The 248871-nt window shown below is 40.0% G+C and overlaps 10 protein-coding genes and 2 long non-coding RNA genes across 22 annotated transcripts in view; 6 read left to right on the top strand and 6 right to left on the bottom strand.

The window, feature by feature from the left end:
• Window positions 1–5775: 5775 nt before the first annotated feature.
• On the bottom strand, window positions 5776–28141 carry pgbd5 (piggyBac transposable element derived 5). The gene is given in 9 exon segments (XM_079686119.1): window positions 5776–9383; window positions 9385–9414; window positions 9416–9538; window positions 10214–10323; window positions 11658–11855; window positions 14526–14700; window positions 17646–17780; window positions 21834–22264; window positions 27278–28141. Coding segments are annotated over 9 exon segments (1650 nt in total). The 5' UTR covers window positions 27648–28141; the 3' UTR covers window positions 5776–9305.
• A 484-nt stretch (window positions 28142–28625) lies between these two features.
• Window positions 28626–38042, top strand: cog2 (component of oligomeric golgi complex 2). The gene is made up of 18 exons (XM_079686116.1): window positions 28626–28823; window positions 29268–29429; window positions 29909–29974; window positions 30061–30141; window positions 30339–30442; window positions 30825–30933; window positions 31089–31268; window positions 31378–31502; window positions 32163–32289; window positions 32397–32536; window positions 34255–34316; window positions 34400–34551; window positions 34651–34827; window positions 34964–35036; window positions 35491–35633; window positions 36259–36398; window positions 36626–36809; window positions 36969–38042. Exons 1-18 carry the CDS (start codon window positions 28767–28769, stop codon window positions 37059–37061), a joined length of 2175 nt encoding a protein of 724 aa, XP_079542242.1. The 5' UTR covers window positions 28626–28766; the 3' UTR covers window positions 37062–38042.
• A 338-nt stretch (window positions 38043–38380) lies between these two features.
• On the bottom strand, window positions 38381–42691 carry agt (angiotensinogen). Of its 2 annotated transcripts, none has more exons than XM_079686117.1 (7): window positions 42534–42691; window positions 40820–41256; window positions 40304–40670; window positions 40088–40212; window positions 39824–39969; window positions 38996–39152; window positions 38381–38909 (listed from the first exon to the last, which is right to left on the bottom strand). In XM_079686117.1, exons 2-7 carry the CDS (start codon window positions 41225–41227, stop codon window positions 38733–38735), a joined length of 1380 nt encoding a protein of 459 aa, XP_079542243.1. In that variant the 5' UTR covers window positions 41228–41256; window positions 42534–42691; the 3' UTR covers window positions 38381–38732. The 2 variants fall into 2 exon arrangements, with proteins under 2 accessions (XP_079542243.1, XP_079542244.1); XM_079686118.1 differs by having other exon boundaries at window positions 40820–41253; window positions 42534–42681.
• A 2260-nt stretch (window positions 42692–44951) lies between these two features.
• LOC307044651 (uncharacterized protein) lies at window positions 44952–64841 on the top strand. Its single transcript, XM_079689962.1, has 38 exons — window positions 44952–45061; window positions 45163–45216; window positions 45599–45691; window positions 46163–46198; window positions 46285–46383; window positions 47078–47119; window positions 47336–47434; window positions 47927–47971; window positions 48185–48283; window positions 48825–48869; window positions 48953–49051; window positions 49565–49597; window positions 49703–49801; window positions 50488–50526; window positions 50639–50737; window positions 50811–50846; window positions 50930–51074; window positions 51226–51434; window positions 52017–52192; window positions 52304–52534; window positions 52609–52769; window positions 53232–53476; window positions 58062–58178; window positions 58280–58333; window positions 58700–58792; window positions 59273–59311; window positions 59394–59492; window positions 60111–60152; window positions 60369–60467; window positions 60540–60575; window positions 60659–60803; window positions 60961–61172; window positions 61503–61647; window positions 62594–62802; window positions 63373–63548; window positions 63636–63866; window positions 63941–64101; window positions 64567–64841. Exons 1-38 carry the CDS (start codon window positions 45010–45012, stop codon window positions 64817–64819), a joined length of 4347 nt encoding a protein of 1448 aa, XP_079546088.1. The 5' UTR covers window positions 44952–45009; the 3' UTR covers window positions 64820–64841.
• Window positions 64842–65186: 345 nt separating this feature from the next.
• ikzf5 (IKAROS family zinc finger 5) lies at window positions 65187–69231 on the bottom strand. Its single transcript, XM_079689784.1, has 3 exons — window positions 68532–69231; window positions 67928–68101; window positions 65187–67849 (listed from the first exon to the last, which is right to left on the bottom strand). Exons 1-3 carry the CDS (start codon window positions 68662–68664, stop codon window positions 66891–66893), a joined length of 1266 nt encoding a protein of 421 aa, XP_079545910.1. The 5' UTR covers window positions 68665–69231; the 3' UTR covers window positions 65187–66890.
• A 23-nt stretch (window positions 69232–69254) lies between these two features.
• Window positions 69255–83576, top strand: LOC307044498. 2 transcript variants are annotated; one of them, XR_013809652.1, is made up of 3 exons: window positions 69255–69295; window positions 70461–70568; window positions 82539–83576. It is a non-coding gene; the product is annotated as an uncharacterized lncRNA (long non-coding RNA). The 2 variants fall into 2 exon arrangements; XR_013809653.1 differs by lacking the exon at window positions 69255–69295 and adding an exon at window positions 69313–69502.
• Window positions 83577–87183: 3607 nt separating this feature from the next.
• Window positions 87184–90339, top strand: hmx3a (H6 family homeobox 3a). Its single transcript, XM_079691143.1, has 2 exons — window positions 87184–87905; window positions 88832–90339. The coding sequence occupies exons 1-2, from the start codon at window positions 87617–87619 to the stop codon at window positions 89443–89445; spliced, it is 903 nt and encodes a 300-aa protein (XP_079547269.1). The 5' UTR covers window positions 87184–87616; the 3' UTR covers window positions 89446–90339.
• Window positions 90340–95937: 5598 nt separating this feature from the next.
• On the top strand, window positions 95938–98968 carry hmx2 (H6 family homeobox 2). Its single transcript, XM_079690824.1, has 2 exons — window positions 95938–96417; window positions 97098–98968. The coding sequence occupies exons 1-2, from the start codon at window positions 96150–96152 to the stop codon at window positions 97643–97645; spliced, it is 816 nt and encodes a 271-aa protein (XP_079546950.1). The 5' UTR covers window positions 95938–96149; the 3' UTR covers window positions 97646–98968.
• Window positions 98766–186269, bottom strand: LOC307045280. 3 transcript variants are annotated; one of them, XR_013809839.1, is made up of 5 exons: window positions 186133–186269; window positions 184166–184226; window positions 162477–162551; window positions 99304–99376; window positions 98766–98900 (listed from the first exon to the last, which is right to left on the bottom strand). It is a non-coding gene; the product is annotated as an uncharacterized lncRNA (long non-coding RNA). The 3 variants fall into 3 exon arrangements; XR_013809840.1 differs by having other exon boundaries at window positions 184166–184221; window positions 186133–186247; XR_013809841.1 differs by lacking the exon at window positions 186133–186269 and adding an exon at window positions 185040–185389.
• Window positions 186270–189206: 2937 nt separating this feature from the next.
• On the top strand, window positions 189207–192986 carry LOC307042657 (G-protein coupled receptor 26-like). The gene is made up of 3 exons (XM_079686643.1): window positions 189207–190313; window positions 191166–191279; window positions 192205–192986. Exons 1-3 carry the CDS (start codon window positions 189643–189645, stop codon window positions 192479–192481), a joined length of 1062 nt encoding a protein of 353 aa, XP_079542769.1. The 5' UTR covers window positions 189207–189642; the 3' UTR covers window positions 192482–192986.
• Window positions 192987–207224: 14238 nt separating this feature from the next.
• On the bottom strand, window positions 207225–221876 carry LOC307043683 (carbohydrate sulfotransferase 15-like). Of its 2 annotated transcripts, none has more exons than XM_079688366.1 (8): window positions 221635–221876; window positions 215350–215970; window positions 214170–214509; window positions 212397–212534; window positions 209948–210125; window positions 209637–209793; window positions 207772–207919; window positions 207225–207661 (listed from the first exon to the last, which is right to left on the bottom strand). In XM_079688366.1, the coding sequence occupies exons 2-8, from the start codon at window positions 215794–215796 to the stop codon at window positions 207471–207473; spliced, it is 1599 nt and encodes a 532-aa protein (XP_079544492.1). In that variant the 5' UTR covers window positions 215797–215970; window positions 221635–221876; the 3' UTR covers window positions 207225–207470. The 2 variants fall into 2 exon arrangements, with proteins under 2 accessions (XP_079544492.1, XP_079544493.1); XM_079688367.1 differs by having other exon boundaries at window positions 209969–210125; window positions 221635–221875.
• A 13324-nt stretch (window positions 221877–235200) lies between these two features.
• nkx1.2la (NK1 transcription factor related 2-like,a) overlaps window positions 235201–248871 on the bottom strand; it is a 15155-nt gene continuing 1484 nt past the window's right edge. The window contains exons 2-5 of one of the 6 annotated variants that reach the window (XM_079689765.1): window positions 248151–248321; window positions 246440–246590; window positions 237930–238048; window positions 235201–236644 (exon numbers count right to left, since the gene is read on the bottom strand). In XM_079689765.1, coding sequence (XP_079545891.1) covers window positions 236043–236644; window positions 237930–238048; window positions 246440–246552 — 834 coding nt within the window. In that variant the 5' untranslated portion in view covers window positions 246553–246590; window positions 248151–248321 and the 3' untranslated portion in view covers window positions 235201–236042. Of the gene's footprint in view, window positions 236645–237929; window positions 245460–245709; window positions 246084–246439; window positions 246591–248150; window positions 248322–248871 lie in introns of those variants that run through there. The other 5 variants (XM_079689764.1, XM_079689768.1, XM_079689766.1 and 2 more) reach the window with 5 other exon arrangements.

Raw genomic sequence — 248871 nt, 5'->3', positions numbered from 1 at the left:
ACAAATAGATTATACAATTTTATAAGCTCCCTAAGTTGTCTAACAATAGTTACAATTATGGGCACCTTTATCAGATGGAGCAATACACTACACGGCTCTACTGATGTTTGATATTGTGTAACTTCTCCACAGGTCTCTCTGTCTGGAAAGCATGATAAGATCTACCTTCGGGCACGGGAGAGAACAGCTGCCAGTCAGGCTTTCGTCTTTCTCCATCACTTGCTCATCCCACCCCCTCTATCATACACACACACACACACACACACACACACACACACACACACACACACACACACACACACACACACACACACACACACACACACACACACACACACACACACACACACACACACACACGCACTCACGCACACACACACACACACACACACACACACACACACACACACACACACACACACACACACACACACACACACACACATTCACACGACACCCACAGGGCCGGTTTTTGGCATAGGCGGTCTCCTAGGGCGGCAGCTCTGGGAGGGGAAAAACACTTTTGACCGTTGGTGCTCATCCTAATTTTTGGCCTAGATGTAACAACATTCATAATTAAAGGTGACCTATCATGCAAAATGCACTTTTGTACGTCTTTTATACATGAATATGTGTCCCCGGTGTTCCAGGGAACTCACCAAGGGTCAGAAAACACAACCCTCTCTATTTTCCTCCATACCCAAATCTCTTAAAAAGGGGCTGCAACGGATCTGATACAGACTGATCCAGATTTGAACACTTCTGTGACGTCACAGAGGTGGCGCTACGGCTATTGGACCAACTCCACCAATCAGGAGGAGACAGCCACGGACATTGCCGTTCGAAAGCGCTGGAGACGCTGTAGTACATATGCCAGGCCTGTAGATGGTGCTGTTCTCACAGAATCAGCCCATGCAAAGACAGTTTTAAATTGAGCGAAATGAGGAATGGCTAAAATGCATGATCTGTTTGGTATTTTGAAAAATAAAAAGTATAAATATGCCTTATATAGGTATGGTCCTACACTATAATTTTCTAATATAGCATGATAGGTCCACTTTACAGTAAGTAAATGTTACACCCTTTTCACCCCGGTTACACTTTTCATTTGCCTTGTAGGATGGGCGCTGTAAGTTATGAAAGTGGGGGATGTTGGCTTATCTGGCACCCGCAGCTCACAGCCAAAGTGCGAGTGAGCGAGCGAGGGAGAGAGAGAGAGAGAGTGCACCGGTACCGGCGCTGTTGTTATTAGCATCTGGGGCTAGGTACTCTAACGGATATAAGAATAAGATGTTTCTACAACAAGGGTGGAGGACAGGCTGAGAGGCTCAGTGAGGTAAAGGACTCTGAGTGTTTAGATAGTTAACTTTAGTCTAAGTTATCTCAGTGGGTGTCAAACGTTTTGATTGCAATTTATGTAAACAAATATAGGCACTCCTTTATAATTATTGGGATAAGCAGGTTTTAAATCATTTCAATGTATACTATAGGACAGTAAACCAAAAATATAGTTTCAAACTGGAGAGATAAAAAAATACATAAATAAATGTTAACTAGGTAAAATAAGATGTGAATGCACAACAAAAATAAAATAGGCCTAAGTTAGGCCTATATATTTTCTATTAGCTATGGTAGGTTATTGGTTATGATCACATACTTATTTGATTATTAAAATGTAAATCAATCTTTGTCATATGGGTGTTTTAGAGTTGTACCCTCTAGAGCAGTGTTTCTAAAAACGTTTTCATACCAAGGACCACTTAACCAATAAAAAAACATTCGCGGACCACCTAACTCCACAAATGTCAAAAGACACATCGTTTTTCTAGAACAGATTACAAATCGCCTGAAAATGGTACAAGCAAGTGGCAAAATGTTTGATGTAGGTGTTGCACTGGGCTATATCATGCAGTCGAAAGTGAAACTTAACCTCACTCCATTGCAGAGATATTCCCACGAGAGTGCGGAAAACTTAAATGTATTTATTTATTTCAAATAAGAAATGTTACCAATATACTCACGGACTACTACGGGACGCTCACGGACCACCAGTGGTCCGCGGACCACACTTTGAGAAGCACTGCCCTAGATCTAGTCTCTAGCAATTGTGTGCTCAAAGTGCACCAGATTGAAGCATTTTACTTTAATGCTTACTTCCCGGGGGGGCATACCCCCGGACCCCCCCCAGAGGATGTGATATCCACTCCCCAAATCAAACATGTTCATACAATACTGAATAGTAGATTTGAAGCCTTTTTGATGTATATAAGTTTCTGTTTTTGTAGTGTATTTGTCTTTTGTAGAGATTTTTCATTTATTCTTTATATATTCTATTGTGTATTCCTTGGATAATCTATTGATCTTTATCTTTTCTACTGTACAATTCTCTGGCTGGGGGGGTGGGGGTGCCAACTAAAATCTCGCCTAGGGAATAAAATTGTCAAGAACCGGTCCTGCACACACACACACACACACACACGCACGCACGCACGCACGCACGCACGCACGCACGCACGCACACACACACACACACACACACACACACACACAGTCAGAGGTAGAAATAATATTTTCACTGAAAGCTTCTTGCGGCTCTCCAGATGGGATAACATGCCACTATTTTTGCCAAACCGCCTCTTCCTGGAGGTTTCTGTTTAAATTACCCACAGTTTCAGGAGGTCAGACAGTCAGTCCGTTATGGAGAATGTAATCAATAAGGTGCAAAAATAATCCAGTTATACAGTCTCACTTTGCTGCCCCGACCAATTGTAATGCATTTACCCCCAGTGGATGATCAATGGGGTAAAGTGAGTAATGTGTCTGAGAGATTTGTGATTTGCTGCCCTCTGTTGCTTTTTCTTTTACATTACATCTACAGCTCAATGTATTGCTTTTTGGTTAACACTCAAACACTGCCATCTGTACAGAGTCTCCCTTCTTTGTGGTTACAGTAGAGCCATTGACAATTTTGTTTTTACTAATGGCTTCTACTACGTTGATGATTTCCCTAACATTATCTTTACTATCTTTATATTTAGCTGAATCTGCAGGAAGAGTAAAATAAGTAAACCTGTCACAGTGATCCCATGCAACATATTTCCTTAAAATTAGTAGGCCTATTAGTTTCCATTTTTGGTCAGATGTGATGTTTTTGTATTGTTACTTTGTGCTGTTAATGCATTGCGGAACTGCTGTTGAGCACAAATAATGCTAAACTTGACTTTCAAATTACAGTAATTTAATTTTACAACACCGTATTTTACCGTAATCTGTCTCACAAACCTGTTAATGAAGCTGCTTCAGTTATTACATTTCTTATAAGCATACAGTTTTTTTAACTTTACAGACACATTCAAATTTATTGTAGAAAAACAATAAGATTTACCTTTCTTACATGGTGACAGTCTGCCTTTATTTCATTTAATCTCATTGCAACACTCTTCCTTCCTAACATTTATTTTACATATCGCAGCATTTTCTAAGGAATTTAGTGAAATGTATATGATGATGGTTTTGTTTACGTCAGTTTTTAGATCAGACTCTCTATGTGTGCTGCATGAGATTCATCAATGGGATATTCCCATGCTGTGTCTTCATACAGTGCAAGTCTAACAAATGAAATGCTTTTTAAAAATCACAATCCCTGAGCACAACAAGGGAACCAAACCAGGAACATTTATTAGATGCTGTCTGTCAAATCTACAGAGCTTTAATAAGAGGTGGGTGGGACAGAATACAGTAAGTGTTGGCTGCTGAAACGCTATTAAATTTTACGCACAATGTTTATTTTATTCTTTAGCCACATATAGCTCATGTTGTAGTCGTGACAGCTTTTTCAAACCAAATGAAAGACACTCACAGGGGAGCAGAGAATGTACTCACACACATCACAACAACAAACACAGTGAGGGAGCTGTGCACAGCAGAGTCAGTCCTTTGTGGTTCAGTTTGTCCGTCAAACAAGGTGGGAAATGTAATTACCTAGCACCAAGTACTCCGTGTTGCAAGTCATCCTTGTGAGTTAACTGACAGGTTTAGTTTGGCGCTGGAGGCGAAATATCGTTACCATCAGAGGCTTGGAAAACATCAGACAGGCTTTTCACAATCTCTGCAGGTTAACCAACGAGCAGTTTTTATAGTATCGACGCCTCCAGCACATTTCAACAACAGACAGCACCAGTAAACCTTCATTATTTTTTTGGGGTAGTCATTTTGTATCTTATATATATGTACTTATATATATGTTACTTATATATATGTATATATGTACTTATGTCTTACACAGGGATAATTGTGTCCAATTAGGGACAATGTGAAACTTGTTGGTCAGAAAGGTGAGGGAATTTTGTTGCTGTCCCATATGTGTATCTTATTTTGAAGTCTCTTGAAAGTTTTATTATAGCCTATGTAAAGTAAACAAATCAACTGATAAAAGTTTGTTTTGCATATGCATAGTGTTTATCCAAATCAAGTCTTACATACACTCTCTAGCGGAGAATTGAAAGCAGAATTGAAGGCTATGGTGAAAGTTTGCTCTGGAGTAATATGCTTTTGCGCTTTAAGGGAGAACAGACATATGGCGAGTTTTAATAAACACACATTTACACTACAACCCTGTACATCTCATCACGTTTTTTGGTCCAACATACACCACTTATCTTACACAAATGATTCCACTCACGTTAACAATACATGCACATACAAACATACTTTGGGCGCTTCTCTGGAACTAGATAACACTTCAGCCCTCAGTGCTGAACATCCTGCAGCAAACGTTACAAACTACAATCATATGTACAGGTAAAGTTTGCTTTTGGTGCCTGGTAACATTAATATTTCTGAAATGTTATTGGAAAAACTGTAAGTTATATGACCCTGGTGTTAACCTTTGGTTGCTGAGCTCCAAACAACAACATATCTAATTCTACTATTAATCGTTCAATGGTTTGAAAGCACCTGATAAGGCTATAGTAGTACATTAATGTGTGTTGTTACTATTATTGGACAGCAGTTAGTTATGAAGCCCTGAGGTCAGCCATTAAAATTGTACAGTTAATTACTAATTACATATCTTTACACACTCTTATGACAACTGTCTCACTCACGGGATATAAGCACAGACAGACTGTACGGAGGATTCACACTTAAACACACAGAACCGCATACATCTTATACAACAATGCATTTCTTTACCACAGATCAACTGACAATGAGGGTGGTTTATTTCATGGCATCTTCTTGATTTAGGGATCGTCATTGGTCGGACAAAACAAATATTTATGTTATAGCAGTTGCTATGAGAGATCAGACACCTCTGCTATTTGTGAAAAGGTAGACAATGGAGAGAAAAGGTCCACACTGTTGTAGCAAGACATTTCAAAGTGACATTTAATTTAGCTTTTGTATTGTTGGTTATAATTAGTTTCAAGGCCATATTTGTCGATTTGATGTTCTGACTGTAGGGGGGCTCAACACCTATTCTATTAAATTGAACTCCGTGGTTAACGCAAAAAAAAATCATTTAGCTTTTTATCGAGAGGTACATTTATCCATTGCACAAAGACAAGGTATTTAAAAATGATGTATGTCTGTGAGATACATTCAAAGCTCATAACAAAGGATGCAGTGTTGACTCCAGTGGCACTGTTTATGTGGAAATGTGAAATATTACTTGAATGGAAACTTTACAGCTATAGTACAAGGGCATAGGGCTCCATAACACATGTTCAACTACTAAAACTCTACTGTGAAGGTGTTTCTTCTCTCTAGTTTCTATTTGTTACACCATGCAGGACAGGATTTAACCATGTTACATGTTTTAAAAATCAAATCTCTTCTTATCATTCAAATTAACATAATTTAATACAACACTGCAATGAGGGAACAATGAGCAGAAAAGGCACTACAGAAATATCTGATTCAAGACTGATCAATAGAGCCAGCTGCAGAGAATAATCACTTCAGAGTTCAACCTGAGGATTTAAAATGAAGCCATGTTTTTTTAATCTATTTCTGCTCAAACACAACCCTTTTTTGAGCTAAATTAGCTAAAGCATCATAGAGGAGGATCCTCTGCCTTTCTTTTATGATAGGGGATAAAAAGGGAGGCAACACAAAGCTGCTCAGCTCGGTCTGCAGTTGGGGTGATAACGATGTTTCCATCCTGGCAGAAAAACTTCAATACTACCCTCTCACACTGTTGCAAAGTAACCATGGCCTTGCAAAATCCCTGGTGCATGATCTCCTCTCATTTGTGGTCTGAGCCGAGCGATATAAGGACTAAAATCCTGGCATTCATAGGGTGTGTATGTGACACCTGCTTATGTCCAATTTCGATATACTTTTGACACACTCTGAAGGAAAAAAATCACCCTAGGATACTGTTGAAAGTTATATGTGCCTCACCATTTTGTGACGCAGTTCAGGTTTATTTGCTTTGAGGAGCTGCATTTTAATATTCTTGTGTTGTCTGCAGTTATGGCACCTATGCATCTCACTCGGAACACAAATAGCAACAAGGCCTCTCCAGGTTAGTCTCGATGGAGAAATTAGTTCCTCTGCTATTTATTTCATGGATTTTAGATCTTAGCGATTATTGATATTAAATAAGTCAAAACAATTCTTATATTTAATATCACTGAAGTTACTTTTGACAAATTCTTTGCGAAATATCACGTTTGTTATTGGGAATATGAAAAATACCATTAAAGAGTTGTTTTGCGGAAGAGAGCTATCTAATTCTACAAATATTCACCCAGGTATTAAGTTACTCTTTTAAACTGATTTAAGATTTTTTCGGCAGTGTGGAGTTTTCCTTTATTCACAAACAAAGGACATTTGCAGTCTCACAGGCAAGAGGTGTTTCTAAAATTGCAGTAACAACTGTTCTTCATTTCAATAATACGATCTCATCCATTTTTAAACATCTGTGTAATTTGTGGACGTTCACCTCATAAAACCACGGTTGACACAGGACAGGACGGGGGGGTGACAGTGTTAGTGTTAGGTGAACAGTGATAAGACACAAGAGCAACAATGACAACAACAATGCTTTGGATTAGTGAAAAAGTTAAAAAAATCACAATCTTGAGTCTCAGTGACAGAGTGATAATGGACAAACACTCAGTGCAATAATTTGTAAACAAAATATACACATACATACTTCACCTTGTACTCTAGATCTAAAGTGGAAACGTTTCTGTTTTGGTTATAGTCATTAATCTTCAGTCTTGCCTACTTTTTTTTTAATATACTCCATTTATCTATGTATATTTACAGAACTTATCAATCAATTATTTTTAGAGTGGTGGATACTACCACAGGGTTCAAAAGTAAAAGGATTATCTAGTAAACATGTTGCTATACAACTCTCCTCAAAGTGCACGACTGTGATTGGAAAGTGCATGAGCCTGCCACCATTATCTCACTGTTATATCTATTCACACATCGAACCATGCTCATTAAGCAAGCACACATCAAAACCCCTCAGCTAAAATCTTCACAGCGCGATGCCAGCACTGCAATAACATGTGTACTGCATGACACGTTGAATAAAGCACAGTGGACTGCGGATAACTCATTAAAGCTACAGACAGCAGTGTGGTATATGATCCGAAGACAGTAAGTGCAATTTAATCAGATAATAAACGCTCGCCTCTCCACTCACACTTCCATTGGCTGGACGTAAATCAGCAGGTGTAAATCTGTGACTAGGTAAGAAATGGGTTGCTTGAAGAAATAAATGTTTCCTTGCTTCTACTTCTGATGGAGACATAAGATAATTCCTCAAAAACATAAATAATAAACAAGATTTCGATTTTCTTGCAATTGTTATGATAAATAACATCGATCCAGTTCTAAATTCATGTGTTACTTTCTGGACTTCCTGATGAGATTAGGGCACACATAGTCTTCTATTGACATTAAGATTTGTTTTTTTTGGGACAGCCTGTAAACCACCAGCTATTTGGGTTTGGGTTTTTTCTTCCTGTAAACAAATCTTGCCAACCAATTTTTGTCCAAAGCTCTGCCCATTCGGCAAGATTGTACTTGTTGCTTAGCAACACTGGCTTATATAACATCAAATCAAGGCGATTTTGAGCTTGTTGTACCACGCAAAGCACAGTTAACTACTTGGGTAATTAAACAGACCAATTAGAGTTTGTCTGTCTTAGAAAGTGTTGATTCAGAAGTAGATTACAGGTGTGGCAGTTGGAACACGTTTCTTTTTACAAAAGAAGTTTGATATTTGTATTCGTGCTCTTCTCACTGGTTTGAAGTAGGTGGAGTAACGTATTTTAGAGCATCCATCAGGATTTATCAATATTACTTTATGTTGTCAGTCAAATCTGATAAGACCACAGGAACAACAGACTAGTTGAGAGTTTAAGTGCTAAACTCTTAATAAATAAAACCTAAGAATGTTTTTGTTCTTCCCAAACTGTAATCGTTGCCTTTGAGTCGAAGATATTGAACATCATACATATATATGCAACATTTCTTTAATTTCTTTAAAGTTCTTTAAAATATATCCAAATAAAATCTATTTTTAAAAACGTTTAGGCTTGTTTTAAGCAAGAGGGTATTTACACTGCTGTGTGTGGCTTTACGTCACCTGACAGTCTTCCTCTAGCGAGTACAGTATGCAGCAACACGACACATCTGGGTCACAATAGCCGTACATGTACATCCTCAGGCTCAACGTCGAGCACACAAATGGCAGTTCCACTTGCTAAATACATACACACACACACACACACACACACACACAACCAAAACAAAATCCAACCCACCTCCAGCAGAAATCATTTTCACACCAAACAAGAAAACATCACAATCCAGATTCTTTATGCATGCAGTGTGTGAACACACTATAGTCCTGGTTTACTAAGCTCATGTTTCACAATCACAGGTGTTTTTTTGCAGAGTTTACATTGAGATACATGAAGCCTTTTAGCCTGACAAGTTCATGTTTGAGCCTTCACTCTTTGATAAGAGTAAAAACTGGAAGCTGACATCATTTAAGGTTGAATTGCTCCTTCATTGTTCCCGTCTGCATCTCTGCTTGTGAAATAGCTCCTGGTGACACATCCTTAGTACATTTGTGTGGTTAAAGTTGCAGTTGAGTTATGTGTAATGTCCATGGCTCATTATTCTGTGTACAGTGCAGCTGTGTGTTAATGAATATTTACAGTACCACCGAAAACAACTAGTAGAAGAGAGACGTAGACTTGGCACTGCTTCAGTATTATCACATAAACACAGACTGCAGAGTCTGTACAACTGTTATGAAGTGTAAGTGTGTGTTAGTGTGTGTGTGTTTCTGTTGCTGCCGTCCTCCTCCTCACTGTGTGGTGAGAGCAGTCGTCTAAATCCAGCAGCTCCCCTGACCAGTCTCTCTCCGAACTGCGCTCTGGCTGTAGCGTTTAACCGTGTAGGCGTCGGACATCTTGTAGAGGATGTACGCGTTGTTGATGGCGATGCTGATGCTCAACCAGAACACCTGCTGCCAGGTCTTGTTAGGCTTATGAAAGATAAGTACCTGTGGGAGGAAAATATATATTTTTGCTGAACAAGTGTCAAGAAAACATGATAATGGCAAGTCAATCCTTATCAATAAAGACCTCAATATGCGGCTGATTACAAGCAGGGCAAAACCTTGTAGGATACAGAGTTTTTACTTTGTGTTTTGTGAAATTAAATAAATGTACTGTAACACTGGCAAAAGAGCTATTTAGGTAACTGAGTATTGTCAGTTCAAAGCTAAATCTATTGTGTTGCAATGACATTCCCGAAATACCGAAAATGACAATTTCTGATATCCTTCAATGCCAAAAATGCAAAGGAAAAATTGAGAAAAAGCAGCAAATCATCAAAAAAGTTGAACAGTATTTTTTTGCTTGAAACCTATCTTAATCGATGTATTGATTGTCAAAATCAAGTATGGTCAATCAACTAATTGAGCTCAAATTAAATAAATTGTTATGAGGTAACAACCAACACATTTTCATTCAAATACAGCATATTTCTCTACGTTGAGAGTCACCTTGGTCACCTTAAGCCAATGGTCAGAACAGAACAGGTAAGGATATACAACAGTATGTTGCTTTAAGGGAAGTACGTCCTGTTCCGTCTAACATAGGATTGATTTAGGCAAGAAAGCAGGTAAAATATTACACACATTAACATCATGAATCAACTTGCTACGCTGCACATACTTGCTGTACTTGTCGTCATATTTGCAGATGTAGCTGAGGTGCGCCGCAAAGGCCTCAACAGCCAGGGGACAAGTGATCTCCCCACTTTTCCTCTTAATGATGATACCTGCCACAAACAAACACAGCACAAAATGAGAAGTGAGACACAGACAGCAGATCCACTGAGCAGACTCGTTTTCTTAAGACTATGGGGCCAACTGAAGGGGAGAGGGAAAGGGTTCATTCATCCTCTGCTCCCTGCAGGGCTGCTTTGTTGACTCAGTAATGGGTCTTATTCACAGCAGGATACGCACAGGGGAAGCTAATAACATTAACAATGGCTCCGTTCCATTTGAGTCGCAGTAAGCCGTGACAGTGAGCCAGCGTGCACGATAATGGGGACATGTAAATGTAAATGTAGCCATTAATAATGTTAGTGGTTACACGTGTATAACTAATAACATTTCCTACATGATTGAATGCTCCACTGTTATTGGTGTTTGCTTCAGATTTTTTACCAAGGAAAACATATCAGCTGTTCTGGGGTCAGATTTTACGGTGCAAGTGTTGTACCCGAATAGTATAATGACCCACTATTATGGTGAGACTCTTCTCTAATTTACCTCCTTGACCATAACTGTCTGGCAAAATCCCTTCCAAAGGAGAATTGGGGCAAGAAATTCACGTTGGAGTTGCAGAATATACTTTATTCTCATATCTCATCACCTAGTTAAGATAGCCGTGAACTAAATCCAGACTTTAGTTTTAAACAACACGCTTGCTGAAGCATCTGTGTGTATCTGACTGAGCTTAGGATTCACGTTAAGACATAAATCATATGATGAAAATCTAACAGTCAATTTGTTTTACTCTTGCCATGGTTAACGTAGGATAATTTTTTTTAATTTGCAGTGGTAACTGTTATAATGTAATGTGTGTCATAAGAAGAAAACAATTTTATTTATAAGCCTTATTGATTGTATTGGAAACTCATTTAGTTCTCCTTTTTAGTACAGAGTCAACATCACTTGCACCCCCCCCCCCCCCCCCCCCCCCCACACACACACACACAGAGGGGGGGAAATCAATCATAGATAATAACAGTTTAATTGATCTGGGGCTTGCCTTCCATTGCAGCCTTTCAACTGAGTTTAAGACCGAACAAAACGCTTCCAACAAGGGTGGATTAGAAATGAGAGAATATCATGATCCTTCCGCCCCTGGAAATGGATTATCATGGATTAGAAGCTCTCATTGATTTTCCCTGAAATGAATACTTAAGCATTTGCCAATTTCACCTGATGGTAACATCCAGAGCTGACGGTAAGCTTATTTTCACTGAAAAACTTGTGCACTAATGCATATTGTATGTCTCCTGTCAGAACTAAAAGCCTTTAAATATTGATGATTCAATGAGACACATACACCTTTAGTTCAGTTGGGTGCAGGAGAGCAGTTTACCTTGTTTTGTTGGGGGATAAGCGTTGGTGAGGAACCTGAAGTGTCCCTTGTTGTACCAGCTGATCAGCGACATGCTGCCCTTCATCATGACTCGTGATTGGCCGCGCTGCGCTGGCGTGGAGCTGCACACCAACATGTTCTGTGGTAGACCTGTGCAGTCGCTCTTCCTGGTGCTCAGCAGGCCACAGCAGTAGATATCTGGAGAGGGATCAGCGCAAAGACATCTTAACATCTGCACGAAGGTACTTATTTAGTATGAATACAACACCAATTTAAGATTAAATGGTTAGTAAATTAACCCATGAGTCGGTAAACATCTAAATTATTTATTTGGATGATTAGTTCATCATTTGATATTATTTTCCTAAGGATTGCAAATAATTCCTGATTTCAACTTCTCAAATTGTTGTTTTCTTTTATAATTTTTCCATGATATAAAAATACATATTCTTTGAATTTTTGGTCGGGCAAAACAAGATATCTGAACATGTCAACTTGGACTTTCAGAAATTGAAATGGCCATTTTTTTTCTTAGACTAGTTTGTGATATTTGAAGACCAAATTGTCATCGACTAATTAAAAAAATAAGCAACAATTCGGTGGAAGAAATTCAAGTAATATAATTGTTAGTTGCCCTAGTAACATCAATGATAAAAAGTGTTCATCCTTAACTGAAACAATAGTCCATTAATCAATTGGGTAGATGAAGGAGAGATAATCAGCAGTTATTTGGATACTTCTTGGCAATTGCAGATTCTCAGATATGAGTATTTGTTGAGTTGAACCACAACTAGGAGAGCTTATCTCTCTCACAGCTGTACTCTCTTATTTTCATACGGCCTCTGTCCTTCCCTCGTCTTTTGTCTTTCCACCCATTCAATTTGTTCATTTCTTACATGGATGAGCAGTGGCAGAACAATCATGTGGCTCAGTGCTGCTGATTAGTTAATGATCTCAATTTGGAGTAAGATTTGTATCCGTACAGTACATGTTTGTATGTGTGCGTGTGCCCAGAGTAAGTGCTTTAGAGATGATTAACTCTGCTCATAAATCCAGGATGGAAAAAAGACAAAATGGCGGACAATGCCTTCAAAAGCTCATGACAGATTTTTGGCTGAATGTGAGAATATAAAGCACCATCACATTCTCATGGTAGCTAATTATGAAGACAAATATTGATTTTATCTTTTAACTTGTTTTTTCTTTTCTTGGCGTACTGCGGCTCTGCCCAACTGAGTTTAAAATGGCTCGTCTCTAATTGTTTAGCGAAGGAGCATTTGTGATAACGGGAATGTAAAAACTTGACCTGATGATATCGTCAAAAGAGTCACATCTGTTATGTTAATTATTTTTTCTCTTCCTCCCCTGTTCAGTCATTTTTATCCTTTTATGGCATGTTGACATTGTCCCGTATCTGCTATTATTACAATAAGGGTCACTGAAGAGTATCTAAATGTGACTCGCCCTAACCATAACAGGATTATAACGTCTTCATAAAATGTGCCTTTGGTATAATGAGCATGAAAATCAGAGCTCTGTGGAAACAATCTTCAAAGATACATTATCAGCATGAAATATCGCAATTTGCTCCATAACTATGTGTCCTGTATATTAAGTAACAGAAAGACAAAAAAGCCTGTTTGGATTCAGAAGTTCTTGTTGTCAGGTGTTATACAGTAAATGGTGTCTTATTAAAGTTTCTGCTTTTTATTGATTTATTTTGTAGCTATGAAAATGCAAAGTACTTCTAGCTTAATCTCCCTTGATCTATTGCACGTAAAAAGACAATTAACAGTCTACAGCAGCAGGATGGTTAATCGTGCAAAGAAAAAAAACATCCATCCCGGCAAGTCCCTAAATTTAAGATTCAGTCGTCAAGATGGATTATTCTTAAAAGAAGTACAAATGATCAATGAAATCAGAAGAGTGGCAAATTGCTTGGATTGTTTCTTAGGAATTACATGTAGACATAATGCCTGTTCTTTACAATGTCAAGCATCTTTCTTAAAAGATTTAGAAACGTTTAGGTCCCAAGCTCTAAAACAAAAGCATAACATGACAGACAAATACAATACGGTCTACTAGCGTATGTTTGCATTGCCATATGAGTCATGCTTGTGCTTTTACACACTCCCCATGTGATTAAGATGTTTCACTTGGGGCACAAGGACGGATGTAGACAAAAAGTGAATCATTCTGACTGCATTCTTTAGTGCTGTGAAGTCAAGTTTGAAAGGGAAATGCAACAGTCTGTCTTCTCTTAAAGGTGGGGTAGGTAAGTTTGAGAAACCGGCTCAAGATACACTTGTTGTTATATTCCATGGAATGCTCTTAACATCCCGATAGCAATGAATATCTGAAGTGCTTTGACAAAAAATCCATAAAAAAATGTCATCTGGGGAAGCCGTAGTAAAAAGCACGACCAATCATCTGAGGCGGCCCGGCTAAAGTAACTGGATGGCCTACCTGCCTGTCAGCCTTCCATCTGTGCACAAACTTATCTCGTGCCCTCATTGGTCATGTGGGCGTTCGTGTGTGTTGGAGGAGGGGCTCTGTAAGGAAGTGGCAGATTTTTTACGGCTGTGTATTTTCAAATTCTAGCGCACTCGAGCTGGTTTCTCCAAAATTACCTACCCCACCTTTAAATGGTTGACGCTTTTGTCACAACAACACGACTAAAGACAAACAAACAAAGTATTAAGGTAGTATCGGGAGATCGACTACACTCTGTGCACCAAAGCAGAAAAAGGTAGAGGTTGAGAGATGACAGAAGAGGAGAAGGAAGTTAGAAAAACAAAAGGTGTTTTATTTAAACAGTATTACAAAGACAGAGCAACAGATTTCTGATGTTATCATTTGTTTGTGTACCTTGTTTGCTGAATTCGGTGAAGAGTCCGAGGCTGGTGATGGACGGCCCTGTGAAGATGATGGTGTTCTTGCCAGAGATGTTCTGGCAGAGCTGCTTGGCCACCAGGCTGTGAAGCTGAGGCTTATTCTTCAAGGTGGCAAGACAGTCTGTGCCTTCCTTCAGATGCACTGAGATCTGCAGCGTGGGCAGAGAGAGACCACACGTCCATTAAACAGATATAGAACCAGCAATCTTTACCTCAGTTTTAAGCACCATTTTTATTTCCTCTTGATGAGAAAGATCTGCAGCTATAATTCTTCACTCTCTGCAAAGCTCCTGTTTGATTTTACAATGTGTGATGTAACAACAAATACAACATGTTCACATTTCTTTAAAAATCCAGCAAAAAAGACAAATATGCATTCTCTGGTTGCACCGGAGAAAACAGAAGATTTTGCTGGAAAAATATCTATTTGGACTCAAAACTGCATTGGGGATGGTTCATAATAATACAAAATGTATGGTAAATATGCAGTTTGAAATATGCCAGAATTTCTCCTTTAAGGCAGCAACCATGAATTGCATGCCTATTTGAGTCCGGAGTGATGCATGCAAATCCCCCTTCCTTTCTCCCAGCAATTTTCTGTTATCTCTCTATGTGTTATGCTCTCATAAAGGCAACAATAAATAAAATAATCACATTTTTGCCAGATGTTGGTGCAGAAGGAAAGCTCAGTTGCTCTTCCTTTATTGTGGGGTTTCTCTGGGGAATTTTATTTATAAATAATTTGATTAATGTATATATTCGGATCCTGTGGAGAACATGAATGTGTTAAAGCTAAACTAATATCTTCTGTATTCTGTCCAATACGGTTTCGATACTGAAAGCTAAGCCTTAACATGTGAAAGATTCCCAAACTATCTCCAAACTGTAAGAGGATGGCAGAACTATTTTAAGAGTGCCCACTGGAGCTGTGAATATGAATATTTCATGACAATATGGCCAGACGTTGTTGTGATATGTTGCTCTGGACCAAGGCAGACTGAACAGTACTTCTCAGCTCAACACACTGATGCCTTAAAAGACCTCCAAATAAACATTGGCTTCCAAAGAAAGTCAATGTCAAATACACAAACAAATGTCCATCCACAGTCCAGTGTCCTTCTTGAACTCATATTCCTGCAGTTGTTCACGACGAGTGGAACAGCATTAGCCTGATTAGCCAGCATCTACGTCGAGCCTTTAGCTATTACACTAAGTGCTCAGTGTGTGTGTGTGTGTGTGTCTTTATATGTGTGTGTGTTAGTGTTCCTGTGTGGTTCACTGGCTAATGGAATCTCATTGATTCACTCCATTAACTCGTTTTATTTCTTGGATTTTTTTCTCTCTCGACACAATTCATTTAAAGAGGGAAGATCTCAGTGCAGACACACATCAACGGACTGGTAAAGACTGAGTGACGGCCAAACCCACAGCCAGTGTGAATGTTAATGCTTATTTGTTCAAATGATGGGATCATGGGTTATGGGCTTCTGTGATGCTTATGCATGTTTTACACAGTGGATTTGGGATTACAAGAAATATTATAAATTGTTTTATTTTACTTGATATAAAGGAATGATAATACAAAATGTAAAAGGAAACATTTAAATTCTGCTCTTGTTTGGTCCTCTCTACACTAATGTGGTTCTGGACCACATCCAGACTAAAGAAGTACTTCTCCTGCAGCGTCGTCTGGTGCCTGGTTTTTCTATTTATAATCCTCTGCAGTGAAAAGCCTTTTTTTTTTTTACAATGATGTATTATTGTATTGCTGTTTTTCTGCCAGATTCCTCTAAAAGCCGAGTAAAGTTTGTCATTGTCATTCTCAAACCTGAACAAGGAAGGCTAAATTATTCTCCTGATCTTATACAAGTTTCATACAAATTAATGGATTACTGTTTACTGCTCACTGAAAGATTCAGAAATCTGTTCCCATTGCGACATTTCAAAGTCTTCATTCTGTGACACTTAATTAAAATGTGAATCTTTAATTCAAACCAGGCATCAATGACCTTGACACAAGATGAGAAATTCAAATGTTTTAAACACTTTTAGGGAGACAAATATCCTGTACCAAGAGATTAACACAGACATATAGGATTTCTTTTCTAAAAATCTTCAACTTGATAAGAGAACCGCATGATGTGACCAACTTAGACTGCCAAGGCCTCATCATAGATTCATATAAACTTGAAATGTATTTCAAATTGAAAAAGTCTTGCTTTTATAGCTAGAAACCACTGGAGGAAAAGGTGTTTTGTAAGTGAACATCCTCTTAGCGGTGCAAACTTATGTGTGTGGATGCTTGTATATTGAGAAAAGTCCCTTTAACAACCTGCATTTGCGGAAAAATGTGTGCTATCACATGCAGTCTGGCCGGGCATCGTGTTTCACAAGCTCAGGCTCCGTTAGCAGGTTGTCTCCATCATTTGTCACCAATTAGGAAATTGTTGTGTTTTCTTCCTCTGTAATGGCCAGGTCTGTCAGTCCTCCTGTGTCTCTGGCCTCAGTTAATGGCTGTGTTACATAAGCGAGCGGCGTAGGACTGGCAGGTTGCGGTAAAGACAAGGTTGTTAGTGAGCAGAGCAGCCCTGCCTGAGATGTAACACAGATGTAATCCTGAGCCAGAAGCTACCAAAATCTAAAACACCAAGAGAAAAATCTGACAACCAATACTTTTGCCCAGAAGGCATTTCTCACTTCTAGCAGAGTTTGATCATTTAAAAAAAAAATCAAACCTTGCCTTTCATGCTTGCAAATGTTCTCATTGAAATTCTGAAAAGTAATTTAATTCTTTCTAGTGAAGGCAAATAATTGGCTGAATGTAAAATGATGAAACAGAGACAACCTGGGAATAAGATTAGAATTTTGGTTACGATCAAAGATGTTTTCGAAAAAGCCTTTTTGACTTCAGATTTTTTCTTTCATTTCTGATACAAAATATTTCTACCATGAGTTTTGAAAGCACCACTGTAAAATACCCTCAAAGCAAACTCACAAACTTCTCCCACTTCGATCTTATTACACTCAAATCGGACTTTAAACTTTTCCGTTTTGTGAAGGATGAGTACACTGAATGAATAGTGTTTGCTGCTACCTGACAGATGAATCCGGTGGAGGTACACTGTCGAACCCAGAGGCTGAACTTCCTCTTCTTCCTCTTCCTCAGCTCTCTTTCCGTACAGGTGGTGATGAACACCGGATCCTCGTCTATCAACGGCTCATGAAGTACCTGGAAACACACAGAGGAAATGTTACATGTGTTTGTCCTGATCTTTATATAACCAAGTCAGAAGTAAAGTACACGATGTGTCTCTTGAAAAATAGCTGGCCTTGAGATGGATAAAACGTGTTTTGTGTGAGGCATAATAGCGAGGTTGTGCATGATGTAAGATAACAGCGAGTGTTAGAGAGAGAGAAGGCAGCCAATCAAAACGCTTCACAAGTCTTTTATGTGTTTGGGTGCAATACTGAGAGAAAAAACAATGTCCTTGGCAGCAAAACGCGGACAAAACTGAGCAGAACCGTCTGCAAGATCCCTTTAGAAGAATGGCTTTCATTTGTTTTTATTGCTTTATTCGTTGCTTTGTCTTTAACTTTGCATATTTAATCCGCTTCAGTGTTCTTTTCTGTTTGTCTGACTACATCTTTCTTTCCATTACTACTTAAGAACAACATAAAGTGAAGACAGTATTTTTAAGGTCTGCTCTTGAGTATTCTAGCTTCAAACAAATTGAAAAATAAATCTAAAGACATAGCTTCAGGGAAAAAGACTCTCAAAGAAGCAATGAGTGGTTGTTCTGTTGGCTAAACATGGTGCAAGTGGAATCAGATACAAATAAACATAAACACATACAAATACAACGGAGACATCAACATTTAACGATATACATGTTCATCTTCCACCTTTAAAACAAGCAGTAATTGTAATGAAGAGAACATCATTAAAAACTTTTTTCTAAATCACTTCCTTTATTTACTTCTCAAATAATAAAAAGATACTTCCCTTAGAAACTGCGAATGAAAATAATATTTGTCATTTGGTTTGTTGTTCCTGAAGTTACTGCAGATATTTTCTGTTGTAGTCATCAATACAATCGATAATGATGTCGGTAGAAGTACATTTTAAAAGTAGGGTGAACTGTGCTGTCTTCCTCTTGATGAATTATGTCCTTGGTCTGCTCAAGGTTCAAGGTTCTTTATTGTCAAGCTAACATAGCTACAGAGTAATTATGTCGTTGAAAATCTTAGGTCACAGGCTTCTCCAACAATGCAACACAATAATACAGATAAGCAGACAATATTAAAACAATATTAAAGTATATTATATTAAAAGTAATACAAAAAAGAAAAATAGTTTTAAAAAAAGTGAGAAAAAAGAAAGAAAAGTGGAATAGTGGAATAGTGCAATACGAGCTCACTGTCTCTTGACGAATTGGGATGGGTCAGACCAAATAATGAGGAGACATTTTTCAACGGGGATTAAAGTGTTAGACACTGGCACACATTCACAAATCCAAACACACCAAAACAGAACACTCCCACAAAACCAAACAATATCTTGGATGATTACACTTGCGCAGTAAACATAAATCCTGGCCAAATATTTCCCAAAGACACACACAAACAAATATTTGCATTTTAAATGTCTCTCGGCTCTCCCTTCCTCCAGTGTCTCCCTCCTCCCACACCGACAGAATTTGACTAAAGCTAAAGCGAGCAGTGACCAACAGCTGTCTCCTGCGCCAGGACAAAGAGCGACAACTCATTTCCAATTCAAATATGGAGTAATGGCTTTTTACAATGGAAAAATGAACGAGGCTATCTAGCCACTTGATGGATGACATCACCCAAACCATAATGGCCTATTAAGAATGATCTCATCCTGTTGCTACTGCACTAGCTTCTCTTGGTGCCCAGATATTCCTCTACACCGAATCCTAACCGATGAAAACAAGGTGGTTACATTTACACATTAATGCTGCTGGTAAATCATTTGCACAGGTTCACTGATCCTTATTGGACACAGAAAGGAGGGATATTGATCTATCCGATCACTAGCTGTCTAGCAGTGGATATCTACAACAAAGATTTTACACTTGCAAATCAATACAAAGCAGTGTCAACAGATTATCTCAGCAACTGCAAAACTGCCAGACTGATGCAGAAAAGCATCCTTTTTCCATCGATGTCAAAATAATCTGACATAACATGCTAATATTCAGCACCAATGTCGATCACTCATATTCACACACATACACACGCACACAATGTTGAATAATGCTTTGTGGCAGATAAATCCAGGTCACAATAACTCACATGTAGATAAATATCCTGCATAGTTCTTGTCATTTTTAAAGAATGGAGCTGAATTGATTTGTCGATGCAATTCTGAAGTTGATCAACAGAATTGTACAGCTAAAATGATAATAATCTAAATGGTCTTTGTTATTTAGTTAAAATGCACCCAAATCTATTGTTCCAGCTTCTAAATTGTAAATATTTGTTTGTTTTCTTCAATAAAATCAACCTAAATATTGGTTGGTTTTGGACAGTTGGTAATAGATGTGACAATTTTGGAAATTGTAGTGTCCATTTTACACTATTTTGTGAAGATGATTCATTAAGAACACAAACAGCGGATCAAACACAAATCATGACATTATCTTCTTCCATTCCTTCTGTGTCAGTCACTACATGAGCAGATTACTTTTCAATCGTCTGGGAAGCAAGAGTTTTATTCTGCCATTTTCACTATCTGGGCCCTCTTTCTGCCCCTGGCACAGGAACCCAACAGATAACACAAACTGGCCTAGATACACATGCACCCCCTAACTGCTTACGCACACGCTCTCTGACAAACAGTCTGCCCGGATTCCTTTCAATCGAGTTGTTTTTAGACCCAAATGGATAGAGAGCGTTAAAGTGAAACCCCTTAATTACTTCAAATTGAATATAAACTCATTATTGTTAACAAAAATATTCATTGTTCAATGAGATGTGGATGTGATACGAGGATGGTCTTTGCTGAGTGGCTAAGAGCCTGTATTTCCGAATGCATCACAGAACCGGCATCATCTTTCATAATGAAGATGATGTTATAGCACTTATCCAGCAGAAAGGGAATTAATCAACTCCTTCCCAGCAATTCATTACATTTGACCAGCAGGGGCAGGGGTGGCATAAGATCCAATTGGATGTACAAATAGCCGACCCGTGTGCCCTCCTCCTAACCAAATCCCGAAGATGTCAGGTGATTTGTATTTGTTATCTTCATGGAAGAATAACCCGAAAGAGAAAGCTCTCAACGCTGTGTCTTGACTTTTATGACAACCAACCACATGAGTCACTGCTAAGTCAAACTATAATTACTAATTTAGGAGGAAATAATATGCTATGCATGCCTTTCCTTCTGTGAACTGCCACAACACAATCTTTTAATTACACACATTTAAGCTTGTTTTCTTCAGGTTGAAGTTAACAAGGCTGATGATTGCTTGTGTCTCTCTTTGTGGAAAGGATATGGGTTTGATTGATGAGATAACACTTCAATCAGGTTGTTTGTTCGCCGCTCGTTTCAAAACTGTAGCGCTGCTTTTCATCCAGAGGAGAAAGAAAAGTAGGAACTGAAAAGAAATCCATCCCACCCAAAATAGAGTACGTAGCAAGGCTGGCGCTCCACTGGCCCAGTTGCATTAATGTGACTGATGCAAACAGTGCAACTGAAAACAGTGAGGCCTAAAGTTAAAAATGACTGCCTACACTTATACACAGGCTTTGTTCAGGGTTTCAAACTGCGCCTCTTTGCAGGAGCTACCTGGTTGCTCTACATGGGGAGCACATTTCCTTTTGCCTTTTTATTTCACAAGCAAATTAGGGAACTCCTAAGCTACTATATTACAATTCAGTGCATGCACATGTATATACATATACCTGAGGGGTACATCATGTGTTGCTAACAAGAAAACAGTGATCTCACAATGTGTGGCTAATATTTAGACTTAAAAATGTGTCTGAACATTTTGTCTGCTGAAGATGACCTCTGGATGTTTCCTCATATTTCTTTGAATACTTAATGAGAAATTAAAAAGGAAAGGTATAAAGCTTAATGTCAACTGTGCTGTTAAATCAGTTTGGTGTTCACTAATAAAATGTAAAAAAAGGTATGGAACAGAGAATCAGTACGAGGAAAGATATATGTAAATATATGCACAAAATAGCACCTAGCTGTCCAGCGTATATGCAATGCTTAGAGAGAAGCAGTCCTGAGGGAGAGAGCACGCACCTGTGTCTGTGAGGGTCTGAAGGTGCAGCTGAAGGACTGCTGCAGCGAGTCCAGGAAGGGCTGGATCTTGTACAGGCCCTGGTTGCTCCCCTGTGACGGCCGGAAAGCCACAATGTGGAAATACTTGAGGATCTTCTCAAAGCGCGCCTGGCTCATCTTCAGGGCGATGCTCTGGTTGCTGAAGAAGCCCGAGCTCCAGATGCTGAGCACAGACTCGCAGCGCTGCACACTGGTGGAGGTGACGAAGCCCAGGAAGGCCTTCATCTCCTGGGTTGTGACGGGACGCCAGCCCTCGTCTGAGCCGAAGCGCTCCTGGAACTTCTTGGCATACATGTTGGTCTGGGTGACCATGTTCTGGATGCAGTTATCTGGGACGAAGAGCTGGAAGAAGTCCAGGGCTGTGGCGCTGGACGTCATCTTCTGAGCAGGGCCTGTATCAGGACAGCAAGGGGGGGAAATGATGATATGAAAACAGACAGATTGATAGAGAGAGATTCCCATATGGGCTTACTCACAGACACAACTGTCACTTAATCCTAGTTTTCAACCTTTGGCACAATGCCTTAGAGACTGACTCAATAAAATGTTTATCTTTTGACACACAAAATTAGATTTTGTTGAGCTGTCACTATATATGCTGTGAGGGAAGCATACAAACTGTTTCTTGCCAATGTCACTTAATTAGAAAAGAATACGGAGGAAACATCCATTAATAAGGTAGACTTACATCGTATAAAAAGTCTTAAAATACAACTTTCACAAAGAATCGCTGTGCTTTCTGATGAATCAGCCACAGAAGTATTTGGTTTGAATGTCACGCGCCCAGGGCAGCAGTTAGATCATTTACACAACATGACAGCCGCCACACTGTGATCTGTGTCTCAGCGTGGCGTTTCTACGCTTGTCGAAGGTTTCAGTGTCTCGCTGCTTTATTGTTATGTCACACAGTGAGTCAAAATCATGCTCTGATCTGTTAGTCGGGTCAGGAGGGTGCCATGAATGAAAGAGATCTGAAGTCATACTGTCAGTAAAGCATCAGCTGACGATAAAGGTTTGTTTAAACAGCTTTTTTTTAAAAAGATGAATGCATCTAACATAGCAGACTTTCAAGTAATAAACAGGGAAACTGGTGATCTTAAATTAAGGGGTATATTGTAAGGTTGAGGTAATGAATATTTTGTGAAAGGTTAGCTTAAATTGATGGATAAACAAATAATGAATTAATTTATCTTATAGTTATAGAAACAGTTACTTGCCTAAAGTAATGGGTTAACAATTGAAATATTTGAAAGTAACTTTTCTAACAAGTACTTTCATATTCTAATTCACTAGTTTACTGAGGGAAGGTGGCGTTTACCTCCCATTTAAAAGCAATTTACCTGCTAGGTTTTTGCTCTGATTGTTTGTTAGATCCGTGAGAGGAAAGGATCTCATTATCCCTGAACAGCGTAGAACAAGTTTTCTCTATCCATCGTCTCTCCTTTCCTGAGCGATTACAACCACAATCACGATGCCTTCAGACTTCTAATGTTGAGTTAAAGATAATGTGTGCAGGGTTTACACCTTAATTGTTTAAACAACATGTGGAGGAGGACAAGAAGAGGAAACAAGCAAAGCACACCCAGAGCTGATGCTATGCTGAGGCAGAGACAGCAGGAGTGGTGGGCCACGTGGGTTGAAATCCTCTCATTTGCATTCCATTAGACTTGAAAGCTGTATGAAAAATCCAGCATGACTTCCCCTAAGCAAGCCACTCCTCCATCGAAAACATCAGACATTCAGATGTAAGGCCAACCGATGCACAGTGACTCACCTCAAAAATACAAACTGAGGAAGAACTCATTATTTTGTACGATAATGGACAGTTTTAATCTGTTCCTCTGTAGATCTACCAGCTGAGTTAACCTACATCATGCTGATTAAACGGAAATCAAACACTTACATATTCCTTCTTTCAGACTAATATTAGCTAATGTCTCTGCAGATAGAAAGGTTCGATATATCAATTTCCCACATTACACAACTCCTGCTACGTTGCACCTACAAACCCAAGTAATCCCTCATGATGATCAGCTGTTGTAGTATTTCTATTTGCTAAGGGACACACGTCTGCCTGGTAGAGCCTTTATAGCCATGGATTTGAGAATGAGAGATTAATGTGTTTAGTAGATAAACCCTTCCTGCAGACGAAACATGTTTTAAGCTAGCGAAAATTACAGAAAGACCACATGGATTTGAAAGCCATTTCTAATTATTTTCTCAGACGAATCCCAGCTATGGCCATACTGAAATGCAAGCAGATAAAAATAGTAATATTTTTATGTCAATAAAATGTATGTTATATTTGGATTGTAAAAATATCTGTATTCTGTTGCTGTGCATCAGAAAAAAGTGTAGTGTAGTAATGCAATGTGATCATTTCAGTTGTTCTGTCGTACAAACACTACTATGAGGATTTAAGAGTCAGCATTTGGGACGAAATAACTCAACAAAATCCTGAAATTAAATAGATGATTGTTTATTTTTTCAAAAGCCTTAAAAAGATGCCCAGATGGCTCTTGTTGTTCGCACTTATTATGATTTCTCCAGTAACATACTGTACGGTACAAAGCTGTTAGTTATATGTGAATTTGATATAGACAATGCAAACATGAACATCTGATTTTGATTTTGTTTCCCCTTTATTTTCTTTACCTTTTGTCATTTCTTTAATTTGTGCTTAACACAATACAATTCAAATGTAAGTCAACACATCCCTATGAAAATAAGTGATATTACCTCATTTAGTGTTTTCATTCCATCTATGGGTATTTATTATTATAAACATTTTTTTATTTATTATTTCATTTCAGCATGTTTTTTGACTCAATGTGTGTCTTATTTATTGGTTTTAATCTTTTTTGTTCTGTGAATATTTGGATGAATGTGTGTTGTAGTGTCAGAGCCTTCTTGTCAAACAGCAAGTAAATATACCTGACAAGACTTCTATTTTTATATATGCAACCTTCACTGTGTTTGTCTGTGTACATATTTTTTCAAAGTGACTCTGCCATGGTACAAGGCAACAGGCAAACAGGACACACAGACGGAAATATGCAGCCATGCAGAGAAACTGACATATGGAGAGTACCAGTCATCTATTAGACATGCCCAGCAAAGTGATTTAATAAATAGCTCTTTAATTCCCTCGAACATCAGGATAAATTATTATATCATCTGAGATGTGGAAGTATGCTTCATAATCCTTGGCTTGGGCCTTTGCTTCAAACTCTCAGGGGCAACAGTCTCTCGCTGAGATGAACAAAACACCTCACCTATAAACCTGACCTTGAGCGAACCACATTTGTATGCAAGCGAAAAATAACTCAGCCGGCTTATAGACATTGCTGCTGGTTAAAAACCAAGGAGGAGCTGCTTTACTGTAAACAAACCATATCCACTTCCAGTTCGTAAGAAGTTGACTGGATGCTTTCTGACGGTTGCTGATGATTTATGTACGGGGTGCACAGTGTTTAAGGAGGGGAGCTGTCACATTAGCACTGGGACTGTGTCAGCACTGTCTCAGCCAGACAGTGAGACAAAGACACAGACAGAGAAATGGACAGGGAAGCAGACAGGCAGGTGAGAAAAGGGTGGGCCGACAGCTAGACAGAGAAATCCAGACATGTGATAAACATGTCACTGAATCCACCTTAGGGGAAAACCTCATCTAGCTTAAGCAGCTTACCATCCCATGCCATTAAAATCAGAGAAGCATTTTTATGTTGATATGCCGATGCTCAAGATGCAATCTGTCGTTACTGCTACAGCCGATAAAATCAGAGCAAGCTCTTGGTAACTTGAGGTCTGAAGTGAGATTGCTCCGTTGCTGTCCTGCTTCTATCCAGGGAGGCAGCTCTTTATCATCTCCACCCTGATGCAGGATGGCGAGACCACACCCACACAGGCCTTGTGCAAACAGACACAAACTGTATCCTTAAAAAACAGACCAGGCTGTACAAAGCAGACGGACACACCTGCTGCTTCGCAAGCATAGGTCAACAAAGCAGGATAGAGCTGGATGAGTCAGTACAGATAATCCTAAAGCCTCGCCCAATTACCCTTTTTGGTGCCCAAACTCATCTAAATTTTGTTTGGATTATTTTGGTATTGAAATATAAACCACTCTATATCTGCCCTGTCTCGCAAAGCAGGATTACTGAAGTTAGATGGATAACCAGGCTGGCTGAAAACAGAGCTGTTCTGGGTTTTGTTTGGTGTCCTGTCCGGTAATCCTGCTATCCGGGACAGGCCAATAACACCACCTCAATTTGGGACACATAACAACAGTAAACACAATAGTTTACTACTTTTATCTGATGCCTTGATCATATATCAGGTCTTTTATTTTCAATGTTAAGCCTGAGCCTGCATATATTTTCCTTTTGCATTAAAACAGCTTGCAAAAACAAATGTTTGCATACAACCAATTTGCATGATTTTCTGTGGTTTCCTCACCATTTTAACTACAGTCAAATATGTGCTTCTATACATTTTACATGAATGCTGCAATGTGTGTTTCTATGAGCTAAAATGGAGCTTGGTCCATATCTGCTACAGCCATATGCTGATTCACCTCCAATGGTGCCACAGTGCAACATGTCACAGTGGATATTGGATGGCCGTGCCCTTTACACCCATTGCTAATGCTTCACATGAGGCAGAAGTGTAGGGCGCAAATCCAAGCAAAGCCTGACAGAAGGCACTGCACTCTACACCAACACCCCCCATTCTCTGATACATATTGTATAGTGTAAGTGATAGATAAATGGATAAAAACTGTTCTGAGAAAGAGACAGTCAGTTTGATACATGTTGGCTAGCATTGGGGTTTAAACAGAATGCTTATCACAAAGACAGAATGAGACACACAGACAAAGCAAAAAGTGTGCAACCAAACTTGGAGTGCCTTGTGACTAATGTTAATATAGTTATGAGTTCTGTTAACTAACTTGATGCCATAATTTGTGCATCTGCATACATAGGCCTTCATTACACTATTCATTATGCAATGTGTGTTCATACCGTATATGTGTACAACCAGGAGAGACATCATGCTGATTCTCTGAACTAAACAGCATGTCTCCCTGCCCAGAAACATGAACACGCCCTCACACAGGACAGCATGTGAACCTCAGCACCAAGGGGTGAGGTATCAAAGGCTAAGCGGTAGTTATTAACCTGATACATCAATTAACGATGCAGAGTCATGCTTCTCTTACTGTCACTCACTAGGATGCACGCACACACACACACACCGAAAATGAAACAAGCGTCCAGTTGTTCCAAAGCAATAGCCTTTTGTGTGCTGTTTTGGCACAATGGCCACAGAAATGTCCTGTCTCTCCATCACACACAATTAATCTGCACATTACCCTATTCGTGTTGTCATGCATCATGTCTCACCATATGTCTCTTTGAAAGGCGGCACCGTGACATCCTGCAGAGTCTCCGTCCAGCCTTCCTCCTCCGCCTGACTACGGGACAGGGCGCCCGGGGGACCGCCGCCCCCTCCGGACCCCCCACGGTGTCCACTGCCCTCCTTATCGCCCCGTTTCTGGTGGTGGTGGTGGTGGTGTTGCGGCTGCTGCTGGTCCTCCTCACCCACCTCGGCTATGTAGTTGTCGGAGTCGGAGTCCCCGGAGGTGCTGTAGAAGGGATTGTCGCTGCTGTCATCCCCGGACTCCCCGAACACATCGTCGGATATCTGCAGGCTCTCGTACCGGGAGCGGGCCGCTTCCAGGAGAGACAGCGCCTTCCGCCCGCACTCCGCCATCTCTCTCTGTATTGATGCTCCCCTTCTCTCTCTCTTCCTCCCTTTCTCTCACCCTCCCACTACAGCAGCGTGCAACTGTCACGATGTTGCAAGAGCTTTACCGTGACCGCTGCACCGTCCCCTAACCCCGGTATGAATATGGTCCTGCCTGCTCGCCGGGCTTGGATGAGGAGCCCGGTGTTCAGAAAGCGTGCGGATCCCGGGAGCGCTGTCCGCTTCAAGGGTACTGAAATATTTCCGCCTCCTTGCTCTGCCTACAGCGCTGCGCACTGGGCAAAATTATCGATAGTAGTGGCACAGCATCCGGGTTGAGAGGCCAGTGATTTCCCTACAAATACAGCAAATAGAGAGAGTAGCTGCCGCTGCATCACCTGACTCCTCAGCCCTGCCCTGTCGTCCAATAAGATGGATTTTCTCATAAGAAATTACAGGAGGATGGTGCTGATGGAGATAAGATGTGGAAAAATTATGATTATTAATGGTGAGCCAATAAAACATAAAATGCATGACAATATGTATGAAATAGCTAATATTTTTTCGTCATGTAATACTGGCCATACATATTAAAAAACATGTTTAGTAACCTAATGATTTATGAATTTATTTCTTATTTTGTCTTTCTGTATGTATTAATTTCATTAAAAAAATATTGTTCGTTAATTAAACGTTTTAACTGTTTAAACTACATGGCATAACCTCTGGTAGATTGCATGTAGCCTACTGGTCATGCGTTGACTTTGATTTAATGATGTCAAATACAGTAAAATCAGTCCAAATGATAGCGCGTCAACGTGTAGCCTGCTTTCTAAAAAATAGAAAGCAGATAGCAAAATGTAAGCCAGCATTGAACTCATTATCCATTTAATGGAGTAAGTAACTTGTATTGTATTTATTTAATATTTTGTTAACTTTTTTATGGTGAGAACAGGGTAATAAGCATGAACCTCGCCTCGCCTCAGTGTACCCCGTCTGGCCTCCAGAGGGCGCTATGGCGTCAGTGGTCCTCCACACTCTTCTTCGATGGTGCACTTGCCATGTTTGCGGAAGCTTGTTTCTAGCAGCTAGCTGGAGGCTTCTTACATTTACACTTTATGCTGTAGCTGTATTTTATAATCAAATATGAATCTACCAAAGGGACCAGATTCGCTGTGCTTCGATAAGGATGTTTTTATGAAGGTAAGAAAAAACGGGAAGTTTGTTAACACGCTATATAAAGCTTATGTTGTTAAACTAGCTATCATTAGCTAGTTGAATGTTCATACTGGATGCTGCTTATCTTCCTTAAACATGTATTATTTATTTATGAATACATAATACCTAATACTGTTTGTACATGTTTGGTACACATTCACGATCCTAGCTAATGTTGTTAATGTCGGACATGTCAAACGTTACCCTTACAGAACATGAGCTTTCACAGCAAATGACGTGTTTCGTGAATACAAATGTGTTCATTCAGTATCAGGTGCCTACATTTGTATTTTTGGTCCGTCATTCTGTAGCTAAAGTCGACTTTCTCTGCATTAGTAATGCTCGTTGTTCCATGCATGACTGGCTGCTTTTATATAAACCTTGTATTAACCTGTACACGACTGCTCTGTCTGGTGTTACTCCCTGCAGGATGACTTTGATGTGGACCAGTTTGTGGCGGAGTGTCGGAAGCAGGTCCAGATGGAGGAGATGAGGGAGGACCTGGAGCTCTATTACAAGCTGCTGAAAACAGCCATGGTGGAGCTCATCAATAAGGACTATGCCGACTTTGTTAACCTCTCTACCAACCTGGTCAGTAATTAATTTGGTTGTATATTTTGGACCTTGCAATCAGCAGCTTGTAGTCAACAGTAAACAAAAAAGGCAATTCAGTTTGGCGTCTATCAAGAAATATTAGCTATGTCCAAGTGACAAGCTTTATCTTAAATATAAACTGTCATGATTTTTGTTCAGATGTTTTTTTTCTGGAGCCTAACCTACACATTCAAAGAATGCATTTCTTAGTTGGCTTTTCTTGTAAATCTATATTTTAAGTGGTGTATTGTTTTAAACTGAAAATAAGTATGCTTAAATTATCTTAAAAGAATATCTCTTGATTGTTATCTTGTTTGTTTTCTTATCTATCAATATCAGTATCAGCCTGAAAATATGGGGTCTTATAATGGTGGTCAAAAAGGAAGCACACCATGCAGTTTTTTGTTTTTTAAGTAAATCTGATAACATGATAGTAGATAGACCCTAATCTTAGACCTCTGCTTCCCTTGACTCAGGTGGGGATGGACAAAGCCCTCAATCAGCTTTCTGTGCCGTTAGGACAGTTACGAGAGGAGGTTATGGTATGTTTTCGTGTGAAGTTAACTGAAACCTTTGATAAATCCCTGTCACAGTGTTCATGAATGTTTCTTCCTGATGTCTGTTTCAGAGTTTGCGGTCCTGTGTGAGTGAGGTGATCCAGGCTATAGACAACCAGCTAACCAAACAGGACGATCTGCAGAAAAAGAAGGTTTGGCTCTTCCTCTTCCTGTCTGACATCTTCATCTGATCATATTTAGAGTTCATCATGAAATATACTTTAGGATGATTTATCAAACTGTAAACCCAGTGTTGCCTCAACAAATTATTTTTAGTGCAAAATGGATTATAATCCTGTTTTTAAATAGTTTAAACATGTTCATAACCTGGCAATATCCCATCCATCAGGTGTGTGTATTGAGGCTGATTCAGGTGGTGCGCTCGGTGGAGAAAATTGAGAAGATCCTCAACTCGCAGAACTCCAAGGAATCTGGCTCCCTGGAAATAAGCAGGTAGGACACTCATCTATGTTCAAAACCACTGGTATCACTTAGATCAGTGATTCTCAAACTTTTTTCAATAATGTACCCCCTTTGAAAAAAAAATTCAGCCAAGTACCCCCTGATCAGCGCAAAAACTATTTGTTAGGGAAAGAAAGCCTATATAAGGAGGTATAGTATGGCGCTGCACCATCAGTGTCTGATTTATTAAAAAGACAACATTGTAACTGAGAAACACTCAGGGCAGGTTATTAAACACGTTATAAGAGTTTCAATTTATGCATCTCTATATCACCTAGCCATATGCCAGAGGTTCAAATAGCATTAGCTATTTGCTGCAGGAATGTCGCACTAAGCCATTGTGTCTTAACTTGTTCTCTTTGCCTCTGTTCAGTCCCTTGTTAGCAGGCCAGGTCCTGGAGAGGATTGCTACAGAATTCAACCAGCTACAGTTCCACGCTGTACAGAGCAAAGGCATGCCCCTACTGGACAAAGTCAGACCTGTAAGTGTTAACGTCAAACAGCTAAAAAAAAAAAAGGTGCATTCTTTCTGTTTAAGGCAGACGATATTTCCCAAACATTTGATCCTAGTTTTCACTTTTATACAGATGTTAGCTGGAATATACTGTGTTTGATTCTTGGCTGTGTCCTCTGTTAGCGTATCGCAGGGATCACCTCCATGCTGCAGCAGTCTCTGGAGGGCGTGCTGATCGAGGGTCTGCAAACATCCAACCTGGACATGGTGTGTCACTGCCTGAGGACGTACGCCACCATAGACAAAACTCGAGATGCTGAGGCCCTGGTGGGACAGGTGTTGGTCAAGCCATACATGGACCAGGTAAACATACAAGACATGTTTCAATATACTGTAGAGCCAAGGGAGTTTGTACTTTAAAATAACAGATATGTTTAACAGAATATCCTCTCCTCTCTTTTCCTTATTTTAGGTAATAGTGGAAGAGGTGGTGAAGTCCAGTCCGAATGGTCTCCAGTTGATGTACTCCAGACTGTTGGAGTTTGTTCCTCATCACTGCAGACTGCTCAGAGAGGTGACTGGAGGAGCCAGATCCAGGTATTGCTGTTATCATGGAGGCAAATGAATTCAAAGCATGAATAGATCAAGCAACTCTTTGTGGTTTATTCCATCTTCATCCATATGTGTGCAACATTAAGATAGCTTTTTTTTTTTTTACATGGCCATTTTTAATTAAAATGCCAACGGTTGTTTTATCCCCAAAATGTTGAGACCATATTCCTCTTTAAAATCAGAAAGCCTTTATTTGTCCCACAGTGGGGAAATGTACAAAGGGAGTAAGCAAAGGATCCAAAGGGCACCTGTCTGGGATCACCACAAAGACCCAGCGGCTTTATTGTCCTCAAAATGTTTGTTGTGCTTTGAAATCCTCTGCTCCTATTAGAAAAGCAAATCATCTGCTTTCATGTGTGGAACTGTTGCATTCAGTGTATTGGCTGCTCACATTTCTATTCGTAGCACCATAGCAGTCTTTACGATGCTTCAGTCAGTATTAGATATTACTTTAGAATAGATTACTTGGGCGTATTGGTTCATTTTTATTCTGTATTCTTATATATATATAATTACAATACGTAATTGACTTAATATGTTTAAACAAATACTAATCCTACATTCTGCACATAAAATGAAACCGTAGTGTAGAAAGTAGATGATATTTCATACTTTGTAATGTGCTGATGTTCCCTCTCTCCTCAGTGACAAATCTGTCGTGGTGCCAGGTTATGATTTCCTGGTGAACTCTGTGTGGCCTGAGATGATCAAAGGGATAGAGGAGAGATTGTCCTACCTCTTCAACCCTGGAAACCCCGAGATATTCTTTGAGGTACAGACACAGGGGCACGATTTGTGTGCACAAACATTCACTTCTGTGTGGCATGATTCAGAGTTGAGTAGCGTCACCTATGTGTGTTTTCTGTTTTTATTTTCTAGCGTTACAGTGAGAGTATGGAGTTTGTGCGGAGGTTTGAGCGTCAGTGCAGCTCCCAGGCCAGTGTGAAGAGACTGAGAGTCCACCACTCATACACCACCTTCCAGAACAAATGGAACTTGCCTGTCTACTTTCAACTAAGGTACATTATTAATATGATTTATACATACTGCAGCCTATAGGTCACACAGGGTACACTACAGCCAGTTATATCTCCTTTAAGAGCACATTTGTATGCTTCACCTAACATCATATTGGACTTCACATTTCTATCCTTTGAAATTGAAAGCTGTTCGGATTTTTTTTTTTTTTTACAAGTCTTTTTATTTCATTATAGTGTACAATAATCGATGCCATTTCACATATTGCAATATCACAGTACACTCACCGCACTCCCCCCTCCCTCCCTCCACCCGCACATGCCCACACTGACGAAACCAAAAACATTTATATAAAAAAAAAAAAATGCTTATCAATATAACTTAAACAACAAAGCCATGAAAATGAAAATAAACATTAAAAAAAAAAAAAAAAAAGCTTTACAAATACTAATTGTAGGGAATAGGTTGCTAATATCGAAAATAACGTTATGTCCTTTCTTGTAAAAGTTATAAAAGAAGAGCAATGTATTTCTTCTTTTTGGCTGCCCATATTCTTTTTTAGAAGTGCTAGTCAGATGTTCATGTGTGATATTAGATCAGGGGAGGCTGTGTCTGACCATTACATGTAACTATTTGTATCTGACAATCAATATCTACAGCATTTTGTTATGTAATAATAATAATACATTTGATTTCAAAGCGCTTTTCCAGGTGCTCAAAGACGCTTTACAGTGGTTTGATAAAACATGATCAAATTGAATAAAAAATAGAAATAGAAAATAAATAAATATTAAAACCAACACCGCATAATTCACAAATTAAAAGCCAGTCTGAAGAGGTGTGTTTTGGTCAGTGTTTTGAAAGTGGGGGGGGGTCGGTGCAGTCTCTGATGTGGTGTGGAAGGGAGTTCCAGAGGGTGGGGGCAGCGATGGAGAAGGCTCTGTCCCCCCAGGTTCGGAGCTTCGTTCGTGTGGGGATAGAGAGGAGGTTCGCTTCTGATGAACGAAGGGGGTGTAAAACTATTTCTTCAAGCTGGTTTGGTTTAGAAAGAAACTCATATATTATGTTTACCATTACTATATGACAAACACTGCTTATTGATTGTCAAAACTAAATAAAAAGATTTCTGATTTGAGAAAGAAACTCAAACATAATCACAACCTTAGCTTACATTCTTTTTACTAGCAGGCAGTGGATAATATGTGTGTTTTGATCTTAATGTAAACCCTTCGACTTAAACAAAAGTAGTCAGACGTTGGGAGGGCGGGTGTATTTTCTGCACAGCATGCTTTTTGAAGAACCCAAGAGACAAGCTGTAAAATTGCAGCCTACCAGCATTTTTTGTGGAAAAACACAAGTTGGCAGACGATAAAGAATGCCTATTGTGATAGAAATGTGAAAAAAGATCTTATGGGTTTGAGTTTCCTAAAGAATGATGATAAGAAGCAAAATGTAAACTCCAGATGTGTCGGCTTATTATAAAAACATTTCCCATAAACATGACACTGGACCTTGACTGAACGGCTATTGATTCGTATGAAAAAGTAGAGAAATGTCCACCGCCCCCGCACACTCACACTCTCACACACTCCCTGTAAAGATTAGGCCTCTTTCACAACACAAACCGGCACTGTTCAGCTTTTCCGGAAAGTCAATTTCTTCTAACAGTGTTGTTACAAGTCATGAACACTTGCACGTCAGAGCTGATAAATGAAATAAGCCGATAGCACATTGATTGTTTTGTCTCACGGCTTTCCAGGTACAAGGAAATTGCTGGAAGTCTGGAGAACGCCATCAGTGATGGACTTGAGGCCGCACCAGGTAGGAATAATTCTCTGTCATGAATGCTGGTGTGTAGCTGATACTCTCCCTGCAGTCACCTATCTGTGTGTGTTCATGCGCAGCCGGCAGTGCATTCCACCTGCAGGTGTCGGAGGTGTTGTGGTCGTGCCTGATGAGATGTTGGTCAGACAAAATCTACCTGTCACCTCTGGCACATCGCTTCTGGAAGCTCACGCTGCAGCTCTACGCACGATATGCCAAGTTTCTTGACGAGGTAAAAAACGAGGCGTAATTCCAAAAGAGCAATATGCAAATGAATAGACATGTTGCTGTCGCTTTCTCTTGTTGCTCATCTTGATCGGTGTGCGCCCAGGTGTTGACTAAGACTCCAACGCCTGAGTTACCTAAAGAGCCGACCAGGCCTCTGCCCAGCTCCGCCTCCTCCACCTCCAGCCGCACGTCGGGGGGGAGTGAGAGCGGGAGTCCTGCCTCTCTGTCCACCAAACAGCTGGTCTACATAGCAGCTGACATCCAGAAGCTGCAGGAACAGGTGCACAAACTAAATACATACATTACACATGTTCTCTACATCTTTCAAAATGTTTCTTCAGATAACTTGCGTAATCCTTTTTTTCTTAATTTACTTAATTGCTTCCACACTGACAGCTTGCCTGGTTTTCTCTCAGATACCAGAGTTGTCAGAGACGATCAGAAAACGGTTAGAAGCGATTGGATTCAAAAACTTTGCTGTGGTGGAAGGTAAGCTAAAAGTCCTTTTGGCTTTTTTAATAACGTTGCAGTGTTGGCTTGATCTTACAATGTTTTGTCAGTACATGAGAATGGAGGATTTCATGACACTAATATTTAAAGGAAGGCCTTAGTTTTTCAAAATTAAAATAAGATTTCAGTCCAACAGAGGTTTTCATAATCTTACAGAACACATCATACTAATTAAGCCTATAAGTAAAAAATAATTGATTTGAATATTTGCTTTTGCGTACATCAATTTATTGCATTTTATCTGCTGTTCTTATTTATTAAAAAAATGCTGGTGTTCACTGACATTTAAAAGTGTTTCCATTCAGTCCCCTTTAGGCTTTAGAGCATGACATCTCCAAACACAACATGTCAGTCACTCATTGAATCACTCCTTGGCTCTTGGCTTTAGCACCAGGGTAACTCGGACCATGTTTGCACTTCTCCTTTCTGTCAGACGCCTTAATGGATTCCAAGACTTGCCTGTCCAGTAGCATTCCCACTTTAAATATCAAGATGACCCAGCATCTGACTGAACGCAGTTGCCGCTTCCTGAAGAGTGCCTCTGAGGTCCCAAGACTGTACCGCAGGACTAATAAGGTCAGTGAAGCTGCAAACACGCACACCAACATGTTTCTCATTGATTTCCTCATGTAACATTCCCTCATGGAGAAACTTTTTGGATTGGGATCAACAGTTCAGCTTCGAAGGCTAATGGGCTTGGAACTGTGGCATATACTTATTTTATTTTTCTTTTGACCCTATAAAAAGGAACTTTTAATTTAATCCTAATTAATCAACATTCTCTGGGACAAAATCCTCACCATTTGGGAATCAGTAGCTCAGAGAGGAGAACACATTGAATAAGGTTTTATTTAGACTTTGAATTGCCTTGTGTTGAAAGGTGCTATATAAATAAACTTGCCTTGCCTTGCCACTGAACCTGATCTGAGTCCTTGAAGGATCTGTGAATGCTGAATCTTTATTCATATTTTCCATCAATGTCATCTGACAACTGCAAGGCTCTACAGTCACATTGTACAATCATTGTAGACTGAAACAAAAGTTTACAGAGAAAAATAGAAATCTCTAGCTGTTGAGATTGAAAGCGATGGATATGACACAAAACCCATCTTGATAACTGCAACATGAGAAAAATACTTTAAATTCAGCAGTCATTAAGTCAATACAAATTGTAATATTTACTACTTTACGTGGTGTCTAGGATGTGCCGGTGCGTGCATCCGCCTACATGGACAACGCCTTGCGGCCGTTAGTTCAGCTACTGACTGACTCAACAGGGCTGGTCCACCAATCTACAGCAAAAGAGTGGTTGCGAGTGGCACTGTCTGACTGCACACAGAGGTAAGACACACACCTGCAAACATAAATACACACCCAGATATGATTACATTACCAGCTTTGAAAGGGCCTGTGCCGATATTTTCTACAGAACGAGCTATTACATTTTATATAAATGAAGAATGATTTCCTTTCTTTCTTGAGAGTTGTTTTGCTTGCCTTTTTAATAAGACTTTCCAGCTGCAACCAACACATATACCCGCTTTCATTCCCCTACGTCTTGTGTTCAGGTACTATGAGACCATCTCTGAGGTTCTGAGCTCAGTGAGGAAGATGGAGGAGAGTCTGAAGCGCTTAAAGCAAGCCAGAAAGGGTGCAAGCATGACCTCCACAGCAGGAGCCAACGGTGGACCCACAGACGACAGCAAGATCCGACTACAACTGGCACTGGATGTGGAATACCTGGGGGAACAGGTAGGCTGCGGGCGGAGAGACATAATAATCATGATGCAAATAATTCACATTTATCTGGTAACAAACGTATACTTTAAACAAATGTTATTGAAGTTAGAAATTGCACCAAGTTCTGTTAAAAACTCATCTGAAATGTTTCTGATTGTTTTATCTTCTCAGATCGAGAAGATGGGTTTTCAGCCAAGCGACATCTCCATGTTCACCACTCTGATGGACCTGGTGAAAGAGGCCCGAGAGCTCGCTGAGCAGTAAAATGTTCACTCCATAATAACATGCTGCTGTTCCTCAACACTAATGAAGGAAAAACAATATTTGTCACATTCTAGACTAGAGTCAAAGTGTGGTTACAGTTTGTGATGAGAAGGCCACAAAGAACGTGTGACAAGAACGGACATTATGGGGATATTTGTGTACAAACAAATCTAAATGCAGACTTTAAAGCCACAGATCACAAACATTTATCATCAGGAATCTGCCGGATGTGCGCTAGTTGTTGTTGGAAACCTAAAAAAAACGTCATCATTGGTTCTGTCCTAGTCAATGTGAATAAAAGGGACTGCATTGTATATTAAATGTTTTTATAGAAAATGCCTGATCCTGGTGATATGCACTGCTCTTTGGAAAGTCATTGTACATGTTGGGTCAGAATATTGCAAAAGTCTTAAATCTAAGTTGTAAAGAGAGAATTTTAATCAATATTTATATCCTTTCTGCTACTTGGTGAAGGATGCATCTCAAATAAGGAAGTCTGTCAGTGTGTAATATTTAAATTTTTGTTAAAATCAAAGTTATATAATATAATTAACTTGGGAATAAAATTAGGAACTTCGGAGACGGTTTTGAATGTGCATGTTTTGATATAAAAGACGTTAGCTAGCTACTGGATTGCATTGCTTACATCTTTTTCCCTCAGCACTGCTAACATGCGCTACAGGTTGATGAAAATAAAATAAATCCAAGTTCAACTTTGATGTTGGGAATACAAAATGTGGGCCTTGAGTAACTGCTTTTAGTATTTGGGCCTCAAAGTTGCTTTCCTGTCACCATCCATTTTCTAATATCTACGAGTAGGAAGAAAAGTTTAAAAAAAATATATATTGCTTTTACAATGTCAACATTTATTACGTTGTATCTTCAAAAATGTGTGACAGATGTTCTCATTTGCAAATTGCTATATTGATTAAATACAGATGTGTTGACACTGCTCTTAATGTTTACATGTCACTCAGTCTACACTGTTTATTTGTTTTGCCAGTATGTGATGTTTGTTTTGTTATTAGTCTTGTTCTTTGGTAAGGTTTAAAGTTATATTAAGTAGGTATTAATGCATTCATTCCAGTAAATATAAGAGGCGGGACGAGAAATCATTACTAGATGTATCATCTGAGAAGCTAGATAAGTTGTTCAACTGTAGTTTTATTAGTCTGCTTATCATCCTAATTTTCACACGGTCAACAACTTTAGAGTAATCATTAACCGGAAAGTGAAATGACCTTTTGAGAAGCATTTCCCTGCAGTCCAGTTTAGTTGGCTCATAAGATTGGACAGTAATTTAAAGCATTAAACACAACTTCGGATACAAATGTTTTATTTCAGCAATCAAAAATCGTAACAAAACAAAAATAAACTCTTAGTTACAATACACAACGTATTAGTCGTTCGTCATGGAGAATTGTGGTTACTGCACCTACCTACGTGTACAGAACTCTGCTATAATACATTTTACTGAAAAAAACAAATTAGCATTTTAACAGGCTGCTTGAAAACAAGTTAAAGTAACAGCTTTTCATAAATACTGAGAGGACATCAGCTAGGTTGAGAGGAATAACACTGTTGAATTATATATTACACATTATTCATGTGTGTAAATGTGTTCAACCGGGACACAAAAGTATGATCTAAATGAGTTATTACTATTTAATTTCACAGAGTAGGGTTGACGATCTTGCCCATTAGGAGGACGGCTCTTGAATCTCCCTCTATGACGGAGAAGAAGAACGGCCGGTTGATGGATAGTTTCAGAGGGACGCCCACTTCCTGGATCTTATCCTGAAGTTCTGCTCCTTCCTCGGACATCTCAAACGTCACCTTGTTGACCGCCTGGAGGACACAGAGATGTGTTGATGATGCAAACACACACAGTGAGTGTTTCTTTTTTAATAATATGAGGAGATCATGTAGTTTACCTGATCTATAGTAAAGGGTTGGATGTTGCTGAGTCTGGTGAACTCCGCCTCGGAGCCCAACAGCTTGGCCTCGACTATCGGAGACATTTTGGTCAGCAGGTCACGGAGGTCATTCACAGAGGACATGGAGAACTTTGGGAGGGACAACTCCAACAGACTGTGGGGATAGAGATACTACGTTTTAAGATCTTTGAACTGAAATGGGAGTGTACGTTACTCTCTCGTCCCTTTAACAATCTTAACCTTTATTTGCTCTTCATTGAAAAAGTATTGATTAACTGATAGACGGTTACTTGCCATGTTTTTGTTGTTGTTTTTAACTTTTTAAGCCAATATAATTGCATATGCTCCATTACCCGGAACTATATTATTACAATCATGGAAAAAAAGGTTTTCGTTATCTTAAAAACTAGTAATTGATAATGATGGAAAAAATATATATGTTTGTAGCTCACTTAATTTATTAAATACATTTAATATTTTCTTTACAACTCTTAGTGATATTATGATATGTGTTCTCACTTTTATTTAATTTTTCTGTTCTAGACTTTTTCCACTTCTCTGATTCTGAAACTGCAATATTTAACTAATACACAATTATGATGCAATAAGTTGTAATTCCACAAAATCACAATCAAAATATGAAATGAGCTATTCAACACAAGTGAAATTGTGAAATGCTATATCCAAGTGCAAGTCTCATGACGTTGATGACATTAAAAAAGAATGTATAATGAAAATGAAACACCAGAGATGCTTCAGATTTCTGGTCAATCAGTTGGAATACATTTGGATTTAACGTTTTTTTTTTTATAGGACAACACTCACCCCTCCTGGAGGCTCTCCTGCCAATCGGGGATGACTGTGAGCAGCTTTGACTCAATGTCCTTCATGTTGGCTTCTTCATGAGGCAGGACCAACAACATGTGGGAGCGCTTGCTCAGAGACAGCTTCACAACCGTGCACCGCCGTACCTTCATGGTATCAAAGGACAATTATTACGGTTGAATACTCATCCAAGTCCTTTTTATATTTTAAATACAAAAATGAACCAACACAAAGCACGACAAAGTCCCTTGAATGAAGTTTTACCTTATCATTGAGGTAGTGGTACTGACCCGTGTGGGTCATCAGGGGAGTCATCACTGTGGTTGTTTCATCCACATAAAACTCCCGCAGGGAGGTCTTCTCTGGCTGAAAAGCTGTCCTCCAGTTGCCTGAACAGACACAACCAAAGAACACAATCAGGTACTGCAAGGTGGTGCAGGTTGGGGTAAGGGTTCGAAGATAAGAACAACAGATACATACCTTGGAAGTTGAAGGAAGAAACAAACAGCAGGTCACTGCTGGAGTTCAGATCTTTGAAGATGCCCTTCACCTTCCCATTTGACGTCTTCTCCAGGAAGCTGTTCACCAGATGCTCGGCCTCCTGTGGATTCGAGAAGTCCACGCCGCGGGTGAACGATGTGTCAGAGAAATCCTGTGTGCCTTGAATAAAGTCCTCTGACAGTTGAGCGTCCTGGCGAGAGAAGGTCCAGACCTGGGTGGTGATTTCATCTTTTGGCCCGTCGTCCACCAGAGAGTTAATGCCCTGCAGGGTCTTGAGGAGCTCGTGTCCGTCCACCAAGGACACACAATCCTCCCTGTCGGCTCCTCTGCGCAGGCTTAGTAGATCCTGGAAGGAAAGGAGTGAATTTAGAAAGACTTACTTCTCTGAGTGAAAGTACAACACCAGATCAGAAACATTTTAACGGAAAAAAGCAGGCTATGCATGCCTTGAACGTCTTTGGTCTATCTCTACAAAAACAAATCAAAATCAAAGACCTGGTATGGCATCGCTGTCTTCGTGGAGACCCCCAGGTAGAAGGTGATGAGGGAACCAAAGGTGTTGACCGGAGACAGGAGAATGTTGGTGCCTGGCTGCTGCCTGCTGAGAGCCTCGTACCACCTCAGGCCCAGAGTGTTCAGCAGCTGTGCCAGGACCGCCGTCTTCGTTGTGATGTTATGCCTCTGGGCGTCCACCTCCAACTGGTCCCTGTTGTCGGGTGTCATGACTTCGATATCAAGGGGGGCCACAGGAACCGTGTGCAGAGGCTTGGACGTCTTGGTCTGCAGGGTCTCGCAGCTGACATTAGCGGCAGCAAAGAGGGAGAAGGGGTGGACGTAGACACGGTTGGCTTGACTTCCTGAGAGGTAGCAGCAGAGCAAGAGGGCTGCGAGAGACGACCGCATTTTCCCTTTTGATGATACAATAGATTCTTCTGTGGGAGACAGATATTTTTAGTAAGCAATGAATTACCTTGAGTATATCTTTTGCCTCCTGAGTCTAAGTGCGCATTGAGTTCTACATCAATATTAGTTTGGCTTTCGTCTGAAATCTGGCTGGATCTGGTTTTTTGTCTCTGACAGGATTGGCTGGCAGGAACATTGGACATAGAGCGGCATGTCAATGATGGATTGATTTCTCTTTGTGTGTCCTCTCCTGCTGCCCAATGAATGAAAGCAGGCATTACCCTCGGCAACAGAGGTCGCATAGATAATGAAGACGCATCTACGTTGCTGTGGGCAAATTTGTGTGTGTTCACTGACTAAAATAAGATGGATGTTTCATTTGGATATTGTTTTCTTTCTTTAAATCCTGGTATCGCAGCGTTTCGATCTGGGACGCCAACTGAGCGTGGACTTTTAGTCATTTAATCCAAACTGTTACCATACACAAAACGGTGGGCAATATTATTTGGACATTTTAAATTATATTAACGGTACAAATAAACACATGAATGAATGAATGGATTCAGGTTAGAAAATACACTTTTACACATACATGAAGTACATTTTTAAAACATTTCTGACAAGTTCATTGAGTAACTTTGTTTAGGGAGTGCCTAACAAATGAGACTAAACCATGTTTTAAATACTACAGTCGGCCATCTAAGCTAAACTGACAACTTTCGCTCCTTTATTGTGAACATTTTATGTGTTAAGCTACAATGTAGGAGAGTAGCTTGGGTGAAAGCTGTTGTGCAAAAATAGGACTATATCCCGTGAGTTAAACGTGCAGAAATGTGGACTGATGGACTCTTGGAAGGGGTGAGCAAACACTAGATTTTCCTCTATTAGGAAATGTACAAGAGGACATGGCCTTAGTCTCTAATCAATATAACCATTGCACTCAAATGTTCTTATAAACAACCAGCACACCTGTGTACCCAGTGACTTAATGACAACATGTTTTTTGCCAAATTCAGAATCTTTGACTGCATTATTTCATGCGATCTGATTCATTATAACCTTCAAGTAGCAACTCTACAGAAATTAGTAGCATTTTTTTTTTTTTTATGAACTTAAGCAACTCATTGAATAAAACGTTTTGTCCAAGAGAGTTGGACAAAGAACACTATATTTGGGTTTTGTGGAACATAATTGGATTAGTCAAATCAGTTATAGAGTTCCAAACATTGCCCCTCACCTCTGAAGGGTTTGGATATTCACTGCACAATCAAAAGGAAAATGAGATCAAATCAAAGCGTGCTCTTACCGAGTGTGTCTGCTGCTGCTGAGTGAGGTGCTGAATGAGGTCCAGGCTGCTCGGCCCCCTCAATTTAACAGAGGCCAGCCTCGCTGCTCCCACTCTGGTTACTGATTAACCAAAGCAGCATTGAGTCAGGGGCTCTGCTGTCATGACTTCTACCCCGCTTTGTACTGAGGCACTGCTACTGCTATAGAGAGGTCTGACAGAGAGAGACAACACAATGTCCCTCTTCATGTTGACTTAAGGAAGATGATGCAAACTCATCCTGGAGGGGGAGAAAGCAGGGATAAACTTTCCAATAAAGACAGATAGGAAGCACGGGGACAGCCAGGCTTGTTTTTGTTTGAGATTGACTCAGCGACATGTCATCATATTGTTGGGTCATGTTTTTGTGAAGCGGGAAATGTCGTCTTCCAAATGTTGCTCATATACTCGGGGTCAAACACGTCTCAAACATGACTCACTTAAATATATACAGAACAGGCAAAAGTAGGACAGCTTTATTTCCTGTCGAATTATTTTATTCTGCTATCATTCTATGTAACTCATACTCCTTCTCTAATCCAGATAAAATCCATATGAATCTTCTTTCACATTATTTATTCCATGCCATTAGTGCAAATTGCAGAAATGCTTACTTAAACCACAATAGCTGATTGAATCATGACAAATGTTATGGCACCCCACATTTGTATACTTAATAACCATCTGTAACTGAGAGAACTCATCGGATTTGATGCGAATGTACAAATAAAAAAGTACTGTGTCTCGCGTGAAGCTGTTGTAAGTTCTAAAGATAATAAGCCCAACTAGTTCTAGTGAAAGCACCTCTCAGATTTTCTTTATAGGGAGATAAACATGTTTATTAAGCTGATTTCTAATACATTAGTTAATATTTAGCAAATGTTCAATATTACAAGGCCACATCCGTGACTCAAATTAGGAAAATCCTGCACACACAGCTGATTCAACAGGACAGGGTTCACTGTTTTTCTCACCAGAAAGAGAAACACTGGTTACGTTTAGTGTTTTACAGCCTGGTTTTATCCTTTTTAAACATTGTAAATTATTATAACGGGAAGTTAGGAGTCTATAAAGCAAAAATGACGACTTTCTTGTAAGCTGACAATTTGACAGATAAGTATTCAAGGTCACTCAACTAACTGTTCACAATGTCAAACTGATAAAGAACATTCATGCTTCTTCTTCTTCTGTCCTCGTTTCAACCAATGACACATCGCTATGTTGCACGTTCACCATACAGTGTGTTTTTGTGTAGCAACTCATTGATACACATATGAAATCCAATATTACCAAATAAATACATAAAGAAAATGTATGACAATGATCAGATTTTTTTTTTAGTTTTCTAGGTTTATACTTGAAGAATAAAATTGATGATCATAGATGAAAGCAAAGTATGAAATGGCTGTACATTTTAAAAGGTCATTTATAATATTTGATCTATACAACCACAAATATAATATATAACTAAATGAGATGTTTCATATGTATTTTAGATACGCCTTATAATTGGATAATATATACAATCCAACCCATAAGAGATGAATAAAATGTTGCATTAAAGAAATTCAACATGATTTTAAAATGTTGACTTTCAGCAAATAAAAGGTATTTTTACTTTGATCACCATCTTTGTTCAGCAAGTCAGCATGCGAACAATTGCCAATTCATTAACATTTGCTATTAATACGGCTAAGGCCTTCTGCTAAAATGATTTGCCAGTAAACACATGTAGATACAGTTAAATTACTTGTGTTACATGTGTGCATGTAAAGGACAGGACAAATATACATTTCTGTAAGGATTTAACATAATTGAAACAACATCAGTATTTTACCATCATTTTTATAAAAAATATTTAACATCTCCAGTTACAGTAAAAGCAATGCAACGGATGCAGCAGGATTTGAGTCAGTGAGAACTTATCAGATGTTAGCTACACATGTGGGAACATACTTGATATGTTATTATCTGCCCATCTGTAAGTTCCCAAAAGCCCTTGTGAAGTTGAAAGGTATTTTTACATTACATTGCATTTAGCTGACACTTTTATCCAAAGCGACTTACAATAAGTGCACTCGACCAAGAAGATACAAACTTGAAGAAAACAGAATCATATAAGTAGATCAGGCTTCATAGAACCAAAACATTTTAAGTGCTACTCAACTGGCTTTAGATAAGCCAGTGCATTGTTGGAATATAAGTGCTTTGTTAAAATATAAGTGCTTAGTTTTTCCAATGCAAACATCCTTAAACACATCCTGAAACCAAATGTGAACAATCTTTGTGTGTACACTTCATTATAGTTAACCAAGTGCTGTCTTTCCCATGAATGAGTAATAAATCAGTATCAATGTTGGTGGTTTGAGACATTTTATGGGTGCCACGTCAAGGAGTCAGCCTATATAAGCTGCAGTGTTCAGCATGTGAAGCAGGTTGGAAGGTAAAGGAATTCGCCATGTGGACTCTTGTGGTTCTTTGCAGCGTGATTGCCTCACTTGGAGTGCAAGGTATTGTGCACCATTTTCTTATTGTTGTTTGTGTCTCTTTGGTTTTGGATTAAGGGTTTATGGATGTTGTTAATCATTTCTTCGTGTGTTTTTCTCATCAGGTGCTGATCAGCTCCAAAACAGTGAGGAAAGGAATCTGGCAACAGGTTCTCCAGGTAAAAAAATCAAATCAATAATTTAAAACTGGTAAAAAGGTTACCACCAAAATAAGCAGCATAATCATGGTTCTGATTTATACCTAACAAATAACTGATTTATTATGTAGTTCTAAATAACTTGCAGGTACAAAAGTAACTGTTTACAAGGAGCATGCACTAATGAAGCAGCAAAGTGTTGCTTTCCAAATCATTTAAGAATTAACTAGGCTACAAACTGAAAGCATTTTTAATGTTTAGTTTTTGTCTGTAGGAGAACGACACAGATCACATGTTATGACCCTTATGGTTCCAAAATGTAAAAAATGAAACATAACATTATGTTGAGAGCCTAACTGTGTGTTTTCAGTGATGGTGATTGTTCTGTCTGCTCTTTCTGCAGATTCCTGCCTAAACAGCTGTGGTAACAATGTTGGAAACTGCTCTTGCTCTTCAAGCTGTGTAACCAATGGGGACTGCTGTCCAGACTATTATGGTAAGCCCCTTATTGGAACTTTTATTTATAACATAGGTTTATTTATTTTTTGAGTTTGAGCTTGAGTTAGGATCTAAATACCTTTTCTATCACTGGGTGAACCAGCAAAACAATCATTGATATATTTAATAAGAGAAAACAACAAATAGGGGTTTAGGTTCATAAGTATATATAAGTGTATGTGTTTACTCTATCGCACCATTGTCCTATCTCTACAAAACGTTTCATTTGTGATTTTTAATATATACACTTTATATTAATATATGTATGTGTGAACATATAGTAAACTGTTTATACTTACCTTGTATATATTTGTTGTCCTTGTTTTACCTGCAGAACAAAGACCTGTATTTCTTTGTTTGCACATTGATAGCAACAGAAATGAGGAGTCAAATTCCTTGTACACACATTGGCCAATAAAGCTGAATCTGATTCTGATACACCCACCAATCTAATATTTCTGCTTTACAGATTACTGCTCTTCTACAGCTGAACCAGCAGGTACAGGTATTGTTCATTTCACTCAGGTAACGTTTTATTTTTTTAAAAAAAGTCAAGTTATCACTCTTTAAAGTACATGTTGTCTCCCATAGCTTGGTCCTCATGTCGTTACAACTGCGGCTTGAATATGGGAAGCTGTTCCTGCGCAAGCTCTTGTCAATACTATGGCAACTGTTGCCATGACTACAACTGTAAGTGCCAAGTCTAACAAATCAACGGGTAAACGACCTTTAGCAGACGAGGAGAAATCACTCTGTCAAACCCACTGAAATGATGTGCAGAGAATGACACATTTCCCCTTTTGTTTAAGAGCTATAGGTGTATTCCAGAAATGTAAAGTACATTCAATCAAGTATTGACTTAAGTCGGCTACTTTTACTTCAATTGAGTATTGTTATAATATGCTGCTTTATACTTCTACTCCACTACGATTTGGGAGTTAATATTATACTTTTTTACTCCATCACATATATTTAGACAAAATCAGTTACTTTTCAGATTCAGATTATTAGCTAAAACAAACTTTAAATAAACTAATATATAAAAATGATATATAATTATGTTCATATATCCAACAGTAGAATAACTGAAAGTAGCTCCACTTTAACGGCTGTGATTAACACGTAAATGCATTAACACAAATAATCCAGTAATTTAATATATATGATTCGGGGCACTATTACACACAGTAAATACTTTTACTTTTGGTACTTTTGGATTTTGTACTTTTACTTAAGTAAGATTTTATTTTTCAGGACTTCAACTTCACTGTAGTATTTCTACTGTACGATATATGACTACTTCTTACAACACTGGTGTTTTCTAATGCATATGCAGTAAGACAAAGATTAAAGTTTGTTATTCTCTCTCTTTCTCTCTATCTAGATTACTGCCCTGCAAGCACTACCCAGGGCCCTTACGTGACACGTATGTACAACTCTTCAAGCTACTAAGAAAGAAAAAGAAAGAAAGACAGCCTTTTATTACAAAAGTTATTATCTCCAGCTACCAGTCCACACTCCAGACCCTACAGACTGAGCTACTGCCGCCTCTTTACTCACTTTTACCCATTTACCTTCAGCTACTTTATATGTAACATTTCCTTTATACTGTTCTGTTAACGTCACCCTGTCTCTCCTACAGCTCGGCCCTCGTGTTATAACAACTGTGGCAATTACATGGGAAGCTGCTCCTGCTCAAGCTCTTGTCAAAACTATGGAAACTGCTGCTACGACTATTACTGTAAGTGCCAAGACTCACAAATCAGAGCAGGATCTGCATCCCTCTCTCAGTGAGGGAGGTCTGTTTATATACAGACATGTTGGGATACAATGTTTTGTTGAGTTGTTTTTGAGTGTGTTTGGGATTTGATGGACCTGTAGCATCTAGCTCTTCTGCTGTAGATCCTACAGGTCCATCAAGTCTCGTATAAACAGAATCAAGTACCGTATTTATTTTGGAACTGCAGTGCACTTCAACACATATTTATTTATTCCCATGTTAATGAATTTATTAAGTGATAGACTCAATGATTGCAAAATCTCAATACCTGTGTTTTTTCCTGTATAGAAAATTGTATTTATTGTATGCGAGCGTATGCGTGCGTATGCCTACATATGCTTGCGTATGTATGTATATTTACATAAATGTATGTATGTGTAAATACATATTATTATTTTAAGAATGATTAGAAGTGTGAACGATTGTAATCACTTTGTTGTCTTTTTTGTGTAGCCACCTGCCTGCCAACTACAGTAGCACCTACACGGACCCCAACAGGTATAAAACGCTCTCAACAACCTACATTTGAAATAGTAAATATTTATTATCAATTACTGATACGTTGAAATACTCTCTACCCTGCTACAACACCCTCAGGTATGAAAACATTCCTGAAACCTATACAGTATGCGGGAAAAAACAAGCCTATAATTTATTCTGTTTACAGCAGATATTACTGATATGTTTTATCACTTCCCCTGTGTCTCTAAGCTCGGCCCTCCTGTCGTTACAACTGTGGCAATTACATGGGAAGCTGCTCCTGCTCAAGCTCTTGTCAATACTATGGAAACTGCTGCTACGACTATTACTGTAAGTGCCAAGACTCACAAATCAGAGCAGGATCTGCATCCCTCTCTCAGTGAGCGAGGTCTGTTCATATACAGACATGTTGGGATACAATGTTTTGTTGAGTTGTTTTTGAGTCTGTTTGTTTGGGATTGGATGGACCTGTAGCATCTAGCTCTTCTGCCCTCCGGTAGATCCTATCCTACAGGTCCATCAAGTCTCGTACAAACAGAATCAAATACCGTATTTACATGAGAGCCATAGGAGAACTGATTACTGTCTAAAAACTGTCTAGCACAACAAACCATACAGTTACAGACAATTTGAAACTGCAGTGCACTTCAACACATATTTATTTATTCCCATTTTAATGAATGTATTTATTAAGCGATAGACTCAATGATTTCTAAATTCCATTTTTTTCCCCTATATTGTAAATTGTATTTATTGTATGCGTGCATATGTATGCATGTTCTTATGTATGTGTGTGTAAATACATATTATTATTTTAAGAATGATTAGAGGTGTGAACGATTGTAATCACTTTACTGTCTTTTTTGTGTAGCCATCTGCCCACAAACTACAGTAGCACCTACACGGACCACAACAGGTATAAAACGCTCTCAACAACCTACATTTGAAATAGTAAATATTTATTATCAGTTACTGATACGTTGAAATACTCTCTATAAGGTCGGGAATCATGTCGTAACTACTGTGGCTACTACCTGACAACCTGCTCCTGCGCATCCTCTTGTCGAGGCCAAGGAAACTGTTGTTATGATTACAACTGTAAGTATAATTTACCACAAAGATGCTCGGGGAAGTCTCTGTACGCTACGATAACCATTTCTGCAGAAAAGCATGTTGCATCATCTTCTGTATTTACTGAATTATTATCATGAAAATGACTTTGAAGTGGTGTAATCATTTGTTTCCTCTCAATAGGATGTACTGTATTTCCCATTGGAACAGGATGTTACCTGTTGGAGATCTTTATGAACTCTCAACCAAAGAGATAATAGTTAAAGAAGAGCAAAGCGTAATAATTTATTGCAGATGTACCTACTGTCAACGATTATAGATTCACAGTTTTCCAGACATTTATGTTTCATGTGATTAATGTCTCCTCAGCTCCTGTTTTTTCTGTTTTGGCATGTCCCTTCTGTATATCTTCTTTAATGCCTAACTACGCTGAAAACAAAAAAAGCTGGTATGATGTGCTATCTCACCATGTTGGTGACCAAAAGCAATTAATTGTGATTTAAAAGATTGTATTAATTGTGTACTCTCTTTGTCATGTAGCACAATGCCTTGCACCTGGTACAACACCCTCAGGTATGAACATTTTTCAGAGTATGTGGGAAAAAACAAGCCTATCATTTATTCCGTTTACAGGAGAGATTACTGATATGTTTTAATACTCCCCTGTCTCTCCTACAGCTCAACCCTCCTGTCGTTACAACTGTGGCCGACACATGGGAAGCTGCTCCTGCTCAAGCTCTTGTCAATACAATGGAAACTGCTGTAATGACTACTATTGTAAGTGCCAAGATTCACAAAGCTACTGAATTGTCATCCCAAGTTTCCATATAAATCTTATATCTTATCACAAACTTGCATAATTTCCTTTTAATATGATGTGTTACCTGTAGTAACAGGATGTTGGGGTAGGACACAATGGGGGATCTTTCTGTACTCTAAGCAAAACAAGAAGCTGAAGGAAGATAAAAACTGTATAAATTGATTTGAAAGTACTAAAACACAATTTAAATGATTTGGTTTCTACAGCTATTCCACCACCCGACAAGCCTTTCTGATTGAGTATACTTGCACCTTTACCACTCTTTGAATATAACCCTGACTAAAACAATGACCCTGAAACTCAACAACAAAACAGAAGTATTAGTTATTGGTGTTCAAAGTCTCAAGAGCATGAACATGACCCTTTTAGCCTGTCCATACAGAAACCTGACAATAATCTCCACTTACAAAATATATCTTAACCAAGACGCTATCTATCACAGTGTGATGTTGAAATATAACCTACAGATCATATAAGTAGAATATCATTTTGTCATTTCCTCATGACTGGTTTGCTTAAAATCAGTTCTGGCTGACTGGATCAAAAACATATTTTATGTTCACACTTGCAGAATAAACAACAGGTGTATTATACTGTAAGGTTTAAAAGATTATAATGATGTTATCCTCTCTTTGTCATCTAGCATACTGCTACATGACTACAACTGTCACACCCACAACAGGTATGACTACTTCTCAACAACCTATGGAGTATGGGAATAAACAAGCACAACATTTATTCTGTTTACAGGAGACATATTTTGATATGTTTTATTACTCCCCTGTGTCTCTAAGGTCAGCCCTCCTGTCGTTACAACTGTGGCCGACACATGGGAAGCTGCTCCTGCTCAAGCTCTTGTCAATACAATGGAAACTGTTGTAATGACTACTACTGTAAGTATCATGTCCCACACAATTGGCACAGTTTCCACGCAAAAACTGAAACCCACGTTGTTTTTGTCAACAGCCTACTGCCAAGTCACAACTGACATGCCAGCTACAGGTAGGACCCTTAGTGTGCAACATGAGCCTCTTGTACTGCATAGTTTACTCCATTGACACTTATGTTATGTTCTTCACGGTCAGCATCGCCCTGTGGAGGCTCTCTGTACGGCTCTGGTTCCTTCTCCAGCCCCAACCATCCCAACAACTACCACGATAACGCCTACTGTGTGTGGCAGCTCAGTGCTGCACCCAACCAACTAATCTTCCTGTCCTTCGACTACCTGCAGTGAGTGAAGAAAACACTTCCTTTTGGAGAACATTTGTATATATTAGCAGCTTTTCTGTCTTAATTTAACTTGTGGGGAATTTGGCACTCAATGTGTTATCATCAACTCATTATGCAAGTCAATAATCTGTGGCTGTCATCTTAAAAACAGATTGGAGAACTGCTGCGGCTGTGACTATATTAACGTCTACGATGGGCCTTCTGTTAACTCAAGACTTCTGGGTAAAGTGTGCAACGGTGTACAACAGAGAACTTTCCACTCCACCTCCAACTACATGACGGTGCTCTTCCGGACTGATAGCTCTGTGGTTGGTCGAGGGTTCAATGCTGACTTCATTAGCTCTCTGCCGGCAAGCTCAGGTACTGTAATGGTCGTTTTTAAAAGAAAATGTATTATGACATTATATTTGGGTTAAATGTTTCCTGTAGATTGACAAAGATGGCAAGGTTTTGGCATGATATAGTATATAATATATACCAGGTTTACCATCTTCATTTAAAACAACACAAGGTGATACAACATACAAGTGAATCTGATGTTAAGGTCATTACCAGTATTTTATCAAATAAAAAGGAATGGGAAAAAATAAAATGTACACCTGAGGATGGCGCTATATGGAAAGTAAAGGACCAAAGTTATTATATTTAATCTTGATGGGGACATGAATACAAGCACCAACTTTCATTGCAATCCGTGCAGTATATATTAATGCATTTTATTTTAAACCACAAATGTGAACCTCAAGAAGAACGAGGGGATCACTGCAGTCAGAAGGTTCAACCTCTGGGGATCATGAACTTCTGCACAAAAGTTCATACTAATCCTGTTAATTGTATTACAGATATTTCAGCGGACAAACCAACCATGTGTAATCTTAAACCTTTATTCTAAAAGTAATTCAAACTGTCGTAAATATCCTGTGAAAACGATTCTTTTGTCAGGTCGAGTGGACTGTTCCTCAGACAACATGAACATTGTGATTGAGAGGAGTTACCTCAACTCTCTCGGCTACGACGGCCATAGTTTGTATCTGAATGACCAGTACTGCAGACCCCAGGTTTCCAGTTACCAGGTGGTCTTCAACTTCCCCATTAACACCTGTGGCAATGTTCGAAAGGTACACAACTTAGGCTAAGTTGCTTACTTAAAAATTAACAACATACAGTACTTCCTGACTCAGATAACTGTCATAATTAGAGGCTCTTTTCCAATATCTTCTGTTAACCAGTTTGAGAATGGCAGCATTGTGTACACCAACTCTCTCCGAGCCTACGCCTCCAACTCTAGCGAGATCACCCGCAAGTCTCACTTTAAGATGAACGTGGCCTGTCGGATGGAGCCGGATTCAGTGTCCCAGATCATGTACGTTGTCCGTCACAATGATAACAGCAGCATTACCGGAACAGGCAGATTCAATACCAGCATGGAGTTCTACACATCCTATAACTTCTACTATCAGGTGTGTTAAAAAAAATGCAATTCCTTCTGTAAATACCTAGATACAAATCTGACGTTTTGCTTTTACACTTTTAGGTGACGGGGGTTCCATACATAGTGACGCTCAACCAGTACATGTTTGTCCAAGTGGACCTGAGGAGGGGGGACAGATCCCTGGTCCTCTATCTGGACACCTGTGTGACCTCACCATCGCCCCATGATTTCCAGAACAGATCTCACTACCTGGTCCGCAACGGGTGAGATGACAATATGCTGTGTTTCAGTGAAGATTGAGTAAAACCTGCATTTTGTTCAAAGGACAGGCAGAGCTGTGTGATTTGTGACATTTGAAAATCAAGTGAAGTACATCAAACATCAGTAATGGAAAGTTACTGAACATATTTAGTAAATTATTGTTCTTTGACATACTTTTCTTATACATTTCTGACAGAAATATAGTAACATGTAACACTTGACATGTCAATTTTTTGCAGAATTAGTACATTTTTATAAACACAAGTACAATTCTGAATGTAGGACTTTTCTTGCAATGGAATATTTTTGAATTGTGTGACTGGTCTATTTTATATAGAAAGTAAATAAACATATTTTCTTTAACCAGTTAAGTGTTAAAATACAGAAATACTTACCGGACCTAGCTTTTTCTGATAACCGGACATAGTAATATTTTCCAGTAACACTGTCTGTTTCTGCTTTAGCTGTCCTGTGGACAACACCTACTACGCCTACGTCAGTGGCACCCATCCCTATGCCCGCTTCAGATTTCAGGCCTTCCAATTCCTGCGAGCCACAGAGTCGGTGTACATCCAGTGCAAGGTCCTGATATGCCTCGCCTCTGACAACAACTCCCGCTGCCGCCGTGGATGCTACAACCGTGCCGCCAGAGACGTGGGGTCAAAACACGACAGCCAAACTCTGGTCCTGGGTCCCATCCAACTCAAAGGTCTGTAATCATCTGTACTTGCTTTTGGTTGGGATGTCATAACCTGAAGAAAACTGTACAATAAAACACAAGTCACTTTCTCTTTGACAGAACCAGAGAAACAGGAGGAAGAGACTCCTAAGCAGGAGAAGGCTTAACTTGATTCTGCAGCTTCAATCATCTTCACTGTTCTTTCTGTTCATTATGACAATGAATCAGCACTTCTTTCCTTTCTTCATTAACTGATTAAAAGCATCATCAAAAGACAACCTGTGTTTGTATATTTCATCATGACATACTCTCAAGTGAACTTTAAATATTTTAAACCCATGATAAAAATATCACTGTTATTAATTTCCGTACTTGAACACAAATAAGATGAAGAAAAAGGATGACAGAAGACACAGTGCAGTAAGTTAGAAAACACTTTACTTATAAATGAGTAAGATTAATCCATCTCACAATGAAATGATTTGCCATCCCAGAGGGGGAGAGTGATCGCCAAAAGGCTCAACATCCACTGTTACCAATGAACCTACGACACAGAGAACATAAGGCAGTCATTACTGGATGCTCCCAGTACTGGTAAGCATGGCAACAAGGAGGTGGTCCTAGAAACAGTAACTATGTTCTTCACGCATGTTGCTAAGCAACAAACAACAGTACCCAAGACAAAGAATAATCTTGCTGATGTAGCAGTTTCACTGCAACATTTGCTTTTTTGGACACTAAACATCTACCAACCGACTCAGAATTCAATACTCAGTAAATATTCAGAAAAGCACTTTAAAGGATGCGTATGATAGATGGGGAATCTTTGTCTTATCACAAAGGCTAAAACTTGGCATCCCCTGTGCTACGTGGCAATTCTGAAAACGTGTTCACATGAGACACAAGACTTGGTGATTCTGTCCTAAACACTGGATATTAAAGTGACTTCATACAATATCAAAACATCAGAATGGGACAGGACGTGATTAAAAAGATATACAAAACCATTTAAACAAAAACAAGTGATGTGACCATGATGCTGGTCAAGGAAGGGCACTGTGTGATGGAACTCCCAACATCTACAAAATGTAGTTTGACAACTCAAACCACATACCACAGTTACAAACGTCGGCCATCATTTACTGTGAATGCCATACATATATTCCAAAGTTTCTTAGCAGCAATCTTGGAGCAGGATTTTGGCAAAAAAAAAATCATGGGTACCAAAAAAAAACTACAAAGGCCCAAACTTTTTTCTGAGGTTCCAGGCCCTTTACATTAAGTAGAAACAGGATATTGTAATAATATCTATTAAATGTAAAGAAGTAAGTCCTTTATATCTTGGACCAATTAAGGTGACTATGTCAGGCAAACCCTATTTTCCACTATTAGGAAATGTACCACAGGCCACGGCCTTGGTCTCTAATCAATATAACCATTACACTCAAATGTTCTTATAAACAACATTAATGACAACATGCCTTCATGTTTTCTGCCAAATTCAGAATTTTTGACCACATTATTTCATGCGATGTGATTCATTATAACCTTCAAGAAGCAACTCTATGGAAATGAGATGCACTTCTTTTTTGTTATGAACTTAAGCAACTCATTGAATAAAACGTTTTGTCCAAGAGAGTTGGACAAAGCCTTTTTAGAACATTATATTTTGGTTTTGTGGAACATAATTGGATTAGTCAAATCAGTTATAGATTTCCAAACATTGCCCTTCATCTCTGAAGGGTTTGGATATTCAAACAAATGAGATCAAATCAAAGCTTGCTCTTACCGAGTGTGTCTGCTGCTGCTGAGCGAGGTGCTGAATGAGGTCCAGGCGGCTTGGTTCCCTCAATTCAACACAGGCCAGCCTCGCTGCTCCCACTCTGGTTACTGTCTGATTAACCAAAGCAGCATTGAGTCAGGGGCCCTGCTGTCATGACTTCTACGAATCATGACACATTTTATAGGCATTTGTTATACTTAATAAGCATCTGCAACTGAGAGAACACATCGGATTTGATGCAAATGTACAAATAAAAAAGTACTGTGTCTATTTATCGTCTGAAGCTGTTGTAAGTTCTAAAGATAATAAGCCCAACAAGTTCTCGTAAAAGTGAAAGCACCTCTCAGAGGTTCTTTAGAGGCTGATAAACATGTTTATTAACCCTTGTGTTGTGTTCAAAAGCTGTTACCGTCCATGGTGTTCGCTGGAACATTTTGACCCATGATTTATCTCAGTCCAAAACACTCAAAAAGAATGACTATCATCCAATATTATTTTAACTACATCATAACTAACTTATAATGCATTCATAACCGTACAATCCTGTTGTAAATATATTTGATGGCCCCAAAAAACATTACACCACATATTTAAGTAAAACGTGTGATTCAATTCACTCATTATATTTCCTATGGTGAAGACAGTGGATAATTACGTTATCTTACGACTATAATAGACTAATATTAGAATACAATCTTCCCCAAAAAAGTTTTAAATTATTGTTACAGTGGATGAAGGGGGTGGGGGTGGGGTGTCTAAAGTTAAAGATGAATTTTGATTGGGCCACATTTGACCCCGAGTCACCCACAACAATTCTGCTGATGATACACCTTTTTTTTGTCAAGATTGTCAAAATACGTTTTTTTGTTTTTTTTCTTTTTATACATTGTAAATTATTATAACAGGAAGTTAGGAGTCTATAAAGCAAAAATCAACGACTTTCTTGTAAGCTGACAATTTGACAGAAAGGTATTCAAGGTCACTCAACTAACTGTTCACAATGTAAAACTGATAAAGAACATTCATGCTTCTTCTTCTTCTGTCCTCGTTTCAACCAATGACACATCGCTATGTTGCACGTTCACCATACAGTGTGTTTTTGTGTAGCAACTCATTGATACAAATATTAAGTCCAATATTACCAATTTACCAAATAAACACATTAAAAAAATTTTTTTTTAGGTTTATACTTGATGAATAAAATTGATGATCATGGATGAAAGCAAAGTATGAATTGGCAGTACATTTTAAAAGGTGATTTATAATATTTGATTTATACAACCACAAATATAATATATAACTAAATGAGATGTTTCATATTTTCATTTGTAATTTAGATATGCCTTATAATTGGATAATATATACAATCCAACCCATAAGAGATTAATACAATGTTGCATTAAACAAATGCAACATGATTTTAAAATGTTGACTTTCAGCAAATAAAAGGTATTTTTACTTTTTTCACCATGTTTGTTCAGCAAGTCAGCATGCTAACAATTGCCAATTCATTAACATTCATTAACATTTGCTATTAACCCTCCTGTTGTCATTGGGGTTAATTTGACCCCTTTCAATGTTTAACGTATCTAAAAAAATGGTTCACATATTTTTTTGCTTAATATTTCATGACTTTTCCTAATTTAGTGCGGACTAATGGGTAAACATAAAATGAACATGAAGATCTTTTATAAATGTCCTGTATGCACTTTGTACGAATCGGTGTTCCTTGGGGTCAATTTGAACACAGGCTGTTTTTAGTAGTTTAAAACATATTAAAATGTCAACATTTTAAACATATTTGTCTTGATTGTGTAGGATGATATTGAGGTGACTATTACAATCAAATGTATCGTTGTAAAACAAAACTACCCTCTGCTTTAGTTATTGGTCCTTTAACAACATCAAAAAGATCTGACTTTAACATTTTATTTCAATCAGTGAGATTTTATGGTGATTTATATATTTTTCTATAGTCACATAATAGGAATTCTGGATGTATAATTTTATTTTATTTAACCTTTATTTAACCAGATAAAAAAGCATTGAGGTAAAATCTCATTTTCAATGCTGACCTGGCCAAGAAGGCAGCAACGTTAAACATAACACATAACACAAACATATAAAGGGGTCTGTAGGGGGGAAGGTTGGGGTAATGTTTTTTATTTAAATGGTTATTTAGGTAGTCAACTAAGACACCTAAAGCACCAGAGACATACATTTTGGTTAAAATGTGGAATATGATCGTTGAGTTTTAAACTACTGGGGTCAAATTGACGCCAGAGGATAAAGGGTGTAAAGTAAATCTGAGGATAACAGGAGGGTTAGTACAGCTAAGGCCTTCTGCTGAAATGATTTGCCAGAAAACATATGTAGATAAAGTTCAATTACTTGTGTTACATGTGTGCATGTAAAGGACAGGACAAATATACATTTCTGTAAAGATTTAACATAATTGAAACAACATCAGTATTTTACTATCATTTTTATAAAAAAGTTTTAACATCTCCAGTTACAGTAAAAGCAATGCAACTGATGCAGCAGGAGTGGTATAGTTACAAGACTCAGTGACACATCTTCAGATGTTAGCTACACATGTAAGATCATACTTGATATTTTATTATCTGCCCATGTTTAAGTTCCCAAAGGCCCTTGTGAAGTTGAATGGTATTTTCTAATGCAAACATCCTTAAACACATCCTGAAACCAAATGTGAACAATCTTTTTGTGTACGCTTCATGATAGTTAACTAAGTGCTGTCTTTCCCATGAATGAGTAATAAATCAGTATCAATGTTGGTGGTTTGAGACATTTTAAGGGTGCCACGTCAAGGAGTCAGCCTATATAAGCTGCAGTGTTCAGCATGTGAAGCAGGTTGGAAGGTAAAGGAATTCGCCATGTGGACTCTTGTGGTTCTTTGCAGCGTGATTGCCTCACTTGGAGTGCAAGGTATTGTGCACCATTTTCTTATTGTTGTTTGTGTCTCTTTGGTTTTGGATTAAGGGTTTATGGATGTTGTTAATCATTCCTTTGTGTGTTTTTCTCATCAGGTGCTGATCAGCTCCAAAACAGTGAGGAAAGGAATCTGGCAACAGGTTCTCCAGGTAAAAAAATAATAATATTTTTTAAAACAGGTAAAAAGATTACCACCAAAATTAGCAGCATAACGTCAGATCATGGTTCTGATTTATTATGTAGTTCTAAATAACTTGCAGGTACAAAAGTAACTGTTTACAAGGAGGATGCACTAATGAAGCAGTAAAGTGTTGCTTTCCAAATCATTTAAGAATGAACTAGGCTACAAACTGAAAGCACTTTTAATGTTTAGTTTTTGTCTATAGGAGAACGACACAGATCACATGTTATGACCCTTATGGTTTCAAAATATAAAAAATGAAACATAACATTATGTTGAGAGCCTAACTGTGTGTTTTCAGTGATGGTGATTGTTCTGTCTGCTCTTTCTGCAGATTCCTGCCTAAACAGCTGTGGCAACCATGTTGGAAACTGCTCTTGCTCTTCAAGCTGTGGAACCAATGGGGACTGCTGTCCAGACTATTATGGTAAGCCCCTTATTGGAACTTTTATTTATAACATAGGTTTTTTATATTTTGTTATACATGTACTTTTTGCTTGAGTTAGGATCTAAATAACTTTTCTATCACTGGGTGAACCAGCAAAACAATCATTGATATATTTTATAAGAGAAAACAACAAATAGGGGTTTATGTTGATAAGTATGTGTAAGTGTATGTGTTTACTCCATCGCACCATTGTCCTATCTCTAAAAAACGTTTCATCTGTGATTTTTTATATCTACACTTTATATTAATATATTTATTTTTGTATATATATTCAACTGTTTATACTTACCTTGTTTACATTTGTTGTTCTTGTTTTACCTGCAAAACAAAGACCTGCATTTCTTTGTTTGCACATTGATAGCAACAGAAATGAGGAGTCAAATTCCTTGTACACACATTGGCCAATAAAGCTGAATCTGATTCTGATACACCCACCAATCTAATATTTCTGCTTTACAGATTACTGCTCTTCTACAGCTGAACCAGCAGCACGTACAGGTATTGTTCATTTCACTCAGGTAGTTTTATTTCAAAAAATGTTCAAGTTATCACTCTTTAAAGTACATGTTGTTTCCCATAGCTCGGTCCTCATGTCGTTACAACTGCGGCTGGGACATGGGAAGCTGTTCCTGCACAAGCTCTTGTCAATACTATGGCAACTGTTGCCATGACTACAACTGTAAGTGCCAAGTCTAACAAATCAACGGGTAAACGACCTTTAGCAGCTGAGGAGAAATCAATCAATCAATCAATCAATCATCAATCAATCAATCAATCAATCAATCAATCAGTCAAAACCAACTGAAATGATGTGCCGAGAATGACACTTTTCCCCTTTTGTTTAAGAGATATAGGTGTATTCCAGAAGTGTAAAGTACATTCAATGAAGTATTAACTTAAGTCTGTGTTGCTGGTACTTTCTTTTATTATCTTTTACTGTTTTTAAATGCCTTTGTCTGAATATCTTTCATTTTTGTAAAGCACCTTGAATTGCCTTGTGTTGAAAGGTGCTATACTGTATAAATAAACTTGCCTTGCCTTGCCTTGCCTTACTTTTCCTTCAATTGAGTATTTTTATGCACACAGTAAATACTTTTACTTTTGGTACTTTTGGATTTTTGGATTTTGTACTTTTACTTAAGTAAGATTTTATATGCAGGACTTTAACTTCCTTGTCGTATTTCTACTTTATTTAAGTACGATATGGGACTACAGTTTACAACACTGGTGTTTTCTAATGAATATGCAGTAAGACAAAGATTAAAGCTTGTTATTCTCTCTCTTTCTCTCTATCTAGATTACTGCCCTGCAAGCACTACCCAGGACCCTTACGTGACACGTATGTACAACTCTTCAAGCTACTAAGAAAGAAAAAGAAAGAAAGACAGCCTTTTATTACAAAAGTTATTATCTCCAGCTACCAGTCCACACTCCAGACCCTACAGACTGAGCTACTGCCGCCTCTTTACTCACTTTTACCCATTTACCTTCAGCTACTTTATATGTAACATTTCCTTTATACTGTTCTGTTAACGTCACCCTGTCTCTCCTACAGCTCAGCCCTCTTGTCGTTACAACTGCGGCTGGGAAATGGGAAGCTGCTCCTGCTCAAGCTCTTGTGAATGGAATTGGAACTGTTGCAATGACTACTACTGTAAGTATCATGTCCCACACATTGGCACAGTTTCCACACAAAAACTGAAACCCACGTTGTTTTTGTCAACAGCCTACTGCCAAGTCACAACTGACATGCCAGCTACAGGTAGGACCCTTAGTGTGCAACATGAGCCTCTTGTACTGCATAGTTTTCTCCAATGACACTTATGTTATGTTCTTCACGGTCAGCATCGCCCTGTGGAGGCTCTCTGTACGGCTCTGGTTCCTTCTCCAGCCCCAACCATCCCAACAACTACCACGATAACGCCTACTGTGTGTGGCAGCTCAGTGCTGCACCCGACCAACTAATCTTCCTTTCCTTCGACTACCTGCAGTGAGTGAAGAAAACACTCCCTTTTGGAGAACATTCGTATATATTAGCAGCCTTAATGTTTTAGGAATATTTTAACTTGTGGGAAATTTGGCACTCAATGTGTTATCATCAACTCATTATGCAAGTCAATAATTTGTGGCTGTCATCTTAAAAACAGATTGGAGAACTGCTGCAGCTGTGACTATATTAACGTCTACGATGGGCCGTCTGTTGACTCAAGACTTCTGGGTAAAGTGTGCAACGACAGTCTACAACAGAGTACTTTCTACTCCACCTCCAACTACATGACGGTGCTCTTCCAGACTGATGGCTCTGTGGTTGGCCGAGGGTTCAATGCTGACTTCATTAGCTCTCTGCCACCAAGCTCAGGTACTGTTATGGTAGTTTTTAAAATGTGTTTTATTATGACATTATATTTGGGTTAAATGTTTGCTGTAGATTGACAAAGATGGCAAGGTTTTGGCATGATTTAGTATATATACCAGGTTTACCATCTTCATTTAAAACAACACAAGGTGACACAACATACAAGTGAATCTGATGTTATAGGTATTATCAAACAAAAAAGAATGGGAAAAAATAAAATGGCAAGTCACAACTGACATGCCAGCTACAGGTAGGACCCTTAGTGTGCAACATGAGCCTCTTGTACTGTATAGTTTACCCCAATGACACTTATGTTATGTTCTTTACGGTCAGCATCGCCCTGTGGAGGCTCTCTGTACGGCTCTGGTTCCTTCTCCAGCCCCAACCATCCCAACAACTACCACGATAATGCCTACTGTGTGTGGCAGCTCAGTGCTGCACCCGACCAACTAATCTTCCTGTCTTTCGCCTACCTGCAGTGAGTGAAGAAAACACTCCCTTTTGGAGAAGATTCGTATATATTAGCAGCCTTAATGTTTTAGGAATATTTTAACTTGTGGGAAATTTGGCACTTAATGTGTTATCATCAACTCATTATGCAAGTCAATATCAATCAATCAATCAATCAATCAATCAATCAATCAATCAATCAATCAATGTTTATTTATATAGCCCAATATCACACATGTTACATTTGTCTCAGTGGACTTCACAGTTTGTACAGAATATCAGTATGACAATACGACACCCTCTTTCCTTAGACCCTCACATCGTACAAGGAAAGACTTCCAGAGAAAACCCACAGTTTAAAGGGGAACATGGGAGAAACCTCAGGGAGAGCAACAGAGGAGGGATCCCGCACCCAGGACGGACAGACGTGCAATAGATGCCGTGTGTAAATTGAAAAGATAATACATTTGCAACATAGGTAGTCCAAATGTTTGGAAATGCATGTGTGTATAATAATAAGATGAATCCACGAGGATATCCATCCAGGACTTATGATCCAAGACCACAGCAACAGGCACAGCCACGACTCAAGATCCAGGGCTCGCGATCCAGGACACAGGACCACAGCAAAAGGATCATCCATGACTCCGGATCCCGGCATATATAGACACCAAAAAGAAAGACATTTGGGGAAGCTGGGTTAATCGGAACATGAGAGTACACAGGTATAGACAGAGAGAAGGAAGAAATAAGGTGTCCCCCGACAAACTAAGCCTATATCAGCAAAACTAGGGGCTGAATCTAATCAGCCCTAACTATAAGCTTTATCAAAAAGGAAGGTCTTAAGCGCACTCTTAAAAACGGATAGGGTGTCTGCCGCCCGAACACAAACTGGAAGCTGATTCCACAAATGTGGAGCTTGATAAGAAAAGGCTCTGGCTCCCAATAATTTGTGGCTGTCATCTTAAAAACAGATTGGAGAACTGCTGCGGCTGTGACTATATTAACGTCTACGATGGGCCGTCTGTTGACTCAAGATTTCTGGGTAAAGTGTGCAACGGTGTACAACACAGTACTTTCTACTCCACCTCCAACTACATGACGGTGCTCTTCCAGACTGATAGCTCTGTGGTTGGTCGAGGGTTCAATGCTGACTTCATTAGCTCTCTGCCACCAAGCTCAGGTATTGTTGTGGTAGTTTTTTAAATTTGTTTTATTATGACATTATATTTGGGTTAAATGTTTCCTGTAGATTGACAAAGATGGCAAGGTTTTGGCATGATATAGTATATAATATATACCAGGTTTACCATCTTTATTTAAAACAACACAAGGTGATACAACATACAAGTGAATCTGAAGTTATAGGTATTATCAAACAAAAAAGAATGGGAAAAAATCAAATGTACACCTGAGGATGGTGTTATATGGAAAGTAAAGGAAGTTATTATATTTATTGATGAGGACATGAATACAAGCACCAACTTTCATTGCAATCCGTATGTTAATGCACTTTATTTTAAATAAAAAATGTTAACCTCATGCTGGCGCATCAGGAAGAATGAGGGGATCACTGCAGTCAGAAGGTTCAGCCTCTTGGGATCATGAACATCTGCACAAAAGTTCATACTAATTCTGTTAATTGTATTACAGATATTTCAGCGGACAAACCAACCATGTGTAATCTTAAACCTTTATTCTAAAAGTAATTCAAACTGTCGTAAATATCCTGTGAAAACGATTCTTTTGTCAGGTCGAGTGGACTGTTCCTCAGACAACATGAACATTGTGATCGAGAGGAGTTACCTCAACTCTCTCGGCTACGACGGCCATAGTTTGTATCTGAATGACCAGTACTGCAGACCCCAGGTTTCCAGTTACCAGGTGGTCTTCAACTTCCCCATTAACACCTGTGGCAACGTTCGAAAGGTACACAACTTAACAACATACAGTACTTTCTGACTCAAATAACTGTCATAATTAGAAGACTGTTTTCTAATATCTTCTGTTAACCAGTTTGAGAATGGCAGCATTGTGTACACCAACTCTCTCCGAGCCTACGCCTCCAGCTCTAGCGAGATCACCCGCCAGTCTCACTTTAAGATGAACGTTGGTTGCCGGATGGAGCCGGATTCAGTGTCCCAGATCATGTACGTTGTCCGTCACAATGATAACAGCAGCATTACCGGAACAGGCAGATTCAATACCAGCATGGAGTTCTACACATCCTATAACTTCTACTATCAGGTGTGTTAAAAACAATGAAATTCCTTCTGTAAATACCTAGATACAAATCTGACGTTTTGCTTTTACACTTTTAGGTGACGGAGGTTCCATACATGGTGACGCTCAACCAGTACATATATGTCCAAGTGGACCTGAGGAGGGGGGACAGCTCCCTGGTCCTCTATCTGGACACCTGTGTGACCTCACCATCGCCCCATGATCTCCAGAACAGATCTCACTACCTGGTCCGCAACGGGTGAGATGACAGTATGCTGTGTTTCAGTGAAGATTGAGTAAAACCTGCATTTTGTTCAAAGGACAGGCAGAGCTGTGTGATTTGTGACATTTGAAAATCAACTGAAGTAAATCAAACATCAGTAATGGAAAGTTACTGAACACAATTAGTAAATTATTTTTCTTTGATGTACTTTTCTTATACATTTCTGACAGAAATATTGTAACATGTAACACTTGATATGTCCATTTTTTGCATAATGAGTAGATTTTTTATACAAACAGTAAACATAAGTACAATTCTGAATGTAGGACTTTTTTTGCAATGGAATATTTTTGAATTGTGTGACTGGTCTATTTTATATAGAATCTAATATTCTCTTTAACCAGTTAAGTATTAAAATATAGAAATACTTACCGGACCTAGCTTTTCGTGATAAACGGACATAGTAATATTCTCCAGTAACACTGTCTGTTTCTCCTTTAGCTGTCCTGTGGACAACACCTACTATGCCTACGTCAGTGGCACCCATCCCTATGCCCGCTTCAGATTTCAGGCCTTCCAATTCCTGCGAGCCACTGAGTCGGTGTACATCCAGTGCAAGGTCCTGATATGCCTCGCCTCTGACAACAACTCCCGCTGCCGCCGTGGATGCTACAACCGTGCCGCCAGAGACGTGGGGTCAAAACACGACAGCCAAACTCTGGTCCTGGGTCCCATCCAACTCAAAGATCTGTAGTCATCTGTACTTGGTTTTGGTTGGGATGTCATAACCTGAAGAAAACTGTACAATAAAACAAAAGTCACTTTCTCTTTGACAGAACCAGAGAAACAGGAGGAAGAGACTCCTAAGCAGGAGAAGGCTTAACTTGATTCTGCAGCTTCAATCATCTTCACTGTTCTTTCTGTTCATTATGACAATGAATCAGCGCTTCTTTCCTTTCTTCATTAACTGATTAAAAGCATCATCAAAAGACAACCTGTGTTTGTATATTTCATCATGACATACTCTCAAGTGAACTTTAAATATCCTAAACCCATGATAAAAATATCACTGTTATTAATTTCCGTACTTGAGAAAAAGGATGACAGAAGACACAGTGCAGTAAGTTAGAAAACACTTTACTTATAAATTAGTAAGATTAATCCATCTCACAATGAAATGATTTGCCATCCCAGAGGGGGAGAGTGATCGCCAACAGGCTCAACATCCACTGTTACCTATGAACCTACGACACAGAGAACATAAGGCAGTCATTACAGGATGCTCCCAGTACTGGTAAGCATGGCAACAAGGAGGTGGTCCTAGAAACAGTAACTATGTTCTTCACGCATGTTGCTAAGCAACAAACAACAGTACCCAAGACAAAGAATAATCTTGCTGATGTAGCAGTTTCACTGCAACATTTGCTTTTTTCGACACTAAACATCTACCAACCGACTCAGAATACAATACTCAGTAAATATTCAGAAAAGCACTTTAAAGGATCCGTATGATAGATGGGGAATCTTTGTCTTATCACAAAGGCTAAAACTTGGCATCCCCTGTGCTACGTGGCAATTCTGAAAACGTGTTCACATGAGACACAAGACTTGGTGATTCTGTCCTAAACACTGGATATTAAAGTGACTTCATACAATATCAAAACATCAGAATGGGACAGGACGTGATTAAAAAGATATACAAAACCATTTAAACAAAAACAAGTGATGTGACCATGATGCTGGTCAAGGAAGGGCACTGTGTGAAGGAACTCCCGACGTCTACAACATGTAGTTTGACAAATCAGATCACAAACCACAGTTACAAACGTTGGCCATCATTTACTGTGAATGCCATAAATATATTCCAACGTTTTTTTAGCAGCAATCTTGGAGCAGGATTTTGGCAAAAACAAATCATGGCTACCAACAAATAATTACAAAGGCCCACACTTTTTTCTAAGGTTCCAGGCCCTTTACGTTAAGTAGAAACAGGATATGTAAAGAAGTAACAGTCCTCTATACAGTATCTTGGACCAATTAAGGTGACTATGTCAGGCACTGCAAAGAAATAGAAGTAATGCACTAAATAATGAAATAATTTCAACAAGGCTTTAGTAAAATCACTCAAGGCCAACAGGTTCACTGCTGTGTCAATAACATCCGATCAACCTTTAGAAATAGCTCCAGTAGGGTTGAGAATGTATTTGTATTTAGCTAAAAAGGGACATGCTGTTAAAAGTGGAAGCCAATTTCATGTGTGATATCTTTTCCTATACCAAAAAGATCACACCTGTATTCGGTCCGTGTTTTAGCCATTTTACTCTAAATCCCAAACCTGGAACATGTTGACCATTTTTCTAAGGTAATTCATCAGGCTTTTTTTGTCAGCTACCATAGTGTTGCATGGTATCGCATTGGAATTACATATGTGAAAGGTTAAGGTCACACGAGTTATGCATTTTAAAAATTCAAAAGGCAATTTCTTTTCACATGTATTAGGAATTTGGTTGTCTATTACATAACATATGGTGAATTGGTTCAGCTAAATAGAGAATCTTTTTTTCTGATTTACAACAGTGTGTAAATGTAAATCCCTCCTTTACTACAAATACATTCTCAACCAGTGGAAAACACTGATCATCCCCTCATAATACACTTGAATGGGCACCTACAGGTATACAAAATGAAACCCTCTGAATGTTGCCATTTTATAAGTACAACTTTCAAAGGCTAGGCTACATCAAGGCCAAGTCAAAGACCAATAAATAATATAACTATGGAATTAATAAAACAAGGCTGTCCAATAAAAGTTATTTTTTGTTCCATCACTTGTGCTGTCCGCGGGCAAAGTGGCAGGCGAAGTCATACTTGCTCTTGCTCTTGTGGCCGCAGATGTTGCACTGGAATGGTTTCTCGTAGCCGTGGCAGCCCATGTGGATAGTATAGAGGATGTTGTCGGGAAAGTAGATGTCACAGTGCTGGCAGTGATGCAGCATGTGGAGGTCCTGGAGTGGGACAGACAGGCCTGGGGCCGGCGTACTGGGTTGGCTGTTGGAGACACTGGGGGTACTTGTGCGCCCACTGTGCTCGCTGCAGGGTCCCCTCCCAGGGCTGCAGGTGATGTGGGGGGGGCCCCTGGGCTCTGGGGTGATTGGGGACGAGCAGGAGGCGTGGGCCATGCTGGCTGAGACAGCTAAAGGAGCTGTGGCAGGGTGGGGCTGCTGGATGAGGAAAGGCTTCTCATCAACGATAGACTCTGCTCCTGGAGACATGGGGGGTTGATTCTGGGCCTGGGACTCTGAAGGGAGACTCGCCAACTGGCCTGCCAGGGTGGACAGCTGATTCAGAGGGTTTTCCATAACCATGTCTTGGTGATGGTGATTTGTGGAGTGCCCATCGTCGATTGTGCGACCCTGATTATCATACGACTCTTGGCGTAAGTGGGGCAGCTCATGGGAGAAGTCGTTCACATTGTCAGCTTTGTGCACCACCATAGAAGGGGGGCTGAAGTTGATGAGGAGCCGGCGGCCATAGCCCAGTGAGCTGGCTTTCTTCTGTAAAACACTCAGCATCTTCTTGTGGGAGAGTGAGCGCGCACCTTTCATTGGCAGCAGTTTGTGGCGTCGACGGCGATGGTGCGACAGGTTGCTACGGTCACTGCAGCGGAAAGAGCACAGCTCACACTTATAAGGCTTCTCGCCCGTGTGAGATCGCATGTGGGCCTCTAGGTGGCGCTCATAGGCCGAAGCAAATGGGCAGAGATGGCAGCGATGAGGTTTCTCTCCTGTTTGAAAGAGAGAAACAGACTTAATAACAAAACAATGTCAATGACATTCCCTGAAACTAAAGTATCATCACTTACCTGTGTGAATTCGGATGTGCTCAATGAGTCTCGCTGTGCCTCTGGTAGCATAGTTGCAGTAGCGGCACTTGAGCTTGCCATCATAGGTCCTCTCAAAACCATCCACTAAGATCCCTGAGCTGTCCTCCAGAGACATTTCCACTGAGGGGTGATCCAGTCCATTCTGACCGCAGTCTGCACAAGCACATAAACAGGATCTTTTATAAAAATGAAATGTCACCCCTTACAAAATCTAATTATATTCAACTATCTACTGAAAAAATATTTAGGATGGGATTCTTTTTTTTTTTATGAGCTCTATAACTGCTTTAGACTCAATCCTACAGCTGTCACTCCTGTTGGTTGTAAAATAACATATCGTATTATACTTTAGTAACATTTGTGCATTAATGCATTGAAACACCGATTTATCATAGACTTATTGAAGGAATATGTAGATGACCATGCCTGTTAACTAGATATTTGAAGTCAGATATCACATAATACGTATAGGTGCATCTGTCAGCTGCTGGTCTAGATACAACTGTATCAAATACCACCAAATCCAGACACAACTGCTGAATATTGCAAAAATGTTAACAATAAAAGACAGATATCTGGTTACCTGGTGGCAGCTCGTCCGCCTCCTTGACGCCGCTGACAGAGCCTGATATCATGTTGACATGCTGGGTCTGCTGGCTCAGATACTCCTGGAAATCCTTCACAAAGTCAAGCGTGTCTGGCTTTTCTTCGCCCATTGAAAGAAAGTGATGAAAATACCCAACACTACAAACACGTATTGACTTTAATTACTGAAGATCGTAAGTGAATTGGCATGAGGTCCGAAAAATGTAGCTAAGACGTTATTTGAAAAAGTCACAGTATCACAATAGCTGAATTTTAAAGACCACATGCAGGTAACTTGGTTAGATGAAGGCAGTTTTGTTTGTTTTGGTTTAGAAAGCCGTGTCGACTGTATCCAGACACACAGACATGATAATCCTGGAGATGTGTGATTGACAAGCAGGAAATCGGGGCGATCCAATGTGTGGTCGGTCGCTCCTACACACCGCTCCCCATCACCGTCATGTTGTTACCAAAGATACGCTATCAGACAGCTAACGTTAGCTTATCTTTGAGAGAAAAGCATCTTTGTCAACAACAGCGCCGCTATCAAGTCGACACGGTCATTATTAACACAGACTGTACGCGTTTCAGTAAATCCCAATGAGTGCCACTTGTTTTATGGGGTTTTTCACCCGAGGTGCTTGCTTCAATTCACGCGAAAAGACAACCTGTTAATCAAAACAATAAGGCAGGGTGAAAGTTCATTTAGTGTGCGTCGGTGAAATCATTCCCGCCAAAAACTCGATGTAACTGCGAAGAAAGGTTCCTATCAGTAACGATCTAACTTGGGTTGACATAAAACAGTTATACAGTTGAATATATTGTATGAAACCGACAACATATTATTATCCAATGCTTGTGAAGTGTACAATGAATCGACAACGAACTTACCTGCCGGTTTTCTGTGTCAGGAGACCGAATAAATCAATGTTAGTAGCCGTCAAGGCCTAAAAACGGGTCACAGTATGGGTAAGATACAGTTAGTTATAATTAACATAGTATTTTTTAAAACATAGACTTCAAGTTTTGGAATTGTATCAAGGCCTCGAGTTAAAGTACGTTTAAACAATTGTAAGAAGCTGTGCTTTCCAAAAGTCTACAAACAAACATTTGTTTGTTAGCTAAAACTCATCGGTTACAAATTAGATACTTTTAGCACCGCTGAAAGATACACTGTGTAATTGCCTTTCTGTTAAATATTATGCAACTTTGTTACTGATTATTTTCAGAATTCATTCAACCAAGTCTGATGAATGCAAACATTTTGGTTGGTATCTGCTCTTTAAATGTAAGGGTTTATTTCTGAAGGAACTTTTTTTTGGACAGCATATTGGGAATTAGTGATTTATGGATTCATACTGTCATTGTTTGCATATACGAGCTCAGTGGTATTTTTTTCACAGACATATTGAATTGAAACACTGCTCTCTTACAAACTAATAAACTAATGAAGTTAACTTAGCATTTCTACACATCAGTGACATGACACATTTTCAGATGTGCAGTTTGCAATTATGCACTAGTGGTAAATGAGGCACAACAATTGCATTACTTTCAAAAGCTATTGACTCATTCATGTTTTATCACAATCAATAATTTACAAGTAAGCGCTTGGGGAAGATCGCATTGCCCCATTTGTGTCAAAGTTGTAGGAAAACCATTGAGTTGAAAATGATAAACGACCGAGCTCTGGTATCTATTTACTTCGTTACACCTGCTACTGTCAGAGCAATAGTATTCCATCACTAATGTAGACAAGGTCATTCTTTACTTTGTAACACGAGTCACATGTTTGCTGTTGAAAATTAATCTACCTAATAACTACACTTTATTCTATGTAGTAATATTGGCATCTGTATGAGCTGTTTGTGTGTCCATTTAGATAATTTCAACAATTTTAACTTACTTTTCTTACATTTTTTTACAGGTAAACTTGGTCCTGCATGAACACCTGCTGCGGCCTGGCTTCATGTTGATGTGTGTACACTTCAACATCTGGACACTAGATGGCGCACATGACTCAGTGGTGAAACAGGTACTTCCCATTCTGCCAGACACTGTTTTGAGGCTCCACATGATACAGGACACAAAGCTTAGACGTGTAGGCTTGTACTGTTAGTAGGGCTTTTTCTCTGACTTATCAAGATCACACAGAACGTGGCTATCACTGCACAGACATGGAGAGCTCAATGTACAGGAAGAGAGTCCCGTCTGTCAGCTGCCAGTCCCCGGGGACAGCATGTACAGGAGCGCTGGAAGACATGACAGTCGACCCCATCAGTTGAACCATGACCACAGTGAGCGGCCAATTACATCACCTTCTAACAGCCTGTCCAAACTAATGTTATTTTATTGCAATTTAATTATGCTCAGGTTTCCACCAGGGCCAGATCCTGTTGAATAATTTACACACAGCCACAATGATTTGTCGCATGGAAGAGACAAAGTGCACACTTCCCTGTGCTCTCTTATGTTTCAATAGTTTTGTTTTATGTTATATTATTAATCATTAATAAAATATTCTTATGTTGTATTTCCAACTAAGCATTACATGCAGTAAGAACTGATGAAGCTTTTATAATGAAGGGCAGATTTATTAAGACTTAATATACTTAAGGGGAATAATTGGTTAAATGTAATTCTGCATTAAAGACATGTCCACCGCACACTATATTAAGCTGTTCTTTTAAAGGGCAGTGAGTATTTATTAATGAGACCGAGAGCAGGTAATACTCTAATAGGGCTTACTGAGGCTGGCATTTACACCCAATAATGCGTTGGTCACACTGATGGAAACCTGCATATAAATGGCTTCAGCTGTGTTGAAACTGTAGCTGTAGTATATCAAACCCACTAATCCAACATTTCTGTCTATGTTGACACAATTGACACAATTACTCATATACTTAACATTTTGTAAAGGCCTGACTTGAACTCGAAACCTTCACAAGACTAATCTAAATAATATGAGCAAGTTTGAATATACACACAGGCTCATGGAGAATGGGCTCTGGGACTACACCTGTCTTTGAGAAGGTTGCAGTGTTATCCACTTGCTCTGATTCACATTTAAAAGGCCTGAATGAAAAGGTTCCCTTCTCCTCTTAACCGCTTGATTTACAGGCTGTTTGTGGTTTAACGCCACACAAGACAATTGATTTGCTCCTCCTTTCTTGAAAGAAATTGGAATTTCATTTAGAGAAGGTCTTAAGCAGTTTTTAAAGACTTGGTGTCATTTGTTGGGCCTGTGTAAAAGCTGCATTAGAGATTACCCTCCTGGAAAAGCTTTTTAATCCTAGACAAGTGCAGCCATAGTAACGGTAGACAGGAGCCTCTTGGAGGCAGAAAGGTGAAGGGGGACTTTGACAAGATTTATTCTTCTCCTACTGAGACTGTTTCTTTCTTGAGGTCTCCTGCTCCACGAGGAGCATTTGAAAAAGAACCAAGAGGTGGGGGATAGGATAAAGGAGGTATATATTAAGCTTTTCTTTCCTCTCACCACTTAATTTCCTTGCAGGCGCGCCTCGCGCCGTTGTAATGAATGTAATTGCCGCCTTTGATGAGAATGCTATTATCTGGATCACACTTTACATGGGCAAACAAGACTGCCCCTCCCTCTACCTCCACCTCCCATTTAACTCAGCAATGAGACCCCCCAATTATACAGGGAACAAGTGGCTTTTCATAAAGCCAGTGTGTCGCTCTTGATTGGTGAGGCTTGGAGCCGGCTACATGTGCACAAAGGATAGATTAGATTTGATATAGGCACACCAAAAACCCCATTTCCTTGATTAATTTCCTGCATGCCTCACAGAAAGGACCCACTCTCTCCCCGCTGAATTCTATCTCTCCTTTAAAGCAAATTTTCATCTTTTGATAGATTTGGCAACTCAATGGACAAACAGACCTTTTATTGACCTAAGTTTGACCACAGCTGTCTGGGCTTCAGGAGGGAATAGCAGTGAGAAAGAGACATGTTTCCCTTCAGTGTGGGAGGATGGGCTTATTTTTCTTATAAAAAGAGTCTTTGTGGTGCTGCTGCCCTCGCCCAGGATCAACTCACTTTTCATGCTGATCTTTTTGTGCTCTCATATCATTACCCTCAGCACACACACACAAACACAGGTTGTTCGCTCATTCTTTCTGCGTCTTTCACACACCCACACACGGACACACAGAGGCACGCTAAACACCCATTTGATAATAGTGGCGAGCAGATATGATGGGACTTTATGAGGCGATGCGCGATAAAGCTGCTGTCACCTTAGGAAGTGTAAGTGTTCTTCTGACTGCCTTATTACCGTATTAAAGCACCACTCGACGCATCCACACACACCTCAGCTTGGCTCTGACAACTCGTCATGATTCTGTCCAATATTCCACCAGGCTGAAATATCGAGAACAATCAAATAGACTGTCACAAGTGACAAATTATACTATTACTCCTCAAAGATTGTCATCCTTGAAATGTATTCATAGCCATTTCTTCTTTATCGGTGAGTGATTACTCCTCTAAGCAAGCAATTCCCCAATGATAAATTGGTAATCAATTCATTTGACTATTATGCTTTGGGAATGGCTCCACGGGATTGGCAGCATTGGTCACTCTTATTCACATGCATATATATATCCAAAACTAACACTCGTAGTGCTGCTGGGCTTGATGGATACTGGCTGCCTGACCACCTGACTCTTAAAGGTTTATTCCATCAGAAACAGGTTGCCATCCGGGCCCAGTCAAAGAATTGGCCAATATTTTTGACTGAAGTGCCATTTTAGCTGTATTTATTTGATAGGCCTGCTACCAAAACCACGGGCCACAAATAAAGAAGATGGTATGATAGCTTTTGACTGGCCAGCTCGCTGCCGACTCGAAATGAAGTGTCCAGTTGTGAGTTATCGTGGCCAAACGTCATTTGTACAGCCTGAAAAGTGGGGACATTTTTCTAGCTTGTCACTCTCTGGCTATAGCTCATTGTCCTGAATGATGCCTCTGAACGCACAGTTGCCCTAATACGAGCATTTCACTCTTACCGCAAGAGGGCCCATAATGGATTAGCCTGTCTATAGGAAGATAATATAGTGCGTCCACTGGCACATCTTCAACGGGTCACAGGAGTATCAACTCTCCGCATGTCTGCTCACATCTAGTACTGCTCGTGTTTTCAGCCGTATTTTCATGCTTCTGACTGAAACAAAACAAAGGTCCTTTTTTCTTTTTTGGGCTGCAATTTACGATTACTTGTATCGATAAATCTGCCAATTAGTTTGTAGATTAATTTATCAATTCATTGTTTTGTCAAAATAGCCAAAAAGAATACATTAAAGGATTTTAAAAATAACAAATGCAAAGACATTCATAGTTACATTCACATAAAACATCCATCAAATCCTGCATTTTTGGAATTTTTGATTAAATGTTTTTTTCACATTTTGTTTTCACCGGAAGTGACTTAAAATAAGATGTATGTAAAGAAAACTCCTGAATTAATGATAGGATACAGAACGACTACATCTTGTTGTCATGCCTTTTCATTTTATGTCAACAGTTTACAAATATTGTATTGGCAAATATTGAATTGTGAATTTTGTGTTATTTTAAATGGCAGAATTACTGACCTCCTAAAGGTAAAATACATTTTTCAACTCCTTCATGTTCATATTTTGAAAAGGTACTAAATAAACAAGTTTTTTACAAAGCTAAATTATGTTCAAAGGGATGTTTAAAAAAAATAAAATCCCTATAATATATTAATATCATGAACAAAACTGGTCTCGGTATTTCTTGGAGAGCTCACAGGTTAAGCAGCTCTAAGTTAGCTGTAGTTTTGATCTGTGGATGGAGTAAAGAGGGGCCTGAACCGGACAGTCTTGTTAATGTGAGGGAAGTTTTAGATTAATGAGACTTCTCTGCCTTTTTGAGGGTATTGATCAAACCCAATCTGGCCAGGAACGGTTTGCTCCCCTGCTGTAATATTAATAATGTATCAACATCATGAACAAAACTGGTCCCAGTATTCCTCAGGGAGCTCACAGCACTAACAACTCTAGCACACTCTAAATTAGCTGTTGAGTTTTGATCTCTGTATGGATCTGCTGGAGTGGCTGTTGAGTCTGGGCAAAGAGCGCTCTGAATTGGACAGTTCTGCTAATTTGAGGGAAGTTTTAGATTAGGCAACTGCCCTTTTTAAGGGTATTGATCCAACCCAATCTGGCTGGGAACGATTTCCCATGTTCCCCCTGCTGTGATATTAATGATTAGCAACAACATGAACACAACTGTTAGCTGTGTTCCTCGGGCCACCTACGGGAGGAAAAACTCAAAGATCCGAGATATGTGAGGCCAATTAAAATCTGCTGTTTCATTTTGATCTCTGTATGGATCTGCTGGAATGACTATTGAGTCTAAGAGACTGAAATGGATGGTGTTGCGAATGTGGGGGGAGTTTTAGATTAATGAGCTTTGAAAAGATTTCAATTATTTGAGTGTAAACATACTTAGGAATTACATTCATGACTAAAATATCAAAATACAGTTCAAGGCATTATATTTTTTGACAAAAGTTTCAAAATAAAACAAACAAAAAGCACCTCAGTAGACTCACAGTTAATAATGAAACCACAAAGACCATAAACCCTTGCTGCCCTGCTGTTCGGTTTGTCCTTTTGAAGTTAGTGACATCACCGGAGGCCGTAACTGCAGATCCTGTTGATGTGTTTGAGTTGTATATGCTGATTTCAATGCAAGGAAATACATAATATTTCAATTTGTAAGTGTGATTCGACCTAGGCAACAACATTATTAGATACCAGGGCATGGAGGGTCTCCAACCACAGTAAAGCCAGTTGGGGACTCCCTCTTGTTCTTGTATATGCACATTAACAATAGTATAGAAACAAACATAGAAATGAGTTTCAGCTTCAGCCCCAGAAACACAGCAGCCTCAGTTTGAAGCGGCTCCATCTCTCGCCCTCCTGCAGGCATCGTTAGCCAGACGATGATGGGAGCAACCAGGGCCATAATGGGAGGGTTGACTGACCCCTGACCCCCTATCGATCCGCTGGCTGTGTCCAGCTGGGCCTCCCCAAACCCAGTCAGCTGGAGAGGTGTTTAAAAGCTACCACCCTGGCTCCCATTCACTCCGCTACACACTCATTAATTACATCATTTACCTGTGACAGTGACAAACCTGCCCGGCCACGCTGTGGTTTATTAGGGTCACTGTATACAGCCCAGGCCAAACCCAGATCAAAAGAGTGTGTGTGTGCGTCTGTGTGCAATGGGGAGTGAAAGAGCCCATCTCTTACTGTATGGGATTATGAGTATAGATGCATGCTGCAAAGGGGAGTGTGACTGCTTTGTCCTGGCCTGTCGAGCTCCTTAGTGGGGGAGTTTATTTTGATTTATTTGATGTGTTGAAAGACAAAGATTGCCAATTTTCTTGTACAGACAACAATATGAGTATAGATTCCAGAAACACAGTGGAAGAAAAAATCACAAACAAAACCCCCCTGCAAAGTTTATCATTGTACACCTTGTAAAACACCTCTCAGGCAACGGCATTTGACATGTTTTTGGATGTAATATAAAATCTTGCGGATTTAAGAGCGCTTTCTTTTTTTATGTCTTCTCTGTTTTTACTTTCAACACCTATTTGCTGACTCAGTTCTTGGCCGGTCTTTGTTGTCTTTGCTGCTCAGGAGCAGCTGGATGTTTGTTGCCCGTTCATTCCTCAAGTTGTGTTGCTGCCTTTGCACGGCCTCTTTATTCTGCAGGTGTCTCCGTTCTACATCCACCTAAAAATCCCCCCCGTTCCTGTGCCTTCACCCCTCGATCGTTTCCCCTCTTTCTGCTTCCCCTCCCTTTTCTCTTTACTGTAACCCTCAACACAATAAAATACCTCTGGTTTCCTCTTGCCATACCTTTCCCACTACACACTGGTATTTCAATCTCGACTCAATCGAGAAGGCTGACCTGCAGATATAAAGAATTGGCTTTAAGGCTTTGGAAATGGAACTAAATCTGCTGCAGGTCACACTGGGGGAAAATAAGCGGCAAATGTAAGTAAGCATGAAATAGTTTTTCATAAATAATCCAAATGACAGCAGGCTTTCTAATGGTGCCAGGGGGCTGTAAAAGAATATGTTGCCAATTTCTCCCCTATTAAAGTGAAATAGAAAGCCAAATACATAACAGTGCTGACGGAAAAGTTGCATACCTGGGCCCGTTCGAGTGGAGATTGAGGACACATTTGGGTGTTAGAGGTAGTTGTAGTTGGAGGAAAGGTGGGGGAGTGATTGCTAGCCTTACAGTGGAGGTCTTTCCGCTGCAGGAAAAAGAATGCCCCTTCGTCACATCAGATCAATTGGTCAATAACTGCCCCTTTTTCCTGCGTGTGCTCAGGTAGGCAGCTCCCATCTGTCTCTGTGCAATGTTGATTTGATTTGCACTTATGTTTTTACAAATAATCAATGCTCCATTTTGACCAACAAACAGAACATGTCATCAGAGAGGGAAAGGAAACCAGAAACAATGAAAGAAGTAAGAAATATTAATAGGAATGCATTGACAGAAAATAAAATTCCAGAGCATCCCTGCATGATTTAGAAAAGTCTAAAAAAAGAGAAGAATCATTTAGGGTAGGGATCCAAATCCTTCTTGGTAACCATTGAAGGAAGTATTCATATTCTTTACTAATCCAACAATATACATTTTCTATTACAATGTACTATACCTATGTAGATATACAAGGATTATTGACAAAATGTTAATTCTCTATTTTAAGTAGAAAAGGTACTCCCTGTAAAGTAAATAAATGCTTTGATTTTCACACTAGGTGTGTGTGTGTGTGTGTGTGTGTGTGTGTGTGTGTGTGTGTGTGTGTGTGTGTGTGTGTGTGTGTGTGTGTGTGTGTGTGTGTGTGTGTGTGTGTGTGTGTGTGTGTGTGTGTGTGTGTGTGTGTGTGTGTGTGTGTGTGTGTGTGTGTGTGTGTGTGTGATTTGAAGTCCCCTTGAGTCAGAATCTGTTATTTATTGCTATTAAATGGTTAATTTTCCCTGGTGCCCTGAGGACCTTGGGGTGCGTTAAGATGTGTGGAATATAGCGTTGTCAGGGCTCAGTGTGAATGCTTGATGTATTAGGAGAGCAGAGCCATTAAGAAATGATGCTGGTGCCTCGTATGTTTTCTATTTTTACTTAAACTGAAAGAAAATGATGATATCCCTCAGATGAATGTTATTTAATTTTATGATTGGATAGCATTTGATTTAGCTTCCAGGTTCCATTTATGTTATATTCATGTTCTCTCCAGACAGGGCCCTTACTTATCAACCTGTTTTAAGCTTAAGTGAATAGCCTTCTCGCAAGCTGAAGAATAAAAGTTGTTTTGACTTGAATATACTTTTAAATGTAAGAGTGCTCTTAACAACGTTCAAGAAAGGATCTTAAATGGCTGCATTACAGGGACACATTTCATCATGTACCTCCTGAGACATATGTTCTGGACTGAGCGTAACACATTGGTGATTATGATGTTCAGAACAGGATAGTCTGACTGAATTATAGCGCTCCTTCTTTTTGAAAGGCTGTCTGAGTTTTCTTTATGTCATGTGTTGATTGCTAATGGATATATAAAGGGTTTCAGATTGTTACTGAACTGAAGGAAGAAAATAGTTATCTTTCACTAAACACTTTTTTTATCAAGAAGCACAATGGAAAAGATGTTAAAGTGGACCTATCATGCTATATTTGAATAATATAGTGTAGGACCATACCTATAAAAGGCATATTTATACTTTTTATTTTTCAAAATACCAAACAGATCATGCATTTTAGCCATTCCTCATTTCACTCAATTTAACACTGCCTTTGCATCATGGGCTGATTCTGTGAGAACAGCACCATCTACAGGTCTGGCATATGTACTACAGCGTCTCCAGCGCTTTCCAACGGCAATGTCCGTGGCTGTCTCCTCCTGATTGGTGGAGTTGGCCCAATAGCCGTGGCGCCACTTCTGTGACGTCATAGAAGTGTTCAAATCTGGATCAGTCTGTATCAGATCCGTTGCAGCCCCTTTTTAAGAGATTTGGGTATGGAGGAAAATAGAGAGGGTTGTGTTTTCTGACACTTGGTGAGTTCCCTGGAACACCGGGGACACATATTCATGTATAAAAGACGTACAAAAGTGCATTTTGCATGATAGGTCCCCTTTAATATAGTCTATTTCTGCTCTGGGCATAATCACACAACCACTTGAGATGTTCTGTTAAATGTGCCTCTAACGCTTAACAGGGTCAACTTGGAGGGAACAGACGTCTACCAAGGGCAAATGTTCCCTAAAGTGAGCAATAATGCTTGTATCCACTTCCTCTTCACAAAATGAATGACCTAGCACCAATTTTCCCCGAAAGTGTGCCAGTTTTTCTGTAATCCTGCTGATAAAATAGACAAACTAACAAAAGAAAGGAACCAAAACATAACCTTCATGGCCGAGATAATGAGTCTAGTTCTTCACACTCTGCGAATAACATGTGTGTGTCTTTGTATGTGTGTGTCGATGTCTCTGTGTGTGCCTCTCTTGTCACTCTGCTCAAGTTTCCTCTAATTAGGCGGTCCTGACAGCTGCTGTAAGAGGCATACTAATCAGCTGACAGTAATAGCACTCTTTACCACCCTGCGACACAAAAGAGGGAGAAACGAGAGCAAACAAACACCAATTACTGTCCGTCATGAGGAGGGGAGCAATCATGTTTGGGCACTCTTTGTGATCATTCGTTCCTTGTTACACTCGCAGACCAAACAAGAGGGTCAGCGGAGTTGCGTCCACGGGGAGGATCCAAGTATTAGTGTCAAATAGGAAACACACCATTTTTGTTCTGTGACTTGCAGTGTGAGACTCTGTTGAGTGAAATGGTCTTGTTCCTGTTCGGTTTTGGGGCGTTTCCTTGTTTGTTTGAACACTGTTAGTCCGATAGCTGCAGGGGTTCTGCTAAGCCAATGGAAAAACAGAAACAGCTTAAGTGCTATTAGTTTTGATTGGTAAGCAATGTGCCCCGAATTCATTAGCCGATCTATCAGTAATCAATGTTGTCCCATTTCTAACCCATGAGCTGAATCTCAATCCATTTCCTCGACTGTCGCAGACGGGACAAAACATTGACCTCAGACCTTCACATGCTGTAGCCTGACGATAAGATCTGGTTCCTTTTTTAATGTAGAGTTGTGTCACATTGTAGTGGAGCGCACACATCAGTCTCATCCGATACGGGCCGCTTCAGAGACTGTCTGCTGCCCGTGGATGCACCCCGTCTGGTTCCCACAAACTCTGATCGGCTCTTTGGGGTCTAAGGTAACACTTTCTCATCCCTTCAGGGTCACATCCTTGATACCAACAGCTCCTTTAATTATGCAGTGACGCAGAGAGATCAGCTGTCGATGTGGATGTAGACAAGATAATATCGTGACACCGAGTGTGCATTACACTAGTGTCCTGGGTCAAGGCTCTGGGTCTGTAGCCAAGCTCTAAAGAGGACAGTACAGTCGGTTAACCTTTTAAGAATGCTTGAAATTCTCTCTGTTTGGGTTGACATTTCACATTCTTTGATTTAAATGATGTATTTAATTTCAGATTAAAAATTCATAGTTTCCGACCTTTTACTTGTTTTGAAAACACCATTGTTCCGATGCACTTCAGTCTACGATTGAGTTCAAACAGTCTAAAAGTAAACCTGTGTAAGAACTGATTCGAACACTGCATTCACACACACAGGAACAAAGTAGTGAATAGTCTCTAGCCCTTCAGAAATATCATAGAAATATTACTCGGACGTTTTTTTGTTGATAATAACCCTTTCACAGTATGGGATAACGTCGTCTAATTCCTTTTTTTACCTTGCGGTCCATGTTGTACAAGTTGTATCTGCTTATGAAGCCTGTTTGCGTTCTGCCTGGACATTGCGAACATTTTCTTAGACTTTCTGAACTTTTCCTTGTTGTGGTGCTAAGCAACTTTTGAATCTCTGCAGCTCAGAGTAAATAGTAGCCTGTCCCTGTCCCAGCATTGAGTTATCACACCATAATTCAGTAAGGGTTTAACCAGGCTGTGCTGCCAACGGGGCTCTCAGCCACCAGTAAGGGGAGCTCCACTACTAAAACCTACTGATTTGTTCCCTGGACATCATGATTCAGTATAGTCAGTTTAGTTTGAAACATTTGGTGTTAAAGATGTATTTGTGCATATACCCAAAACTACTCATTCATTTATATCAGGGTACAGTACAATAAGATACAGAATGATCTGGCAAACGTATGTAAACAAATATTGCATACAAAAAAGATTGTACTTAGACAAATAATAGAACATTTAGGTAAACATGCTTTTATTGCCAGGGGTTAAATGAGAAGATTGATACCACAAATGTATCTGTACAGTAAATATGTAGCTTAAGCCAGTAGAAATAGCATAGCATAGCATAGCATAGCATAGCATAGCATAGCATAGCATAGCATAAAGCAGCCAACAGAAGTCCAGTGCATCCGAATACAATTTGAATATTTGTCTTTGCACAAAGTAAAGGTACAATATTAACTATTTAAATTCCACGTTTTGTTTGAGTTTTGGATAGAAGCATGCAGGCAATAAGCCCAAGCTTCCTGTATTTACGCTAAGCCTCCTTGCTGCTGGCACAATCCACATCTCTACCGTGAAAACTCTAGTGCTATATCGGCAATTATGAGAATAACTGTATTTACCAACATTTCAAACTATTCCTTTAATATTTGTTTGCGCTGATTAATTTTCACGAGTGAATTATGTGATTAATAAGTCATGAAACAAACAAGTTCCTCTTTTTCTTTCACTACGTATTTGGTTGAATGGGTTGCCCGGGTCACATTTAGATATTGTAAAGTGGCTCTGAATAGCTCCCTTGGTTTCACAGTTCCAAATGACCCGCGATAATCAGGTCATTAAAATGAGCCCATTCTCCACATCTGACACACTTCCACTCCCGCCTCATCTGAATAACAAATCAGCTGTGGAGTGCTTCCTCAAACAGAAAAGGGAAAAAAAATAAAAGAGGGAAAACTGACTTTCTCTTTATTTTCAGGTTAACCTTATCTCTATATTCAGGAGCAAAGATGGTAAAAAAAAAGCTAGAGGGGGGTAAAAGGTCCTGTCAAAAGTGCCAGTGCCTGTGTGAAAGTACCCGGTTTTCTTAATTCATCCCTTAGGACCGGATAAGTCTATCAATCTGTTAAATTGGAAAGCCATTAGGTGCTCTGGTTTATGTGTTTCAAGCTGTTAACTAGAGGCTGATTGATTGTTGTTCCTTTGATGGGATATGCTGATCTAATCTCACTGTGTGCACGTTTGCAATAAATTACACAATTCATTCCCCCCATTTAGAGGGGGGGTATCACACCTCGAGGCATGCCTACGCTCTGCAGGCAAAGAGCAGGGAACCTATTTTATGGTGCCATTTAGCCAGCAAGCTTTCAGCAATCCCAGCCTTCTTTCCAACCCCCCTCCCTTGCCCTCTACCCCTCCAAAAAATCGAAGCATAATCAAGGTGTATGTTTAGAAAATTTATTGTTATAATTTCCCCCATAATCTCTTCCATTTTCCGGGAGCCGTGCTGACATAGATCATCATCTAAAAAGAGAAAATGGATAGCAGTTTAAAATTTATCGGTCTTTGATTCTCAATTATACGTGTTTATGACTTCATCTGTCTTCAGTGACTTCAACCTTTTCCATTATGGTGGAATATTATTTGTACGGAATCCATTAAATTCACAAGGCAGGACTCTAATGGTGGGGCTGCAGCGATTTGCAGAGGGAAAAGTTTTGAAAGGTTGGCTTTAGGAAAAGCGTGGCTGTTATGACACAAGAAATTGCTTTATTGATGGTCTGCTCTGCTGCCTGTGCATTTGGCCATTTGTTACCCGGCCCATATCTATATCTCAGACTGACACTGATGAGAACTTTTTCTGTTGCCCTCTCCAGATTACCGACTTGTAATGAGACATACAGGCAGGCTGGGTAAAAGCTGAAGATCCACGGCAGAGTGTCTGAAGGTACAGATGCTGGATATTGAGGCTGGGTGCCTGGAGGGCTCGGACCATGCTGCTCATAATAGAGAAAAAAAAGGTACATCGCTCCTGTGACTGCTCCCATCCAAACCATACAGAGGTCATCATCTCTGCTGAGTAACAATAAAGGAAGAGAACGAGGGATACAATGTGGATACGATCAGGACAGGAGAGATATAAAGGAGAATGCATTTCTTATATGCCTATATCTAAAAGGCACATGCTCAGTTATGATGTTTCTCAAAGTGACCATGAGGGAAAATTACAGCAAGACTACCGTACATTTGCCAGAAGATCTGTCATTCCCCTCCTTAAATACATGCTGTTTCCTGTTTACACAGGAAGTAACAAGATTCCCTGTAGTCAAGTGTCCGCTGAAGTGTTCCAACCTGAATGACATTGAGCTCCTTCGACTGGCTGGTGCAAAGGGCCGACTAAAAGCTAATCAGGCTGTAATTCAAGATTCGCCCAGCCACTTACAATCAATACTCGCACAATCCCAATTAAAGCTTGCCGGGTCAATGGAGGGCCACCAATTCCTTTACAAGTTAAATGCAATACTTAAATCTAAAGCAATCTCAGTGTGGCCTTCAATGGTTTAATGGCTCGTGCCAACAGGAGTGTCCAGTTAAAAGTGCAAGAAGGATACAGCGTGGACAGGTTATAGTGATTAATACTTCCTAACCCCACAAATACGTGCACACTTTTTAAATATCATATTAAATGCAGGATCTTACTTGTAATGTAGCATTTTTACGAGTGGATGAAGTATCTGAATACTTTATTCAGTACTGCATTTGCTAGCTTTAGCTACTAGCTACTCAGAGGATTCAAAAGCACCAATTTGTGTAACTTGATGCATTCTTTTTGTATATACTTACATTTTGTTAAAATAAGTTATATTCAATTACTATGTGAGCTACTTTCATATCATGTACAAAAAATATATCAATAAAATGACTACTTTTACTGTTGAGTAGTTAAGTGCATTTTTCTTCAATAATACCTACTTACCTTTACTAATAATAATAGTAATAGGGTGTTATTTGAATACTTATAACAGATCTGAATACTACTCCTTAGACCTCACTGTCAACACCTCCACGCCACCCATTTCTCCCATTTCCCCTCCAGTTTTCTCCCTCCTGAGCTTTTGCCATTGCATCCATGTCTTCTATCACAATTTTGACCAACAGAAAGGAATTCTCACAAGATATCAAAACAAAAATCTATATTTAATATGGGAGCAATTACAAAGCGAAGTTGGCTGCACAGGGCCGTTGTCACCCGAGCGCGTGTTTTTCATCAAATAGGTCATTAGACAATGATGGATGTAAACCTATAAAGTATCTAAACTGGACCTTTTAACAAACCACGAGCAACACTATCATTTCTCTAATAGAACCTGCTGACCGTGTCATTCCCTCCTGCCATTTGTCATTTTTCCTTGTGAAATAATCAATATCTGGGCGCTTTGAAATAAATAATATAAAAGTCATAGTAACCTACCCGAGGAGCAACAAAAATAGACTTATGGAGCATTCAGAAGGCCGATGTGGCTTCTGGGCAAGGTCCACTGCATGTTTCTAATCAATGCATAATATTAGATTTTTGTATCACAGGGTTTTAGTTTGTACAGTTTATTTTCGGGGTTAGCATCAGCTGTGGTTTTTAACCCCTGTTATGGAGTGCTAAAGCATTGCGGTAAATTATTATTTGTCGCGTAAACCTTAACAATCTATTGGACTTCTCAAACACACAACCTAGGGATGAAGTAAATATTACAATAGTCACTTTTGTCCAAGTGTTAAAATGATAATGGAGAGGAGGGTAGCGATATCTGCATTTGATGCACTACTTTTGTCAAATAGACCTTCAGCTGGCTTCAGCTTCTCACTGTGTTTGAATTCCTACAGTTAATCCACCAGAGCCCACCGACGTTCTTTTGAAACATGGTTTCAATTATTAAGATTATTCACAGTAATCTTAATTTTGACGACAGGAGCAATATATTTTGTCTTTATTTAGAATTTATTTTATGCTGCTTTGCTGACATATTTAGCAATGTTTATATGAGTGTAGTAAAGGTCGTCAATGATTATAATACTGTGTGCATTGTGATGTACATACAAAACTCAAACAGGCTGCAAAACAGCCACCTTTTTTCTTTTTGCACCATGTGATAAATGTTTTAAATAATATTGTTAAATTGTAGATATCAGATCTCACATGAAGTAAACACCTTAAACACAATAATAATTCTGGGGTCAAATAATTGTGAAAAGTATCAGATATGTAAAAATTAGGAAGTCAACTAATCTTGACTTCCCAATATTAGTTCAGGAAGTCAAGCACCTCTAAATGAATAAGGATCCAATACAAACTGTCCGGAAGAATTAGCGGTAGTTTATTTTCTGTGTATAGTTGTGTTGTGGAGCGTAGAAGAATATAAATACTACAATAATGTGAGTGAAATTGTGATGTATTATGATTAAAATCTGGCACTGTTCATATTCGCAAATAAGTGTCAAACACATTTGGGTAGATTCTTTGCATGTTATTCTAACAGGATATCTGCTCCTATAAGACACACATGTTGCACCTCAGTCTGAGGGTGCCATAAAATACCTGTGATGATGCCGTGTTGTTTCCCCGGCGTCTTTACGCCGCCTCGATGAAGTGTCCTCTCCATTGCACTTGCCCGGTCGGGAATGAGGGCTCCAGCGTTGCCCAAGCTGCAGGAACCACACTTGGCCTCCGCTGACAGGACTCCAAGGAAAGACAGAGGTCAATACATTGGCGCCAACATTGGCTACAGGAGATGGCCGTTGGCTCACGAGGAGCTCATCCGCCCTTTGACAGGTTTTGTATTTATTCCTGCTGGGTGTCTCCATCACCCTCCACACAAGACCGAGGCCAGGTGGGGGAGCCGGTTTAGTCGCCGACGACCCGACCATGGAACAGCTAGCACTGGTTTACATGGTACCAGTGGAAGTCAAGGACTTAGCTGTGATGATGAGTGTGTAAGGAAAGGTGATAATTACATCACAGTAACAGGATATGTCCACTAATGCAGCTCGCTAAATGAATAACACACGTTAATTACATGTGGCTGCTAATGTAACCTTTACCTTGTCACTGACACCCTCTATTATGACTGCATATCATATGGCTAATTAACATCTTTGGGTAACAGGTGATGATGTTTCATAACTGAAATTAGTACATCTCCATTAGGTAACCAATGTGAAGGCTGTTGTATTGGACATGGCTGCTATATTTAAAAAATACCAGTTAATGTATTTTGGTCTCACAAAAGTATATATTTTTTTATCACTTTGGAGGCCAAGGCGTTTACTTGCATACACTTCCTGTAGACTTACTTAAAATCTAGTGGTTTCTTTAGTACGACCACTTTAGCTTCCAAATGGGATTCCCAAAAACGTAAAAGTATGATATTTGTGTCCCCACACCGTGATAAATACAGGCATGCTCCACGCACACTGTGAACACTTTAACCACACACGTGCAGTTCCCTCTTGAGACCCACAGAGGTCGCTGTCTCCCCGTCCTTCTTCCACAGAAGCTTCCAACCATAGGGCTGTTTTTTTTTTTACAAGTCAATTAATATCAATGAGTGAATATACATAGCACATTTACAAAGAGTGCAATCTGAGGGATGAATTAACCAAATCGATTAGGGAGGAATAAATGACTGTGCGACCCGCAGTCAGTGTGGAAGTGGCCCTTGTTGAAAATCAATGAATTAGAAATATGAATCTAATCGCCCATTGGTGACGCATGGAGTATAGCTGCAGCCTGAGTTCAGGCCTTTTTTCTCATTTTGTGTCTAGAAGTCTTAAGAAGAAAAGGATTTTGGGAGTGTTTGATGGTTAGAGTTTTGGTATGATGAGCCTACACTTATGTTTGATTTAATTTAGTCAAGTTAGGATAAATATGAAAGTCTGCAGAAGAAAGGGTGAGTTTTTTTTTACTAAAGAAATAGCACTGAAAACCAAGACTTTTGTTCTATTTTTGTTTAGTTAATACTTAATTGTATTATGAGTTTGCATGGTAGTGGGATTTTGTCTGAATGGACTCACTATTTTAAAACATTACATTTGGGCCTTGGCTAATCAATGCAAACGTTAACCCTATACAGACTATTATTTTTTTATTTTCTAAAACATAACATTTGGGCTCATTTTAAATATACTACTATCACAACTCATATCATGTGTTCATAAATAGCCAATTAAAATACAAATAATCAACCAGGCACCTGCTGCCTGAGTGAAAGTGGTTTTAAAAATGTATCGCTAACTATTTTTTAACTACTATTTTTACCCTGGAATTTGAGTAACTCCGCAGTCGGTCTTTAATGTTTAGTTGTTTGATGAGGCGTTTATCCCAAACCTTCCTTTTTGGCGCTAACAGCCCTGTGTTCATTTGCTGCCTAATTGGACTGTATGAGACCAATAACAGTCGAGCACACACAGCCTGCAGCCACAGCACAGGGGGAGGACGGTCTCTCTCTCTCTCTCTCTCTCTCTCTCCCTCCCTCTCTCTCTCTCTCTCTCCAACGTCTTTCCCTTAATCCCATTTGCCATTGTACATGCCCAATCGCCTATACTTTCCGCATTTAACTTGGATGACATTTTTATTTCATCATTAGCATCAGACGCCAGACTGACTGACACGGTGGACCCAGTTTGCGTTTTGACGAAAGAGCCCGGAGTGAGACATCTCCATGTTTCTACATGATTTTTTTTCGCTAAAACATTTGATTTAATTATTGTTCTAGCCTAGAAGGACGCGTGTTTTGACGCTCTCTCCAGTTGTGAAAACCGAGTCTCCTGCGTTAAATCGTTGAGAAGAATAAAACAGGGACTCCTCGCAGCCTGGATATCGACTGTCTGTAAGTCAGCCTTGCGTTTTTCTCTTTTGATTCCTGCTTCCGTGGTCCTCTGCGTTCAGACCACAAATACAGCGATGCCAGAGACAACGCAAGAGACGTGCGCTTCGGCCAAGGACTCTCCTTTCTTTATTAAGAACCTGCTGAACTGTGATAGCAAACCGTCCAAACCCAAGCCCGTACTGACTGCCTCTAAGGTGGCCTTGGAGGGAGGATTTTCCCTTTCCCAGGTCGGAGACTTCAACTTTCCCCGCTTCGACCTGTCGGCACAGAGGTTCAGTCTGCCGGCTCACTACCTGGAGCGCACCTCGGCGTGGTGGTACCCTTACGCACTCAGCCAATCTGCCCACCTACACAGAGCCGAAGGTAAATACAAAACTTTATTCCTCACATTTTTTCGACTCACTTGTGTGCAACTCATTTTCTCACTTTTAGCCATTCAATTATGTATTGATGTTAGAGTTTAGTCTCTTAGAATATGTAGGACAAACTTAATTACTTAAAAAAACAAAAACAATTCCAACAAGTTTTGTGACACATAAAATGTTGTCAGACTACAGTTATTTCACTTCCCTCTAAGAACTGTTCTCGATAAAGGGGAATTGGTTGGTTTTGTTGATGTGAAAATAATATGACGTGCATTGAATTACCTCACCAGTGGGTAAAGTGAGTTGACGCGCTGTCCTTTATGAAGGCCTATTTTGTTATGCCACGATGCGGGATAATAGATCAATAAAGTGAGACACTGTGCATAAAATGAAGCAGACATCGTCAAATCATCGGATGAGGGTGACGATGCGCAGCGTGCTTTTGATTTGTCTATTGGCGCTCACTGCGAACATCTTACCCCAGAGGCTTATTGGTCACTGACAGAGTTTTTACCTGCTTCTTTCTGTGATTTATTCACCAGGGAATTAAAACACCCTGATACTGGCACGATCATGCCTTCATGCAAAGAACACACATCATTTTACAAATAAAAGCTTGTTCAATTATGAGCGTGATTGTACTTTGATTTGTTCAAATAAAGCAGACCAGATAGAGATTTAAAATATTTCATTTTTATTACAAATTATATTTTAAATAATCATTTAAATGTATTTGAACACTGTGTTTTCAGTGACCTCTTGTAATACAAAATGGTTTACGTTTATGTGACAAGCAGAAATATATTTTCTGGCACCATTTATAACCACTTAGATGCAAAAACCACAAGCTGTCCAGTATCAATTATTTGAACAAATCCCACCAGGACCCATGTTAATGACCATGTCCCCGTCTCTTTATTTCAGTCTTAAACAAACTCGGAGCCAGAGACTGCTCTCCCACCTCGGGCACTGACAGAGACTCGCCGGACCTGGTTCTAAAATCCGAGCCGGATGTCAAAGACGACGACGATGAGAGTGAGCACAACAACAACAAAAGTGGCGACGAGATAATCCTGGAGGAGAGCGACACGGAGGAAGCCAAAAAAGACGAGCTGGAGGAGTGGAAGAAGAGGGACGACGACAAGAAGCCGTGCCGTAAGAAGAAGACGCGCACGGTGTTTTCCCGGAGCCAGGTGTTCCAGCTGGAGTCCACCTTCGACATGAAGCGGTACCTGAGCAGCTCGGAACGGGCCGGCCTGGCCGCGTCTCTGCACCTGACGGAGACCCAGGTGAAGATCTGGTTCCAGAACAGGAGGAACAAGTGGAAGAGGCAGCTGGCCGCTGAGCTGGAGGCCGCCAACCTGAGCCACGCGGCGGCGCAGAGGATAGTCCGTGTGCCCATCCTGTACCACGAGAACTCGGTCTCAGAGAGCGGGGCTGGCGTGCCCGTGAGCCAGCCGCTGCTCACCTTCCCACACCCCGGGGTCTACTACTCCCATCCCATGCTCACCTCCATGCCGCTGCTCAGACCGGTCTGAAAAGACAAGCGTTTTCAAAATCAACCGAAAAGTAAAAAAAAAAAAAAAACTAATATTTTTCTACTGACTGAATGAAGAAAATCACAAAGTCAAGAGACACTGTAAGGCCTATATGGACCTTTTTCTTGGCAAATACATTGTGTCATTTTCCAAAAGGGTACCGTTTACACGTGATTCGACAACTCAAATCCCATAATTAATATTATTATTATTATTATTATTAAATATCACCTCAGGAGTCCACCTGCTTACACTGCCTGCAGCCTGATGAGTGGTCTTTTTATTTTTTCACTATAGTTTTTGAACATGACTGTTTCGGGACAGGCCAACTCTAGAACTGTAACCATTTATTTTTGTTGTTTACAAAAAAAAATGGTGGCCAAGACGCGCCTGATTTGTTTTCAGCTGATACAATTATATTCTACTTTTACATTTTCAGAACTCATTACACGGTGATGTGCAATACACTGACGGTCTGCTGTGAATGAATGAATCCACAAAACATGTCTTATCATCTTTTGACTTTGGGTATTGATGAGGCTTTGTTGTAATTTCCTTTTTTTTGGGTTCCTTTTTAAATCGCTTGACGGGGACAATCAAGACACTGTCAACTGTAAAATACCCATGTAGCTTTATGTTTAGTGATTCTCACTCTTGTTCCCTTTACATGGACCAACTTTCAAGCACAAGTGTGAGCTCCAAATGTCTTTTAATCTACTTTGTGTTTTTGAACAGGAGTGGAAAAATATCGAATACACTGATGTAAAAAATATGTAAATGTATATATTTAATGAGGCCCGAGGAGAGGAGCTGCCACTTCTCCTTTGTACAGTAAAAACGTTTTGATATTGTATTGCTGAACCATGTTGTGAAATAAATGGAGAATATTCCTTACATTTTAGGTTATATTGTATGACTTCTGTGGATCACCAGCTATGTCCAGAGGAGAATGGAGTCACTCTATAATCATATTTGAAATAGTTTTGTCACCAGAGAATTCAACATTTTCTCACGAAATTATGTCCTGAGACAATTCGTTTTTATAAAAAAAGAAAATTCAATTAATTTACGTCATTATAATATACACATTGAAACCCACACTTGTTTGAGCAGGCATAGGTTTCTATAATCATCTTGGTGTTATGCACTTTAAAACGTAATTTTACATTAAAAGTGTCTCGGTCAATTAGATGCGTAATTGCCACCATTCCTACGATTATGGGTGATGTAGTCAGAAGAGGACATTACACACTGAGCTGCTGTCTTTTTAAAAGAAAATTCTCTCCCTCTCTGATGGCCGTGTGTGTGTTGTCTCGGTTCAGTGTGAGGTGGAAGGTGAATGTTGTCAGGATATATGTCAACTATCTCCACCTTGTTATTCAAGTGTTTGATGCTTCCATTTAACTGTTATTTCATTCAAATTGTATTATTTTCAGTTTATTTCAAGCACTTTCTGAAATTCGTTTCATTTTGTGACGAATTCATGAAAACCGTCTCCTTACAGAAATCACTTGTGGTGGGCAAATTATTTCAGGATATAAAAAACATGTTTGATATAACAATCATACATTGCTCTAGTAGAGGAAAAAAGTTTGCAAGAAGGTGTGAAGTTTGAATTTAGAGATAGATGATTGAACTCGTAAAAGACGACCACAGGTGCCGCTGGACACGTGATCTGTTTGAGCGAACACATAGTGTTGTAAATAGCAACACAATAAATGAATGCAGTTTAAGGTTAAAAAAGCTTTAACAATAATACATTTACATAATTATGTTCGTTTTCATGCAAACTGGCTCTAACATTTTTTTAAATAAGTAACCTCTGAGCGAATAGGAAGACTTTAATTGCTTCCAACTCGTCCCACGATATTGCATAATTTGAGAAAATCAATGGAACTTAATAAATGTGCACTCAAATTGGCTGCCTTCCTAAAGTGATGGTACATTTAAAAGAAGGAACAGTTTCAGAATCACATCCATACATTATTATAGACAGGATCAAGTTAGACATGCCAATACTCAACCAGATCCTGGAAATGTTTTGTTTTGTATAAGTAACTTTATTTATTGTTATTGCATTAAGTATTTATGTTATTTTACTTTTGACCGAAGTTCATTTTTGATGAAAGAGCAGGTGAACTCACTGCTCATGCCTTCTTTAACCTGGGCACAGTAAATGTTAATGATCAATAATAATCAATAATAAAAAATAACCAAGATGGAAAGTAGTATTTTAATTAAAGTGTTAACATTTCTTTACGCGTTTGAATCCAAGTAAAAAAAAACACACCCAGACTTTGATAGTGGGACAGAGTCCAGGTGGACACTTTGACATCTGCAGAGAAACTGAATATTTTAATCAAATTCCAACACTCAACGACACAGATTAATTCCCCTGTAGTGTGCTGGTAGGGAAACTATTGACAGCTTCGTTTGAGGACACTTATTAAAATGAATTTCCCTGCATAAATACATCTAATAACAAGCTGCACTTGGTTGGCCCAAACATAAAAACATTTAAGAAAAAAGTTGAAATTCAAAATATAACAGTTTATGATGCACATCATTTTACATTAACTTTTCCTCAAAGGTCATTTTCGGTTTTCATTTGCAGGCTAACAGTTATTGAAAATGAATCAGTCTGCTATAAACTCTATATGATGACCTCATCAAGAGACAAAGGGTTCATTCAAATATCGTCATATTACCCAAGTATTGACGTGTACCTACCACGCACACTCAACACGGCCCCATTACCGCAAATTAATAGATTGCTATGGCATTATTCCTCTGGCACATATCGATCCGTAAACGTCTGCATCATATTGCGTCAAGTAAGAGCAACGTTCACGTGCTGCAGCGTATATGACCTTGATTTGCGCGCATAAATTGAAAAAATTACCACTCGATAATATCCATTTGTGCGACATCTGCATGCAAAGCAGTGAGGGGAGCGGGGCCAAAATCAGATAAAGTACATTTGTGGGAACGGGGGCAAACGCACGTGACCGGGTACTGCGTTTCAGTGTGTTACATTAAAATGGAGAGCTGAATGGGTAATTTTAAGCTCTATCGTGGGTTTTAGTGCCAGTTTGGAAACACACAAGTGGCCCGACCACCTTGCGTAACGCTAGCCTCTGTAGCCACTGGCATCCTCTCACATGTGTTGGACTAGGACACAGTGGTGTGGGGGGCAGTTATGTTATGAGAGGGGCACATTTAATGCAAGACAAAAGAGACAGTTTTGGAGATTTTAACAGTTTTAGTTTTGTATAAAGTCATACCATAAAAACAAAAAATACCATCATGGGTGGGTTTTTCTTTTCTTTTGACATAATTTGTTTCAGTAGTGATTTTTTTAAATTAAATTACATTATGAGAAAACAAAATGCATTCTAGCTAGCGAGGCTAGCACAATGCTAACATACAATTGTATTATCATTATAAACTCGTCTTTTGGAGGGGGGCACACAGAGGGGTCAAAGCTCATTGTTACAGGGACATGGCCAGAGTTGCCCCCCAAACCCCCATTAGAACCACCCATGCTATTAAAGTTAGTCATAGAGGAATGTATAAAGCATCAATTTCGAGAAATAAAATTGGCTTTGTCATAGCAGAGGCCCAAGGTACCGTTCAAGAAGTTAGTTTGTCTGATGTCCTTGAAGGTTTTGGTAACGTTTCCTTCCAAGATTGAGATCGTGAATCAGTGATATTTCAATGGACGAAGTAAAACAGTAATATAATCCTCACATATCTTCTTTTTTTTTTACAAATCACCAAAAAGTAAATCTCATCCTCATCAATTGCTTCAGCAAAATGGGACAAAAGTGAACAGGTGCATATAAATATTCCCATGAAACCACCTCTTGTTCTTGTGCTTCAACAAATGCATCCTGTTACAGATACTAGCAGATTTGGACAATCAGAGGCCAAACACAAGTGATGTGACGCGTCAGAGTTGGTTTGTTGGAACAACTCTTTTGACACTTCTTGAAGAGGAAATCTTGTTTTAAACCCATCCCATTTGCTTTGCTGATTGAATGCGAGCATCAGATTTTGATCAAAGTTCTATTAAGTGAAACATAGGTTGCGGGGCACCGTCTGATTGGAACAGTTTAAATTTTAATTGTGTTTTTAATTTGACATATAGTTGCTGTGAAGAATGACACTGAAACGCCGAGGGGCGGTCGATTTTCTTAATTTCTCCCCGAGGAATTGATGAGTCTATCAGGGCAGTAGATTGGAAAGCCATTAAAACTCAATGGTTAGGTTGTTAATTGGAACTTGATGGATAGGAGCCCGTGGATAGGCTGTACTGATCCAATCTTCCTGACTTTGTGTTTTCCAATAAATTACCCAGTTCATTTCCACACTCAGATTACATAAATTGTACACCTCCAGGGCTCGGCTGTGCTTGCGTTTACAACTCTCTCTCTTTCCCCCTCTCTCTCTCTGCACACATACACACGTGTGCGCGCACGGACGCACACAAACGCCTCCTGAAAAAAGAGCAGGCCCAGCTTTCCTGAATGAAAATCGAAACGTAATCAACGTTTATACTTAGAAAATTTATTGATATCATTTTCTCTGGTAATTTCCTTATTCTAGAGTTGGACACGCCATATATCATAATACACACGTGTAAAGGGTCTTTGTTTAATATTTATCGAAGCTTGATTCCCGGATCAAAGCGCCTCATAACTTCATCTGTCTTTCTCAGACCTTTCTCTGCTGCTAAATATCTTGTTCTGTTATTGCGGTAGGGCGGCCATACACCACCTATCATTGTGATAGAGCACGAACTTAGGCCCGCTGCTCGCCGTTCGGGCCTCTCCAGACCCCGGTGTGAAGAGGACACACGAGTCAGATACGAACATTTCCATACTAACACTGATCTGGCCTGCACGACTGGCCTTAAACGCCAACTCTGACACAAAAACAGCGTGTAATTCATTCTGTGCAGCACAATAGCAGCCTGTTATGTCCACTATCTCTGTGATGAACTAATCTCACTTTGCAAAAGTCGTCTGAAAGTGATGAAGGCGGCACCACTCACAAAGGTCTTTGTTTGAAAAGAGCGGCATATAAAATAAACCCATTTAACTGTCATTGCAGATTTCACGCCTTATGTGTAACCACCATAAATCCAGCATCCGCCCTGACTGCCCTCATATATTTGCCCCCCTTCAGTAAAGCCTCCCCTGCGAAAGCGTTTTGTTAAGATCGTTTAGCAGCTGCTGGCCCCTCTGCCATGTCGACGATATTTACGCGTGGATCCAGATGCTTCCGTCTGGCTGCTATGAAGCAGAATCTGATGTCAACATCCTCCTCAGCGTACTTCTTCTCCCTCTTCCAGCCTGGCTTTAACACCGAATGTCGGTTGTGTGGCTACCGGGAAGGCCGCTGACATGATGATTAAAGCTGACCATTTGTAATGTGTCTGGGGCTCCCTTACAAAGCAGTAAAAGAGGGATAATGTGCCCGAACCGCCAGCTCAAGCCCCGCAGCTGTCCCACAGCCAGACACAACCAGAGACACACACACACACACACACACACACACACACACACACACACACACACACACACACACACACACACACACACACACACACACACACACACACACACACACACACACACACACGGGTGGAGGTGGGAGGAGATGGGATGCGCGCCCCCCTCCGCTCACATACGCGTGCGCGCACTCAGCCCCCACCACCTCCAATCAATTAGTCAATCAATTAGCCGGCCTCCACTCCACGCGCGGTCATCACGAGGCAGATTAGCTCAGTAATGATCAAATTAATTCTTAATCGCTGATAATGGACGCCGAATGAGTTTATTATTTTCAGGAAAAATTAGTTGGGCCTCTGTATTAGTTCCAAGGCTGTACGTAGGTGTTTACCGTCAGCCAGGACAATTTAGCATGCATAGGATGATCAAAAGCTCCTGCATGAGGTCATCCTCAGTTGACTGAAGCGTTTCCTGGTTGTACAGGTTGATTGAAGGATTGTAGATGCATCGTCTTTTTTATTGATCAGATAAAAAACGACAGAAATACATTGCACAAAGTACATTGTTCTGCTTCTATAAGGGCATATGACTATGATTGAAATAAATATTTTTTGAAACCCCCCCCCCTGAAACTTACATTTATAATTATATTTTCATAAATCTCAACATCAATATACCAGATCCCACGACAATTCAGTCCAACATTTAGAAACCTTTTAAATTCATAAACGCATGCAGGTTTTATTTAGCCTTACTTAAAACAATATTATCCATTGTGTATGTTTTTTTAATATGCACAATGCAGAAATGAGCACTCTGACTCTCTCGCTCTCCTCATCCCGTCTCAAGACCTTGACAGGAGTTTGAAATTTCCGGGCTTATGTTGAAGGCTGCCATTGGCCCAGGAGGAGCTTACCTACATGCAAATGAAGCAACGAAACCTTGCTGCCTCTGGTCCAGAGCGTGAGGAGGAGGACCAGGAATACACTCACGTTCCCCGAGCTCTAGAAAAAACACCTTCAACTCCTTCAATGTTAAAACTCCACAATTAAACCTGCTAGAGGGGGGGGGAAACAGAAGACAAAAACCGCTTTCGTAATTTCTACGCACCAATCGTGTAGATACCGATAACGGAATACAAGGGGCAGACAGATTCAGGCAATACCTCAATACTGTTATGAAGCGAGAATGAGTGTCGCAGAAGACAGCGGGAGCAAGTGCTCGTCGGGCCCGATTTCCAGCTTTACCATCCAGTCTATTTTAGGGACGCCGTCCGATGCTCCGCGCTCCGGGAACAAGGAGCTCTCCAAGGGGCCGCTGCCTCCGCCGCGGAGGCGCTCTCTGTCGGTGTCCTCCGAGGAGTGCAGCGGCGGGGAGGACTCCGCGGACTGCTTCTGCTCCGACACGGGTCACAGCGAGCCGTGCACCACGCACCGAGCCCACAACTTCTGTTTAGGTGAGTAATGTTTTACTATTTACAGTACACTTTTTAATTATTAACTTTAAAAGGGAACGACCTATTCAACATAATTTAAACGTCATGACACACATGCTGCATGCACTTATACAATACTTTACTTGTTAAAAGGGCATGACAATAGGCCTACATTAGCTTATCTTTTTTCTTTTTATAAACAAGCCTCCTGTTTCCAATTTTTTTTGCACTTCAGCTAGGCTACAATTTCATAAGCCCGTGTTTGTGACTGTCACACTCATGCAGCTCATCCTCTGCCACTTGTTTGTTGTGTGCACACAATCGTCGCAGCAGCGGAAGAGTGAAAGGTCGAATAATTATCCCTCTGTCTTTCCTCTCATTTCAAATTTAATTGAGGCTGCTAATTGATGAAACATGTTTCTAAAATGGCTGCACTACACGTCGTCAATTGAGCGTTAAATAGAGCGGGATTGTATTAATAGCTGACTGTATACACTGAGCGTCCTCATGCTGAATTGTTTATTTAAAAAGTCACCGGCTTTTAGCTGTCGATTTAGGAAGTCAGAGTTCACACTTGACGAACTCTCAAACTGAGTATGCTGGGGAAATAAGTGATTTTTGTTTTTTTTCAATCGTGTTTTTAAATAAATATGTATTTCTCGGTTATGATATCAACCACCACCTTCTCCTCGCGCTTATAGGTTCCGCTAAAGGACTTCTGTCTGGGAATGAGGGGCTCGCGCGCCGGCCGCACCTGCCCAAGCCTCTGCGGCAGGACTATAAGGAGGAGCAGGAGAGACCGTGCCACCAAATGTCCCCTCTGTCGGAGGAGAGACACACGGACGGGGCTGACAAGCAGGGCAACTCGACCAAGAAGAAGACGCGCACGGTGTTTTCCCGGAGTCAGGTGTACCAGCTGGAGTCCACCTTCGACATGAAGCGATACCTGAGCAGCTCGGAGAGGGCCTGCTTAGCCTCCAGCCTGCAGCTGACCGAGACTCAGGTCAAGACGTGGTTTCAGAACAGGAGGAACAAATGGAAACGGCAGCTATCAGCTGAACTGGAGGCGGCGAACATGGCCCACGCCTCGGCACAGACACTAGTGGGGATGCCGCTGGTTTTCAGAGATAACTCCTTACTGCGTGTTCCGGTTCCCCGGTCTATCGCCTTCCCGACGCCCCTTTATTACCCGGGGAGCGGCCTGGCAGGGTTACCTTTATATAACCTGTACAACAAGATTGAGTACTGAAAGACTCTTTGTCCACCACTGTAGTAAATTACAAACAAAACAACATTCTTATAAATGTCTCCACATAACCCCTGTATATTAATTGTATCACTTTATTTGTTAAGGAAATTCTTATTATGCAGCGTCTCACATGAAAGCAACCAAGCTTCTCTAAATGTATAAAATACACCATGTGTATAATTAATTACAATCTTTTTTGTACTTTTATTTCCTTCTTCTGCTTTAACTGATTACATAATGGAGTTTAACATTCATATCACATTCAAGAAAAAATAGACTCCACACCAAAATGCTTTTACACTGTTTTTATTCAGAATTGGTTCTTCACATATATTTACAAAGCATCAGTCTTTTTATTTCACTTGAAAGGAAAAATATAATTATTCCATTTGAGGAAAAATATCGTTGTTTCTATTGTAATTTAGACCTTCAATAATAATCTTCTCATTCAATAAATTTTTCTATTTCAGTGAAAATTGAGCTTGCTTGGTTTTATTTCTTGTAACGTTTTGTGTAATTTAATGTAACTATTGACAACGTTAGATGTTTAATACAACTAATGTATAATAGGTTTTTTTGTAATATAACTATGATCTCAGATATAATCAGAAATGAAAGTCAGTTTTTTTTTTCTTGTAGAGCTGCACTAATTTTCAACTAGAGGATGTTAACAGAGGCACTTCAAACTAAAAACACCTCTGCTTTAATCATGACTCAAGTGAGGAAAAAACTTGTAATACTCTGGTGTCAATATGACATTTCTGTTTATACGACCGTTTACATTGACTCACATATTTTACCTTATACTTGCTATTATTAAATCAAATATTACGTTGTAAGCTTCTTGACAGGTGCATTGTAATTGTATCTGTAAATACAGTGTGACATGTGATGCATTGTTTTCCTTTTTCAAGCCTCACACTGTACTTTCATATTTGTTTGATTCTTAAGTAAATAAGCCAACAAGCAGAATATATCAAGCGGTGTTGTGAACTGCAGATTACGATATAATGCAACAATTTTAAAGCCATACTTTCAGATTCATTTTGAATTTATAAATAAAGCTCGCCATTGCTTCACTGAGGCAGATAAAACTGAGCAAGATGCCTTGTAGAGTGACCACATTCAGAGGTAAATAAGAAGTAGATGCATTGCAGGGTCGAGAAGAGATGCACACCCTCACAGGCCAATCCTGCCTCTGGGCTGGATCTGCTCTCATTTGAAGTCTGCCTCCTGTGGCTCTCTAGCATCAGGCCTTGGAAGGGGAAACATAATAAAGAGGCATATTGTCAAAGTGCAAGACTTGTGCCGTCATTAATCGAAGCTGTTCTCTTGTTTCCATCTGTGAAATGAAATACTGTATCGGTTACACTTACCATACAAACTATGCCTTTTTATATCAGAAGCTAGTTTACATTTTCAAAGGTCCAGCTCACATTAAAGTGCAATTTACGGTTTCATAACAATTTAATATATGGAAATACTAAACACAAGCCTGGAGAGAATCGCTCACTCCCAAATGCCCATGTGGTTGATGGGGAGCGATAAAACCGTGTCATTTGCCAGCTTTTCTTGGGTGCCACATAATGTGCAGGGACCACCAACACTCAGCCAAACCCTGCTACCCATCCCACCGTGTGTGCTAATGGCTACATTACCTAGCAGAATCATGACTAGCCAGGCTCTGCTGCCCTGCAGATTATGCCTGACCCAATTTCTGCAACAGCCGCCCTGTGTTTCCGGGAAAATGGATAGCGTTAGACAACAGCAGTGATTTATGGGTAACTCCAGCACCAGCGAAGAGGTGAGGCGCAGGGGGATGAATTTGTGACAGATAAGAGAGGGAGAAAAAAAGAGAGATAGAGAGAGGGATGGGGGGCCGTAACGCTTATGAAAAGGAGCAATAGCTTTGGTTGAATGAAGCTGTTTATTAGTTTCCAAGTGGTCATTATGTCATCAGGTGTGACGGCAATGCGCTGCTCTTTTGGATGGATGTTTGCACCCCACTAACTTGTGGGAAATCTGCATGACCTGTCACCTGAGGGTTGTTTGATTTACAGGACAAGGAGAGAGAGAGATGTGTGGAGATGCGGCGACGAGCAAAGGGGAGAATAAGCGAAAGAGAGGAATCGGCGGAGGAGGGGGTTCGATGTAACTATGTATCACTGCAATGGCAGGTGTGAATTACACATTTTAATAGCAGGGCAATGAAAATGATTTGAAGTGGTTTAAACTGCAAAGAGACAGCGACTGGCATGGTGATGAAGATTTGTTGAGATGATGTGTTGTGCCTTAGGATTCATCAAACCTGCCTGCTAAGGTGAAAAGCAAGTGTAATTCACCCTGAGGTATAATTTATGATGGGAGTAATGGAAACTGTGGGCTACACAGTGTGGAGAGGCAGAGACAGAGAGCACAGGGCAAATTGATTCTCAGGATAGTTTTTAGAGCATATTTACAGGATCGTAATGAATTATACTAAAACCCCTGGATAACACTTCTTTTACACCTTCAGATAAAATGATGAAAACTAACTTAATAGAAACCCCATTAAATTTAAACCGGCTGCATAAACATTTATTTTTTCTATATTTATAAATCTCTTCTAATATTTGAAGATCTCTTTTTCTTCATCATTTATTTGGATGAGGGCTTTTCAACTGCCTAACATATTTACAGCTATTTGATTAAAGAGGGCATGTGTGGCTTCTTATTAGAGTGGAGGGTTATGAAGTATAACACCACGAGCAGATGCACAGCCTCGGGTCTGCCTCAAGACAAGAGTTTTAAAAGCGATCGCAATGCATTAAGCCAGACAACTCTCAAGACCTGTTTGCTCCCTAAATGAATTTGAGGGGAGCGTAACAAGGTTTTTGAGGCAGGCCCTGTCATCCGCTGGCTTTACCAGCTTCTGTATTTATGGGTTAATGGTTAAAAAGGAGAGCTTGGACCAGAAGTGATTTTTCATGATTCTGTTTTATATCAACTGGAAATGAAGGAGCTGAAGGGAAATTGTGTTTGTCCCCCCCTCCCCAGCCCCTACTCCTTCTCCTTAACAGCAGTGCACTGGGATAAGCCAATATATAGAAAAGTATACTTATAAAATATGGTAAAATAATAGATTGCAAATTATTTGGTCAAAACACACGGATAAACCAAGCTTTTACCAGAAATGGATTTCCAATTTTATTTCAGTCTTTAATCAATGTTCTTATTCTTATGGCTTATTTTGAGATGTTTATAATGGAAGTTCAAAAACAAGAAACTCTGTAATTGTAACTCCCCAAGAACAATATTTAACCAAAAGTCTAGATAAGGGCTGAAATGCCAAAATGCATTATGCTTCATTGTTAAATTACTAACCTTTTCTTGAAGTGGCCGTTTTGGAGTGCCATTCGCTGTCCAATATGCATCAAACTATTACAGGCTGCAGTACAGCGGGGAGAACTCCACTATTACTCTAGAGATAAGCCCATTAGCATTACCTTTGACACAATAATGGATGTGAGATACAATTCTCTGCTCTCCATTTTGTATTTGTAAGGATAATAGGGGGATTATCTTGAAGGCCTTATGCTACATACTGAAGAGTGAGACCACACTGAGGAGAGAGAGCTCTGCAACAGTTGTTTTCCCATCCTCCCCTCCCTCAGCCCTCCCCTCTGCTCCGAGACCCTCTCAGAGAGCGGCAGGGAAGATAAAGCATGTCATTATTCTATTAAAGACCTACAATTTTTGTAATGGGACTTGCAGCGGTCGGCAGAAGTGCAGGCAGCTTCTTCAATATCCTGGACATTATTTGCTCGTTTAGTTAAATGATGTTTCTAATTCCCTCATAATTACTTGTAATGAGGCTGTCTCCCTCGTTTTGATGCAGCAACATCTTAATACAGCATGGCATTCTTTTTTAGGGATAATTACCTCTCATGAGGCCGGGCAGCAAGGCTGGGGTTTGTTGTGCGCTGCACACGTGGCAAATTGGCTTGTTTCCTGCCATCTTGTCTTCCTGCAAATTGGTAAATTAAGTTTCTCGGCTGGAGCATTAGAACTGTTACGTTTGCTTTCTCGGGTCCTTCAAATGATTGGCTTCACTGACAGAGAGATGGCTGTGTATTCTGTGTTTTGTCTTATTAACCTTGTAGACTGTTTATCTACAGAGTGTACAGTACATGTTAGGGGGGCTGAATGTTAGAGCATTACAGAAAAAATCTTAAAGTAAGGGCAATTATTTAAACTTGTATTCCAGATCAGAGCTACTAAAAAAAATTACAGATTCATAAAATGACTTGTTAATCTTAATCTTGGATTATTTTTAACAAAAGTAAAAAACAGCGAACTAAAACTATATTTGAATGTAATTTACTTCAATTATTAGATGCACAAATTAGGTTGATTTATTGTAGTGAACTACGCAGGTCAGGTCATTTTCTAACCGGCTATTAGAAGGAGCGACTTGAAAGTGGATTTTCGTCATGCTTCAAAAACATAGAAACATTACTGCTTTGAAATGAAATGAACTGAGTATTGACTTTGGCCAAGCGAAATGAAAGAACATTTAGCTCATTTATTGTAGTGTAATAGATAACAGTAGAGCAATAAAACACTGCCACCGTGTCAACAAAGCCAGTGGAGGACCAGCAAGTCTTTTCTTAATCTTAATGATAATAAAAAAAAACTTTTAAAATTCAGAAATCTTTGAACGGATTTCCCCTCTCCTGTTTCCCTTCAGCAGCAGAGTGTCTGTGCTGTCCCTCTGAAATGATCCAGCTGCCGTACTCCAACCGCAGCCGTCGCAGGGTTGGCTGAGGGGTTTTTATTTCTAAGTGCTGATGTGTCGCAGACAGTTTGGCTCTACAAGGGCCTGTTATACGCCGATTAAAGAGAGGGAAGGAGTGCTCCCGCAGGGCCGTCTTGTACATTTACCCTGACCACAAAAAGGTCTAACGTTTACGCCCCGGTGCTGACATGACCTTCAAACAAGGTCCCACTGCTGCCTGGGTGGATACTGGAACTGTCTGGAGGAGACCCGTAGTGAAACTAACAGACAGACAGGAAGAAATCATATCTTTTATATCAGGAATTACCAGTCTGCCATATCCTGTGAAGTTAGGAGATATGGCTTTTATTGGGAAATACAGGAAAGGATAGTTATTTTTCGCACTTATAAGGCTGAATGTGATTGTGATTTCCCAAAAGCTTTTGTCAGTTCCATTGAATGTTGGAACATGATATAATAAGTATATTTTCTCCATTAAAATCACCTAGCTTGAACAAACTGACAACCACAAAGGGCCACTAAATAATTAATTACCAAATCCAGTCAGTCATCCAATGGTGGGAGACATACACATCACTTGCTATTGTTTTTATTAGTGAGAGCACAGACAGAATCTCAAGTGATCCTCTTGTCTTTGCTGGGTCAGTGATCTGTTTGTTATGAGATTTGATATTGAGTTCTTGGTAATATGGAGAGTTGGGATCTCTTTGTAAGGACCAAGTGGTCTCTTTCAGCTGCAGGGGTCTGGTGTATAGAGAGATGATATGTCACTTCACTCTGAGACTGACTGCTGACCACATAGCCTGCAGCGCAGCAGCATGGAGCACAATGAAAGCAGCACACTATCACCTGACAGCTAATTAGGGATCACTCCCCTGGAAGGGAATACATTCTCTTTGAGGGAATGAGAGAAAGAAAGCAAGAGGTCGCCGAAATCCGTGTGATGTGTCAGTCAAAGCCACAAGCCACCTGCGATTTCTTACAGCAATATGTTTGGTTATCACTGTAGTAAATTGTTAATGTTGGTAGTTAAAAATCTAACGACCTGACATCAGTTCAAATATGAAGCGTTTGGTTTTTGTCTATAGTTATCCACAGATCATATCTCAATATTAATTCAGTCCTTTTGAAATCTTACAGATCTGAAACACCAATAGTCGCCAATAGTTAATGCCACTGTGCCGACATGGGTGCGAAATGACTGTGTGTGTGTGTGTGTGTGTGTGTGTATATGTGTATGTGTATGTGTATGTGTGTGGGTGTGTGTGTGTGTGTGTGTGTGTGTGTGTGTGTGTGTGTGTGTGTGTGTGTGTGTGTGTGTGTGTGTGTGTGTGTGTGTGTGTGTGTGTACATATATGCCTATCCAGCACAGTCTAAGTCTTTGGTTTGTACAGGAGACCTGGGATTTCTTTGAAAACACATTTGTAACCATTAGTTGAGTGTTGGGTTTCATGTGCAGAGTGCATCCTCTGACTGGTGTCAGAGTTTCTGCGAGGCTCTGCAGCAGCCTCTCTTGGAGGGACAGTGCTGAGAGGAGGAGGAGGATGGAGGTGCTGGTGGTTGAGGAGGAGGAGGGGCAGCACTGGAGCCTAGGCGTCCCACCAACAATGCATCCCGGCAGCCAGAGTGTAACCTGATCCCCCCCCCCTCTGGCCCTGGTGTGGCCCGCCACAGCGCACTCCCTCTTGGTCCCCTTTGCACCCCCAAGATGCTTTTAAAGAGATTTGGTCAGCGAGAAAACAGTTCTTCAAAAGAAGCGTCGTCACATTAGAAAGTAATTAGCCTGGCCTGAGGCCAAGGATCCCCTGACCTGACTAATTCTGCACCCTTAAACTATCCGTCTCGGTGCGAGGCGGCTGGTGAGGCACGTTCTCGGTGTACTGGGGAGGAGGATTTTTTGGCAGGGGAGATTCCCATGGTCCTGCAGGTGAGCAAACCCTACAGAGGTCACCGGGAAAGGTTACTGGGTAATCCATCTGAGTAACGGTCTGCAGGAAGATTCGAAAGATGTCTCACTTAGGGCTGCAACAAACGACTAATTTGATAATCGATTAATCTATCGATTAATGAAACGATTATCGATTAATCTATCGATTAATGAAACGATTAATCGACTATTACTGTATGCCTTTCACAATTTCTCAAACGCTCTGATTTAGCCATCAAGTTTTAGATTTAGCTTGAGGTTGTTTTAGGCATGTGGAAACTAACAATGAAGACAATAAAGATGAATACTTGATTCAAAAATACATATATTATTAAATTAACTAAACTAATTGTGAACAGAATTAACATGCTTTTTATTTAAATTAAATAAATAATATTTCACATCAAAATAAACAACAATGTTTTAAAAAATCGTATTAAATAATGTGATAACAGAATTGTGAACAGAATACAGAATAGCTGAAACGTTAACAAAATAAATAACTCAGTTACCTCTAATCATTAACCCATGTTGGTATAACTTTGTTAACTCCGTGTGTTGCTGACATGGAAAAGTTACTCGTGGATGGGTCTACAGAGCTACTAGAAAGACATTCGAACCCGGTGCATTTCTCCGTCTGAATGTGGTGCACTTTTGCTAAATGTTTCGACAAATTGCTCGTGTTACCGCCCTTACATGCTAGACTCTTATTGCACTATTGGCAAAGAGCATTGTCCACCTCAAGACGAGTAACATTTAACCACACCTTGGAGCGCTTCTCTCCGCCATCTCTTCCGTGTGTTGCATGCATGTAGCAGCCGCGTGTGTGTAAACTGCCCCGCCCCCTCGCACACAGACGGGGGAGAGAGAGATCTCGTCTCGATTGGAAAGGTCGAAAATACACCATAGACACATTTTATTTTATCTTTTTGCATATTAGAAACGAGTTGGCGACAGACTGCGATATAAAGTTTATGTAGCAATAATACATGACATATATTTTTTAAATGTCTCCAGTACCGATAAAAAGACCGATAACGTTGGAGCTTAACGGCGCGTAAAACACACGTGATGACGTCACCAACGAATCGACGACTGAATTAGTTGGCAACTAATTTGGTCATCGATTTTAATCGATTAAGTTGATTAGTTGTTGCGCCCCTACTCACAATACACGTACAGGTGACTGTTGAACCCCACTTTAGTCCAGATTTAAAGGTGACCTATCATGCAAAATGCACTTTTGTACTTCTTTTACACATGAATATGTGTCCCCGCGGTGTTCCAGGGAACTCACCAAGTGTCAGAAAACACAACCCTCTCTATTTTCCTCCATACCCAAATCTCTTAAAAAGGGGCTGCAACGGATCTGATACAGACTGATCCAGATTTGAACACTTCTATGACGTCACAGAAGTGGCGCCACGTCTATTGGGCCAACTCCACCAATCAGGAGGAGACAGCCACGGACATTGCCGTTCGAAAGCGCTGGAGACGCTGTAGTACATATGCCAGGCCTGTAGATGGTGCTGTTCTCACAGAATCAGCCCATGCAAAGACAGTGTTAAATTGAGCGAAATGAGGAATGGCTAAAATGCATGATCTGTTTGGTATTTTGAAAAATAAAAAGTATAAATATGCCTTATATAGATATGGTCCTACACTATATTATTCAAATATAGCATGATAGGTCCACTTTAAGTGAACAGGGCAAATTATAAAACAGAATAACAGTTGGCAAATATATAACACTACTTACATGTTTTGCAATTACAAAACCAAGATAGATTTGTTTAAAACGAACATTTGGGCTGTAGATAGTTACGGTATACATCTTACACTCATAGGGATGCAGACCACCACATTGCTTTTGCAGATCAATGCAACGAAACCATTTCAGCACTTGGCCACCTGTTCCTCTGAGCCTGCAGGCCCACTGGCCACAACCTTTCCTCTCACTATTAGACAAACTAATCTGATTGGGAAAAAGATGGAGCTGGGGAGGGGCAGAAACTTACAAACCACATGCTGCAGGGTAGGACTCGACACCGCCAGTCCTCTCTTCCAATGTCTCTGATGGTTTAAGAGCTACGTAGCCTTCAGCATTATCAGGCTAACACACAGTGGGAGGTAGAGTGAAAGAAACAAAAGAGAAAACATGTTCCCAATGGAATACACAAACACATAGGTTTCAAGCTATTGGAAATTCTCAATTGTATACATTTACAAGATTGTGTTTTCATCCATGTTTCTGATCACATCAACCTTTTCGATGCATAATGATCTTGTAGACTTCTTTATAATCGATATAGTGCGGTAAAGAAGACTCACTCCAAAAAGACGTGAGTACTGATGTGGTGAGGAATTGGAGAGTGGGAAGGAAAACATACACTTGTTAAACCAGCAGGACCCAGAAAAGGCACTGAGCAATTGGCCAATTAGGAAGTGGCGCATCATGTCAAACTCATTTGCAAAGGGAAGGCTTAACCCTTAGGGTTCGAAGGTCGGGATCAAAGGGTGTCCCCCATGGGATCGCACAGAGATCCTTGAAGAAACGCTGATCCCTAGCTTTTGTAAAGGAATCTTCTAATTACAATAAATCTCCACTGCAAGGTAAAGACAGCAGTGCTTGGTACAGTGGCTATATGATAGCTTTGGCCTGAGGGCTTGCAGTAGCCTATAGATGTCTGGATAGAAGACTGATAGCAGATAGCGGTTGCAACTAGGATAGTGGCCTCTCATTTGCTCAGGTCAGAGCCTTAGAGAGTGATCACAGCTTTGACGGCTCAGGCTGACCAGCACCTCTGAGCCTTTATAGCCTCTGGTGTGTAACCGGGTCTTTGACCTTGCCCACAGATTAGTATCAGTATCAGTATTAGTACTGGATTTACCTCCTCTATTCTTAGCCCTCTTTCTTTGATTGTCTTGTTTTCTCACAAAGGCGTGTCACGGTTGGGTTTCTTTGAAAAGATCACTGCTGTTCAAGTGAGGTGTTAGCCTTTTACTATGAACTTTTGTAACTGGTTTCATGTTGCACTCTCTTTGGTCAAAATGTTAAGACTTTTGAAAAGTGCATTAGATTCGTTTTTATAACTTTTTAATTTGTGTTTAGAAAATCATCTGCACATTAATAATTGTTGATTGAGTAAAATCATTTTTTTTATTAGGTAAAACCAGTAGCAACTTGTGGGAAAGTGCTTTCAAAGGCTGCCTCTTGAGAGGAAAGCAAGATACTGTATATGCAGTGAAGTTTGAACAATTGACCTTACCTAAAAAAAGTAAGATTTCCACCTTGTTGGATGAAAGTTAGTGTACAGAAAACGCTTTTCCCTCACGCTTTCATGGCAAGAAAACGCCATATGAAGGCCATGGAGAAAACCCGGATTGTATGTTCAACAGTGTTTTCCCTCAACATATTGAATCTCGCTTGCAGAACAACCCTCTTTGTTCCAGCACTAAGTAAAGCTGTATGACACTCTCTGTGCTTCTCAGCGGTCTCTACTGTTGGCCAAAGGGGGAGGAGAGAGGAAAAGGAGGGGAGACTAGTAGTTTGTCCTTCCTGCAATTAGCATTCACGGTTAGCTAAGCAGAACTAATGCAGCGAATCTCTGAGTTTCACGTTACCTGTCCTCCACCGCCGGAGTACCTGCAGGCCAGATTAAACTGTAGCGAGATGACAAACCCCCTCCTATGTATCCGTTACAGGCCTTTTATTATTAGCGGTGTTATTGGTAATTCCCTATCAATGGCCACGACAAAAACTAAGGAGGCCTTCTAAAGAACAGGATACCGCATGGGTGTGGTATTGATACTGTAATTTTGAAAACAAACAGAGCAAGAATTACGCCTGCATTAGTGTGGTATTGTTTGGCAGCGCTGACGGAAGGCATAACTCCCAGCGGCACATTTTGATCTGACCCGTTTTAAGTGATGGGCTTCCCATGACAACAGTTAGCGCTGTCACATGTCAACAAAAGAGACATCTGCCCTCGAGCATCTCTCCCTTATTGACTTCATTCATATTTCATGCACCCACATCTTTTTTTAGCCAACCAATAAAAGGTTGTCTTCATTCAAATGTTCTGCGCCTCAATTTAAAAATCGTACTTTTGTGTCTAGCGGGGTCATATCCAGTATGTTCTTCAACATCTAGGTCAAGACTGAATGATCTCATGCCTCCCTTTTCAACTGGGGCCGGATCAGTATGTGGGCTCACCGTGTCACCATTATGGGATGTGGATGAAACTGCAATGATCTCATGAGTGTTAAGTGACACAACGACATGGCCACTTAATAGTCCTTGTCACAAAGTCACAAGAAAACACTGCACTGTGGTTTCCAGCTCTTTAGGTTCTTGTTGGTGATTGTAATGCTTTGTCACAGACATACCAATATATAAATTGGATTCATAATTAGGAACAGGTAAGTAAAATTATATGGTACTCCAGTCGTGTAAAACAAAGGACAATCTATTTCTTCCATACTTACATGCTAATTATTTGTGTTTGTCTTCAGCTAATCATTATCAGTTCTCTGAAGTGTTGTCTTATCAGTTACAAACAGGTACAAGCAGCGAAAGTGCTCCCGATTGATCCACTAAAGACTCCCACAGTGATGAGGCCACTGTCTAGTCACACAAAACCCAAGGAAGACACTGCTCTGAATCAATAAGTCTTACTGCTGTGACACTGGCGCTCCTAAAGCCTACACTTTTAGTAGCTCATAACTGAATATGAGCAGTGTGAGAAATCATTGAAATAGAAGTGAAACAATACAGCTGCATTGATGATTTTAATTGCACAGGCTGTTTTCAAGAGATTTGAAACCGGCTGTAACCGCTGGAAACATATTTAGTACATTTAGAAAATCTGCCTGGATTGTGAAATATGTACTTCATTTTGTACACCTCTGCTCGAACAAGCAAATAAAGATTTTCCCACAAATGTATGTTCTAAAGCAATTCTCATATCAGCTATCGTAAAAGGCTAAAATGTCTGTTTGAACAAAAAAAAGTTTGTTTGCAATCAATGCTTGGTAACAAGGTACATGGTTTTAGCACACAATTGATAATGTCGCTGGACAGCCAGGCTCCGAAAAACACAGCTATTAGCAAAAGGAATTTTGAAAGGGGAATATCATTGCAGTGTATTAGTTTAGTTTAAATCAAAGCCAAACTGAATTGTCTTAGCTAAACACATATTTTTGACAGGTATTAGAATATATTTCAGCTTTAAATCAAGACTGAGGTACAACTCAAAGTGCTCTAATATTTCTGTTTGTATCACCCTGTATCCTTGTTGAACCACAGCTACTTGCCTCTACTTGATGTCCAATCTAAATAAAAAGATTGTAATATAATAAAGGACCCATAGTCCCTACTTATGCAGTACTTATTGAACATTGAGATTTATATAACTCCTCTCAATGAGAGAGAAAAGGAGCGAAAGAGGGAAAGAGAGTTTCTCTATGATTGCGAGGGGGGTTTAAGGTTACCGACTAATTTCCCAGTCGTTACCTGTCGACAGCGCCACATCCGGTCTCCTCAGTGTTTTTCAACAGGGAACAGTACAATCTGTTATACTGTAGTGATCATCAGCTCTTCCTCGACCAATGATTACCAGTAATTACCTGTTTTTCTCTCTCTCTCTCCCTCCCTCCACCCCCTTCCCTCTCTCTCTCTCTCTCTTCCCCTTTCTCCCTTGAGCTATTACCCTAACTGGCTGTTGTGGAGCAAAGAGGAGGTGTGTAGAGAACAAGGCAGGCTTTTATGGACTCCCCACCAGCGCCACTCCACACCGCTCCATTTTGAAATTATCGGGTCCCCTTGCTTTTGAAGTCTCTGTAAGCGCACCCTCCTATTTACGAGATGGCTATGTACTTAAAGGTCACAGATTGATCAAGAGGTCCTAAAGATGGCCTTTTCCCTGAAAGCACTGCAATACTGTGGCTTCCACAGGCCACATCTGTGGGAGAAAGAGGGAAAATAAAATGCATCACTCCCCCAAAGTCAGGCATATTCAGACTTTAATGCACAATTCCATTTACCCTGGAAAATGCCACAATTGAGAATGGAATTGACAATGAGCACAGCGATTTATCACGGCTCTTTTGTCCATTTCTGTTGGCTCTGGCTTAAGCATATTTTACTTACTGATTACCCACAGGTCAGTTTATGAATGCGTCAGTCTAACTTTGTTTGAACATGAGACCTTCAATACATTGTTTTGTCCATTTCGAATAAATACATTTGACACGCAACCAACCAGATGTTTTAAGAGATAGAGGTTATAATGAAGGCCCCAGTGACAGTATGTTCATTTACTTTTGTGTGTATATTTCTACTTTAAAAATAAATCTTCTAATTTTGAATAAAATTAAAAAGGCACAAAAAAATATTCCTATACTTTTACCTGAATGTATGGCAGGTTACTATCTACCACTAAAGCACACCATTTGCTCTGTAACTTATAAAAGATGATTTCCTACATTTTATTGATATATTTTTCTTTTAACAAGACTCATCACACATGACATCACTCCATTGTTTTTTAAGGAACGTTTGTGATCCGTATTGCTTTCACTTTTCAGATTTTTTCCAGAGGTTTTACTGGTTTTTACTGAGTGAATCAATTTTGAAAACATTGGATCAAATTGAGAATGTCCAGCATTTTGTCAAAGTGAAAATAAAACAGTTTCTCTTTCCCACGTTTCAGTTATTGAGTGAGGGCACAACATTAGAATTGTGCAAGACGTGATGACTTGTTGTGTCACAATATTATAAGCATAACTATCCCCAAATATGAATAATCCTAAAGTTAGAAAAAACATGAACCCAGTGTGTACTTTAATTCCAGGACTAGTACATGACAAATAATACTACCCCTTTATACTGTTCAGTCCCACATTCAAATGTTTAATCATTTGAATCAAAGCCTAATAATGTAGTTTTGCAAATATAGGCTAGTGCTTTATAATTTCACCTAAGCTTGTTTTTATTATGACGTGAAATATAAAACATGTTAAATATTGTTGTATTGCCTTATTAGGATACCATGTTGTAGTTATAATGAGAATGTAATATTGTTTCAAAGGTGAATAAGACGGCAAGATCCTTTATTTTCAACAAATATGAGTGGAATACTGAACGCGGACTTAAGACAGATTGCCTGTATTCAGATGGATATTTGTTTAACTAATGTAATCCCCTGAATCAAAGCGTTTGTCTTAGACTTACTCTCTCAGAACAACAATGTGTCAGCCTCAAACAAAGCTGTACCGAACCACGCCGGCTTCATTCATCATAGGGTCCCAAACTAAACTCGCTCTGTTATTATTATTGATAGTCAGTGCCTTCAGCCTGTCTTATTTATTAGCAAACTGGGGATGAATGGGAGACTGCCAGACGGCACATGCAATGCCAATTTGACCCTTTGTTTTAAAAATATGCACACTGTGAACACCAAGACGGGCAACTTGGCAGCAGCACAGACTGAGACATTTTATTGATTGCATCACTCGCCAATAATATGAAGCATGTCACATTTGACAACACTATAAGAAGAGGGGTCAGAGCGCCAGGACTAATGAAACAGTTTTGAGAGGGGGGGAGCGGAGAGATGGATGTTGTTTTCCACAACATTAGCCTTGCAAATAGCTGCCACAGAGCAGCGATGCCTCACACCACACACACACACACACACACACACACAAACACAACCTTCCCTGTCAACTCTGGCAACTTCCTGATGGTTGACATTAACACCAAGCTAAAAATCTCAAAGCATTAAAAAAAATACCTGTACTCGATGCAGGGAGCTAAGATGAAGTAATATATTTACAAATAAATGAAAATTGTATTAGCATCACAACAGTGCTCGTGGCAAAGCACTGGGTGATTTGAAAAGTGTCTGCTACTGGGGATGACAGATGAGGTGAGGACGATGTGAAGGGATTGGTGTGGAGCAGGGGTGGTGTTGGGGTGTTGGGAGCCAGAGTTAAATCTCTCCAAAATGAGTAATCTTACATAATAATATCCTCATGTGTCTTGATAAGAGCAAACCCTGAACAAGCCGACAGCATCCGTCAGCGCGGTCTATGAAAACTCACTAACAACCTTATGGATCCTGAAGGCAGCTATTGCCCCGGAAAATATGCTCTGTGAACCTCTAATTTGGCAGCTATATCTTCTTTAACGACACCATTACCAGTGGCTATCACCATAACCGCATCCACAGTAACAATCCTCACAAAACCCATAATGTGAAACCAGGCTAAGATGGCTCCCGTGGACTCTTATTGGAGTGCTGCTGTGCTGTTACACACATGAACAGGCTACAAACCACACAACCACAGGCGTTAAATGCTCTCTACTGACTACATTAGCTTTCTGCTATTGTTTTAACTGGGAAGCCATTAACTGACTTGGTCAATAGGCGGGATGGAGAGCCAGTCTGCGAGGTGTTTATAGGTCCCGAGAGTCATGGCGGGGGTGAGAGGGCACGACAGAGCCCATCTATCCAAACTCAATGACCTGACAGATCCTCCACTAACGGCTCACACTTCAATCAATTATTGATGAGATAAAAGAGTACTGCTTTTACCCATAACTACAGATAGGATGTGCCCGTATAGCTCCATGTTTGTTTGAGAGTATGTGTTTGAATGTGCAACCGTGTAGGTGTGTGCTAATCAGACAAACTGAATGTGCTCCCTTTTTATTTTTTAACACGCTGTGCGGAAAGAAGCCGCGGATCGGTAAATGGCTCCCTTCGCTAATCATCTCTGCTGTAGCGAGGAAAAAAGGGAGAGATAAATGTTTGAGTGGAGAGGTTGAGGGCGTCTCTTTCAGACCTGCCCCTACTGTCTGCGAATAAAAGCCTGAAAAGGAGCCACAACGACAGGCTAGAAGTGAGTCCAACTGGGCTTTGAAAACGCTGCCTCTTCTCCAGGCCTTGGTGCTAATGCATCTGACTCAAAGGCTTTAAGCCGGCGAGAGAGAGAGAGAGTGGCGGGAAGAAAGAAAAAGAGAGAGAAAAGGGTAGAGAGACAGAGGACTGGTGCTACAGAGGACAAAGAGCTCCAAGGTGTGCACTCGGTATTCAGTAATTGGTAAAAGAAGCTTCATTTCTTCCAGTGATTTCCTGTCTTTTTACCGTCTCTGACAATCCTGATGCTTTTAATAGGGGTATGAGTAGGGGCTATTCTCTGCGCCCACACCCCCCCTCCTCCCCCCCGAACACCAACCTGTCTGGCTGCTCAGCTCGACCACCCCTCCCGTCTCCTTCTCTCCTCACAAAATGGAAAAAGAAAAAAACCATTAACCATATTCTTTCTGTCGTACTCTCTCTTTGAATACCTCAAACCCCTTTAGCTTTAATCATTTCTGGATCAGGCTCAGTCCAAATAAGCCAAGCCATTTTCTGCACTCAATTACTCCCTTAACAGCATCAAAAAGAGAAAGGATTCAGGTATAGTGAGGAGAGAAAGAGGGTGAGAGGGAGAAAATTGTGAAGCATCTTCATCCGCCGAAATGCTTTGAATGCTTTGAAAGGCTTTCTTTTTTAATGAAAAACCAGTAATAAGAGATGGTTCTGACTATAACAAAATGTTTACTGTCTGTTCGCTGGCTGTGAGCTCTTCACTCTCCCTAGATAAATCGTTGGAGAGGGAAGGGGTGAATAAAGGCTTGAAGAAATGGGCCTTCTGAAATTACTACATTTTCACCGAAGCCTGCTTTCATTACCAAGGAAAATATATCTGAAGATACTTCACTCCGAAAGGTATTTTAATAATACATTACTTTTTTCTCATAACTACTCTTAACCTTTAAATACAATGCATTTTGGATGAATGCCGCTGCCACGACTTGGTGTTCGGATAATGAGACGTCTAACTCTTATTTACTTGTCTGCGTGAGCTACAGAAGGTTTCACACCTCGCACTGTCTGGCTCCTATGAGACATATGTGTTCACTGCAAGCCGGTCCAAACTGTAATATTCTCTGATGGGCCTAAATAAGGGCAATGCCATCCAACGCTTTCTGGGTATTTTATCAAATGTATGCAGAAAGTGCATCTAAATAGGTTGCTCTTTTTCATAGAGTAGCACTCACTCCATAAGCACGGGCTCCGGGCTTGTAAATGCTGCCCTGTTTTTCCTCATTGCCCAAATTGCCCACATTGTTCTAAACGCCCGCCAGTAGATACAAATCAAGTATGAAATGTGTGAACACCAACAGAGGTCAATAAAGCATGTCCACAGTAATATAATGTGATTGATTTTTCTCTGCAGCTCTTTCCATACGGGATTCTGCTGTGTGCACATTGCCGATGATTACACAAAAACTGCTGATGGTTAATCATAATGGCTCAGGGTGAGCACTTTACTTTGGTGCTCCCTCCTTCTCATACCCTGCGCTCATTCCCCCTCTTAGCCAGCCGATGGTCAGTAAGGTCACGGTGACACGCATGCATCCCAAAACGCCACCCATAGAGTGGAAGCCACTGTTTGGATGCCGCACCAAGAGCCTCTACTGGCATCGGTATAGTTTCTCTCTACAGTCTCATTATATCAGTAGTGCTACAGTGGGTGTCGGGGTCGAACACAGAGCGAAGGGTGGTTGCTTCTCTAGGGTCCTCAACAGAGAAATAATATCTTTGCCTGCCAGAGGAATGCAAACAGTAAACAGAGAAAGTAAACAGGTAGATGTGAACCTCTTGTGTTGCAATAAATACTCAGGTCTGGACTGCGGAAGGAACAATTCCATGAAGTGTCCACATATTCTGATTGAAGCTTTCATGCTCTGCATAAATAAATCCAAGAGCATGTCATTCTTGCCAAGAGCGTTGCAGTGTCATTAGAAAACTTTGCAATCTTCTGTATTATTTGATATTATTTATGGAGGCAATAACTTGTGTGTGTTGCTAAATAAATCTCTGCTACAAAAGTCCTTCACCTAATGAAGGCGAATAACAAAAAGTCGTTGAGTAAAGACATCTTGTATTGTGGACTCTAACAGGTTACTTTTGGCATCAAAGTGGGCAAAGAGAAGTCATGCATTTGGGCTTTGAAAAGAAAGGCATCTGCAATGTCTCTACAAAGCACCTTTTAAAAACATACTCAAATTATAACTCTGCTCTTTGCTAAGATGATCATTTACAGCACATGAACAAAGCTGCCCGCTAACTAGGGTGTTAATTAAATCTAGATGCCTTTTAATGCATTTAAACACCCACTTTATATTTTCCCCTTTTCATCCATCCACAACACATTTAGACTATTCCCTTATTATCCTCTTTAAAGGAGAAAAATCTGTGCCAAATGAATGTTCACAGAAAAGAACAGAAGCTTTGACTCTTAATGGGCACGTTAGCTCAGCAGAGTCGCTAATGGACGATGCTAATTAACACAAGCTTGGAAGGCCTCACAAAGGAAGTGGATCAATATGTGACGCGGCCCGCTCCGCTCATTCATAGATGTTGGATGATGACATTCGCTCGAAACATGGCACTAGACAAGAGTGCATTGTAGGGGTAGGATGGTGGTAGGAAACGGGGAGGATGAGGACCAAGAGTGTTCTTTTCTTTCATATCCGATGCGTGTTGGCTCAGAAAATACCTAATGCATTCATAAAGACAGACAACAGGCGAGGGGAAGAGCAATGTGTGCTGGTGGATAAAGGAAAACAAGAGGGCCTCAGTGTCATTGAGTCTGGTTGTACTGGAGGGTTAACAGGTAGTTCCTGGAGACGAAAGTGGTAGAAATACTGTGGAAGAAAAGCCAGTGCACGACAAAATGCTTCATGAAAATGTAACTTGTGAGGAGTGATTCAATGACTACCACAACACACAGTTGTTTATAGGACTATGATTACAAGTAATCAAAGCGTCAATCATTGTATCATCATAATCAACGACTGCGAGGTTAGCTACTAGTACAATTAAAAGTTACCTTTTTGATTGCAAATTTGATTGGGCCACCGGTGTTTTGTGATTTTGCATTTTATTGCGGTAAAGTTGAGCTTTTTTGAAAGACAACCATTTGCTTATTTATGTGAATTCATTGAAATGAATGAGCAGGCACTAATGTCAATCTGAACACAGCCATCCCATCAATGTTTAAATTGTAATTTAGATTTAATTCACTGACAATTCTGTAATGACGCATCTGTTTGAGTACATTTTAAAAAACAATGCTGTTGATAAACACTAACAGTGTGGTGCCTTTGACAGGAATATAATAGTAACCAGCAATCACTAGTATAGTTTAGTAGCATAAGTAAAAAAAACAAAATGTTTTATCGATAAACACTTCCATTCAGACCCAACACACAGATGTTTAATAGTCTGTTGGTTATTTCTTAATCACAATGAATCTGTTTCAAATGGCTTAGCTGCAAAACCATGTGACTTTATATGCATTTTGTTTTTAGAACATAATGATCTCTGATAGTAGTAATTTCATCTTTAATTTTAACCAAAAAATATGCAAAGTATAGGTAAATAAGAGCTCTTCAATAGTATGTTATGAGGTTGAACAGAACAAAGCTTGTTGGGTAACTCTGTGCCATTGTAATCTGTAATACTAGTTCCAAAGCCAGAACCTTGGTAGGTGTGGGACGGGCATACAGCCAGAACAGGCAAGTGAACATTCAAACTCAAACTTCTGAACAGGTAACAGGATCCCCCACAACTTTGGAGGTAATTTGGACACAGCGTGGCACACTTTCTTTGGTGCAATATCCTGCTTTGGACCCCTCCTCCTTCCTTCTCCTCCCCGGAGAGACCCATTGATCCGCTGTCTGGTGAGCACTGTGTCTCCAGTATCAGGATAATTCCAGGAGGGATTGGTTTTCCCTTGTTACCTTGTAGTTGGGAGCCCTGTTCCTGCCCCTTCCTAATTCTCCCTGCCTTCACTTCCCAATGGCACTGGGCACGACCGGCAGACAAGAGTCTCTTTGTCCCGTGTTTCAGGCAGGAAATGGAAGAGATGTAGCTGAAAGGTCTGAAGATGCGTCTCTTCCTCTATCAACACCAGGAATTAAATAATAACATTTCTAATATGTTCCATATAAAGGCATGCTATTGTATGTTTTCATCCTGAAAATACAGGCTTTATTTAATACTCCCTAATATGACTCTGGTTTTCTTTTATGTGCATATTCATTACGCTCTTTGTTGAAAATAACTATATCTCCATCCATAATGTCCATCCACTTTTTACTGATTTAAAAAACTTGACCCTCTTCCTTTTTTTCTATATTTGCTGCCTTTAAAAGTAATATTGGCCAAAGCTTAAATGAACAGAAAACATGCGAATTTGACGTTGTCGTTGTTTATCACAACTGGTTTATCCAACCAAATTATAATGTGTACTCTTGAGGTAGCATGTATGAGCACAAAAACTGCAATCATAACAAAAAAAAACCTTTCTTATTATTCAACTAAATGAGAATTTAGGCTGTCTGTGACACTGGACATCTCTTTCATGCAGCCCTGCTTCCCTCTTGCCTGAAATAATGCCACGAGAGCTGCCTCTACAAAAGTTCCCGGCACACAGGCAGTTCTTATTTTCCTTTCATTGTCCATGCCGGACAAGGCAAACAAGCAAACAAGGCTCGAGAGCGCTTCATTTAATTTCCATATAGATGAAAAGTGTGCGATGAAATAAGCAAGTGTCCATTTGTACACAAGGCACAATGGTTTTCATCTTGATGCTTCCGTATTGTTCGAAGTGCTCAATGAATTACCTGAACAAAACACTCGATAGGATGATATTACCTGCATTGTAATTCTAAAAAGGGTACCAATAGATTTTGCCAGTGTCCGAGCACTTGAGATGTGAAAGAGGTTAACGCAACATGGGAGCCGAGATGATAGCGCCCCCTCTTCAATCTTATTCTCACCAGATGTCATTATTATCACTAACCCACACTTGTGACAACATCCTGTATCTTTTGGGTCTTGTTATGTTTATATGAACAACCTTAGCTGAATTCTGAATCGAGCATATTGTAAAGCTTCACAGACTGTTTATGCCCAGCATTCAGGATATCTGTACGACCACAGGTAACCTTTTACAGCAGTATACACCTCAGAAAACAGCTAATAATGTGTGGTTTGTAACTTGCTAGACACAGATGTACCTACATTATAAACATCAGTTTAACAAAAAAAAGAAATTGCACAAAATATTGAAACAATTTGAGACTACCATCCCAAAACAAAACAAGCCTGTATCTTGTCGGTCAAAGGACAAATCAGAACAAGTTGTTAATATTGTAACAATGTCAACCGAGGTTCCCTTACCCCAGTGGTTCCCAAAGTGGGGGGCGTGAAAGAGGCATGACAGGGGGGGCGCGAGAGACCAGGAGGAAAATGGTTGTTAAAAAAAATAAATAAATCATAATTTGAAAAATGATTGATTCGAAAATAATATGCTACAGTACAGTACTATTACGTCTGGGTCTCTGTGTTTCATTAAAGCTCGGCTCTGTGTGTGTGTGGAACGAGCCATTTTATGTGCATGCACGAGCGAGAGAGAGAGAGCGCACCGGTACCGGAGATCGTTGTTGTTAGCTTCTGGTGCTAGCGAGCTACGCTAACGGATATAAGGAGTTTTCTCGACAACAAGGTGGAGGAGAGTCCTCTCCTGTCAGACTGAGAGGCTCAGTGAGCTAAAGGACTCTCTCAGTGTTTAGATGGTTAACTTTAGTCTAAGTTATCTCAGTGGGTCTCAAACGTTTTGGTCACCATTAATGTAAACAATTATTTCCGAGGCACACGTTTATATGATCATTATAGTTATACAAAAATAAGAGAATAAATGAAAAACAGGTATGAAATACTATATGACAGTAAAAAAAGAATAACGTTTAAAAGGGTGATTTGTACAATATCCATAAAGAAAAAGTAAATCTGTTTACAGTTCTGCTTCATATGGGTGTTGAGAGAGGTATCCATAGATCTCGTCATTTTGCTCTCAAAGTGCACCAGATTGATGCTTTTAACTTTTAACAATATTTAAAAACAAATCTTCCCGGGGGAGCTTGCCCCTGGACCCCCCTATGTAAGGTCCACACACCACCAATAAAAATAGCATTTTACCCCTGCTTACACCTATATGCCGTGAGCTGATTATCGATCATTCATTGTAACAGTCGCGGGTACGTTGTGTATTTGCATGGGGATTGTTGCTGTAGAAAATTCCACTGTAGCGCCCGTTACATTAATGGGAAACCCTAAATGTTTGAGCACCCTCTATGAAACGTCAAGCTACCCCACAGCACCCCCAACATAAATCTCTGGCGCCGACAATGAGCCTGACTATTTGTGTTGGGGGGGGGGGGGCCCGACTTTTTTTTTTCTCCAAAGGGGGGGCCTGACAGAAAAAGTTTGAGAACCACTGCTTTACCCAAACAAAGTGGCACATATCAATCACTCAAATTTCATTTGTTAAGCAACTTTGATCTAGGTTTTTGAAGTTCAAATGATTTTTAAACTGGGAAAATATGACTTTTTAAAATGTATTTTTATTTTATTTTAAATACGAATAGAAACAAAAGAAAAGACAATGAGATTACGACTATTTAACAATTTGAGATCATACAAAATGTAATTATAACCGAAACAAAGTCAATTTGGTGCCTTAACCTAACTATACCTTAATTATTTAAACAGTGAAATTTGAGGCCTGAGTGGTGGATACATTTGCAAATATCCAATAGAGTAGAATAATGCAACCAAATAAGCACTTAACCAAAAACATTGGTGTACATCTTGATGATGATGATGTTTCTCAATCCGAAGAAAAAGGCTGACTATTATCTATGAAAGGCGTCTTTAATCTGAAAAAGTTCAGAGTACAGGAACCTATACGGAGCACTGATAGATGCAATGATCAAGGTTTATATTCCTTTGATCTGGACAACCCCAGTTCTTTACCAAACCTCTCAAGACCAGTTCCCGGGATTACACACATCAGCATCTCTCATCTTCTGATGAAAAAGCTTGTGCGGTACACACAGCTAAACAATATTTCACTCCCAGGTTCCAGGTCCCATTTGAAGAGATCACATCGGGACATGAAAGCATTCTTTTTTCCTTATATCCAACCCCACACATGTTTGCCTGAAGCGTTGATCCTCTGATGGTGGTAAATGAGTTAGCGACAATCCAAGTCTTGGGTTAATGGAGTAGTGAGCTGTTAATGCTGCTCGAGTGGTTGTAACAAAGCACTGAAGAGACATAAAACGCAGAAATCGAAAAAAACACCATACTGTCTTAGACATGTCGGATGATTGGAGATAAGCACAGACAACACATTTGCAAGATACTAGGAACTGAAGAAAGCCAACCTGCGCTTCATCCATTACGACCGAACCCTAAACGTACTTTGGTTTTAGGATCCGAATGTTAACAACAGTTGTTAGTCAGTTGTCATGATTATTGTGGCAATGTCTAATTAAGCATGCGGGGATAAATTATGCTAATGTCACCGTTGAATAACTTTTCTCCTCTCATAAGAGGTTAGTTGTTTTTAATCTCGCCCAATTAGCACATTAAACACAAAGTGCTACAGAACCGAGCAGCACAGGAGCAAATGAGCCCACCAATCTAATTGGGAATTAATGAATGCTTTAAAGTGCTAGCAGCCAGTGCAATTGTAATTCAAAACAAGAGAAAATTAATCACAATAATTTCTGGGAGAGAAAGTTAGCATTAACATAATTGAAGCAGAGAGGATAAAAAGGCCATGGCAGCGTTGGGGAGCTTGACTAATCAGTAATCCACCATGGAGGAAATTGTTTGTTATTCCAATTAATTATCCACTGTACTTAATCACCTAAATTGCAAACGAAAACAATTTTTATCCTTTTCACTAGCTTTCATATCACAGAAGATAAACTGTCCAAAGGTTGTTGTGGGTGGGTGGGAGACGGGTCACTGAAATGGCTGCAAAGGGTGCCAAAGGAGTTTTGGTATAACAAACCCCTGTTTAAGCAGCAAGCTTTAGATTTGGAGTACTTTTCTCATTTGCTTCCTTCAAAGAGTTACTGCCTCTCATCATTGTATTGGGTAAGAGACCCATTTTTACACCCCTGGTTCATGAATAAATGGCTTGATAAATTGGAAATCATTGGCAGTGATGCAGTCTGCTGTATATCTTTGTGTTTTACAGTCCCATTGTAGGTATGATAGTCCTGTACAAGTAGAAACATTTATCCTGGACATGGGCATGATTGTAATGATGTTGGGAGAGAATGTATCTGTTGCTTTCAGAGCATCTGTTGCCAATGCAGGCGCAATGGCATTAGCAGCAAAAAGCCATGGAACATTAACCGCTCCCAACAGAACTTCCAGATGGATTTTGTTCTAATGGCATCATTATACGCTAAATTAAAAGGCGAGTAAATGGAAGTGAAAAAATTTAAATGACTGCAAAAAAATCTCTCAAGCTTGAGCTGTCTTTAGTGGAGGGCCTCCGACAGAGAGATTGGGAGCTGAGCCACGCAATGAGTGTTAATCATACGCATATATAAAATAGTAATGAAGGAATGAATAGTACAGTAGGGTGGCAGTACACATTACACTCTGTTATGTTTAACGCACCAGCTGAGACTGAAATGGCTGCTTTGCAGATGATGCGTTCAGCTTACATCTCACTTGTTAACTCTTGAAGAGATTACTAAAGCTAATGTGATGATTTGTATGTAATAATACCACGTATGATGGTTGACATTGGCTACTCTTTCTCAATGTAAAGTAATGACCATATTTATTGAAAGTTAACTTTTATTTGTATTCAAATTATTATAATTGTTTTAAATCAAAACCTGATATATTTAAACATATTGAAGCTGTAACCTTTCTTTTAGCTTCAAAATGTGTTTAATAAAGGTAACACAATGTAATTATTTGCCTTGCTATTATACCGAATAAGGAAATGCTCTATAGGGATATGTTTGAACAGATTTCCATTTGCTGGCTTAAAAAAAAGAAGAAATGTACAATATGTCACTCAACCGTACATAGTGACATTGGCCTACTTATGTTTAGAGTCAGGTCCAACTTTGTAATTATTGAACAAATAATTGTAAAACTCGAGTAGCAGACATTCAAATAGCTTTACCCTTTGAAATGTTTTACCAATTAATAAATTAATCTGTGCGATAGTACTGTCAACACCAATCATAGATATAGAACATACTGGACAAGCATGCCGAGTCAATTGTCTTCAGGACACCAAACAGAACTTAAGGGATAATGTCTTTCAAAGTTTTCAACATAGTCTCACTCACTTTCTCCTAGTGACCCACACTGACAGTGCTGCATAGTGCACAGAAACATGAATGCAACTGTGAGCGGAGACGTGGGGTCACCTGGGGTCCTGACCCTGACTGAGACCTGCTGACCCGTGTCTGGGCCTCGACAGACACTCGTGGCCTTAACCTTTACCCTTGGACAAGCTGTCGTGTCCGAAACCATCTCTGAACTCCCTGCTTAAGGTCTGCTCCTCCACTGGATCGATCTAACACAAGGAATGAACTTCAGTGAGGAAAGAGCAAGGTCATCGGCATACAGGTCATCAGATGTTACGTCTTGTCTCATTTTCTTATTTGGAGAATTCATTCTCTTCAGCTGAACACTTCCTATTTTCAACTGTTAAAGGGCAAGTTGTTGGTCGAGAGACATATAATTACATCAAGCAACACCTGATTTATTTGCTTTCATGCTATCGTTGTATTTCTTTGTTAAAATTGCTCTCCAAAAAGAGATTCAACAGAAGTAATTGAGGCTGTGTTTTACACTGGAGGTACAGTGTGTGCTGTTTTGCTGCGGGAAGGGTCGGCAGCACTCACTGTTGTGAAGAGGTATGAAAGAGAGGGAGTTTGAGCTGCTACCCTCTGACCCGATAATTAAAAAGCAGAGATTCGACAAAACGCTATTATCAAAACAACTCTCCTAAACCCATTCAACATGACTTATTTCCTGAACACATAACAGCTAATGTAACTGAGCAACCCTCTGGGTAATGATTGCTACTAATGTGCATATTGTCTACATTTAGCATGTTTTTTCTAATTGTGTGGGTCACTTTTTACTCAGCACTCTCATGCGGCAATGACTGCTATCATTCCCTCTTTATCTCTCCCAATAGGCACATTTCAGGTTTAGTTTTTTCCCTGAACCTTGCATTGCAACTCCGCTGCCACTAACATTAATGTGAATTTAACTTTTATGTAAAAGATAATATTTGAATTATTTCACCTTACCTCCTGCTCCTCATCCTCTTTTTATTGTCCTTCTACTATGTTTGTCCGCCTTTACAAAAGCTTCATCAGAGAGTCCAAGCCATCACGGTAATTGGACCCATTTATTTCAAAGGTACATTTAATGGTGTCTCTTATTTTTTAGCAGCGTGCTGAGGATTTAAGTAGATCACAATGCCCCCTTTCTCATGGTTGTATTTTCTTAATTGTAGAGGTGGTCAATTATTGAATTATTTTCACTTTTTCTTTCATCTGCAACAGACAATACATTTTCCGAAACCTCTTTAGTTAATGATGGAGGTGGCAGTAGGTGTCCATGTGAGTGTGTGTGTGTGTGTGTGTGTGTGTGTGTGTGTGTGTGTGTGTGTGTGTGTGTGTGTGTGTGTGTGTGTGTGTGTGTGTGTGTGTGTGTGTGTGTGCCCTGTATAAGCATGCAAACTCAAGTCTGTATTTGTGCATTTCATTATAAGTGTCTTAATGTATTGAGTGTATATACTGTAAATATGTAGTTTTCTTATGCAGGTCTGGACTGTATTTAATGCATTTTATGTTTTTATCTTGTGCCTTTACTTTTACGTGTGTGTGTTGAAAGGGCATTTCCATATCTACTATTCCCACTGCAGCAGAGGGGGGTCGTGCCAGACACCCCTCAATCCTTTTATTACACACCAAAAACATCAAAAGCAACGTAAGCAACCAAGGTGGAGAGAAATTACTTTGTGTGTGATTTCTCTGCCTCGGACTCTCATGTCAGCTCTCCCCTTTATGTCAGTAATTGCGGGTGATTATTTTAACTGTGAAAAGGGTAGCAGGTAATAGAGGCTGATTAAATCCAATGGACAGCAGCCCAGACAACCCTTAAGACACAGCCGTGTAATAATAGTGAGAGCCAGCATCACCTACACAGCCCGTCCACTCACCTTATTTTCAGTGACATGAGGCCAGATGCAATTTAATGCATTTATTGTGGTGTTGGTCCCTATATTGACAGCTGTAAACAGTTGTGGTTAAATGGAATCTTGCAGCCCTGCTACGGTTCTCTATGGCAAAGCTTATATTTCAGTGACAGAATGTGCTGGCGTACTCTAAAATGAAAAGAATGCGCTCACACAGACACACACACATGTACAAGGAGATGATAGACTATCATTTGGCAACCACAGACTGACACAACAGGGATTAGTGTCAGTGCCGAGACATTTCTTTCAAAAAACCTAATATGAAAAGTATCACTGCCAAGAAGCATGAACTCCTCATTTTTCATTCCTAAACAAGACACCTTGTAATCTCAACTCCAGATATCCAGTTGAAAGGCCTGTTGGAACAAGTGCAATACGGTCATAATAGATAGCCAAAAAACACCTTTATGCAAGTTGCCTCTGATGTGCTAACTTCTGATTAGCACATAATCATGAGTTTATCTTATTTAGGGGTAACGTTTACATGACAGATTACACAGCCGGATATGTGTCACTGTTTAGTTAATGTAACATGCCATAAGAGTATGGAAAAATGTTCGCTTTACACTGCAGATAATGTGATTCATTAATGACAAGAGATTAATGATTTTTGTGAGTTTAGTTTTATGTATTATTTTTATTTCGGCAGAGTTCATTGAATCAAATTGAAAAAGTAAAGTGTTTTGTGTGAAGCTTCAAATTTGGGTCTAAATATGAAAGTCCACATTTTAGTTTGAATGGTCAGTTGACATGCTTTACTCAGCTGTATTGTTGGTTACAGGGCTTAACACAGATTGTAACTTCGTCCAAAAAGTCCCTCTCAATGTTCAGTTTACTTCCCTGCATAAGTATCCAAAACCTAAAGGCTGAACCCAGTTAGTTTTATCTAAGCTCTGACTCGTCACATCTCTAATGCAAAAGTTTTACACCAAGAACAGTGACATTTCCGTCATCTAGCCTGGAGTTATTTCCGAGGCGTGGGTGACTATTTATTTAGAAAAACTCTCCAGAAATTAAATCACACACTGAGTTTGGAATGAATTCTAAATGTGATCTTTATTGATGAACAGGGCTGGTTGAAACGGCCATGAGCACAAAGAAGTCAGTCTGTTGGTGGTTCCAAGGCTGATATAAATCACATCTCCTCTATGCTATTAACTTTTGGAGCTATAGAGAGGTTAGGAGGGAGGCTGCGACAGGAACATCCCCTACAGAGACCCTTGGTGGATGGGGGACTTTACACCCAAGTAAACAACTCTCCCTGCCCCGAGGGCAGCACCAACAATAGCACATCCATTACAAAGAGTAGAGAAAGAAAGAGGGTGGGAAGCAAGGAAGAAAAGAAACAACAAACATTTATTTACTGTCGCTGGTGTCACTTTTTCAGCCATTTCTTTCATGATTTACGATTGGCTCAGAAAAGCTTGAGGTGAACTGATTGGGTCAGGTACATTTAAGAAAGAGGTATTGGTCCTGGTGTGAAAGCAGCTCAGAAGTACAAAGGGCTGTAATAAACAAAAGAATAAGAGATTAAACTAATCATATTACATGACAAATTGTGAAAAGTCGCTTTGTCAAAATAGGATAGGATACAATAAACAAGAGGGAAAAATGCTCTCTAATATCCCAGGTATTACCTAGAAAGTAAAGACTGCATCATAAACACCTACTAACCACAAATATATGCGCTTTTACAACAACATCTAACCACAACTATCATTAGAGAGGGAAAAGCCATCTTGGAAACAAAGTTCTCGTTATTTGTGCAAACAAAACCCCACAGAATTCCTCAATCAAACACAAGTCTTCTCTTTCAAAAAGGGAGAGGCACCTGTCATCTCCTCCGGCTCATGTGAGCTGTGAATTATGTCTGGGCTCCTGTGGGTTTTACGATAATGGGAGTCTGATTATTTTAACTGCTGCTGTCCAACGACCACCTTTGCCTGACAAACTCACATTCCAGAAATGTCTGTACATATACCACAACTTCTCTGAATAGCTAAAAAACCACGGTGACATTACATGACAAAGCATGGATTAGTCATTATGTATTCCTTTGCCTGAATGAGTAGGGGACACAAAAACTATACAAGACAACCATGCACATACATTCAGAAACTAACAATAACGTTCTACTGATGTTTCTTCCCTTTTTAATAAAAAGGACTTTGATCTTTTCGTCATGCTTGGCGGAGATGTAGTTGTGTCTGGTGGCACAGAGCATGTCTGGGATTGGGTTCAGTAAAAGGTAACCGAGTCTTCCAGCTATGAATTCACCTGGATAAAATGACCTGATGCAGCATGTCTCATCTCTGCCTTCAAAGACCAAAGGAATCTTTTTTTTATATTAGTTTAAAATTATCTGTAGATCAGGACTCTGGCTTTAAATATACTTTTGTCTTTTAAATGTGTTTCTCAAATATTTTCTGTAAGAAAATATAACACTTGATTATTTTACATTATTTCACAATGTACACTATTGTATCTGTTTTATTGTGTTGCACTGTTGGAGGAGCCTGTGACCTAAGATTTGAATCGACATAACTACACTTTAGCCGTGTACGAAGGACGATAAAAGCCTTGAATGTTGAATATTCTTTTACAGACAGGAGTGTAGATGTTTTTTTTTTTATCTTAATCTTCTTCACTGTTTCATTTAAAAGCTTGTGTAGACATATAAGAAGGTGTGCTTATTTAAAAATGTAAAGATTAAGTAAGAATCCTTATTGGATAATCAAAAGATGCCTGCCCCTATGATTTCACTCGATTATTTCTAGATCATTTCAACGGTAAGACGGCCCCTACATATGGCGGCGTGCGTTGTCGCTTGCCAGCGGGGGGGGGCTTAAACTCAACCAACAACCAATCACATGAATCTCCCGCCCCAGACACACAAGCACGCGGTTTGATTGGCTAGAGCTTGTACTGGCATATGATTTGATTGGCTGACGCCTCCGTCGAGGCGTCAAAAGTAGAACATTGCTCTACTTTTGCAGCGAGCACCGCGAGAGAAGCTACGCTTTGCTCCCACAATGCAGTTCGGCGAATCGTGACGTCACCCCATTCAAAGTGAATGGGCAGAAGCGTTGAAGCGGCAACGCACGCCGCCGTGTGTAGGGGCCGCTACGGCCCTTCCACACAGCGGCGTGCGTTGACCATTCACTTTGAATGGGGTGACGTCACTTTTTGCCGAACTGCATTTTGGGAAGCGACGCGTTGCTGGCGTTGCTGGCGTTGCTGGCGTTGCTGGCGTTTCTGGCGTTGCTAGCGTTGCCGGCGTTGCCGGCGTTGCTGGCGTTGCTGGCGTTGCTGGCGTTGCTCGCTTCAAAAGTTGAGCAATGTTCAACTTTTGGCGCCTCGCAGAACCGTCAGCCAATGAAATCCCGTTTATTCAAATCTGCCAGTACAAGCGCTAGCCAATCAAATCGCGTGTATGCTGGGAGAGACTTCGCAGGTCATTTCCTCATATTCCAAAAAATGGAGGGAAAATTCATTATAGCGGTAGTGAATCACCCGGTGCTGTATGATCAGTCTCTGTTCATCTACCGGGATACAAACCGGAGGAGCCAGGCATGGAGGGAGGTGGCAGAGACAGTGGGTGAAACTGGTAGGTTTTTCGCCTGTTTGGGGATTTTATATCCAGTTTACTTCATTTTAACATTGCTATTGCTTTGTATGTCGGGGGCGGGAGATTCATGTGATTGGTTGTTGGTCGCGTTGCTCGCAAAAAATTCCCAAGCTTCAGATACGCCCACCGCCAAGCGTCAACGCACGCTGCTGTGTGGACGGGCCGTTAGAGAGCAAATTCCACTGCCTGTTTTATACAGTAATGACAAGGCATTCACTTGGAGTCTCAACTGATTCCAGTTTGCTCTTAGGTTAGAAAAGTGCTTTGTTGTACATGCATTAATTCAGCAGAACATAGAGTAATTGTTTAGATTATAACAGGGGTTGTCCACTTTTGTCTCAGTTACAGAAAGGAACTTTTTTTTTTAAGATTCATCTAATAACAAAAAAATCTCCTGGACAACTCAAAATCATCTCTTTTGGAAAGTTGCAGAGTCTATTTTGTTGATTTTCTTTTCTTGTGCACCCAAAATAAAATTTGAAAAACTACATTTCATCATCAGTCTTTATTTTCAACCTTGTGTTGCTACAGCCTTTTCATTAATCTGTTCATTCAATTATTTTTCAGACACAACACCAGTATGTAAAATACCCATTTGAATGACATTAAAAGGGCTTTAGTGAAATTCCAGATAATCGAGTAAAGATAACTTTTCTTTCAATTATTTTTTCATTTTTGACGCCTGAAGAAAATTGACCTATGAGCTAAAGTTGCAGAGAGGATTGGAGAAGTAAAGGCAGAATGGCAGTGGGGAGAAAAGGAATGGAAAGAAGAGGTACAGCAAGTGATTATTGAGAAGACAAAGACCCCGCTGTCTTGGCCCTGACAGCACCCTCTACATCAGGTGCCCCCCATCCCTCCCTCCAAGCTCACCATCCAATTCCATCCAGACAAGGGAATTTCCTCCGACCCAGCACCCACCCATCATCCATTTATCCCTCCATTCTTCCCATTTTCCCCCAACGAGTAGAAATAATAACACACAACAAAACAACAACCGACAAGTTTGCCGTCGCTCATTTCTTCAACCTCGCATCCAAATCTCAGCTCTTCAGGATGACAGTTCTTTTGATCAGACCCCTCCAGTAGGTCCCAATGGGTGGAAAGAGATATGTCTGAATCACGCAAAGAATGTAACTGGCAGGTTTTGGTGTGGTCTAGCCATTCTGTCTGCCAGCGAATTCCGCACAGTGCGGGCCAACAGTCGAGACGCCGGCGTTAACGCAAGTATTCGGTGTCGCAGACAAAGCTGGTTTTGCATTACATTAGATTAATCAGACACTTTGAGACAACCGGCCAACTCACAATAGAATTACAGATGAAGCGCTTGCTTATAGAGGTTTACATTCTTAAGATAAGCAAGGACAGGAGTTGTTGACTGTGTGCCTAAACATTGTCTGGGCTGCTTCCAAGGGACATGAACTTGATGGCTGACTACTCTATTACCTGTGGATTTCCCCATGCCTTCAATCACAGCTCGGCTGTTAAATGAATAAGGTGTTTGTGAGGCGTGAGTCACATGAGAAAGAATTTGGACTCAAACACAAAGTTTAAAAGGTGAAAGCAGAAAGCCATTCAGTAGCGACAGTCAACGGCACAGGCGAACATGTGGTTCTTCATCACTCTGTAGACAGATGTATGCATACTATGGAGTCACATTTCTGCTCTGTTAATAGACTTCTTTGAGACAAGATTGTTATAAAAATGCATATCTTCTGTGGTAATGCTTCAGACCATCTAGTTGTGGATAATTGCATATTTTTCAGGAATAAACAAGTTTTTGTTGCAACGTATTTGCAACAGATCGGCTTACAAATACAGTGTTTTGTACAATGATGTCTTGATATGAGACTTTTTGATGATGATTTGTTTGTTCAGTTATGGTTCATGTTGGACAATGTGCTGCTGCTGCACTTTCTGTCCTGCAGATCATCTTTGCAACAACAAATAAAATTGTTACAAGCTTTGAAAAAAACTGTGCTAGACTTCTTCAAAAACACAAAACCCTGGTGACATCGTACTAGGATGACTGCCATGAGGTATTTTTTTTAATACCACCGCAGTTAAGATTCCAAGCGAGCTAAGGCCGTACTACAAGGTGGAGTTGTAACACTGCAGACTAAAGGGAATTGCCAATTGTGCGTCAAAGAACATGCTGAACAAGCCCAGCATTTTTTATTAGCTAACAACAATTGTGATCGCAGTTCTTTTAATTCAATTGAGCCAACATCTTTTACATGTCAGCCAGAAAAACGATGTTGCCTTACAATTGATAGTATTGAAGTGCAGACATGTCTTTGTTTGTTGCAGATGAAAGACTTAAGTCACTGCCAAGTTCCCACGGCAGTTTCAAGCACCGGCGCTTCGGCAATCACCTGATCATCGCAACTACACTGCGCAAAAGAAGTAGAGAAAAGCAACTGCTAGCAAAAGTGAGCTGACTCTCTAGTCAAGAAAACAAACCAGTGGAAACACGACAGTGTGTCAGATAAAAAAAAAATGATTGGTCAATAAACAGAAAGAACGTTTTTGCTTTGCAGTTGGGCACAGTAGTTTTCATTAAACTGATATCACATTGTATTATTTAAGTATCATTTTCAGCTGCAGACTTAGTGTACTGGTGAGTAATGTGAGGCGGTAGGATGGTGTAAAGCGTCAACTCAAAATAAACAACGATACTCATGTTCCTGGAATTGAAGGACAATGTCTCTCCACGCTACAGTGTGACTCACTGATGTGTTTTAATAGTTTTTGGACAACACTGGAGGTGTTTGGCACAGAGGAATGAGCTTTACCCGGCTTTGGCTACACAGGAAATACTGGTTAGTAGGATCAATTCATTGTTGGTTTTGGTCTTTTTTGGGGGATTTGTTGACAATAAGAGAAGCATACAATCTCACCGCGATGATCCTTTAAGTAAAAAGGGTTACAAAGATCACTCCAGTGTAATGCAGCTGAGCCACAGGCAGTGTGGAGGTAAAATAAAGTGTTAAAGAAAAATGGCGCATTGGGATATCTTTCCCTGCCAGGAGTTGGGGACCCTCGGGGCGCAGACATTGCACAAAAGAGTTTTAGCTCACACTTGTGACCCAGTGAGCTATGTGCCCCGCAGCGTGTAACACAAAGGGAACGACACAGGTGATTCTACACATGCTCCTGTCCTGCTTTTTCAACACTTGTACTCTCTGTCTCTGTCACCCTGTGCTACTTAGTGACATCAACCTCTGGCACACTGACAGCCAAGTCGAGGTTTCCATTTACAGAGCAACAGCGAACATCCGAGAGGTCTTCTTAACTTACTTTAAAGAGTTCACAGGTTCTGATTAGTACGACTCATGATGGTGTCTACAGTAAGAGACAAAGTGTCATGATCTGTTCTGTTGCAATCGACAAATAGAGCCTTTAGTTGACAGACAGATGCTTTCCAGTTCAAGGGGATTTCTTGAACAGCGGTGTGACTTTCTTCTACTCTGAATTTAGTTTCAATTGTACCAATGGACAATACAATGATCTCGGGAGATATGGCGATAAGAGGTCGGGACCTGAAACTGAACCCATGAGCATAGAGTTTCAGGCTTAGGTAATCTTTCACTTTATTTTCATCCTCCACACCCAAACAAATTCATCTCTGGATCACTTCCGCAATGTCTTGAATGCTTCCTCAACATTACCTGATTTGATTGCCAGTTAAAAAGCAATGCAGGCAATGACAGGATAACAGTTAACGTATGAGTGAATGCTCAGGTTGTAGAGAAATAACACAGACGGGAGTTGGACTGACAATTGAACTGGCACTGAGTAATGACACATACTTTGTGTGTGCCGGGGGATGTGTCATCACCTGCATGTTTGCCATTCAATCCACACAGCCTTTTCCTTGTTAATTTACACAATAGCTGAACATGAGCATGCATGGGGCCGCAGTTTTACCTGGAGCCAACAGTGCCGAGTTACAAGTGAACCCAGGTTGGAAAGGTAAAGCCACACCAGCAAGTTCTTAGAAGCAGATAGTTCAAGGAAGGAAATATGTGTGTTATGAAGTCAATGTCTTATAACATCTAAGGTATGTAGTATGACATTAAAGTTTAATTTCAGTCCATTAGGGTTCAAATCTGCAGTTAATGTTACAGAGAAAAGCAGATACAACCAAGAAGTGCCCAGAAATGCACTTTATAATTGTAATATCATCATGTATAACAACATTACACTGTGTGATATGGACACTGTGTTTTTCCCCTCAAGGCTTTTGTCAGATTTTGGGAAAGACACTGTCTTAATTTAATCCAGGTTTGGGAATTCCCAGAGTATTTACGGCTATCATTACCGTCTGGGCTGTGTTGTGTGATGAGCTACCTGATGCAACCAGACAAACAGAGAGCCTGCACTGACAGCATTAAGGAAACTGAATGAGGCACACACATGGGTGGGCTTTCCGTGTACTCACACACAAGCGCACGAACACACACAGATTTATACATTTCTGTCAGGCTAAAGCACTCGTAGTCCACATTCTACTGCATTGTTTGGTCAAAAGCCATCCACTCCATCCCACACCTGCTTTGCACCACGACTTAGCATGGAGAGCACTGCAAGTCTCTCCACAAACATCTGTTTTCAGCAAAAGCCCCATTAGATGTGTAACGTGCTGTTTGGTGACATGCACCCTTTGGCTTAATCACCAGATTTGCAAAGTTATGACCTCAATCACCGATTCCAACTTTAAAATAGCTCTGCCTTCAGCCCGACTTGGCTAACAGGAAACCATTAAAGCACCACCAATTACCATTCCCATCCATCCACACGGTCCCTATTTTATTTTAATCTGTTTAAGTGCATTTTCTACGCAAGGTTAAAATATGAATCCCCGCCGCCCCCTCCTCTCCTCGACGAGGCAGGGTTTTTCTGGCTTACTTGAGAGCACAATTTACGACTGATTTAATTTAGCCTCCGCAAACATTTCTAATGACATTAGGCCCGGTGCATATACTGACTGCCTCTCCCTCTTATTCCATTAACTCCTAAATCAGGTTTAAAGACCATACTGATGCTGGATGCTATTATGGGTGATTATCAAAACAACAGACAATGGGGCAAAGTGTTTACTAACTGGTTTAGCCATAATTTTGCGTAACCAGGACAGATGGGAACACTACAAATTACAAATCAATCTCTTAAATAATGAAGGACCTCACAGTGTGCTCACTCGGTCACGTTTCTGTCGCACGAAACATCACAACATGTACAGTTTGTACCATTTTCACCTACATTTTGACTGATTGATTAAACAACCCATACTAATGATCCTGGTTTGACTTTGTGCAACAAAATAACACCCTTTTTTGAACTGATCTCAAAACAAGCTAAATGATAGACCTTGCTCAGCTGTTATTCATTCATGAACAAAACCTGAAGTGCTCTCTTAGATCACGCCTATTCTGCTTGTTTGACAAGGACTAATGACGGCCGTCCATCTGCATACATGCTTACAGCTGTCTCCCATCCTCATCCAGGTAATGATTGTGTTATTAACCCTGAACCCTTTTTCAAATTGTTATTAACTGCTGAGGGAGAGAATGAGACTCAAACTGTCTCCGCTCACCTGCCACCGAAGCAGCACTGAGGATGGTTTGATCCCGGCTGGCTATCAGTCATTGTCAAAGACGGAGCTAGAGAGGGATCACATCTACACACACAGACCTCTAATCATTTTTTTTGTACTCAATGTTTTGGTGAAATCTTGATTTCAGGATGTCATATTTGCTCACATCAATAATAATACACAAGTCATCTAAATGCTTCACTTGGCACAACTCCTATCAAGTCTGCATTGACGTGTTTTCTGCATAATGGTCCAACACTGTCATGCTTGTGCTTGTTATCATTTGCTAAGATCCCTTAGGCTATATCCCAGCTGTTGAACAAGATTTCCCTGTTGCGTAACTGATTTAGTCACATGCTGTTTAGGGTAGATGTATATTTCCATGTATTTCACATCCAAAATTGAACAGACAACCTTGTACCAATAAGTCTGTCAACTAGAAAACAAGGTAAAAAGCAATTGCAATATGCATCTAAGGGTTTTTATTCTAATATCAGAGAGAGAGACAAAAACCCAGCAGAATACTGTGTTGGTTGTGCCTGAGGATCTGAAAGGTTAGAGTTGAGGTGTACAGCCGCAGGTTGGACAGGACCTTGTGGCCTTTCCCAGTGATAGATATGCTAATACCCTCCATTCACTCCACTTCACTCCCTTTATTCCCCCAATTAAAGCAAACGCCAGTGAAACTGTAATTAAGCCGTGTCCAGGCAAAAGACTGCCTGCTGCTTTTAATGAAGCCCCATTGATTCTCCCTTTATTTGCTATTGGTTTCCCTATAACATCCACAGGCCTGATATAAACACAAGTTAAAAGTGCAGCTCTTCCCATCCAGGCTGTACATTGTACTGGACTGTTTAATTAAAAAACAAGTCGATTGCACTAAGCACATATAGCATTATGGAGAGTTTCATGTGTAAGTTGTTCTCCTTTTGCTCGTGTGTGTGTGTGTGTGTGTGTGTGTGTGTGTGTGTGTGTGTGTGTGTGTGTGTGTGTGTGTGTGTGTGTGTGTGTGTGTGTGTGTGTGTGTGTGTGTGTGTGTGTGTGTGTGTGTGTGTGTGTGTGTGTGGCTGCAAATCACCATCCAGCTGGTCTTTGGGCTAATGAGTAGAACTACTGCTCCCCTCTCACAAATCTGAATGAGTGAGAGCTATACAAGTTTCCCAACAAAAGCAAGGCAGACTCTAGTATTTGTGAAACAGAGATGACCTCGTGTAATCAATACCTTACAGTTTAAAAAAATGCCGAAACCAATTAGCCAGATTGAGCTCTTGCCGAGGGCAAAATTGGTCTGATCCGAAGTCCAATGTGAACACAATTAAAGATAAAAGGTTTGGTCAGGCGGGAGAGCAGAGTCAAACTGTCAATTGACTAGAATCACAGCTGGAGATACTCTGATACGGCAAATGTGTAACTAAACAGTACTTTTAATTTAAAGAAACACAATCTGTAATTTAAAAAAAAGAAAAGATTTTGGCAGCTAACATTGAGAAATAAATGTTTTGCGGCTATTGATGCCGATGGCATAGTATTTGCAAAACTAGCAGCTTAAACCTGAAATACACAAATGTGGCTAATGCTCTGTAATCACTGTTGTAGTTTAAATGCAAATACATTTATGAAGTGTTTATTTTGTGTAGTAAAGTGGACAAGGCTTGTGGCAGTGCTAACATTTTCAAGATCACAATTACAATATAATTACAAATTAAAGCAGTGATGAAACCCTTTCCTTTAGTTTGGGACTATATTTATATGAAAAAACATAGAAAAAAATATACATGACTGTTTTTTCAATATCTATCAACGAGACATTACTTATTATTTTTAACCTTTCACATGAGAAAATTTTGTTGCAGCAGGTACTTGTGTCAACTTGACTGGAAAGCTGTAAGTGTAAGACAGGGGTCACGGTGAACTTTGGGCTTAATTTGAATCTCTTCACGGGAATATAAGTGAATTTGAGGATTCATTTGAAGAACTTGCTCACGCCTAGCGAGTCATTCAAGTCCTGGTGAGATTTTGTCAAAATCTAACAGTGTTGAACAAATGGAAATAGTAGTTTTTAACAAAGATATTCAAAAAATGTTATGTTTGCTTGTTGACTACAGGTTCAGGAGAAATGCGTATGCAGGCACATACAAAAAAAGCCAAAGCATTGGTTGTTATAAATGACTTGACTTATAACCAGCATTGCAATTAAAAGGTTTGGTAACTATTCAACTTTAATCGATTCAGGAACTTTCAAAATTCCCATTATTTACTGCAAATTCTGTGACATTACAGACTTTAAATATTTTCCATACAAAACTTGCCCCAAGCATTTTGGCTGCCAGTGTACAGCTGTGTTAGTGAGTGAAAGCTTGTACAGCACCTCATAGAGGCCGGACTAAAACGTGAATGAGCTTCACAAAGCAGCAATTCTTACTGGCAATAACTAGCCATAGCTTTTTTGATTGTGTGATAATAAATTGTATCTAACTTGAGACCATTTACTTCTAACTTGCAGTCCATTAAATTGAGTCCGACTTCAGGACATATTCAGCTCTTTACTCGTTAATATGTAAATACAGTTGTTTGTTGGCATACCCAGGTGTGTTTTACATTGCCTCAAAATAAATGATCACTTACAGTAACTGTTACAAAGCAGCTTATGTGTAATCATTATTTCAGTGTTGTAAATGTGTGATGTTGATTGGACTGTTTTGCTGCCATAGCTTTCATTGACCGTATCACAAATTCTTCCTTCAGCAAACATTTGTATATGCAAATCACTCAAACATGTTTGCACAAACAGTGTACACTGCATGCCTTTATCTATGGTGCATACTGCTGCATTCAGTAACAGTCAGAATAATAATGAATACCTTTCTGAGACTGTATGACTGTTGTTTCAGAAAATGTCCCCAAACGGACCAACATTTTGACGAATGCCCTGTTATATTTTAAAATGCTGTCTTTCACTACAGATAGAGGAACAAATACAGTAGGACTATGTACTACAGCCAAACATATGCAGAGATAGGTAGTAACAGGGTTAGGAGTATTCAACAAAATGTTTGAGAGTAGATCAGATTAACAGTCAATGTTGTTCTTCTTTTCCCTGAGCAAGTCACTTTAACCTAGGGCTGCTCGATTATGGCAAAAATCATAATCTCGATTATTTGGGTCAATAATTGATATCACGATTATTAAAAATGATTATCCATTTACTTTGAAAACATCGATTTGTTGGAGAAAGAAAATGTGAACAGTATGTTTTTAACAGTTGATTACCCTGAACTTTAAGTATAATTCAACTGAAAAACCAATTTAAAAAAAAGTAATAATAAAAAAATAATCGTTTTATTTCGATTACGTTGTTTTCGTAATCGTTGAAAGCCATAATCGTAATTGCGATAAAAATACGATTAATTGAGCAGCCCTACTTTAACAATGAGTTATTATTTGAAGCATGAACCCCAAAGGTAAACCCTTAAACCTTAACAAAGTAGTTTGTCAACCCAAACCACAACGTTCCCATCGTTAACCAAATCGTTTTTCTGCCTAAGACCTTAACAAATGCTGTGTAAGATCAAATATTGTTTTCAATGACAACAGATTGTCCAAAAATGGCAACAGATCAGAAAACGCATTCCACATTAGGATTTGATAGAAGATACACAAACACATTTTGTCAAATATAAGTGACCATGTTATACACCGCACAACTTATTGCTGTGGTAGCTCACTGAAGCCCTCTCAAGTACAGACCTTGCAGGCGAATTACTTTACAAATCTAAGGACCACTCTCAATTTCGACTTATTTTTCCCTGCTTGCACAAAAGTAATGAAGTGTGAATGTGGAAGATACATGCTCAGAGTGCTTTCACCATTATTTTTCTTCTATTTTTTATTCAGTCAACTGGCATGTTAACGAGGCCAATATTAAAAACACATTTCTCAATACGCCGGCCTCTGTGTAGCATTGTAATGGGTATCACATCAGAATTGAAGGCACATTAGTTTAAATGCAGTGCAGAAGCTTCTTGCTCATGCCTCCTATGCCTGAAATATGGACTGAAATTACCCCAAACGAATATCACCCTCTAATGGATTAATAGCAGGATTTGATAAAAAGCTATTATGAAGAGTAAACCAACAACAAAGAAAGATCGGGATGGTGGAGGGAGAGAGAAAAAAACCAGATTGGTGCACCAAGCTTAATGGTTTTCCACCTGGGGAGAGAGTAATTTAAACACGTATATTGTGGTCTTATTGAGTACATTTTGTCTCGCTCACCACAGAAAATGGCTCCAGCCTTTTTTTCTTTTACGTTGATTAACAAAAGAAACATACAAAAGGAACAGATTTTTTCAAAAGCTGGCATTATATCTACATCATCAACAAGCCCCCGTTCTCCCCTCCTTTTCCGCCATTTCCCTAGCCCCTTGTCTCCCCTTTCTCTTCACTAAGTAACCACTCTCGTTATATAATTAAAAGCACAAGTAGTTAATGTAACTGTTGTCCTGCAAGCCTGTCTTCCTTTACAACACAGTAAACTGATTTGGGTGCTAGCCAATGTAAAGAATAGGCAGAAATAACAAGCTTAATCCAAATGCAAACCTCGGGAGACAGATATGAAATGCATTTTCAATAACAAGAGGCTGATAATGTACTTTTGTTTCTCTGCAAACAACCCCTCCTCTGCTGTTTTTATCCTCCTTCCCTCCTTTTATCCTCCCAAACAGATCTTCCGATAAATTAACTGCTTTTTAGTTTGCAGCTCCGGTCCCCATTAATCCATATTGGGGGAAAGTGTAGTCAAGTTACACTAGAGAAAAGAGAACTGGTACATTTTAGCGCTGCAATTAAGGCCCATTAGTCTTGGCTTTAATTAGAAGGCTGGAGCGTTGATATTTCAAGTGCTGGTTTGTGCTGGTGTTGTGTTTCCCCGCTGCGTCGCTCGTCTCCGTCCTGGAGTAGGAGTCTGTCTGGCGCGCGTGTCGTTTTATGCATTTGTAGCCCTCTTTCTATTCTGATGCTGTAACTGTTTAAAGTTCAGACTTTTGTCTGCCTGTCATTTCAAAAAGCAGACGGATAACATGTCGAATAAAGGGAGAAGACAAAGAAAGACAAAAATGTGAAGGAAGGTTACAAATGTGGTGCAACAGAATAAATTAAATGTGTCTATGTGCGAAATAAAAAACTGTAGCAGAGGTAAAGAGATCCGGAGGGTGAGATAGAAAGAAGTGAGAGAGAGATGAGTGAGGAGTTAAAACCTGAAGCCTCAAAGTCAAATTGATCTGCTTGAGGTGCCACATTTAATTGTTAGCCAACAGACAGACATGACATCTTAGCTCCGCTGCTCTCTCCCCGGCCACATTAGCCGACCGCACCGCTTCATGTTCACAGAGTGGAGGCAGACTGTCTGGAGGAGGAGCAACACTCTCCATCCTGACTCATCACTGACTCTCAGCCCACAACAGGAAAGGTCACAGCAGACCAAAATCATGGGGTGGAATTGACATTTCTCCCTTGGTTTATATGGCAGATTGTCAAATTTATATATAAAGATGTAAAATCTTATCGTACAAATTAAAGGCGAAAAATGCATAGCCACCCTTCTACACGATGAAAGAGCATGTAGCGTTTGAATTAAAAAACATGGGCAGGATGTTTCCACTCAGATACTCTGTCCTGAAACTCCCACCACTCCACTCGTTCACTTTGCCAGGAATAGTTTATTAAAAACAACTGAGCTCATTACATCCAATTAAGTCGTGATTCATCTGTCTAGATAAACAAGCGGTGGCATGGCATTAATGTGATAAACTGTTTAGACTGCAATACGCACCTGTTAGCCCCACACACACACACACACACACACACACACACACACACACACACACACACACACACACACACACACACACACACACACACACACACACACACACACACACACACACACACACACACACACACACACACACACACACACACACACACACACACACACACACACACACACACACACACACAAAACAAAATGACTTTTAAAAAATGATCATGATGACACTTTTCAATAAATACTACAAATTAATAACAGCTCTATTAATGTATCTGCTGTGTTTGGTTGTCAGTTAAACAACTGACTGTAAATAATAACTTGTTTCAAATAGGTGATTATAAGAGCATCATACATTATGGTTTCTTATATCTCAGCTGCGTAGGCTGTAAAACATAGAGGCAACATGCATATTATAATTAAGCATGAGTTACATTGTGCAGGCCAAATGTTTTTTAAATTAAGTAATAAATACAGTTATGTCTTTTATCTGCAGCGACAGTACATTAATATTCATATATAGTAGTATATTTCTTTGAACAGAACTTGTTCTAAGTGAAGCTGCTGTATTTCATTAAAGAGGTATCCTTAAATATAGTTAATTCATTAATTAATATTAATTATGTTAATTAATATTAATTAACTGAAACGAGCTCGCCTACTTCTTTGTTATAAATTAACTTCAATATTAATCTCTTTAAGCTCTCGTTATACATTGCTATTTATTACCAGCAGGGTTACATTACATTAGTGGTCAATAATGAAATAATAATTCCTTCTTTCGTCCTTACACTTGGATTAATCAACGCAAATGCCAAACTCTGAATAATTAAACTCACTATGGGTTGGTAACACACAATAAAAGTACGAAGCATTCCTTTCAGAGCGGTTTTGTATATGACATCTCGCCACACCGCAGAACCTGTTTGGTAACTGTAACAGAAGTTATTAGATCCTGCCCTCAAACAAAACATCTGTAACCTTTCCTGATTACAACATACCCTTGACACTTCTCTATCGCCCCATGCAAAACTATTTTCCCATAGAGGTTTTATCTTTCCTCTGAATATGTTGTACAATCTAATCAGACTTCAAACCGCGGCGGGCGGCCCCCAGCAGTCGGCTGTCAGTGGTTCACGGACCTGTCGTGGCCCTCATGTTGACAGGCCGAGAGGAGGCCCCGGGGGATGAGGGAAACCAAACAACAAGAATCTATGGTGTCTCGGTGTGTGTGTGTACGAGTGTGTGTGTGTGTGTTTTCAAACCGATGGGGGGAAAAAAAGGCTTGGTATTACGAAAGAGAAAACTAGTGAAGACAGTCTTAACATTGTTGAAGGACAACTGGCAGTAAGGAATATATTTCCTCACTAATAATTAGTGTGAAGATTTTTGATTACCACACAACTGTTTCATATGTCATTTAATATGGCTGTGTGAAAAAAAAAAGTGTCAGTCAGGTGTGTCCATTTTTCAGCGGGTGAATCTTTGGCAGCTCTGAGCGAGGCTGAGACCAGAGCTGCTTCATGTCTCTGTCTGTTTACAGGGCAAGCAAATCAAAGATGCGTCTCATTTCAGAGGCTGTAAAAGTGCGCCTGGGGATGGATCAGGTGTCTCTGATACACCCAATCCTCCCCAAGCAGCCTCTACTTACAGCCTACCAATCCATGTATCCTCCAAATGAACACTGCAAACAAGCAGTATAATTAAGTGTTCTATGGAATAAAGCGTGCTATCTTCTCAAGTAATCTTAAAAATGGCCTTCCCGGTCATCATGACAGGATAATCTGCTTGTGCTTGTTTGAAGAGTGTTGCATTCCTGGCTTATTACAATCTCCACTGAATCCAGCCAACACCAATTTTGATTTTCTCACAGTGAATATTGTGAAATCATAATCGACTGAACCCGGAAGATTTCCGGGTTTACCAGCTATGACATTTTAAACTACAGGAGCACAAACAGGGCATATCAGTTTATCATATGCAGCTCTATTAGTCCTTTTAGTGCATCAGAGCTATGGGCTTTTCCCCCTCATTCTATAGAGGGAAGACAACAAAAATCAATGGAGGTTTTCTGTTGAGTTTCTCTTTCAATATTTCTGTTTCTTGTGGTGTATTTGTTTCCTGAGTGGTCACAAATAAAGCCCATCTAATCGAAACATCAATTTATTATCTGAACGTGCTCGTTCAAAGAAAAAAAAGGAAAATGGTCTTTACTGGAAATTTCACAGCCTCACATCCGCTGCAGTGTGCCCCCACAAGCTGCCTGAAATAAAATATGACTTATTGTTTCCAATGCACTTTGGCTCATCAAACTTCTCTAGGATTTAGTTGTGTTGGCAGAAAGTGAAGGTGCAGTTAGTTTGTCTTTAGTTTGAGTGATTTAAAGATGCGTTGGATGAGACAGTAGGGCTAACGTCTCCTGACATTTATCCCTCCTGGTTTTCATTTCCAGCCCTCCTGCTAAACATGGCAGGGTGGGAAAGAGCAGCATGGACAGGCCCATTACAGACAGCCAAAAGGCCTCCATTTACAAATATTTTTTTGTAAATACCATATCGTGTTCTTAACACAGCAGTTCCCCTGGGCTGTGCAAACAGCCCGGTGAGAGTATGGGTGGATGTCAGTATTGGGGACTGTATCGAACAGCAAGCATCTGGAGGCTGGAGGTGTCTGTCCCATGTTCATGAGGCCAGAGAGGCTCCATGGAGAACGTCCTGGGGGATCCTGCCTTCTGCTGCTTTGAGAGATTAAGAGACGACAGTGAGGCCTCTTCTCCCCACACACACACACACACACACACACACACACACACACACACACACACACACACACACACACACACACACACACACACACACACACACACACACACACACACACACACACACACACACACACACACACACACACACACACACACACACACACACACACACACACACACACACACACACACACACACACACACACACACACACACTTTCTCTCCATCCTTTCCTCCCCCTTCTCAATACATACATGGACACACATGGTCTCACACACACACACACAGCCACACACTCCCCCTCCTGATTAGCTCATAATGGACGACTGATGTCCCCGAGACCCTCAGGACCTCCCTGGGGAGCCGTCCAACTCTGACCCCTATCTCCAACCAGCACTCCGCCTTCTTAAAACACACTAAATAATCTTTCATTTGACAGGGGCTTGAATGAAATTCAGCTTAGAGCCGCATCATTTGCCCTAGACCATAGAATATTGATAAATGAATCATTGTCGTGCTACACCCCCACCCATTGCTTTTTTCACCGATAGAAGGAAGGAGATGCATATTGTTCTGGTCAGATCATGTGATTATTACTTATTATATAATTTGGGGCCATCATTAAGTTGCTGCTCCCTCATATGTTCATGGAGAAAAGGGCCTTTTTGAATGATTCCTGGCTGTACAGTAACATGCACGTTAGTGGTCACCAGCTCAGGGTAAAATACTTGAATATTAGTTAAAATGCTGTAGTACAGTAACTCCAGCACATTCCATGTTGTAATTATCCACAAAAGGCAAATAAACATGCACTCATAAAGCCTGTGCGATTGGGCCCGTGCCACCATGGAGACAACATCCGGCAGATTCATCAGAGCAGGCAATTAATCACCTCACTCTAAAATAAACAAAACAGGGATCCTAAACATGCACCTATTAAATCCGCAAGCGGGGCTGGATGGCTGCTTTTAGATGCGACGTTTACACGTAATTATCTTCTTATATAATTAAGTGCATTCAGTTAACAAGCATCTTGCTAACGGGCCACATTGCTTACCCAAACGAGCGGCGGGCAGCCCAGAACGCTGAGTGAGTGAGTAATTAGAGCTCAGCATGCCGGTGTTAATGGAAGTGATCTAAAAAAATCATCGCTAGAGCCAGAGGGAGGGAGGGAGGGAGGGAGCGAAGGAAAGGAAAGGGGGAAAAGATCAGCAAAGGTGAGGCAGAAAGGAAGCTTCAGGATTTATGAATATTAATAGAGTGGGTGTTAGTCATTGAATTCTTGGTTTGATGACCCCAAATTTCAACACCACTGAAATGAATATCACTCAACGTGAAGCTACATTTTTGCAATTATGTTGTAATACTCTGCACCAACTACTTCAGGATGAGCAAACATGCCGAACCTTAACACTTGAGCTCAAATTGCAATAAAAACAAACTGACTGCTGAAGGCTTTAGCTTCATTTACTTTATGAAAATAAAGTGCTGAAAATCATAACCTAAGAGGAAGACTAAGAAGAAAACTAAGCCACAGTCAATATGGGTATTTTGGGAAACACCATTTTCCCCTTTTTTCTGAACAACTTTTTTTCCCCAGAAGTCACATACATTGTTTTCCCAATGACTTTATAGTGACAGAGGTAATATGCAAAACAAATTAAAAGCTGTAATATGTGAAGTAGTGAGTTTCAGGGTGCTGGTACAGTAGGTGCTTTTTTCTATTTCTATAGACAGAGCCAGCATGGTGTTTTCCCCTAAGCTAAGCTAAGCTAAGCTAATCATCCCCAGCATTATAATCAATGACAAATATGAGAGCAGTATTGATCATCTCATGATACATTTGGCATGAAAACCCCAAATTAATATTTTTCGCAGTGTTGAGCTATTTCTCTGAGAAATTAAGTGACGGAGAAGTGCGTTTTTCCACGAGCTGTTATGGCGATACAGCCATTCAAAAATAAACAATGGTGACTTACGAGTGTTTTTCACTGATGTGAGCGCTAACACATGCGACACCCAGGTCCTCCCTCTGTTCAACTTTGCTTTGATTACATACTGCAAAGCAATGAGCTCATCCAGCCCGGGGCAACATGGAGGACAAGAGAGTGAACTTTGTCACACTCTACTCTGATATATCACTTACTTATCCGTCTGGGAGAGAAATGTATGGACATGTTTGAATCCAGGTGTATTACTGATTAACAAGACCCTACGTAGTTGAAGATTTCTGTCGAATACAAATGGGGGGTTTTAGATCTGTAGAAGCCAGGGAATATGTTTTCTATTGTCTCATTGGAACTCTTAATTGCGTTAACAGATTAAAAGCATGCTTCTTGAATATTTCATTTTAACATCTGTATACTGAAGAGCGATTTGTGCTCCCTAAGATCTTAAAAACTCCAAACAGTCTCTCCAGTTCTTAGCCTGCAGCTCCACATCTCAACAATGGAAAAACACCCTTTACATGTCATGTCAATCCTCCCAGTGCTCAGCCCCACCACATAACCTCCTAATTCCACACATGAAACCCCAAATACCCTCAAAGTCAACACCACGGTTCGGGTTAATATTCAAGAGTAACCAGGTGGAACCCACAATACAACCGGGCCGGCTAAGGTTCAAAGAGCCGCGCTGAACGGCTGCCAAAACTCCTCACACTGTGCCGATTGCAGCGGCTTATAGTGAAATTATGATACAAACTATGCAGCAAGTGAGTAAGGAATATCAGGTCCCTTTGTCCCGGTGCTTTCTATTGAGTTCAATAAACACTTATGGACTCTAAAGGACTCAAGCTCAAGAAGGGACAATGGCTTCCTTCAGAACTCGACACCAGACCTTTAACAATACAAAAATACTCTATCCTCCAAAGACTAATTGATGTTATTTGCCTTTTGATAAGTCAGAGGTAGGCAGACGTAATAGTAAAGAATATACGCACTGCTTTTGATGGCCGTAACCGGAGAAACTGGAGTACAAAGAAGGAAGGACAACAAAAATTCTCAGCTTTTGGTTCTTATCACCGAAGCTGTGATCATTTGTGTTTTCAGGGCAACAAGAGTGTAATCTGACTAAGGACATACTTTAAAAAGGGAATCGCCGCTGTGTGCTTATAGGACTTGGAACCGCCGTCCACTGGCCTGTGAGCATATTGGTTATTGATATTCTCTCTCTGTGTCACACACACTGCATCTGGCCTCCGAACACAACGGCTGAAAAAGCCCTCAGAGCCAGAGTGAAACAAATACATTTGCACTTTTTTCTTTGGCAGCAGGAGCTGGCAGGTGAAATCGGTGGCTGTGTAGCTTGATGACTTGGCTGCAGTGCCATCTGCTGGTGATAGAGTGCGGGGCTGAGACGACCACACTGGAAGCAGGCGGTGGATGGAAACAACAGCAGAAAGCGCAAAAAGATTCATGCTTTTGCTAAAGAAGTTTCACATTTTCAATGTCTTTTCTCTTACAGTCAACCTGCCTTTAAAAAGGTAGCGTACTTTTAGAATTGTGTCGGCAAGACCATATCACCCACACAACTATGGTGCTTAAATAGTGCATATGCCATCAGGGACTAAAAGGGAGGGGGTTGCGGTAGAGATATGTGAATGACAAAAGGATATAAACTTTAGTAAACTGCTCGCCCTCCAGGGAACCAGTGTAGTTTAAACTTCACCAAACCACAATACATGGGGACCTGCAACACAAAGCACCATTTAAAAAGGCCTTTCACTGCGGATGACAAGTCTAATTGAGCCCAGTGATGCACCTGGCAGTGAAAAGTAGTCTTTCAGTCATGTGACCCCCCCCCCACTTACACAATTCATGCTCTGTCTATGCATAATACAACATGAATCCCTCAAAAAAGAAAAAAACACCCAAAATTGGCTTCATAGGGAGACTGATGACATATTCCTTGTGATAAACAAATCATAAAAAATTAAAAGGGAAAGACTCAAGCCACTGCCATTTATAAGATTTCCTTTTTTTTTTTTAGTATCTTTATTATCTCTCGGTCAAAAGGATTACGAATGTTCTACTCAGCGTGCAAAGACCTGCAATACATCAATGAGCACCACAATGAAATGGGATGTTAAGGCCGTGATGACATCATACAGCAAGCCTCGGGACAAATATAGATCATGTTTATCTTCAACAGATGATTCATTTGTGACATGGTAAAGAGATGTCCACTGACTGTTAAGGAAATGGCTCTGCAATCAACTGATCTACTGTCGGACGATCAACTCCAATGCGGCCATGGTTAGTTTAAAAAAGTCCAAAATTCTGCTTTGAATGTTGCTTTCTTTTCTAATATTTTAAATAGATGTTTGCACATGTTCTCTCTCGGGTTGTTGGCGAGACAAAATTGTGCATTGATTAACAATTAAACAACCAAGCTGAGAAAATAGATTATTTTGAAACTTAAACTACAAAAATAGATGAGGGACAAAAACAAAAGCTATAATGCAATCTTTCTTTTACCTCCGGTTTTTTTCACATCATGCCTCCCTCCTCATCCCCCAAACCCTTGGGAAGCAGCACTCCAAGGTCTTTCATTTGAGCTTGTATTATGCCCCTGTATCTCTGCTCATTTTTCATCCGCATTGCATTAAGTATTGATATTGATTTCTTGTAAATGGTGGCGAAATGGATGGCTCGCACTTTTTTGTGTTATTGTTCTGCAGCACTTGTAGGTAATTTATTATGGCTGAAGGTCCGGTGAGGCCTCCCAGTTCTGTGCCCCTCCTCCTGATGGAGCGTGCCAACCTGACTAACAAAACACAACAAGCACTGAAAGGCCACTCATGAGGAGAATGAAGCATGGAGAAGGTGTGTATGCACACTAGCACCAGCGTGCACATGCATGCACATTGTATCCCTCTCACCCTCAGCATCGCTCACATTCATGGTCCACCATAAACCAGCACACATAAGAGGGTCCCTTGGAAAACACACTGCAATAAACTGAAAACCGCTAACTTTAAAGGCATTTCTCAATCTTATCATGAGAGTTGTGCAGTGGGCAACTATTTTATTTCTCCTTTCCTACTATTTTTGAATATTATTCTTTTTAGTGCTGGAGCAGCACTTGTACTGAAATCCATTCCCAGTTTTGTGACAAAGCGTGGCCTTCTTGACAAACTGGAGTGGTTTACTTGCATTGTCATCCTGGCCAATTTCTTTTCCCTGCTGCCGCGGCCCCAGCAGTCTATTTGCATTTCAATAGCCTCTCTGTCTGCCTCTATATTGCCTGATATTATGTCTGCCTTGTATGAATTTGAATTCAATGTCTGCATCTGCTGTTCCACTCCCAAGCAGTCCTCGTAAAAGGTGAAATAAGACTTGCAAGCAAAAGGCATTGATGGTGTGTGATGATGTAAACCAAGACAAACCCATTATGTGGGCTTGTGTATGAATTCCCTTTAATAAAAAATCTGTTTACATGCATGTTCTGCTTTTGTATAAAACTGCAACAGAGCCACCCCATTATATAAGATGATTGTGTGATTTTCATGATCCTTAATAGAACTGTTATTACCCCCACACCTACCATTAAGAATGTAAGTTGCAATGTACAGGATGTGCTCTCAATACAGAGAGTAAGGTCTGCGCTGAGGTAAAGAAAAAAGGAGCTGCGGTAAAACCGATACGTCCCGTTTACCGTCTCTGTCACCACAAACAGCAGCATTTGGCCACAAACCCTGGCTGGTGCCACAGAGTCGGACACCATTGGTCACATGACCCCCACCAGAGTCCCACAGAGGTCCCTCAGGTATCCCAGAATCCCCTCCTCTCTTTCTCTCCCTCTCTCTCGCTCTCCTACAGCATGGGATATATGGGATGTCAAAAGGCCACAGGCAGCTGCTCTAAGAGCCAGGAGGATTTACTGGAATTTCTGCTTTTAAAATATAAAAAGCACCAATGGCTGATTCATCTCCTTTCATGGGATATTAGGAGGATGATATTAAGAGGAAAATATCAGTCGAGCAGCACAACCTGTGCTCCCTCTGGATAATTGTGTTTTAAATTTCACCTAGGGAGGAGAGTGCTAAAACCAATCATTTTCCCCACAAAAAAAGTTTTTTTTGTTTTACACTGATAATATTCTTATTATCTGATATTCAAATAAAACTCTACCCATGGTTCATTTTTAGAGAAAGGCATGTTTCCGCACCTCTGCCAAATGTAGCTTCTGTTCAGAAACAATTAATGCCAACCAGTGTTCGGGTGCGCAGGCAGGCTAACAGCTGTGTTTGGGCCACTTGTTGTGCCTCCAGCACAGATAATTACAGCAATCCAAAAGCGGAGCAGCCGCTCGGGGAGTTTAATAATGTACAAGTAGTCGCTATCTCTTTATAGATCATGTTACTGCAGCACTCACTGACGTGTAATTTAGATCAATCAAAAAATATGGCAGGGCTATGAAACCAGTGCCTTTGATAATAGTTGGCAGGTAGTAGTCACCCCCTGTTATCGAAGCATCTGATATAAAAGGCTTCATTCCGCCCTCCATCAAGGGGCCGGTGTGCTAGGATGTGTAACCCAGGCAACAGATACATAAAGCATTATGGGACTTGATTTAATTTGTCTAAATGGGAGCTGGAGTATCTTGGTTCTCAGTTTGAATATCCCTGTTAACCACCACTACAATGTAATGGGCCCCTCAACTTGGGAGCTGCAGATTGTGTCCTGCTGGTATAGGAGGCGTTCCACTATATGCTGTTTTCTGACTGTGTGTGTATGTGTATATATGTGCAAGCATGCTGCAGGCACACAGCCAAAAACACAGATACATACACACAGCATGATAGCATATGTATACATGTAAAAAGAGAACGTTGGTGCAATCAACCATTTACCAAACTTAAATCTTGGCAAATGTCTCACTTGGCAGCAAATATAGCCAAAGAGTAGAAGTGTAAATATGCTTTAATGATCCTGGCAGGGCTTTGTTTTCTTGAAGTCCCCACCAGCTGCCTTACAGTAACATAGTTTGGGGTCAATAATTGAACTCGAAGCCACAGCTTCATCCAGCATTATTTAGATTTATTTGTACAAAAGTCACTTACAAAAGTACTGTAAGGCATTGTGAACTCCTTTGCTGGATTTGATACATTGTGTATTTTCATACCTCCCTGGTTCGACCCATTTTGAAAAACTATTTGAACCAAGACAATTTAACCGGTAATACCTGGGTATCATTTCCCTCCTTTGCATGGGACTCTCCTTGCCTTTGGCTTGTTTTAAACTATCAGAACAGTTCATGTAGCTTCCTCTCCTTGTCCTACTTCCAACTTCCCCTTCTTCTCCCTCCTCCCTTGCTTTCAACCCACGGGTCTTTGTTTTAAATGGCAATTCATCCCATTCGTCCGCTCAGCCACATTAAACATCAATTTCCTCACCGAGCACACATTACGACCCAATAGAAGAAATAAAATCTCAGCCATTTATTGTGCAACTCCCTCCTCCCTTTTCTGGCACCGCTATCCACCACTGGCACCCTCATCAAATCAGCCCACATCCAACAACACGAGAGCAGCTACACAACAAAGCCGATGCCATTCGACTTCCTCTTAAGTCGTTTTATACTTACTGCAAAACAGTAACGATTTCAAGGGCCTTTGAATTCCGGGTTTATAAAACATGCATGAGGTGTTCAGTAAACAATGCCCAATGGTCTTATTCCTTTTAAAATAAAACTATTTCCATGAGATGTAAGAGAGACTTTAATATTGCCTTAAATATTAAAAGAGAGAACTGAGCCTCATCAATTTTTCATTTATTGGGCCCGCGTGTAAGGAGTCATCAATCTCAAAAGAAATTACTGACATTTTCATTTCAAATAAAAAAGGGTACACTTTATCCAGCGGTAATAGGGATTGCCACTCTTACAAAGGGAGCATTAAATGGCTTCTGGAGTGCTGAAAATGAGAAAATCTTCTTTTTTTGTCTCAGAACAGATTGTGGTTTTTAACCTTGTGAAGCAAACATGCATGAAATTGCTAAATAAAATGCAACATATTACCCTGCTAACACTCTTTTTTTCAGGGGGAATGCAGTTCATTACAAATCAATAATAGTCTACCTTAACAAGTGCATATTCCTGTTTTCCAACAAGCCCTGACTCACTGAAGTAATAACCACCTGGTTGTTTTGCTGCTCGTAGATATTGATATCCCGTGACATAAATTCATTGTTTGATGTCATTGCTGTTATGATATATTGTTATAAATGTCTCCATCATTACAGCGGCTCTTAGCCTGTTTGCCTTTAGGCTAGCGGTTTGTAATTACTGCACAATAAACAAATGGTTTGGGTAATGGACGGGAAAAGGGTCTGGGGCCTACAGGCACTGGGAGAGGATTATGGGGAAGGTGTCCCACTTTTCACCCCCAAAAACCCCTCAACCCTCACTACAAGGCCTGTCCCACGTCCCACCACAACTCCCCCTATGGAATCACCCCGGCTGAATTATTAATCACTGAGCGGTGTTGATATATCATCAACCGTGTACATACATTGCAGAGGGGGAAATAAGGCTTACAGTAGGCCAGGATTTATAACAAAAGCTTGACATATGCTGCTAATTCACCTTGACAACGCTGTCACTTCCTGCTCGGTGAAAAATCGACCGACAAAAGAAGAGTTTGTATTCTGCCTCACTGCCAGGCACTTCCCGACGCACACTTCTCCACCCATAATGGATGAATATTTGTTTATAATTTCTGTACACAAGTCTGGTTGTCAGTCCCCTGCTCACCCCGCGCGCTGCTGTCTCATTTGCATAGGTAGATTGAGACGCCGCGAGCGTAACGAGGTCGGCCTGCGTGTTGGTGATGGAGGACGCTGATGAATAGACCTCTCTCCCCATCATGGCACCTTTGTAAATGTTTGATTAGTTTTGAATGGATTACTGTTAGATTATCGGGTTTGGGGCCCAAACCTAGACATGGCTCTGCTACTCGGAGACAGTCCCTTACGGGTGTCCCGTGACAGAGCGGTGGCTGCGTGTTGACAAAGAGCAAGAAGGGAGGAGGGCGGAGGCCATGCTTGTTTATATGAAGTTGTCAAAATGTTTGATCATGCTGTTCCTCACCATTGTTAGACCTAATATTTGGAAAACCTTTGTAAAATAATCGTGCATTGTGAGGTTAGAGTTGACACAGTATAGAAAGACAGAAATAAAAAGACTTATAGGAATGATCTGAATTTTTCAATCTGCAAACTTTTATTGAGTCTTATTCAAAACTCTAAAAGCTTTCTTGTTCCATTGCTCTCATATTGGCTCGGCATTCCAGGGATATTTAACGGGTTGGTGGGAATCTCATCGTCAGACAGCCATAAATTTCCTGCGGCTGCTGTAAGACGCTCTTATATTGCTTGTGTGGCAATCAGACTGGTGATTATATGGGTAATGAAACATGTGCCTCCTCCCGGTGTCTGCCCCTGTCTCTTCCCATCTCTTTTTCTAACTTTTCTTTCTCTCGCTGGTTAAAGCCAGTGATGGATGGGGCGTAACTATTAGAGGGAGCAGTAACCCATCAGTTCCAGGGCCTATTATGCACAGTTGGATGCTGGGTAAAGGGGGTATGAGCCGTGGAACAGTGACACTGTAGCGTTGCTGCCTCACGGGTTAACGCCAAACCCGCCGCCCACCCTTGACGCCCCCCCCCCCCCCCCCGCTCCAATCCGTTTGCTCGAAAAACCTGTCTTGATAGCGTCGCTGCCATCATTGTGCTCCCACTCTCTCAATCTGTTTAGCTTCCTGTTGTGACCTTTCATACAGTCAAATATATTAGCGAGTGGTGCACTCTCATTAAAACAGTGCATTAACCAAAAGACTCTTTGGAGTCTAAATGACAGCCGAAGGAACTGAAAGCTAATAGCCGTGGGCAGTTGGGGAAACTTAACTCATGAATCAGGGCGCTAATGCCAGAGCAGCAAGCCTGGAGCGCTGTAAGCGTATGGCACAATCTCCCTCGCCTCCCCCTTCACTCTCCCTCTCCCTTCCTTGATCTCCTTCATTTCCCTCAGTGACTCCTTTTCCCTCTCACTCTCTCCTTCTCCCCCTCTAACTGCTACTTATCTCTCATATTCACTATCACCGCTATGTTCACATTCCACTTCGTTCTGACACATTTATTCTTTTCTCTTTTACTCGATCATCCTTCTCCTGTCCTGCTTTCTTATTTGTTCATTTCATTCTCTGTTCATTTCATTCTCCGTTCCCCATGTTGTATTGTATTTCGTTGGTGCCATCATTTCTACTTTCTGCCTCCCTGCTCTTACAGTTCTCTCCCCTGAGCCCCCCCGAACTCTTTATCCTCTCTTATTGTTTTCAAAGAGGGGAAAAGAAAAACAAGTATAGAGAGCTAAAGAGAAATGAAGATGGAGGAAAGAAAGGCAGAGCTAGTATGCGAGAGAGAGGGAGAAGACCAAAGGAGGAGAGACTAAAAGCTCATTACTTTCCCCTTGATGGGAGAAAATGAGTGAGGGGGCAATAATAAAGCTTGAATTTTTCAATACTGTTAAAAATGGGGCTCTGACAGCTCACCGCCAGTGCAAGGGACAGGCGCCGACAACGCATGGTGAGCCACCGAATTAGCAATACCATACATCATAAAATCTAATTAAATCAAGCAGCAGAATCAAATTAGTTTTCTGTGACTCAAACCGCCCGCCAAAAGGGCTCTATTAAATGAACTGTAGAGAGAGAATTAAATAATTCACAGTGAGGGATTTTGCATTTATACAAAAATGGTGCACTTAATTGTCCGTGCTATATTACAGATTTGGCCTTATGTTAACAATGAGCCTAAAGCACACTTACTTGTGCGCACTGGGCACACATTAGGGCCTACATGGTCGACAAGGCTTCAAACTAAGGGGATATTAGAGTAACCATTGGCTCAATAGCACTAGTATACAGCATAGGGGTCTAGAGCATGCAAGGGGTATACTGATTATACTCTAATGTGTTAGAATGAAAGACAGGAGCGTTGAACATAGTGTGAAACAGGGATTTAGATGTGAATATTAGTCAAGACATTACATGTGATGCTTCAAAACTTGTGTTGGGATCTCCAATGTGATGGACTTATTGAGAAATCTACAGGTAGACCATTACACTAAACATGTCAGATGAAGTTCTGTCATGAAAATGGAGCACTTTTGTTACAGCGCTGTGTGAGCGTTCAACCATTCCAGCTATTCTCTTCGTCTCTAACACCTTTTTTTCCCCCAATCTCTCCATCTCCCGCGCTTCCCTCCCTGGCATCAAAACAGCACAACTTTATTATAGTTGCTGTCAATACAGTAATAATAAAAGAACGCGGAGGGGAGAGACTACCATATTACACTTTTAACGAGAATATAGCAGATGCACATTGAGTGAATATTGAGTTTTAAAACTTGTCGGCATGTGATTTGTGGCCTTGTCAGTACAAATATTTTTCAATGTCAAGGCAGCAAGACGGGGCTGTCACTTCGGCGGTCAGCTGGGACGGGGGGAGGCAAAACACAATGATCTGGCCCTTAATGGAGAACCGCTGGGACTGGCATGGAGGTGATAAAGCACTGTTTAGTTTGCGGCTGCCATATTTCTGCTTGGGGACGCCATTATAAAACATAGTGTTATTTTGTCAGATTTCAATCATGAGGCAGGGTATTTGTCACCTGCTGTCACTTTGTTGGGGCAAGTCGGCCTGACAGTGAAATATGACCTGTCCCAGCCCAACCCCCTGCTCTGGAGAAGACCTGAGTTTTCAGTCGTCTAAAGGTAAAACAAAAAAAGATTGTATAATAATTTGCTCCAATTCCTTGTCTCCTTATTTGAGTAGAGGCAAAAAAAATGTAATACAAATCACATCCACACAACATATTCCTAATTGTTTACACTTTTCTCTTCTTTCTCTCTATCATTATCCAGTTATCTCTTCCGTATTTCCACTTCTGTTATTTTTCAATTCAGTTATCCAGTCGCGGGGAGCCATCTTTTAGAGTAATCACAGGGCTTGGCGCATCTTTGTTCAGCAGGAGTGACAGAGTCAAGTATCCTCATAGACTTAGCCCCAGGGAGCCATGGTTTAATTTCCTCCAATAAAAAGTGCTTTTAAGGTGGGCTTTATTCACGTATGACCTTATTGTGCTTTTGTATAGGCTGGGTATTAAGGTAATTATAGTATTCGCCCTTTCTTAACATCCCCTGTTGATAACAAGAGGTCACAAACGTCCAGTCAGACACAAGAACATCCAGGTGTGGGTCAAAATCAAAGGCCCCTCTGCTCTTGAAGACATACCCCAATTTCTATCTTTAGAGCATTTGTTTATCGCTAATCCCTTTTGAAACATTTTGTGGTCCAACAACACCTTTCTTAATACTTCAGGGAATGCATTCATTTTTGTTTGAGTACGGATCAAAGCATGATTTAATTATGTTCAAGCACGCAGTTCAGTGACATATGATGAACATTATGCCTCTGCACACTTATCCCGGACAGATCCCATGTAGAATGCCATTTCATTTGCTATTTCATTTTCCCTTTCAGCGGTTACACCTTCTATGTCTGAAATGTAGAGGAAAACAAGAACGTTTGTAGACAAGAACTGCGATTTGCTTATTGACATTGAAGTCTGCTATTCAGTTCACTGTACATGTCAGCTACTCAGACACCCCTCGGTAACTTCATTTTCCAATAATATCAGTTTTATTTCCTTGTCGCCCTTGTGTTTGAACGTCATGGCCTCTACCCAAACACAGAACATCTGTAATTCCCAATATTTAAATGGACTGCTCTCATGCAACATTACTTGAGACTGTTAGTAAATTCTGTTGAAAACTAACTATCAGCCAATATAAAAACATGCAAATAGAATTTGATATTTAACACTGGCTTCTGTTGGTTGAGAGACAGGGGTGACATTGTGTACTTTCCAAGCCCCTGAAAAAAGCTGTTTTATTTCCTTGCTCTCTCCGCATGCTCAGTCTATGTTGGAACGTTTGACAAACCGCTTTTGTGAATTAACCGAAATATGTAAAGCGTGAAAAACCTTTTCCTTGTTGCCTGCTTTTCATTTATTTCTGCATTTCTATTCCTTCATGCATTTCTGGATAAGGATCAGACTAAGCACATGTCATGTAACCCCATGCACTGACATGTATGACACAGTGCAAAGCACATACACATGAAGAAGAGCTCACACATAAGCAAACACACACAACAACCATTAGCTTTGGCTGACACGATAGCCATTAGCACACTGTTTCTAGTTGTCTGTGTTCCATTCCCAAAGAAGAATCATTTACATAATGTGTGTTTTCCCAAATCGGTGTGAACAACCAGCACTCTGTGTAGGTTTCCTGCTGGCAAATGTTTCAAACTGACCCTGGGAAACGGTCCATTCGCAAACGATATGCAGTCACATCCATAATGGCCCTTTTACTTGTTTTTGTGTATATGTGTGTGTCCGTAAGCATGCAAATGTGCGATTGAGAGTGTGTGTATGAGCAAGTGCACACTTAAGCATTCCTGTGTGTATCTGCGTGCGTCTACAGCTGATGACTCTGTGCCAGCCGGACGGCTTTTATACGTATTAATATTAATATGTGCCTGAGCTGAAGCCCATCACATCCCTGCCCCCTGGTGCAGAGTGTCCAAGGGCGGCCATTATCATCCCGTTCTGACTGTCAGCGAACCTGGAGGAAATTAAGGTAGGCATGTGGATTACCATGGCGGGGTCAAACAGTCAGGCCAATGCGGCTCAAATCACCAGTATTGTGGAGGATTCTGTAAAATTTGCTTGGATGACGTCCATCTATTTGTACTGCAATTCCAAATGAAACGCATCCCCTTATAGATACAAGCGTAAGGCCTACACACTGCCTTACACACACATTAACTTGCTCTGAAAAATGCACACCTGCCCTGATATACACACACTTACGTAAAAAAGGTATACCATATGTGTGCTGTAATAAAAAAAAATCCCTTCATACTGATGTTTATAAGGCACCTTACCATGTATAATCTATGACAAGTACTATTCTTTTCAGACTAAGTTGGTGTCTTGGTCCCGAGGGCAGTATTGATGATAATGTTAACCATGTCCCATAAAATCAATCAATCAATGGAATATTAAATGTATATGTCTGGGAGGTTGTCAGTGAAGCGCTCAGGGGTGAATCTCCAATAGCCTGTCAAGGTTTATTGCCCTTTATGGGGGATCCACCAATGCACTGTTTCTGTGAAAATACACCTGTACAGTATATCAAAGAGGCTGTGACATCAGAGCTACAGACAGAAAGTGAAGACAACTAAACACTCCCCCATCTCCCTCTTTTTTCCTCTCTCTTCTATACACACGGACAGATACGCACCCCACCACTACACACCAAAATAGATGAATTTTGCTCCAACAAAGGCAGTATGGTAATTAAATGTAAGATAAGGCCATTCAGAATGCCCAAGACTGTGCCAGGCAAATATCCTGATCAGCTTAAAATCAACCAAGTGGGACAGAATAACAAAAATCCAAATTGGTTGGTCTAGATCAGCTTGATATGGCTTTCAATATAATACACAACAATGGCCAAAATGAATAGGAATCAAATTACAAGAGCTGTGATATGGCGTGAAACTGCATGGGGGAATTCAAGCACAATCACTTTTCAATGTGGCTTCCAATATTGCAGCCAATCCTCGCACGATTCATATCCGATCACAAATAATGTTTATCACCCTCATATCTCTCTCCCTAATGGAAAAGGCCTAGTGTTGGGGTTTAAGGAGTGCATTCATTTTTAATGAGGTCTGGGCATTGGCCAGAATGAAATGAACAGGCAGAGAGTTTTGGGCCACAGTCTAGCAGCGGCTGGCAGTAAAAGGTCGATCCATTCCTTCTCATTTGACCAGGTTATGTGCGGCTATAAGTTGACAAGTTGTTTATTACATCCAAGCAGCATTTCACTATAATGTAACAGAACTGTTTGGAAAAAGGCGCTAAAGCTGAGTAGATCTTAAAGAAGATTTTTTTTCCATGCAGGAACTTTCAAAGGCTTGAGCGATGATAAAAAAGATGAAATACTTCAAAAAAAGGCAAAATAGTGTTTTTTTATAGTTAAGAAAAGCCTTGGATGTTACTATGCCTTTCTCTATGTGTTAAATATAATCTGTGCTTATATGATATATTATACATGTTCAGCTGATTTTCAACTAACAAAATGATGTACTTCATGTACTGTGCTGAAAAGTAAAGCTGTATCACTTGAGCCTTGTAGTGCTCTACAGTGTTTATGAGTCAAAAGGACCGTCACATTTCATGTAAAATAAGCTCTTACACAGGAGAAGACACTCATATTTAATATCTAATTCTGGAGGAGATGTATTTCCTGCTTCCCCAGGAAGCATGATTGGTGTGTGACTGCGTGTCGTGACGAGATCACTTGGCGGGGCTGAGGATAAAATGTCGCTTAGGATAATGTGATTGCCCTTAAGGTACAAGGAGGTGAATTATATTCCCTGATTTATAATCTGAAAATTAAAGACTCACTCATTTTCTAATTTAATTCCACCTTCAATGGAACAATGTTCACTCTGAGCCAAATTGGCGAATAATGTTACTAATTCAGATGCAGATGTAATTTCTATTCGGGGGGCTGCGGCGCATGGTGATGAACGAGTCCCGGATGGATCGTTGCCACTCCTATCTCCCCGTCTCGACAATTCCCCAGCAGTTGTGATAATAACCTGAGCAATAAAGGAGGGAGAAGCAGTGCTACCCTATTCCACTCTTCATACCCCAAGTCATCTGATACTTCATCTAATAGTATTTCTGTCCTTTCCTGTGTCACTCCGTCTTAAAAAAGGCAGCTGACATTGCGCTCTTCCACACAGGAAAACAGTCTATGCCGAATGTTATCGATGTAAAACTGCATTAACACGAAGACTCTTAATAACCTGCATAATTACTGCTGCCTTCTGCAATACAAAAAAGTCATTGCAATAAATCTGCTGTTAAAACTTGATTGAATGCAGGGTAAATGTCAAGGTAATTATGAGGCGGTGAGGGTTAAAAGCAACGTTAAATCCTCCCGCAGAGTGGTGACATTCAAGCGAAGCAGGAAGAGATAGCGAGGGAGTCGGGCGGTGAGCGGCGGAGAGAGGGCCGAGTTTGTAAATGTATCAACCAATACGAATCCAACACTTCTCACTTGTCAATGCCCTTAAATTTATGGCAGTGCACCATTTGAGATATGACCTCTGTATGACTGGTTTCTTCCTGCACGCTAATGGTTCCATTAAGGAAAGAATTCATCATGTAAAACATCATAATGACACAAACACATTCAATCTGCACATGTGAGTGTTGAATTGCAGATTCCTGAATGTAGCTATTTCTATGCTAGCTCACTTGACCTGGCTAGGGAACATTCAACCTCACCACAAAACTCTCTCCAATCCCAAGGTGCAGGAGGTCACCAAATAAACATAAAAGGGGACAAAAGGAAATGTGAACACCTACAGTAGTTATTTGCCCGTTTTGCAGCCTACGTGCTACACTGGGGATTAGCAAGGCCTGCTGCCTGCGTTCATTCATCTCAGCGTCAAGCAGCCATACAAGTATTTAGCAGAGGGGCTGGCAGGGGTCAGGTCATTTACTCACCGCTCAGTCTTGGTGAGTAGCTTAAGGGGTCGGGTGACGGGGGGGGGGGGGTTGGCAGCACAGCTGAGAGATTGTGGGTGCCGTGTCGTGTGCCTCCTCTTCAGAGCCTAATGATCTGCCGAGCATAATGACCCCAAGACGACGGGGCCCCTACAAGCCCTGACTAGGCCTCCTCCAGCCCCTGCTCACACTCACTCACTTCAGAAATAATGTGAAAGAAAGCCTTTTTTTTTCTTGCCGTTTTGTTCTCCCCCTCTGCTATCAACCCAAAGCCACTGTACAAGCCAAGGCTCTATGACAAAAAGCCAATAGAGTTAGCTGCCAAGGCTTGGAGCTCTGAGAGGGATAACTGGCGCAGAAGGTTAAAGCAACAATGTGCTCAGCCCCATTGAGCTGAGTCTTCTGTGTTGCTGAATGTGTGTGTGTGTGTGTGTGTGTGTGTGTGTGTGTGTGTGTGTGTGTGTGTGTGTGTGTGTGTGTGTGTGTGTGTGTGTGTGTGTGTGTGTGTGTGTGTGTGTGTGTGTGTGTGGTGCTCAAACTCAGTTTGAATATGAGGTGTCAAGGGTTGTTAAAATGTATATGCTCTGATGCATCTCAAAGAACACCTGTTCACTTGTGTTTTCTGCAGCTACCCAAATAATGAGGACCTCATTTGATTTCAATCAAACCTTAGTTATGACTTTTAGAGTTTAGGAGTAACTCAATACATGCATTGTGTAGAATTAAAAAAGGTGAAGGGTAAAGCACACACGCAGGCTTTGTAATTGCCTCTGTAGAAATGCTAATTTTACGCTTTTTTCATTTTGAAATGGTGAATAAAATGCGGCCATTTGACAGACTGAAGTGAAAAGCAAATGTCTGGATTTTCAGATTAAAAATGGCTTTCTCTCGCAGGTAACCATTTCAAGGCTACTGCTTTTCCATGGAAGGGACACAGCTAAATGAAAGGTGTGATATCCCCTCTCTGCAAACCATAATGGTGCCTTGTTTGAAAATGACAGGTGTACGAATGAGGCCCTCTCTTTTCCTAAGTACGGCAAAGCGTGGTCATTCACTCTGCTTTGTTTTTAGCGTAATAGCCCCATTTACAAAATGTCGGTGAAATTAATGTGGGACAAACGCGGCGGTAACCGAGCCAACTAATTTTTGCTCATTCAATTTGAATTATTAATAGGTGAGAAATATACCATATGCTTTCAGAGGAACGGCATACATTCATTTTATACAGAATTGCTGCTGTTTTGTGAAAAGTATAAGTAGCTTAACTGCTCTTTTCAAAAGGGGGTGACTTATATGGAGGCCTTAATGATGTATAAATCAGCCCGTGTAATTACGCTCCCAGCTGCTGCCTTGGGCCGGGCTGAAACTATAGGCCCTCAGCAACAAGACTGGAGCCTTCATCACCTGAATCCCTTTTAATCAAGCAGCACTAGTTTTCTCTCTTCAGATCACATTATTATGAGTTATGAGAGAGAGGGTGTGGGGAGAGACAGAGCGAGTGTATAGAGTGTACAGAGCTGTATGCACTTATGTGTGTGAGTGCATTATTATATAAGTGTGTGTGGAAGTGTGTGCGTGGTTTAACTGTGCCTATATGTGTGAATCTGTCACATGTATCAGTTGTTTCCTATACTACTACAAGCAACCTTTTGTACATATTTCCTTTGTCCGAAAAATATAAAAGAACAAGTTGATTGAAAAACAACATATATCAGTGCTGGTAACTTGATATTCTGTCACTTACTCTAATGCTTCATCACTCTGCTTGCATGCACAGTGTGGTCATTACAGGTTTAGTGTGGGGTTTAGCTGAGAAGTACCACCATGTGGTTTGGTCTTGGTGAAGAGATGGGGCACCACCTAGTGCACACTCACAGCCACAGCTTCCTTTCACTGACATTTGTTTTACATTTAAACACAATATATTAAATATAGATAAAGATACCGGCGACAACTTCAGCTCTCACTTTTTCACTGTCGTAAAATGTTGTTTTGGAGCTTGTTGCTTTGATGTGAGCCGTTTCCCTCTTTGTGCTGTGCCTTTGCTATAGATGATGGAGTGGGTTTTATATATTTAAGAAAAATAAACGCTCCAAAATGAGCTGCTATTTCTTCGTCTCCCCACCTGAAATTCAAAAGTGGAGAAAGGGCTTTAATTTGGAATTGGGCATTTAGTGAAATAATGTTTAACAGTTAGATTAGGAAACAATGTGGAAGCGGTCGTGATGTTCAGGAATACAGTATGTTGGATGTCTTTGTTTGCATGAGGTTCTATCTTGGAAAAGCCATATTCTTTGCATATACATTACGAGCTCCATTTGTTTGGCAAAGAAGGAAAGAGAAAGATGCAAAACACTGTGGTCACAATGGCATGGAATAAATGGCACTGGAGAACAACAAAGGCCAGCCAATGACTAACTGTAAATGTACAACAATGTGTTTTTGAATCATCCCCTTCCCGGGAATAAGGTTAGGTAAATGTTATTTTAATTTGAAATGTGGAGACTGGAAAACTTTCAGTAACCTTTTGTTGTGTGTCACGCTGCATGAGTTATCATTTACATGTATACCTTGTTCTGAGGTCACATTATTCTAGTTCATGCAAATCATTTATTTATAACCACGACACATATTGACCGTAGTTGTTCTAGTGATTGGAAACAATGTTTGAGTCAGCGAGTAAATATCAAGAATCGTATGTTTGAACCATTATTTGCGACTTACAAGTGTCCCTCTTAACGACTCCAACAGACCTATTTACATATATTTCAGGACTTATATTCAATTATTCACTTATTTGGAGGAAGTAAACTATTTCATATTAATAAAACACACAACCACAACATCTACCAGAAGGCAAACTAATGATAAATAGCATCCACACGTGTCCCTTTCCTTAAAAATACGGATGTCTGTAACAAAGGTGGACATCGTAGTAATGAGCAGAGCGAAGCCATATTGGGATTAATGAACGAGCGCCTCCTTGTTAATTGTCACATCAAACAAACAGGTCCTAATTGGCAAAGGTTCCAGCTTGGTGCTAAGTGTGTGTGAGGCGCAGAGTGGGCGCTGCCTCTAGATCGCTCTCTTTGTCTGCTTTCATTAGTTGGTCAAGCCCCTACATTAAGAAGCCCACAGTGGAGTCGTGTTTTCTTTGGTGGGTAATGAAACACACACCTGCTACTCTCAGCCAATGAATAGAAACTTGAATCTAATATCACCGTCATGTGGCTTCTATTAGCGTTCACAATGCCTGTGTTTTGTGTTGATTTTATGTTCGCCTGTGTTGCAGTGTGCACTGGATTATTTCTCCATTTTTGCAGCAGTTTTAAGAAAATAAAAAGGCGGAAATGAGAGATTTATAGTTATAGAGGAGAATGAAAAAGCAAACAGGAATGGAAAAGATTTGAAGGGATGAAACTTACTTTCAAGCAGAGAGGTCAGTCTTGGGTTCAACTTCTCTCACAATCTGCAGTGTATCCTCAGTGGCCTGCAGCTGCCTGAGGGAAAATAACATTGAAACAAACCATGAGTCATATTTAAGGTTTCGCATCACATAAATTCTTTAAATTTCATAACAAATTATAGTCATTGATTGTGGTATACAACTGCAAAAAAGGGGAAAAAAGGACATTTGAATATGTCTTCAAATACTCTGAAATGTAGTGAACTGGTGATAAACTATTAAAATTAGATTGCTTATATTTACTTTGTCCATTTCTATACATGCACACACTCACAAGCAAACACACACACAAACATGCTGCTCCATCTTGAAATGCTAATTTATGATTAGCATCATTATGCAGAGGTGTAATTTCACAAAAGCCTTCCCACAGTGGTGCACAAAAGACTCATTCACCGCCAGAGCTGCTCTGTGTGGGGAAGAATTATGGCACGCAGATGAATTCATTCATGTGGGAAAGGATTTATTCGATAATTATAGACCTTCACAGTTTTAATGCCACTTAATGAGGAGCTTGCATAGTGTGATTCCTACTTGGCCTGACGAATGAATGTTGGTTTTTATTCTGGTGGTTTTTGTTTTTCTCTCTGCAACATCTGTTAGCCTTTCTATGCTGAGAGCTAGCAGAGGCAGTGCTTGTGGGGTCCGATTTTCCTCTATGGATTCTACAATAAGTTACATTAAGTACACAATTAACTAAGAGCCTGGTGGTCAGTCATATCAATATTATAATAACAGTAGTAATACAAAAAGAAATACCACTACTCCCATTCTACATAGATTACTATCATATACACCTAAAAGTAATTATTAACATTTTTTTTTTTTTACATAATTAAATGAACGATTTTCCAAAAAAAACGTTGTTAATTTACACCTGACATTATGTGCTTTGTTTATTTCTGGTAGCAGCTGGTGATAAACTCAGACTCATGCATCACCCAGTTCAAGGCCGTCGCTCTGACAGCAATGTTTACCATAACGCCAGTCTTAATGCCTCATAGCCATGTTGTTGTGAAGAGGTAATTAAGTTGCCAAAGTTTAATTGCTCAATCACCGGCAGTTAACAAAGAGGCGTCATCGGCCCCCCTATACTTTCCACGTACTATATTTATAATGGCTAACAATTACAGCAAGGGCCCTTTAGCTGGGGTAGCACTAGTAAAAGCTGCTGGCACTAATGAAAAGCTATAATCACTCCACCCACAGCAGTTATTAGTAGCAAATTATGGGTCAGTTGAAGGGCTCGCAGTTATATGCATTAAGATAAATAACGCTGCTGCTTGTGGCAAGTGCAGCGAATGAATTGGGTAGCATATGTACCCCTACTTCTAACCATAATTCGTTCTATGACTTTTATTCTTTGGTGTTTTCAAAAGTGTCACTTTATTTAAACAGATCAAGTGTTTTGCTGTTTTTAACATGAACAAAATTTTTGTACAGGTTGCGTTAGCTGGAACCAAACTATGGAGATACTCTTAGTCACATTTGATTGCTGCAGATACAGTAAAACACAAATATATAGAAATATTGTATATATTATATAAATACATATATGATAAAGGTAACATCAATTTCTTTATTCACGTTGGCCCAGTTTTTAACCATTAAAATAGTTTAATTGACCATCGCACACCAGCCCATTTTGTCGAGCACTTTCTCAGTGTTGATGGCCATGCTTGCAGATCAATGAGTTTCTTTTGCAGCCGAACTATGCTTCACAAACTCTCTAATTGCAGCATTGCTATGCAGAGTGGACTATCACCCCTTTCTCCATATCGCCCCCTCATCCCATCTATTCCTTTCTCTCCTTGTCTTGCTGTCAGTCTCTCTCTCTGCCTTTCTGCCTCGTCCTGTTCGGTTGCTCGGCCAGGCCCGCTGGAATGCTTCATCTCTTTGATCACGTCTTCATTATCGGTGACTCTGTGATACTCGGCTGTCTGAGGCTATGGGGGCTATCTGAGGGAGAAGCGTGGCCTCCATGTGCAAGAGGCCTCTCCACACAAGACTGAACAATTGCCCGCCCCCATTAATGAGAAGCATCCCCATCCACTGCGGTCCCCAGGCAGGCTCCACCAGGTGGAATGCTCGGCCCCTGTCACTCACAGCATTGCTGAGGGCTATTAGCAATTCATTAAGTGACGGACTGACCGCCTAGCTGTATCAATTAGGAGATAGTTGATATGTCTGTTATTGTCAGACTCTGCTTGAGATTGCGCTGCTATTCATTCAATGTCTGCTTTTGGTTTTGTGTCGAGGCAGAACTGATGCATTTGTAGTTTCTGTGTGCTTGTGTGTGGTCTTGGCATGGCAATGGTGGTCAATAAGCTTAAGATTATAAAGACTCAACTAATGAAAGGATACTTACTGATCAACAGATTGGAACACATTAATCTCTTTGCAGCATCGATTAAATACATGTATTCATATTTTTAAAACAAAGGACAGTTTTTGCTTTGGTTCCTGAAGTTATTACAAAAAAAGGAAAAAAGGACAATTGTTGCCATCTGGAGGTAAAATTAAGTATTGTCAGAATCAAATGTATTTGACATCTTACGAACATCAGTTACTTTTGATGCAGGCAAACTATAGTTGCAGTTTAATCTCAAACTGCCTTTGTCTTATTAAATTCACAACTCTCTCTCTGTAACTGTCATTTCAGGTAAACGGGTAGTTTGGGCTTTCCATAGTACCAACTGGCAACCGAAGGGCAGTAAATCGGTTATTTTATGTATTCATGAATGAACAGGAACAAGAAATAAACAGCAAGTATGCCAACATCTAAAGCAATTACTGTTAATATTTTAACAAGGTGTAATACAGTATAAATAAAATTTGTTTAACAGCCAACATGCTTGTGGGCCCGCCTGGCTAATATATAAAATGTCCCCATAGAGTTGACCGTTGTTTGGCGTCAGCTAGGCAAATCTCAGGCAAATTCCCCTTGTTGTTCAAAAACTCTATTCCTCATTTCACAATATGCTTTGAGATAAGAGCATCCTTCTTTGCATGGATATCTGATCAGTCCATATGTAGATTCAAACTGAGATGACCTCCATCACTGTTGTCAAATACCGGTAATAAAGAAGTGCTCAATGAAAAAAAAAGGATACAAGCGTTGAAAGTAGCTGTGCACATGTATATTGACACACCTAGGCCTTATTTGCATTAAAAACAGTGGTTCAGAGTCTCATTATAGTCAGAGTTGACATCCCCTCCCTTGTATCCTCCTTTCTGTGACATTCAGCTTTGGCTGTGCTTTCAGTGTCACACCAAACATGCCTGCGACAGGGTATATGCAGGAATCCTGAAGTCAAATGTAATACCTTTTAAGACCTTTTTAAAAGACCCTTTCCATACATTTTAAGACCTCATAAACACTTGGAGTTTTAACCGGTTACATTGGCGACACACTTTAGCTCACATTGCCTATATATAGTATTGATTGTCCTTCCTCCTTATCTTCCAACCATTTGGACGCAAACTTGCATTTCCCCATAACGATGTTGTTGAACAACCGGCGTAAACGAACCTTCGTACGCTATCAAGCAGTGAGCGTGCGATGTCCTGTTCAGATGATGTCAAATCCAACGGGATGCCATAAATAAACTACACAGAATCACACTACACACCTACGCAATGATTACATTCAGGCAGACTGTAGAACACAACCTCTTTGGACCATTTATATACTTATTGAAAACAAGCTACAAAATGTAATACCTTGGAAAATGCTGTTTAATACTTTTTAATAGCCTTCATTTATGCTAAATTGATTTATCAACTTTTAATACTTTTTAAGACCCCGCGGACACCCTGTGTGACTTTGCATGCTGAACTTAGGCGTATGTTACATTTGCTAAACGGCTAAAAGTAATGGCGTTAAACTTGGAATATAGGATATGTGCTGTATGTTGATTTAAAAAAGAAATTGCTCCACATGTTAAATACATTTGTAACTTACATTTTAAGTGTGAACACCTGTCCCCATACAAAAAAAAATCAAGTTCAACTATCTTTGTTATTTAATGCATGGAAAGCAGTCATTATCAATCTACTGGTCAAATATACTTGTAAATCTTGTGAGTGTACATTAAAATAAATAATAGTAATAATAACATTTTTAAAATAGTTATACAATCCTTTGCAATCCAAAAAAGTATGCAGATAAAGCATGTCATACCTCATTGGGTTCAGTCTGCAGTGTAAAACCACTTGGGTAGGTGACAGCAGAACACAATCAAAAACTGCATTCTGATCAGAACGATAAAGGAAAAAGCAACAAAAGACATGCTGATGATAATAATGCCAATTAACACATTTTGCTCAGGGGTCAGAGGCAGCAGCATTAAACCAAGTCACCATTACATGATGAATGGCTGAACAAAACTCTTTTCTCTCCTGTGAAATTGTTTGGAGGCCATTAGCAATGCAGTGTAATGCCAATGATTGACGTTGCTGTCTACTTAGCATTGACAAGAGATATGTGTGTGTATGGGGAGGGGTGAGAAGGCTGCTGGGGGGGGGCAGTGCAGGGGATTGATCGGGGTCTGCGTTGTTGCCAAACGGGGGGCGAGGGTGTATTGGCGCGTAGACAATGAGCCTCGGCCAGCGCTGAAAGGCCCATTCTGCGGATCCCTGTTAGCTGTCTATTATCCACGGTCTCCAGGGGGCTGCTAAATAGAGGGCATGTGTTAGGCAGACATTTATCATGTAATTACAGCACTAGGATCCGTTTCTGATGGTGTGTGATGATTACTAATAATTACTGTGCATTTCACGCCTCCAAAGGGCCCAGATGGGGTCCCAGGGCGTCAATACAATGGAAGGGAGGAGGGCAGGGGGGAAAAAGAGGTCTGAGGGGGGAAAATGTAAGGAAATAGAAAGACAGATGAAGAGAAAGTGAGGAGCGATAGTGTCTCGCCGTAACCATTTAGAGGTTCTAATTAGCTAAATGAATTGAACCATATGTGTCCAATTCCTAATTAACTGCGCGAATGAAAAAAGAGCAAAGGAAAATAAAGGAAGGGAAACAGAAAACAAAACCAATTGAACACATATTTATTATTGTGATTGTTTTACACAGGACTCTCAATATGAAAATATTTCTTAAGACTTTTTTTATCCACTTTAAAATGTTCCACCTAAATAGGCATGTATATGTATATGCTGAATCTTTACATACAGAAAAGCCCAGGAAATAGGTAATATATTCCTTTTCAAAATACCAGAAGACAAGTATGCCTTTATGTTTTTATAGGGTAAAGAGTATGGGATCTCTAGAAATGTACAAGAAATCCAATCAAACAGTAAACTAAGCAACAAAAGTAGAAGTAACAACACAGTTTGATATGTGCTTTCCAGTAGGCGCCCACCTATAACCGTGTTGCTTTGTTTCATAAGCAGTATACACATTTACACTGCACAAAAATAATAGCAAGGTTTCCTGTGGCTTGATTTGTGGCACCATGACTGATATACGATGGTACTCAAAATGTTTCATAGCTATAGCAGGGACTAAACGAATGGGCTGAGACCGGGGTTTAAATAAAAAAGAGAAACACCCTCTTGTGAAAGCAGCCATCTTGCCTCTGTCAAAGTGGGGGAATGAGTCTGTGCGATATTGGAACCAATGCCGGTGAAATACAGTGGCTCACTGTTATATTTCTGCCCTCTACAGGAATCCGGATAAATCAAGGAGGTCAAGCTGCCACTGCTATGATGTAGTAAGGAAGCATAGGGATGGGTTATACCGTAGTGTGTGTGTGTGTGTGTGTGTGTGTGTGTGTGTGTGTGTGTGTGTGTGTGTGTGTGTGTGTGTGTGTGTGTGTGTGTGTGTGTGTGTGTGTGTGTGTGTGTGTGTGTGTGTGTGTGTGTGTGTACGCAAGGGTTGAGTAGCTGTGCATCACTGAGACCTGCAGCCATGAACTGAAGAGGACAGATCAACACCGCCAGTACGCCATTTCCCTGAATGCTGAAGTCAAGTTTCCATTCTCTGAGCAATCTTTAGGGTTCATTTTACCTGAAGCCCCCTGTGCCCCCCATAAATACTCACATTAACCTGAACAACAAAATGAGGGGGTCCTGTTTATTTCCATTCAGGGGGCCCCTAGTAAAAACTACAAGGTCTCCACCTGGTCAAGGTGAGCTCAAATGAAACCCATTGACAAGCAGGGTTTTACCTGCAGCACAAAAGCCATCCAAATCAATATGGGTGGGGAGGGGAGAGGTGGGGGTGGAGGGGGGGTCGATTGGGGAAGATGAGGACAGTGCTGTTTAATAGAAACAAATTGCTCTCCACTTCCCAGTGACACAGATAGCAGACCATTTGTGCCTGCTGGCCTTTGTAGGGAACAACAGAAAGGAAATGTACTCATCCTGGCCAGGGATAAAGTTCGGGCTTTTTGTTACACGCCAGTTACCTTAGCCTCCGTGCCCACCCCCTTGAACAAGCACAGCGGTTAAGTAGTTCAGGTGCCTGCTACATTCTGTTAGATTAAAGGTCCCTGCTTCTGGCCCGAGTTGAATTGCCTCAGCTGGAGTTGAAGGGAGAGGAGGGTGGGGAGGGGGGCTGCAAAGTTGTAGAACCATGGCACATGAATGGACATCTTGTGCGTGCTCAGAGAGGCGAAACGCTTTGGGACAGCCGGACGGCCCCTCTCTACACCAAGAACCTGAAAGAAAGTCTGTAGGGTGGGTTGGTGAGGATGTGTGGAGAGGAAGGGGGGGGGGGGGGGGGGGGGGGGGGTAGCCCAGCCCCTACTCACCCTCACTCCTTTGCTCACTCTATATCTTCACCGACATTTTCCCCCGGTTAGTGGAAAGCTGTAATTTGTTTGCAACAAGGAGCAGCACAGGTGGGTAGGATCTCAAAGGCCTTTTTGAAAGCTTGAAACACACATACTGTTGCCCCTATGGAACATGGACCTAAAGAAAATGGACACAATGCACACAGGACATGAAGGAGGGGTCTATGTAACTGTGCGCCAATGTGCACCTGTGCTAGCCATTCACTTATACAGAGCGGCAGTGGATTCAGGGTTCGGAGAGGAGTGGGTTGAACCCCTGAGGACATAGAACAAAAGGTGATTGACATCTGACACACTGCAGGTTTAACTTACACACCAGATATTGATTGGCAGTTGTGTGTTTGATTCCTCTAGATTATACAGCTGTGTTCAGAGACAGAACTGAATGGATTAATGTTTGATTTTTAAAGATAAGATTGTAATCTATTGTTTGGGTCTGGGGGCTGTAAACACTAAACAGTTAGTTATTAAAATCTCCGTCTCCATGTCACATTCTGTTATTCTCTTTCTGCAGTCGTGTCTCAGATCAAGCAGAGATTGGTCAAGCAGAAATCCAAAACAGTGTCTGATCATGTCTGACTTCCACAAACTCATTCCCAAGGTACGGGGTCAAGTACAAGAGTCAAAGGTGAAGTCTGCCCCACAGGTTTAGGTTCCCGTCTGTGGGGAAATACTAACACAAAAACATGAGTGTGCATGGGAAAGAGTTGTCTTAATGATCCTAGAAATTACTTCCTGAGCTTTATGCTGGGTTCAATTGAACTTAAGTTTCATGTTCAAATGCAGTGAGTCACACCATAATGATTAAATATACAGATATTTAAATGTTTTGACTTCTACCAATCTCCAAACTCTGTGACAATCAAATGCACAAAAATAACAAATACATCCCTTTTGGATGATTAGATCACGTGACAGGATTGCTAGAAGGTCAGGGTGCCGTATCACTTTATAGAACAAACCACATGCCTCTGTCTGTGTGACATGAAGTAAATGTTCAGTAATCCACATCTTAATCTTGTGCCGCGCTCAGCGCAGCTTAAAGAAACTGATACTCCTGTGACTACTTTAGCGGCTGATTGTGTTACCTTTACAATTCGGCTTCCCCTCCTTCCTGTTTTGTACCCTTGGAATGCCCCGATAAAAGTATCCCCACTGTGGCTTTCCACCTGCACAGAGGAGGATATGGCAGTGGTCTGGGGTCAGAATTAATATGCAGCCCCATGGGGAATACACACAATATCACCCTCTTACACAGGTAAAAAGGCAATATTGATGAAATTAGACGATTATTTTGGAAAATACCATTAAGTGAATAGCTGTAAAGTGTAGCGCTTAGCAGCTAAGGAAACATATCTCCTTCAGAAGTTGGTGGAAACCAAAACCAGAACTAAAAAAGGAGAAAAATAATAAATGTATGTGACACACTATGTCACACTATTCAAAAAGTGAAACCGGAGGCCCTGTGTTTTTGATGGTATATTTCGATATGATGCTGTGAAACATATGAATAGGCTTTTAGTGACTGGCTGTAAAAATGTAAATACATAACCCATATTGGTTATTAGGACTGTTATGAAAATTCATGTTGACCTGGTCAGTTGATAAAAATAAATTACAATCTGAAATTAATATTTGCTCTAGTAGTACCACCAATAAAGTGTTCTGCATGTTTTTTATGGATCTGTTATTCCATTATGTTTATTTATTGTGTTCCTTTCTGTAAAGCACTTTGAATTGCCTCGGTGTCGAAAAATGTTCTATATAAATAAACGCACCTTACCTTATAACGTCCAAGTTAAATCATGAATCATTTAAAAGAAAGTGAGAAAACACAAGTGTTTAGACATCTGTTAAGCTTTCTTTAAAACATACTATAGAAATCATGCGTTTTGTTTTGAAGTCGAGAACGTGTTTTGTGTTACTTTCTACACAATAACAAGGTTTCATATGCAAAGACTGTGGTTGTGGTTGTCAGCAGACGGTAACATATTTCTTTTCTTCCTCTAAGTTCTGTTTCACTCTGTGCAGGGGGGAGGCAATTTATCTGTCATGGCTTCTAAAAGAGGCAGCTCACTTTCCCCCCCGCCCCCATTACACTGACAGCAGCCTTATTACCCACAAGGGAAACCGACCGCCACATGAATTTGGCCACTGTTCACCTCTGGGGCCAGGGCAAGACTCTTTTTACAATAGCGCCAATGACGATGAGATTTTCTTTTCAGTTATTAATTTGATAAATATATTAATTATGACCTGGGGATGACAGTCAAATCAGATTGTCAGGCGCCCAGTCGTGGGCCCCCATCCTCCACTTTGGTGATAAGTTCTCTCAGGTTTCTATAGCTGTCATCCATTGGGCTTGGACTTCTTATCAGCACTGGGTCCATTCTAGGGATAATTTCCTGTGTGTCGTAATTAAATGGTGGCTCTCTCATGGCGAGCGACTCCCATTTTAAAGCAGGAACCTCTTAATGTTTGTTTTTGTGGGGTTTATCTAGGGTGGGGCACACCCTTGATGGGGTCAACATGATGACAGTTTGATACGTCTATGGTGCTTTCTGTATCTCTTTTAGAATAGTTCATATGCCAAAAATGGGAAGTACAATGAAAAAAGATGAATTTGACGGCCCTATTTAGTAAATCATTGTGCTTACATTTTGGACAGGACAATGGTGTATTGAAATTTAAAGTTTGTAGAATATTTTCTATTCGCCTGGATCTTTTTTCTAAATGGATACAGGGAGCCACATATCAAAAAGGTGGCTGCTTTTGAAATAGCCCAGTACCTTGCAATATTGTTGGCAAAGTACCTCTTTCGAAAAAGTTGCCTTCTTTATTGTAATCAGATTTTTATTTTTTCTAAAGGAACCACAGTGTTTAAACCCCATGGACAGTCGAGAAGGTCCAAGACATCCAGTATCTGCTGGGTCGCAGTGTGTCTAGGCAAAGATGGGTTCACTGCAGAAAGGTTATTGGTATAAGCAATGATGGAAAGCCCAACAATGAAATGTGCCAGTCTGTTTGACTGAACCAAAGGAAGCCATTTGAGGGGAAAGCAAACCCAAGGAAGTAATGCAAGACAAACTGCTGTCAAGGGACTGGGGGAACCACTTAAGAATAAGACAAGGTGGCAAGAGGAAGTACTGGAACCAGTCAAGAGCTGGTCAGGTGCTGTAGAGTGACTGGTGCAATGAGCAGGAGGAACAAAATATATACACAATAAACAAGCTCAGAAAACTGTTTTATGGCCCCAAGTATGATCTCACACCTAAGGGTTCATCATCAACGTTACCTAAAAAGATATTTAACCAAAGTTGCTTGATGATGAGCCAAGACTTGTCCCCAACAGATTCACTGGAAATGTGAAGTCTGATATCAGGTTTCTCAGACATTGGGGTGTTTGGAAACATGGGAAGAGGACTGAAGAAGATTGAGATACAAGAACCTTGGCAAAAGGCCAGAAGGTGAGCCCAAGCTTCCTTGGAGCATCCTAACACACGAGTGTTAGGATGCTTACAAGGAAGCTGTTTTGATAATCAGTTATCGCCTAATGGTACGTTACATACATGGATCATTTTTTGCTATCCTTGAAAGTGTCCTTTTGTGCTGTGACAGAATGGTCTAAAAATGACAATAATATCGTATTTTAAAATTATTTCTGCAACAATATATCGGCAAACAAACCCGGTTACTCTGATTGAGTCACCATCCTAATTCAAAAATTCAGACTGTGTGGGGTCTATTTTTGGATTGATTATCCTGTAACCACATCAGTTACAGGCAACAGGACCCAAAGAGACACACAATGACTCACACTGGTGAGTAAATCAGGACATCACTAAAGGACCAAAACGTATAGAGGGAAAGGATGATTATGGCATCAGAAAGAAATATAACAAAAATATTTATAAAAGAAAATCCATCAAATTCATAAAGTAAATCAAAGGGGGAATACTATATAAAACATGATTTATCAACTCATATTGCAACTAAATACTCCTATATTTGAACAATTTAGACAAAGAAGCCCCACGGCCAGGTTTTATAAAAAAGTCAATAACAAACCATTCCTGATACACACGTAGGAAGCAGGAATGAGATGCAGTGCTAGTGGAAAGGGAGATGTGAGGCTGAGCTTCCCATGTAAAGCGGCGCGCTGCTGGAAGCATCACATCTTCCCCCGTGCCACTGGGCCTTGTCTGACAGCCGTCTGGACTTTAAAAAGGGGTGATAACTTAATTTCTACTCATGTCAACACTGCTGCAGGGGCCAAGAGGAAACTGTGGGCCTATTGTGTGTCTGTCATATCATCCTGCATTTTGTGGCCCCAAGAATGAAAAATATTTAAGTGGCTTTGATGTCCTGGATCTTGTTGAACTGCTCTGATGGTCTGAAAGCATTTGAGTTTCCTTGCTGCTCATCTACCTTGGGTCCTTGTAAATGGTCAGAAATTGTTTGTGGGTGGAAATGCACTGCTTGCTTGTTGTGTGTTAATATTCAGGACGACTTTCAAACAGCCAACAATAATGCCACGTATCCTAGCTGAAGCAAACACAAGTGCAGGGCTTACACTGGAACAACCCTGAGCTTGAGGGCGTTGACAGCAGCTTCTATCTGCCAATCTCCCTGTGGATATTGTTGCAGTACTGGCAGACAGACAGCCAGGGCTTGTGGGCTGACAGATCCCCTCTGTCAGCAGGTTATCATTTCCAATTAAACCCTTTCATCTAAACGTACAGTCAACTCCTTGGCAAGCCAAAAAAATGACCTGAATAAGACGTTATTAGTCTATTTCAACAGGTCCCCATTTTTTCAACCTCCGCTCTGTAACTGGGGAGGGGGGGTTGGGCAATCTTTTAAAGTATTACGGTTCTAGATTCTTCAGCTATCTTGATGCAAATAGCTCAGAACTTCAGCCGTCTGCGGTGGTCACGTTCTGTTTAGAGATAAACTTTCAAAATTGCGCTGGATTGACACACCGGCATGTCCTCTCTAACATGTGTACCAGCACAAGAGCCTTTTTGTCTTAGCTTTGTTCTGTCAGGGCCCACTGTGGACAGCGCTGTTCCTATCCACTATGCAGGAGACAAGAAGGAATGCACGCGGAGCTCAGTAACTGTCTGTTGAAAAAGGCCTCACAACGTCTCATTTCCTTTAATAAGATGGCCTCTAAGGCATCCGGATGGACCAACTAAATACAGATTAACCCCTCAGCATCATCAGCAGTCACTCAATCAACATGACTGACTCACTCGTACATTGGTGTGTGTGTGTGAAAGCATACTTAAAAACACACAACTTGCACTACTTGAGACTATACTGTCTGCAGTCTTGAAAATACTGACATTTTAAAAAGGGCATTTATATATGCTTCAGTTAGAGTTCATGAGCACTTAATGTGTCCTTGTCAACAAAAGACAACTTGGTTTAAGAAATGCCTCAATTGGAAGTGATCTAAAACCCAGTTTTTAATATACATTATCATTGAAGGCCACATTATTCCTTATTTCAAGATTACGCTTAAGTGAAATGTATTATTAACCTTCACTAATATCAAGATGGTATCAGTGCATAATATTTGGGATCCAAACCACCGCAACAGACCAATAAAGCAGCTCTATATTATATATTCACCATACGAGAACAAAAATATTCGTCATCAACTTTTTTAAGATTCATGCTTGCTAGAATATTTTTCGAAAGGCAACTACTGAGTGACCAAGGTCAGAGAACTCCAGTCTCTTGCTCTAAAGTCGGACTTGCTACACATACATCTCCCCACACCAACACACAAGGTGACTATTGCCACACTATTCACAGGACCAACTACTTTCTGCATAGAAACAGAAAATTGGCATGTCATCTAATACGTGAGATGCAAATTGGTCAAATATTGACATCATTCATATAGGACAAATGTAAAAGGTCCCAAACACTAAAGCTGCTGATATCCAATCAGCTTTGGTGCAAAACAAGCTGCAGTGCCGCTCGGCTACAACCTATACACTACCCTGTAGATCCTGGCCAACGGCTTTGGCATGTGAGTTTGCTTTGCGCTTCGTCTAGTTTTACAAAGAGGGGTTTTAAGTGCAACTCAATTCACAATTTCCTCTTTTAGCTCTACAGTAAGATACACTCTCCGAAATGTAGCCCCGCTAACCCACACCAACTTCCTGCTCAAAGACACAAAAGTGTACACTATGAAAGCAGTCAGGAATCCAGATAAGTAAAGAATTAAACCCAATTTGATTGACCCCTTTCCTTCTGCTTAATCTGCTTTAATCAGACAATGATACTTTATGTATCCAGAGCGGGGGTAGAGTGGTCCATTGGTGGGATGGAGAGGTTGCACTTTTAAGCATTTAGAATCATTCAGAAAGTAATCCTTGCAGAGAAAGGAAAGTTGAGAAAGGGAAAGAAAGTGTAAACAGGACAAGAAAAGGTAATAAAGGGGGGGGACTGAGAGGAGGAATGGAGGAAGGAGAGAGAGATTGAGCAAAACAGAGGGAGTGTTATCGGGGCACCTGTACCCGAGGTAAAGAAACACCTTCAGAAATACTAGGATAATCCTCTTGGGTTTAATGGTTTTGAAATGCTATGAAAGATTAGGTAAACAGCGCATTTGATTAATGGGAAAAGAAGTCAATTGGCCATGGAGCGTGAAGCAGCACACAATGCTTCTTTCATTGCAGTGCTGCTGAGAGCAGAGATGCTCACAGGGTTGTCTTGGCACGAACACAATTGTGTTCATCTCTCCCAAGGAGAGTGAGCAGCCTCAAACTTTTTCAAGATGTGGAAACTTGAGTGTGCATGAGGAAGAATTAATGTGCAGAAATGCACACACGGAGAAGTTTAAGGGGATAAGGAAATGGATGGAGGGTGATTAGGATTGATACAATTCCGGTTTGGATAACAGGACATCATTAGATGCTAAATACTTGACTTACTCATCCCTGAAAGTCTGTAATAATACTCATGAAAAACTGGATCTCTGCAGCCTCCCCTCCTGATGCCGCTCTCTTTCCTCTCTCCAGGTAAAGGTCAGCTAGTCCAGGTGCTTGCCCTCCACTTGACTCCTTTCCAGCAGACTGTGGCTAAAGCAGAATCTGCAGTGACCCATTCTAACTCAATGTCATCTATGCATGATCAAATCCCCCCAAAAGAGCTTAGCTGTGCCGAGCCAAGGCCTCGGGTCCAGGGCATTAGTCATATGGCAGTCAGAACAGTGGAGGAGGGGACGAGCAGATTAGACTGAGAAGCTCAAAGTGTTTGTCATCTGTAAGGTCTTGAGGAGAAACCAGAAACGGTTGATGCAACTCACTTAATCCAAACACTAAATAAAATGTGGTAACCCTACATCAGTTTGTATTTAGCACACTGTTATACAGTATGTGTATATCCTGTATTATCATTGGAACAAAATCAAACATCGCCAGACAAGAATGTGATTATTGGACTATTCAAACATGTTTAACTGTCCAATGCCAATGTTTGTGAAATACTGTCTTTCAGAAATATCCTCTGGTCTGGTAAGAGAATCAGAAACAGGTTTATTATCAGGTAGGTTGACGCGTACGAGGAATTTGACTCGGTGTTGTGGTGCATACATAAAAGGTAAAACTAAAAAGTAAAACACAGATAAAAAACAATTTAAAGAAAACTATAATAACATTAAAAAATATAGTAAAATATAGCAGTATTTACATTGAAATAGAGACAGACTGTGGTACCTTTTATGATAAATAAAAACATTGGGCATATTAGTATCACAAACTCCCCTAAGGCCTAAGAATGTGTTATGGTTGGACTAAGTGACTTTTTTTTTTACTAAACTGTTTAGCCTCTTACTTTTTTTTTGTATGTGTCTTGCTTCCTGTTTGTCCTCAAATACCACACAGACACACTTTAAGGTCACAATGCCTGTTTAAAAATGTATTTGAGTCGGAAGCAGGGTAATTGCTGAACACAGTCAACAAGGTTTTATTTTTATTTTTTTTTGGGACCCTTGACCTCGACCCATGGAACATTCTTTACTGACTGCAAGGGATCAGAACCAAAAGTGAACCACGAAAAGACCAGTAGTGCATTAACTACTTATTGACTTGAATTGAAGTGATTTGTCTAATTAAGTGCGTTTAAAAGAGGAGACAGCTCAATATTATAACCGCTTCTTCAATGCTCATATGTGGAAGAAAGGTTTATTTTTCCTACATACATCAAATGCTAACAATTAAACAGCTATGACTCAACAAGCCTCCGGATACTGGAGGATCCACAGTGGACACTAATCCCTCTCCATAGCCAGAGGCAGCACAAGCAGCATAAGCTCTCCTGTCCTCCCTGCTATCACCTCTCCATTTGCTGCCATGCCATCCCTACGGCGCTTTCAGCCACTCTCCTTCTCTTTCTCCTTTCCTCTCTTTCCATCCGCTAATCCTCTTTAAGGACATTACCTGCTAATATATCCAGTCAGAAGGTATAAAAGCCCAGCTATCTCTTTACTGCCATCGGCAGCACGCTAAATAGGCCATTAATGGGGAAAGGCAAATGGGGGATATCGTGGTTTTGACCCCTAATACCAATCAGATCCTGGTCTAGCCGAGTGGCTGTCTGAGGTGGAGCATGTGTCGGGTCACAAGGAGCCGAGGGAGAGGAAGGGGATGACGGTAAAAGAGCCAAAGTGTGGTTGGCCTTCAGTGTATGAGACCAAAAGATTGAATGCTTTCTGCGACATTTCTTTTGAGGGGTTTGTTAAAAGCACATAGGTTTCAAACACAAGCGATGAGGGACTAGCACCAGAGTCAACATTCTTTTTAAAGCTATTTTAAATCACAATTTTATTTACACCAACATCCTACTGTATGTCAAAGCCAAATAGGGCAAATTCAGACACTGGTGCCCCCACATGGCAAAGAGTGTCTACTGTTAGAAAAATCTTAACTTCAATATAAAGCAGTCATGTACACCAATGTTTGTTAGCGGCATATGGAACACATAGTCCATCTGTGATAAATGTATTCAAACAAATAAATAGAGATAAATATTAAAAGGGTAAAATATTAATAAAACCATCTCTCTTTAGACTGAGCGTCTTTGTTGGTGTTAAGTAAGAAAGTGGATTTTGCTCTGACTCTTTATATTATATATACACTGTTATTATATTTTCAGAAGCATTAAAAACACAGTAGCGGTTTTACTCCCTGCAGTGCTCGTTCGATAGAAAGTTTAGAGCAGAAACACAAGCCAGTAATAAAGTTGTTATTGAACAGTTTTTCCACCGTTTGAGAAAAACAAACAAACAAGAGGTTGTTCTCTGTTCCTGCTCATAGCCGGTTAACCTGCAGACCTCCCTGACCTGTCGGTGTCGTTGACTTGGCCCCGAGGCAGGGCAGCTGTTCATTTAACTGGTAATTGAGTGCCACTGACATCACTTTAATGAGACAGCACTAATGAGTGCTGACAGCTCAGACAGCACACAGCCATCAGCTCACCTCCAGCAGGTTCAGCTGGCCCAGAGTACAGAGAGCAGAGAGTGCCCTCCTCTGGTTAACACAGGAAATGACCACTACAAGGACCAGATGTGCTTCAACAAATACATTCCCCCTGTCATTTCCTGTCTTTGTAATCTGTTAATATCAAGTGTTAGGTAGAGGGATGTTAAATTATCACATGTGGAAATCAATAATTGTAATCATTATGAAAACAACTAAATAGCCATAACCTCAATAGTTGAGTATAACAATTATTTAGCTCCTTATTAACAATTTGAAAATTAAATCATATTCAATCGTTGCATTTCTTATTAACTACAACTATAACATCTCTTAAAGTTAATATTTAAAAGCAGTTCTTTATTGCACATCTTTTCACATCCACTAGAGGGAAGCATCATATCAAAAGTCTTTAGCTGGTTCAATACTACATAAAGATTAAAAATACATGACAAATTCATTTGTTACAGTTTCTGCCAACATGAATGGCTGATATCTGTATTTCTGTCACATCATAAGGAACTGAGAAGATTGAGAAAGTGGTAAAAACATAATTTTAAGCTTTTTCTCCTGCTGTCAGCGTGTCCTTAAAAAGCTGCCTGTGAGTGTAATGAAATGTAGCAGCGGCAGTCAACACTGAGAGGGGAGCAAGGGACGGACAGATCCCCCCCCCCCACCCACAGACAGTGGGCTGTAATTATTGGAGCCACTGCCACAATGGTTCAGGAGATGGAGCTGGTCTAATCAGACAGTAGGCTCCTCCAGTCAGCATGTCAAGTATCAAAATGCTGAACCCCAAATTGATCCCAAAGGCACAGCCAGCCCTGTGAAAAATGAGGATTAGATACAGCTCAAAGGGACCTTGTACATGTTGGCAAGTGGTGTAAAAGAGCTTTAAGTGAACCAAGCAAAGGGGTTGCAGTGACTTCCTTCCACCACGCTGAGGCCTCAAACTGAGATTTCAATCAGGTGTGATGAGGTGTGATGAGTCAGTGAACCAGCAACAGCCATTCGTTCAAATGTATTCTCACGCTGCCTTCATGACTTTTTGGTATTCAATGTTCAGAGGCAAGGAAGATACTGAGTTGAGATGTTTGGTATCAAGTTGCGCTTCAACCAGGGGCGGACTGGGACTCAAAATCAGCCCGGGCGACCGGCCCAACTCGGTACCGCTAGTTAATTGTCAACAAGGGGGTGGGGGTGGGGGGGGGGGGTGCTAGTGCATTGTGCGAGTTATGGTACGATATCTGGATTAAGGGGTTGCTTTTTCTCTGCACCGCATGGAAGAAAGGCGAAATGAATGGGCTGTGATTTTAGTATTTTTAAGCAGACGTCAATAATTTGTACGGCCCTCGGAGGATGTTGGAAAAATTGAAATGGCCCTTGAGAGGAAAAAGGTTCCCCACCCCTGATCTAAGTACCAGCTGTACGAATACGTCCCATTAGGTTATCCTCTTTCCCCTCTTAATCCCATTACTTCTAGTGCTGTGTAGACTAGAAAACATCATTCCACATCAACAAATGAAGAAGGCAAACTATTTTATTCCTAAAAGTGTACAACCAAGCCCAAACAGAGCAGAACATTTGCCTCTCAAGACTGTTGAGGCATTGACAGGTGATGGATTTAAGTCATTTATAGCCTAATGATTTGGCCGACTTAAAAAGGAAGTGGAGCATAAGCCTTGTTATCGGAGACATAGTAACCCCTGGGGAGGGCAGCCAGCTCAGCCAGGGATAGAAAGGTTGATGTGTTAATTTAAGGGTCAGTCCAGTTTTTCTGAGGTGTTTAATTTTAATGTAAGTCTGAAATTGAAAATTCCACACCTACATTATAAAAGCTTGGGCTCAGACAAGCTAAATTATACATTAGAATAATATAGTATGTGTGTTCATTATTAAAAAAGGGACCCATAGAGAGCAACTGAATTAGTTGCAATACAAAATGAATAACCTTGTTTGTAGTTTGACTTCAAAGACTATGCATACAACATAACTGAAATGCAGAAACATTGGCTACTTGCATGCTTAAGATGTATCTGTTGCTCCTCTGAGTCACCAGATCAACGTATGAAAGCATGAATCATGACACGGACGAGCAGATGGGCCATGTATGTGAGAACGGGGAACCTTGCTCTACAGAAGTGAGACGGCTGTCCAAGCACTAAACAAACAAAGAATAATGTGAAAAGACAGCCTCTGAAATTGTGCACGAGCCAGTTGGGGATGCAGCTAGGCGTGTGTTTATTCAGCCACAGGCACGAGTCATCTATTGCTAGCAATGCCCTGCATCATGAACACTGTACGCAGTATTTGCTTTAACACGCTCATGAGGATGTTTTTCCAACTTGTTCCTTTTTCAAATCAGGAGATACAGATATATTGTCCTTGTAAAAAATAATCCCCGCAATAATCTAAGTTTAGGGACCCACACACAAACACCATTATAGAAGCAATAATGTGAGAATAAATGTCAGTTCCAGGAAAATGCAGCACATACACACGCGTTTAATGACCGAACACACATGCCCAGTTTCTGAAGGTCCTGATGTGCAGGATGACCTCTCACTCCCACTTCGTTAAACTAAATAACTACCTTCAGTTGCTTACTGTCATGCTTGTGTACAGCAATGTCACACTCATTACCAGAAAAAGGACATCAAAGCAGATGGGCGAACACGATTAACTGAGCCTGGAATCTCTGCGAGAATGTATGTACAGCCAAGATACAACAAGCAATTTGAGGCTCAGCCAACAGAAAAAGACACAGCCTTCAGATCTACAGTAAATACAAGATGAAATTGATTTTGTATATAATGAGAAGAACACCGAGTGTAGGAAGTAAGCTGTTCACATGTATATAAGAGTGATTCTGTAAAAGGAAGAAAAACCCACATAAAAGCACCAGAACTACAATATTGCTTTGTTAGCAGAACTTGCAGTTGATAACAACTTGATTGTGAGACCAGGCTCAAATTGTTAAATTGACAACTTTATGCTGCTTGTCCTTATGCTTGTTATCCCTGACCCATGGAAAAGTGAACCCTCTCCCATGTCAATGTTTCAGGAACAAACACAAACAGCCTTGCTTTCAGCTCGACCACCCTCTATTTTCACTTTATTCAAACAGTTTTGAAAAGGCTTTAGAATACAAAACAAGGTAGAGGTGTTATCTCTCTTCTACAACATTTACAGTACCAGCAGCTGTTTTCGACTAAAATATTCTAATTCTAATGTCGTGAATAAAAAGTTAGCAACTATAGAAAATAAACATAGTGGAAGATGTAGGAGCTAGATAAGATAGTAAGATATTTTCCAGGTGCTGATGGTGCGCAAAACACGCTAAAAAGGAGACATACATCAGTGTTTCCCCTACCATTGTCTTGGCGGGGCGCTGCGTGGCAAATTGCCACTTAAAATGTATCGTCAGCAATGTATGACAAGCAGACTGCTTGTTTAATGTTAGACTCACACCAATAGCTCAATATGATCAGAACACGATTGCTTTCATATCAGAGATCAGATGAGGTGGAGCTGCCTCCAGCGATAGAGGATGAGGCAGAGAGAAGCAGCAGCAGCAACAGCACAGGGTTGCAGCAGGTATGTTATATGCTGTAGTCAGGTGATTTAAATATATCAATGAAAGGAAGAAGTGTAGGCTACATGATAAGAAGGGAATACAGTTTGAATAAAAGTAATACAGTACAGTGTAACACTGTACTTTATTACTTTTTAATGTACAAATACTTTGTTACTGTACGATATCAATAATCCACAGCTCCTCTCTCTGCTCCAGAGGATAAAAAGAAAATTGGTTGCCTCGAAAAAAAATGTTGGGCCATCATTGGGGGGGTACCCGAGCAGCACCCTGCCAAGCCAGTAAACCTAGGGGAAACACTGTACATTCATCATCAAATCACCTGAAACACGGCCCCATAAGAATGACAAAGTTCCTTAATGTTTGCTACATGAAGGTAAAAAAGGCAATGTTTTTCCACGTTCACAAAAAACAAATGTATGGGGGAATATAGTTCATCAGAAATGTTCTGCTGCCACCAAGCAGCAAAATCATTATAATTCAGTCTGAATAAGATTGAATTAGTTAATAGAAAATCCCACGACAACTCAAAATTCCCAGGGTAAAAGGGACAAAAATTAGCCAGAATTGTTTTCAAATGTATCACTTTAGATATTAGATGCACTGCTCAAAATGTACTACTGGAAATGAATACACAGAGGTTGCACATAAATAGAGATTTATCATCATAGCCAACAGCCAGCAGCACGGCCTGCATGCATAAGCCATAACTGCCAATAATTCATATTCATCATTGAATTGAATATGAACCGCAAAAGCAGAAGCCAGCAGAAGCCAAAAACAGCCCAAACTAGCTCACTGGCATCCCTTAGCAACAAACACATGTACTGAGCCAGAACGCAATATGTCATTATCAATGAATGAAAGCTACGCAGCACAGCAGCATACACTTAGCAGCAAACAATAATTTATAATCTAGTTTGATTTTCCAAATCTTTCAAGTGGAACAGTTATAAAAATGTTTTGTTTTTTTAAGTGTATAAATTAATTTAAAATAGAATTTCTGGAAATGTAAATAATTAAAAACACGTAACTAGTGTCTGCAGAGCCTTTTGGAGGATTATACATATGGCTGTGTGTGTCTGTAACCTTTCACCTCATTAACTCAAAGTCGGAGAGCACATTAAGTTGAACTTTAAACTATCTATGGGAGGACTGCAGAGACTCAATGATGTGTAAAAAAAAAAAAACACCCGATGTAGTTTGGCTGTTCCTTTACTTTGTGGAAAGGGCAGAAGTAAAAGGGCCTCTCTCTATCTCTGGAATTAATTAGAAAATCTGCACAGCCATTATTGGCAATTTGTCATTACTGACAATTTATAGGATGGCTAGACAGCTGCACACGTGACCACTGTTACAACAGATAGACTGGTTTCTCTTGTCCTAGTAGCCGGACCGAGAAGAAATCTCTTTCCATCAAACACAATAGATCATATCCATGATTTCGTCCTAGAACTAATCTGAGACCAATCACTTTTTGCATATGAGTAATTTTTACTTTCATCTTTTCCTGGTGATACCATTGGGCATGTTAATTGAAATCTTTGGAGCTGAAAATCTATAGTGGTCTGTGACAGTGGTAAATGAGTCTATCCTGTATTTGAAGTAAGGTGGGAGCTTTTTAACTAATGTAATGCTCATATACCTCAGTTTTCACTAAAAAGTCTCATTTTGTGATTTCAGTTTTGTTTAGCACCATCTACTAACATAGAACATTACACTGATTACAGGACTAAAACAAATGACTTACAGTACTGCTGCTCCCATCATCAACGTGATCAACAAACTCCGTCTCAGACATGACACCTGATCTGGAACAAATACAAAATGCTTTTATAATCTATATCTATACTATACACTAGTCACTGCTTGCTTGACAATTAATAAACAGTCTGGCAAAGAAATGTATGCATCCTATCATCTGGCATCTTGTTTGTTGTTGTGGGTTTTTTTAATTGGGAAAAGTATTTTAGCAGCGTTTTCACTAAACAGCAGTTACTGAAACCACTGAAGCACTATTTGCTATTGAACACGGGGCATGTCTAAAAGTGGGAATCATATTATCTTTAAAGAGCAGAGTCATATGAAGAAAGCTTAGAGCATCACACTTTAGAACAGTTGTTTAGCTATCAGCAAGGATACTCTGAAGGATGAATGTGCAGAGCCATATGATTTGTTATTATCTGTGGCATAGATGTTCCAAATGTTGGCACTGGAAAGATTAATACACTTAATTGGTCTCTTTTAGTTTCATTACTGAGGAGTTTTGAATGTATTTTTACTTGAATATTTAAATACAAAAAAAATACAAAAATATTCTTTGCATTGGCTTTCATTTTACAGCGATTCATATACCATGTTCCATTAAAATACCATGTGAAGAAGCAATACAATCCCATTGGAAGAGGAATGTTCTTTGTGTCTAGTGTAGCCTAGTTATATTAAGATATTAATTTTATATAAATATCTATTTTTAAAACTTTTGTAGCACAAAACTGTGTTATGTTAAATATTTAATATAGTGATGATCCCCTGATGTTAAACGCTAGGATTGGGTGTGGAAACCCTGAAAACTACACTTATTGACATACTGAGCCATTTCACATTTTCCAGATGAATCCTACCTTTTCTCCTTATCGTGGAGTCAGACGCTGGCCAGCTCCATGTCTGTATGTGTTCAAATTAGCTAGCTGTTTGGCTAGCCGGCATGTTTACGAAACTTCACCACGTTGTGTGAACGTGCGGCGTTCATGGACGGTAATTTTGTCAGAAAGACGCTTAAACTCCTGAAAGTCTATTGTTTAACAGCAGGCTAGCATCCCTTCCGACAAACACGTGTGTAGCGTCTTTTTGACAAGCAGTTAGCCATTTTTTCCACGGAGAAGCACAGGCACTAGTTTAGTGGGAATGCTGTTAACAGCATTCCAACTAACTGTTCTTCTACGGACAACATTTGTAATATTATTCCGCCGGGTTATTTTGGCCCTCTTCTCCTCCCGCATTGAACATCGCAGAAACTCCGTTCCAACATCAAAATGTTTAGCTCGGTCGGGAATCGATTGCTATTACTTTTCTCATTCATAACTTTCAGAATTCCAGAGATACATCCCATAATACATCACATTTTTAACATTGAAGTCAATGGAGGAAATCGTCAGACTTCAACAAATCTTCATGCGACTTCAACTGCTAACTGTTCATTCATACTTTCACTCAGAAATCTCATTCCAACTTTAAAATGTTACACATCTTTCTGACATAATTCGTGTAAAACAACTTTTAAATCTGATTCTTGCTTTTAGAGATATTAAACATTGTTCAGACCTTGTTTTAGAGGTTTTCTTCACATTTTAACATTAACTAGAGTGTGTAATGTCACAGCTAGAGTGGAGGACAGCTTGAAATTCGCATTCATATTTTTTTTTTAAACTGCCATAATTCCCAAACCCTACATTCCTGAGACATAATTTATCATGAAAAACGTAGGAAAACATCTCGTAGCTTGAAAAATGACAAATAATTAAGCAAAAAAAATTAAACAAAATGCTTTTTGAGGGCATGAAGTGACAAAAACATTCAACATTCCTCCATTAAACCCCATTGTAATTTCAGGCAGATATTTCCTCTCGGCAGCAGCCGCACACCTTTAGTTAAACTGCCAAAAAGGCCACATTATTAACCCGAAACTACACAAAAATTACACTTCAGATACTCAACTTCCTTGACATGCTTCACGTTTTGAAATTTCAAAGATATCTGTTACGGTTCTTCCACAAAACGTTCACATGTAAGAGGTTTATCTCTCATTCCGAACAATGAAGCCTTTGATCTCTACAGAGCTCGTTAGCTCAACTATAAACACCTGTGTAATGGAAAACGATGATGTCATCACTCCAACTGACATGCTCAGAGCAGCAGAATTCAGATAGCAGTGTGCTAACTAGCCGTGAAGACATCTACAGGACAGTTTTGAGATTTCTTCAAATGCCGTTGCCATGGCAACACAATGGTCGCCTTGAAACACGGTTTTCTCATAACTTCAGTGAAAATACTCATAACAGCCTAGAACTTCACAGGTTTGGTAACGATGCAGCCATCAACGCATCTAAGCGTAGTATGGGGTGTCATCAAATGCCGTTGCCATGGCGACGGACCACTCGCCATGAAAAACGATGTGGCTGTAAATCCAATCGACACGGTCCAATCGTCCCCCAATCTTCACTTGTATATCACCGGTCCATGCCTCAACAGCTCTACGCCAAATCTGAGATCTAACCATAAGCCGTTTCCATGGAAACGTATCCCTCGCCATAAAAGATGATGTCGCTATAACTCCTATGAAAATGTTTAAAAAGTGCTCAAAGTTCACATGTGTACTAACAGTCCAGCCATGAAGACATCTACGGGACAGTTTTGAGATTTCTTCAAATGCCGTTGCCATGGCAACACAATGCTTGCTTGAAAAACGGTTTTCAAAAAACTTCAGTGAAAATACTCCAAACAGCCCAAAACTTCACAGGTTTGGTAACGATGCAGCCATTAACACATCTAAGCGTATTAAGGGGTGTCTTCAAATGCCGTTGCCATGGCGACAGATCATTCGCCATCAAGTTAGTTCACAAGTTTGCAGTTCAAATATTCTGCAACTTTTCCAAGCCTTTTTACTTTCTTTTCTTCTCTCATCACACATTCAAGCCCCCACTGTTCATGTATCATTTTAATCTAAATTCTTCACTTTCTTCTTACACATTACATTTCAGCATAGCAGTTTAGCATCAAATGTTCAGCATAAAGCATTCCCACTAGCAATTTCTTCAGGAATTGCATTCTCTAGTTTAATCTGAGACTGTCTGCTAGTGGTTTGGTTGAACAATATCCTCGCGTTAAGATGTTAAATCTAACATTTTTATAAAAAGTATTTTAAATGTGTGCTAAAGATAATACACTTTGTTCAGAGTGAACTCACTAACTATCTTATTTTAAACAAACACTTACTCGTGCAAATCAGCCAATCAAGACACCTGCATCACCGGTCAAATTGGGTACAGATGTCTCTCTCGCTTCATTGCGCATGCGCAGTTCTTCCACATTGACATTGCAGCGTCCTTTTGAGCCAAGCGCGTTAAAAACAACATATACACTATCGAAATAATGATAATTAATCAAATACTTTATGCCATGCATTAATACAGAATTGCTTTAAGTCATGAATTCGGAAGTACTGCTAAGTATCACTAAAACAAAAACAATTCTGGCAGCAGGTACAGGGCTTTGGCTGGTTCAGGGGCACATTTAGTTCATAAAAGCCCACTTATGTTGCGCATGTTATCTATTATTTTTAATATAGGACTTATAAAAAACGCTTTTACCACAACTGCCTACAGTATGTATGTCTTATGGCCCCTAGCCTACGATTTAGTCCTCAATTTCACTGACACACTCACGCTCACTCTCACACTCACTCTCACACACACACACACACACACACACACACACACACACACACACATACACACACACACACACACACACACACACACACACACAAACACACACACACACACGCAAGCACATACACACACCATAGACAGACACACACACACCACACACACACACACACACACACACACACACACACACACACACACACACACACACACACACACACACACACACACACACACACACACTAGTATCAGCATGTGTTTAGGTCATGAGCCAGAAAATCACAGTATGACCTACCTGCTGGGGGTTAGGGTTATTTATTTATTTAATCGTTTATTTGAATAGGGACAATGCACATTAATGCACACATAAGACAAATAATGCTTCAAGTGTAAATATGCCGGATTTTAGCTTTGAGCTCATTTCCATCCATAGTCCCTGACATACAACATATAAGAACATGACATTTATAAACATAGCAAAAAATGAATACATGATATGCAAAAAGAGCAAGAGCAGCATACACAAGTACCGCATGGCAGTACAATATAGCAGCAACAACATATAAAGTGCAAGAGATGATACAAGAGCTACATAAAGTGCATTTAGCGGTGATTGCACGTCTGTTTGTTTCTCAACCATTCTTTGAGTTGACCTTTAAAGCTATTGAGAGTGACAATCCCGTTGGGAGGCTATATTCTGTACCTCACAGACACTGGTTTCTGACCTAGTGCAGCGTCCAGTGTGTTTTTTGTGGATGAATTCCCCTAAGGTCCATGTAAACATTTATATAAAAAAGCATATACTTTTAAAAGACTTAAAATCGTCAAAACTCAAGAAATTGTGTTTATCAAGGATGGTACAGTGGAGCGAAACCTTTATCTAAATGTTTGGTGATTAGTTTTGACACCCATTTCTCAGCTATAGATGAGAAATGATATCTTACTCATAATGTAATGTAACCAGTGGCGGTGGTTCTGCAGTAGCTAATGAGCTGGATGGGGAACTCCAGCTTCATTGCATCCTTTTAAATCACCATAAGACTTTGAACGTTGCACTGATGAGGCTCTGGGTCTCCCTGTCTGTCGCAATGATATCTGAGCTGTGGATTAAACTGTAAGTGTTTGCTGCTGGGACGTATTGCAGTATAAAGTGACGATAGTTATTCTTTGTATCCAGACACTGACTTGCCATGAGCTTGATCTAGGTTACAGTGTATTATTTGCACGTTTTACATCAAATATGCTGTGTTCAACGTGATGTTCGTGACATCAGCCAGATACGCAATCATGCGTCGTGCTTCTATTTATTGCACTAACAAGCTATTTTTAAACAGGGGTGCATCAACGTGATTTTTACTCTGACAGAGAAGACAATATAAATAGATACAGAAATCGTAGTACTTTCATGTCTTTTTCAGAGACGCCATCGTGTCAATGCGCAATTGCGCAGCCAGGGAACCCTGAGCTGTGAGACCAGAGGCAACAGAGGGGCTTCAAGATCACTGCAGCGCCACACAAAAACTCCTGCTGAACCCCATTCATGAAACAGACTTCCAAATATCCTCTTTGTGATCTGGTGGGCATCCTCTATGAATTCCCTGAGATTGCATGGAGGCTGTTTGGGGTACCGCTTCAATTATTGAAGACATTGGGAGCCTGGGGAGGGTAAGCATGGCTATGTGTAGGACACAAATATGGTGTGACTGCAACTCACGATGACAGTTCGCATCAGGACTGCGGATGTTCTCATGAAAAGTCTGGATATTTTAGAGGAAGCACGATGGACGCGGCGGACATAGTTGCTTCCGTTTTGGTTTTGGGGATTATTATCGTATCGTTGCTGTCAAACGTTGTGGTGCTGATCTGCTTTCTTTACGACCCGGAGATCCGCAAACAGGTACCTGGTCTGTTTATTCTCAACCTGACGTTTTGCAACCTGTTGCTAAGCGTGTCCAACATGCCACTAACTCTGATCGGGCTCATCACCACGGGCCATCCCGGAGGCAGCGACTTCTGCCAAATTGTGGGTTTCCTCGACACTTTTCTCACCACTAACTCCATGCTCAGCATGGCAGCTCTCAGCATCGATAGATGGGTGGCGGTGGTGTTCCCTTTGAGCTACCACTCAAGAATACGGCACCGGGATGCAGTGTTAGCGTTGGCATACACGTGGATACACTCGCTTTGCTTCTCCATGGTGGCCACCTGTCGCTCCTGGGTTGGGTACCATCACCTTTACGCATCGTGCACTCTCTGCAATGTCAGGGCGAGGGCAGCCGGGACGCAGTTCATCATCTTTACCGTGGCTTTGCACTCTCTCACTTTCCTCCTCACGCTGATCGTGCTGTGTGTAACCTACCTGAAAGTGCTGAAAGTTGCACGGTTTCACTGTAAACGCATAGACGTGATCACCATGCAGACGTTGTTGCTGCTTGTGGATATTCACCCCAGGTAAACATAAATCGATTAAGTGTAATACATTGTACCTTTGCCTTTACTTTTTGTCCTGTGAATCCTTTCAGAAGGAACATTTTGATACTTTGCCAAAATCAGAACATGCAGACATAATGTGCGCTTAAGAGACACATAATGACCAACAGCAGAGGATGTTGTTGTAATTTCTCTTATTTAACTAGTAAACAGTGCTCAGTGGATTAGTTAATAGATTGAAAAATAAGCATTTCCTTTCCCTTCTTCATTCAAAATATATCCTTTTTGGGGAAGTTTGTTAGACAAATGATCAGAGAAATGTCACCCCAGATTATTGCACTGCAAATTATTCATTATATTAAATCAAAAGGTTATTTTAATTATTGTATTTTAATTATTGTACAATTTAATTATAATCAAAGTGTTTGGTTATGTATGTTATTTGCATTAATATACTGTCAATATACTTTTAACTCCTTTAAAACACAGAATGCATACAACTTTCTGGGGCATTCCTCTTCAGGCTACACATGAATATACAAAGTCCTCCACTGATGATGGTTGAACTTCACATTAGCATGTCCCAATTGTCCCATTAAGGTCAGCAAGACCTTCCGCTTTGTTTTGCACTTCAATCATTTGCCATCCATCTTGATTTAGTCAAATAATTAAACTTTGAATTGCTCTTTCACATTTACATATTTGATACCTGCGCAGTGTGAAATTCAGTGTAATCATCAGAGATAACAGGGCACAGTTCACCACTTTCTTCACGTCCATCCCACATGTTTTTCTCCATGGACTGCTTCATTATGTTTGCATGTCTCTGATTATGCCTCCTGGGTAGATAATGGTGCATGTGTGCTTTCGCAGTGTTCGCCAGAAATGCTTGGATGAGCAGAGGCAGAGGAGGCAGAGGGCCATCAAGAAGATCAGTACTTTCATCGGCACATTTGTGGTGTGTTTCACCCCCTACGTCATTACAAGGTGAGCAGAAATGTATCTTATTGTATATAGTGTTAGGGGGTTTATAGGGAGTTTTGTTTTACAAACAGTCTCAAGGGGATTTAACTAGTTTAATTCTGCACATTTTGTCATTTATCTATGATTAATTTTAGTTTTTTCAGCTTCAAAAATAACTCTCCCAGGATTTTTTTTTAATTCGATTTGGAAAGAGTGACTGTGGGTTTCACTTACCTTGTTCTTGCTAATGTGCTTGTCTTATCGTCTGAAAACAGAAGGTGATAATGATTTTCTATGCTGTCTTGTTATCTTGTCAAATATTTAACTGCCTCCTTTTCATAATCTCACAGTTTCTTGGTTCTACACACGTTTCTAATCCTTGTCACTGAGTCTTCAGAACTGGGTAAATACACAGGAGGGAGAGAGGCAGGGAAAGAGGAAGATAGCAAATGAGTCAGAGATGGTATCACTGGCTCTCATTAGTATTAGTCCCAGTATTAGCGGTGGCAACCTGTCAGAAGCTGTTCGAATTGTGCTTTGGAAATAAAAAGGAAGCGCATTAGGAACAGTGTGGTGGTGAGACATGTTAGACTTAAGGAGATCACGCTAATTAAGAAGATGGATTAAAGACATAACAAAGCTCCTGTTGCTTTTCCCTTTTGTCCTTAATTTGATTTAGGACTTAAGATGTGTCAGGCACTGAAATTGGTGTGAAAGGATTTTAACAAGGAAGAAGTCCAGAATTTAACACCACTCAGTTCAGATTTCCTACAGAAGTGTTGACATTTCATTGAAGTGAAATGACTTTTAAACAAAATATCACAGCACTGAGGGAGGGTGACGGTCATTTGCTTTAGCAGTCTTCCACACCACTTGCACTTATCTGAGAAAAGGCTTGCATGGATAGTGTTTGACTTTATTTGTCTCTTTTTGTCTTTATTTGAGGTAGAATTGTAGAGCTCTTCTCCCCGTGGCCTATAAGTCCTCACTGGGGCGTGCTGTCCAAATGTTTGGCCTACAGCAAGGCAGCCAGCGACCCGTTTGTCTATTCTCTGCTGCGTCACCAGTACAGGAAGACCTGCAACCTGCTGGCTAACAAAGTCCTAAAGAGGAGTCCACTCAACTCCTCCTCCCTCAGGATGGAGAACACTGCAGCGTGGTGCCAAAAAAACTCCAACACGACCAACAACATCCAACCTACTGCCAACAAACCAGTGTGCCCGTGAAGGTCACAGAGACACTCTACCGGGCTATGGGTCTTTGATGTTAGATGTTACTTTAAGTTGAACTCAGTTCATGAGAAAATCAACATAATTGATCTCTTTTGATGGTGTAACATCAGGGCACACCATTACCAAATTATTTGTTAAAAGAAAAGGCCTTCAACATTACGCATTTTTCTTATTGTCAACAAATACAATGAAAAGATAAAAAACCACCAACACGATGTCCCCAGCAGCCTGTGGCAAACCAAGCTAATGTGTACCTACAGAATATATCATTCTTTAAAAATAGGTCATAAATAAATATTGGGTATGAAAAAGGCAAAACGTTTAGCTGTTCACACAGTTATTTTAAAACCGTTCTTTAAAACAGTAGTAAAAGGGACTTTGTAGAAAATGGGCATCGATATTTACAGCAGCAGGACTGTGTACAGAATATTAACACCAAATAAACTACAATGCCCAGCATGCAAGGAACAAGGAAGTAATATATATATATATATATATATATATATATATATATATATATATATATATATATATATATATGTATATATTCGGTAATATAGAATACCCTTTAAAGAAGTATAGATGGACCATTTTCTAGGACGTATTTGTAGATTGTAATAAAGTGTAATACTGTCCGCAAAGATTGAACGTTTCTAATGCGATCATTTTGTAGCATACTGGTAAATGTGTTTCAAATACTTTGTGTACCATGTAAAGTAACCCTTTGGTGACTCATTTGGTAATTATGTCTTTAAAGACTCGATCCAGATGTTAACAGGAGTGTAGCCCCATCTCCAAATGTCAGGACACAGGAGCTTGTAACCCTGAATATTTTAGCAGGTCTTAACTATTACCATTCTCTGATGCTTCAAGGTTAGATCAAATCAGTACGGCATTACCACGTGAATAAACCCAAGAGTATTTTCATTACCTCAAGTATATAAGGATATTCACATCATATAAACAATGTTTTACATCCCACCTGAACAGAATGGCTGAATATTTAAATTCAAGTGTAACCTCTGACCTCAATGTTGATTCTCTGGCTGGATAAAGGGAATGGATGCTATAAAATAGATGGTAATTTAGTCATGTTTTATGCGCCGCACTGATGGTTTAATTGAAATGACTGTCTGTCGTAGCTGTGAGGCCTGAGTTCTAAAGTGCCTTTTAAGCTATGAGCTCTCTGATTTAATCCAAGCACAACAACACAACAGACCAAACCTTCACATCATGTTGTTTTCTTGCTATTCTGTACTGTGGTTAAGAGTGGTTTAGTGTGTTATGCAGTTTGGTCATATTGTAAGAAAAGTATAGGTAATGTTTATTTTGTAATACTGCCTCATTGTACTGTTGCATTGGGCAAAACAGGGTGAATATTATTTGAATGTTGTAGCAACTATCCAGTGATGTGTAATTAACATTCCAGCTCATGCCGTGTGAGCGGCTATGCAATGTCTGGGGTGTAGAAATGATACATTTTGAAAAAATTGGCAAATCAGGATGTTGTGTTTTTATTTTACCGTAACAGTGAAGCCTTTAAAAGGCTTAACATTTATTTATTTTTGTCAAAACTAAATACATTTGTGATTATATTGCAATAAATGCTGTGCATTTTGACATTTTAAAATCCTACGACTGTCTTTTATACATTTATTAATTGTTGCTATTTGACTTCTAACAATGCATAGACAGTTCAGCTTATTTTTACTTAAACAATGCTTTCCAAAAGACAATGTACCAAATCTTAACACCTTCATCCTCCCACGCTGATTAAGTCAAGGAAAGGAATAATTCATTTGAAAATAATTTAAGATGTGATCCACCCACCACTGCTGCTGTGGCACCAGAACAAAGACTTTTCACAAAAGCATTGGAGCTTCAAGTTAAAGGCTTTTTTTTAATAGTAGAGCTTTTATAGGGAGTGGGATACAAAGAAAATGAGCCAACAAAAAGCGAGGAAAGTAGGCTTTACCTAACCAAGTTGGTGCAGCTGGGAAAGTACGAAAATAATATCGAAATCTGCATCCTCCATCCTCCTCATTTTCTTCATAATCCACATTTCTATCCTCTATCCAACATGACCACTCTGTTTAAACCGCTGTTACCATTTAGCCACTTTGATAAAACCGCCTGAAGGAATACTCATTCTGTCTTCATCAAAAACGTGAGACAATTATGACTTGTCACGCATCAAAGATTTCTCATTATTCACCAAGGAAGGCAAAAGCTGCATTTGTTATATCACCGTATTCAGTAGTGCTCGCCAATCAAGGGCAATCAGTGGACTGTCTTCACAAAGTTTGGAAGGATCCTCAGTCTGGAGGTGTGTGCTCATTTAATCTCCTTGGGAGACTCAGTGAGTGGGTGAGGCTGACACAAACCTGCCATACACAAAACACACTGCACAGACCTTGTGATTAAACCAGAGCGCGTAGGAAGAACAAGAAAGCAGACGAAAAAGGCAGAGAAGACGAGTGCGATGGCTGACTTAATAAAACCCCCACGCGGAGAAAGTGTGTTTTCTCCCAGACTCATAACGGTAGTCCCTGCTACATCACAGGCTGTCAAATGTCTCAGTTGATATTTGATATTCTAAGTATCTGTTGTGTTTCATGAGCTATACTTGCACAATTATATGAACAAAAACATATGTTCTACTTTACCATTGAATATATTTTCCATCATGTCTCTTAAATAACATGCAATGCTGCCACAAAGACTCAGTGCAGCCACTGTCTGTATGTCAAATTCAGACTTTCTGGACAAAAAGAAAGATATAGTGTCTCTAAATGATGGATGAGGAAATAACTGGCCACAGTTCAGATGCAAACCTCAGACAATACACACAAACATGTCCTGGCTGGAACATTCAATAATTAAATGGGCATTTCTGATAAGTATTTTTTAAATATCTGCGTTGACAGTAAGTGGCTGTCAAATTAACATCCAGATTAACTGGACCCACCCATGCACGGCAACTTCTTTTAATTAGTGGCAGCAACACTGAACTGCATAAGTAATGAATCCTCCATAACTCACTGAGAAAACCAAACTGATTTATCTTATTTTAATTTCTTAATGCCAGCAAAAGAGCAAACAAGGCGTCTCACTGCACGCACTCTTAGGTTTGCTCATTAATCATATGAATACATAGCAGGTGTTCAAACATCACAAATCACTTGATCACAGCAACCAAAACATGAAGTGATAATGAATACTGCAAATATGTCTTTTAATTTTGTATCATGGTGTCATTTACTTTCAGTCTTTTGTTTTCTTCATCCTTAACCTCTGACAGGCCTGTCTATAACTCTTCTAGGGGACCGACTGCAGGCATGAAATGCGAATCATGGGAATGTTGGACCCAGATGTCACAGTATTCCCTACCCCTCGAGCAAAGACTTGCTGTACTCACTGGGAAAATTAAAAAAGAACATCTATTTCTGTTCAGGAATGCTGTATTTGTTTTTGCGGGGGTTGTAAAAACATTGTTTTCTTTGTCACAATCGTATTTTATCCAATGTTTCCATGGTATCACAGCCTACAAGGGAAAATCTCCAACCTCTGATTTAGCATTTGGAGGAGCCTAAAGGACTTTAGATTATTATAGTCATTGATCCAACATGTTTTTAAAAAGCTTTCAAAAGCACAACTGTGTCAATTATCGAAAAGATAAGAACAAAACCTGATTCACAGGCAAATCCACCATAAGGGTAAGGGTCTGCTCCAAGGCTCCATGTCACAGCAAAAACATGTCTGCATAAAATTACATTGTAATCCGGTTCAATAGTCGTTAAGCCATTTCCTTCCTAACCCCACATGCCAGCCTGCTGATGACACTGAGGGAGGGATCAGTGGATAGCCAAAGAGATTGGGATTCATCCTTTGGAGAACATGGATATCTGCTCCAGATGTATTGGCAATTCACTCAATACTGTAGATCTTAAAGTGCACCTATCATGCTATTTGTAGGCAATAGCATGTGTTACTCAGATATATACAAATATATATAAAAACATGTCTATGAAGTGTTTTGCTCAAAATAACAAACAGATCACCCATTCATTATTTCTGAAACAGTATGGAGCTCAAAGGCTTTCTCTCTTGCCGGTTATACCACAAGGTGAGTTCCTTTTTATATCCAGCTTCTTCACAGCTATCCAGTACAGGTTAGCTCTGAGTGTTAGCGATGCTAATGTAAACACCGACCATATTACGTCCAAAACAGTCGGGCATTGTTTCTGATAGCAACTTTCTGATAGTACCGTGGGTCCACATTTCCGATATTATGTCATATCGGACGCAAATCTGGATCAGCTCCGTTGTACCACCGTTTTTAGAGATTTGGGTACGGATGAAAAGAGAGAGGGTTTTATTTTCTGATGCTGTGTGAGTTCCCTGACACACCGGGGACACATATTTTTGTATAAAAGACATCAAAAAGTGCATTTTGCATGATAGGTCCCCTTTAAGATATTTCACCAAAAAACTAAAATTTCATCCTCAAGGTGTCGTAGGAGAAAAGGTCAGGGGATCAATTGAGACGGTACAGGCTTCATCCTCTGGGGGCTGTCTCTATACAATTTCATGGCAGTTAATTAAATGTTAAGGTGTTTGTACCGATCCGTGCTATACGTAGCTAAACATCTAAATGATTAATTTGGGTTTTGATGACGTTCGTTAAAATAATGGCCAGAGTCAGAAAAGTATACCCAATTTCACTTCATTAATTAATTTGCTTTGGAGCAAAGGTTCTCCCAAATAATATACACCAGTAACACTAAAGCACATTAACCCTGGTTGGGACCATTTCTTTATCCTACAGATTTGTCAGTCAAATTCAGAATCAAGCACATTAACTTGTGGTAGACACATACACTTAAGTGTATGTAATTGATCTGAGTCATCCTGATCTCCATTCAAGCAGCAATCAGCTGACAGCACTCTGTACACCCTAAGCACCGCACTGTTCCAGATTTAAAGCATTTAAGTCCCTTAAGAGCCTAATCGAATATGGCCTTTACGTGAGTAGATTAGTGCCGAGTCATAAGATCTCTAAGATCCACTTTCTAGGCAATTGGTTAAGAATGATCAGCAGACTCTAAAAGTAAAATATATGCTTTGAAAGATATAGAGGTTTTGCACACATGGTAGATATAAAAGTCTTCAAATGTAGTAACTGTTTTGACTGTACGTTTTGTGTCAGTTTGACACAAGCGACTGATAGTGAGGGATAAAGAAAGACAGAAAGTGTAGGAAAGGCTTTACAGAGACACATTACTTATTCAATCACAGAGTCCTTTTTCTACATCTGTATAATGGCTTTCAAATCAGAGACACTGGCTGTGCCTAAAAGTGTAGCTTCACTTCTTATATCAAATCCACAGCAGAGCAATGCTGCTTTGCATCCAACAAGAGCGAAAATCCAGAGGAAGATAATCAGCAACATGTTGTAGGATAAAAAATGCTTAATTTCTTTGTAATCTTATCCCTAATCAAAATGTACGAAACATAGGCAAGGCAGGCAAGGCAGGCAAGGCAGGCAAGGCAGGCAAGGCAGGCAAGGCGGGCAAGGCGGGCAAGGCGGGCAAGGCGGGCAAGGCGGGCAAGGCGGGCAAGGCGGGCAAGGCAGGCAAGGCAGGCAAGGCAGGCAAGGCAGGCAATTCAAAGTGCTTTACAAAATAAAATAAAATAAATGTAAGAAGAAATACAGCAGAAACACATTATAAAATGGCATTTAAAAACATAGATAATAAAATAAACACACAACAATTATAGAATACATGGATAAAAACCATATTGCAGTGTGAATATGAAAAGCTCAATCAAAAGCAAGTAGTTAGAGTTGCAGCGGACCTGCAGGATTCAGGGAGTTTGTTCCAGATAGTCTAATAGCTAAAAGCTGCTTTTCCATGTTTAGTTCTTATTCTTGGAACAGAGAGCAGACCCGTCCCAGAAGACCTGAGACTCCTGGATGGTTGATAGTTATGCAAGAGATCGTTAATATAATGTGGTCCTAAACCATTCAGTGTTTTGAAAACCAGCAGCAGTAGTTTATAATCAATTATTTGACAGACTACCTACATAGAAGGTGTAACCATTTCGTTTTAACACCAAGTGAATCAATAGGCATTCTTGCTTCATCATGAGTGCTTATAGAGAAAACTCAAGAGTACTAATTGGTATCCTGCATGATCACATTTACTAGGCCTAGTGTACTGTAGTAATGTTACGGTTCCTGCTGCCGACAGTAATTTAGAGCATGATGTGTGTGGTGTCACTCTTCACGGTGAGTCATCTCCAACCATCTGTTAAATGATCTGAAGACGCAGTAACTGGAGAAAGTTATATTGAATTAGTAATTTGGAAGTACAACAGATGGTTCCCAGTGAAACCTTTGATTGGTATCCAATAATTAAAGCACCACGAGGAGACATTTTTGAAAGAATGTTTAATTTATTAAGGGCTTTATGTAGATTAGCTCAAAGTAATTTAGATACAAACTAATGATGAATGCATGAACATTTTTCTATTTTCTATTTTCATATCATATGCTGAAATAGGTTTAGGAAGAATAATCTTCAGTTTCTTGTATCTCGTTCAGGCTTTGCGTGGGTGGCAGAATGATAAATATTCAGCTGAAGTAGAATACACAGAGGGATGAATACATTTATATATTAGAATTTGTTAAGGTAAAAAAAAGATTCACTCTGTAAAAACTCAATCTGTTACTTCCTAGATGAGTTATTTAAAACAAATCTGTCACCGTGATGTAAGCCACAATGTATACATGTTGTATGAAGGCTTAGGCAGTAAAAAACCTGTATCTGAACACATTGTTCAAACCAACTCATATCAAACTTAGTGCCACAAATGCTGTCTTGTCTTTTCTGACCTTCATTTCTCCAGTTAGCATGCTGCCCATGTTTACCAGTGCTGCCCGGTATACAAGGCACGTATTCACACAGCCGCCTCCGACTTCATTGATGCAGCGCTGCAGCAGACTCTCAACTTGGCAAAATCAATTCACTTGTCTAAACAGTGTAACAGTGACATTAAATCCCTTTATTTTGCCCAATATCTAAAAGAAATGTTTTAAAGCACACAGCTTAATTTGTCAAATCCAATATGTGGAGTAAGTAGTACTACCTTGATACCATTAATATAGTTCTACCTACACAGCCACTTTCCCCAACATCCAATGAACATGGCGTTGTACCTTTGCCTTGTGACATTTAGCTATAATACCCTTTGATAGACCTCAGGCTTTAAGCTGATGCTATGAGACGCATCTGACAGGTGATTCCACCTTTTTCATTACTCTGCTGTCAGCCGCAGTGAAGGCTGGGTGTGTCAAAAGTTGGCAAAAAGACCCACTCTGACATGAGGTACCATTAGAACACCCATCAGACAATAATTGAGACCAAAGAGGGGCACGTCTAAACTGACATTGGGAGGACAAATCCTTTTTTAAGGTGTGTTAGAGCTCAGACGGTTAAAGGTAGAGCAGAGGAGAAGACACCACTCAGGTTGTTATGTTATAACAAATGATATTCGCCACTTCATGCGCTAGTAGGAGAAAAAGATATCAACAGAATATATTCTGAATGGCAAATGCCATGTGAGTGGAGAGTGACGTTCAAATGCAGCAAGATGTGATTTTAGCTCAGTGACCATATATGTCTCTTTCCAGCCTCGCTCCACTCAGTCAATACCTTCAACCACAGAGGAAATCTGAAAGAGAAATGTTAGGAGGAGCCATTATAAGAAATGGAGAGAATTCAATGGGAAGGGATTGGAAATCTATCAGGAAGACGAAGAACAAAACTGATTCATGCAATTATTGTTTCAACCAGCTAAGAGCCCGTGGCTTAGGGAAAATCCATCAAGTCATTTCGTTAGACCTCAGCAGTGAAAAGATCCGGAGACATTGCATCTACTTTCTGGTTACACTTGAACAAGCCCCTTTCACAGAGGTCAACCGAACTAGCAGGGTCAAGTCCTGTGAAAAGGAGAATGACGTCTTGCCAAACATAACCAATGGAGACCTGGGGACTGCAGATGCCTTTCCTGCAATTAAAAAAAGACTAAATCAGGGAGGATATATTAAGAGAAATGGTAAAGGTGTCAGGGTGCAGACCCAGAAGCAGTACAAACAGGGAGGCAGGTGTGGGGATGCAAACAGAAGGTGAGCTTTTATTAAATTAAAATCTGGTATAACGTAAAAAACGGCAGGGGCAGGCGAGGAGGAACAAAAGGGAAAGTAACAAACAAAACGAGAAGAAACCGGGAACACTCAGGAGACACAGGGAAGACAAGGGAAATCCAGACATGACATCAGAACAAAAAACCCCATGAAAAACCCATAAGACAATCAAACAGGAGGGAACACACAGGAAGGAAGACAAGTCAAGACAGGAGAAGGGAATTTCAAAAATGAAACAGGAAACTATACACAAACAAACTAAAATCATGACAAAGATATCTATATCCTGCATTTTTTAAGTGTACATTGTTGTCAAGAAACACTGAAAGGCTAAGGTTGATCTGTAGAAGCAGAGTTTTCATCCCTTGTGCAACCAAGTGTGCTCTGTTGCTTCACAGCAGAGAGATCCAGCGGCCTGGGGCTCTCGTGTTCAACAGGGTCTGCATGAGTTTTCCTCTGAGTGCTTCAGTTTCCTCCCACAGACCAGAGACATGCAGCTCAGGTGAACTGGAAACTGTAGGTGTGATTGCTTTGTCTATTTGTCAGCCTTGTGAGAGTGCCAACCTGTAGGGAGGACACGCTGCCTCTCGCCCATTGTGTGCCAGGAAAGGCTACAAAACAGGCGTGGGCACAGATAATAAAGAGATCCAACCAATTTCAAGTTTGAAAACATCACCCAGTGCTAAAGAAACATTTATTGTGTGACTATCTTTCTTATTTTTCCGTTTTAGTGCCTCTTTTTAGCCATCTTCCATTTTGGTCTACGAGGAAAACTCAGATTATCATGTTACTCCAAAGATGAATTTCAACATCATTGAACATGATTTTCCTGTAGCATCCCCATTAGGGAGACATGGCAGCAATCCACAAATGTTAAATGGATAATCATAACATTTGGTAAATACTCAATATGGTGATCCCCTTGATGCTTTGTTTGGCGTCACTAAATCTTAAATTTGTACTTGTCTTGTGTTTATGTCCGAATAGCAACAAAAAACAGCTGGTATCCTTCCCAACCTTATCTGTACTCTCTTAAGCAATAAACATACTAGTATGAATGTCCCCCCAATGTGCTATTCACAACCTCGGAGGTGGACATATTTCCGGAAGCTCAAACTTCACATGTTGTGATTTGCTGATGTTTTCCAAAATGGCATGGAGGCTCATTTGTGGGATGACATATTTTTGCAAGTTTCTCTTTCTTACAGAAGACATTTTCTGTAGGGAGATTTAAATATGTTTCAGTTATTACTCTGAATGCAAAATATTATCAGACTTGACAACTGTGGCCCAACCCTGAAGAATAATACACAAATAACCAAGTTGTCATGGTTTCAGGGCCATGTAACCTTTGATGTGTGTGTGTGAAAGAAGAGTTGTACATTTGAAGATTTGGGTTTAGAAGTCAAAGTGAGAAGAAATTATTCAAAATGCCACTTAAACACATGTTTATATACCTCAAAAGCAGCAAGGCAATTGTAAACATTTTAGGTATGATTCAGATCTTCTATCAGGTTAACATTTGAAAGGGTTTAAAGCAGGGGTGTCAAACTCAAGGCCCGGGGGCCAAATCCGGCCCGTGACTTCATTTTCTGTGGCCCCACAAGAGCTTGCAAAGATTATTATATGTTTATTATATACGGTTACATGATGATTTACAGAAGCACGTTGCCCATAAACTACATGTCCCGTAATGCATCTCAAATTAGACTTTTTTCTCAGAATTTGACTCTTTTTTTTAAATGTTACTTTATTTTTGAATGTCACTTCCTTTTTTTTTAATGTCACTACTGTTTTTAGATTTTGACTTTTTTTCCAGCTTTTCTTTTTAAATTATTTTGTGACATTCTCACTGAAGAGACTTGCAATTATTTGCCCCAGACTTATATATATATATATATATATAAGTTACAACCGGCTCTTTGAGTGCAGCCATAATGCTGATGTGGCCCGCGATTAAATTGAGTTTGACACCCCTGGTTTAAGGGATCCAGGGATCAAACATTAACCATGTCCATCATGAAGGGATGTTCATGTTTCGTATGGTTTCTCTTTCTTGAGTATTAATTTTCTTATATTTAGCACATTGACTTCGAACAAAGTGTTTCCTGGAACTACTTTGAGGTGTAATAATATTAAGTCCTCCTATTTTCAGTCACTACTTAGCCCTCTAATGACGGCAGTGTCTTCTATCTATCCTCGAGTGTTAAAGCACAGCAACACTTGCAACATCGACCTTTAATTAAATCTTCCAGAGTCCCCCACTGCTGTGCTCTCGTGAACTTCACAATATCATCATCACGACGCAGTAACATGCGATGATATCCGATGCAGATTCACCAAAATGGTTTAACGCTTCAGTTCAACTATTGCCTTAATCTACAGTGTTTTTTAAAGATGGAAAACACGAGCAAAAGAAAGAAGTGATAAGCATGAGCAATTATGAAACATTAGCACTTAGTCACAAAGAGTTCAAAACAATTCAGCTTTGGCCAGTGAGACTGTTATTGATTATTTGCCTGTGTATTGGTAGAGCATAAATATGTGTAAACATATGTGTGGCAATAGTGTCTTTTTACAGATTGTCCTTCATATAGTGTAGCATATGTACTTGTCTTTGTTACAAAAACAATTCACAAAAGTGTTGCCTTTTTTCATTTTAGCAGGATGAAATAAACAGAGCCCTAGCAGCGAGCCTCTCTATTGTGCAATCAAATGAGATTGCCGGATGAGTTTCCTTTCACTGAAATTGAAGTCATAGTAGAGTTCAACCATGAATGATTGCCTCTGCTCGGCCCCAGAAGTACGCAGAGATGTGTCTCCATCATTCTTTCACTCTGTCTCCGCGAGCATGAAGACAGACATGTCGCCTTCAGATGCAGCCGACTGTTGTTGCTGCTGCAGGGTCAGCGTGAGGAAACTGCTGTGCACATGATGCACATCTGTAACACAAGGCTGGTTCAACAGGGGTTGGATGTTTGCGCACACATTCCTAACTATCTGTGTATATTAACAACAATGAAAGACTGTGGTGATAATCCTGGAGCGGTTCCATACTGTATATAGAAACATTCCTGGGACTCTATGACAGCAACACACATGTGTTTCACCTTTTCATATTCAATGATGTCCTGCATTCAAAGGACATTTCCTTGAATGTAATATTTGGATTGGGTTAATAGTTTTGCCTTTTTAACAATAGTTTTCCCTCTTTTTTTTTTCTGATATCAAACAATAAACAATCAAGGAATAATCTGTATATGTAGCACATCATTTTTTACGTCTATATCTCAAAAATCCTGAAATATTGAAATGTGGTATATTTTGTCTTATCTAGTGAGGGTTTTGTTGTTAACAACCTCTTAAGCACTGGGGCCCCCCAGTAATTTACAGTTTTTTACCATGTTCAATCTGAATTTTCTTTAAAATAAAAAACATCTATATTGATTCTGACTTTTCTACATCCAACTCACAGGTTTATCATTACTTGGAGAACAAAGATTGTTAATGTAACCCTTTTAGAAGGGAAGATATGGTCATTTGTTCTGGGAATGTCATTTTCGAGCCTGAGAAACAGGCTCAGGGTTGAACAGGTTAATGCTGGCTGCAGTCTTGTGTTGGCTCATAATGTCCTGCTATAAACTAAACCTTTTTTCTTTTTCTTTGAGCAGAAAAGTTACCTGTTCAGTTGGTGTAAGTCACCTTTTTGACCTAAACACACTGGTTCGAATAGTTTTTGTTCCCTATTTGATTATGACAAGTGGTGCCCCTTTAATAGCAGCCTTCTGTCAAAACTGTAAAAATGGGTCATGATCATGGTTTAAAAATGACCATATGAATCTCCAAATGTTTGTGACGTTTCAGTTATGAGACTGATTCACAATCAGGTCTGATTGGAATAGAGTGAGAGCACCCTATAATTTGATTAATAGGGCTGAGTATCCCTCTGAATCATAATGACAGATGTCTGCAATTTGCTGATCTACGTACAGCTGACAACTAAACTGCAGAAGCTTGATACGTTAATGTGCTACCTGAAAATACCTTTTTTGTACAATGTGAATTTGGTTGTATATTCTTAAAAAGCTCACAAATGTTTACATCATTGTCGGCAAGGGACTTTTTAAACTTTCATTGAAGAACCAACAGTTTGAAAGAGGAAAATGAAGAACTCATAAAAAGTGATGGTGCAAAACCAGCATAGCAACAGCATCATTTGTTCCTACCTTGTCTGTAAAACATATTTTCCAGTAAGTGCAGACTTTTGTGGTTGAAGTGGACATGTCTGCAGATAAGTGTTTTTTTTTTGGCTCATCACTAATGTAGACTTGGACAGAAGTATTTAGTCTTTTTGTATTTCTTTTCAAGTTTGCAACAACATGTTGCTCTTACTTTGAACCGCTGTAACACATATTTTCAGGCGGGAAGATTTTATTTCAGTTAATACATTTAGTTGGCATTATATGATTCTGATAATGTGTTTTATTGTCAGTTCCCTGGTGTGAAACTGTGAAAATGTGTGTGAAAAGGAATAAAGGGTGATCAGTAGACACTTACATCATCTTCCTGAAATACATCCACACGAATGTGCACCCATGTTTGCACAATAGGATGTCTAACCTCCTTGATAAAATGAAGGAATGTCTGAAGACACTTCAGCGGTTTCTTCCGCCTTTGAAAATCCTGGAGAGGAGTAACATCAATATCTCATGAAGAGGGCAATCAGCCAGGACTGACTACCTTTCTCTCTCTGCGGCTCCTTATCCGTGAGACCAATCACATTGTAAATGCACATAATTAAAGCGCAAAAAAAAGGTGACTTTCTGGCAAAGAGCCCTCCTTAATCTCTTATCTTTGATTTCCTTTCCTCAATAAGTGTATGTTGACAATGACTGAGGGACATTTTTACCTGAAATGGAAATGTCGTTAATAGGAAATCAACCTTTCAAGTGAGGCACAGTAAAGGGTTGAATAATGATAAATCAGTAGGGGAGTGTTTACATGTAAAGATCTGTTTAAAAAAAGACAGATCTGACGGCATTGTACACACTTTAAGTAATGTAGTCATTAAAACAAGCAGTTTATCATATAACACACAATCGTCTGTGAAAAGCAGGAGGGTCTGGGATCATAGGGGAGAGAAAATGAAGCTAAAATAGTATTTTTTTCTCAGCTCCTACAGGATGCAAAGGCCTTGGCATTCAGAATAATTATTTCCTCTTCCCAGTCTGCACCCCTTTGTTTGGCATTTGGTATTGTATTCCGCTTCACACCCCTCATTCTATATTATCCACGTACATCTAGACTTACACTATACTGAGACCAGACAAACACACCTCGGATGCAAATGTACTTCTTATTAATTTCCATTATCGCAATAAATCTTGTCAATTTGCCTGCATTTGCATTTCTGTTTCATGTGCATGTCATGGCCTTCAGGCGGATTTATGAGAAACATATAAAAAAATTATCTAAGCAAATAACTTTCCGTGGAGTTTCATGAAAGCTCTTTAAAAGCAATGCTTGTATAAGTATGACACATAAGATTTTCCTATTGTATCCTAAAAAAAAAAGGACTAAATCATCAGGTTGAGAAATTAGATCATAGATTACGGATACAGTTATTTTGTTATCAATGGAGTCGAACAAATTAAAACATCTTGCATAGATAAGGTTTCAGTTAAAAAGCAGGTTCCCACATCCCAACGCTCTCATAATCATTATATATTAAAGCTCTGCCCTTTCATCAGATATTTGATGGTGCATCTATACAAATATGGATTTATTGGCACATTATGGGGACCTACAGTATGTAAGAAGAGGTTGCATCCATTTTTTTACTTTGTCCATTTGATATTCTGTCTAAATATTTTAGACTGATTGTAAATACAGTTATCATAATCGCCTGGAGGAATTTGAATTCCTGATAGTCGGGTAATCAGGTCCCACCTGTCTCTTTTGATTAGATTATACTGTATTGGTGTTGTGTGTACTATACATGTTTGTATATCTGATGATGTGTACACTGGCCCTAAACACATTGTACCTTCATAACTGAGAAAACAAAATATGATTTCTAATTCTTAGTGGGTGTTTTGACGTGTATTGTATTTGACAGTTAACAGTGTGAGATATCATGGTAGGAAAAAGTGTTTTGATGATGAGTTAGTGAAGTTTTGTGTTTTGCTGCCCTCTTGTGATTAATTCTAGAACATGATGTCTACATTATCGGGTTTTTAAAATGCTTTTTTGATGACCCACACTGTGGTCAAACCAGCCCTGTGAAATCACTTTAATAACATGTATCCCTTTCATACGACACTAGATTATTTGTCTTAGATGCAATGACAAACAAAGTAACAAGTAAACTTTTTTTCTGAGGATCTTTCTTGTTAAATGTAATCCCATTATCATGATCACATGATATTCAACTTGGTATTTTAAGCCATAACTGAAGCAAAAACTCCAGAATTTAAGATGTGTGGATGTGTGGTGCATTTGGAATTAATTTTCTACACAACCAAAGCATCAAATTAAAACACAAATTCATCTTATTTTATTAACATCTTCTTGACTCAATGAGTCACTCACATTCTTTCAAGATCAAATAAATATCACAACTAAAACCCATACAGTAAATCAGACCTTCATTTAACTCCATATACAACTATGCACTGTGTATGAGTTCTCCAGCTGTACATTACCTTATAAAGTCCTGCTTTACCTCTTTTCTGTCTGCTCATTCACAACCATCAACTAATGGTCCATGCTCCTTCAAGTGTTACTCCAGAGGAAGGTTTTATTGTTCAATACACTGGCCAGTTTATGATTAAAGGGTTTGTGAAATTCCCTGAGAAAGTCTCTGGTGGCTGGAAGCATAGGACCCAGGTTCCTGTCTGCTGTCCTCCGGGTGTTAGAGAGGGGCCGTCTGGTGAGCGCTGCCTCCCCCTGCTGCGACAGAGGGCCTGCAGGGAGGATAACAGAGTCCTTAACAATACTGATGTGAAGGCTTGAGGCAAAGATAACCACATGGAAAAACTCCCTGAAAGATTGAAGGTGCTTTTTGGATACGTACCTACACTCAAGAAATCAAAGACTTTCTTGATTGTCACTTCAAGGTTGGCTGCGTAGTCCTCGAGTCGAAGAACTAGAATCTGCTCTCTGTTGAAAACTGTCAGCCAGTCCAGAAAGAAGATGATGTACATCCCTAAATGTAGCCTCACCTATGGGGGAAAAAGGTAACATTGTGAGTCTCTTGTAGTGAGAACGTTTGGTAAACTGTTGTTTCCAATATCAAAAGTGAACTTCAATATCAAATGGTGAATAAACATAAAAAATGAGTCCTTTAAAGGTGTTGGTAGGTACGTTTGAGAAACCGGCACGAGATACACTTTTTGTTATATTCCATGGAATGCTCTTAACATCCTGATAGCAATGAATATCTGAAGTGCTTTGACAAAAAATCCATAAAAAAACGTCATCTGTTGAAGCCGTGGTACTGTAAAAAGCACGACCAATCATTTTAGCCGGCCCGGTTAAAATAACTGGATGGCCTACCTGCCTGTCAGCCTTCCATCTGTGCACAAACTTATCTCGTGCCCTCATTTGTCATGTGCACGTTCGTGTGTGTTGGAGGAGGGGCTCTGTAAGGAAGCGGCAGATTTTTTCCGGCTGTGTATTTTCAAATTCTAGCACACTCGAGCTGGTTTCTCCAAAATTACATACCCCATCTTTAAGTGTTGTGTGGTGAAAAGTCAACAGCAGACGCACATGTGTCCGTCAAAATAATGGAAACAATATTAGCTGAGAAATTGGATTTTGAGAATATACCTTGGTGATTGTAAGCTTTTGATTTGTCAACAAAGCCAATGAAAACACAATGCATATTATTTAATGTGCATAAGTGTCTTTAAATCTTTAAGTGTCAAACAGATTTGACTAAAAATAATAAATATTCAGTAAAGTGACACCAAATACTTTTATGTTTTACTCACACTAAGAAGTATTGATCATTTCTAGATTTTAAATTCACTCTTCAAGTTGTTGTTTAAATTCCTGCCACAGACACTCAGAGTCCTCAAGAGGGCAGCAAAGTGCCACACCAGACTAAAAATAAATTGGATTTTGAAAGCTTCATCTTCAACTCATCCATAACAGTAAACAAAGTCATGTAAACAAAGAGAACGTAATGGTGTTTTCTGAATGTTTTTGTTAGATTTGATGGATTCTGTTTCTGTTCCAATGGTTTCAGGTCGAGCTGATTGCTGCTTTTTACTGTAGTAAATCTGCCTGGATAACGGTGCTGTCACAGACATGTTGTGATTAGAGGTGACACCGACAGCGCTCATAACTCAGCCTCCTCCTGAGGGAGCGCTGCCGGATAGGAGGATATAAACTGAGGTGACTCTGGTCAGCTAGTAGGTTGTATTTTCTCTTGTGCAGAAGGAGAGTGCCGTAAATGTAATTTAAAACCACTCCACTTCATACAGACACACTTTGCCTTTCTGGAAATTGATTTACCAATAGACCTGCTGTTGCTATGATGAAGCCATGGAAAGGAGGAGGACTTATTTTCTGCCTATCCCTTTATTGGTTGAACAAAGAGATACATTTATCATAACTCAAACTACTGCCACACTTACTACTGTACACCAATGACAGGTAAATAGGCAGGCAAGTGTACTCAATGGGAAACATTTCAGGAACATTCAGAAAAGAGATGGACAGATTTTATGATTTAGTTTGGAATTTGGAGAAAAACGGACTATTTTGAAGTATTTGGATGCATTTACTTTCGTTTCTTTAAAAAAAGAAATGTATTTATGTGGATATAGATGTTAAAAAGAAAGATTTTGATTTTGTCAGCTTTAAATAATGACTTAAGTATTTAAATGCAAACTGATATTCAAACAGTGAAAAGTGAGGATCCTTTCAGCTTACCGGCATAGAGTTGGAGAGGCTGGTGTCGTAGACGCACGAACGAAGTGAACCCTCAGACAGGCAGGACTGAAACAGATATACAGAGTCCACGACCTTCTGATGGAAGTCCTCTGCTGACTTGTTGGCGATCTTGAAGTACAAATAGTCCGAATAAAGTCTGGGAACAGAAGGAAACAGAGTTGTCAGCCAGTTGGAACTTCGAAAGGACATTTTACTGGACGGACAAAAGGTGTTATGATTTTAAACAAATATCCTCAGAAGGAAAATCTTTTAGAAGGAATCCAAAATGGAAAATCTGGATATACACAGACCGATGGATTTCTCCACAACACCTTTCTACTGGATCTCTAAGCATGATGAGGATCTTGGCGCCAGGCTGGACTGTGTGGATGAAGTCCTGGGCCAGGAAGGGGGGCATGGCCCCCTCCCTGTCTGAGGGAAGGTAGCTCCAGGCCTGGTTGTCCCACATCGTGGAAGCACTGGCTTCACCTGTGAGGACAATGGAGAGTCTAAGCATCACCTCGGGTCAAAAACAGTTCATTTAAAATGCAAGAAGTGCTGACATTTAGGCATAATACATTAAAAGTTGAGATTGAATGTTGAACACATGAGGGTGATAAATTGACTAAGATTTGGGAGCCGGGCCAGGCCTCAGATAACCTGCTAATCTACTTATACAGACACCCTTTTCCTTCCCCTTATCCATTTTCCTTACTACCTCATCTCTACCCTCATCCCTTTATCCCTCCCTACCTCTCTTGGACCCTTCATCCCTCCATCCTTCATGAATTCATCCCTCGCTCCCTACATCCCTTCACTTTAAAATAAATATTGTTGAGGTCCTTGCAAGTGAAGCCCTACTTTTAAAAAAAAAACTTTTTATTTTAGTTTTTGATAAACAAACAGCCGGACAGACAGCACAATAGCAGTTGGCAAACAAATTAGGATGACAAAAATGTGATTCGAGTCCGACAGAATAAAAAACAAAGACAAAACAACAATAAAAAAAAATAAAAAATCTAAATCTAAAGGCTCTGAGTCTAAGTCCATTATTAATAACATAATGCAAAAGTAGAAATCAAACAATGTGCATAAATGGAACAAAAATACCAAATATATCAAAAATAATAAATAAATAAAAAACATAGCACAGGTCCACCACCCTGTTGTACAAAGACATCCGGCATGTCCAGCTCCCGTATATACTTGTAGAAGGGGTTCCACATCTTGTGGAATTTCCCCAGGAAGCCCCTCAGTATGCACCTTATTTTCTCGAGTTTGGCTGAATTTAGGACTTCTTTTAACCACAAGGTGTGTGAAGGGGATGTTGGAGACTTCCACATGAGCAATATCAGGCGTCTGGCTAGTAAGGTAACAAAGGCTATGAACGCTGTCTCCAGAGAAGAGAGTGGCCATGTGGGTGGAGTTACACCAAACAGTGCGGTCATGGCATTAGGAGCGATCGGTTTTCCAGTGATTTCTGACAGTGATCTAAAGATGTCAGTCCAATAAGAGTGTAAGACCGGACAAGACCAGAACATGTGTGCTTGACTCGCCGGTGCTTGGCTACATCTGTCACAAGTTGGGTCCACCTCCTTATATATTTTAGACAGACTGAGCTTAGTAAAGTGTGTACGATGCACTACTTTTCACTGAATCAGTCCATGTCTAGCACAAATAGAAGATTTATGTACATTAGCGAGTGCTTTCTCCCAAAGTTCTTCAGAAATCTCCTCCCCAAGATCCGTTTCCCGAAGAGATTTAATGGAGTTCAGGGTAACCAAACGAAGAGAATAAATCTGAGTGTAAATACACGTCATCATTCCCTTCAGAGTAGGTAACGGCCTAAGGAGTGTGTCTAGCGGTGAATCAGTTGGGTGATTAGGAAACTGAGGAAATCTATTATTAACAAAACTGCGAATCTGTAGATACCTGAAGAAATGTTGCCTAGGTAGTGCAAATTTATCAGATAGCTGTTGGAAAGAGGCAAGTGGCAAGTGAAGCCTTACTTATCTGAAAAAAAGATGCCCTTCAAATGAACGCTTAAAATGATTTGTGACCGGGCAGTTGCACCTTTTAGATTTTTTTCAATGAATTCATTTATTATAAGTATCAATACAAATACATAAGACAGTTTGATTTACTTCAGAAGCCAAGGCAAAGAAGCACATTTTTAAAGAAGAACACCTACAAAACTAAGTCGATATAAGAGATTGACCCTCATCATTGTTAATTTAGGGTATTATCTAGTGTCTCTCGGGGCCAGGCCCAGAGTTTGTGTGAAGATCATTTATAATCACAGATGCATGAAGAGTGAATAAAGGTTGTTGTGGAAGAAACGGTTGTTTGAGGTTCCTAGACCACAGAATATCTTTAATATCGTGTGCGTCACTGAAGTGCTCCTGTGGTCAGAGACACTGATGAAACATCCACTGAGAAATAGCATGCCAATAAAGGGAAGGAAAACAAGAGACACCTGTGATTTGAATCATGGTCAGAATCCAAGTATTTGGCAGTTCAAATATTCTCAGAAGAAAGAAATTAAGACTTTAAAGGTTATTCCATCTGCACAATGGACAGCAATAACACCAACCACACACACACACACACACACACACACACACACACACACACACACACACACACACACACACACACACACACACACACACACACACACACACACACACACACACACACACACACACACACACGCACATACACACACACACACACACACACATACACACACACACACACCTGTTATTAGTGTGCGGTGGTCCCCAGATGAATTTCCACTGATTCCTTCTTGGATGTTTTGGGCAGCCAAGTCAAACAGATCCAGGTAATCTTCCACAGGAAAACTTTCCTGGAAGCCATCTTTGAAACGAATATAGCCTGAACCCCAAAAAACACCAACATAAAAACTGTTATTATTCACACTTTTATAGACATCAAAGCATTTTACTACATTTCGCAAAATGATTACATGCACAAACAATTAATATTCAACCACTGCATACAGGAAATGTTATTTGAATAATAATATTTCCTGTATGCAATAGAGACAAATAGCAGTAACTCAAATTAAAAGCTCTCTAGAGGGAATACAATGTTTGCAGATTTGTATTATGAAGCATCTGCAGTGCAGTTTATCTGTGTGTTCTCATAGTATTGATTTTGAATATACAGTTATACATTTGGTTCTCTTTCTTTTCTTTTGATTATGCTATTTTCAAAAGAAAAGAAGACACCAGAGCCTGTTTTAGATATTGTTACTATGCAAGGACAAGTACTTGAAGTGGTTACCTGTTATAACTACCTTGATATCTGGCTTGATGATTGTCTTACTTTTAAACTTCATGTCAATGACCTGCTTAAAAAGCTGAGGGTTAGGCTAGGTTTCTTTTTCAGAAACAAGTCCTGTTTCTTGCTTGAGGCCAGGAAAAGTCTAGTCATATGTTGTATATGAATGCACCTGCCTATTGCCTGAACAAGTTAGATGCCACCTATCAAGGTGCACTGAGATTTGTCATAAGTTGTAAAGCACTGACTCATCACTGTACCCTGTATGCCAAGGCAGGTTTGCCATCACTTACTGTAAAGAGGCTCAGTCATTGGAACACGTTTATTTATAAAGCCATGTTGGGTAAATTCCCGTATTATATCTGTTCTCTGATAACACAGAGAGTTGCAAGCAGCTATTATCTGAGATCGCATGATGTAGTATTGTTAGATGTGCCAAGAGCAAGGACTGTCTTAGGTAAGACAGCTTTTATGTGCGCAGCGCCACTTGCTTGGAACAATCTTCAGCAAGAATTGAAACTGAGCAATCTCATTCCTCTGCATGTTTTTAAAGCTAGGCTAAATGAAATGCTCGTTGATACTATGGGCACTTGTACATTTCTATAACTATGTAAATGTAACCTGTAAATATAATGTATGATGTCCTTTATTGTTTTATGTTTCATGTGGAACCTACTGTATATGCTGCAGGTCTCCCTTGAAACAGAGATCTATCATCTCAAGGGACCAATCTGATTAAATAAAGGTTTGAAATGAAATTATGGATTGATCAAGATTTAATGCTTCAAACCATAGAGTTTTTTAAATAAATGGTCTAATGAACAGCATCCTAACAGGACCAAACCTGATTGAATACATTAAATTACATTACTTGTCACTTGTTAGACACTTTTATCAAAAGAGACTTACATACTCAATACTGTGGGCAATCCCCACAGGAGCAATTGGGGGTGAAGTGTCTTGCCCAGGGACACAACGACATGCTGACTACAGTGGGGTTTGAGCCTGTGCTCCCTTGATCCGAACACCCACGCTCTATCCACTGCGCCACACGCCTACCAAAACAGTTGCTTCTTTTATTCAATTAATGTACTAAACTTTAAAGCGTATGTTATGCTATCTTTTTCCTTCTTTTTGATTAATTGAACAAACAGTTAGACCTGTCTTTCAATCTAGCTTCCACCATCATCCTCAACATATTAAGAAACACCCCTCCTGACGACTTACCGAAGCGTTTCCTGGTCCACCAGTGCGGCTCCTTCATGGTGTTGAACTTGACCTCTGGGTGCAGCAGCAGCCTGTGGAACAAGTCCGTCGTGCCGCACTTCGGCTGTCCGATGATGTAGAAGTACGGTAAGCAGCGTAGGCGAAACACTTTGCTTCCTCTGTGAAATAAGTGCTGCTGGAAGTTAGTCCTCAGGTGGTCACACACAGTCTTGAAGGTCTTTGAGCGCCGAGTGAAGAGGTTCCTCTGGTACAGATCAGTGCTGCGTTCACTGGAGAACTCCTCATACCAGCAAGGGCTCTTAATGCCGGGCAGGAAGTGGCGAGGAATTACAGAGAACAGCTGCGGAGAGGAAAACAACTCAATGAAGGCCACATACACTTGACAAAATACTGTCAGGATTGGGAGAAGTATTTCATGAAGTTATCTAAATAGTGACATTTTTCATGATCGTGAAGATGGCGTCTTTGAGTCATGTAATTTAAACTCAGCAGTAACAATTTATCATCAAAACATTCATAATTAAATGCCAAATTACATGATTTTGCAGCTTTTAGTTGCATTAGGTTGCTTTGAAAGACTCAACATTACATATTCATGTATCAAAAACTAAATGGTAGCTTGACTTAATGACTCACTTGTGTGGCTATCTCCGTTATTGTAATTTCAGTATTAATGTCAGAGTTGCCTTAGCCATACAGACTGTAAAAGGATTGGGGGTAATGTGGAGAAGCATGATGAGAACATACACTAAAACACAGGAGAATTACAGCACATTAGCACATTGTAAACACACTCAGTGGGTCCTGAGCAACACATGAAACGTGATATACCCAACAGCTGTACGAACTTTGGCTCTAAGTGTAATCAACACCTCTGTCAGTCTCAACAAACACTGCTCATTATGAGCTTCACCAAACAGGCATTTACTGCAGGGTTAACTCTACGCTGTTTGTTATGTGTGCGTCTCTTACAGTTCACTTTCTTCAACAAAACAATAAAGCAATCATAGCGGTCTCTGATCAACATTTTCCATTGTAGCCTTAATGATCATTTACCAGCGTGTTTTTGAGGGGAAACATTGCATAATCGCAGCGTGGAACCATAACAAAAACATCCCTTATTTGAGTTGGCTCACCCTTCTACAGCTAAATGAGTCAGAACAATTTTCCACAGACTTACATTGGAGTCCGTTCCAACGACATCCTTTTCATCAGGCACCTTCCTGGGTGCGTATTCCAGTTTAGAGCTGATATTCTTCGCCAGCAGTTTCATGTCTATTAAATCATTTCCAGAGGGAGCTTCGGCTGCTGCTGTGCTTGTCAGGACGACCGCAGGTCTGAGCTGATAGGGTGAGGGGGTGAGCAAAAGTCCCTTCCTGTCCCACGTTAGGATGTAGGAAGCAGTGATGAGGAAGGTCAGAGTCAAGCCCATCAGGAAGCTAACCACTTTCACTTTCGAGATGCTCCTCAGGTTTCTCAGCGACCACTTGATATCCAGATTTGTATTCACGTCAAACGATGTCCGTACGGGCCTTTTCCCATAGTTCTCAGCCATGGGCAAGCTGTGGAGGCTGTGAGTGTAGTCCGTGTGGTTGTTGCTCCCATATTTGCAGTCCGACAGTGACATACTGACATAGAAGCGGAGTAGGCATGTAAAAGGGGAGATTTATTCCCTCAAAGAGCTCAAGTTTCACCTACAGGAGGTTTCATGTCATGATGTGTCCATTCTTCAAAGGTTTCAATCTGCAGCAGATCATTTGTCTTCATTTCTTTCTGGCTCTGCAGTCTTCAGGAGGGCCTCCTGCAAATCAGAAACAGTTGTGAAAAACATCAGGCTTCCTACACAAACATGAGCAGTGTAGCTTCCTTTGAATTATTACAGTCAGCTGCCATCATTCCTAGAGAGGTGGTGTAAAGATGTTTTAATATTAGGGTATTTTAGGGATACCTCTGAGGCATCAGTAGGTACATTTGCAGCTATATTCAGAAGCATGCAAGATGTTTGAGGTCAGCTGCAGAGTGTGTGTGGTCTTGCTGAATGGAGATCCCTTGCTTTATGATGAGGGCTATATAGCAAACGCAAGGACAAGCTCTATTAAGAGACTTTCAAGGTCAGAATAATAGTTACTCTGTAATTCAATACTAAAAACACACGATTATTCTGTGTGAGCTAAAAGCCCGCTGAGAGCTTTATTTTGTTAACCTGGAAATACGATTTTCAAGATCAAAGTTTTTCACTGAGAGAACCAAGTGAGGTATTGATACAGGTGGACACGCAATGACGCAAGGGCACACGTTTTGTTTTCTTTTCCCACCGCATGAATAAAAAGAAAGTGTGCATCATTACTTCTAATGCCCAGTGCAAATGAATTCCAGACATTGAAGTGTGAAATGTTTTTAAAACACTTCTCAGACTCTTCCTCAGCCAGTAATGTATTCCTTTTGTTGCAGAGTGTTAACAATCCCATAGGAGCTGTGAATGAAATCCTGCACCAGTTGTAGTGAACTCTGTAATTTAACAATGTTTTTCTTACTGCACAACAGGGGCCTGTTAACGTGCGCCCAACATTATGGAACATGTTCACACTTACATCATTAAAGGTGCAAATTCTCAGTCAAATTGAGTGCTACTCCATCTTAGTCACGTTAGGTGACAAAACTAGATTGAGTTCAAAGAAAGAAACTATAAAGCTGCATTATGGGAAGTGTAGGATCAAGTGTTTTTGAGCTTGAAGCACTCAGAATATCTCCGTCTGTGCTAGTTTGAATCCTATCCTATTAGTCCCAAAACTTTATGGACGTGATACACTGTATTGTTGAGTACCCCTTTAAGACATTTTCAGGCGTCATATTTATAGCATCTACACATTCATTGCACGCTTTTGACCTGTGTGCACGTAAATTATTTGGCGGACCTGCCGAATGTGTGCTCAAAGGACTTTTCAAAGGCAGAGTCCATAATGGGACAGCTCTGAGCCCTTCCAGACATACAAGGAATGCATGGCAATATCTGCAGGCCTGCGTCGGATTGGACAAATACCTTTTTGTAATCCCTCTAGTGTGTTATGTGCCCCATTTAATGAAATATCTGCGGTGCGTTATTTAAAATGTCAACAACTTACTTGCTTAACACTACTTTGACATCTACAGTGGTTAACAGTTTTAAGTTATTTGTAAAGGATGCTGCTTTCACCAATCCTGATATCTGCCATAGCCCTGTTTTAATTATGTGTTAAACATCATATTTGTGTTCTCTTATCTCATTTTGATCTTGTCTCTGCATTTGTATTTCTAAAAATGGAGGCAATTGATATCTGAAGCCATAATACATCAAGATTGATGTCTGAAGAAAGATTCCACATGAGAGAGATTCGGAAATGTGACAGAGCATAAAGAGGACACTGAGTCAAGGGTAAATCACAATATGAAGAAATGAAGGAGCAGAGATGAAAATGAACAGTGTGAGAAAGAGCAGGAGAGATAGCCTTTTAGACCTCTTAGGCCAAGAATCGATCTGCGGCGGGAAGAAAAACAGCAGGTGGGATTGACTGAGGTGAAAGTCCATCATCAAAATCCTGCTGACTCAAAATAAAAGCCTGCATTCATCATTGCATTAGAGGCCTTTGTTGTCCTAAGTGCACAAAATGTCAAGACTCATTTATCAAAGACAGAATGAGATATTACTCGTGTTGCTAATTCTATGGGTTGGGTTGTTTGTTAGCTCATCGGAAATCTTGACTCAAGGTAGAAAATAAGGCTCAGAAAAGACTAAATGATTCCAATCAGCCTCAACTGAGTCTCTGCTGCAAAGAAATGAAAGCGATTGAAAATCAGCATCCCTGCAGAGCTGTTCCAGAGACAAAAAGCTGCATGCTGTATGAAGACAAAGCATCTTTTTTGTTTACATTTCAGCATGAAATAGAGCTTCTACGAATGTGAAGAGCACCTTGAAAGAATCCAACATGACGAGGACACAATCTGTTACAAGAACCAGCATTCATTATACACAAACTCTCACATCTACTGAACAGGTTTTAATCATGTCTTCATGTTTGTAACTGTGTAAACACATCCTGACCTTGTACAGTACACTCTATGACTGGGACTTGGCTGAATCCCAGCGTTGGGAAATGGGAGGTACAAGAGAAACTAATGCCACAAAAGGAAATAAAACGGCCTCCCTGTTGATGGGGAAGTCAAACAAAGACGGATGGGATACCAAACTGCAGTGATAATAAAACTTACTTCGTGTGGATGGAGAAGAAATCAAGAGTCAAAATAATTTTGAATAAACCTCCTCGCTGGGAGTTATCTTTCTCAGGCCATTTCCATAATCAGATAATGGACACATTTTTTGACAGGAAATCTAAAAGCTCTCTAAGAACACAAATATCTCAGGAAGTGGACTGCATCCCTCCCCTTCTTTGTCACTCCTTACTAAGGAGAAATACACTGGAAAATGACGGTTGCCTCTTAGGAATGTAACTTCTTAATCTGTTAAACAAGCAGGTGGTTGAAGCATGAGGACAGTCTAAACAAACCAGATGCATGCTAAGAAAAGCTCTAGAAATATTAAACCTCTTGTGTCTGTCTTGATCAGCCAGGTCACCACAATCCGCACCAACATCTGGGCTGCAGATGTTGTCCTCTCAAGCTAAACGGTGTATTTGTTCATGCATCTAAGAGTGTATATTTGCATGCATGTGTTTTTCTTACAGGAACGGGTTGTTTGCTTTAGCAGCGCTTTAAAACCGATGTGACAATAATAATAAGCAGAGGACACTTGAAAAATGTTTCCTACGGTTTAACGAGTGTGAGGGAGAGGGGCTGGACATGTCTAAAGGCAGGAGATGGATCTGAGGTCATTTAAAGAGTATTTCCAGTTTATTTGTAAGTGAGTCTACCTTAACTTCTGGCAAATGTCCCACATTGCAAAGTAAAAAATACAGCAAGTATGGTCATGTTCCAGAGAGTCACTACCAACTTTGTGACGCTCAGTAATATGTTTGCATTGTTGTCATTTTGATCTCCACCAAGGTGGTTATGTTTTCAGTTGGATTTGTCAGTTTTTCCAAAGGATTACTGAAAAACAACTAACCGGATATTAAAGGAACTTGGTAGAATGTAGAAGCATGGGACAATGAAGAAATAGCCCATTTCTTGTAAAAGATCTTAACAGATTTAATTGTTGAATTCTGAGAATGCTAATTCCTTTTTGTGAAAAACATCTGGCCACAGAGTACTTGCATATGTCAAGACCCAATTGATCATAAGAGAACATCAAATAAAAGGTTTTGGCAAATAAATAGCTAATGATCTTTGGTTGATAACACCATAATTCAAGTATAAAAAACAACAACAATTAGATCACATTCTTTCCACTGATTTGCCTAATCTGAAGGTGGAACAAAGAGTGTCAAAAGTTCAGCTTTAACTCTTCTCAAACCTGAAATATGTTTTTGTTGAGTTGCAACCACAAGAACATTTGGCTGTTAATTCAGCCGTTAAAAAAACGCTTGAAGACAGAATCAGTCAGAAACGTTCACCTGCTTCTGTGACAACCTACTACTATAAATCCTGTTTGCACACACAAACCATGACAGTATAACATGTAGCAGCTTGATCAGAGGATTTATTTGTGAACTACTGTGAACCTAAATCTGTTCCCACACTCAAAATCCTCTTAAAGGTGTTCGGTAAATCTAATAAGTAATCACAGGTTTTAAACCTGTAATTACGCTACAATTGTTGCAGCATTAACATAATGATGTGTTATCAATCACTCATGACTTCTGTTTCACTTCAAGCATTGCCCGATCTCACGTTCTAATGCTTTTAGACATTAGGAAAAATATTTGCCTTGGATGATGACTCATCCGGGGCTATAGCCTTTCTGCATCTAATTAAAGACAATTTCATGAACCTTTTACTTTTGATTTGAGTCTTTGGAGATATCAAGTTCAAACATACATCATTGGATTGCAAAGAAAAATAAACAAAGAAGAAAAATTCCAGAGAAAAACATCATCAATCAGGGAAATTACAAGACATTTCGAGCAGGAAAACAAGGGAGTGACTTCTGCAGATAAGAGTTTGACTTCAAAGAATCATACATTCGAAAACTGAAATACTTTAGAGCCAATCTTGCATTACTGAGAAGTGTTAATCTCAAGTAAAACACGAGCAACTCTTGAAATAGAAACACAGAGTTGTTGCCAAAACAATTTGTTATCATGCAAACCTCCCACATTCCCAATGCGCTCTGTTACAGAGTATTTTTCTTCCATTTGTGGTGGACCCCCAGAGTCCAGTCTAAACAATCTGATATGGCTCAACCCCCTCGCTCTCATACTTGAAGCATTACGTAATCCTCCGAGCATCAGCTCTGGCCAAAAGAGGCATGCTTTCACATCTCTGCAGCTTCAGCCAGACATTTGTTCAGTAAACTCAGGTGGCAACCTTCTTGCCAAGTAAACCTGACAGTCCAGAAGCAGGGTTATGGTTTAGCATGTGCAGAGTTATGAAGGGTGGAGAGGGGCTACAAACTGTCCCTAAATCCAATTAACAATAACTGAACTGATTTCGAAGCTGCACTAAGAGTCCACGGAGGCTGGTTTGTTCTAAAGGTCATCTGCCTAACTGTCGAGAGGACGGCTGTGCTGTAGTCTCTCAATAAACTAGAATGGGGAAAGCAAGGGGAGGAAATTGAACTAAATGTCAAAAGGAAACTGTGAGCGTGTAAACATCTTACACATCAACACAAGAACATAAATATAAAAAATGGCAATGAGCTGGAAGCGAACAACGCTTGTTTGCTGGGGTGCATAACAGGAATCATGTAATAGAATAAATTATCCAGGGTCTCCTGTCAAATATTGAGATGTTTTGGAGAATGCTTCAATTTGTTATCTTACAATAAACAGAATAATAATGACAAGATAAGCGCAAGATGTTGGGAGTGCGTGTACAAATGTTTACAGCAGTTTATCTTCGCCTCATGACACTGTCCTGTTTTTGGTTCAGTCTTCTAGACCAAGAGTGTTTACCCCCCTGGAGACCTGACACTAAGATATTCTGCAGCTGTTCACGGAGGGGAAAAATGTAACCAGGAGGACATTAGTTTCAAGCATTGCATAGCCTTTAACCCATAGTATTGCATTGAAAGACTACTTTCTGGACACTTATTAAAGAATTGTATGCAGTATTTTGATTATATATTTGTCTTTCCTAATTTTGTATTAAAGTTTAGGCTTCTATGGGCTGCACAGGCTGTCAATACATACACAGATCAATACTGTCACAGTGTCTGATAACACATTACCACTATTTTAAAGATGTATTATAACAACTATTAAAAAGGTGAGAAATAAGCAACAAGTAAAAAACTGAGTGATCAACTATTAAAATAACAAACAGATAAACAATCTTTTTGTAACAGATTATCTTGTTGAACGGAGATACTCACACTGGGGTTGAGTCGGTTCAATCCACGCGCTTCTTGTGTCGCCGATCACGAGCCATGGTGAGCACCAATGAAGGCAATGAGAACCACCTAACGGCTGTCTGTTTAATACAATAAGTGAAATAAGTGAAATAAATGTGGAAATATCCTCAATATGAACGGTGCTCATGCTGACAGACGCCGGCTTGGTTTGTACGCGGACTTTCCGGAGTCTCCATCTGACTGAGCTTTCCTGCGTGCGACACACAGTGAGGAGGAGGGAGGGGAGGTGCTCGTGAGGAACAGCAGAGCCAATCTTATCTACATTTCAACATCGAAATTATGTATTGATTCGGTTTGACGTTATGACGAGAACTATATCACTTTAAAAGCAAATCCATATGAAGGCTACTTTTGCCAGGTTCGCTTAGGGTCTCCTATTGGGTAATGCCCGCGAAATGAACTAACATTAACAGCTATCCTAATTAGAGAAATGCTCAAACAAACTTCAATGAATATAATAACCAACAACAGCAACAATCCTTTGGTACAAATATGTACATGAAATGCATTTAGGTGCAATATCTGTGTTGCACTATTGGAGAAGCCTGTGACACAAGATTTTCATCGACATAACTTCACTGTAGCTATGTTCGTTTAACAAATAAAGAACCTTGAACCTTGATATTGATTTTAGAAAACCCATTATCTCTAATAATCTCTGGTGTTTAAAACCAGATGAAGCTCCAAATAAATCAGTAACATACCCTAAAAAAAACCTTATCTCTAATAATCTCTGGTGTTTAAAACCAGATGAAGCTCCAAATAAATCAGTAACATACCCTAACATGCACACCATTGTAAATGGAGAATTTTATTTAATTTGGTTGCAGCACAGCTGTTTCTTCTTTATGGAAAAAACAGACTGAGTGCATATCAGCCTTCCAGCTTTGTAACAATACGATTATGTAATCTCTGTTTCAATGTCAAAACCTTGTTCAATATAATCGGGTGACTTGATTTTTTATTATTTTTAATTCAGTTATTCACCAGCTTTATGTAACTTTTAATAATTTCTAAATTAACTTCTACTCTTAAGGAAAACATTACATTACATTAAATTGCATGTAACTTGTTAGATGCTTTTATCCAAAGCGATTTACATACATTCAGTACTGTGGGCAATCCCCACAGGAGCAATTTGGTGGGAACTGTCTTGTCTAGGGCAGTGGTTCTCAACTGGTGGGTCGCGACCCAAAAGTGGGTCGCGGACCCATTTCGAGTGGGTCGCGGATGTGTGAGTGAAGAACAAAAAAATAAAATTGGAATTCTTTTTTTTTTTTTGAAGGCCCGATTTTCTAACGCTGTGCATTTAGTCGGCGTTGGACTGGAAGTACCGGAGACCATAAACGGTTCTGAAACTTCTGTCACGTAGTGATCATCTTCTCAATAAAATATATTTTCTGATGTTTTTTCGAGTCTTCTGGCCAATCAGAATCAAGATTGTTGCCGGAAGTCCCTACGGAGAATAACTTTGCGGTAGAACTCTTATACATCCATGGGTACAACTTCAGATAAAAATGAACACATAATGAAATATGACCCACGGTTTGATGATTGACAGGTCACAGAAAAATGGGAGCTATCTACCCTTACCCACAATTTAAAGTAAGTCACACAGACTATCTCGTCTTTACTCTTCTCGCAGCAAGATGTCAGAACAAAGTGAAAAACAAACAATGGCATAAAATATTATTAATATGTCGGGTAGTAATAGATTTATTTATTTTCTTCTCAGAGTGTACCAGAATGCATAGTTTATGTTAGTATTTCTAAAAAATTTCCTGGGGGAGAATCCCCCCAGACCCCCCTGCAGGGGTTGGGTTTCTAGCACGTGTGCCTTTTTATATAGTTCAGCTTTGATTCCATCATCTCATTAAACCTTTTTTAAAAGCATACTTTAGTTCTGTGAAGGGATATATGCACTGTACTTCACTTGTATTAATATGCTGAAAAGCGTATATTACAGCACGTTTTTTTGTTGAATAGATTTGAGTGCTTCAAAATGTTGGTTCGCGATGTATTGACCAAGTAAAAAGTGGGTCCCGAGGCCTGACCAGTTGAGAACCACTGGTCTAGAGCACAATGACATGCCGACTCCGATGAGAGCTCTTCTTATAGTGTAATGACAGTTCTTTTTCTAATCAATATTGAGCAATCAGGGACTTTTATTCTCATTTAGTCAATCTTATTATAACTAAAAGCACGAGTCCTATTTGCCATGACTCATTCTGTGTGAGTGGGAGTATGGATGTTTCACTATGACACATGTTGGCTTAATGATAAAACCACAAGCTCTGCTAAAACGAAACTGAACAAAAGGTTCACAAAAATATGTGGCAATGGCGTTTATTACTTTGGTTATAAAGCATAGACCGTATTTTGTATCCAATTTTTAAATTTCTAAAAGCTTTGGGCATGTTTGGTTTAAAATTTCCCATTGTCACAATCAAGAAAATGTCTCTTTAGACGGAAATAAATTATCAGAATAAACAAGGAATTACTTTATTTGGCTTAAAACGGACTCACTGATTTTACTCCAGTTAATTTGTTATCAGGAAGTTAAACGCCATGGAAAATTGTACTGCAGCAAGCTAACCTTTTCACATTTCTGTTCTATGATGATACCATGACTGTATTACAAATACAACATGACTTCTGCGTTCTGAAATAAGATAAATTAATATCACCGACATTTATACAATGTGGAAGTATCTTCTGCGATTGATATGTCTAAGTTTCTTTGTCTCTATAAGGTTGGTGTTAAAATGTTTTGAATACCTGAAAATGTATTTAAACTTCAATGCAACAGCCTATTTAAAATGTTGAATTTAAAAAAGAGTGCCTTCAAAAATGAAAGTATGAATTGCCAGTTGGAGTGTGTTATCAGTGTGGATGGGTTTGTGAAAGATCATGATGAAGTGAAATCCTTTTCACTCTACATCACACAAGATAGAGTATTCTTTATAAGCGCCCCCATTGACATGTTTCCTCCTCTTTACAGGAAGGAAATTAATTCTGTTGTCAAGAGATGACTCCCTCTGCATTCATCATGACATCTGTTTCTTGAAGGAAATAAACAGAAGAAGAAGAAATTAGAGAAACAAGATGACATGTTGAAGGCTGCCACGATGTTCGTCTTTGGAGCTCCACCGGTTGAAACTTTAAAGAAGCGAGATGGTTCATTTCTGACAAGTGAAAGCGTCTGCACTGGGAAACTAGCTCTACTCTATGAAGATAAAGTCCCAATTTAATAAACTGCCTCCCCTTCAGAGCATATCCATATGCATGAGACACCAAGTGTAATTGGTGTTAATTGACTGCAATATACTGTATATTCACATCTCACAGAGAAGCACAAGCTGTGTGCGAATAAATTAAATCAGGTTTCCCCCAAAGTGTCACCTGAATCAGTTTTAATCAGTTTGAATGTATCTAGTTTATTTTTAAATGAAGACACACATTAACATAGAAATGATTTCTCTCCTTTAGTCCACAATTTTCGCGCTGAATGAGATATCCAAACATATTTCATTGGAACACACATTCATGTCCACGATGAATTGTAACAGCTTTATATTTAGCACCATCACATGGTCAAATCTAAAATTTGTCTGAAACGCCCATTTTACTTGCTAAACTATTGACTGTTCCACTTTCAACTGTACTCACTCCGGCCTATGTTGACGTTATGTCAAGTCCCCTGTGTCGGCTTTTTCCAATGCAAGGGGGGCAGCCCTTAGCGTACATTTTCAACTTTCCGGGATGTCCATAGGCTTCTATATAGCTCCCTAAACATATGTTGTAGACGACTTGAGATCGCGAGCGAATGCTACCCGCAGATCCATTCTCACAGCGTTTATCAACCTTCTTCTTACTCAATATCAAGCCACACTTATTGTTTTTACCTCTTTATTTTAATTGAATAATGTAGGACTTTTGTTGCCGTCAGTTATGGGAAGAGTAGGAGCTCAGAATACTGAAATCTGTATCTGTAGGCTATCTGTATTAATGGACGTGCCGTTGTGCGCAATAATTTACAAACTCTTCAACTACAACCCTAATTATATTTAAAAACATTTTAGAAGGCCTCACAAAATACTTTAATGTAAATTAAAATGTAAATGTGAAGAGATGTTTGTAATGTGACATTATTCACCCACGGATCTATGGGTTGGGGTATTGTTCCGCACGGACATTTTAGTTAACCGGACTTCCTGTTGATGTGAAATACGAAAACGTTTTTCAATAATACTTTATTCCGAGTTTGCTTGCTTTTCTCTTAGGAGGTCATCACATAACGGCATTGTAATACACGGTTCGGCTGCATTAAATCTGCCGTAGTTCGCTATTTATAGAGTCCTGATGAGAAGACTTCTAGACAAACAACTGCCGCCGAAACTGAATATGTGACGTGGATCATAAATATATCAGCAATTAAACAAAATCTTCAATTTCTCTTCACAATACAAGTCTCCTTGCAGTATCAATACTAATTCAGCTGTATTCTATATTTGATCCAATCAGTATATTGGTATATTTACACCATAACGGTGCAAAGCTGATAGAAAGGGACACCTGGTGGTTAAAGCACGTTATTGAAATGAATTGTTTTTATTATTAGATATTAATAGGAGACACAGACATACAAACTAATAAGGCTTTATTTAAACATTAAAGAATACTTTAGGTTAAGGTCTTATTTTGAATAAGAAAAAAGCTTTGGGGGTATAAATATTAAGCCTGACAAAGTAATAATATATTGCTTTCCTGCAATGTTAACTACTGTATGTTTTAAGCACTTATTTTAACTAATATTATAGCATACTCTTATAAGATGTATGTAGATAGTATAATAAATGTGCAGAATATGACAGTTTAATGGTGGAGGTATACACATATATTGATAGATGTCTTGTAATGCACTGTTGAGGAACCTGCGACCCAAGTTTTTCATCTCCGACCTTGTCAGGTATTGAACAATGTTAAATATGTTCTTTATTCTCGCGTCCAGGAGAGAAGCTTTAAAATGAGACTAAATGGAGTCTCTGAAAAGATTCAAATGGGATACTTTAATTAAAAAAGGCGCGGTAGTGTTACAGACAGAATATTGTTCCGGCAGAAAACAGCTGTGATCTGGCTCTCCTGAGCAAGAAGAGAAGCCCATCCCCCTTTCGGTGCCGTTATATATCCTCTGCTGGCTCCTCCCCGCCAGCCGGCTCGCCTCGCCTCTAATGTCCGTTGTTGCATTTAAACAGAGGACTGGTACTTTTCACCTTCAACATATGCTTAACACGCCTTTTCTCCTCATATTCTCTTTCATTACTTTTCATGTAACACATTCTAAACGCTGTAATCAATACTCTAAAACATACAGAAAATACTTCACGGCTGGTTTGGTTTCCGGATGTTGTCACATGCTACTCTCGTCTGTAAACAATAATGTATTAAAATAAACTGTACTTTCATTTAATATTCAACATGGTAGTATCTCGACATCTATCGTTGTAGTGTTAAATCAGTAGGTTTCGGTTTTCATCACACCACGTCATTTCGCTTCTCAATTCACCTCTTTAGGAATTCGTATATTAGCCACATGCTAAATGCTAACCGTAGATGAAGGATTTTCAGAATAAAAGCTTAACTGCTTGTGCACAAGAATTTCTGGTTTTTCAGTATAAAAGAGCGTTTAAACTGACGGTATGTTTAAGCTACATTATACCATCAAAACATTGATTTTAATTTCTAACAACAATCAATAAATAAAGAACACAGAATTATTAAATAAAACACAGCATTTGTGTGACTATACTAAATGATTTACAAATAAACACCACTGCATATTTACAACTGTTACACATGCTGATGTAACGCAAATGTTTCCAACTTGGGATCAATAAAGTATATCTTATCTTAAGATGATCGATGGCTAACGCCATATTTGCAAAATGTGCAAGTTCATGTTTCAGGCTTATCAATGAACAACAGGAGGGGTCACAGACATAATACCAGCTGCTAAATAAAGCCTGAACTTAGCTGTCATGTGGGTATATATTAATGCTGCCCATTATGGGCACAAGCCCTTCTCACCCATTTATTAATTATATGTTTTAAATGTGAGTGTTTCCTATCCCCTAAACCTCCAGGGATGTACAAAGTTTAATACTGGCAACTTCTTATTGTGGGAAATATTAAACGTCTTTTAAAACTACAATTCCCAGAGACGTGCCAAAGAAGTTAAACATGTTGCGAAACACACAATAGCCAGCACGTGTAGTTCTGGGAACGGGGTGGGGGAGGGGGGGAGGGGGGGAGGGGGTGGACCCGTTCAAATCCAGTTTTGGACAGTCTGCCGTGGTTCCATCCCATTTCAAAGTAGCCTACTGTTCGACGCTCGGCGTAACCCTCGGCGCACATTCAAACATCCAATTACAGAGCTTGAGATCTATCACGGGGTTTATCAAGCGAAGCGGAGAGAATACTTACTTACTTACGTGTAAAATTCTTTAAAGCAACGAGGATAATGAGCTGCTCCGACCCTCGGTCCTGACGGACTCCAACTTGTTCATCAAATTAATCAAATAAATAAATAAACACAAGGATAATTATGTGTTATTGTTGAGTAAATAACAGTGTGTGGTTTAGAAAAGAATACAAAATTAGAAGGAAAAAACGATGAAACAATACAGATTTCAGTATTCTGAGCCCCTACTCTCCCCATAACTGACGGCAACAAAAGTCTTACATTACTCAATTAAAATAAAGAAGTAAAAACAATAAGTGTGGCTTGATATTGAGTAAGAAAAAGTTTGATAAACGCTGTGAGAATGGATCTGCGGGTAGCATTCCTTTGCGATCTCAAGTCGTCTACAACATACGTTTAGGGAGCTATATAGAAGCCTATGGACATCCCAGAAAGTAGAAAATGTACGCTAAGGGCCGCCCCCCTTGCGTGGGAAAAAGCCGACACGGCCGCCCCCCCTTGCGTTGGAAAAAGCCGACACAGGGGACTTGCCATAACGTCAACATAGGCCGACCTGGGAGTGAGGATGTGTTGCTCAAAACGCTCATTGAAGATGGTGAGCATTGTTAACATGATTTCTGTCCAACATCAGTATATTAGCATTGTCTTAAAGCACAAATAAGCCTATAAACCCAGCTTCACAGTGCTTTAAAAAAAGTGTTATAGTTTAGAACTCCTGCCATACAGTTATGTTTGGGTTAATTTCTACCTCTCTCATACTGTCATTTTCAGCCACAACATGCAGCTCTATCCGTTCACCACCAAACAACAGACAGACAGACACAATTAGCAACTATAGTTGGTGAAAAAATAACATTTTACAGCTAAAGAGCCAGATATTTCCTTTAGGAATGGATAGAGACCAAACACAGAGATAAAAGAGAGAACATCATCATTACATCAACCAGGTGGACACAACCATGATTTCAAATAAATGCTATTGGTGCTTCATGACTGCTGGATTTGTAAAGTAGCAACTGCTGCTAACAAGCTTAACACAAAAAGCAGTTTTAACATAAAAAAACTAGTCATTTTTCCCCCTTAACCCTTGAAGACATAGATCCTCTTACATAATCTACCCAATCACACAGTCCTGCAAACTTCCTCTGTCATCTGTAGAAAGGTGGCACTTTCTTCAAAGGCCCGTAGAAGCACTGCATGAAAAAAAAAAAAGAAAGAAGGATATCCTTCATACTGTTATTGGAGATCGTTGAAAGAAAGCAAGGCTCATTAAAAAGCTGAAAATGTTCTTCTCTGCATGGTGCCGCCATCGCTTCATTCCGAATATGTGGAAGTCAGCTCACCTTGGAGCGTTGACGATGTGGCGAATCAGGATTTTTACAGCAAACACAGGCTTAGCTTTTCTTTACTCCTGATTGAGAAGTTGTCCTTTGCAGACTCTGTGCATAGGAGGTGAAAGGGAGGCAGGCTGTTGCATCTCTTTTTCCAAATCTAACAGCAGCAACCGAGTTCATTACACCGCCGTTAGTTCACTCCCAGCCGTTGCGGGGTAATGTCCTCTAATGAGCGTGTGTGTGAGGGAGGACGAGCTCTCTTCCAGCATCGTGGTCTTTGACTTTGAGGCAGACTGTAATTAACAGCGCTCTGTCCTTTTCTGTGTTATTAGCACAGCTGACCTTTGAATGCATCAGATGAGTGAAACAACACATCTGGTAACGCTGCAGTGTTTGGGGAGATGGGAGGTGAATAGAATATAAAGCGAGATTTTCAATGAAAGGACAGGAGTTTTAAGTATTGATGCATCTGTTTGAACCTCAATATGCCCAGATTCTGCGGAAATACAATTTAGGATTATCAATATTTATTCTCCTTGAAATCTACTTTATAAGGCATCATATATAATATATTTGTTTTACAAAGAATTCACTAGATAATGAACTGTTTGTCCCTGGCCCATGTTGACCATACGGTAGAGAGATTTTCTAATGAAGAGCCCAATATTATGAGAGACAAAAACAACTGATTTAAAGAGAGGGGAAACACACTCCTGTCAGCTCTGCTTGACTCCAGTCCAGAGTTCGAGTTGAATTAAGGAACTGGAATTCCCCTTTACTTAACCTACAATGAAATCATATTACACTTAATTCCTAAACCATGAAGCCTTTTCCCTGGAAAATATGTTTTCATCCACTGCTTGACTCCTGTGCCAGTAGTCTTGTAATCACATCAGCGTGTCCACACTGGCCTGTGTGCAAAGATTTCAACACGTAGTCAAAAGATTTGTGAGGAGGGGAAAAGATGGACCAGGAAAGCTTAATCGAGATGGCCTGCCAGAGTTTATCCAAGACATCACTCACACTCTGCCATTTCCGAACCGTCTTAAGCAAAACCCTCACTGGGAAGTTATCCAAATGTTTCCTGAAGCCACATCAGGACTTACTGTAACTCTCACATCATAATTGCTCTTGCTGTAGTTCAATCGGACCGCTTTAATCATTTTGCCACTTTGAGTTGTCTGCTTTTCAAAGGGAACCTAATATAGAAATTGCTTTATCAAAACCACATTGTTCATCATAGAAGAAACAAATCAATAAAGGAGGGCAAAGCCAGACTGAATGAGACACAATATTGACTTTCTCTGAGAATCTAACACACAGTACTTACTCTGGCAAATCCCATTTAGTTACACTAAAATAAAACTGTGATTTAATTAGGATTATGGAAATGCTGATACCCACTTACTTTTAACATTTGGAGATATTATTGTTTCCTAATGTCTTATAACAGCTGGAAGAGACAACTAAATGATAGCAGACTGCAGGCAAACAGAGGGGAGTGTTTAGATTTTCAGGCATTTGGCAACTCTCTTCCTTCACAGGCACAGAAGCTTTACAACGTCTGGGTAATTTGTGTTTTGGCTTCAAGCACATCGTCAGCACAGCTGGTGTTACAATAATGTAAATATTCTGCATGAAGAAAGAAAATATTGTATTCAACAAATGTAGTTCTTGGTAAGGTTGCTGTTTAAGTTTTCATGACTTCCATGGTTTGTCATTGAGCTGACCCAGAGATGAGGCTGAACAGTACAGCTCACTTCTGAATTCCAAAGCAGACAAGCCCTAAACCTCAGAGGACTCGCCCCCCCCCCCCCCTTTAAACCTCAACCCAACTTTCACTTTCTACAACTGATTAAAACGGCATTACAAGTTGGCTCCTTCTGCCGCTTGGTGCTGAAGAAATCAGTTTTATCTCCTTCTTTGGCTGCGGTCCCTGCAGCGCTGGAGGATGCAGTTCAAATTCATAGCATATAAGAGAGATGTCAAGCAAAACTTAAACGATTCAAACAAAAATAGGACGTTTGAAAACTTTTCGGGACCAGCTTCTACTCTCTTTTCGATCTTTCTTGGCCTGCATATTTCTAATAGCAAGACAGTAATGTTTCCAACAGATAAACAGTTATACTTACAGTTAAGGCTTTAACGAGTCCTTTATTCTTTTATATCCCATTATTCTTAAAGGTGATGGGGGTGGGAAGAGCTAATAAAATATACAGGAGTTCAAAGAAAATTGGCTGCAGTTAAAAATGTATAGTACAAATCCTCAGGAGTCTAATCTCTCATCAAACTCAAATATTACAGATAATGAGTGATTTAAACTTAAAATTATACCACTGTCTGAACAATTGGCTTCCCACTGTTTTATTCAGCATAAAGAATAGCACGATAAGCACTTTTTAGAAATGTAAGTTCACAAAATCCAACTGTACAGCCCACACACAGAGCTTTGAATATGCAGTTGTACTATGGTGTGTGTAGGTGCAAATATCTGAACTGTTTCAACTGTGGCTTATAAATAAACCAACTCAAGGAACACCCACTGCCGACTTTTAAAGTTGCTCTTAATAAATACAGATATATATTTGTTTTGATAGAAACCATACTTTTGAATAAAACTAAATGGAGAGAGGGATTTAAATGTGATTTTGACAAGAGAAAACAATTGATCATCCAAATACTTGCTATTACAGATATTTGTATTGCATTGTATCATCGCGTGTTCAACAGTTGATGGAGTTTGTCACTGTCAAGGTAGTGATGACAAAACAGCTGTTTTCATGACAACTAAAATAATCTGCTAAAGAAGACTGAGTTGAAGTTAAGAGTTTTGGATAAATCTAGTGAGTAAATACTGGAGTTGTGTTCATCGGGTAGGCACACCTATAGTATTTTAAATAAATGTTACAATGTGTCAACTGTATCAATATCAATAGAAATAATCTAACAAATTCTGCATAAACACATATTGTAATGCTGAGTCAAGGAGTAAGTGCTACTTACTGTGATTAATACATACAATTCAGATAGTTGTTTGTTTTGTTAATTATTAGAGGGAATCAGAATAGGTTGGTGTCTCGTTGTAAAAAGAAAAACTCCCACAATTTTCTACGAAACCTGTTTTCCAATATCTCTTTTTACCCCGCACTCCACCCCGCGCTCTTCCCATCTTCTGTCCGTGAACCTCAGTGGAAACGATGCACGTCCCTGTGGACCACCACGCCTGAAGATAACACACAAACACACGCACGCACACAAACACACACACGCACACAAACACACACCAGGAAATCCTCACTCAGCTCCATTTTATTTATTCAAGCCTCCTACTCATTCTCTGGAAAAGATAAGTACAGCGAATAGGGGCTGTAGTTGGAATTTTCTCCCCATTCCGATGCACACACACATCTACATACTGTACAGACACGAAAGCACTGTAACTATTAACATTTGACCTTGTCCCAGAGCATTTTCGAGCACAATTTTAAACATCCCCTCTATTCGCCCACCCCTAAATGACCCCCTTCGGATAACTTGCAAAATGATTCATCACATTGTCATACACAAGATGCCTGGGGCCCAAATTGGGGATAAGTTCCTCATGCCGTATTTCCTAGAGTATTGATCAAAACTGTCAAAATCTTCGGCTGCATGCCAGGCCAAAGAAAAATATCCCCGAACCAAAGAAGGGAAAATTCATATGCATCATTCGTCACAAACAAATACATGGAAGGACGCCAAATGTTAAATGAATGTGTGCTGTGGATGTTTGGAAGCATGTGCAATGGTATGTGAAACTAACACCAGCACCTCGGTGACAGGTTGACATTGGCCAGGTTTTGACAGCAGTGAGAAAATCCCATTTAATTGAAGGATGCTTGTCAGCCCTCTAACTGCAGAGTGATGTCAGAGGGAAAATTGTCTACCAGCCATTCTCAGTATGCTCTCCTCCTGTCTCCTACACAGCACACTCACAGCCTGCAGACAGAGGCCTCTTCTTCAACCAGTGTATTGTGGATTAAAGTAGTGAAGGCACAACACACTCTTGACAGATGTTAAATAATGACACTGACCTGGCAGTGGGTTGGAAGTGTTCCTTTCCCAGTCCTCTGCTGCACACATCATGGCTACTTATAGCTATAGTACCACACAGATGAGTTTTAGTCTGACTGGCTTCTCTCAGCTCAGCGGTTGATACGTCAGTCATGCTCACACCTACTACACATGAAGTAAATGAAGTGTAAGAGTGTAAGAGAAGCCAACTCTACACTATTATTGCATTGAATTATCAATTAACTGTGGCTGTCTGGCTCTACTTTCCCTATTTATCTCTGTGTAAATAATACATGTGCATACATGCCCCCCTAAAGATCCGCTTCAATAAATGTGCCAGGTCTTCTTCATATACGCACATACTGTTACCAACTTTATTTCACCAGGAAAAAGCTTCACTAAATCACATACATTATAAGTGTAGAGAATAATCAAACTTTACTAAAGATAATCTAATGAAGTAGGAATTCGGAAATAACAGCAACACATAAACCATTAATAATCATAGAAATAAATTACAAAAAAAGTATGAATATGTCCTGTACATGATCATTATTATCCTACATTCCAATAGATAGTATTTTCTTTCACTAGGTTCTACATTTAAATTGAGATTATAGAGAAATAAAGAAAGGGTGGACACTGTGTGATCGTATTATGTAATTGAAGGTTGAAGAATCAGTATAAGCACTTTCTGCTCTTCAATTACTCAAGCTTTGACTTCTCCATCCTTAAAAGGTTGTTATATTTAAATGCCATGTTCAAATCTATGCTGCCCTCAAGTGGCCAAACCATACAATTGTTGCAGGTTTGAGAGCAAGAAATTCAAAAAGACAAAGCATGTGCTGCTGGAGGAGGATTTGACACAACCTGGCAAAACCAAAGTAATGGTTAATTGCTGGACTGATAAAGTATGAGTAACGTATGTATTTTCTATAAATAAAGTCAATTAGTTTTATTCTATTATTTGAAGTTAAATGGCTAATGATGCAGCATACTTAATGAACTCATATCTTTTAAACAAAAACATATGAAAATAATGAATAATTTATTTCCAAGATGTGTATAGATACATAATTTAAAATGTGAGTGTGTGTTATCTCATGAGGTCCCTGGTCATTAGGTAATTAAGATCCCTCGTCTTGCACCTTGTTGTCCAGGAGATGGCAGCATAGAGTAATTTCCACTGGGCCCTTTAAAACCCTCCTGTTATCCTTGGGGTCAATTTGGCCCCACTCAATGTTTAACGTATCTAAAAAAAATGGTTCACATTATTTTTTCTGCTTAATATTTCATGACTTTTCCAAATGTAGTGAGGACTAATGGGTAAACATAAAATGAACATGAAGATCTTTTTTAAATGTACTGTACGCACTTTGTACGCATCGTTGTTCCTTGGGGTCAATTTGACCCCAGGCTGTTTTAGTAGTATAAAACATATACAAATGTCAATATTTTACACATATTTGTGTTGATTGTGTAGGATGATATTGAGGTGACTATTACATGCAAAAGTATCATTGTAAAACAAAACTACCCTCTGCTTTAGGTCCTTTAACAACATCAAAAAGATCTTACTTTAACATTTGATTTCAGTCAGTGAGATTTTATGGTGATTTAGTCACATAATAGGAATTCTGGATGTATAAAGGGGTCTGTAGGGGGGAAGGTTGGGGTAATGTTTTTATTTAAATGGTTATTTAGGTAGTCAACTAAGATACCTAAAGCACGAGAGACATACATGTTGGTTAACATTTGGAATATGATCATTGAGTTTTAAACTACTGGGGTCAAATTGACCCCAGAGGATAAAGGGTGTAAAGTAAATGTGAGGATAACAGGAGGGTTATGCACATGATCTACCACAAACCCATCACTGGTGTCAGGTTTTACCAAATTAATGTAAACGGGGGTGCAAAATGTCCTACAATTCATTCACATATGAAGTGTTTTAACTTTCTAATGCACAAGCCGGACACAGATGTAGTATGCGTTAGTTTTTTTAATTAAGTTACACTGATAACGTTGTATGAATGGCAACAGAGCTGCAAGCCTTTGAGAGGAAGACACAAAGCTGTGTTTGGATGAATGCAATGTCACAGTAAGAGATGTTGGACAGTACACAGATGAAGAAAATCATACTGTATGAGCTGTCAAATACACAACGACCAACAATCAACACATAGTGGTGCAGTCCTGGCAGTCTTTAAAACTCACAGATATGGCATTTTGTTTTGATGTCCTGTATAAGGTCCATGATAAAATAAAACAGTCAACACCCTACTCGAAATATCATGAAGACATTTTAATTTCCTTTAAATGGTGTTGCAATTTGTTATTGAACATGACCAAACCTGTGACAAACAGGTGACCCCTTTTCTCCTCAGTTTGTAGAAGATGATGGTATTTATGCAACAGTTACAATAATTCTGGGCGGTAAAAGTTCAGCTTTTAAAGATTTGCCCGACAGTTTGATCAGCTGCAGTCAGTCTTGGCTTCTCTCATAGATGTGGGTTATAATAAGTGGGCTGGACGAAACCACTGGTCATGAAGGGATGCAAGAGCCCTCCAGTGGATGAAAGTGGAACACCGCCGGCCGTGTGGAAGATCACATTCCCAGCACTGAAGTTGGGGAAAGTTTGGTGGAAACTGGTGGGGCCTGCTCCACAGGGGGTCAGGTTTGGACTGAGGTTGACCAGGGAGTTGGAGCCGGGCTGTAAGGTGCTGCTGTCCGCCCCGGGGTTCTGCTTTTTCCATTTGGTCCTCCTGTTCTGAAACCAGATTTTCACCTGGGTTTCGGTCAGACTCAGAGATAGAGCCAGGTTTAGTCTCTCGCACACAGACAGGTACCGGGTTGTGCGGAACTTGTTCTCCAGAGCCACCAGCTGCTCGTATGTGAACGCTGTTCTGGCTCGCCGTGGTTTGGCGCAGGTCTGGTCCTTTCGCTGCCGCTTGTGCAGGGAGGGATCCTGCTGGGCGGCCCCTGACTCCCCATCGTCCTCTTCCCCGGGGAGACAGGACTCTGATTCAGCCGGAGGGGAGAGCAGAAGAGAGTTATCAACACCACCATGACGCCTGGGGGATGCAGGGTCTATCTCTTCCTCTGTAGAAAAAAAGATAAAAAGTTAGCCCATATCATTCAAAACGCAGCAAATGAAGCATCTAATGGATAACACAGCATATATATTCAAGTGATATAATACTGGTTTATTTTTCTTGTAAACTGTTGAAGAGTGAAAGTGTAGAAAATCTTCAATTTGTGTTACATTTTCAAAAATCTCTTTCAGGCACAAAATACATACAATGCTTTCATTAAAACAACAGTGTTGGACCGGGTTGTTTAAAATGTACCTGATTGAGTTAACATAATTGTTGAGGTGATTAAACCATACATTTGACTTTCAGCACAAAAGTCCAATACAAACCAAAACAAGTTAACTATTTTATGTGTTTTTAAAGTGTTATCCTAATCCTGGTCAAATTGTACAGTGCTGAAAAGACAGCTCCTGACAAGACAGAAAGTCACGTGCCAAATCTCAAAGCTGATGCCTAACGCGTGCTTAACAAAAGTATCCTCATGGTGCAAAAATGTCCCTCTTTGTCCCGTCTGAAGCGCAGTTTAAAAAGCCCACACAGAAGACCTGAAGTTTACATCTGTAAAGCGTTTGATTTGTATCCTGAAGTCTGTGGTGCGGAACGGAGCATAGAATCACAGGAGAGGGGGAGACTTGGTCACTAATCCTTTAATAATTTATAAACCACACAGCGCCTCAAATGTCATGTTGCGGAAATAAATCCCGTCTAAATCCAGCTCCGCCACCTCAGCCGTGACGTGCTAATGGAGTTTCATATTTGCGGGTGGATCGATAAATGTCATCTATTTAAAGGGAAGTTTTAATCGAACGATATTTAGGATCAGACATGGATGGGGTGTGAAGTTTGTACCTGCAAGGTGCTGGAGGGAGATATGCAGGATGCAGTAATGGGATATCGATCAAAGCGCGCAGAGGCATCCTCAATGGGACGATTTAAACAATTATCTAGCCTGCCTGTCCCAGTGCCAATCACACGCGGGGGCTCTGGGAGCGAGCCTTTGTGGCTTCCTTGAAAGGAAACGCAGCCTTGGAAATTAAGGGAAGGTCATACAGAGATGACAATACATCTGATAGAAAATAGCATCTCACTTGATGGTGTTTAATTTAGGTATAGAGCAGAAAAAGTTTATTGGAAATATATTTTAATTTTTTGCGCTTATTTTACTGGTTTCGAGGACGACTTTCGGTAGGTTTTTAAATGAATGTCATACGCAATAAATAAAAAACAGATATAAATATGACAAGAAAACGTTTGAAATACAGAAGTAATATTTTTTAATGTTTTTTCTCTACCTGCTTGTGTGCGCTCAACTCTGAAGTCTCCGCCTGCGTCACCGTCCGACTCCAAACTTGTTCCCTCTTCATGTGGCACAGGAAACTCCTTCACGATGGAAAGTTCGTTTCCTCTTTTGCTGTTGAATTTGTTTGGATCCAATATATCAACAATAGAAAAAGAAATCTTATGACTGGACGTCATTGTGACTCCACAGTCTTTGGGGTCCAGCATCCTTTAGATAGAAACAGCGTTAAAGGAAGGAAAGGACTGACATGCGTGATTACGCGTGTGGAGAGGAACTTCTCATACTGTATCCTCCTTCTCGTCACCAAGCTTCATCAAACTGGATTACTGCTGATGATTCCTCGCAGGTGTGTGTGTACCTTGCTCCTCTGCTCCTGTCTGTCAGTCTTCAGCGTGAATGAGATGACCGGAGCTCGGTCTTTAAAGCGTCTGTCCCCCCCGTCTCTCACCCAGACACGTGACACAAACACTATTAGTGTTTCACACGACCGCCTAATGGGCTCAAAGCATTCGTCGATAATCACCCATATCATTAAATTCAATAATCCGCGACCTGAAAGTAAATTGGGCACAGATGGCACTTGATCCATATCAGAGATCGTCCTTTCTCCCTAAATTTGACTTTTCTAGAGACGTTACTGTCAGAGAGGAGACTTCGTGTCCCTAGAGAAAGAATATCCTAATCGAAACCAAACGGTTTAAGCAAATAAACCCAGAGAGCCTCGACTCCAATCGGTGCAAATAAAAACTTGCAATGATAAAATGTAAAACACATTGATATCCTGCACTATTTATACTTTAACATTATTCTTATTAGATCCATAAAGCACATACATCAGTAATTATGCAATTGTGGAAAAGAAAGACCACTTTGATATTTACGTATAATAGTTGTTAATACAATTCAGGATACAATAAATGATTATTCTTTCCAGCATGCATCATGAAGATATTGTATTTCATTAACAACAGGAGGCTATGACAGCTTAAATTGACTTATAATTGGATATACTGATGGTAATTAATGGTTATAGCTTAGAATATGGCTCATTTGGGTTTCTTGTTATTAATTGAATACCTTTTTCATTTTTTTCCTGGTCCGGACACACTGATGACATTCCCAGTACTGCATTTCCTGTATTATTCCACTATCACCACACTGCAGCAAGTTTCAAACATTTCAAAAACTGAAAATAACAAAAATAGTTTATACTTCATTTGCTTGCATTATTGCCAATCTTCACAAAATGACTGTATTGATGTGGGTTTTTTTTTTAAATAGAACTAAATAAGGATGTGTTTTTTTGAACAGACTAAAAGCATCCACAATGAATCAGATGCTTATTTAAAGCATACAAAGCTAAACTGTGGCCGTACAATAAATACGGCTGATAGTTTTCTCACCTAAGGTGATAGATTGATATTCACAATCAGTCGGCCCCCTACTCTTTCCTATTAGTATTCAATAAAGTGACATAGGGTTGTTTAAAGCTTGATGCCTGGTGATGGCTAAAATGGTGAAACCAGCACAGGATCAATATTCTCAGCAGGTGTCCAATACAGATAAAGCCTGATGGCTACAGACAGGCTTTCTGGAAATTGAACGAGTAACTGCAACAGCACAGAAGTGTCCTTTAACTGCTCATCCCTACAACAACCTACTACTTTGCAGTGAATCTTTTCCTATAATTTAATATTAGTATGTTGTAGGGATTAGAATAGGCTTCAACTGGTGGTAAAAAAAATACAATTTTCCATCTGTTTTAACATGTAACTGTCAACATATTTTACTATCGAAGCCTGTGAGGTCCACATTGTGGGGATGAGACAGATGCTGTTTCTCTGTCTGTAATTCTGTCTGGTGTCGGTGACATGGGGGATCCGATCATGTTTACACACACTCTCAAATTCCTCCCTACACAATTTCCTGTGTCACTTATACAGTTCAGGGTGATTACTCTGCTGCATGGAGGTTTCATTGCTACCCAGTCATAGTCTGGTGCACCGGCTTGCTCTGCAGTAGTTACATAGTCAAACATTTGTTAAAGCCGCCCCTACAGGGTGTCTGCGTGTCTGCATTTGCATGTGTATGGCACTTGCACGGCCATTACTGTAGACCCTCCATATGAATGGAGCCCGCTGCACACTGGAGGTTTACAACTTCCTACGAGAAAGCCCAGTGGCTGGACATCTGTTTGTGTGGGTTGGCGGGACAAAGGGACGAGCCCCGAGGACAAAGAGGCCCTCAGGTAGACTTCAGAGAGCGGGAACAGCATCTGAGTCTGTACGGGCCAGAACAAAACTTCAGAGGAGGAGAGGTCCACCGCAGGGAGCCCAAGAGACACACTTCCATCCAAGACCCCCCTCAAGGGTCAATAAAGTCATCACCTCATGGATAGGCTGCCCCCAGTCTGCTAAACGTCAGATAATTTGTCTAAGCTGAGGCTCCACTCACAGACTGTAGTATCTTTTGTTTTCCCTAAAGTCCTCCAGCGTCTCTGACTCTCCTGTAAAGTGGGACTCAAACAAAAGGCCGGCAAGTGTCCGGTGAATCATTAGGTGAGGCCGTTAGATCCTTCCTGCCAAATTCCTTTACGTTGTAGTTGTTGTGTTTTGTGTTCATCTCCGAAGAACGTACTAATGACTTTGCTTGTCTTGTCACACAAGGCTACATTTTGCCAGTTCTAAAAACGTACCAAACTAGATAGAAAATCTATCTTCCTGTCTGTTTCCATTGGTTTCAGTATGCTATGAGTATCAACTTGCAGAAACCTTGTTTTTCCTGTATTCATTCTTGTATTCTTAATCCAGATCCTTTCGAGAGAATCCGCATTTGGTTAATATATATAATCAGAGGTTAAAGGTGGGGTATGTAATTTATTTCAGAAACACTTTTTGTTATATTCCATGGAATGCTCTTAACATCCCGTTAGCAATGAATATATTAAATGCTTTGACAATAAATACATTAAAAAAATTCATCTGTGGAAGCTGTAGCGCTGTAAAAAGCACGACCAATCACCTGAGCCGGCCCGGCTAAAATAACTGGATGGCCTACCTGCCTGTCAGCCTTCCATCTGTGCACAAACTTATCTCGTGCCCTCATTGGTCATGTGTGCGTTCATGTGTTGGAGGAGGGGCTCTGTAAGGAAGTCTGAAGGAAGAGGGAGATTTTTTCCGGTTGTGTACTTTCAAATTCTAGCACACTCGAGCTGGTTTCTCCAAAATTACATACTCCACCTTTAATGACATTTCTGGCAGCTAATTTGCTAATCTTAGATGCAGCTCATGCACCTGATCAATGTTCTTTGGACAAAAGATAAAGACTATACTAAAAGATAATAACTGATGTATTTCAAATCATGCTATCCTTTAGTTATATTTTCACACTTTGCTGACATTAAATCAAAATCAGTCTATGCCATTATTGGGAGATTTGCTTTTTCTAACATGCACCACTACCTTCAAGCTACTTCCTATGTTTCTACTTTATCAGCACTCAGAGACAGTCAGCATTTAACTGTCAGTAAGTACAGTGCAATCTTCCTTAACAGGCATGAAGCGTTCACACATTTTTCCCAGTTTCCCGTCTGCACTGCATGCCTACAGTTGTGCTACCAGGCTTCCTTTCAGTGGGACCTGTGTTGGTTTGACTCTCTCCAACAACAAGGTCAGTGGCATTGCCCAGTAATTGTCCTAACGGCCTGTATACCTGTTGGGTGGAGGCGAGTAATGAGAGTTTTTCATTATGGGCGGGACGGGTGAGTGCGCCTGGCAGATGCTGACAGGCAGCAGATGTGTAAAGTTGGGGGTGATTTGTAAAGGGGTCAACTGCATCGCAGAGGAGATGGAGGGCGATGTGGGGCGGGGGTAAATTATGCTGAGGGACACTGTCAGTCATACTGCGCCCCTGTCACAACAAGGTAAAGGTCAGTTCAAACGCTGATGTAGTCAACTAACAACCAGCACTGTACTGTGGTCATGACGGCAAAGGGAGCAAACTTTCAGGAATGTTTAGTTCAAAGTTTACTGCATTTCTTTCAATACATTTATAAGTGAAAATCCTCCTTATAGCAGGAAAAAATATATTTATTTGCTTGTGATATTCAGTTGTTTTTAAATACTTAAAACTGCATGGGATCTATTTGTATTCCATCTCAGAAAAACACAAATGTTCCCCTAAAACATTTTTTTTTTCCTTTCTAAAACAAACAACTAAAATGTTAATTAAACATTAGTATTGATGCACTTCTTGCCGAACCCAGCCATGATAAAAACAATGATTGAAAAACTGAAAAACGAATATCCTTCTCCCGAAACTGAAAGACGAGACTCAGTTTACAATACTGCTAATTCTTTATATTGAAACGTTTTCCACACAGAACTTTAAGCATAATTCAAACCAATACAAATAATGTTTAAAGCGCAACTTTCTGAGAATTCCAGAAATTCCAGTGAACACACTCAATTTAGCATATACCATGATGGCAGTTGTTGTCAGATATGTTTAATAACCGTACCCAGCTAAAGTCATGAAAGTAGAAACAGAGGAAAACTGTGCAGAAAACTTTCATGGCCTAATCCACTGGCTGTATTTTGACTGGCCTGTCCTCTTCCACACAAGAAATCCAAAGCAGCCACAGGGAGGTCAGCATAAAGGAGAGCGTAGATACCGTGAGGGACGAAGAGAAGACAGGAAGAGCTGCAGACGCATGTTTTCAGCGGGCTGATGCCTGCTAGTAATGGCACTGTGGTCCCTGGCATCTGCACAGAGTGCACTGTCACTCAACGGGAGCATTGATTAGCCATTGTTCTGAGAAGGTCACATCATAATTCATTAACAATAATTAGTCCCACAGTGCCACCTGCACTCCTTCTCTCGATTGCCCTGTTAAATTACGAGCAACCATCATGGTTCACGCGTGGAACAATGAAGATATATCCGCAACGCAAAGGCAAGAGCTATTAGTTGCATTATTTAAATGGGCCCGTTTAAACCTGGGGAGCTGTCTTTATGAAGGGCAATTAGGCACTAACCATAATTGATAATTCGTGCTAATTACAATTAGGAAATATAAATAGTGGGTGTAGGATTAATCATCGTTGCGGTTAAGCGGGGAGCAGGCTGGGTAGGTGTGATGGGTAGGCAATGGATTATGCCCCATTCATCTCCATCTAGCGCAGAAACAGATTGTGTTTGTCCCTTTATATTTCTCCATTGACCATTATCTCTTTTTTGTTTCTGTGCCCTTGCCAAATGGTCCACTAGCTTGTGGAACTGTGAGGCTGCAGTTAGTGAGCAGCAGAACGAGAGCACAGTGGCTCTGTAATGGTGGATGTGACTGGGAGGAATGGTTTCTTTACATTCAGCCTGAAGCCTTTAAAGCCCAAAGCACGTGCTCCTTTTAATACAAAGCAGCTTTCAGTTTTGTTTTGTTAAAGCTGAGTCAATTATCCGCATCCATTCGTTAGTTTTAACATTGATTTGCGTTTCTGGTTCTGCATAAAAAGCAGTTATATAATTTGTGGGATACATCATTATCTGAGGCTGTTTTATTTTAATACTAACACGTACAATTTGCAAGGTGAGCAAAAACTGCAACCCCCAAACAGGATTTTTCTTTATAGCATCTAAAAAAGGCACATATTCAATTATTTTTGATAAAAGTAAGAGGTGCTCATATAGAAAACTAAAAACCCACTCTTCAATATGTAAAAAGAGACAAGAATGCTCAGAAATACAGAAAAATCTGAACTACCGGACATTATTAATATTATAAATAATAAAACTGTTTTCAGACATTTGTAGATGTATTATTATAGTATTTGCGTTTAGCAATAAAATCATCAACATCTTATGTTATCTTGTGTTCGGGTCAGTTTAATGTTTTGGGAAAACCCCTCATAATTTTCTCAGAGAACTGTAGGTCACATTTCAGATTAAATCTTGGCCCTTCACCTTTAATTAGATGACGATTTCACCAAGGTCAACTCATCTGACCTTTGAACTTGTATCTCGGCCACTACGATGAAGATCCATATTCTAATCCAGATCATTCACTGGCTATTCAGGGCACGTTGACAATGAAGTATAAAGACAACAAGATGCACCTTATTCCCTGCCTAAAAGCGAATCAGAATACATCTGGTTGTGTTGTTGTAAAACTGATCAATTTAACCTACATACAATTGATCACCATGCTACGAGAGAGCACCGTTTCAAGCCACCTATGCATGCAAGTGTCCGGATATCCAACAACTCCATTAATAAGTCAACATACACATCAATTGCCTCACAGCATATTTGCCCTAAGGCGACAACAATCTGATTTAAATACAAATACAAAGCTGTCTTAGCTGAGCAAACAAACACATGGAAATGGTCAGGCCGGCCTCCACAGTGGGTATGCAGGCCTGTGGACTCAGATGTGCCCCCAAAAGACTTTATTGCCTTATTCACTGGGGATTTGAATTCATTATTGGCCCTAGTTTGTATGTTTTTAAGAGAGACACAAAGAGGAAGAGGATGGTTCATTCTGCAGATCCCAGTCTCTGCTGCATGGGAACAGCATATGAAACTCGAGGGTTTTGATAAATATGAAGAAAGAAAAGGACAAGGAATTATTTTCGATAATGAGGAGCAGGCCCCCCAAAGTAAACATACTGTTTGCAATCCAGAGGATATTAACTCCACCCATAAGACCAGAAACTCATTTCCCCTGAGCCAGAGTGCATTTATTACCATTTTATTTCTCCATTATCCATCTTCACTGTCCTTTTTTTTATGCGGTTTGTTTTGATAAGAAATTGTATAAAATAGCAGATGATTTAATCTAACATCTAATCAAACCATACATTGTTTGAAAAGTTAGGTTTCAGCTCGATCTCAAATTAAAGGCTAATGTTGCTGCTTTCTATTAGAGTCTAAAAGTCTTCCTCTCTTCCCGTCTTTCACGGCCTGGTCTTCAAATGTGGCCCTGCACCATGAGGGCCACACTAGCGGAGGCGGCTGCTGATAATTGCTACAGTGAGAGCTGGATCAGTGGAGCTGCTCTAATCAATAAAGTCTTCATCAGCCATTTCCCCTGATGATTCTCCCTCATTTCTCCCTTAATTGTTCTTTTTCATCAAACAAGGTCTGTGCCGTGAGCTGTGAGTGTGTGTGTGTGTGTGTGTGTGTGTGTGTGTGTGTGTGTGTGTGTGTGTGTGTGTGTGTGTGTGTGTGTGTGTGTGTGTGTGTGTGTGTGTGTGTGTGTGTGTGTGTGTTCCCAGGAGCTTGTGCTTCAGTCCTCCCTCTCAATGGACTGCAGCTAACAGATTGCTAATAGAAGTTGGGCAGAAAACAGCGGAGGGATCCTTTTGCCTCCTATAACTAAACGGTGACCTCAATGGGAGCAGGATTACTGTTGATCCAGGATCAAGATCCCCAGAGCAGTTCCGATTCTGACTCCGAGCATGACCACCGACTCAAATGAAGACCTGAATATGTTGAGGTGACAGCTCGACTGTGTTTTTCTTATATCCTGTGAAATAAACAGGAATCTCGTTATAGAACTGTTTAAAACAGAGGATACAGAGGCTGAGATGCATATTATAAACATACTGGCACAAGTTGATTACAGTGAAGCTGTCCTGAAGCTACTCTAACTTCCTCAAATTAGTTAGTTAAATCATGGGGGGGAAACACATTTTCATCTCACATCTCACTCAACTATATTTGTAGCTGTACAGAGACTTTTGGTTTTATTTGGGTAATTCATCAGAAGTAATCACTAAGTTTTAAAGTAAGCAGATGCAACACAGATGTTGGTTGAATTAGCTGTTCTCTTTCTGCCAGGAATGGGACCCACTTTGGGAGAGTTAGTGTGTATTTACACCACAGGAGATCTGGATCGGCAGGAGGAGCATGTTATTCAGTATTTGGGGTGGGGGGATAGTGTGTGTGAAGCAGTGCTGGTTTCGGGCCATAAATGAAGCCGGATGAAAGTAATAAATGAGGGGATTACTAATATCTGACTCGCTTGTCTTGTTTTGTTTTAATAGATATTGAGCTGAGTAAGCAAAGTTGTCAACTTTCTATTTTTGATCATTTATAAGAAATAAAAAACGCACAACACGTTACAGCTGTAAATATTTAAGCATGTGGTGTATAACAACACTCTGCAAACCTTATGGGCTATAAATTGCAAAAATACAGATTACTACATTAAAAAGGGAAAATACAACCAAAATCTTATGATGACATCGTTGAAAAGCTAAATCGCAGCCACGTTTTCATAATTCCAATAACCGAACAACTGTATTTAAGCATCCTTCTTTTTTTTCTCATTAGTGTTTAATATTTTGGTTGTAAGTTCAGTTTCTTTAATTCATAATGCCTTGATCAGATTGGTCAGCGTTCATAGATGCCCTCTGCTGCTCTGTAACCTTCATCCTTAAAACTGTTTTCGCCCATGACTGCCAAAGAATCGGAAATGATTGGGGTATAATTGTTTTCCTTTACCACTTATTGCCCTTCTGTGCTAGTAAAACGGTGTGGGTCCTCTCCCTCCCCCAGGGGGAGGAGTCGCCGGCTTTCACAAGGCGTCCCTCCTGGCTGTCTGGCTCTGCAGGCATCACTGCCCATGGAGCATCCAGCCGTCAAAGGACCAACTCTGGGGAAGAGGGAGAAAAAGTGTGTTCTGGTGTCTTTCAGGTAAATAACGCAGTGACGACAAATAGCACATTCTTAGAGCTGTGATTTAAGTGCTTCCTAAGGCTCTGACTGCACATCTGTAACTTATTATATGTGGGCGATTCACATATAATTTCATACAGTTCTTAAAAATATGAAATCCAGAAATGTAAAGATAATAAATAGACATTTTTATTCATTGGGATAAACCCCTTGAGATGCACCATCTCGTTTTCAAGGGGGTCCCGACCATAGCAACAACTTAACATTAAACAAAAAGACAAAATGCAAAACATGACACAAGACAAACCACATACAGTCTGTTAAGTAAAATTCAAGCAATGCACACAATCATTACAATTTGAGACAGTCGAGCAAATCAGTTTCATCAATATCAGTTAATAACAAGTACAGACCAGTTGAAAGTGAGATAACAATGCATGTTTAAACATACCCAATGATGCAAGAGATCTAATAGCAGCAGGTAAAGTATTCCAGTCTGTTGGGGCTTTGAAAATGAACGCTCTTCTGCCAATCCATTTTTTTGCAGAGGGGACAGAGAAATAAATCTGAACAGAATGTCTAACTTGATGATTTGGTGAGTAGGGTACAAAATACTGCTTTAAATAAGGGGGGTAGTTAAGATAAATGCATTTAAATATCAGCTGAAGCCAATGCATGTCTTCTTACATTTAAAGAAGGCCATTTAAGTTGTTTATACATTGTGCAGTGATATGTACGAAAAGGACAACCAAGAACAAATCTGCATAGTCTGTCGCAGTATTATATTAAATATTCAGGCACAATTAAAGGTTAAAGAGTTTACAGATTTTTCAGGGATCAGTGCACATAAAAAAAAAATGGTACTTCATTACTCAAAATACTCTCCAATAATTCTGGCAAGTGTAACCTAGGATCATCTGCGGGGGGGACTGTGGGTCATTAACCGCTCCTTATATCATCTGACCAGACATTCCATGAAATTAAAAACACCACTTTAACCTTATTGATTTCACAATTGCAGTATAGAAAAGGGGAAAAAGCACGAATAAAAAGTGAATGCCAAAATACTTTTCTGATTTCACTTCTGATGTATCAGCTCAGACTCTGTATCATCAGCATCATACTTGATTTTTTCCCACATGATAGTTACTAAATTAAAGAGTCAATCACTTAAACAATAAATGAAAGTAGCTATCATATTGTGGTTATATTTTGACTTCTAATCGTCTGAAAATGCATCCCTAACAATACAATCCATTTAATAAATACAGGAAAACAGAGATTGTACCCATTCCTATTTAAATGCTTAAAATGTCTCCCTGTTTATATAATGTATTGTAAACAATTATTAAGTCTTAAATAGCTAGAATAACTCTGACAATTGTAAACATTACACAAGGAAAATAGCTAATTTTGCGATTCGAGCACACGGTGATAGGATGATTGCAGCAGTGGCACTCGGCCATAACAATAAATACGGCCTTGATGAATCTGTCCTGTATTATGATTTACGGAAGCTTTAGTGTTGTTGACTTACAGGGCTTTATTGAGAAAATTAGATTTGAGTTGTCTAACAGCCGGGCCACTCATCTCCTCAGTAAACTGCCGTAGATTGTGCCGCCGTGGGTTTTATCGACATATCCCATTACTGGAGTCTTCACGTTTTACGACTATTTCCGTAAATTCTCTCCGGGACAATCTCCGCTCTCTATGGGGTGGACGGAAAAGATCATCTCAGGGCTGCAGTTTAACGCTCCAGCACCCTCTCGCATTTACACACACACATACACACATGCATCTATATACACTATGAGCTGTGTGGCTCACTCTCTATCTCATGATCAGAGATGCCACCCCCCCCCTCCCCTGAATGATGGAAATGATTCAGACGCTCGCAGACATCAAGGGAGAGAGGAGAGAGTGTTGAATGAGTTTACAGATGATGAGAGTCTTAGTTCAGGTCAATCTGTATTTACAGCTCAATCACTTAACAGAGCGCAGGCCTCTCTATTAGACCTCTATCTATCTGGCAGGGTGACAGTCAGCAGCAAATAGGGCCGCATAAGGGACAAGGAGGGCGACTGATAAGACCTCTGGGACACAGAGAGCACTCTCCAGGGGGTTCGCTCCATTCTCCTTCCTGTCCCTCTCCACTATTAATCCATTTATGGCAAACATTAAGATATTCATCAATTATAGGCCAGGACCTTAATTAAAAAGGATGGGTTGTTTAGGATAAATTGGATGTGAACCATTTC

Source organism: Notothenia rossii (assembly GCF_949606895.1).
Source record: "Notothenia rossii genome assembly, chromosome: 6".
Lineage (NCBI taxonomy): Eukaryota > Metazoa > Chordata > Actinopteri > Perciformes > Nototheniidae > Notothenia > Notothenia rossii.
The sequence above is the reverse complement of the archived record's forward strand: the minus strand, read 5'-3'. Positions and strand labels throughout refer to the sequence as shown.

Coding starts and splice junctions, on each gene's coding strand:
- cog2 (XM_079686116.1), top strand. CDS start 28,767: ATGAATCTACCAAAGGGACCAGATTCGCTGTGCTTCGATAAGGATGTT. Junction 32,537..34,254: donor CCTGTCTACTTTCAACTAAG/GTACATTATTAA, acceptor ACGGCTTTCCAG/GTACAAGGAAATTGCTGGAA. Junction 36,810..36,968: donor TGGAATACCTGGGGGAACAG/GTAGGCTGCGGG, acceptor TTATCTTCTCAG/ATCGAGAAGATGGGTTTTCA.
- agt (XM_079686117.1), bottom strand. CDS start 41,227: ATGCGGTCGTCTCTCGCAGCCCTCTTGCTCTGCTGCTACCTCTCAGGA. Junction 40,213..40,303: donor TTCTTCCTTCAACTTCCAAG/GTATGTATCTGT, acceptor GTGTCTGTTCAG/GCAACTGGAGGACAGCTTTT. Junction 38,910..38,995: donor AACCCTTTACTATAGATCAG/GTAAACTACATG, acceptor TGTGTCCTCCAG/GCGGTCAACAAGGTGACGTT.
- LOC307044651 (XM_079689962.1), top strand. CDS start 45,010: ATGTGGACTCTTGTGGTTCTTTGCAGCGTGATTGCCTCACTTGGAGTG. Junction 51,075..51,225: donor CTGTCCTTCGACTACCTGCA/GTGAGTGAAGAA, acceptor TCTTAAAAACAG/ATTGGAGAACTGCTGCGGCT. Junction 58,793..59,272: donor CTGCTGTCCAGACTATTATG/GTAAGCCCCTTA, acceptor TCTGCTTTACAG/ATTACTGCTCTTCTACAGCT.
- ikzf5 (XM_079689784.1), bottom strand. CDS start 68,664: ATGGGCGAAGAAAAGCCAGACACGCTTGACTTTGTGAAGGATTTCCAG. Junction 68,102..68,531: donor GGCGGACGAGCTGCCACCAG/GTAACCAGATAT, acceptor GTGCTTGTGCAG/ACTGCGGTCAGAATGGACTG. Junction 67,850..67,927: donor GCACATCCGAATTCACACAG/GTAAGTGATGAT, acceptor TCTTTCAAACAG/GAGAGAAACCTCATCGCTGC.
- hmx3a (XM_079691143.1), top strand. CDS start 87,617: ATGCCAGAGACAACGCAAGAGACGTGCGCTTCGGCCAAGGACTCTCCT. Junction 87,906..88,831: donor CCACCTACACAGAGCCGAAG/GTAAATACAAAA, acceptor TCTTTATTTCAG/TCTTAAACAAACTCGGAGCC.
- hmx2 (XM_079690824.1), top strand. CDS start 96,150: ATGAGTGTCGCAGAAGACAGCGGGAGCAAGTGCTCGTCGGGCCCGATT. Junction 96,418..97,097: donor AGCCCACAACTTCTGTTTAG/GTGAGTAATGTT, acceptor TCGCGCTTATAG/GTTCCGCTAAAGGACTTCTG.
- LOC307042657 (XM_079686643.1), top strand. CDS start 189,643: ATGGACGCGGCGGACATAGTTGCTTCCGTTTTGGTTTTGGGGATTATT. Junction 190,314..191,165: donor CTTGTGGATATTCACCCCAG/GTAAACATAAAT, acceptor GTGCTTTCGCAG/TGTTCGCCAGAAATGCTTGG. Junction 191,280..192,204: donor ACCCCCTACGTCATTACAAG/GTGAGCAGAAAT, acceptor TATTTGAGGTAG/AATTGTAGAGCTCTTCTCCC.
- LOC307043683 (XM_079688366.1), bottom strand. CDS start 215,796: ATGTCACTGTCGGACTGCAAATATGGGAGCAACAACCACACGGACTAC. Junction 214,510..215,349: donor TCGTTGGAACGGACTCCAAT/GTAAGTCTGTGG, acceptor TCCTCTCCGCAG/CTGTTCTCTGTAATTCCTCG. Junction 210,126..212,396: donor CCACCGCACACTAATAACAG/GTGTGTGTGTGT, acceptor TTGTCCTCACAG/GTGAAGCCAGTGCTTCCACG.